At 45.4% G+C, this 240,136-nt stretch overlaps 2 protein-coding genes across 6 annotated transcripts; both read left to right on the top strand.

Annotated features, from left to right (window-relative positions):
- The first annotated feature begins 3,685 nt into the window (after positions 1-3,685).
- Positions 3,686-56,141, top strand: NUGGC (nuclear GTPase, germinal center associated). 3 transcript variants are annotated; one of them, XM_004775131.3, is made up of 19 exons: positions 3,687-3,832; positions 10,848-10,918; positions 14,316-14,420; positions 15,045-15,153; positions 15,973-16,195; positions 16,663-16,893; positions 19,884-20,093; positions 24,712-24,887; positions 26,265-26,283; positions 26,567-26,656; positions 35,093-35,198; positions 36,479-36,612; positions 41,107-41,271; positions 44,467-44,624; positions 46,340-46,478; positions 47,781-47,889; positions 48,606-48,742; positions 51,023-51,113; positions 55,898-56,141. In XM_004775131.3, the coding sequence occupies exons 2-19, from the start codon at positions 10,894-10,896 to the stop codon at positions 56,035-56,037; spliced, it is 2,367 nt and encodes a 788-aa protein (XP_004775188.1). In that variant the 5' UTR covers positions 3,687-3,832; positions 10,848-10,893; the 3' UTR covers positions 56,038-56,141. The 3 variants fall into 3 exon arrangements, with proteins under 3 accessions (XP_044934305.1, XP_004775188.1, XP_044934304.1); XM_045078369.1 differs by having other exon boundaries at positions 10,848-10,936; XM_045078370.1 differs by lacking the exons at positions 51,023-51,113; positions 55,898-56,141 and having other exon boundaries at positions 3,686-3,832; positions 10,848-10,936; positions 48,554-48,736.
- A 26,735-nt stretch (positions 56,142-82,876) lies between these two features.
- Positions 82,877-202,084, top strand: SCARA5 (scavenger receptor class A member 5). Of its 3 annotated transcripts, none has more exons than XM_013047162.2 (9): positions 82,877-83,284; positions 87,325-87,437; positions 112,522-112,650; positions 153,893-154,567; positions 164,214-164,294; positions 166,352-166,450; positions 168,259-168,315; positions 191,106-191,303; positions 199,935-202,084. In XM_013047162.2, exons 2-9 carry the CDS (start codon positions 87,326-87,328, stop codon positions 200,069-200,071), a joined length of 1,488 nt encoding a protein of 495 aa, XP_012902616.1. In that variant the 5' UTR covers positions 82,877-83,284; position 87,325; the 3' UTR covers positions 200,072-202,084. The 3 variants fall into 3 exon arrangements, with proteins under 3 accessions (XP_012902616.1, XP_004775187.1, XP_004775186.1); XM_004775130.3 differs by having other exon boundaries at positions 87,320-87,437; positions 191,109-191,303; XM_004775129.3 differs by having other exon boundaries at positions 87,320-87,437.
- The last annotated feature ends 38,052 nt before the right edge of the window (positions 202,085-240,136 follow it).

Raw genomic sequence — 240,136 nt, 5'->3', positions numbered from 1 at the left:
GCAGATATCAAGGGGAAGAGTATTTCAGGTAAAGCGAATGGTTAGTGCAAAAGTTCTGGGGTGAGGGGGTGCCTTGTATGTTCAGGGAAAGTAATGAAGCCAGCATCAATGGAGCACTGAGTGAGGGATGTGTAATAGAGAGGTGATGAGGTGGGGTGGGGTGGGTCAGGGACAGAGCAGTTTATATAAGACCCTGTAGGCCATAAGCCCTTGCCTTTTACTCTAAATGATGTGGGAAGCTGTTGGAGACTTTTTAGCAGACACGTGATCTGATTTATAACTTAAAATTATCTCTCTCGGGGCGCTTGGGTGGCTCAGTTGTTAAGTGCCTGCCTTCGGCTCAGGTCATGTTCCCAGGATCCTGGGATAGAGCCCCTCATTGGGCTTCCTGCTCTGCAGGAGGCCTGCTTCTCCCTCTCCCACTCCCGTGCTTGTGTTCCCTCTCTTGCTGTGTGTCTCTCTCTCTGTCAAATAAATACATAAAATTTTTTTTTAAGTAAAATAACATTGTCTCTATTTACTGTGTTAGAAATAGCCCTGGAGGTGGGCATGGGCAGAAGCAGAGAGATCAATTAGGTGGCTATTTTCTTACCTATGCTACAGATTCCCAAAGTTGGCTGCACATTGGAATCACCTAGAGAACAGTGAAAAATCCCATTACCTGGATCACATATCATACCAATTAAATAAAAATATCAAGGGGTGGGAGCCAGTCAGGTTTTAAAGATCCCTGGGTGATTCCAATGGGAAGCAAAGTTTAAGAACTACTAAACGAGCCGAGAAATGATTATAATTTGAGTCAGGGTTGTAGGCTGTAGATGTGATGAGAAGTGTTCAGAACCTGAAAACATTTTGAAGATTTCAACAAGCTTTCCTGATCCACCAGATGTGAGATATAAGAGAAAGAAAGACCTCAACATCAAGACTGACACTGAAACTTTTGGACAAAGGGACTGGAACCATGAAGTTGCCGTTGGCTAAAATGGAGAAGCTTGTTGACAGAGTGGGGTTTTGCAGGGGCGTGTGAGGAGGTCAATCCATACTTGTCATGTTTGGGATCCTAGCGAGCAGTAAGCCATGAAAAAGTTCAGGCTGGACCTACCAAGTGAGAGTTACAGGTACATAGATGAAATTTAAAGCTACAAAACAGAGTAAGAGTGGAAAAGAAAGAGAGGACTAAAGACCAAGCTTTGGGGACATTCGATTCTTAGCAGGTTGAGGAGATGAGGAATAATCAGCAAAGGAAGCTGAGGAGGTACCCCCAGGGACGTGGGAAGAAAACTAGGAGAGTGGTGGTTACCTGGGAGCCAAGTGCAAGTGTGTTAAGGAGGATGAAGTGATCTACTGGATCAAATGCCTCTGTTGAAGGGTCAAGTCAGATGAGGGCTGAAAACTAAGATCCTGGGGACTTTGACAACAAGAGTTTTATGAAAGTGTAGATGTGAAGGCTTGTCTCGAAAGGTTTATGACAGATCGAGAGGAGAGGAACTTGAGACAGTGAGTTTAGACAACTCTTGAAGGATTTTGTCTTCAAGAAGTACAGAGAATTGGGGTAGTAGGCAGCAGGGAAAATGGTGTCAAAGGAAGTGTTTATTAAAATAAACACTTGGTGAGTCAGTCAGTTTAACAACTCACTTTGGTTTAGGTCATGACTTCAGAGTCCTGGGGTAGAGCTTCACACTGGGCTCTGTGCTCAGCATGGAGTCTGCTTGACCCTCTCCTGCTGCCTCCCCTCCCCACTCATGCACTCTCTCTCTGTATTTATTTAATAAATAAATAAATACAATCTTTCACAATAAAATAAAACATAATAATAAATAATAGCCAGTTTTTATGCCAATGGGAATAATCCAATGGAGAGTGAAAATCTGATGAATTGTAAGAGAAAACTATTCTTCCTAGTCCTGCATTTGGAGAGAGGAGCACAGAAGAAGGGATTTGCTTTTGATGGGTGCATGGATAGTTCTTCTAGTAACAGGCTGGAAGGCAGAGCACAGGGGTGCAGATTCTGAGAGATGGTTGGTGTGGTGATGGGACTCTGAGCAAGTTTTATTTCAATTGCTTCAGTGTTTCCAGTGAATTCAATGAAAATGCAGCCTGGTAGATTTCCCAAACTTTTAACAGACCTAGCATTCAAGTGTCTGATAGCAGGCATGAAGGACCACCATAAATAACCCAGGCAGCTTTAAAAATGATCAAAATTAATTTTAGTTATTAGGTACTTTAGTAGTACCTCTGATTTAGAATACGGTTAACTGTTGGAGCAAAGAAACAGCCGGTAGGGGGAGACCTAAGTATATGTGACGTGAACACAAGACTAAGGTGTGATTTTGCCCAGAAACAGAAGATCCAACACTGATGATGGTATTCATGTTGATGTTCTTTGCTTTGAACTTTATACTGTTATTTCTATGGTTCTCTTATGGACGAGGCATACCATCTTGCTAAAACTTCAAAGCAACCTTTAAGATCACAGTCTAAATATTTATCTTTAATTCTTTTTAACCTCTTTGCTGTCTGAATCCCCACTTTGGACTAAAAAATATCTACAGGTACTGACAGTAATCCTGGTAATGATTGACTCTGCCTTTGAAGGTCAAATGCTACCTGAAGCTGAAGGTTAAAAGTTCCTTTATTTCCCCTTACATGATGTGCTTATTTAGGTGGCCAAACATAGCAAAGTAGAGTAGATTCTCCTTCTTCTCCATTGGATAGCATTCTAAAACTATTTGTTTTTCTGATTTTAAAAAAAGATTGATTGATTAATTGATTTTTGCAGAGAGAGAGAGAGGGGGCGTGCATGCAAGTATGGGGGGGAGGGGCAGAGGGAGAGGAAGGGAGACAATTTCAAGCAGACTCCTGCTGAGCATGGAGCCTGACCTGGGACTTGATCTCACGACCCTGAGTTCATGACCTGAGCTGAAATCAAGAGTAGGATGTCTAACCAACTGAGCCACTCAGGCACCTCTCTTTCTCTCTCTCTCTCTTTTTTAAAATATGGATGTAAAATTTAAATTCCAAAGAGATCTTTAAAACTGTATGACCCTCATTTCTACAAACAATCCAATGGTGTTTGGTTTTTGTGAGTTTCAAGGCTTCGTTACCAAGAGTCAGTTTATCTTTTTCATCTGCGTCATCTATCTTGGGCAGTGATCTTGTATTTGGGGTGTGGTGCAGGAATAAGTGCATTGTTTCTCTTCGATCTGGGGTATTTTTCCTATCTGCTCAAGTAAGTTAGATCCATCAGAATAGGGCACTTCGGTGGTTCAGTTGGTTAAGTATCTGCCTTCCACTCAGGTCATGATCTCAGGGTCCTGGGATTGAGGTCTGAGTCAGGCTTCCTGCTCAGCGGGGAATCTGCTTTCCCCCCTATCCTTCCCCCTTGCTTGTGATCTATCTTTTTCTCTCAAATAAATAAATAAAACAAGTCTTAAAATGAAGATTCATCAGAGTAAAATTCCCCCTCAAAGAAAGGATGCTGCAGAATGGATGCTATAATTTATTTGGAAAGAAAAGAATGACTAATAATGACTAATACCTGCCTGCTTGTAGGAATAGGGCCGAGAAGGATGTAAGATCCCCAATTAACACACAATTTAAGTTTAAATGAAAAGGGGGAAATAGTACGAATCAATTTCTGAAGGGGGAGATCCTCATAAATAGCCCTCGGATGGCAAGTTAGTTTCACTTCTGCTTGTGTGAATGTGGCTTGTGACTGCAGCCACAAAGGGCTATATACCCCAGCTGGTTCCACATATCTCTACCAAAGTGGAGAAACTGCCACCATCCCCTCTGTGGACTCCTAGAGCCAAAGCAGAAAAAGTGACATCTGGTAAGTCATTTCTCTTATGTAATTTTTGCTGTAATGTGTGCTTGGTTTAAAGAGATAGAATTCAGATTTACAGAAACATTGAGAAGATAAGAGTCCCCATATAACCCACACCCAAGTTTCTCTCCTATCTTACATCAGAATGGTACATTTGTTGCAATAAATAAATCTATATTTATAGCATTATTATTAACTAAGAGCTAAAAGTTATTCAGGTTGTCTTAGTTTTTTTTTTTTTTTCCTACTGTCCTTTTTGTGTTGTAGGATCCCATCCAGGACACCATATTACATTTAATTGTTGTGTCTCCTTAGGCTCCTCTTGGCTGTGACAGTTTCTCAGACTTTGTTTTTAATGACCTTGACAGTTTTGAGGAGTGCTGGTCAGATATTATGTAGGCTTAACCCCTATTGAGATGTAACTGTTTTTCTCATGATTAGATTGAAGTGATGGGTTTAGGGGAGGGAGATCACAGAGTTAAAGGGCTGCTCTCATCATATCAGGTCAAGGGTACATACAGATGATTTGATCTATTAATATTCATGTTGACCTTCATCACCTGGCTGTGTGCAGTGTGTGTCCAGGTCTCTTTACTGTAAAGTTACTCTTCTTGCCTCCTTTTTGTATTGCCCTCTTTGGAAGGGAGTCCCTCTGCAAAGCCCACACTTAAGGAGTAGATGGTTATGCTCCCTCTTCTTGAGGGTAGAGTACCTACAAAAAATATTTGGAATTTTTCTATATGGAAAACTTGTTTCTTTTCCCTCTCTTAATCATCTTAAAGTAGTTTTTTCATGAGGGAAAGTGGGTATCACTTTCTGAATCATAAGGCTATGCAAAGACCAATAAACTAGAATTCAGAGGATCAGGTTTTTGCTTGAATTTTACATAAGAATGTGATTTTAGGCAAGTTACTAATCATTCCTCCCTTCTAAAAAACACAGCAATTTCAGTCATCATTAGGGGTAGTATTAATATCACATTTATTTATTCACTTGAGAGAGAGAGAGAGAGAGGATGAACATGGGGTTGGGGGACAGAGGGAGCAGAAGAAGCAGACTTCCCACTGAGCAGGGAGCCTGACACGGGACTTGATCCCAGGACCCTGAGATCATAACCTGAGCCAAAGGCGGCCACTTAACTGACTGAGCCACCCAGGCGCCCCTATTAATGCCATCTTATGCCTCATTAGCTTTGGTAAGCTTGGGGAAGTGGTGTGAGAGAATTGGAATTCATTTTGTTAGAATCTAATAATGCACGTTATGAAAATATGTGCTTATTTTACTTACCTCTTCATGGTGTGGGTGTGAAGGGGGGAGAAAATCATGTTATTCTAATAGCTCCTTTTCTGTATGTACTTCTGTGGGCTTCCCTTCTCAGGTTACAGTACTAGCTTGTGTGTTAATGCTGAAAATGTAGGTCTTAACCTTTGGGGATTCGAAGGCCTTTGTTTCACTTTTGCTTCAGAGCTCATGTGTTTAAATGGCTTTTTTGGCACATAGCTAGCTTGGAAGAGCAGTGCAACGTCCAATAAAGTGGTTAGGACGTGTTGCCAATACCAAATGTACTTAAAACTTAAGAAGAAAGGAAATAAATCCTAAATGTCACCAACATTCCATCAGTTTATTAAGACTCTCCTTCTTATTTCATACTCCAGCCCACCTCTCTGTGGGAGGAGGTTAAGATTTCACCAAGGACTCTCGAAGGACAATGAGATAGAACTCTCGAGGTGATTGACTGATTGATGTGGACAAGAATGGAGTCAGATTATCAGTGAAAATGGCATATGTACTCTCAAAACTAAATAGACTTGACCCTGGTGAATCCTTGTACTGATTTCTAATTTAACTGTCTTCATCAAATATTCTAAAAATAAATAACATTTTTACAGCCGCTTAAGTGCCTACAGACCAACCGTGCATGCAATATCACATTTACTCATCACAACGAACTCCTGAAATAGGTCTCTTTGTACTTGAGATACTTATTTATATGTAGATAAACTGAGGCTTACAGAGGTCAGGTGATTTGTTCAGTGTTATGTTGGAGTCCTGGAACATGATCCCCGCATCCAGACATTCTGATGCCAAATCCTGAGTAATTTCCACTACGCCATTCACATTTTGGCATGTAAGCTCTGTGTGTATAGACACCTTCCCCCTTCATACCCTGATGTAGCTCCAGCACCTAGGAACAATGCCTGGCACATAATGGACATGCAACAAATATATTTTTTTAAGATTTTATTTATTTATTTGACAGACAGAGATCACAAGTAGGAGAGAAGCAGGCAGAGAAAGAGGAGGAAGCAGGCTCCCTGCTGAGCAGGGAGCCTGATGCTGTGAAGCAAGGAAGGGTGAGCTGAGATTCTGGCTGTAAGAGAAGAACTAGGGGGACAAGGACAGGATGTTTGCAATTCTTACGCACATTCAATTCCGCATCACAAACGGAATGTAGTGTAAGTGTTCTCCTCAGTCTCTCATGCCCACCTCTCTCTCTTCTCTCTCTCTCTCTCTCTCACACACACACACACACACACACACACACTGGCTTGTTTTACTTCTGAGGGCAGTGAAGAATGAATGTTCAATCAAAAGCTTCAGTTTAAGCCCCAAGTACAATTTTATTGAGTAGCTTGTCTTAGTCCAACACAATAGCCTTCATTCCCAAAATGCCTTTTTGTCATGTATTTGAAGGGAGTGCTGTTCCCTTTCTTCTCCTGCATTTAAGCTCCAGAGGCTTTATTTATATAGTACCTGTGAGAGGCTGCTTGGTGGAATGGAGAGAACAGTGAACTCGGAGTTGCTCTGACCTTGGACAAGTTCCTTTCCCTCTCTGGGCCTCATTGTCCATATCTGTAGAAGAAGGAGCTCAGGAGCATTCTTTACTTACTTCCACTATATGAAGATGTTCTAGTAAAGGAATAACTATTGCATTTGTGCATTTGATGTAAAAAAAAAAAAAAAAGACATCAAGTAAACACAAACAAGAGAGGGAGAGTGGGAGAAGCAAAAACAACTGTCAAAAGTCACAGTTGTTTAACAGGAAATGCGTTCTGTGCAACTTTCCCATATCAAGCTAAATATGCAGAGAGTCTCATTTAAAAGATGCTATTCTTAGGCTCAGTGCACATGAATGTAAATAAGTACTAAAATCAAAACTTCAGTGCTAACCGCATAGTTGCAATACAAGTGAAATAAACCACACGTGAAAACCTGGCCTGTATGAGCAATCAATTTGAACTCTTTTCAGTTGCTTCTTTGCAGCAGCCAAACTTTCACAAAATGCAACTATCACCACTGTGTCTTCTTGGGGGTAAAGTCGATGCCTACATCGTTTGAGGAAGGACTGTGCCCCCATGGTTTGTTTGCTCCTGAAAGTGAAATGAACCCGAAATTACAGGAATCTTGGTTGTGCTACTTTTGATGACACGGGAGCCCTAATTACACGGCAGGTGACATTTCATATTAAGAATTTTAATCTTTTTGGCATCCAACTAAATCTGAGAAGGACTAGTTCAATCTCTCATTCATATGGGGAAACTAAGACCCAGGGTGATAAAATGGCTTGGCTGAAGTGCTGCCAGCTCCTTTCACTGGTAGCAAAACCAGAGCTGTACCTTCCACACCTGCTTGGTAGCTTACTACCCTTCCTACCATCACGGAGTTGAGCTCAGTGACTAGGTACTCACGGTCTGCAGCATACTACCCTCCCTAGTGATATATTTGTTTAAATCTTTCCTTTTAAGTGCGCGGTGTTTCTTTCATTCTACTTTCTCAGCCTTTTTCTTGCTGATACCTTCCACTTTCCAGTGTCTTGGTTTGCCGATCAAATGATCTCTTCCTGCCAGTCTTTGAACACTGGCAGAAGGAATTGGAAGCCCGATTCGCCACACCACAACTCAAATCACTTCCAGTTTCTCCACATTTCAGTTAGGGATCACAAATTACTCAGGTACTGGTACCATAGCTGCCCCGGCGTTGGGAGACCAATGGTTTGGTGTCTCTGCGGCATGTAGCAGCTAAGCCCAGCCCAAACACAGATAGTTACATGGTAACAGCCCTTGCTGGTCATTGTGTACTGTTGATTTCATAAATGAAGTTAGATGAACTGACGTTGCTGGGACTCTAAAAGAAGTCAAAACTAGTGCCCAGGATTTGGTGAACATGTCTGCTTCTCCTCTAAATCTCCTTCTTTCTCAGATTGAAGGGCCTTCATCTCAGCATTTGTATGGTGGTAACGCTTACCAAATTGTTTTTTGTTTTTTTGGACTTCATCTGACCTCTCTATTTCTTCCTGGATTGTGGCTACCAGAACACAAATTATTCTAGAGGTTCTACAGTGGATTTGTCTATTGCTAGGACCATATATTTTGTTTTGTTTCCAGCACTCCCTATGATATAGTGCCTAGCATTTTGTGTGACTGTGGCTGTGGCTCATTGAGCTACTGTCTTCAGAAAACAACAGATTGGTTTCTTTCTTAGGGTAATTCTTAGTTCTGTATCTAAAGTTATTGATGAGGGGAGTCCCCTGGCCAGCTCAGTCAGTAAAGCACGATTCTTGATCTTTGGGTCATGAGTTCGAGCCTCACATTGGGTATAGAGCCTACTTTTTAAAAAAATGGGTTATTGATAGGCACTGCCATGTACTTGCATACATTAGAGCTCATCTACCTGTTTGTTTTCCTATCTTAGCTAGGTTTTGATGTAGTTTAGCTCTTCTAACTCAGCATTACAAACCAGGAGCTGCTTGGATCTCTCGTGAATTCTTGTGACCTCTCAGAGAACTTCTACTACTAGCTTTGCTGGTGAACATTTCAAGTAAGAACATAGAATCTTGGGATTTGAAGAGGTCTTACAATACATCTAGTCTGTTGCGATTGTTATCAGGTCATACCTTTAGATACCTTTAGTGGCAGAAAATTCATTACTTTCTAAAGGAGCTCCCTGTATTTTGGACAACTCTAACTACTAGAGAATGTTAAGCCAAATATACCTTCCACAGAAACCAAAAGCCCTAGTGGTCCTCCCTTGGGATCACAGAAAACATGTATCATCCCTCTTGTATAATCAACTCTAAGGTCATGTATTTGGAGACAACTATGAATTCCTGTCCATATCTTCTGCCTTTGCCATGTCATCCCTTTATCAAGTTCAGGATTCCCAACACTCTTTGTGGTTGATGCTGCTCCATTTGTACACTTGTCCTTTTGTTCCTACTCTTCGCTTTACTCTTAAAGCTGGGACTCTAATTATGTAAACTAAATTGGTTTAAATAAAAATTTTAAAAAACTAATTGGCTTAAAACATCCTATGGTGTAGAATCTCATCAGAAGCTTCCTATCCATTATTTTATTCATTCATTCAGTATTTATTGTTAGTGATTGTACTTCATGATGGAAACACAACACTGAAACGAATGTGGATAGGACAAGGGGCAAGAAAGAATTATAACAAAGGTGTGCTTGGAGCAGTGGTGACAAAAGAAGGGAATGACTGGGAATCAGGACAGTTTCACAGAGCATATGCTAAAACAGGATCTTAACAGAAGAGTAGGAATTCACTGGGAGAAAGAAGGGAAGGGTACTCCTCAGAGGGAACAGCGTACACTAAACTGCATGGATTAGGAGACCCTGCATTGGGAAACTGTAAGGAGTTTGGGGAGTCCTGAGAGGGAGCCTCAAGATCAGGAATAGAGAGATGAGGAACTCCACCTAAGCCTCAGGACTTTGCACATAGTAGGAATTCCCACCACATCCAGCCAACACCCACCAAGTACAGAAACCATCCGCCAGTTAATATCCACCAGCCAAGCTAGGCAGAAGAGGCTATTTTGACTCTTAACAGCCCAGGGGGCTAGTGGCAGTTGACAGATCAGATTTTGCATTTTTCAAAAGGGCCAGTGACTGTCTGCTTTTGAAGTACACGGCTGAGTGATCCACACAGCGACATCAGATAAGGAGAGGAAGCCCTTTAGGTGCTCCTCACGTGTGTTGCTCAAATTCCTCTCTATGTGTGGAGACGAAGAAGCTCTAAGATAGCACACCTCTACCCAGTCTGTGCTGTGCAGTCTGTTCTGGTCCTCTCTGGGCTCCGTTCTCCCTCCATGCCCAAGCTTTATCAGCCTGTGGACTGCAGACAGGTGGGGTCTGACACTTCTCCTTTTGGGTGTGCCTCTCTTCCCCCACCCCCTAACCCGGCAGATGCCCCAAACTGAGGGGTTGCGTATAGAGCCAAGTAGGGGTGTGTTCTTCATTGAAGTGGAGTGAGGTGGCAAGGAAAACCCAGAGTAGGGGCGTCTGGGTGGCTCAGCTGGTTGAGTGTCTGCCTCCGACAGATCCTGGGGTCCTGGGAATCCCTGCTCAGCAGGGAGTCTGCTTCTGCCTCTTCCTCTGTCCCTCCACCTGCTTGTGCTTTGTTTCTCTCTTTCTTCCTCAAGTAAATAAATAAAATCTTAAAAAAAAAAAAAAAAGAAGAAGATCCAGAGAACCTGGGTATCGCATCTCTACTGCCCCACTCAGTAGCTTCCAAAGCCACCCCAGGGAACCCTGGGAATATCAAATATTCCATCCATCTTCCAGATTCTTGCTGAGACCTGTGGAACTAAATACAACTGAACCTGAGGCTTACACGATTGGGCCCCTGATGTCACCTAAAGGAGCAAAACCGTATCATCTCACCTTTATGGTTCTGGTCACCAGAGGCTGATTGTCAGAGTGGATTGTCTTAAAGATCTCAGATAGTATCAGTTTAAATTTCTACAGATGTAACTACAATTGAAAACTAATGGCCAAACATGGATCTTTGTCTTATTTAAATAGACGTGTAGTATATGTGGTGTTGTGAGGAATTCAAAGACAAATTAGAATGGCTATTGGCCTTTAGGAGGTTGGAATCTAGTTGGAGAAACAAAGCATAAGCAGATTGACACATTGTTGTTGCTGTTACTCTTTTGCTTTTTGTACTTACAATTTCTGCTGTTATCCACCTGCCCCCCACCCCCATCCTTTGTATATATTTTCAGGCTGGTTCTCCTAAGTGGACAAAAGCAGACGTTTGCCTATCAGGAAATGGAAGACACTGAGGATTTTGTGGGTAAGGGGCCACATCCAGGTAATATCCCTACAACATCCCCTGATGGAGTAAATAGTTCCTATTTATCATTATATAATAGAGGGCTGATGGGTTGAGACTGTATTTAATTATCATCAGTGTTCCTTCATCTTTATTCAAAAGCTGCTTTCTTATGACATAACAGTGAATGAATGTCAATTATTTCAACAATAGCTTAAAATAGAGCTATTCATAATGTAGTGGCCTGTCCAACCAGCAATTATATTTGTATATCCAGGCTCCCCTTCCTTTTATTAAAAAAAAAAAAAAAAACTTTAAAAAGATTTTATTTATTTAACAGAGAGAGAAAGAGAGAGATCACAAGTAGGCAGGTGGCGGGGGTGGAGGGGTGAGGAATAAGCAGACTCCCTGCTGAGCAGGGAGCCCAATGCCAGGCTCCATCCCAGGACCCCAGGATCATGACCTGAGCTGAAGGCAGAGGCTTAACCCACTGAGCCATCCAGGTGCCCCATTCCCCTCCCTTTTAAAAGGAGGTTCCAGAAAGCCATCTTGGATTTTCTGAGGGTAATCTCTCTTAGAGTGAACAATGTAAGGCCCCTGGAATCATATCAGGTGGTTTTCTTAGAAGGGGAGTTATAGAGTGAGTGCTTTTGGAGTCAGTGAGGGCGGCCTCCCTCCCCAGAAGGCTGATGTAGGGCCCCGGAGCTAAGGAGGGAGCCTTCCCTAGGAGGATGCAGAAGAGTAACCCCTAGGTACAGAAAACAGGGGGTATCACCTCCTTTGTGTTTTGAGAGGAAAAATTCCTCACTCACAGGGGATGAAAACCCTTAGGGGTAAGGGGTACGCAGTTTCTGAGTCAGTGGGGTGGTGGCTAGCATCCGAGACATGGCTGGGCACGTAAATGGAAAGAAAGATAACACTGGGGCTCTCTTGGTTGAGCTTAGCCCTGAGAGAACTTGCTTGGAAGACCCGCCGCTGTCCGGGCTTAACGAGCCGGTATCCTTTGTCCAGCTTTTAGGGACATTTCAAACGCGACACCTTGTGGCAGCAAGAAGCAACAGCAGCAGTAGACTAGCTTTGGATGCCCTCCCACTCCCACTGCTCTTTTTCTTGGGTGATTCCCTTTAAAATGCTGAAAAGGGGGAGGGAGTGCTTGAACAGTTATAGGGAATGAGACGAGGTGTGGCCGGTTCAGACCAGTTCATTCCAGTTACAATCTATATAGCAAGACTAACCTGAAATGGTCTAAATCCCAGATAGTAAACTTTCTCCTTTCCAAGTGGCTTTTCTTTTCAGAAACTGAAGACAAAGTTTAAACCCTGCTGTTTCATCTGACTTCTTAGCCTTTGCTTTAGTTGAGAAATAAGCTCCCGATCATTTATCACATTAATTGCCAGTGCTTATAAAATGGAAATAAAGGCCATGGATGCATGGACCCATCCCTTGTTTTATACACGTGGCTGAGATACTATGCACATATTGTTTGCAAAAAAGAGCTTTTGGGTTCCGAAGTCGAGATCAAAGCCCGACATCCTTCACTTTCCTCAGCAGGTTGTAGAAACTTCTTGGAATCCTGAGACACCTTTTATAACGTGGACTAAAATATTCTTCGGCCTATCGCTGGCCTAGGGAGGCCTAAGTGGTAGATTCTTTTTTTTTCCCCTGCTTCTTCTCCAGTTCCAACCACTGAGCCAGCAGCTTGGTATTTAATTCTAGGCAGTCCTTCAACTAAGCCATGATGAATTCTTTGAGTTGAGCTCAATTAAAGAAGCTAAAATGTCTGAGGCAGAAGGGTCTGAAATACCCTTCTGAGCAGCCTCCAGGACCTGGCAGGGTTTGTGCTGGAAGCCATAAGGCTGAACCAAGGGGGAACGACAGAATAACCATCTGGAACATCTGCTGTCTGGAGCCCAATGGTGGAGGCTAGGCCTTCTGCACAGGCTGCCATCTTGGGTATCAGAGTGAAACTTCTCTGCGGTTCTTCAGGAAAGATGACTTCTCAATGTCATGCACAGTCTTGGGGCCTCACACTCCTAAATGAACTTGGAGTGCCTTGACTCTTGGGAATCAACTTTAAGGGTTCATTTTGATGAAGTTCTAGAATCTAGGTGAGGTTCGGTGGGGTGAGGTCCAGAGCCGATGGCTAAGAAAGAATTCTTAAGATGTCTCTGGTGCAAAAAGGTGGTTTATAAAGCACAGGGACAGTACCTGTGGGCAGGAAGAGCTGCTGCCCCAGGTTGTGAGGGATGGCAGGTTATGTACTATGTGGTTGGGGGAAGGTTAGGGAAAGGGAGATTTCAACAGAGATTTCATATGCTAAAGAGGGCCTACAAGGTGCCGGGATACCAGAGGTCTTGCGGCTTGATCAAGGTTGTCTTTCCCTTTTAGCAAGCCATTAACATCAAGATAGTTGGGAGATTCCTAAAGAATGTCACATTTGTCCCACCCAGTAGTGGTGGGGGTGAGGGGGAGATTGCGAGGTGTCAGCCTTTTGCTTTGTCCTCAGCCAGCCTTCTGTTCCCTCATCACTCTCATGGCCGTTTCCCAAGGCCTAAACTGATTCTAAGAACACTGGGTTAGGATCCTTGTCAATCACCTTGACTTAAAGACCCACCTATGGCCCTTTTCTAACCAGGTGGAGACCACCAGTGGGTATTTTCTAAGACACAGCCAAAGCACAATGTTTTGGTTGTACCCTTCTGAGGATTATGGATCCTACCAGCCCTTCACTTCATAACCAAGGGAAACCATTAAAGGAAATAAATCTCTGGAGTACTACAAAGATTTGCTGCTTGGGGATTTCTCTTCTTTTTTATGTAAGGAAGCAGCTGCTAATGACTTTCAGTGAGGAAGGGGGAAAATTCTTCCAAATTTAACCTTGGAAGGGCATCCCCTGGTAGAACACCCTCCCACGCTCTTACATCGAGTATATTCTTGTCAGGCCTCTCATCTTACAGGTAGTCAAGGAGAAGTGATTTGCCCTGATCATGTGGTCCGTTCTTTTTTCTGCATTCTGCTCCTGATCAGTTTCTTTCCCAGTCTGGAGAAACTTCCTAGAGGCCTTCCTTCACCCCACACTTAGTTGTATCTTGGGCTTCTCTGTACACAGTTGGCGTTTAGTGAAGAATATCCAGCCATTCTGGTGGCTCAGGATTTCCAGACTTTTCATTTCATTTCAACATATGTCCTGGGGAGATACATTAGACTGCATTTTGGAGCTAGATGCGAAGTCCTATGACTCTGGGAAGTAAGAACCAGACTAGAATGGTCCAGCAGTGCCTATCTCTGATAGGAGTTAACAGGCCTGCAGAGGTGGCAAAAGAATTCTTAGATTCTTTGGGTTTGTGTTCTGATAGAGGTCAGGCAAGTATGCTGTGCCCAAGACCTCTAATTTTATATAACCTCTGTTTATCTCTAGTTGACGATGATGTATTTAAAGAACCAATGAAAAAAAGAAAACGTTCAGATAGAGACCAGAGGTTCCGCGCATTTCCCTCTGTGGAACAAAGTGCTCTTAAGGAATGTGAGTATTATGACCCTGCTGTGTGGCTTGTATTAATGTGGCTCTGTTCTTTTCCAAATGTGTGAAAATGCTCAAAGGAGGAGAATGTTCAGTTGGAAAGAAGGATGAAATATTTTCAAATGATCCTGAGCCAGAAAAGGAGGCCTTGGGGCAGGGATATATAATTTGACAATGCATCTCTATGAGTCTCTGGATAGGAGAGTTGTTGTCAAAATAAGAGATTGTCAAAATAACCTCTTCCTGATTAGGAAAATGACTGTGAAAATGGTTGGTTTGGTGCCTTGGTGAGTGTTTCTATGATGCCCTGGCAGTTTTTCTTTTTATGACCACAGGAGAGAAGAATTTAGAAGGGCTATAGCCCATAGCAAAGATATGCTGACTTCTGTTACAAGGGGTTTCGGAGCAGACTGGGCCCTTGGGAGGCTCTCACAATCAATAATTGCTATCTCCCATGAGCAATCATTGCTAGTGTCAGATAACTTGCTATCATATTTAATTGGCTTTTCATTTCACTTCATTTCTTTCTTTCCTTTCTGTGTGGTATTCAGCACATTCCTCTTCTGGAGATGTAGTACTTCATCTCTGCCAGGTATGTGTTGGCTAATACATTCCTGTTGATTCCAGATGAAAAATTAGAGTCACGGACCAGAAGGGTTTTGAGCAACACTTATCAGAAACTTATTCAGTCTGTCTTCCTGGATGACAGCATTCCTAATGGAGTCAAATATCTCATGTGAGTCTGGTATCAGCTCCCCATCAAATCTTCCATCCATTCTTTCCTTAGGTGATTGTAAGTGCTTTTCTCCAACAATGAAGAGGAATTCTTAGTTAGAAACTAAGCAAAGAAGGCTGAACATTCATTAGCTATGGGCTATTATTTATTATTGATTGATTGATTATTATTGCCATTCATGGGGTTGTCACACTTGCTAGGTACCCTGTTAAATATTTTACATATATCAAATTTCATTTACTTGTCCCAATACCCCTATAAAGTAGGAACTATTATTATCTTCCCAATTTTACTGAACTTGTGGCTTAGAGAGACCAAGACATGGACCAAGGTCACACTGTTGGTAAACGAAAGGGCCTGAATCCAACCCACGCTGTGTGAAACTCTAGCCTGTGGCCTCAACCACTGGGCTGAGCTGACTTGAAGCACTTGATTGGTGCCCGGGCTGAATCTCTTACTCACAAAAGTCTCCAGGTTGCTGCCAGTAATACTGTACCTCTGCCTAAAATTTATTTCCAGGATCCAGACTATATAATTTCCATAGAACACAAACAAGGATGCTTCGCATCCGGGTAGGCATTACAGAGTTTGTATAGAATCATCACTACCATGTATTTTTGCATAATCTCCTTTGAGGCTCATGACGCCTCTACGTAGGAAACCGGGACTAATATTTCCTCCTGATCAAGAAAGTCTCAGAGATTCAGAAAGATGGATGATTTGCCTGGGATTGCAACTCAGTTCCTTCATGTTCTATTTTGGTACTCTTCCCACTATGCTTTGATGACCCTGACCATGTGCATTTAAAAATCAATTTAGAAACAGGCTTCTTGCCTTGATTGAAAAACCATCATTGGACCCAATCTACATTGGATTATTTGGAAGCACAGGGGCTGGGAAGAGCTCCTTGATCAACGCTATCATCCAGCAAGCAATGTTTCTACCAGTATCTGGAGAAAGTATATGTACGTCATGTATTGTACAAGTGAGCTCAGGCTGCTGTGAGCAGTATGAGGCTAAAATCCACCTTCTCTCGGACCAGGTAATTGTCCCCTTCCTCCCTTCTTTCCTCCTTCCCACCCCTGTTTTCCTTCCTTCCTTTTCCCCACCCCTGCCTCCTTTCTTTCCTCCTTCCCGCTCTCTTTCCTTCCTTTTCTTTCTTTCCTTTTCCTTCTCTCCTAGAGATGAACATAATATTCCTTGTAGATATAGTGTATGCCTTTGTCAAAAGAAAAGAACATAGTACAGAATGAGAGAGTTCTGTAGAGCAAGATGGGGGTTCTAGCCTGCATCCTGTCACTGTTGTTACGGGGCTTTGGGCAAGCCATTTCCCTCCTTGGGCTCCTGATTCCTGAATGACAAAACAAGGGGTTTGGATTAGATTATTCCCTGCTGGATTCCATGATGTTAGAGTTTCTGAATAGGCAGTCCCTCCAGGAATGGATTCCCCTTTTTCCTTGTTTTCCATGTCTGTGTCATGAGGGGCTTGGCCCTACTCTCCCTTGGCAGGAGTGGAAGGAGGAGCTGAAGAACTTGACTAAACTCCTGCACAGGACAGAGGAACCAGACAGAGAAGAGGCAGACGTGTGGGACAGGGATGATGCTGTGGAGGAAGCCATCTGGAAGCTACAGATGTTTTACGGAAATGGAGCGGAAAGAAAGAGCTATGAAGAGCTACTGAGGGCAAGGCCCAAAGGAAAGATTCCCACCTCCAGAATCATCACCCTCAAGGCAGAAGAGGTAGCCCTGAGATTTCTTTCTTCATTTTATCATGAGTCACAAGTTTAAGAATCAAATCCATTGAGGAAATTGGCTCACAGCACGGTATTTTTGTTGGAAACGAGTTGATACCCAAACCAGAAGTATCCCTGCCCGAGTTCTTTTTCATTATTTATGGTTGTAAAATGAGAAATGTTAGTGTCTGACTGGGGGTCTTTAGTGCCCAGGGAAGACTATTTACAGTTACTTGAGGATTAATTAAGGATGCTTGGGGGTACAAATGTCTAAAAACAAAACCATCCGATTTATAGTGGCTTAGATGAATAGGGATTTATTCATTTTCTTATATAAAAAGCCTGGAAGCAGCTGGGTTTGTGGTTTGGTTCAGTGGCTCATCAATGTCAAGATCAACACCTCCTGGGCGCCCTTGGCCTGTCCTCAGACTTGTTGCCTCCTACTCATAAGATGCTACTGAAGTGCTAGACTTCACAGTTGGCTTCATAGAAGAAAGCAATGGATAAAAAGTTGGCACCAACATCTCCTCTTTCCTGGGAAAGTAAAAACTTTCTCAGAAACATCCCCAGTAAACTTCTGGGTAGAATTTCCTGTTCAGAGGATTCAGTCACATGGCCTTTCTAGCTGAAAGGGAGTCTAAAGCGAGAAGCAAATATGTTGTGATTGGCTGAGGCCAATTTGAATCCACTGCCCAAACAAACAAACAAACACTATTCTGCTAGCACGGGTGAAGCACGGGATGGATATTGGATATGCAGCTAGTAGAACAATGCTCTCCTCACATCTATCATCAATATTCGTTTTAAATTTCTTTTTAAAGTAAAGTAAAACACTTGTAGAACTAATGCATAATTTTATTACAATTATACATTTAAAGCCTAATGTTTCTTGTCTCTTAAGATTCGTGTTTAAATTGTTATTCTGTATATAAATCTGACATTTTCTTGGTATGAAGTAAGAACAATTACTTAAACTTGTTCTAAATTTTAATGTTTTCAATTATCTCCCAAGGTTAACATAGCAAGTCTCTCCTTAAGTAGCTAATGCTTACTTGTATAATTAATCGAGTTTCCTTAGACTTTCTGTGTTATGGTTCAGATTTAATATAGTCCATTCTCTCCAAAATTTTTAAATACTTGACCAGGCACATTTAGAGGTCAAATAAATGGAATCTTTCAAGGCACTTAGCTCTTGTAAATCTAGGAAATCAAATGTAATAGCCACTTCTTATATTTAAATGGATATCACTCTTCAAAATAATTACACTCTTATTTTGTCTAAAACATAGACTGAGCATGTCCAAAGAAACAATGATTACAAAACTGGTTACTTTATCAGCACACACACAATTTACACCAAGTAAGCTACACCAAGGTACCAATATAGTAACCATTTCTTCACTACCCTGTATTTAGAAATATTCCTTCTCAGTGTTACAAATTTGCCCCTTGAAACTAGGAGTTGAAATACCACAGTTACATCTCAGTGAATGAGGGCACTGATTCAAAGTCTGAGTCCAGGGTTCTAGATCGGACTGAGGGAAACCGAGCTTGCCTTCCAGAATAGTTTGTCCTGAGCCAGTTTATTGGGTTGAGCCACCGTCTTAGACAAAGGGACTTTTCAAGGACATGCTTTTTCTTTCACACTGCCTTTAGGGTATCTGCTTTATTTATTCTTTTAAAGATTTATTTATTTACTTCAGAGAGAGAGAGAAAGAGAGAGCGTGAGTGGAGGGGCAGAAGGAGAGAGAGAATCCCAAGCAGACTCTGCACTGAGCAGGGAGCCCAACACAGGGCTCAATCTCATGACCATGAAGTCATGACCTGAACTGAAACCAAGAGTCAGCCGCCCAACCAACTGCACCACCTAAACACCCCCAGTATCTCTTTTGTTTTTTAAATTAAATATCTTAAAGAACTTTTCTTTCACATTTTCCTATTATTTGATTAGAATTGATGAATTCTGTGACTCCCTACCCATATTGCAACAAACCCCCTGATTTAATCTCAACTCTCTTAAGAATTTCTGTTCTTATCTTTCTTTCAGGACTATTTTATAGATATTTATTAACAATGACCACCAAAGGGGCGCCTGGGTGGCTCAGTTAGTTAAGCGTCCAACTCTTGATTTTGTCTCAGGTCATGATCTTAGTGTCATGGGATAAATCTCCATGCTCAGCAGGGGTTCTGCTGGAGATTCTCTCTCTCTCTCTCTCTCTCTCTCCCTCTGCCCTTCTCCCCTGCACCCCCAGTGTGCTCTCTCTCTCTCTCTCTAAAATAAATAAATAAATCTTTTTAAAAAACGACTATCATATATCCCAAATCATCTGTCTTTTGAAGTAGTATCCTGGTAGAGATTTGCTGCCACACATGGTTGCTGGCATGAATGTGTCCCATGCTAGGAATAATGGGCAGAGAACAAGTCCCCATCACCCCCCATCATTAAAACATTCTGGAAATGCCTACACATCAAGATTTTTTTTTGTATTTGGAAGAAAAATTTTAAAAACATTTTTAAAGATCAATTTCAGACTAATTTTCAGTTTGGAAAATATGGTCACCATGTCACCATCAATTTTCCAAAGTCAGGGCTTTCTGGTAATCCAAATGTTTGCATTAGCCATGGGGGAAGAATGCCCTCTCCCCAAAATGTAGACAATTGCATATTAATAATGTTAATTTTAGAATTGAAATGGAATTTAGAGGTTGAATTCATTATCCAGTGAAGCTATAACTTTGCTGAAGCCCCATTCTAACTGGTTCTGGTTTTTTTCAACATACATTTAAGGAGCTTGCACTTTCTGATCTCCAGGGTCCTTTCTGGCTCTCAGAGCATAGGGCCTTTGCAGGTGGGATCACAGGCCTCCCGCAACCCGTTGCCCAGTGCTGTTTCCTGCCACTACTCAGTGTACCATCACTGAACACAAATCACAGCTGATCCGGGATCGAGGAACTGGGAGAACATCTGGTGTGTGTGACTTTGTCCTTCTTCCTCAGGCAGGAGAGCTGTCTGTCAAGCTGGACCCCTACATCCGGACTCAGAGGAGAGACTTGGATGGAGAGTCAGCTCAGACACAAATTTGGCCCTTGATCAAACACGTGGAAGTGACTCTTCCCAAATCAGAGCTGATTCCAGAAGGCGTTGTGCTGGTGGACATCCCAGGCACAGGCGACTTCAACAGCAAGAGGGATGAAATGTGGAAAAAGGTGATTCTCTTTCCTGTGACTTCATTCCCTCCTCCCTCAAATTCCTCCACCCTTTCTAAAGCAACAAAGAATGCTCTGCTTCAGCTGCTGGGGTTGTAGGAGCTCAAGGGCTTAGATTCTTCTACTTGCTAGGTCTATCCAGGTCAATGGCAGGAGAGAGGTGGCCAGAGAAACTGGGGAGGGAGGAATCGTGAGGCAGGCCTGGAAGCTAGAACAAGAGTAGGAAGAACAGGAGAAAGGTCAGCAACCAAGTAGTGCGGTCTAGGAGTAAGCAGAGGAAATGCAGACAGGGGGAGAGGGAGGCCAAGGGGTGGGTACAAAGTGGAGAAGCTGAGAGCTAAGCACCAAGGAACCAGGAGGCCTCTAAAGTGTTTAGCTGTAAGGCACAGAGGCCCAATAAAGCAATCCCAAGCCAAGAGGGATTAATTGAAAAAGTATCTGAGCATCTCCTGAAACAGCCAGACCTCAGGGCCTCCTATCAGGACAGAAGCTGCCATTGTCTCTCTCACCCTCTGCCTGGCTCTTGGGACTATTCCTCTTTGAGCATCTCTCTGCAAAGTCCTGCTTTTCACTTAGCTTTCTCTACTTAGCCCTTAGGTTCCACGTCGTGGAGAATGACCTCCCACCTCCGCCTATGACTGTTTGACTTCAGTCTCTATGTGTTTTAGTTCAAATTCCTAAGAAGGAAAATGGGATCAAGTACTTCCCAGCTAATGCTTCACCCTCTCTGGTGTAAGCATCGATCTTTAGTGCAATCAGCTGTGGCTGAAGTGGTGGTTGAAAGTCTGTCCTTTCAGCCAAAATCTTGGGTAGGGTTTCAAATCTCGGCAGATGAAGTCAGAGTTGATGGGGCACCCCCGGATATGTCTACAGCCAGAGAGTTAAGCATTGGGGTGGTTAGATCTGTACCTAATGATTAGAGTTTGAAACATCTTTTAAGAATTTATCTCTGTTCATTTGCTTTTCATTCATCAAACACATATAATATGTAAGACAATGTACTGAGGATGCAAAGATTATAGCCAATAATAATAATGATAGCAGACATTTACCAAGCATATATTTTATACTATGTACTGATCTCAGTGAAGGAAGTTGCCCATTATCACTCTGGGGATTTTAACCCAGGCAGGATGGCTCAAAAGCCTCTCTTCTCTTCAACTCTATAAACTTATGCGGTAAAACAAAACGAAATTAAAAGATGCAGAACATGGTCTTTAATGTTAAGAATTGCGCGAATGCATGTGCACGCATGCGTGTGTGTGTGTGTGTGTGTGTGTGTGTGTGTGTGTGTAATGTTTGTAAATGAACAGCAAAAGGAGATTCTTGCCTTTTGGAAGGATAGACACCCAACTGTTAACGAGTTTCTATGTTTACTACTACTCTTTACTAAACACACCTGTGTATTGTTTGTTATATCTTGCATGAACGTGTAATCCCTATATAACAAAAAAGCTAAAAAGCTGAAAACAAAATAAATCAATGTTGAACGAGAAGCAGAACCTTCCTACAAGGGGCTTAGGGTCTAACAGGAGAGGAGATACCTACAGATGACTAAATCCTTGGCAGATTGTGAGACACGAGAAGTCTAAGGTGCTATCAACGCTCAAAAATAGAAATTACCTTCAACAAGAGACCTCATTCCTTCAGCAAACACCCACTGAGCCTCTCCTCAGTTTTGCATTAGGTTTTGGATGGAGGGAAACAGAGTCCTTGCCCTTGGCAATCTTGTAGTCTGGGAGAGAATCTAATTAGTTATAGTACTTAACAAACCAGGTTACTTAACAATGAGAGTGCATTCTTTTTGCATGTGAGGATAGCTTCAGAGAGGGTGCTTAAGCCCAGTTGTCACCAGAGAAGATTGTTGAGAATGGGACCCCTGAGCACTGTCATAGGTCAGACAGCAGCAAAGACCCAGAGAAACGAAGGAGCCAAGTGTTGGGGGAAGGATGAGTCTTTTGGGGGTGGCTGGAGGAAAGGATTGTGGGGTACAGAGGAGAGGGTTACAGAAGGCAAACCCAAAAGTTGGGCTTAAACACTACCCTTCCTGGGGAAGCTCGAATGACGAGAGGTACTGGGGTATGTGATAGAGAGAGAAAGGGTATCTTCAGGCGAGGAGCTCAGAAGCATGGGGAGGGAACATGGAAATGAGGCCTAGGACAGGAGCTGAAAGAAGACTGGGCATGAGGGCTGGGATCAGTGAGTCATGATCAGTCCTGCACTGTAGAAGGCTCCATAAAGAACCATCAATTCTCTGCTATATGCAAACTTTAAATTCTGCGGATTTGTGCTAAATGCATGACTGTGGGTCAGGGGAGCTCTGAGACTAGTTTGCAGCAAGATCGGGATGAAAGGAGGACAGCTGACAGATAATCAGCCTGATTTTATGGATGAGGAAATGAAGGCTCAGAGAGGGGAAGTAATTTTCCCAAGACCACACAGCTATCGAAAGGCAGAATTTGAACCTGAGAGCAGGTCCCCACCTTCCCAGCTGAGGCTCTCTCTCTCTCCCCCACAGGACCTCCCGCAACAGTTCTTTAAGATACAGGCAGTCTGAATGTCCTTCCCCTTGGCGGTCTGCTCAAGTCCTGACATGAGGGCCTTTGTTTCTTGAGGTTCTTGTCACTCTTGGAGTGAAATAGCCAGCCTTGGCTAGTTGCAGGCTAGGCCTGGGAGCAGCAGCGTAAGGAGGCAGCCAGCCTCTCTCCCTGGAGGGAGCCATGGCTGCTGCCAGTTGCGATATGCTGGGCAGCCTGTCAAAGGCCGCTCAGAACAGAGGAGCCGGCAGATCTGGCCCAGATCAGCCTCTCTGAGGAGGTCGGGCTACAGTGAAGGGATGGTTCCTGGCCTGTTCTGCTTGGCCTCAGCTCCCCTGCATGCCTGTGGTTTTGTGAGACTCTCACGTGGAGTGACTAAAGACTCCCCACTTTTTAGGAGAACAGAGCAGAATGCCCCCTCCCTCCTCCCTCTAGCTTCCTGCCTTGCTGTTCCCAAGCTAAGACTATTATGAATTCCTGTGTCTCTTTCTGCCGCCTTGAAGTCATGACACCTTCGGCCTGTCGCCTGAGCCCTCTGAGGCCCTGTTCTCCTCATGGGAGGGAGGGTTGGGCTGGCACGGATGTCACCCCACTCATTCCTAAATTTAGTTGCTCTAGGTAGTGTTTTTCATTCTTCTGAGCCTCTAACTTGACCAAGTCCTGGCAGTCAGAGCCTTGTGTAGGGCCAGAAATTTGCAGTCCTCTTATGTTAATAAACATTTAGGAAGCACCTGCAGTTTCCCAGGACCATGGGAATACAAAGGTGAAAGAGGCCTTGCCCTGGGGGAGCTGGTAGCCTGCTATCCTGCGATCTTCCACAACCTGACTGATGAGCTAGAAGCTTCCCTAGATAGATTATAGCTTGGGAAATGGAGGGAGCCAGTTGTTTTTATTTTCCTGCCTCAAGGGGAGTCCATCCATAAGGAGGAGGCTCAGGGCCCATAGTTGTATGGCCTTCAAACTGATCTTTAGCCTCCTGATCTTTTACCTCTGTAAAACGGTGAAGTTTGTCTAACTCTGGAGATAGACAGTTTAAAAATAATGATCCACAAAGCCAAGAGGTGCATGGACAGAGGATTGAGGATGCTGAGGAGGTGGGGGGCCCCAAACCCTCCATCTCCAATTCATTTAAAGCAGTTCAATTTTAAAAAAATCTTTTGGAAATTGTCCTAAGATTTCAGTTGAAAAAGACTCCACTGGTAAAAACAAACTCAAAACCCAAGATTTCTCAGCCTCAGCACTGTTGACATTTTGGGGGGCTGCTTACCTGGGCGCTAAAGAATGTTTTAACAGCATTCCTGTCCTCTACCCCCGCCCACTAGCTTACCCCAAGTCATAACAATTAAAAATGTCTCCAGGGGCTCCTTGCCCCCACGTGGTGGCAGTGTGCTGCATACGCAGGGGCAAACATGGAACTGATGCCCTGTGCTGATAACTTTGAGGTCAATGCATGACCAGTAACTAGTTCTGGAAAAACAATAATTTTCCCTAGGAGACAACTGAGGTAAAGCAAGCCAGTGATGGATCTGGGGCTGGAGGTCTGATTTCTTGAATTCTATCAATCAGTAATGCCACAAATAGCTATGAAGCCTCCAGGAGGGATCAATCGCTGTGCCAAAGGGGGATGTGAATTCTAAGCCGCAAAGTGCAACCTCTTCTTTTCAAGTACCTCACAGTCTAGAGGTGATGTGGGGTCAGGCGGGGTGAAGAGGTACAGAGAGCCCAGCCTATGCACTAAGCCTGAGAGATACCATGATACCATAACAGGTAAGTCCAGGTGCTGGAGGGTGCAGAGGAGGGGTGGTCAAATCCAAAGGGCGAATGGGGGTCAAGCAGAGGTCACGGCAAGTGTAAAGGTCCTGAGGGATGAAAGACCAAGTTACATCTGAGAAAATTCAAGAAGCTCAGCCTAGCTGGTACATGGAGAATGTGGTGGGGAGAGCTGAGACGCAGGACTGGAGGAGAGATGGTACAGAGCAACATAAATGGGCGGAGGACATAAATGATACATTAAGGGCTCATGTCCTCTACAACTGAGATGCCACTTACATTCTTAAAATTATTGTGGTTCTGTTTCACAGACCATTGATAAATGCTCAGTGATCTGGGTGATCAGTGACATTGAAAGAGTTTCTGGAGGGAGAGCCCATGAAGACCTGCTGAACGAGAGCATCAAAGCCTGCCAAAGGGGCTTCTGCAGAGACGTGGCACTGGTGGTCACCAAGACTGACAAACTCCACCTGCCGGAATATCTGAGGTACAGGGCTGGGCTCGAGGGTCTGTGGGCTTTCCTCTATGGGTCCCAACTGCTGTAATGACAGAGCTTTGACTCCTGGGCATTTCAGACCCAGGGAAGCAACTGCTGGGGATAAAAGAGAAGTCTGGGGAACCTCCGAGGACATTAGGACCCTTGGGACCTTAGGTAGATTGCCTTGGGAATCTGAACACTGTGGGCCCTCTAACAGAGTAGCTGCTCCATACCCAGTAGGCTGTCCCCATACAGGGTGCCACTCATGTGTAGGAGATGCAAAGAGCACCTCTCAGACTTGTGGTGGCCCCCCACAGATATGGGACGTGGAGACGCCCCCACAGCTGGTAGGCAGTGTCTAGAGTGCTATCTGACATTGCACAACCTTAAAGTGTCAGATTCTGTTTTAGGCTTTAAACCCCTGTGGAACAAGGTTCTCGATGTTTCAGAGCTTTGGCCAAAAGTAACAGCATTCTGACTAAATTTTAGTGGAAGGTAAGCATTTAGAGTTTAATAGATGTTAAGTGTGCCCATTTCCACGTGGATCTCTGTAACCAAGAGAGCCATAACTTACCTTCTCAACTGGCATGCTTTGAAAGTGGAAAGGGGGTGTTCTTAACCCTTACAGCAAGTATCAACCTGTCTGTCCTGGGTACACGGGCCTATGGTCACCAGAGAGAATGTTGTTAATGCTTCCCTGCTCTAATTAGAGCATCCTTACCGGTCACCTGTCATCTCTGCCCTTCCCCCCCCGCCCCCCACTGAAACTTGCACCCGTGTCTCCAGGAATTCATGAAGCAGAGACACTGTCTAGGTTAAAGAAAAAGACCAAGGATGTTTCCCCTGCTTCTTGCTCTCATGGGTTAGGTTGGAACTTCAGCTTCAATTTTTTTTTTTTTTTGGCCTGCAGGCTTTTTTCGCCCCGCCCCCTGCCCCAGAATAGTATCTCCAGTGCTCCCTTCCAGTGCCAACTCTGCAACTGAACATTACCATCAGATTTATGAAGCCCTTATTGAACACTGTGGTAGGGGCTGCACATTCAGAAGGGCACAGCACCTAGTCACCAAGTCTGCTCTCTTACAAGAAGGTTAAAGGTTATAAGAGAGGGACAAGCAAAGTGTTATGGGGACCCAGAGAGAGGGGGCTGCATTTTGATTGGGCCGGGGGATGGGGCCACAGAAAATTCCAGCACCAACAAAACAATGAGAAATAAAGACACTTGTTTCAAGTGGACACTGGAGGTAGATCAGAAGAGAGGACATTTGGACCAAAGAAAGCTTATGTGAAAGAATTAAGGCACAACCGTATATACTGCTTTCAGGGAAAGTCGAAAGACTGCTGTGACACACAAAACGAGTTAAGTAATTGTTACAATTTTCTTTTCAGGGAAAGAAAAGTGAGAAATGTAAGTACGGACTACTTATTTTTATTTTTTAAGCTCCATTGGTATACAGTTGATACACAAATAATTGCATGCATTTCATATAACAACTTAATGAGTTTGGACATATGCAAGAACTCGTTATTTTTAATAATACTTTTCATGATTAATACTATAAAATTCAAAGCCATACACATTTGTCTGGGCCAAATGCAGTTATGCCAGAAATAACTGTGTAGCTTATCACCGTATCACTCTCGATAACCTTGGACTCTTTGTCATGCTTTCATTTCTTTTCCCAACCTAGGGAGCTATTTTGAGTCAGCGGGAGGCTGTTTTAGAAAGAAATGAAATGATAAAACTACAAAGGAATAGAATTCTCAAGGAAAAGCTCAAGGTGAGTTAACAGATTTCCAAATGTGTTTTTTGGCTTTTCAACCACTCAGATTTTCAGAAACAAATGTCTACTGGGTCTTGTGTAGTTGCCACATCAAAAGCTTTGGAACAAACAGTTTGGAGTCAACTTAGTCCTCCTGGTTAATAACTTTGTGACTTTTGGCAAATTACTTCTCCCTGAGCCTCCACTTTCTCATCTGTAAAATGGGGAGTTGATAACATCTACCTCCCGTGGTTGCTGGAAGGATGGGATGAGCATACGGTCCACTGAGAGAGAGATACCCATAGGTGATATCAGAGGTCATCACACTGTTCGAGGATGATTCGAGGGAGGAATGCATAGGGTGCTGTGGGGACACACGATCTTCTCCAGATCTCACTAGCAGGCAGAGAGGCGGTGTTGCAGAGAGGTGCAGGGAAAACTCCTCATGCCCTTGGGAAGAATTATAAAGAACCAGCAGTCTTTAGTAAGGTGAGGATGTGGGCGAAAGGGCCTTCTGCAGAAGCATTGGGAGATACAGCTGGAGCTATTTTTTCATTTTTTAGAGAGAGAGAGAGCTGGAGCAAGGGGTTGAGGAGATGGAGGACAGGAAGGGCAGAAGGAGAGAGAGAGAATATCTTAAGCTGTTTCTGTGCCCAGAGCAAAGCCCGACACGGGACTTGATCTCATGACCCTGAGATCATGACCTGAGCTGAAATCAAGAGTCAGATGCTTGACTGACTGAGCCCCCTGGGGCGATTTCCCTGTTCTATGGGAATCTCTGTATTTTATCAAATTATTTTTTGTTATTCTGCCACTAAAATAAAGTTACAGACATAAATTTCCTTACTATAATTGTCTTATACAATGATAAAACTGAAACCAATTTTAAGATAAACTACAAACAAAACATAGAAGTGGTATATTGAGGTCAGCATAATGGGATAGATGTTTTGGTTTTGCTGAAACTAAATCTTTGGCTCTGGGTAATAGTAAAAACATATGGCCCGAGGTCCAGTTCTATATTTAATTGCATTCTGCAGTTTGAATTCAATTACATTGATGCAGAAAACGTCTGATGTACAAAATGGAATTGAAATTTTCAAAACTTTTGTCTCTAATTCAGAATAATCAGACCTTGTACTTAAGCCAAAACCTTTGACCAACCAATTCTTAAATGCTGCTTTTAATGAGGCAATAAGTGAGCAAACCTGTTCCTATTCTCTTCAGCTTTCTTGCTGGCATTCAAGAAATATGCATTTAACGAGTACCTCATCATTTTGTTTTTGGAAACAAAAACATAAAGTATTTCAGTACACAATTCACAACTACATTTATTGCTAATAAATGTGGTGCGTTGGTGCATATGAAATAGGGTTTGGACAACAGTGAGTCAGCTTGCCGGGTGACTAGGGTTCTATCATACAGGTCTGCACGCCTACACCTCTGAGGGCCAGGTGATACCTTAATTCTCCGACCACTTGACTTCAGCTGAATTATTGTGAACCCTTCCCCTGTACTGCATGCCTTCATTGGAGCAAATTGAATCTTAATCATAGAAAATATGAGGCAGAAGTTGATTATAAAGCAGTCATTCCTATAGATGTCTATGCTGATTTTTTATTATAAAAATAAAAATTAGGAAAACGTATTGTAAGAAAAAGGACAGATCCCTGAGGCTCCTTTTGTAGAGCGTAGTCTGGAAATACTATGTATTTTAGAAAGATTGTTTTCTCAGCGTTAAGGAGAATGGGTGGGGGGAGGGGCAAGTGAAGACCAGATGCCAAGAGAGACCTGTTGGGGAGGCTTTTCCTGTAATCCCGCTGGAAGAGCTAAGAGCTTAAACAAGGCAGTCACTACAGCCCTAGAGGAGAGGAGAGACCTTCGAGAGATGTTAGGGAGCTTATACCCCCAAGTCCGGATGACTAATTTTATGTGACCGGTGAAAGAGAGCTGGGTGTTTCCGTTCTCAGGTGTGTCCTTGGAGCTAGGTATGACACAGCTTTAGGGTACCTGGAATGAAAACCATCCCACTCCTCCGGTGTGTCTCTCCTTTCCTCTCACGCTATTAACACACTCACGACAATTTTTTTTTTTAATTGAAGTACAGTCAACTCACAATATTATATTAGTTTCTGGGGTACAACATAGTAATTTGACAGTTCTATACATCACAAAACCATCACCACCAAGTAAGCCTAGTTACCATCTGTCCCCATGTTGTTACAGTGTTAGTGACTTTAGTCCTTATGCCATACTTCACATCCCCATGACTTACTTAGTTTGTAGCTGGAATTTTGTACCTCTTAATCCCCTTCACCTGTTTTGCCCATCCATCCATCCCCCTCCCCTCCCGCAACCACCTGTCTGTTCTCCACATTTGTGAATCTGTTTCTATTTTGTTTTGTTTGTTCATTTGTTTTGTTTCTTATATTCCTTATAAGTGAAATCATATGGTATTTGTCTTCCTTCATCTGACTTGTTTCTCTTAGTGTTACTTCCTGTAGGTCCATCTGTGTTGCTGCAAGTGGCAAGATTCCATTCATTTTTAGAGCTGAGTAGTATGCCACTGTATGTGTCTATAACATATCTTCCCTATCCATTCATCCATCAATGGACACTTAGGTCACTTCCATATCTTGGCTACTATGAATAATGTTGCAGTGAGCAAGAGGGTGCATAGATTTTTTTAAATCAGTGTTTTCATTTTCTTCAAATGAGTAACCAGAAGGGGAATTGCTGGATCATATGGTATTTCTATTTTTAATTTTTTCAGGAAACTCCATGCTTATTTCCACAGTGACTGCACCTATTTACAATCCCATCAACAGTGCATGAGGGTTCTTTTTCCTCCACAGCCTCACTAACACTTATTATTTCTTATCTTTTTGATAAAAAAAGATCTGATTGGTGTAAGATGATATCTTGCCGTTGTAAGTAGCATTTTCATGGTGACTAGTGATGTTGAGCATTTCTCATTTGTCTGCTGACCATCTATATGTCTTCTTTGGAAAAATGTCTGTGCAGTTTCCTTATTCATCTTTTTGTTTTCCTCTACCCATTTTTAATTGGATTATTTGTTTTTTTTTGGTGTATTCTCCCATGAATTCTTTATATATTTTGGATATTAACCTCTTATCCCATGTAGGATTTGCAAATATGTTCTTCCATTCAGTAGGTTGCCTTTTTTTTGGTTGACTGTTTCTTTCTCTGGGCAAAAGCTCTTTAGTTTGATGTAGTCCCAGTTTATTTTAATTTTAATTTTATTTTTTTATAAACATATAATGTATTTTTATCCCCAGGGGTACATGTCTGTGAATCGCCAGGTTTACACACTTCACAGCACTTACCATAGCACATACCCTCCCCAATGTCTATAACCCCACCCTCCTCTCCCAAACCGCCTCCCCCCAGCAACCCTCAGTTTGTTTTGTGAGATTGAGTCACTTATGGTTTGTCTCCCTCCCAATCCCATCTTGTTTCATTCATTCTTCTCCTACCCCCTAAACCCCCATGTTGCACTCTACTTCCTCATATCAGGGAGATCATATGATAGTTGTCTTTCTCTGATTGACCTATTTTGCTAAGCATGATACCCTCTAGTTCCATCCACGTCGTCGCAAATGGCAAGATTTCATTTCTTTTGATGGCTGCCCAGTTGTTTCTTTTTGCTTCTGTTGTCTTTGCCTGAGGATAGAGATCCAAATAAATACAATGTCCAAATGTTTACTGCCTATCTGTTCTTTTAGGAGTTTTATGATTTCAGGCCTTACATTTAGGTCTTAATCCATTTTGAGCTTATTTTTGTATATGGTTTAAAAAAGTAGTCAAGTTTCATTCTTTTGCATGTAGCTGACCAGCTTTCCCAACACCATTTATTGAAGAGACTGTGTTTTCCCCATTGTATATTCTTGCCTCTTTTATGGTAGTTTAATTGACCATGCAAGCATGGGTTTATTTCTGGGCTGTCTTTTCTCTTCCATTATCTATGTGTTGGTTTTTGTGCCAGTATCATACTGTTTCGATGACTATAGTTTTGTAGTATGGTTTGAAATCCGGACTTGTGACACGTCTAGCTGTTTTTCTTTCTCAACATTGCTTTGGCTATTTGGGCTCTTCTGTGGTTTCATTCAAATTTTTGTATTATTGGTTTTAGTTCTATGAAAAATGCTTTTGGTATTTTGATAGGGATTGCCTTGAATTTGTAGATTGCTTTGGGCAGCATGCACATTTTAATGGTATTAATTCTTCCAGTCTATGCTAACACAATTAACAACACTCTGACATCGGTGTTGGGATTTTTTCCCCCACACTGAGCAGTTCTCTGTGACACTACATTCTTTTTTCTTTTTTTTTTTTTTAGGTTAACATGTAGTGTATTATTAGCTTCAGGGGTAGAATTTAGTGATTCATCAGTTGCACATAACACCCAGTGCTCGTTACTTATTACATCCCATGCCCTGCTTATTGCCCATCACCCAGTCACGCCATCCCCTACCCACCTCCCCTCCAGCAACTCTCAGTTTGTTTCCTAGAGTGAAGAGTCTTTTAGGGTTTGCCTCCCTCTCTGTTTTTATCTTATTTTATTTTTCCTTTCCTTCCCTTCCCCTATGTTCATCTGTTTTGTTTCTTAAATTCCACGTTTAGTGAAATCATATGGTATTTGTCTTTCTCTGACTGGCTTATTTCACTTAGCATAATAGCCTCTAGTTCTACCCACGTTGTTGCAAATGGCAAGACTTCATCCTTTTTGATGGCTGTGTTTTATATATATATATGTGTGTGTGTGTGTGTGTGTGTGTGTAATGCCACATCTTTTTTATCTATTCATCTGTCAGTGGACAACTTTCCATATTTTGGCTATTGTGGACAGTGCCGCTATAAACATTAGGGTGCATGTACCCCTTTGAATCACTATTTTTGTATCCTTTGGATAGATACCTAGTAGTGCAATTACTGGGTCATGAGGTAGGGCATCCTACAATTTAATTGAAATTTAGTTGAAAATATTTTCCTGGACATAGCATCAGATTCTACAGGTGAAGGGCTCAGTTCCACAATACTTCCCCCTACTTCAGATGCCAACTGCAAATAGTAAGTCCCTAGTTTACCCACAACTTCCATCTGACTTAGCTACAAATTGAAGGTCCCCATGATCTCTTTCCCCTTGGATTCAATTATTAACTACAACAGCTCGCAGAATGCAGGGAAATAATTACTTACATTTACCAGTGTTTTTTTTTTAAAGATATTATTTATTTCTTTGACAGACAGAGATCACAAGTAGGCAGAGAGGCAGGCAGAGAGAGGGGGGGAAGCCTGCCTCGATCCCAGGACCCTGAGATCATGACCTGGGCTGAAGGCAGAGGCTTTAACCCACTCCTGAGCCACCCAGGAGCCCCTTACCAGTTTTTTTTTTTATACAATAAAGAATAAAGATACAGATGAACAGCAAGATGAAAGGGAAAGGTCTGGGAGGGGTCCAAATGCAAGAACTTCTGTCCTCATGGCGTTGGGCTACATCACCCTCTTGTTATGGGGATGTGTTTGCCCACTTGGAAGCTCTTTGAACCCCATCCTGTTGGGGTTTTACGGAGGCTTCCTCACAGAGTCATTGTCAATTACTCTATTTCTAGCCCCTCTACCATCTCTGGAGAATGGGGTGTGGGTGGAGTAGAGCTGAAAATTCCAAACTTCTAATGACCTGAACTTCTGTAACCAGCCCCTATTCAGGAGCTCACCCAGAGTTGCCTCATTAGAAAAAGAAGACACTCCTCTCACTGAGGACTAATTCTAAGGGATTTAGGATCTGTGTCAGGTACTAGAGTCAAAGACCAAATATTAGAAAAAGAGATAGTTCTAAGGCTCTTACCACTTAGGAAATGACAATGGTTTTAGGAGCTCTGTACTGAGAACTGGGGTCCAGGACTAATGTTAGAACCAAAGATTGTCCTAGCACCCCAATTTATAAGGAATTCCTGTGTCAGAATCTGGGGACAGAGACCAATACATATATATTTTTCTTATTATTATTATTTTACTTGGTTTGAGAACTCATGGCTTTTCACGGAAATACTGTGTTCTTTTTATTGTTCCCGTTCACCTCTTGGCCAATGGGAGTCTGTAATTTAAGCTGGTTCCTTTTAGCCTTACCCAGACATTTTTTAAAAAATATTTTTGTTCTTTGGCAACAACAAGATACTCAGGCTCCTTTTATTTTTCCCTGCCACAAGATAGGGAGACCTCCTACTCTCAAATAAACCTGGGTTTCTTTTAGTAAAGAGCCATGCTAAAAATAAAAGTTGGGGTGCTAGGGATCCATATCAAATGAAAGCAAAAGCAGTGGGTAGGGTGATATCACTGCAAAATTATTTTAATGACTAAGCTATAAAAGAGATTTTTTTTTTTTTTGAAAATGGGTCATGATTTATATTACTGATCTCAAGCTACCTCCAACTTTACTATCCCTTTTTTGATTCTGCTTTCATCTAATATCCCTCCTGTTTTGGGCTACAAGCTTTCTCCTCATATATCATATCTTCTTACAAACTTTAATATCATTGGTGCTATACGCTGTTCTAACAAACACTGTGTGTAAATTATAACAGTGACTCATCTTTCCATGGGATAATCTGATGAGTATCCACTCACCTCTTGGATCCTACTTTCCAGTTGTAACTGTTTCTATATCTCTTATAATGACACAGAACCTGCATACTATAGTCGCTTCATTGGTACTATAAAAATATTTCTCTGTACTATAATGAAAGCATAAGTGTTAACTAATTGTCAGAAATTTTTAGAAGAGGTACACAGAATTTAGAGCAAGATTTTAAATAATGTAAGCACCTAGGCAAAGTGAGGCATACTCCTTTCTTTCAATTGTTCTAAAACCCTACTTAGATTTAATTCCACATCCGTTTCATCTCCTAGTAGAAAATAGTTTCAGCTTTCCCTAAACTTTTTTGCTAGAGTCAAAACTCTATCAGAAAGGGAAAAAAGTTAATCTTGGCAGATCTTTTGTATTATTTCAGCCCTGACTGTTGTGTGTGGGGCTTCTGGAAGCCTACCCAGGCATCTCTATCCCAGCCTTGACTGCACGGGCTCACAGATTGCCAGACATGTGGTCTCTCGCTTCTCCCGGTGGACTACTCGCTCGGCTCTGTTGTGTCTTTGCATCAGAAAGAGATGGACAATTCTCCACGGTTCTCTAATGACCGACCCCAAACACCCATGCACACAAACACACAACCCTTTATAGTTTTTCTCTTTTCTTTCTTTCTTTCTTTCGTTTTTTTAAAGATTTATTTATTTATTTATTTGAGAGAGAGAGTGAGGCGGGAAGGGGCAGAGGGAGAAGGAGAGAGAAACTTGAGCAGACTTTGTGTTCAGCATGGAGCCTGACTCAGGGCTCAGTCTCATGACTCTAAGACCATGACCTGAGCGGAAACCAGGAGTCGGATGCTTAACCAACTGAGCCACCCAGGTGCCCCTTCTTTTCTGGTAAGTGAAAGTAAGGAGCGATTATGGAACAATATTTGTGTCTAATCCCAGTGGGACTTCTCTGTGATGATGATTTTTCTAATCATAAAAAAGATTTTCTCACATTCATAACTCCTTGACATTTAAGACCATACTTTACTTATACATTGCCCTGCTTTTAAATGCATCTGATTACTAAGTACCCAGCTAAGAAACTTGCATTTTCACAGCACCTTTGTCCCGTGTTGTATGGTGTAGATAAGTATTTAACAACCAGATCTGTTTAAAAAGAAAAGAAACAAAGCAAAAAAGCCCTGATTTCTAGCATTTGTTGGTTCCCAAGGTGTAATACTCCCACCGTTGCCAAGTTCAAGGTACCAGGGTGATGTCACTAAAGGCAGAATTGATTACAGCCAGCTCTAGCTCTTTTTGTTTTTCCCGTAAAGCATTCTGGGTACTTTCCCCTTCTCTGAACATTTCAGTACACCTTGAACTATTTTCTCTATATATTTCCTTTTGAATTGTTATTCTTTTAAAATAATTTTTAAAAAGATTTTATTTATTTATTTGACAGACAGAGATCACAAGTAGGCAGACAAGCAGGCAGAGAGAGGAGGAAGCAGGTTCCCCACTGAGCAGAGAGCCCTACGTGGGGCTCAATCCCACAACCCTAGGATCATGACCAGAGCCGAAGGCAGAGGCTTTAACCCACTGAGCCACCCATGTGCCCCTAGAATTGTTATTCTTAACTCCCAAGAGAATAGTTTTTCTGCAGGGGTTTTCTTACAATGTCCAACCTTGTGGGGTGTGGACAGATGGAAACACCTGATGTACGGGTGTACTGTGTTCCTTATGGGGCTCTTGCAGGGTTGAAAGCGAGTGAGCTGAAGCTTGCTGACAGTTCTTATAAGGCCTGTGTATTGTTTCCTTCACCATGATTGAACTATTCTGTTCCCTGTGTCTCTCACACGTCAGAGAAAACTGCCCGGTGACTCCAAGGTTCTGGAGGCTTCTAACCTGGTGTATACAGTCAGCGCCCAGGAATACTGGCAGCAGGCTCTCCTCACTGAGGAGGAAACTGGTAATTTATATATATATATATGTGTGTGTGTGTGTGTGTGTGTATTTTTTTTAATCTCAATTACTGGAATTCTCAAGATGAAGCTTGGCATGCTGAATTTCCCTCTCTAGAATTTTCTGTGACATTTCCAGATTGTCACAGATTCTATACATATTAGCAGATGTATCCGTTTTTCTCTCTGCATTGCTGTGGTGCCTGAGACCACAGTTCCTCTTTCATCCAATTTTTACCAAGAGTTGGTGGAGGTCAGAGATTGGGTTGTTATTTCCTAAGTATTTGGTTTGCAATTCTGCACTCACCTAGCTGCAAGTATTAGATGTATTTACCCAGCATCTGGTGTATGCTTTGTCCCTAAAAAAGAAAAAGCAGAAGGCATGACCCCTTTCTTCCCAGAACTTAAAACTAAGATGAGGAGCTCGTACTAAGCCATGTGTAAAAATCAAGGTACAAATAAGGCTTAGTTAAATGGTGCTGTGAATATGATAGAAGCCTAGAGAACCTAGAGGTCTGTGTGACTGGAGCACGCAGTAGGAAGTAGGCAAGCAGGCAGGCTCTGAACTTGACATTGTCCTGAGCTTAAAATGGCTTAAGATGTGCAGGCATTTTACCATACACATCTGCGTGGGAGAGGAGGCAAAGGGGCAGAAAGTATAAAATGTTGCTAGAAATGGGGGAACTTCTTGAACAAGGATATAAAAGAAATAATCAGCATGGCATATGCAAGAAATGATACAGAAGCATTTACATTTATAGGAATAATGGGGAGAAAAGTCGGATGACGCCTTTTATCTTCTGACTAACAAAAGGTTAGGGCTGAGATGAATTTCTAATCCAGAAATCCCATTCAGCAGAGATTCTCATCCTTCCTACAGCAAGCATGAGTGATTTTTGTATTATGGGTTTTTTGATATAGATGGAAAAGTCTGGGGGAGGGAAGAGCTGAGACTCTGGGACTGTGAGCACCTTTGGTTCAATTCTTTGTGAGTAGCATTCCAGAGGGAAGTGCCAATGTTTCTAACCAGCCTGCACTTTTCTACTTAGTTGGACTTATACCACTAAATAAAAGTTAGTATTCATGATTGCTGATCTACCATTTATCATTGTTGATCCTAGACATAGAAAAAACATCCCCAGAAAAGTTGGTGGAGTGGGCAGTCATCCCACGTAGGACCTTAGCTGTAGTTAAGGCTGACTGCCATTCCGATCTGTTCATTTTTGTGAATTCTCTTTGCTGTGAACTCTGCCCTTTTCAAATTGTTTGTGCTGCCTGTGAATTCCAGAAATCCCCAGGTTAAGAGGCTATATCCGGAAAAGGCTCCTGGACAAGAAGAGGAGGATGGTGACCAAGTATGTGACTGAAGCCTTTGGTTTATTGCTCCTCACAGACAGTTTCAACTGCATGGAAAACCCGCCGGTATGGAAGAAACTTATTCTCTGCCTCCCAGCCTGGGCAAAACATTCCCTTTTACTGAGTTAGGAAAATAACTTCTGATATTTTTTTTTCTTTTCATATCAAAGGAAGATACTAAGCTCAGAAAATCTAAAGAGAACAAAAAGATAATTCGAGGGTTACAATGGTGACATTTGAGTAAAAAATGAAGGAATGATATTTTGCCTGAGACAGATGGGTTGAGAGAGGAAGATGTAGAAATGATCAGCAGCAACTTTCACCTCTCCTGGGAACTTGAATAAGATGGAATGTGTTTAAGTGATAACAGAAGTGATTTGTTTCACCCTCGTAAAATACAATTCTTGGTTATCCTACAGAAACATGGTTATGCATACGTCCAAAAATTTTTTCATCTTTCTATGGATTTCATTTATTCTTAGCTGCTATCAGAATCTCAAACTCAGAGCAGCCTAGTACAATAATGTGAGAGGAAGGGAGCTAACAGGGACATTCAGCAAAGAGTTTAGGTATATATTTTCACAGTCTGGAATGGTGGCTGCTGAATGACCAGTTCCAAATTACTCTTCTCATGGGAATAGACAAATGTATCTCTTTGATAGATGATTTTTTTAAAAAGATTTTATTTATTTATTTGACAGACAGAGATCACAAGCAGGCAGAGAGGCAGGCAGAGAGGGAGAAAGGAGGAAGCAGGCTCCCCGCCGAGCAGAGAGCCCAATGCGGGGCTCGACCCCAGGACCCCGAGACCACGACCTGAGCTGAAGGCAGAGGCCCCAACCCACTGAGCCACCCAGCTGCCCTGATGATTTGTTGTTGTTGTTTTTTTTTACCCTAAAATAAGATGGATTGGCTGCTAAGTTAGAGGCAAGGGAGAGTTTTGGAGAAAAATCTGTCATTCCAATAAATCACCAACTATACTGCTTCTTTGTGAGGCATTTACATTTGAATTGCATTTGAATATATAAATGGGCAGTCCTATTGTAAAACAGAACTCTGACCCACAGTCTGCAGTAACCTGCCTGGGAAACCAACTCCATATCTACAATAAACAGCTCAGGAGGGTGGCCTGCTGTAAGTTAGATTCATAGGGAATCAAACTGCTATCTCTAGTAACAATCCAAGAACCTAAGCAATAATGTTTGTAATAATCAGACCCAAATGGGCTGATGGTTACTAACTGACAGCTTCCCTAATTTTTTTTAAATTTACTTATTTTTTTCAGCGTAACAGTATTCATTGTTTTTGTACCACACCCAGTGCTCCATGTAATCCGTGCCCTCTCCAATACCCACCACCTGGTTCCCCCAACCTCCCACCCTCCACCCCTTCAAAACCCTCAGATTGTTTTTCAGAGTCCAGAGTCTCTCATGGTTCACCACCCCTGCCAATTTCCCTAATCTTTATTCCTGCTTCCAATCAGAGAAGTCAAACATGCACCCTAATGAATCACATAGGATCCTCACTTCTAGTTTGTTTACCCACAGCTCCCCTATGCCAGCGGCCTCTGATGAGGGCATATGACGCCTTCCCACTCCTCAGCCTGCCTTTGAATCTCTGCCAAACACAAGTGCTGATGGCTGACTCTCTTGCTCTAGCAAGCTCTGAATAAATAGCCTTCACATGTTCTCATTTGGTTGGTGTTTATTTCCACACTTGTTATCAACCATCAGATTTGTTCAACCAAATTGTCCAACTTTTTGTTATGCTGAACAAGGAGGGAGCAAAGAAAGTGGACCAGTAGGGCTCTCTGAGAGTTTAAGGGGCTGGTCCTGAGAATATGGGAAAGGCCCTATGGCGTGGCCACGGGAGGCAGATAATGGAGACCTGACTTCAATGTGAAAAGTAAGACATGCCAACTGTAGATAGTCATCACAGTTTTGGTCAAATGTCTGCATTTTAAAAAATTCTATATAAAAATGACATACAGAACAAGGTTCCCTGTCTTTTTCACCATATTTCTTATTCTATGAGGGAAAAAGAAAAACAAAACAACAGCAACAAGTTGGATTTTCTAATCTAACTTTGTCCTCTGAAATAGCAGGGAAGTATTTGACCTTCTAACTTCCCGAAAATGTTCTTCAGGGTGAAAATTGCCTCTCTGCCCAGCGAAAGATTGCTTTTGGAAGTGTCGATGGAAAACAAATCAGATGTGGTACTGTGTGTGGTTGGTTTGTTTTATAAACACAAGGACAAGGCATTTTGCAATCAAACTGAGAAATGCCTGCCTTGGTCCTCTTCTCTGCTAAGGGGGAGGGGTGGGCAGCCTATGGAGGGACTCTGTGCCATCCTCCCTAGAGGCCAGGCTGTAGGTGGCAGAAAACACAGAGAAGGGGGCTGGTTGGCACTTCTGGGGTAGCCTTTCACATGAGCATCAGCCAGCATTTTTCCTCAAAATCCTTTGGCCTCAGATATTGGTCTCAGTCTTAGTTCATTGATGGAAAGTTGGAAGGCGAGAGTTTTGTCAGTTCCTTTGCATTCTGAAAAAATGCAGTGATTGGTCATTTTTTAAGATTATGACTCATACAAACAAAAAAAGAGTCTGGGTAGTTAGTGATTCTAAATGAGTAAGGATCTAGTCATTCTTTTTATGAATCAGTAGGAAGCTGATTATGACATCTCAATGTCAAACGAACCCTGCATTTATTCATAGTAGCTGTAAGCTTTTCCTTTTCTTACTGTTCTTACATTCCCAGACTTGCTCCTTCTTATCATTCCTTTGTTTAACAATGATCTATTGAGTATGAAACATTGTGAGAATCTTTCCTGTAGAGTTTCTTTTTCTTTTTTTTTTAAAGATTTTATTTATTTATTTGATAAAGAGAGCGATCGCAAGAAGCACAGAGGCAGGCAGAGAGAGAGAGGGGGAAGGAGGCTCCCTGCTGAGCAGAGAGCCCAATGCGGGGTTCGATCCCAGGACCCTGAGATCATGACCTGAGCTGAAGGCAGAAGGCTTTACTCACTGAGCCACCCAGGTACCCCACCCGTAAAGTTTCTGTTGATGACATCTTTCTTATTTTCTTTTGACCACCAGTGAAATCACAAACTCAGAAGAATCCAGAGGGCACTCTGAAAGAAAAGTATGGCTTATGGAATTCTTACTTATGGAAAAACTATGAGAATCTGTGGAATAGTCTCTATAAACTCTAATATTCACGTACTCTAAGTCTTGAGGACTATGGGAGTTTAAGGGTGTTTTTAAGAACATTCAGCCTCATTCACTCCAATGCAGTCAAGATCTAGAAAAGCTGTCATTTATATAAGGTCACATATCAATTTAGAGCGATTTCTGTCATCAGATTTAGAATAGAATTTAAAAGCTCACATTATCTATCAGTTTCTCTCTGGTCTTCATTCTCTCCAAAATGTTTACCCACGGCGCACTCTGTGCCATAACTCGGAATAAACAAACATGAATAACTCAGTCCGCAAGTTCCTAGTCCAGGGAAGGAGCTATGGAATGAGACAGACATAGCACAGCAAGAGGAGGGCTGTAATGCAGGGGTGTACAAGAATCAGTGACAGCACCGGAAAGAGAGCCTCAGATTCACTTGGTGAGGTCAGGGGAAGCATCGCACAGGGAGTGGGTTTTGAGTTTTGTCTGAAAGGATGGGAAAAGCATGTGCAAAAGTATGGAGTACAAAATGGAAGACACATTTGGGGCATAGTAGCAAGTTCAGGAGCAGCTACCCGGGGATGGGATGACGTTTTGGGCAAACAACTGGGGGTGCTGGAGAAGTTGGCTGCGTCCTGGCTGTGAGAGGCCCTTAAGTGCTGGGCTAAGTAGTGTGGCTTCCATCTGCTGTAGGCATTGTGGGGTCCCCAAGATTCTCACCCAGAGAACAGCACTACAGAGTTCCCAGTTTGAAATCAAGAGGTCAAGGCTCTCTCTCCCTTGTATTAATTGAGGAGATCTTTTCCTCCTCCACTAGACTGTATTCTCCTTTGAAGAAAGGATGATGTCTTTATTATTGTGTCCTGTAGTTTTGTTCTTCAAAGTGTGGTCCAGGGCCCAGAAGACTAGCATCACTTAGGAGCTTGCTAGAGTTACAGAATCTCAGGTCCTTGGATTTGAACAAATTCTACCAGTGATTTGTAAACATGTTAAAGTTTGAGAAACGTGATCCTCAAAAACTGTTTTGTACATAAAGGCTGCTAAAGGATGTAGAATCAGTTGTCATTGAAAAAATGCATTTTAACAGCAACTGGATTTTATTTTAGTTACTCCCTGAAATAGCCTAATGGATTAGATACCTAAAGTAAGTTGCAGGAGGAATATATATACATATATATATATATTTATATGTGTCCTCCAACTCACAAAGCTTAAGGAGGTCTCTCCACTGAGGGATGCTTTATTGGGGGGAAAGAAGTCAACTAAGGATGGTTAGCTCAAACTAAATCTTGTGTTGGTGGGCAAGCATAAAGGAAGCAAAGTTTGAAGAGAAAGTGCCCTTAGGAAGGGGATGGCCTCATGCTTCTTATGGCCCTTGTCCCTAGAATGAATACTTGCACATGAGTGGCCTGCGGAGATTTGTGGAAGAAAAGATACAGCTGCTGGAGAAGGCCATTGACCAGTGCTTTGCCCACATAGAGCAGCCTCTGCAAGAAGGAGTCCGAAATGCCAGGACTTCCTACCGACGGATCCTTGGGGCATGCCTGGTGGTGAGTGAGCCTCTCCAGGGAGGACCTGTGTTATTCAATGACATTCACCTTATCTCCAAGCTCTTTTTGCACTATTCCATGGCTTCTGAAGGATAAAGATATAAGTGCCAGGTTGTATTTATTTAAGGCTAACTGTTGAAAAAAGAGGCTTCTCATATCAGTTTTCTAGGGCTGCTATAACATAAAATACCATTGACTGGGTCATTTAAAGGGCAGACATTTCTTCTCACAGTTGTGAAGGTTAGAAGCCCAAGACCAAGGCAGTGTAACGTTGGTTTCTCCTGGGGCTTCTCTTTTTGGCTTGAACATGGCCATCTTCTCGCTGTGTCCCCCCATTGTCTTTTCTCTGTGTGTCCATCCCTGGAGTCTCTCCCTCTCTTATAAGGATACCACTTATGCCCTCACTTAGACCCCTCCCCCAAAGGCCCTGTCTTCAAACATAGTCACATCTGGGCTCAGAGCTTCAACAGGTCAAGTCAGAGGAATACAGGTCACGCCTTGACACCAGTTAAGAGTAAGGAGTGATTAACAACACTGCTCATGTGACAAGGACAGTGCAGAAGTCTCTAGACCTGGGAGTAGTGCATAGATTGTATGTTGTTGCCATTGTTGTGATATGAGTTGGAGAGTTAGAACGTTGGCAGTGAGAAGGTGGTGTGTAATGGAGCTCTACATTTCCGTGGGCTGAAGGAATAAAGCAGTGGGAATGATCGTGGGGTCCCTGGAGAGGACTGTTAGAGTTTTGACACAGGAGAATGAGAGACAAGAATGCCTTCCCTATGGCTGTCCGGGGGCTGAATGTCCATGAATATAGTATGTGCACACGCACTCCTTCATGCATCCAGCCAACGTGGATGAAATGCTTACTCTGGTGCCAGATACTGTACATTACTTGATTCTATCCTCACAGCAATTCTGGATGCTAAACACTCTTATTATTGTTTAATTTTACAGACTTAGAGAGGCCGAACAACTCTCTGTGGCCTCATATGGCATCCACGTCTGCCACAGGCCCATCTGTCTTCAGAGCCCAGATGCCCAACCCCCACACGTGCCTGTTGCACCCCCTAAATGTGCTCGGCAAACTATGGCATCTACTTGTAATGGCTGACCAGTTACGTCGTTTCAAATGTGTTAGTCCCCATAAAAGTACGAAATTTGATCCACAGGTAGCCAGTGTCACCTGGCCAGCTCTGTAGCAGGCCACCCTGGGAGCAGATCCTCCAGCCCCATTCAGGTGACTGTACCCCCAGCCAACGCCGGATGGAGCCTCACAGAGGAGCCCTGAGCCAGCACCGGCCAGCTGGGGGTAGAGTCAGCCTGGGCATGTAGACTTTCCACCCCTCCCTCCCTCAACTTGGCCACATAAGAATGGGCTTTGGGCCGGGAACACTTCCTTATGAAGAGATAAAAGAGCCTTTAGCCTGTACGGGGCTTATCGACTTGCTTGGGAATATTGTTCTCTGCTTTATGCTCAGTGAATACTTCTTTGTTCTGCTTGGTATAGGCATCCAAGGCCCTTGGGCAAGCTCCCAGTTGTCTGTATCTCAGATTCTGTGGGGGAAAGCTTGGGTCTTGGTACTGCACACAATGTGGGATGTGTGCAGGACTGTCACCCACAGTGGCTGTGGCATGGGTCTGCTGGCCATAAGGGACCCATGCATAAGGCTGGATCGTGTGCACACATTTCTCCTCTTGCTGTCAGTAAACGCTGTACCACTTGAGCCTAGTGTACAGAATGTCTGTTCTCCGTGACCTTGAATCATGCCCTCATCTCTTCTCTAGGTGGCCTTTATCTGCCTTTTGACCTTAGCTTCACAGCTTGGCTATCTTGTGAATCATGAAACAGCCAAACCATATATGAATTTCTGACCTACAAAACTAGTGAGCGATACTCAATAAATGTTTTTTTGTTAAGCCATTAGGTTTGGGGTAACTTGTTTCATAGCAATAGATAAGTAAGTCACTCTGGTGGAGAATGGCTTCTGTATGATGCTGAAAGATCCCAGATCACCCAAAGTGAGTAAAAGCATTCTGAGAAGGTGAAGACACAAAGTGGAGACCCTTCCTTTCATCTCCATGAAAGAAAGGAGCGGTTCAGCCATCCCCAGACCTTCACAGGATGTTGTCCCATGAACTGTCTCGTCTCATCAGTTCTGTAAAGGCATTTTTCTTGGTGACTCCAAACATGTCTGAGGTATCTTTGATAGACCACTTTCCTTTATGGTCAGAAATTTGGGCAAACATTTATAATGCTGATGTCATATTGCTGTATAATATAGAAAAATAACCTAAAATGTGTAATAATAAGAGAGTGGTAAAATGAATTAGGTTATAGCTATATGATATTATATTTTGTGGATATTGAAGTAATTTTTGAAAATATTTGCAATGAATTGAGGAAATGTCCTTACTATAATACTAAGTGAAAAGGACAGAATATTAAAACATACATACGGTATGATGCTAGTCATAGCATGGGACATATCCTTGCACTTGAAACAGAGTTCCTTAAAGCATGTATCATTGATCACAAGAACCTCTACTGAAATTTCGGTCTGTGCAAATGTATTTTTATTCTTTTTACTAGGGATCACCATCTGGTAAGGTTTATCAATATCTGTTGTGGCTCTCACTTCATCATATATTTTTTGCCTCTGATTTGTGAATTTATTTCTCTGGGAAAAAATATGAAGATTCAGAAATCAAATTACATTTCATTAGACATTTAACAAAGAGTACCAAAAAAAAAAAAACACCTGGGTTACGCTTGGAAAATGTGAAACCTATATCCCTGGTAGAGTCATAGCATATTTTCATTTAAAAATTGTTCCTTTAACAACTGTTCATCAAGTACTACTTACACTGTGGCCAGATGGTGAGTACATCAGGCTGGATACGATGCCGTGCCTTTTCCCAACAAGCTGGTGTTTGGGCAGAGAAGCCCGATGAGTAAACAGACAATTATAAACTGTATGAGGAGGTGGGGATCAAAGAAGCATAGGGCGCTCTGGAACTCAAGACATGACTGCTATGCCCTCTGCCTAGCTTAAGCCTATGTTAAAAGATCATGTTGTCGTACTCTTCCCTGTGATTCTTGGTCATAGGCTTTGGCCAAAGGCAATCTGATTCTGATCCCATGGCATTCTAGTGAACCTGTACTAACTCAACTAACTCTATTGTTTAATTACCTAGAGGAGTAGAGGAAACCAGGGCTTTCACCAGACTCTGAAAGCTGTTTGCCTGAAAAATGGCGTCTATGCCTCCAGGACCCTCGCAAGAATAGATCTGAATGAAGCCATCACTCAGCCCATCTATGACCAGATTGACCCCGTTTTTGGAGGCATTTTTAGGTAAAGGATTCTTTCTCTTGCTCCTTCACGAACAAACAACTGAAGAGCACTGGGCCAGAGTCTCATCGTTAGAAGAATTTGTGCTTTGGATCTGGAAGTGTAAAGAGTAGCTTGCAACCGGAGGAGGAGAGCTTAGGGTCTGGCAAAACACAAAAGCCTTCTTGGTTGAGTTTCCTTCATTTCTCACGGTGACCTGGAGTGCAGACAGAGTTGTTGCTTTCAGACTAATATTATGATTTCCAGTATTTTTCAAATATCTCATACAAGCAGCAAGAGATATATTTTCTTGTGGATCCCAGCCCCGGGCAGGTTATTTTGGTTGGAGAGTGTGGAGTTAAAGCAAACACACGGCCTTTATAAATTTTCCTGAATGCAAAAAGGCAAAGAGGCTGACCGATGACTCTGTTTGTTTTTGACATAACACGTGCTTGCTCCCTTACTAGCTGTGTGAGCTTCACAGTGCCTGTTCCTTCCTTGACCTTCAGTCCTTTTCTCCATCAACAGAAGCAGACTGTCCTCATCCCCCAGTGCAGGAGCCTGCGCCCGGTCCCCCTCCTTCGCCTCTGGCATTTCGCCACCTGCTCCTACTCAAACCATTCTTCCTTTGCTGGATTCTTACTCGTGTTCCCCTGCCCTGCCCCCATCTTCCTTTAAACTCCTTTGGGCTCATGCCATCTGTCTCCCCTATCCTGTTTACAGGTCTATAGCAAAAACTCCAAATTCCTTAGAACAGCATTCAAAGGGCAGGCTTCTGGGTGGCTCAGGCAAGTGTCTGGACTCTTGATTTCAGTTCAGGTTGTGATCTCAGGATTCTGGGATCGAGCCCCATGTTTGGCTCTATGCACAGTAGGGAATCTGTTTGGGATTCTCTCTCTCTCTCTCTGTGCCCCTCCTGCAGCTCTCTTTTTCTCAAATAAATAAAATCTTTAAAAAAAGATGCAATTCAAGACATTCTACCTGCCTCCGGCTGGCCTTTCCTCCCTCCGCCCACCCTGTTGCTCAGTGCCCGCTCCCGGCTCCAACCAGCCTGGAGGGTTGCAGAGAGCAACTGACAGGTGTGAGGACCTGTGCTAAGCACTGTGCATGCATGATCTCATTAGATCTCTCAATGGCCCTCCCAAGTAGCTTCTGGCCATTTACAAGGGACAAGCTGAGATTCAGAGGACTTGATGTAGTTTTTCCAGGGTCACTCGGCTCAGGGGTAGAGAGCCAGGATTTTAAACCTATGCCCTCTCCTTTATAACCGACTGTTTCTTATTCTTGGGAGATTCTGAAATTTCGTTCATTGTGTTGTCCCCACAGGAAATAACTCCTCCTCCTTTTTACTTTCCCAAATCTTCCACATCTCTGAAGTCTCTCCCTTTCAAGAGGAAACCCCCTGGCAGTGGGGAGACTGACTTTTGAGGTTGAACAGATCAGTGTCCAAAGTCTGGCTCTGTCACTTACTAGCCATTTGTCTGGGCACACATCAGCAATCGTCTGTGAACCTCAGTTTTCTTGTCTGTAAAATGGGCATCACTACACTGGTTTCATAGGCTTTGATGTCCAGGACCTGGCCCAGCACAGTGCCTGGCACATGGTAGGAACTCCATAACTATTGGTTCTCATCCCCCTGGCTTAAAAGCGAATGGAAGGGGACCAGCTAGTTCCTTCTTTGTTTTAGCCCCACAGTAGCCACTGTTGTTCCTTAACATTTTATTTTGTTTCTTCTATAGAGCTGGAATGCCCACTGGTTCCACTTTGCTGCCTCACATAGAAGCTTTTAAGCACTCCCTGCAGGAGAAAATGATGGAAATTGGAGTAAGAAATGGCTGGAAATATGAAAGCTACAAAAAAAGTTTCCTGATCCAGGAGGTGTGATTGTCGTAAGGGGGAGAGGGCAGGGAGGTTGGGCAGTGCTTTCTTTCCAGCAGGAGTTTGAACAAGTTATGGGCCTCTCCCCCCTTGTTCCCCTGGAGTGTCCAGGTCTAGGCATGTCTCACAGCAGGTGGTCTGGGGCACAAAGCACAGTGGGATGGGGTGGGGAAGAGCAGCCCTGAGACTGCCATGGGGGGTGGGGGGTGGGACACCGGGTGGGCTCTGTGCCTTTTCGAGGCAACCAGCAGGGAATGCTGAGGTTGGAAAGGAGACTCAGTGTCTAGGAAGAATCTCCAAAGAATCCTAAGATGTACAAACACTAGAATGCACCTGTAACACTTTCACTAACCTTCTATCATTTTTGCCAAAATTATGAAGTATTATCCAAAGCAGGGAAACTTGAAAGACATGTCATTTTTCTTGCAGATCATTTAAAAATTCTGAGTAGCCAATATTCTTCTATGTGACCCATTTTCCTTTAGGCTGTCTTAGTCTCTTCAGGCTGCTGTAACAAAATAGCATAAGCTAGGTAGGTTATAAATAACAGAAATGTATTCCTCACAGGAAGCTGGAGGTGCAAGGTCAAGGTTCAGGCAGATTTGGTGCCTGGTGAGAGTCCACTTCCCAGTTCATAGATGACTGTCTTTTCACTGTCACTTCACATTGTGGAAGGGACAGAGGAATTTGCTAGAATCTCTTCTGTAAGGAGGATAGTCCCAATCCTGGGGGCTCTGTCCTTATGACCTCATCATGTCCCAAAGGCCCCACCTCTCATGCCATCACCTTGAGGATCAGGATTTTAATACATGAATGTTGGGTGACACAGATATTAGGCCCATAGCACAGGCCCAGCCCAAATGACATGGCAACGCTAGAGAACGGTCCCGTGCCTCCCCCTTAAGACAAAGCTCCTGCCTATGAGAAGCTCACAGCCTAGTGGAGGAAACGCCATGTGGACGGCCAAGCATAATAGAAGGCGGAGGGGAAAGGTGACCACATGTGGGAGCCCCTGACCTGCTTCTGTGGAAGGATTTGGCACCAATGGCCTTTTTTTTTTTTTTTAAGTATTTCTTATTATTTTTTTTTAAATTGATTTGTTTATTTTCAGAAAAACAGTATTCATTATTTTTTCACCACACCCAGTGCTCCATGCAATCCGTGCCCTCTATAATACCCACCACCTGGTACCCCAACCTCCCACCCCCCCCCCGACCCCCGCCACTTCAAACCCCTCAGATTGTTTTTCAGAGTCCATAGTCTCTCATGATTCAATGGCCTTTTGTTAATGCGGATTTGCAGATAAGCGCCATCCTGGGAGGCCTAGAGGATTACATCCTCAGAAAGAAGAGGAGGATCTATGAATCTCTCACCACTTCTGTTCAGAATGACCTGAAGCCCTGTTATGAAGGTAGGGGCTCCAGAGGGCAACCCATCCACTCCCCCTGGGCTCTTTCTCTCAGCTTCTTTGGCGGCGTCTTCTTCTGCTTTCCCCCTCAAAGCATTTGCTCTCCTGTATCCTTAGTCCTTCTCAGACACTTACTCCATGAACTGAAAACCAAATAATGGCAAGGGTGTGGGGAGAGGTGATGCAGGAGTCATTTTTTATCTGTGTGTTTCCAGTGCTTTCTGACCACCCTTTCTTTGTCAATTTGTCTTGCTTCTCCTGTCCTTGCTGCATCTCCGCTAACTAAACTATAAAACCCCTTATCCAATTCTCATTCTTATGCCCCTGAACTGTTTGTAAACCCTTTTTCCAACTCCTTCTCATTTTGGCGGTCCCATTGATTTTTCTGCTGGGGGGGCATTGGAATTTTGTAAACTACTGCTTAATTCACTTATTAGATTTTCTGAATGATAGTTACCTAAATGTGGAGAGTGTTGATCTTTTTCTACCATGCGATTATTAAACAATTTCCACTGTGTGGAAAATGGTGCTGCATATATGAATACATGTGTGTATGCATGTGTCTGTGTATGTGTGTATGCATGTGTGTGTATGTGTGGATGTAGACCTCTGTACACTCTGTGTATATATATTTTTTGTTTGCTTACCTTTCTTTTTGATGCTGAAGATGTCTGAGCAAGTCCTTGCTGTGGCGTGACCATGGCTATCATTTTTGCCAGAGGCAGCTCAGATCGCTGGCAAAAAAGCCTGTGAGAGGATGAAAGATGTCCTCAGAAGAGGGGTGGAGCGGCAGGTGGCCGAGGGCATGTTTGAAAGGGCTCAAGAAAGGATGCGGCACCAATTTCAGCTACTGAAGGTATGATACATTCAGAGTCTGAACTCCAGTCAGGCCCCTTGGGGGAGTCAAAGAAGAGATACAGAAATGGGAGACATAGGGCGCCTGGGTGGCTCAGTGGGTTAAGCCGCTGCCTTCGGCTCAGGTCATGATCTCAGGGTCCTGGGATCGAGTCCCGCATCGGGCTCTCTGCTCGGCGGGGAGCCTGCTTCCCTCTCTCTCTCTCTGCCTGCCTCTCTGCCTACCTGTGATCTTGCTCTGTCAAATAAATAAATAAAATCTTTAAAAAAAAAAAAAAAAGAAATGGGAGACATAGTAAGTCATTCAGGCCCATGTAGAGCCGATGGCTTCTGCAGGGCGGGGGGTGAAGGGAGGCGGATTTCGTGCCCACGACACCAAAAAGGAAGACCAGCTGGCGCTGCACATTGTCCCTTCACTGTGCCCAAATGCACAGGATCTCTGTGGGGTGTGACTTCAGAAACGCAGCCCCTCTGGCTCTCTCTCACACCCTTCCTCTTTACTGGGTCATCAGTAGAACAACTGTGATACCAGATGGGGGTCCTTACCTCTTGACGTACATGAGCTCATTTAACCCCCCAGCAATCCTGTGAGGTAGGGACTATTGTTGTTCCCATTTTACAGGTAAGAAGACTGAGGCAGAGAGAGAGGGAGATGTAACAACAGGCCCCATAGCTATGAAGTTGCAGCACTAGGATCTGGGACTAGATAACCTGGTTCCAGGGTCTCCCACAATAGCTAATCTCCAGGCAGATTTTTCCTTTTTTAAAGAGGGAAATGTCTGGTCTGCATAACATATCAATCAATCAATCAATCAATGCCAATAAACTATTATAGGTCAGTCAGGTATGACACCGAGCAGAGAATCTTGGTTTGATTCTGTTTATCTCAGAAAACAGTTCCTGAAACTTTCCTTGAAACTAAAGCATCTATCAAGTGCCCTTGGGTCATTGTGTCTGAGTTCTGGTTTTCTTTGCAGACTACAACCTTCCCAAGTAATATAAGTTCTTCGTTTTTGTTCAAGCCACTGTTGGCCCCTCCTGGCCATGTGAGTTTCCATGGTCTTCTGCCTCGGTTGGGTCTTAGTTGACCCTCTCCTAAATAGCTAAGGAAGCTGGCTAGTTGTTTTTTCCATTCACCTCTGAACCAACCTACGTCCTCAAATGTTTCCACCCCGCTTCTGCTCAGCCCTGTGCCCCTGTCCCCCACCCCAATGTACTTTTGGAAAAATACCTTTCTCCACAATATGAAGCATATCATTTCTCTTGGAGTAGGCTAAGAGGCATCTCATTTGCCAGTAGCAGTTTACTCTCTGTCATTTAACATATTATCACAGTCTACAAACACATGCAGAAAATTGGCTAAACCCTACAGCATGTGGTCCTTATTGGGTGTATAGAAATTGACCCTGAAGGAACTCCCCCCAAACAACTCCACTAAAAAAAAAAAAAAAAAGTGATTTGTACTTTGGCCATGTACAAACGCATCTTAAATGACAGAATGTAGAAAGTTGAAACTGGGCAAGGCCACAGAGCATCCCCATTCCCTGATCTTATGGACAAGGGGGCTGAAGCCCAGACGGCCTACATTACTAGCTCAAGGCTCACAGCTAGACCTGAGACTAGAGCTGAGGGTTCTTGGCCTGATGTGTTGAGGAAAAAAAGCAAGAGTGAGGAGATCCAGCCTTAAAATGAGGCTGTGTGAGGCTAAAGGGAAGAGTCAGGTATTTTTCAAAGGTAGTCAAGAAATGGTTAGAAGAGGGAAAAGGGTTTTCATTGGTTGCAGGACTGAAATAAGAAAGAAGACATTTCTTAGGCAGCCTGGACAGAGCATCAGGAATGTCAAGCGTGGTATGTTGCACAAAGCAGGTACTCAGTAAACATATATCCAGTGACCGAATGAGCAAAATGTTGGTGGTTAGTGACCAGCACTTTCCCTCTTTTTCCATCTCTGTAAATGCTGTTCTCTCCCCCTCCCTCTACCTCCATGAAGCCTTGTTAGCTCCTGACTCAGGCTGGGCAGCACCAGAGGTCCAATCCCTTGTAAGTCTTGATAAGCAGGAAAGGAGATGCTGAGACGAGTGGAACCCCCAAAAACGTTGTCCTGATGACTCCTGAGCCATTCGCTGTGTGCTAAGGTGGCCCACCCTTGGAATTGACTTTGATTTTAGCAACCCCAGTCTATATACTCTCTGGTTGCAGGATTAGGTGGGTTCCCTTTCATAATCTGAACTTTCCCTTGGGCTGTGCCATCCTAACAGAATGACCATGTTTTGTTGTACAGAATGGAATCACGGAGAAAGTGAAGGGCAGTATCGCCACCATGCTGACTCTCGCTTCATCCCAGGGGGATGGTCTCTACAAGGAGCTTGCAGGTGAATACATAAAACTTTTGCATAAGCGGTGACCTTGAAGACACCCCCTAGCGGTGGTTGCCCTTTGCAGGATTTAAAGAAGTCAAGTTAGGATGAATTTCCAGGGTATGGGATGGAGAAGTTCATGGGTGCCCCACTCTTTGTGGAGCACCCACTTGAGACCACACATTATACTCAGGCTTTGTGTGCAACATCTCATAACGTTCTCATATTAGCCCTCAGAGGGAGATGTTAATGCTCCATTTTGCACATGCAGAAACAGAGACTCAGATTAGATAATGTGCCCAAGGATGCATAGCTGGAAAGTGGCTCTGCCACCTCCATACACCCATTCTTTGAAGTAGATGGCTTCTCATGAAAAGGCTCACTTACTGGTGGTGGTAGAGAAAGGTTTCTCTTCATCTCCCAGGAGACTGGGGATGCATGACCAGCTGCCTATGCCTTGTTGCATGTAATCAAATCTCCTCCTTGCCATGTGCTCCAACAGACCTCCTGGTATAAACTGGAGAGGGTAAACTAGTACAAAAGCAATTGGGAAATTTCTAGCAAAATTAAAAATTCACATATCCTTTGGCCCAGCAATCCTACTTCTGGGATTTTATCCCATGGTATCCTCATACATGTGCAGAATGGCATGTAGACGAAGTTATTCAGGGTAGCGTTGCTTATGATGTCAAACATTGGAAAATTCAAATATCCATCAGTAGAGCACTGGTTGACTTAGGTAACACAACAAGTGGAGGACCGTGCAATTGCTAGAAAGAAGAAAGTGGCTTTTTAAAAAATGCAGAGTAGCAGTATGAAACAATCTCCAAAATATATGGTAAAGTGAAAAAAGGCAAAGTGAAAAACTGTGTGTAATATGTTGCCATCTGTGAGGGAAGAAAAGGAAACACATATGTATAGGCATAAAAATTGCCTGAGATACACAAGAAACAGGCCACACTGACTATCTACAAGGAGAGGAACCAGGAGCCTGGAGGACAGGGAAGGTGGGAAATTTATTTTGCAATCTGTATGTTTTGTGTCTTTTTAAAAATATTTTTATTCTTTTAAAGATTTATTAATTTATTTTAGAAAGAGAGAGAACATGCATGTATTAGCATGATAGTGGCAGGGGGTAGGAGCAGAGGGAAAAGAAGAGAATCTCCTCCTCTTCTCCACAGTCTCCACTGAGTGTCGAGCCTGATGTGGGGCTCAATTCCACCACCCTGAAATCATGACCTTGAGCCCAAGTCAGGAGTTAGTCACTTTAACTAAGTCACCAAGGCACCCTTCTTCTGTGCCTTTTAAATTTTAAACTGTGGGCACAGTTGCCTGCTTGGGGAAAAAAAAAATTGACCTGATGTCATTGCTGTATGTCATTGAGTATGTCACAGTGAAAGCTTTGGCACAGCAAAGGAAACAGTCAACGAAACAAAGAGGCAACCTACAGAATGGGAGAAGGTATTTGCCAATGATGCTAGAGACAAAGAGTGATATCCAAGATCTATAAAGAACTTCCCAAACTCCACGCCCAAAAACAAATAGTTAAGTCAAAAATGGGCAAAAGATGTGAGCAGACACTTCTCCAATGAAGACATACAAATGGCTAACAGACACATGAAAAAATGTTCACCATCATTAGCCATCAGGAAGACTCAATCAAAACCGCATTGAGATACCACCTTACACCAGTTAGAATGGCCAAAATTGACAAGGCAAGAAACAACAAACTTTGGAGAAGCTGTGGAGAAAGGGGAACCCTCTTACACTGTTGCTGGGAATGCAAGTTGGTGCCGTCACTTTAGAAAACAGCGTGGAGCTTCCTCAAAAAATTTTTAAAAAGAGCTACCCTACAACTTGGCAATTTCATTACTGGGTATTTTCCCCAAAGATACAGGTGTAGGGAAAAGAAGGGCCATATGTGCCCCAATATTCATAACAGCAATGTCCATCATAGCCAAACTGTGGAAGGAGTCAAGATGTCCTTCAACAGATGAATGGATAAAGAAGATGTTGTCCATATGCACGGAATATTACTCAGCTATCCGAAGGGATGAATACCCAGCTTTTGCATCAACATGGACAGAACTAGAGAAGATTATGCTAAGTGAAATAAGTCAAGCAGAGAAAGTCAATTATCATATGGTTTCACTTATTTGGGGAACATAACGAATAGCATGGAGGACATTACGAGAAGAAAGGGAAAAATGAAGGGGTCAGTTGGAGGGGGAGACAAACCATGAGAGACTATGGACTCAGAAACAAACTGAGGGTTTTAGAGGGGTGGGGAGATGGGTTGGCTGGGTGATGGGTATTAAGGAGGGCACATATTGCATGGAGCATTGGGTATTATATACAAACAATGAATCATGGAAAACCACATCAAAAACTAATGATGTACTCTATAGTGACTAACATAACATAATAATAATAATAATAATAATAATAATAATAATAATAAAAGAAAGTGGTCAGAGCTATTTCCAGAGTAAAAGCCACAGCTGCTGCTTCTAAGCATCTATCTTACACTTCTCTCTTGCTCTGAAACTTACTACTCTCTGTCTCTGGTTGGTGAGAAACACATCTAACCTGTGCCCAATAGTCTCCCAGGAAGGTGATAAAATTCCCTTATACTATACTTTATTGAACTCTCTCATGACCTTCTGACTAGGCCTTCACAGGAAACTGTTTCAAGATTATAGTCATCCAGTTAAGTCTTCTTTAAAGAACTCCTGGGGCTCCTGGGTGGGTCAGTTGGTTAAGTGTCTGATTTTGGCTCAGGTCATGATCCCAGGGTCCTGGGATCAAACCCCTTGTTAAGTTTCCTGATTCATGGGGAGTCTGCTTCTCCCCCTCCCTCTGCCTCTCTCCCTGCTCTCTCACTCCCTCTCAAATAAATAAACAAATACAATCTTTAAAAAAAGAATAAAGAACTCCTACTCGCCAAGTTCTTCCAACTGCCCAGGTCTCCCACCAAAAAAAAAAAAAAAAAAAAAAAAATGTTCCACTGAATTTGATGTAAATTGCTCCTGCCATAATTTAAGATCATTTCCCTTTCTTTCCATCAACGGCAGATATATACTATGTAGGGTGTACTGTGCCAGGAGCCAAAGAGGTCTATAAGAGTCCCTGCTCTGAGTCTTACCTGCTTGGTAAAACAAGGTGTGTGATCATGTATATTAAAATAGAAGATAGTATGCATTCACTGCACAAGTGATTATAATGACCTCCTCCTAAGTATTGAGTAGTATTCTTGGTGTCGAGAATACTGCAGTGATCAAAAAAGACAAAAATCTCTGCCTTCATGGAGCTTCCAGCCCAGTGGGCAGAAGGTAGGCAATAAGCAGAACAATAAATAAAATATGTGACATGCGAAAGGTAGTAAGTTCTATGGAGAAGAATAAAGCAGAGAAAGGGGAGAGGGAAGGCTGGGAGTGGGTAATCAAGGAAAGTCTCCCTAGGAATGTGACATTTAAAAAAAACCAAAAACCTGACAGAGGGAACACAGTTGGCCACCAGATTATTCAGAAGACAGTGGTTATTCAGCACCAGGATCTTGGGTGAAGCTCCATATAATCTGGATCCTGGAGTAGAGCCTGCAAAGATAGGTTGGATTTATGAAGCAATGAGGAGAAGAGAGACTTTCCAGACTCAGGAGCAAGACAGATAGACTCAAGGTTCTAATACCCTTCTTGGTCATGATTCTCATTACTGGCCAGGCTCAGGGCGGGTGAGTCTGGGTAATGATATGGAACATGTAGAGCCCAGGTGGACTGGAAAAGCATTCAGGAGCAATGCCAGAACCAACCTCAGGGCCAGTCTGAAGTGTCCCTCAAAGAGGACCATATTACTGTGAGTTCTCTAGAGAAACAGAACCAATAGGATATGAATATGTGTGGAGAGATAGATAGATAAGCAGATGGATAGATAGATTTCTTTTAAGAACTTGGCCCATATGAATATGAAGGTTTGCTTAGTCCAAAATCTGATGGGGGATGCCAACAGGCTAGACACACAGGAAAGACTTGATTGAGTTCAAGTACAAAGCAGTTTGCTGTAGAAGAAGGAAGAGCTAATGTTGCTGATGAAGTCCAAAGGTGGTCATCTGGAGAATTCCCTCTTGTTTGCAGGAGACCAACATTTGATATGGCTAGACCACCACCTAATTAGAGGAGACCCACCCATGTCGTGGAGGATGGTCTGCTTTACTCAAAGTCTGCTGATTTAAATGAATATCTTATTCAAAAATATGCTCACAGAAACTTCCAGAATAATGTTTGGCAAAATATCTGGGCACCATAGCCCGGACAAGATGACACCTAAAATTCACCATTGTAAGGATATAATTTCGTTGCCATTCATGAGGTGAAAACCCAAGAGGCCAAAACAGAGAAATTCACCTAGAATGAGAACTGCTGAGAGCAGAGGTCATAGGAAGGAGAGAGAAGCCTGGAGAGGACTTAGGGGAGGTTTATTGTGTGGTGGGGTTTGTATCTCCTTTCACCGAGCTCTTGCAAAGACTTAGTAAAGACCCAGTGATCTCCTGGACCTTTTTATGGGTAGGTTTGTGTTTCTTTGGAGGGTGACCCCTAGGCTGAGATGAGCCTTAAGGTAAGAGCATGAATGCCCAGTTTGATCAGGTTTTGAGTAAAAGAAATTGATCAGACTATCTGATCTCTAAGTTCCATCCCAGATATCACATTCTGGGACAAGTGATGAGATCCTCAGGAGATTTGTTTTCTGTGGACATTTCTGAAAAGGACACTAATTCCTGATGTATGCCTTTTGCTCTTCTGTAGATGTCAAAAGTGAATACAAGGAGATGGAAAAGCTACACAGAAGCCTGAAAGAGGTTGCTGAAAATGCGGTGCTGCGGAGAGGCATGCAAGATTTCCTTCTGAGAATGTCCCCAAGCAAAGCTGTTCCCCACAAAGCCTAAATTTAATTCTCAGGGCTTAGCACCAAGTAGATGAAAAATAAGCCTGGTGCCAAAGAACCAGAATCACTTCTGTTTTTAAAAATCGAATAAAGAACATCTTCCAATTGTTTGGCCTTTATATAGAATATAAAATGCAAAATATTGTTACTTCTGGCATCAGCTGACTGCTGAGAAACACCATTTCATTTTTATTCAATAGTAAAAAAAAATCATCTTGAGTCCCTAACGGAGTTCTAAAATTTTAGGGTCTAGAAACTCGTGCTTCAGCAAAGAAAAATACTAAACATTGAAAAATAAATATTATGGAAAAAGACATTGCATAAGAAAGCTATGGGGCCCCAATTCTATTTCCCATTTTAATACTAATGAGACTTTTGGGTAAGAAGGTAACAGCGTGCCATGGAAGCAACATGTGTTTTAGGGCAGACAGACAAGAAGAGACCTGGCTTTACCATTTCCCAGGGGTGTTATTTAAGATCAGTACTTCTCAAACATTTTAGTAAAAATTTATTGAGAAACCTAAAGAGTTTTTGTTAATGTGGATTGATATTTACTGTATTCATAGACCAATGGAACAGAGTAGAGAGCCCAGAGAGGGACCCTCAACTCTATGGTCAACTAATCTTCGACAAAGCAGAAAAAAATATACAGTGGAAAAAAGACAGTCTAGTCTCTTCAATAAATGGTGCTGGGAAAATTAGACAGCTATGTGTGGAAGAATGGAACTTGACCATTCTTTTACACCATACACAAAGATAAACTTGAAATTGATAAAAGACCTCAACGTGAGGCAGGAATCTATCAGAATCCTAGAGGAGAACATAGGAGAACATAGCCTCTTTGACATCGGCCACAGCAACTTCTTTCAAGATATTTGCTGTATTCAAAATTAAAACTGAGAAAAATAGGAAACAATTATTTACTAACTCATTTAATAAACTTTTTATATGTTAATATAAAAACATATTTTTATGGAAAAACTATATTCAAAAAAATTTAGTGAGAAGAATGACATTATTTACACTTCTGCAAATCTCTTTATTCTCTGGCTTTATAAAAGACAGCTGGATTCTATTATCTGTTTCTGCCTTGTCACATGTTTTCAGTTGATGTATATGAAGAAAATACAGATTCACACAGATTTAGAGTTGGAATGTGGAAGAGCACTTTGTAGCCTTTTCAAATAATTTCTGGATATTTTTCTTTGATCCAATCTTGACAGAAGATAGTTTCTTAACGGCTAGTTGCCATATAAAATCTGAAATCATATTGGTGAGCTGTTTGATATTTTATTACATTAAAATATATTTCTAGCTCACAATCTGAATGTATCTTTTGCGTCCATGATTTTGTGGCATTGGTCATTTTGAAAATATCTGTCCACTGAATTAAGCAGATCTTCCAAATGACATATTTCATTATATAATATACTACAAAATCAGACTTGTTAATATCTCTACCAACTTAATCAGGAAAGTCTTGAAGTATTCTTCAAGAAGCTGTCAAGTTCATGGTAAAGGATACAATTTTATAAAAATCTCGATTTTTCCCTTAAAGTTTATCTTATGATTGGCAACAAATATTGTCATTTGCTTTCTTTGAAGTGGTAAGTTCATTTTTGTTTATTTTTGAGAAAATGTCCGCCACATAATCAAGTATGATTAACCATAGTTTGTCAATTATTATTTCAATTCTAAATCATGTTTTGTGGGGAAAAAGTCAAGTACAGCTGACAACTCAATCACACAAGTATTTGCCTTTAAGGTAGTAAAAGTGCCTTAAGTTGTGCTGCCCTTTTGGTCACATGAAATAACAAAACAGCATCTTCTTAAGAATCAATAATTAATGGAACAAATAACTTCTACTCTTTCATTAGGAACATTCTTTTTTTTTTTTTAAGATTTTTTTTTATTATTTGACACACACAGAGAGAGATCACAAATAGACAGAAAGGCAGGCAGAGGGAGAAGTAGGTGCCCTGCCGAGCAGAGAGCCCCATGTGATGCTCTATCCCAGGACCCTGAGATCATGACCTGAGCCAAAGGCAGAGGCTTAACCCACTGAGCCACCCAGCTGCTCCATTAGGAGCATTCTTAAGTGAAATTTGCTTTAAAATAAAAAACCAAAAAACTGAAAGTATGCAGTGAAAAAACAAAAACTACTAGTATAGTTTGGTGCCATCACCTTGGTTCATGCTAAGGTGTCAGTGGTTTTGTTCAAATTTCACCTTTGTTTTTAAATCTCTAGCACAAGTGTCAACATGGTCAAAACAACAAAGAAACAAACAGCATCTTAATCTTATCATGAAGAAAGCCTCACCTGGGAGACCCAGAGAAGTGTTTTAAGGGCTGCATTTTGAGAACTACTGGATAAATTATTTAAACTATTTGAGCTTCAGGTTATTTATCTGTAAAATGGCGATAATGGTTAATACCTACAACAACACTACTAGAGTTGTCATGAAATTTGAAATTATGCTTACAAAATATTGACATGTGGTACTTAATGGCACTTGATAAGTGGTTATTTTGGGGTAGAATAGAGGTGGCATGGTTTAATGGTAGTTTGTCAGGAGACTTGAGTTTCGATCCCATCTCTGCTTAGTACTAATAAGACCTTTGACAGTTCCTTAACATCTCTAAGATTTCATTTCCTCATATACCAAATGAAGGAAGTGAACTAGAAGATTAAAAAGTCTTGGCTGCTTTGATATTCTAGGATTTGAAATCCTTCCACTTTTATTTTAATGTTTTTTTGCCTGAGTAAGAAAAAAAAGTATTCATCCATGTAGGTGGGTCTCCCTGGGTCTCAGACCCTTTCCATTTTAAACTTCTAAACACACAGGTTGACTGCAGTTTGTATAGTTTCACTTTTTATTTTTCAAGTGAGGGATGTGGAAGACTTGAACTTCCAGCCATGTAGGAGTAGGAGTAACAGGGACTAGATTTATCTCTGATGTTAAGCTATTAAAAAAACAAACAAAATTTATGAAACAGCAATTTTCAGGTATAGGAAAATAGTATAGGACAATGATCCTTGAAAGCAAGGAAACAAACAAGGTAATCCCTAAAATTACCCTCTCCTGCTGCCTAGATAGAGTTTCCAGGCCACTATACAGGGAAGGGGAATCTATTCAGAGCCTGACAGTCTCCTTGAGTTGAAGAGACAGTGTTCAGAGTTTGGGAAGTCCGCGATGGTTAGAATTAATAGGGTGGATTACTGTGGAGAAGAGAGCAATACAGACAGAAAGCTCCAGAGATATGAAGTAGAACTCTCTTGAATCTTTAACTGAATACCGATTAGTACATAAAACTACCAAGAAAGAACCACTGGAAAGAAACAGGCAGAAAAATCCCCAAATCCTATATCAGGTTAGGAGTAGCTAGAGTGGACAAATCTCCTTACACATGGGGCATCAAACAGAGTCCTCAGAAGAATCTTGTCTTAGTAGTGGGTCCACGATAATCCTAGTCCACCCACCTAACAGAGATTAAAAACAAGCCTCAGAAGGATCAAAGTCTGTGATTAACTAAATCCTAGAACAAAATACAAAAACATTTAAAGGAATAAAAAGTTCCAGCACCCAACAACAGAAAATTCACAATATATAATATCCAAACAAAAAATTACCAGGCAGGCAAATAAACAGGGAAATATGACCTATAATGAAGAGAAAAATCAATAAAAGAGACCTAGAAATGACACAGGTGATAGAATTAACAGATAAAGATATTAAAATGGCTATCATAAATTTACTCCAAACACTGAAGAAGATAGAATAAAGCATTAACATAAGGAGAGAAATGGAAAAACTTTAAAAAGACCTAGAGAACTTCTAGAGATTGAAGATTTAATGTTCAGATGGGAATAACAATAGAATAGACACTAAAAAAGAAAATATTACTTTAGAAAAGGTAAATTGATATCTTTGAAGTAATCAATATTAATTAACTTAATGGGAGAAAATTCTTTACAATGTATACATCTGTGAAATTGTATCAAAACATCATGTTGTAAGATGTTGTAAGATGAACATAAGGGAAAGAAAAAAAAAAAGAGAGTGAGATAGAGAGGGGGAAGCAAACCATAAGAGACTTTTAGTGATAGCGAAACAAATTGAGGATTGATGGAGAGATGTGAGTGGGAGATGGACTAGATGGGTGATGGGTATTAAGGAGGGCACTTGTTGTGATGAACACTGGGTGTTGTATGTAAGTGATGAATCACTAAATTCTACACCTGAAACCAATGTTAACATATATGACAACTAACTGGAATTTAAATAAAAATTGAAATGAAAACAAAAAATAAAATAAAACTTTGTACACTTCAATTATCTTACAATTTAATTTGTTGATATACTTTATTAAAACTGAAAAAAAGAAAATATCAATGAACCTGAAGATAGAGCAATAGAAAAGAGCAAAAATGAAACACAGAGAGTAAAAAAGTTTTAAAAATGAAGAGAATATCAATGAACTATAGGACAGCATTGCACAGCCTAAAACATGTATTACTCTTTCTTTTTTTAAAAAAAGATTTTATTTATTTATATGACAGAGAGTGAGAAAGCACAAGGAGGAAGCACAGCAGAAGGAGAGGGAGAAGCAGGCTCCCTGTGGAGCAGGGAGTCCAATGCAGGGCTTGATCCCAGAACCCTGGGATCATGACCTGACCTGAAGGTAGATGCTTAATCATCTGAGCCACCCAGGCACCCCCAAAACATGTATTACTAGAATCACAGAGGATAAAAGAGATAGGGACATGCAGAAAAAATATTTGAAAACATAATGACTGAGAATTTTTCAAACCGGGTAAAAACTATAAACATATATCCAAGATGCTCAATGATTCAAAATTCTCAGTGAATACCAAGCACAACAGGAAAATCACACCTAGACACATTATAATCAAATTGCTGAAAACCGGTGATGAAGAGAAAACCTTAAAATCAGGCAGATTTTAAGAGGAAATATTACATACAGAGGATTAAAGATAAGAATGACAGCAGACATTTCTTCAGAAATGCAATCCAGAAAACAAGGAATCTCTTTAAAGAACTGAACAAAACTGTTAACCTAGAATTCTATACTCAGAAGACAACATTTTTCAAAAGTGAAATGATTCAGACATACAAAAGCTGACAGGATTTATTACGAGAAGACTAGTACTATAAGAAATGTTAAGGAAGTCCTGCAATTGAAAGGATAATGGCACCAAATGAAAATTTTGATCTACATTAAAAAATGCAGAGCACTGGAAATAGTAAATATGTGGGTAAACATAAAAGACTTTTTCTTATTTTTCTTTAATTTCTTTAAAAGAATTAAAATATTGTTTAAAACAAAAATAACAATAAGTTTTATATTATGAGGTTTATATCACGTAGAAGTAAAATATATGACAATAAAACAAAGGCCAGAGGAAATGGTAGTATATTGTTGTTTGAAAAATTCTCAGTTATTATGCTGTACCTAAAGTGATATAATATTACTTGGACGTAGAGTGTGATAAGTTAAAGATGTATACTAGAAACCATAAAGCAACCACTAGAAACAAGTAGAGACATATCTAATAAACCACTTAAGAAGATAAATGGGAAATTAAAAATACTCAAAATCCTAAATATTCAGAAAAGAAGAAAAAAGAACAAATAACAGAAGATAAAATAGAAAAAAAATAGCCAGATAGTAGATTTAAAACCAACCACATAATCACATTAAGTGTGTATGGTCTAAAACACTAATTAAAAGGCAGAGATGATCAGACTGAATTTTAAAAAACAAGATCCAATGATACATTGTCTACAAGAAACGCACTTTAAATGTAAAGATACACGTAGGTTAAAAGTTTTAAAATACATACTTGCAAATCTTAACCTAAAGAGTAGCTGTATTAATATGAGGCAAAGTAAACTTCAGAGCATGGTGTATTTCCAGGGATAATGAGAGACACTATGTATGATAAACTTGTAAAGTAATCAAGAGGACATACCAACCTTGTTATTCACTTAATAAGAAAGTTTCACAATACATGGAGCACGAGCTCATAGAACGTAGAGGAAAAATAGCCAGATCCACAATTATTGTTGGAAATTTCAACACCTTCTATTGATAACTCAGGAAAAATATAGAAGACTTGAACAATCTATCAACCAACTTTATAAGTGGGTATTTACTGAACACTCTACTCAACAGCATCAGAGTACACATTCATTTCTAGGTCCTTGGAACATTTACCAACATAGACCCGATCCTGAGCCACCAGACAAATCTCAATAAATATAAAAGTATTGAAATCACAGAGTTTATTTTCTGATCCCAGTGGAATTTAAAGAAATCTGTAAAATTACTGAATATTTGGAAAGTAAAGAACATACTTCTACATAACCTTGATGCCAAGTATGGGCCGTTCATTAACGTCGTGTTGGATTTAAATCTCTCTTGTCTAAATCTCAGTTTTGCCCAGATGAAATTACCTTGTTATTGTGAGGAGCAATGGCATTAACTCCAGCCAAAGCTTGGAAAGTGAGTCAGAGCTGGCACTGGCAATAGGGCTATATGGTCACTGCCTGAAGGATATAACCAAGAGCTGCCCATCAGACAGGCACCAGCACTGGTGGAGAAGAGAGAATGAGGAGGAAACTGAGGCAGAGCTTTAAGTCCTGGCAGGAGGCATCAGACTGATACAAACACGAATCCAAGAAAGGTCAGAACTGATGCCAAAAGGAAAGGAAAAACTTTTGACACTAAGGGTAGATTCAAGAGGGATACAGGAACCTCAGAATGTAATGGTTTGGGAAGTTAATATTAGGAGAAGTTAATATTAGGTTTGGAAAGTTAATATTAGGAGAAACAGTCTTTCATCGTGTTCCTTAGTCTAGCCCATGAATTCCATCATGGGTTCTAAGTCACAACAGATCCCTGTCCCCAGGAAAGGGTTGAGCAGTATGCTACGGACAGAGACAGCAAGGCTGTGTGGTTCAGGGCTGGCCTTAGTTCTAGAGGAGAGGAGGGAAGCAGGTGTGTTGCTCAGAAGACTGTGAGGTGTATAGATGCACTATCATTACTTCCACTGTTATTCTATTATTAGACATTTAGAAGGTGCTATTTTTTCCCATTGTAAATAACATTGTAGAGAATATTCTTGTATAGAAATCTTTGTCCCTATCTCTGATTTTTTTTCTTGAGAGTAATTTTTGTTAAAATTTATTTATTTATTTGAGAGAGAGAGCATGGGTAAGGGGAGGGGCAGAGGGAGAGAGATAGAATGAGAATCTCAAGCAGATTCTCTGTGGAGTGCAGAGCCTGACATGGGGCTCAGTCTCATGACCCTGAGATCATGACCTGAGCTGAAATCAAGAGTCAGACACTTAACTGACTGAGGACCCAGCTACTAGCACTACAACTTTTTGGTATGTTTGAAATTTTTTCAGAGTTTAAGGATAAATGGCAAAAAGAAAGTGAGCAGTGCCAGATGGTAATGCTAATAACCGGGTCCCATTCTCCCTCTACAGAAAACAATAATATCCATTTTTGGTTAAAGGACAAACATCAGCATCACGGCAGTTCCCATTCTTGCTAGTAATTAGACAGTGTTTCTGGAAAACGGTTTGAGACTAAAATACTCTTATACTCATATCCAAAACTGTGTGACCTTGTACATTACCTGTGAGCAAGCACATTTCTCAAAGCAAATATTATTATTATTGTTACTATTATTATTATTACTATCATTATTTCAACTCAGCACTGCCTTAGCTCATAGAAGAAGAGTGTACTTTTGGATTGTTTCTTGGTGTGATTGCGCTAAGGCCCCTGTATGCCCTCCTGTTCTGGGCTGATGTCACTAAAGCCTGAGATAGACTCTGTTCTAATCTATCATTCATCTATCTATCTATCTATCTATCTATTATTTATATCTATCTATCTATCTATTATTTATATCTATCTATCTATCTATCTATCAATCATCTATCTATCTATCTATCTATCTGGATCATCTATCTATCTGTCATCTATATCTATCTATCTATCTATCTACCCTATCTGTCTCAGCTGGGTCATGCCAGCTTCAAGTAGCTTTTTTCTTATCCCCAGGTATCTTCCTTGGGGGCTGTATCCTGCCTGAATGACATTACGATAGTCAAAAATGGTGATTGATTCATTAAAAATGTTAAATTATAGCCAAGTAAGTTCTGATTCATTAAAAATGTTAAATTATAGCCAAGTAAGTTCTGATTCATTAAAAATGTTAAATTACAGCCAAGTAAGTTCTGCTTAAGCAAAGGGAAATGAACATTTAGAACAGCATCCAAATTGTAAAAATAAAACATTTTCTGTGCCCAATGACATCAGGGGATGTGTTATGTGTCGAGCACCTCATACCTGATTGCTGAAGGAGGTGTTATTATTAAAATATAAAATCAACACTTCCACGTCAAGAAGACCATTGAGAAGAGACCCCTCACTTTCTCTGAAAATGTGGTATCAAGTGAAACCAGTGTTATTAATTGACCTTTTGGTCTTTTGTTTCTTTTACATTTCTCTCCCTTCCAATTGAATTACTCAGAGTAGGATGAATTTGTGCTGGTTTATTTTCTTCTATCTAAGTATCACATCAAAACTTAGGATATCCCCCCTTCTCCTAAATCTCACAGTCTAATCTGATTAGGGACAAAGAGAGAGTTGATAATGATTCACAAAATCTGGGTAAGACTGTATCCGAGATCCCATCAGTGATAAAAACCACTTTAAATCTCTGTTTTAAACTCTTGCCGCATTGCCTATATAAAAGTTCTTTCACTTATTTTTCGCCCTGGTAAAAACATGAGGGCTCTTGCTGCTGGAAAGGAGACAAGTCATACGACCATGATCTTTATCTTTTGGCATCATGTGGGGGGGGGGAAAGGCAGATTTTGCCTCGAGCTAGAAGATAAGAGATGGTGGTATGGCTGTATATAACTGGTAGGAAGAAAGCTGAGGACTGCTGTCTGGGAGACAAGTTCAAGGCAATCGCTTCTCTCTCTCTCTCTCTCTCTCTCTCTCTCTCTCCCTATCTTCCCCTGAAATTTAAACCTATAGTAGGAAAAAGTTTTAAAAGCTGGAATAGTTTAAATTCTGAAACTATCTGTGTCTTAGAGTTCAACCCCATTAGGTTGCAGTGATTGTTAAAAATCTATCCTCGAAGGTTAATTTTGGAGCAATTTTCAGCAGATGATGGAGAGGGCAGGCATTGTGTAGGTTTGCACAGAGATGAGAGCTGAGTTGAGGCAGAGGGGAAGGAGAATGCTTTCACTGTCCCACACAGGTATGAAGAGGAGGAGAAGGACCCCCCAACCCCACTCACACTCACACATACACTGATGGCAACTGTATGCAGGGTTTGTCTTTTCTTCTTTCTGTTATCTATTTATCAACTTTATACCTAGTAAACAAGTCTTTATTTTAAATTCTCTCTGTTCTGATGACTGGTGTGGGTTATGGGTCCAGAAAGACTGATTCAGAAGAAAAGAATAACCCGGCGGTGATGTATAGGGTAGAAGAGATGGGTGCTGACCAAAGGACCTAGACACTGTGGGTGGATTCAAGCACTCTGTTTGGGCACCTGGGAGGCTCAGTCAGTTGAATGTCTGCCTTCAGCTTGGGTCATGATCTCAGGGTCTTGGCACTGAGTTGCATATCGGGTTCCTTGGTCAGCAGAGAGCCTGCTTCTCCTGCCTACTGCTCCCCCTGCTTGTGTGCTCTCTCTCTCTCTCTTTCTCTCTCTCTCTCTCTCTCACACACACACACAAATAAATAAATAAGAACTTTCTTTTTCTTTTTTTAAATAGCACTCTGTTTGGCCCATATCTGTGGGTGAGGGTTCCCACTCCCTCAGTGACGGGCATCTTCTTGGAACTTGGAGTTTGTATTCTTCCCCTGCTAGGAAAATCAGTGCTGTCTCTTGAGTTTCCAAGTCTGTTCCCACTGAGGACATGGGGTTGAGAAAGGAGGAAACTTAGAATCTTAGGTCAGGAAAGAAGTCAGAATTACCTTAGAATCACACCTGGTATCTACAAATAGATGGTTAAGGAGGGGCCATGAATACAGAACTCGCCAACAGCTCTAGGTTTGCCTTCTATAATAGGGATGGGGAGCCTCTTTGACATTGTAACATGACTGTTAGTTAAAAAAAAAAGAGAAGCCTGGGGCGCCTGGGTGGCTCAGTCAGACTCTGAGCCCAGGCATCTGCCTTAGGCTCAGGTCATGATCTCAGGGTCCTGGAAGTACAAATATGACCCACATATTTGAAAACAGCCATGCACTTAAGAGATAAAATAAAACTACTTTTTTTTTTTTTAAGTGTTGCCTTTCTGGGCATAGAGTTTTAGAAATATTGGTAATAAGCTGATAAGCAAAGCATCAAATCAGATCCAGACTGTTGGTTTTCCAACTTTAAAGGAAATCTAATTATGCCTGGAAAAGTGAGCATATACACTCTTTGTTGCAAAATATGCTAATAAAGACCACAGCCATAAGACAGTCCAAAACATTGCGGGTTCTTTTCCGCGTGGGGAGAACGTTTTATGTTTTGTCCACAAATTTCTACTTCCTTCTATCACTTGTTTATATCAAAGTAATTCTTTCCATTTGGAGCTTAGAAATCGCTGTTCTTCATGGAAATGGACTATGATAAGTGCTTAGATATTTAGTTCTTGGTAATTCAGGATCTGGGTCACTATGCATGTTCATGAGTATCTTAGTTTGTGGAAGCTGTTGTAATCAAATACCACAGACAGTGTGGCTGAAACACCAGAGATGTACTTTCTACAATTCTGGAAACTAGAAGTTCAAGAGCAAAGTGTCAGCAGGGTTGGTTTCTTGTAAGACCTCTCTGCTGGGTTTGTAGATGGCCGCCTTCTTCCTGTGTCCTCACATAGTCTACCTTTGTCGGCATGCCCTGGTGTCTTTTGTGGGTCCTAATTTCCTGTTTATATAAGGCTCCCAGTCAGATTGGATTAGGGGCAACCCTAACCTCATTTTAACTTGATTGCCCCTTTAAAAGCACTATCCCCAATTACAGTCACATTCTAAGGCCATGGGGGGGAAGGTATTAAGCTTCAGCACATGAATGTGTGTGAGTAGGGCACCATTCAGTCCATAACAATGGGCCAGTCTTCCCAGAACCAAGGGAGGCCCAGGGTACACCTGGTCAAGTCCTCAGATGCTGGCCTCTTGGAGGGGGCTGATCCCACTCTGCAGACGTGTTTTCTTTACCAGTCCTTCTGCGAATCTGTGGTCAGCACTGCCTATCTGCTAAATCCAATTAAGGCTGCAATGCATTGGAAGCAGTTCCCCCTCAACGCAGCTTGCAGTATAGTGGAGATGTGGGGATGACTTTGAGGAAACAAACAGATCCTAAAGAGAGGTCCAAAGAGTTACGGAGTTTGGTGGGGAGAGGAGCATGTGTCTTGTGTCCTAGTCCAACCAGGCTGCTGTAACAATGCCATAGGCTGGGTGGCTTCTAAACAACAGAAATTTATTCCACAGTTCTGGAGGCTAGAAGTCCAAGATCAATGTGCTGGCATATTTAAAGTTTGATGAGAACCTTCCTCCTGGTTCATAGATGGCTGTCTTCTCACTGTGTCCTCACATGGCAGGAGGGGAAAGGCAGCTCTCTGGGGTTCCTTTTATAAGATCATTGACCCATTCATAAAAGCTCCACCCTCTTGAGCTAATCACCTCCCAAAGACCCCGCCTCCTATCTCCATCATGGGGGATTAGGTTTCAACTTATGAATTTTGGGGAACACAAATGTGCAGTCTCTAGCCCCCCAGAAGCTGCAGTTTCTTCCTGCAGAGCAATGGCACCAAGAGACAGTAGCTGAGCTGAGCTGCTTCAGATACCAGGGCCTCCCCCTCTGCAAAAGAGTCATGCTCCTGATATCAAGAGGGTGAGGAGCCAAAAGGTTGAGCCTTTGTTCAATCAGGCAGAAGCCAAAACAAAAACCTACTCAAGTAAGAGAATGAGAGAGGACGTGAGGTCACAGCTCCCCAGACTTACAGGAGCCTGTCCCACAGATGTCCCCTCTGAGGCCATCTACCTGGAAGGGTTAGTCTCTCCAGATGAACAGATTCATAAAATGCACACATCTTAGCCCCCTTTCCTTCTCCATGTACAATATCCATCCTTTTTTCTCCAATGGGGGGTTTGGGTCACGTTAAAAATAAGAATATGCTTAGAAGTCTCCACTGGTCCTTCCTAGGTCTGGTGAAATTTCATGTGCACATGCGAGTGACCAGGAAGTCTTTAAGGCAGGTTCTGATTCAGCTGGGGCTGGAGCTGGAGACATTGCCTTTGCCAGCAGGCTCCTGGATCTGCTCATGCTGCTGGTCTCTAGACCATTCTTTGGGAGCAAAGGTAAAGAGGAAGTCAAGAGCCTTGGGAGCCACTTCTGCCTCTTCTTCCTGGGATGCCTGCACCTGTTACTTCACCTCTTTGGGCTACAATCTCCCCATCTCAAAATGAGCTAATAGTGTGTTGCTAAGCTCTAAGTCCCATCTTGCTCTCATAGCCTAAAAGGCTAACTTGAAGTTTGTCAAGAGGTAGGGCAAAATGTGTCCTAAATGGCAATGAGACCAGATGAAGAATCAGCAGGTAGCTGGGCTCAACTCCCAGAATGCAAATCCCAGCAAATCTCATGTGAGTGGTATCACCTAGATTTGTACAATGGAGCAGCCCTGGGACTGCCAGGCAAACCTTCCTGGTTCTGTTTATTCTTTTAACTTTTGAGTGCCCACAAAAGTTCCTTTCCATGTAGACTACATTGGCAATTTTTAAGCGGACTGCTGTATGCTTGGAAGATCAATACTCTTCCAATAGCCCACCCATGGCAGGTCCCCGGACACCCTGAGAAGGGCCTTTCCCTTTCCACCAGATAAGATTAGACAGAAGGGGACATGGTGTCTAGAAGGGGAAGCTTGGGAGTGACTGTGAAGTGCTTTGAAAGTATGCCAAGCTATGCTAGTCATAGGAGACTGCATGCTTGAATGGCTGAACTGAGTAATGTAGTGTCACCACCAAACGAATCCGGAAAGCCACCAGGGCTCAGAGAGGCCAAGGGTGTGGGCTTGGCATGTCAGCATCTGGATGCTTGGGCTTCAGCCCCTCAGCAATGTGTCTGTTGTCTCGAGAGCTACTGTTACACACTCTGAAGATCAGTTATGCAGTGGAATGGGCTCTCTATGTGCCCAAAGTCAGGGACATGGCTGGATAGAGGACCCTGCAAAGAAGAAAATCTGAACAGATCTTCCTCCCTGGAGGGTGTCCTCTAAAGGATCCCTCTGAAGGGATCTTACAATCAAAACTCACAGTCAGAGAGCAGAAGAGGTAGAAGGGATTCTGATGAATCTCTGATCCAAGATGTACCTGCAGGGGAGGCAGGCTCCAAGGAAGGGTGTGGAGGGAGATGGGGCTGGATGAGCTGTGTCTCTCCATCTCCTGTGGCAATAGACAGTGGCCTAAGGAAATGTGACCAAATGGAGAGAGGATTATGCTCACACAGATAAGCCACCTGCTGGCACCCTGGCTTCATCTGGTGACATGACTCATAAAGACGTGGAAAGGGTCTTTCCAGGGTGGAAAAGTTGTAATTGCTCCTGAAAAGTTTTCCTGGCTCAGCTCCTGCCTCTGGCTGAGATCTGGCCGTCTTCAGTCTGTGTCCTCAGCAGCTTCCCTCTACCCATTCAAGGGACGGGAAGAGTTTCTAGAGAAAGACAATGAGCTTCACAGTCTGTTCTCGCATGTGCTAAAATTCTGGTGGATGTGGTCTGCCCTGTCAGGGGCACAGGGGCATGTGTGTGGCAGAGAGCCAGGACCTGCTGGGGAAGTGGCAAAAGTTACCCAACAGAGGAAAGGAGAGATGACCTACGGCAAGGATACTCACCTGCCCTTGCCAAAAGCTCATCCTGGTGGATCTTAGGGAGCAGACACTTCATCCCAGACAGTTTTAATTCTAACTCATTGCCTTTAACTTGGATTTGAGGTTTCCATGCATAAGTTTCCATAGGAATTGGGGAAAGGGAAAACTATTGATCTAGGAATGAATCCATCTTGAGAAATACACCCACATGTGCACGTGCTTTATAAGGAGAAGCCTGAGGGATGCAGGGAAGGGATCTTCAGTGGCGGCTACTCCCTGCATGCTGGACCTCTGCTGTGCCCCTCCATGGAGCACCCCCAAAGCTGATGAGTAGAGAGGAGTCAGGAATAGTCTGTGGAAATAGTGGCCAGATTATTCTGACCCTTTCTTCCCCTTCTTTTGGATGAGGAATGTGGAAGGAAATATTTGGTGGCATTTATAGTCATGAGCACTGTGGCAGGACTCTTCAGAGACTGTCCACAGACTCACCTTGCATCAACATTAGCTCACTGTATTTGTGTACTAACACACTATATTTGTGTATGATTCACACCATTTATTTGCTATATTCTGATACTTTGACATCTGGGACCTTGCTGACTCTGGAGGGAATAGGCTCCACCCCAATTCCTAGAGATAGTAAAAAACTTGCCTTCTGGTAAGTGTGATGTGTTTTTCAAATGCAAACCTATCAGTCCACAACGGACACTGAAAACCACCTTCTTTATTGGGTTATCATACTCTGGGCCACTGTCCTCCTCCACTAATCATCCCAGAGCCAGTTACCAGACAACTAGGGACAGTTCCCAAGCCCTAGATCATGCTGGAATTACTAAAATTAGCCCATCCTAAACCTGATTACCCTGTTTAATTTGTTCCTTCCAAGGAAATCACAACAAAGTCTCTTCCCCACATTTTCCCCTCACTTCCTTTGCCTCCTAACCAACCCTGGTGTTTCCCAGGTGCCCCCCCCAAACCCGGCGCCATGGTGTGGCATGCTCCTTCTTGAGAGCTCTGAGGAACAAGCTATCTTTTCAGTGGCAATTATGTCCTGATCTATTGGCCTTAGTGTACTTCAAGTCCACTGATACCTTATATCTTGAAAATTTTCCATTGACATAGAGAAACAAAAAGACTCATGACATTTCTGTGGTCATGATGGAGAAACGTGGGTTGAATTCCAAGAATATAAACATGTTGAGTTATAAGAACAAAGCACAGTTGCTCAGTGACTTGGCGTTATCTTGGGGAGAAGGCTGGTGAAGTCACCCAGAGCCTTAGTCCTGAGATTTTCAGCATATTATCAGTGGCTTTGTTGTAGCGTGTAGCAGGCTTGTCAGATTTGTAAATGACACAAAGCTAGAATTAGCTAATAGTATGGAAGATAGAATCAAAATTCAAAAGAACTGAACAGATTGGAGTAATGAACTGAAGCTAACAAGATTAAATATAACTAGGAATAAATGTAAAGTAGACTCTCACTCAGAATTTGCAAGTCAACTGCACAAGAACAAGAGGGAGAAAACCTGGTTTAATAGCTCATGTGTAAAGGTGGTTTGGGTGACTTGGTCAACAGTGTGAAGTAGCAGCCAAGAAACATCATTTGGTCTCAGGCTGCAAAGCAAAATCTTGCATCCAAAGCAAGGAGGCAATTGTTTCAAGGTGCTATATTTCCACAGATCTGGGTTCAATGTTGGGTGGTTCATCTCAACAAGCTTTTTGAGAAAGAATAGGTTATCCAGAGAAATGTGACCAAAATGGTAAAGGGTCTCAATACAATGCCATATGTAAAATGATAAATACAGTTAAAAATTGGTTGAAAAAATCATGGGTGATAAAATCAATGACTTAGTATAAAATTGTATGTGTAAAGAATTATATCAATTAAGTAAATGGGACTTTTGGATAAATATGGCAGATTGAATATAAACAATTATCTCCTCTGCCTTTAGAACCCCACTAAGAAAACCATAAAAGGGTTTTTGATATTTTGTTGTTACTGCTGTTGAACCTGATGCTGACAGTTCAAGAAAATTGAACCCTAAGTTGGGAGTGGGGAAAGCAGAGAGGCTGAGCAACAATCTAATTTGAAACATAATGTCATTTTAAAACAGCCCCCAAATGCTTTGACATATCTCTGTCCTCTCCCCTTGATCTAGAAGGGCTTGTGACTTCTTCGATCAATAGAGTATAGCAAAAATGATGCTGTCTGACTCCTTCTTCTTCTTTTTTTAAGAGATAGCAAGAGAGAGCACAAGTCGGGAGGAGAGGGAGAAGCAAGGTTCCTGATGAGCAGGAACCCCCATGTGGGGCTCAATCCCAGGACCTGGAGATCATGACCTGAGCAGAAGGCAGCTGCTTAACCAACTGAGCCACCCAGTCAGGTGCCCCTGACTTCTGAAGTGAATTCATAAAAGGTCATTTCATGCAAACTCTACCTGGTCTTCTTGGAATACTTGCTCTCAGATCACAGCTGTCATGTTGTGGGAGACCTAAACCACATGAAGAGACCAGGTATAGTTGCTCCAGTAGGCAGTCCTGGCTGAACCCATTCTGAAGGTCATCACAGCCCAAATACTAGGTAGATGATGATGAAACCATCCTGGAAATGGGTCTTCCAACCATAGCTGTTTTAGCCTGCAGCCATTTGAGTCACTTCTAGCCATCTGAGTTTGCCCAACTGAAGCTCCAAACATTGCATATTAGAAAGAAGCCCTTGCCTGGCCTGTCCACATTCCCAACCCATGGAACCCAGGAACTTACTAGAATGGGTTTTTGGATGATTTGTTACACAGAAATAGTAATTGGTACATACCATAAAACTCCCCAAAGTCTCAGGAACGGACAGCACCAGGTTCCTCTTGAACTGGGTTGAAGGTGGGACTTAAAACCAAATGATTTGTTGAGAATAGGCTTATTAAGCATTTCAACTCCCAGCTAGCCTCTCTGACTGCACACTTCTGGGTAACTGTTCCTTCCCCTCTGGAAGCTGTCTGGACTGAGGGGCATCAGCCTGGTTATGCCACGCTGAAAGCAAGTTGATTAAGTGGACATACAGAATGCTAAGACCGACTTGCCAGCTGTTTTTCCCCCTTCAGCTCTTCGAAGATTAGCTGCCACTCCTAGACTCTCCAAACAGAAGACCGAAGATGATCAAACAACAAAAAAGAAATCTTAGAGACAAACACGGGGGATTTGCTAGTAGAAAAACCCATCTGAAGTCTCTCCATAGTGAAACCCTGAGCTGACCTGCCCATGTCCACAGAGCTTTCAAATAGATTTTCTAGCCCTTCACTCTTAAATATGAGGAGACAACCAATATTTTAGACAATAAGTCTCTCATGTGAAAGCTAAAGACTCATGTGAAAGAGAAAGATAAATAAACAGAATATAAGTAGCTTAGAGGAAATAGAGGCAATTGCTGGGAAAAGAAAATATTCTTTAAAGCTGATCCTTAAAAACAGTATCTTCAGGGAGATATAAAGATATTGCATCAATGAGACAAGAAAGTGGTATGATGAAAAAATTATTGCAGAATAAGAAACTCTTGGAAATTAAAAAAAACTGCTAGCAGGAATTCTTTTAAAAATTAAAAAAGGCTTAAGGAAATCTCCCCAAGAGTAAAACAGGAAAAAAAAAATGAGAAGATGGAAGCTGGGGGAGAAAAGTTAGGAAAATGAGAGAAAATGACCAGGAAGTCCAATATCTAAATAATAGGAGTTTGGGGAAAAGAAAGGGGTGAGGAGGAAGGGAAGGAAAATATGAAGGGAATAATTCAAGAAAATTTCCCAGAAATAAAGAACCCGAGATTCCAGATTGAAAGGTCTCACTGAGTACCCAGGATAAAGGATAAAAACTGACCCATACCAAAACTTGCTTTGCAAAAATTTTAAAACAGTGGGGACAGAGGAAATTTCAAATACTTCTAGAGAGGAAAAGAAGGTCCTATATAAAGGTCAGGAATGGGAATAAGTTTTGGACTTCATACTATTGGAAGGCAGAGAACAATGGTAGAATGCCTTCAAAATTTGCAGGCAATCTCAATTAGAATTCTATACCCAGATAAACTATCAGTCAAGGGTAATGGTAAGAGTGTAGAGATGCTTTCAGACATGGAAGGTCTCCATAAATGTATCCCACGGTAAATGTGCTCCACCAAAACAGGGAGGTAAATTAAGAAAGAGAAAGGCAGTATAGTAAGAAGACAGAGGCCCTGACCCAAAGCAGAATTAAGGAGAAGCTCCAGGATTAAAGTGAAAGAAAATCTCTGGATAACATCTATGAGCTGGATATGGAGAGCAATGGGTCCAGTATGAAGCAAATCAGAACATTTAGGGGAGATATCTACAAAAATATAAATTAGAATATCTGATGTATTTGACTATATCTAGAGGAGATGAATGAAAATGGTATAGGGGTTGGGGTGGGGGAAATGGAAGAAGAATTGATGATGGATAAATAGAAAAAGAAGATCATTATAAACTCTAGGGAAAAATTAAATGTTACATAAGAAAATACAGTGCATGGCTTGGTTGTACAATCCTAATAAAGTAAACTAAAAAAACAACCTAAAAGAAAGCATGATATAACTGCATCATGAAGATAGGAGAAAGAATGTGTGTTAAATGAGAAATAGAGTCAAAAAAGTTAACTCTTTTCTCCATAGCGGGAAGAGACAATCCATTTAATAAAACAGAACAAAAGTTAAGAAATAGTGGTATAACTGTATTATTTACAAATGTGGAAATAAATATAAAAAGTTACTGTTTAAAGGTTGAACCAGGTGCCTGTGGTTAAGCAGGACGTGGGTATGAGAGGTTAGGAGCTGCTGCTCCCATAATAAGCTTGTAATAAGCTATTTGATATAAGATTATTTGAGAAGATTATTAAAATGTATGCATATCTTTGATAAATGTAAAATCTAAATTAGAAACAGAAGAGCTCCATCTTGCACTAATCATGGTATGTATCGTGCTTCAAGAAGGCAGAAAAAGAAAGGAAAATATTTTATCACTGTATATTCTGGGTCTTCATTCTTTTCTTGCCTCTGCCTCTTTCTCTCTTATCCCACTGATCTGCCTTGTTCTCCTCTCCTTTATTTCCATTATTCTTTCTCAAATTTTCCTGCAACCTTTTTTCCTTTTTTCTCCTTTACTCTCCTCCTGGCATAATATGCAGCTGAAATATCTTTATTATTATTACTTATTAAATAAACTGAATATAATGTTTCCTGTTCTTAGTTCTTAATGTGAAGAGCATGCATGGACTGCTCTTTTTCTCCCCCAACTGAAGCAATCTAAGAAGCAATATCGGTGGCAGGTTATTTTCTAGTAAGGTGGAGAAAATTTTTGTGTGAAGGTTCTCCTAGACTTGGGTGAGATATCAAAGGTCACTGGGTCCACCCAGTCCACTAATGTAGGAGACCCTGCTGTGGTTATTCTGTCTGGCAGACACTACCCAGGCTCTGATTAAACAACATGATTGGGGACTTTGCAGTCATCAGCCAAGACACCCGGATCCAGATGGCTCTACTGGGAATAAGAGCTTCTATATGTTGAGTGGAAGTCTGCCTCTCTCTCTACTATGATTAAAAAAAAAATCCCAACATGGCTCCCCATAACAGCCTTCAATATATCTGCAAACAGAAATCTTGTCCCCTTGACTGGGTCTTCTCTGGGCTAAACACTGTTCTTCCCTGTTGGTTTCTGGATCCTTCATGTCCCTGGTCACCCCCATGGGCAACCTCCAAGCTGGGACTTAGTTTTTCAGCCAGAGGCACCTAGAACTGAACATACTTTACTAGGTATAAGCTCTCCAGTGCAGACTGCAGGAACTTTGTCACCTCCGTTTTTCTGCTCGCCATGCTTCTATTAACACAGCCTAAGTTTTGAAATTGTCATTTCTCTCAAGTCTCACATGAACCTCAGTCACCTAAAATCTTAAGTTTCTCTTACATGCCTCTGGGAAACCTGTTGCTTCCTACCTTGTTAGTGAGCAGATGAATTTTTCTAACATTGCTGTCTGTTGTACATTTATTCCGCTAAAATCTTTCCTTCGCGGTTTTGGCCCACATTCTCACCCTAGTTTTGAGAAGTTTCTTATGATTCACTTGAATGAACACGTCTGGCTACAAACTGAAAATTGCTCACACATTCAAATTACTTCATCATCCAATTCCCAAACAAAATTTACATCATCTCAGCTCCAGGACAGATCCTCTTGGAGCCCCTCACTCTATGACCCGTTACGAGTACACTGGGCCATTAAATTTTATAACAGAAAGAGGTGCGGGCAAGCCCTTCCCTTGGGTCTCTGGCCTGTGCACATGGTGGGAGAGGGCTCTCTAGCCTTGCTGCCTCCAACCTGGACCAGCGTCAGAAAACCTGGGCTGTCTGATGTAATTTATCATCCCCACACCTTCTGGGAAATGAATGAAAATGAGCCGAGCCCATGGAGATGAAGCAGATGGTTGGGTGGGTTCCATGATGCAGGAGGAGCAGGGAACTCCACAAGGCGGAGGCCCTTGTTCCCACCATCTTAGACTCAGCACCAGCTGTCAGCAGCTGGACGCTAGAGCGAGAACCGCGTTATGATGAATACTTCATTTGTCAGAGTCTGTCAACCGTGAAAAATATTAACGGTGGCTAACGTTCGTGAAGTGCTTTGAGTTTTCAACATCCCTCTTCCTTGCAATAACCCTGGAGATAGGAAGGCCAGGAAGCAGTAACCCAGTTTTACAGATGAGGAAAGGATGATTCGAAGATGTCTAGTGATTTGCCTGTACCCACGATGCTGGGGGTGGGGGGCGGACCCGGGAGAACAGGCTGGCTGTCCTGCCTGGGAATCCGCTCTCTTCACCACATGGCATCTCTGAAGCCTACTGTCCCCGTCACCAATAAGTAAGTGTTGATCTGTCAGCTGCTTTGGGCCTGTCACTGGGCTCCATGCTAGGGGCGGGGATGTGCAAGAGTATAACACATGAACTCCGACCTCAGTGAGCTCTGAGCAACCTTAAACAGTCTCTTCAGGGACCTGAGCAGATGGAACAGTCTCTGAAAACAATAGTCCTCCAAAGAAGAGGAGGCCCAGTGGAGAAGGTGCCAGGTGAGGGACAGAACTTGATCTGGCCCCGAGGCACGAGTTGTGTTTGAAAGTCCGGGAAGATAGAGCTATCCAGTGGGCAGTGGGTGAAGTCTTGGTAGGGGGGTGTAGAGAAGGGACGGGCCTAAGTGCCAAGAAAGAAGGGGGTAGTGGTCAAAGTGAAAGAAAACAAGACTGAGTGGACAGCCATTGGCCTGGTGCAAAGAGCTGAAACTCATGCTTTGGGTGACCAGCTCACGGACATTCTGCGCTACACTACAAGACGGGATGATGAGGGCAATTGCGACATGGTCGCTCCCTCAGGAAGGTGACAGGCAGGATTGTATTATTGTCCTTTCAGAATAAATGGCTTCTCCCCACACTTCAGTAGCATAAGACATCTTCACTGACTGGCACTCAGAGGAAAGACCTTCCAGTTTTCTTAAAATTGATTTTTGTTTAAATTGTAAACAAGTCACCTGACTACCTTAGCTCAGAACTTCCTTCAGTGCATCCTGTGGAATACTAGCCCTGTTCTCTGTGTTCAGTTAAAAATAGAAAAGCCTTAAGACTACATTCCCCCTGCCCCTACCTTTGTGGAAAGTCACCATGCTCAATAGCATTTTAAAGGCTCTGATAAGTCCTGTAAATAAGGAACACCTTTTGCTTTGACCAGAGAATGCTTTTTCAGGACCCTCCTAGGAACATCTTATGATACTTGTAGGCTCATACTATCATCTAATTTATCCCATCTGATCCTCACAACTACCCTGTGATAAGAGATGATTATCTTTAGGTCTACTGAGAATATTGAGACCAAGAAGTCTGGTGATTGCCCAAGGACATGCAACCAGGAACGGTCAGATTAGATTTTGGACTTGACACTTTAAATCTAGGTCATTGTCCCTAATTCAGCCTTACAAAGTCTGAGCCATCTTTTTTTTTTTAAGATTTTATTTATTTATTTGACAGACAGAGATCACACGTAGGCAGAGAGAAGGGGGGCACAGGCTCCTTGCTGAGCAGAGAGCCCAATGGGGGGCTCAATCCCAGAACCCTGGGATCATGACCTGAGCAGAAGGCAGAAGCTTTAACCCACTGAGCCACCCAGGTGCCCTGAGCCATTTTTTAAAGAGGTTATTATATTTTTTCTAATTAATAGAGTATGCATAATTATTTTGTGGGAGAAGATATAGGAAGTTCTACAGGAAGAACTAAAAATCACCAAGAATGACTTCAGGCCGATCAGGCGTAGACTCTCCCAGAGGTTTGGGCTGTTTTTTCACTTGGAAGCCCTATTTTTTGGATCTGTCTTCACTCCCTCACATTTAGCTCTTATTGGCAGAGGGCAGGGGGTTGCTGTCTGTGGTGATTAAGTGGGTTTCAGTTGAGATCAGATGAGCGATTTCAGAAAAACAACAAGATGGCGAGTCAGAAGGCATACAAAATGTTATAAAGTCACAAAAGCCAAATTCTGATACCATTTTGTGTGTATAATAACCGTTTTTTAACCAAAACTATCTCCTTAAAAAGCCCTAAGTTGATGGGATTCATTGTATCATTAAACAGTAGTTACTTTGAAAAAAATAGGCAACTCCAAATTCTGGGTTTTGAGAGATGACATAGTTGTCACCAGGATATTCTGCAAAGCTGAACAACAGAAAAAGATGCACAGTGGTTTGTGAACAATGGACAAAAACTGTTTTTGAAATATTTATATTTCACATACATTGCATTAAAAACTAGAGAAAAAGAAAATTCTAAAGACAAAAATTAAGAATATATGTTTTGGGGATACTTGGGTGTCTCAGTCAGTTAAGCATCTGCCCTTGGCTCAGGTCATGATCTCAAGGTCTGGGGATCGAGCACCACGTCTGGTTCTCTGCTCAGTGGGGAGCCTGCTTTTCCCTCACCCTCTGCCTCTAACTCCCCTTGCCAGTGCTTGCTCTCTCTCTGTCCAATAAATAAATAAAATCTTTTCTTTAAAAAGAATATATGGGGCGCCTGGGTGGCTCAGTGGGTTAGGCCGCTGCCTTCGGCTCAGGTCATGATCTCAGGGTCCTGGGATCGAGTCCCGCATCGGGCTCTCTGCTCAGCAGGGAGCCTGCTTCCTCCTCTCTCTCTCTGCCTGCCTCTCTGCCTACTTGTGATCTCTCTCTGTCAAATAAATAAATAAATCTTTAAAAAAAAAAAAAAAAAAAAATATATGTTAAAAAAATAATATATATATGTTTTATGGAGCAGGCCACAAATCCACAAATGAAGAAACAGCAATGTCACTAGACAGTCAAGTTTGTAGAGACAGAAAGCAGACTGGGGGCTGCCAGCGGCCAGGAGGTGGGGGAAACGCGGAGTTAGTGTTCAGTGGGTAGTTAGTTAGTGAGTAGTTAGTTCAAAGTGTAGTTCTGTAAGATGAAAAGAGTTCTGCAGTTGGGTGGGAATGGTGGTTGCACACAGCGTCAACGTGTTTCTAAGCTATCTATACTCTTAAAAATGGTTAGGGTGGTCTATTTTATGTCATGTGTACTTTAGTACAACTAAAAATTTTTAGAAATTAAAGAAATAGCAAACGAGAGTGAAGATATAACATAATAACATTTGTGTGCTCTGGGAGAAGAGGTAGTCACATAGAAAGAGCAGCAGCCTGGGTTTCTAACTCTACTCAGAATAAGACTCGGGCTCTGTGGCTCTTTGCCTTCATCTGAATTTTCTGTTCTCCAGCCACACAGGCCTCCTGCCTGCCCCTCTAGAATGTCCACTGTGTTTCCATACTGGGACCTTCGAACTGCCTTGTTCCCAGGACCTAGGATGCACTTTCCACAGATCTTCAGCCAACAAATATTTATTGAGCACTTAGTATGCACCAGCCACTGTTCCAGGCCTTTGGGAGGCGTAAGTGAGCTGCCTTTATGGAGCTGATCTTCTACAGACCATAAATAATACATTAGTGATCACTGACAAGCTAGCGAACTACATAGTAAGTTAAGTCAATGAGGGTGATGGAAAAGAAAAAGAAAGTGGAACAGGGTAAGGAGAATTAGCTGTGCTCAGGGGTAGACAGCAATTTGAAACTGAACCACTAGGTTTAGCTTCCCTGAGAAGGTGACATTGGAGAAACGGCTGGAGGGATGCAAAGGAGTGAGACTTGCAAACATCTGGGGGAGTCATTCCAGGCACATGGAACTGCCCACGGAAATCCACCAGGCAGAGATCGGTTGGTGTCCGTGGAGAGGCACAGAGAGCAGGAATTACAGACTCCGACTTCAGGTAAAAAATATTAGAGTGACTAGGCCACTAGTCTGACTCTGACGGACTCTGACCCCTGGGCCAGATGCTGAAGGATGGGCTCTGGGTCTAATTCATGTTCGTAAGAAGATTTGGAATACACTGCCTAAAGGTACACAACAGATGTTTGTTGAATGAATAACGGAATGTATGGAAGCATTCCTTGCAGATGTAGATGCTCTGGAGGTCAAGGACAGTTGTGGATGTTGTGTCCAGGAGCCCAGCATTGTGCCATTCAGGTTCAACACTACTCAGTTCCTCCCTACGCAGACAGGGGATGATAACTCCCTCCCCACCTCCACCCTAGAAAGTTACTGGGTCAATCAAATGAAATCATTCAAAGACTGCAGGAAAAGTGAGCATATGGACTGTGTTCCGGTGGGCCTGACTAGCTTCCGCAGCCAGAGTCAGAAGTGTGTTCAACTCTCCTTCAATGCAATCGCATTTTCATAATACTTTCTGGGGGGGGGATGCCTATTATAAATGCCTTCTGTGATTGAATGGAAACAAAACAGTTTAGGGGCCATTCTGATTTTAGGTGACAAGGAGGTGTCATTTGAGCTACCACCTGTCTGAAGGACTCTCAGCCATTAGAAAACTTGGCCTGCGGGTCATTCTTGTACTTCACTATCAAATGTGCCCTTGCTTGTTTGGGTGGCTGTACTCAGAGCAGACAAAAGATCAGAAACAGCCCAAATGCTCTTCAATAGGGGAATAAGCAAATTGTGGTCTATGGAATATTACTCAGCACAAAATAAAAATCAAAGAAGGAATCACTGTATATGCAACAGCATGGACAAATCTTACCACTATAAGAAGTGCAGTGAACCAGAAACAAAAGACAGAAATGGCCCTTTGCCTGAAGCTACAGGGTTTAAAAGGATAAGATTTGCTCCTCCTGAAATGTTACAGTTTAACGGTTCTGTGCCTACGTGTGGGTCTCATGGGCAGACACCAGACTCTGCCATTTGTGTATCATTGATTATCAGTGTTAAGGAGAGGCTCAGCCAATAGCTGGGACTGCATTTGGGTCCCCCTCCTGCCCTTCCTCCAAGCGAGGGCACACCAGTGTGGAAGTATTAAAAAGTATTCTTTGTTTTAGGCGAAGGAGGACATCACCGAGGTCTTACTAACCCACAGGCATTTCTTGCCAATAGGCACATCCCCACATCAAAGATCAGTGGACAGAACGTGTTGAGCACAGTTCTAGCTGTTTTTAAGATTGCATTCCTAGGGAGGTTTGTGAATTGATGGGGAACTAAAGGATACTTTTTCATGGTTAGGGTACTAAAACGTTGCCTAGGGCAGAATCCAGCTCTGATGCTCTATGCTGTTTGACCTTGGACAAGTTACTAAGTGTCTCTGTCTCTACAAGTGGAAATAATAACAGGACCTACCTCACAGGGTTAATATATGGAAAGCCCTCTGAATGGCCTAACACATGGTATAGACTCCATGATAAAGTGTTTTCTTCCACTTCCTGCCTCTCCCTTTCCCCTACCCTTAGTACCCCCTCTCCTCCTCCTCCTCCTGTCTGCTCCTCCATCTCATCCCCTAGCTATTTTATTATTATTACTACTCCTGTGTTTTCCCTCTGTGAAACGGAGCCTCAAATCAGAGCTGCTTCCCAGAGATGGTCGGAAGGTTCAGTCACTAAAAATGATGAGGACATTTCTGACTCAGTTGTGGGTTGGCAGCTGCACTGTGGGGAAGGCTGAGCCTTGGCAAACTGCCCTCTTGTACGAGGTCTGACCTTCTAGTATCGAGACTGAATTTTTAACCAATCAATGGAGGGGGGTGTCTTCGTGACCATTACCTTTAGAGCTCTATCCTCAGGGTGGGGAGGGGGGGTGGGGGTGGAAGGGAGTTGGGGTGGGGGTGCCTTGTAAATTGATAGTGCTGGCCAGTGGCTCAAACTATTTTTGCAATTTTCCTGACACCTCTCCCTGTCGCCACCCCAATGTGAATGTAATTACTCTCTTAACATTTTGGAGAGATTGCCTCTTGAAAATGTTTTCGGTCCTGCTTAGATTTACAGTTATTTGTGCCTGAGGGCCCCCTCTTCCTGGATTGCAACCCCCTTGAGGTCAGGGAGCCCTTCTTACTCCAGTATCCCCAAGTCCTTGTGCAGTGTCACGGCTCCCTAAGCGCTGGCTTGAGACTGTCTTTGCGGAGTTCCTGAGGCACTCACAGAACACTCTTCTGCAGAGCTCCAGTGTGGCCAGTCTGTGTCCTTTGTGGGTGGATGTGACCATAGAAAAATACATAAATTCATTCTAAGCCAAGTTTGGTGAATGAATTGAGCAATGCAAATTCGGTCCTATAAATCAGTTTGTAAGACTGGTTTCTTGCGTGGCTCCTGAGCCAGGTCTAGCTGCCATTCCTGTAGAAGCTTTCCAAAAATTCTTCTGTGTGGGGTTTTAGGTGAGGAGTGCGGAGTCCGTAGCGGAGGCGGATTTCCCGGCTCTGGACTGGGCCGGGAGGACGGCGGGGCTGCAATGCCGAGATTGGCCACCAGAGGGGGAATGTGTTCCAGACCCCAGGGGAGCTTCCGCGACTGCTCCCAGAACTTTGTATTTATAAAGACCGGCGGCGGCCCAAGCAGCTGCAGTTCCCATCTCAGTCAGCATCTAGAACGGCCGCTGGTGCCTCCACAGAACACCTCCTGAGCGCTGCCTGCTGACTGAGGCGAGGCACCAACAACACAGGGACTCCCCAACCACAGGCCCGACTCAGGCCCCAGGGTTGAGTCTTGCCTCCTGCCCTGAGCCTCCTGGAGAAGTGACCCCTGAGACAAGTGACTGAGCACCGGGGCAGCCTCTTTCTATGCCTCCGTCTGGCTTTGGCTGGCTGTGGGGACGAGCTGTGCGGGGCTGCCTGGGTCTCAGTGCAGTGACAGCGGCCAGCTCTTCGGTCACCATGGCGAATCCCGGGAACTGAGCAGACCCGCGCTTCTGCGGCCTCTGCGGGCGGCGCTCAGGTGAGTCTTGGCACTAACTCTGTCCTGGCACCTGAGCCTAGTCTCCCAGAGGCAGGGTCCCCCAGCTGTGGGGGACCTGGATGTGGCCGTTGGAGCAGGGCGCTGCGTGCAGGCATCTCAGGATGTGCAGCCCGAGGTCGCAGGGGCAGGTGAGAAGGTTCCAGCTGTGGGCCTGTGGGGATGCAGCCTGTGTGAGACTGGATTTGCAGACGCCATTGCTTTAGTGGCAACTCTGCCTGGTCGGTGTCACATCTTGGAGCCTATGGCGGGAGCCGACTGTGCGGCTAAGTGTGTGAAGCGTGTGTACATTGTGCGTGCCACTGGTGGGACGTGTGAAGGAAGAGCTTAACATCTGCACCTTCCCAGCTTCGGGTTCTGATTTAGGGGAACTGTTAGCGGAGAGGGCCCCCTGATTTTTACTTGGTTTCGGTGCCATTCAAAGAGAAGATGCGAGCCCAGCAGAGTCAGATGCTGGAACCCAGACACCCTGTCTCTGCAGCAACAGGTGAGGCTCATGCCACCTTCAGCAGGAAGAATAGATCGAACCCTTCTGCTCCTCAAGAGTGACTTGCCCCGAAGGGTCCAGATTTCGCTCTGGTCCGTATTCGTGATTGTTGTTTGCAAAGGGAACCCCAAAGAGCACTGTTTTGGGGCCTGACTGGCAGGAGGGAAGCCTCAGGAACTTAGAGACCGTGCCCCTCTCCCCTCACTAACTACTTGGCAGGATCAGAAGATGCCAGGGTTGGGGGTGGGGGGGGTGTTTCTCTCCGGACTCCCAGCTCCAACTTGCTGTGGACCCTTGCTCGTAAAGCCCTTCCCTGTGCACTATTCCACCGGAGGCTAGAAATAGCTGAGTGGCTGGCAGATGCGCTTCTCCCCTTCCCAGAGGTGATGACCTGAGGCTGAACGAGCTCAGCGGATTGGGCCAGGTTCCCGAGGAGTAGGAAGGGACTCCAGGACAGGACCCCGTATCCTCTGAGCACCCCGCCCACCCCACCCAGACCTGATGGGGTGAAGCTATGGATGTCTATGGAGCATCACGACATCCCTAAGAGGACAGTAAGGTGTCCCGTCCCTGGGGGAGGAAGGCCCCATCCTTTGACTTGAAACACAAAATTCCAAGCTCCTCGAGATTTCTCCTTATGTCACTTTGGCATCCACAACCTGCTCCTGTTTCTACTATCCTGGTCCCCTCCCTTCCTGCTCTCAGATCCTTTCCTTGGCCCCAGGGCTCCCACTGACCCTCTTCACTGCCTGGTTTGGAACCCCGAAAGGTGGCTCCTGAGAGGGACAAATACATGCTTTCTAGACGAAACAGCCCTGTGGCTGGGTCCGTGCCCTGGGTGGGACGCCTTTCCCTGGTGCCTCACCCTTGCCTGACATCATTGGCTCTTGCCTCTTGGGGCCTGGATCGGCTTATCTTTAAAGCGGGAGCAACACACTGATGCTCCCTGACCCCCTAACAGGGGCCGGGGAGGGGAGCGGAGAGATCCCAGATGACAACGGGGCATGAGCACACGCAAGGCGTACACATCGTCTCTATTATCACCACACTTGGCAGTGAGTTTGCACCTTGCTTGAGAGCACAAACTTGGCCCCAAAGGCAGTAAGACCAATGATCGAAGGGTTCAAATTCCTGTCCCTCATTTCCCAAGAAAGAAAAATAGCTCAAAATAAAACCTGGGGCAGATAGAACATTCTTAGGTTTCCTTCCCAAGTAACAAACATTAGCAGAGCTGGCCGAACACTTCCAATCTCATCTCACTCACATCTGGCCTCTGCTCGGCCCGGGGCCTCTCTTCTCAACAGGCTCCCCAGGGCTCCTGCTCCACCAGCCCAGGGGTGGGGAGAAGGGTAGAGAAGGGGCCGCCCTATAGACGCATTCCAGATAAGGAGCCATGCATTCCAACTGTGGTCCAGGGGCTGATCAGCAGAGGGGAAGGTGGAAATGAAGATGGGGCTATCCTGGCCCAAGCTCATCTCCATACCCCCACGGCCAGCATGGCAACACCCCACCGAGCAGACCTCTGGGCAGCAGCGCCTGTTGCCTTTGGCAGAGAGAGGATTATCGCTTGCAGAGGAGACACTGGCCTCCTGCTTTGCAGCTCCCCAGGCCAGAGGGAGGGGTGCAGCACTTAGTGCTTATGAAACAAGGGAGGGTCCCCTGCAGCTTAGCAGCAGCAGCGGAGTTGCTCAGGGGGCTCCACCTAGAGGCTCACTGTGGGTGGAGAACTTGGATGGAGCACTGGTGTTGGGAGGTTAGCAAGCCGGACATTACTGCAGCACAGAGAAGCTGGGTGGGAGAGGTTTGGGGGCTCCAGGGAACCCCTGGGGCAGGGAGGGGAGATCCTGGCAGAGCTGTGAGCTTCCGCTGCACCCCCCCCCCCGTCTCCTGCAGGCTGGAAGAAAAGGCCCACAGAAGCTATGAACACCCTGCCCGCCCGTGCGTGCATGTGCGCATGTGCACACCCCGTGCAGCCCATGTGGCATCTCCTTACTTGAAGAAGCCCCTGTCCGTCCTTCCTGGGCCATCGGAAGGACAGTTGTATGGCAGCTGGCCCGCCCTGAAGTCAGAGGTCTCTGGAGACAAACGTCAAGCCATGAATATAAGGGGTTTAGGTTTGACTCTGCCTGCCAGAGCGGTTCAGCCAAGCTCCTCTTTGATTATCTGTGTTTACTGACACGATGCCGATGCCTCCTGTCCCACTGCCTCCAAAGAGGAACCGACTGGCTGCTCCCTTCAGGCATTGTGCTCCACCCCCCCATGCCACCTGCTAGGTCCCTGTCATCTTTTCTCAAGCAATAGACCCCTGGCTCCGCTCTCTGGGTCTCAGAGTTGAATTTGCTCCACACCAGTCCTGGGACCCATTCATCCTCCCAGCAGCTTTTATCTTCCAAAGAATTTGCTCTTAAAAATGGATTTTTGGTTCAATATCCAGAGAGTCCAAGAGCATCAGGACCAAAGGTCAAGCTAAACTTATGGCTGGAACAGAGCTGAAATTAGAAAGTAATTTGTCAAATCACTGAGCATATATGGAAAAAAAAGAGAGTAGCAAGTGTTTTATATTAAATAAACACTTTTTAATTTGGCTCCCAGAGTAGGTTTTTCTTATTACACAAAGAATGCAAACACGTTGTAGAAAACCCAGAATATCCAGCAAACAAAAATAAGCACAAAATCCCCACAATCCCCACCAGAGTCTTCTGATACAGAACAACCCGGAACATCTCCAAATACAATCTTTCTTGTCACCTACTCAGGACACGTGTATATATTACAAAATGGGATGGCATTGTATACACTCCGGAAATGGTGCTGTTTACTTCAAACGATGCCATTCTCCAGAGTCACTTGGTACATTCCTAGAACACCATGGGGTAGCCTCTGAGCCCCAGTGACCTGGCTTCAGGAGCCCATGCAGACTCTGGCCCCTCCCCGGGTCTCAGGCTGCCCAGGTCTTAGTGTCCGGGGGACTCCACCAAGGCTGCCTGCTCCTCGGGCTTGCCTGGGAGACGAATCCCTGCTGCGGTCCCACTGTAGCAGCTCCAGCACCCCAAAGTGGGAGCAGCACTCCAGCTCCTTTGGAACATGCCAGACTGGTCACACATTTGCAGCACAGAGCAGGAGCCAAGTCTCTCTAATGTGCTCAAATTTCCAGAGGCTAGGAGATCACTCCACTGGGGTCAAGAGGCCCCTCCAGGCCCTACCGAGCATGGCCCTCAGGGCCCCTCTGGCTCAGGTTCTGGCCCCAACCAAGGGCTGTTGAGACAAATGGATGGATCCAGTGATCAGAAAGGTCCAAAGGGCCTCGGCCTTCCCAAGCACCGAGGAAGCTGGCGGAGACTTGGGATCCCGAGGACCTGGTAGACGGTACCCGAACATGAGGGACTACTGGTGTTCAGGCTCAGAATCTTGGGGATGGGTGGTGCCTTGTTCAGTGTGTTCATTTCTGTCTGCCTATAGTTTATTCTCTCTCTCCCCGCCCCCTTCCTCCCTCTCCTCTCCCTTCGCTGTCCTTCCTGCTGCTGCTGCAGATCAGAATGGAGAACAAAGCCATGTACCTGCACACGGTGAGCGACCGGGACACCAGCTCCATCTTTGAGGAGCCCTTTGACGGCAGGAGCCTGTCCAAGCTAAACCTGTGTGAGGACGGTGAGTGCATCTGGCTTCGTCTTACACTGCAAGCCCTGCCCTGCCCCCATACCCAAACCTGTCATTGCTCCAGGGCAGCAATGACTCCCCCCACCCCCACCAGTCTAATACTTCCTATGTGGAAATTCATGCTTTGAAATGTCTTTTAATTGACACATCTCTACATATCTTTGTGACCTGCAAGATGTGTATCCATTTCACAGGTGAGCTGGTGGGGCTGGTGTTTAAGGATCGTAGAGGCTGTCAGTAACAGAGGCATTCCAGCACTGAGTCTCCTGACTCCTAGGGCAGGCTTTTTGCCTCTTTGGCTTCCTTTCCTCTGAGTGGGTCAGGCTGGGGTCAGGCAAAGGCTTCTGAGCTAGCGAGCCCAGACCTCAGGTGAGGAGCCCCCAGTCCATTTCCCAAAGCATCTGTGAGGAGAGAGTTACCTCGTCAAGGTGCTCAGCCTCCCTCTAGGTCTGAGGCTCCAGATCAGGCCCGCAGGAGGGAGTTCCCCATGCAGTGACCCACTGCATCTATGGGAAATGGTTATTTGCTAAAACTGAAAATTCAAAGGATGCTTCCTCCAAAGAAGCCCAAAGCACCTTGCCAGCAGATGGAATCCTGTATACCCAGGACCAAGCTTGACACTTAGTAGGTGCTGAATAAATGCTTGCTACATCAATAGACACACTCCTTTTTGCAGTGAGCACAGGGGAGGACAGCATTGTTCCCACTTCAAAGCTAAATAGAATGAAGTTTACAGAAGAGTCTCATAGAGACTTATGGCCAATTAGGTAGAGATAAGCTGTCATAGAGTTCTCCAGAGAAATGGAACCAAGGGGATATATATGTATATACAAAGTTGTATTATGAGGAATTGGATTACATGAAATCCAATTATGGATTATGGAAGCTGAGGAGCCTCATGATCTCCAACTTCAGACTGGAGACCCAGGAAAGTGGGCCATATAATTTGATCTGTGTCAGAAGGCCCGAGAACCAGAGGAGCGAATGGTGTAAACTGCAGTTTGAGGGCTGGAGAAGATGAGAGGTTATGTCCCAACTCTGTGGGCAGGCAGGAGGCAAAAAGCAAATTGCTCTGCCTTTTGCTCTCTAAAGGCCCTCCACTGATTGGATGCGGCCCACTCCCACTGGGGAGGGCAATCTGCTCTACTGAGCCCACCAAGTCAAATGCTAATCTCATCTGGGAACACCCAGAAATGATGTTTCACCTGGCCCCTGTAACCAGTCGAGCTGACAGGAATTAACCACTACGCAGGCCTTTATTCAAGGCTCTTTCAAACACGTTTTCTCTCCACTCTGCTAGCTGCCTTTGTCTCAAAATTACTCAAAGACAGAAACACCTCCCCATCCTGCTGTAACCGTGTCTCCTCCTAAAAGGCACCAAGTGCTGGAAGGGAAGTTGGGTAGCTCAGAGATGCAGGGATCAGGGACAGTCTCAGCAGGGAGAGGAGAAGAGCTTTGGGCTCATGACCGATAAGCCCCCACAGCCTGGCCTAGTAAACTGCCCACCACTGTAGCTCTTCTTCTGAATTCCATTCAACAAACATATTTTGAGGATCTTCAATGTGTCAAGCCACGGGTCGGGTGCCAAGGATGCTCTAAAGCAAAATCGAACCATCCTTGCCCTCCAAGGGCTATGATCTCAGCGGAAGGGACTGGCCTGGGGACAACTACCCATAACATAAAGTAGGCAAAAATATGTGTCAGCATGGTAGTCCCCCCCTTTATCTGTGGTTTTGCTCTCCACAGTCTGTTGTCCACACCAAACTGTGGTCTGGAAGCAGATGACCCTCCTTCTGACCTTTTATCAGAAGGCCAGTCACAACCTAATGCCATCACGGTGCCTTATGTCATTCACCTCACTTCATCTCATCACATAGCCATTTTAGCCTCATCACAAGAAGATAGGTGAGTGCAGTGTAATAAGATATACTGATGGAGAAAGAGAGACCACATTCACATAACTTATTACAGCATACTGTTATGAACATTCCATTTATTATTATTGCTGTGAATCTCCTGCTATGCCTGACCTGGAAATTAAACTTTATCACAGTGTGTGTATATAGGAAAAAAACAGACTACATACAGGGTTTGGTACCCTTGGTGGTTTTGGGCATCCACTGGGAGTCTCGGGAGTATCCCCTATGGATAAGGAGGGCACTTGGGTACTGAAGTTAGGAGAGGTCTTTCCAGAAAAGGCTTTAAAGACTGAACACAATTTTGTAATAGAAGAGGAGGGTGGGGAAGGGAGCCACCAGCTGTGTCACATCAAGCCAGGTCAGTGTTTCTGTCAGGTTCCTGTCTTCTGGGAAGGCCGGGTCACTGGCCAGTGCTCAGCACTCCTCCATCGGCATAGACCAAGCTGGCTTTCGTGTCCTTGATCCTGCCTACTCCCTACCAGCCCCTCAGGAAAGAGGACTGGCTTGGCAAGGAAGGACTAGGGTACAGCACAGTCGGGGAGTCTGGAGGACTATTAGGGCCAGCCTGGAGTGCCAGTTGGGGCAGGGCAGGGACCCCAGGGCAGGGAGAGGCCAAGGGTTCAAAGCATCACCAGGCCTCATACCCCTTACATCATCTTGCTCTCTCTTTTTCTGTACCCCAGATTTAAAAAGACCATTTGGACCAAAAGCATTGAAAATAATAGTAGTCTCAGCTACTGTGCTTTCCAGCACCCCAGCAGGGCAGAGATCCCATCAGAGAACAGTTTTAGAGCCCTGCCAGTAAGAATCCTCAGGGGTCTCCTGAGGCCTGGCACCACTGAAATACAGACACAAGTTGGAAGATGAGAGGTGGAGGCTGACTCACCCTTCCAGGGCTGTGTGACCTGACTGGGTCACATCCCTCTCTGGACCTCAGTGTCCTCATCTGCCAAATGGGGGCAGGGCAGAGGGGAGGTCTCTGTGAGGTTCTGTCCAGTTCTAGAATTCTGTGTGTCGAAACAGATCTGGTCATTGCATTCAGGGTGTGGTCCTTTGAAAACTTAAATCGGAACATGATGCTGCCCCGAGAAAGCTCACAAAACATCCCCCCTCAATGAGAGTAATAACTCAGGTGCTAACAGTAGCCAAGGAGGCTACGGACATTCACCTTGACCCTGCTGGCATACTCACCTAGGGCCTGTGCTCCCTGCAAGGTTGCTCTTCCACCTCCTTCCAGTCTTGGCTCAAATATCACCTTCCCCATCAGGCTTCCTGTCGCCTTGCACTCCTGGCTCTTGCTTCTCTTTTTCCTTTTTCCCACAGTCCTATTCCCCCATAACACATTATGTAATTCTTATTTTGTTTATAGTCCTTGTCTGTTCCTTGAGGGAAGAATATAGGCTCGACAAAAGCAGGCACCTCTGTTTTGTTCATTGATGGCTCTTAAGCCTGGCACATAGTAGGTGCTTACTAATTCTTCAATGAATGGACATTGGGTCCTTGAAATCTAAAGGTAGCAAAACAAATATATCCTAAGCCTGATCTCTAAATTGTCTGGTTTCCCCCACTCTTCAGTGATCTGGCCTCCAGGCATGGGGATGGGGGGTCGGTGTGAGGAACCCAGAGACCCCAGTGTTGAGATGAAATCAGCCACCTAATCTCATGGGTTTCTGGTTTGACTCCCCCCCCCCCCGCCCCACCGCTTCCCTTTCATTTCTAAGAGGAAACCAGTAAGCTCTGACTTGGGGAAATTCAAGACAGATTTGATCTGTTTCCCCAGGATTTTGTTCTTTGATCCTCATTTCTGGACAGTGTAACTGGAGGGGGTGAGGGAGGCTGACTGGAAAGCAGAGGGGGGCCGAGATGGGGAAAGGGAGGGAGGCCCGAGCTGCCTTATGGGCCCTGAGTAGATTTAAACAGTAACGTCTGGTAGGCCTTGCAGGGCTCTGAGTCCCTTCCAGGATTTTCCCCTTAAAGGAAAGTAGATGAGGAGGAGAGGTGAGTGTCTCCTGGTAGCCCTGGGGTTATTAGGATCTGCTGAAGCAAAGTAGCAAAAATGCAGCCCAGATATTAAGGTGTAACTCAGACTTGAATGCAGGTGGGACTTTAAAGACATTAGGGCCTCCACTTGTTATTTCAGGGGTAATACACGGAGACGCCCCCTCCCCTCCTCTCCCTCCCCCCTTTCCTAACTTGTCTTCTCTTTCCCTCCCACCCTGTCTTTATCTCTCCCCTTCTTTCCCTGTAGCAGGTGAGAAGAGAGGGGGAGGAGCTGTTACATGCATTGGTTCCTCTGTCCCCTCCCTAAGAGGCCGTCTGGCCCAGTTCCCCAATTGTGCATTGCCACACCCTTCAGGCCCACAGTCCCTGCTTCCCCACGTCTAGGGACCACTCCCCCCTCTGCACCCCTTGTTGGGCCATGTCTCAGGACCCTGCCTGCTCCCTTGGGTCTGAGCTGTCCGTCTCCCCATCTGAGCCCCCTGTTGACAGGCAGGCCCCAAGGGCACGGCAGGGCCCCCTCTGTGCCACCCCAGGGGAATAGCTTCCCTTCCACCTGTCTCCCTGGAAGGGCTGATGGCAGAATGCGGCCTCCAGGGTCCCCGCGCCCAACCTCCCGTGACCTCCACGACCACTTCTACCTCCCTGTGAACAGAAACCCAAAAGGGGGCCAGCTGGACCTGCTTGCCCCTCTCCCCTCTTCCCTCGGCTCTCACCTTCCCGGGTGGTGCGGCTTTTCCTTTCCTTTCCTGCCTGCGTAGCTGCAGGCCTCCTCTGTCTGGCGCCGGGAGGCGGAGAAGGCGGAGGGTGCGTGTGGGTGGTGGTTGGCCGGGCCTGACTCCTCCACGGCCCTTCCTGAGGGCCAGAGAGAGGTGTTAGTGTCAGAAAAATATTGTAGTCATGCTCACCCCGTGACCTCAGACACTCCACCACGCTCGCGGCGTCCTCCGGCGGCCGCAAATGGGAGGTTCGCGGAGGTAATGAGTTACACATGCTCCTGGCCTCGCCGCGACGCCTGCAGCCAGGCTGCTCGCGGAGTGGAGGGCCCGAGGCCCCCGTGCCGGAATTCAATTATTCTCCTCGGGGGGAACCCCTTCATCTGCCTTCTCACCAATCAGATCGCCCTGGTGCATCTTGGCGCGTCTTAGCGCTGGCGGGAAGCCGCCCAGGGGCAGGGGTGGGTTTCCTGGGCGGGTCTGGCTAGGGCCTCGGCTGCGGAGGGTCACCGCCCTCTACAGGTTGGAGAGTCCCGCCGCGGAGCAGGAGGAGAGCGGAGGTATTAACTGGTGCAGCGACGCAGGGCTTTATCCATCCGTGTTCCCCGGGGGCGGCCAGGCTGGGTCTGGATGCGGGGTCTCTCTTGCCCAAACGGGCTGTCCCTCCGTATGATGGGGAAAGGCCTGGAGAGGTGACAGGCGTGTGGACATTGCAGTTTGGCGGGTCTGGGCTCAGTGCAAGGGTGTTGTATTTTGCGCCCCACTCCTTCATTCCCCTAGGCCACCATTCACCCGGTGCTCTGCCTCGCTGGGTCGGCCATTGGGGAGCAGCCCCGGCCGGAGGTGGAAGGCTGGAAGACAGGGAAGGCAGAATATTTATTCCCCAGGGCCTGCCTTAAGGGGTCACCTTGGGCTGCCAGTGTTCTCCCACCCAAGGTCACTGCCCCATATCAGCCACTCTCTCCGCACGGTTTTCTCCTTCCAGGGTCCAGCAGCTCTTTCGCTCCTTGACCGTGGGGGCTGGGGTGCTTGCATCCAGAGGGCAGCCGTGGTGGGCATTTCACACCCTGGCCACGCTTTGCACACATTCCTTGATTAAATCCTGTAAAGTGTCTTATTTTGACTGGGCCATCTGTTTCACTGGGGCCTTGACTTTCTAATCCTCAGTGTCCCCCTCTACAAAATGGGGATGTTACCTCATGAGAGCCGTGGGAGAATCAGGTGACATAACCCACGTAAAGCGCCTTGTGCACTGTAGACTCAAGATACACATTTCACTTCCCTGCCCTTTGGGGAGTCCCCTGTAAATCCTGGGGAAGTGAGGAGGAAGGAGGGCGAAAGAGCAGGTCAGGAGCAACTGCGGTCCCCCCTGTCCCCAGGGTCTCCCGGAGACACCCACATTACTTCTTAGGGTGTCTTAGGCCTGGTTCTTACCTTCTGCTGAAGAAAACAGAGTTTTGGTTAGTGGGACCCCTCGTGAAGCCTAGATTTTCGGGGAAATTGAGCAAAGTCTTTTTGTCCTGGTCCCCAGCTAGTAGAATCGGTAGGCAATGTTCTGGACCCTGAGGGCTGCTGGTTCTGGGGCATGTGTGAGTCTATCCATTTCCCACCCTGATCAGAGGCAGGAGGCTCCCAAGGGCCTTCCTGAGGTTTGCCACCAGAAGAATCAAGGGATGAGTTTCAGTGTCCTTGGATGGAGGCTGGTGTCTTGTGGAGGGAAGAGTGAGAGGAGCCCAGAGGCCCCAAGGCCCCTTCCAATATAAGGGGACACAAAGGGACCCTCCCCTCTCTTCTCTCACCCAAGCCCCCAGCCCCTAACCGTGGCATGCCATGCACCGTTACTCTAGGGAGTGAGGGCAGGGGGGATGGCTCTGAGGTGAATGGTGCCGACCCGACCCCTGGCCTGACACACTCCGGAGTGGGGGTGCTGAGAGGAGGTCTCTGTGTCAGCAGCACCGCATGTGGGAAGGAAGCTGCACAATGTGCCCTGAGTAAGGGTACTGACCAGGCATGGCGATTCCTCATCACATCACCCACTTCTCCCCACTCAGAGACCCTGCTCAGATGTTCTTGGCCTTCATTCCCTTGTTCATTCATTCATTCATTCATTCACTCATTCTTTTTTTTTTTTTTTTTTGTCCTCATCTTTCAATGAGAAAGGTGCTTTGCAGGCCCCCCTACAGGGGCTTTGTCCTGGCTACATGCAGGGAGAGGGGCCAGGAGGCATGAGACATGGTCCTGTCCTGTGTCATTGCACTGTCACTGTGGTTAGTCCGTCCCCTGCTCCTCCCAGAGGCCCAAGGGCTCCTTCCAATATAAGGGGACACAAAGGGACCCTCCCCTCCCTTCTCTCATGGTAGACCAGCAAGACATGGATCCATAAGCAAAGTTTACTCACCTAGAGATGATCCGGTAGGAAAGACACTCGGGGTTTGGACCACGTGGTTGGTACAGAGCAGATACAGCCTCACTCGTCCCAGGCACCCCAGTCCAAACTTAACATCCTTAATGATCTTGTCTTCTCCATTGCGGGGATGGCACTGCATGGTGGTGAAACCCCACAGCCCAAATCCACAGGTTGAATTCCAACCCCAGCTCTGCTGTGTGCTGGCTAGGAAACTCCAAGCCCGTCCTTAGCCTCAGCTTCCCCTCCTCTAGCCTGTGAGATAATAGCCCCCAACCCAGGGTTATTGTAAGGGCTACCTGAGTAACTCCACATCAGGTCCTTTCAACAATACCTGATATATACGGGGCCCTCCATCCATGTTTGATCATAGGAAAAATATGGTTGCATCCCTCTATTTTTCTGCTTCTGCCCTGGGGTCTGCCCAAGGCACCCTCCTTCCTCCACATTCTGTATTCTCAGTCTCTAGGACAGTCAGCTTCAAGAACAAGTCACCTTGTTCCCAAGTTTATCTGGTATTGCTTCCTGGTGTCAGACAATAAACAGCATGACTGCTGCCCCTTGAATCTAGAAGATCCAGCTTCTCTCTTTCTCTTTCCCAGGCCCTCATGGTCCTTGTCAGTCCTTCCATTCATACTGTGCTGCTGCAGCTGTGTCCTTCTGGACCATAAGCCCCTTGAGTGCAAATGCTTTCTGCTTTGAATGTATCTTAATATGGCCAACATGAACACCTAGACACAAGACACCGTAGACACAGGACGCCCAGCACTGTGTCTTGCGTATGGCAGGTACTGTTGCTTGTTGAATGAATGCGTGCATCCCTGTTCACCAAATCCATAAGTACCAGGTGAAGGAATGCTTAAAGAGGTGAATTTAAGACAAAAGCAACAGTGACTTTATTCATCCTAAGATGGCAGGTTTTATGGTACTGCTGGTGCATGCGGAAATAAAAGGTCATGGTTCCTGCCCTCAAGGGGCTTAAAGTCCCCTGAAGACACAGACAGGAAGACCAGTCCTGCTTTATAATTTGATTCATGCTCTAATGGAATTGGGTGCAAAGTGTAGATAGAGGGGAGAAGAAGGGTGCCTACGTGGGCCCAGGGGAGGAAGGAAAGCGCCCTGTGAGGATAGCCGCTGGAGTGAAATATGGAAGGGCAGAGAGCAGTACGCCTGCTAGAAAGGGCAGAGAAGGCTTACCCAGTCAAGGGAGGTAGCACAGAGCTCAGGCTGAGGAGGGACAGTGGTGGGAGGTCCTGGACATTCACTGTTTTGAGCTCTGCTAGGCCAGGCACTGCTCTGAGCATTTGACAGGTATGAGCTCATCTGATCCTTACGTCAGCCAGTGAGATGAGTCCCATTATTATAGCCAAGTGATACAAGAGGAAAGCAAGGCTCGGAGACCTGGTAACTTGCCTGAGCTCACAGTTAGGAGGGACTGGTGTCTTTGTTTACTGGGGCCGCCATTGGCAGTCCCATGCAGACCAGGTGGCGTATGAACTACACACATTTGTTTCTCACTCTGGAGGTGAGAGGTCCAAGTTGAAGGCCCAGGCAGATTCTGTGTCTGGTGAAGAAGACCCTCTTAGATGGCCTCTACATGGATGACCATCTTCTTAGTGTCCTCACGCAGTGGGCGAGGAGAAGGAGCCCTTTGCGGTCTCTCCCATAAGCGCCCTGATCCCATTCAGGAGGACTTGACCCTCATGACCTGATCACTTCCCACAGGCCTTTCCTCCAAGTATCATCATGTTGGCTGCAACAGATGAATTTGGGGGGATACAAACATTCAATGTATAGCGATTGGAATCAGGATTAACTGAATCTATCGCCCACACTCTTAATTGTATTGAAGCTAAAGTCATGGAAGGTCTTCTGTCAAATCCATAGGAATTTGGGTCTCTAGAGGCAATAGGAAGCCAGCAAAGGGTTTCCAAAAAATGAAAGGAGATTTCCATTTTTAAATGGTCACTCTAGCTGCAGGAGCACATTCGATTTTTCCAGCATTACCTCTGCTGAGCCATTTCGGTGGGTCGGGGGAGAAGCCAAGGTGCAGTGGATTAAGTCTGGCTTGATTGAGAGAGTGAAGACCCAATGCAGACTCTGCTTTCCCAGTGCCTGTCCCGGAGGTGGGGGAAAGACTCAGCTGGGTGGTAGTGGGGAATGTCAGGTAGAGTCAGGTCAGTAATCTAGGTGAGAAATTCTGTGCCTCCATAGTGGTGAAAGCAGTGGAGGAGTGGGGAGGCCACACAGTGTTTAGATTAGTGCTGACGGATGGACAGTATGTGGGAAACGAGAGGAGGTCCAGCGAAGGGGCTCTGCTGAGCACCATGCTGAAAGGCCTGAGAGCTCAGGGCATGAGGGGGCAGCAAAGGAGGCTGAAAAGGAACAGCGAATGAAAGAATCATATGAGTGTTGAGCCCTGGAAATGCAACCAAGTAGAAGTGTGACCAACGGTGCCAGTGTTGCTGAAAGGTCAAATTGAAGGAGCACTAAGCATTGGCCATCAGACTGAGCCATTGGAGATCCATGGTGACCTGACGTATTAGTCAGCTTGGGCCGCGTAACAATAGCCATTGATTTTCTCACGGTTCTGGGCACTGGAAGTCTAAGACCACGGTACAGGCAGGGTCGGTTCCTCTGGAGCCTCTCTCCTTGACTTGCAGCTGTCTCCCTTGTTGGTGTGTCCTCTTGTGGTCTTTTCTCTGTGCATACATGCTCCTGGTGTCTCTTTGTGTGTCTGCCTTTCTTCTTATAAGAACACCCGTCAAATTGGATCCAGGCCCAACCTAACAGCCTCATTTTAACATAATCTCTTTAAAGACCCTATCTCCAAATACAGTCACATTCTGAGGCAGTAGGGGCGAGGGTTTTAACACAGGAGTTTGGGGAGGACACCATTCAGCCCCTTATACCTGGCAAGAGCGATTCTGGCAAAGTTAGATGGGAGGAGGCTGAATGGAGTGGGTTCAGGACAGAACAGGAAGAGAACGGAATGCAGTGTGTACTTGCGATTCTTCCAAGAAGTTCTGCTGTACAAGACGACAGAGAAGTGGAGGGGAATGGAGATCAAGAATGCATTTTGTTTTATTTTAAGATGGAAGAAGTAGTATGGTTTGTGCAACGGATTGATGCTCTGCAGAGAGAAACACTGGCTAAGTAGACGTGCTGGAATTATAACCTTGAGAAAGTATGAGAAGGAATCTTTTTTTTTTTTTAAGAATTTATTTATTTATTTGATAGAGAGAGATCACAAGTAGACGGAGAGGCAGGCAGAGAGAGAGAGAGGGAAGCAGGCTCCCTGCTGAGCAGAGAGCCCGATGCGGGACTCGATCCCAGGACCTTGAGATCATGACCCGAGCCGAAGGCAGCGGCTTAACCCACTGAGCCACCCAGGTGCCCATGAGAAGGAATCTGATGTGAGTCAGGGGTTGTTGGCTCAGGCAAGAGAACACACAGTTCGACTACAGTGACCAAAGGGAAGGCAGAGTGCTAGGACCTGGACCTAGGTCGGCGGTTATGGTGTGGGGAGAGTTTAAAGAAAGCTTTCTTCTCATTGCTTCTGTTTTCTTAACTGGGAAAGCAAAAGTGAAGATGGAGGAGGAGGCATGAGACAGGTGTCCGGGGATGAGCGTGTGGCTGGCCTAGGAACAGGTGGCAACCCCCTGGTTAGTATCAGAGCCCACTTGGGTCTAACGGCCACGACCTTAAAGTCAGCCCAGCAAGCTTGGCAGTGTGGTTTTCTGTTTCTGGCTATGCTCAGTTATGTGAAAGGCAGGGCAGAGCCACAGAGTTAGCTCTAATCAGATTTAGTTTTGCCAAGTATGAGGATGCCAGAAAGAGGCAAAGAGATTGAAGGTGTGTCTAGCAAGCAAATAACACAAATCATGAAATCTAAGTGGGGAAAATGAAGGAAGGAAGGACTGAGGGGGGAGATGGGAGAGGGGGCGGGGGGCAGGCAGTAGGGTCCAGGTAAAGTCAGGGAGTGCCAGAGTCAGAGTTCTTGAGGGAGTCCTCCTCAGGAAGACAAGAGAGGTGGTAATAATGTGGGACATTTGAAATGGAGATTAGGAAAGAGTTCCGAGGGCACCTGGGTGGCTCAGTGGGTTAGAGCCTCTGCCTTTGGCTCAGGTCATGATCCCAGGGTCCTGGGATCGAGTCCCGCATCGGGCTCTCTGCTCAGCAGGGAGCCTGCTTTCCTTCCTCTCTCTCGGCCTGCCTCTCTGCCTACTTGTGATCTCTCTCTGTCAAATAAATAAATAAATAAAATCTTTAAAAAAAAAAAAAAGAAAGAGTTCCGATTATTGACAAAACCAATAGAAATGAAATGTCAGCCACATATGCAATTTTAAACTTTCTAGTAGTGGCATTGAAATGTGGAGACACAGATGAAAGTAATTTAGATACATGAATATATTTTATTTGCTCTAATATATCCAAAATATTATCATTTTGATATGTAATCACTATAAAAAAATGATCGAAGTATTTCTATTTTTTTTCCCATGCTGAGCCTTCACAATCCACTGTGTATTTTGCATTTCAAGCCCGGCTCAGTTTGGCCCACATTTCAAATGCGTCAGGGCGGAGGTTGAAATCAAGAGAGGAAAAGAGGTCAGGAGGAGTTTGAAATGGAGACTGAGAGAGAGTGAGAGCAGAGAGGGGAGGGGTGAGCTGATGTCCCTTAGTAACAAGAAGAAGTGTGCAGTTGTGATGTGAGAGTCCAAGATTGGGGGGGGGGGGACGTTCTGGAAATAGCAGTGAGGAGCAAAGAAAAACACCTATGGCACCCTTGGGCCAGTTGTATGAGACTAGGAGGGAGAAAGCCACACTTGGGAAGGCAAGGGAAATAGGTTTCAATTAGAACAAAAAGAAGAAAGTGAAAGAAATATTCAAAGCAGAAGTTGACAAAATTAGAGATTTTTTTAGAGGAGAGGCTGGGAGGTCCAAGGGCTGTCCCGTGGGAAGGTTTCAGTATCTGGGCAGATAAATGGCCAAAGGAGGATAAACAAGGCTGTTTGGGGATTTGTGTGGGTGATGGGGAGGCCAGGGGGTTCTGGGGCTTCTGTGGGGCCGCTGGAAGTCAGGACCCAGGACTCGGTGAGACTGGTCATGCTGGTTTCAGCAGAAACAGTTGGTGAGGCTGTGTTTGTAGGAGGGCTCTTGCCAGGAGCACACAGAGTCCTAGGGCAACCTCTCTGCCCATCAGGGTGGCATGTAGACAGGGTTGGGGGGCCTCATCCTACTGCCTCAGCAGCTCTGGAGTTCATTTTGGCTCTTGTGAAGGTGAGGAAGCCAGGGGAGGTCCGGGAGGGGTTGGGGCTGGTAGCAGGATGGTGAGAAGTCATCATAATAGAGGGATTATATGGGGGCTCCCCCTGGGTGGGCATATGGCACAGGCAGGCCCTGTGTTCAGGGCCTCAGTATATTGTCTCTGTTCAACCTCAGTACATATTATTATCCCCAGTTTGTGGATGAGAAGGTGAAGTCTTAGATGAGGTCAATGAGGTCAACTGCCCAAGGTCACCCAGCCAGTCAGAGGCGGAGCCTAATTCAAATACACCTGGCTGTGGTCCTTAAACCCCACCCTCTGTGCAGCTCAACCCTTCCCTCCCTGCCGGGACTTGGAGCCCCTGTACCATCACTGCTGGTGGCAGTGAGGCCTAGGAGCGTGGGTTCTTAGAGTTTAAGGTTTCAGAGGTGGAGACATTCTGGAGGATGACGAAGCCAGGGTGGGGCCGTGGGAATAAATGGCAGCGATGCAGGAGACAGATGGAATGAATTATTCCAAGAGGTGACGTTGGCAGGAAATAGATAAAGTGCAAGTAGGCTTGGACAAGAGCACAGGGACAGGGTCTTAAATGGCTTCAGAGGGAAGCCTGGGACACAAACCTCAAGGCAGACACAAACCTCTCAGGTCAGAGAAGTGCCTTGCCCCCGCCAGCGCCCCTGCCCCTACTACCCTGCGGGACTTCTGGCCTGGAGTCTAACTGCCGTATGCAGATTCCGCCGTGGGGTCTGGAAGATATAAACACAGCTGTGAGGACGGGGCCCAGCCCTGCAGACGTGGTTGCTGGTTAACGTGAGGCTCACAGAGCTGCTGGGGGGGGAGGGGGCGTGTGATGGTCCCAGCCTCCGCACAGTGTCCCCAAGCCTCTGTGCTCCTCAGCCTTCCCACTCCTGCTTTCAGCTTGAGATCCATTCAAGTCAAGAAACCCAGGATGTTCCGAGTGCCCACGCAGAAGCCCTGTCTTTAGAAAGTGTGGTTAAGATAGGAGGATACAGGGAGGGGGCTGGCTGCTGGCCTCTCCCGACACCGGGGTGTGGGCTAGTTTCTATCATCTACCTGTCACCTTGGGGAGCACAGGGAATCTAACTGATGGACTAGGAAAGGAACATACCAGAGACCCAAAGGGGATAGATGGCAGCCATCGGCTCAGCAGGGGCAGACTGAAGAGAGTTACTAAGGGCAAAGGAAACTGAGGACAGGCTTTCCTGATGAGGACCATACACCCCAGTTTGCACGAACAGTCTTGGTTTATGCCCGCTCTCCCCCCCACCTTTTTTTTTCTTAACATATAATGTATTATTTGCTTCAGGGTACAGGTCTGTGAATCATCAGTCTTGTACAATTCACAGCACTCACCATAGCACATACCCTCCCCAATGTCCATCACCCAGCCACCCTATCCCTCCTCGCCATCCTCAGTAACCCTCGGTTTGATTCCTGAGATCAAGAGTCTCTTACAGTTTGTCTCCCTCCCCCAGTCCCATCTTGTTTCATTTTTGCCCTCCCTGCCCACTATGATCCCCTGCCCTGCCTCTCAAATTCCTTGTGTCAGAGAGGTCGTATGATAATTGTCTTTCTCTGGTTTTTTCCACTTAGCATAATAGCCTCTAGTTCCACCCACGTCATTGCAAATGACAAGATTTTGGGGGTTTTGATGGCTGCATAGTATTCCATTGTGTGTGTGTGTGAGAGAGAGAGAGAGAGATCTTTATCCATTCATCTGTTGATGGACATGTAGGTTCTTTCCACAGTTTGGCTATTATGGACATTGCTGCTGTAAACATTCGGGTGCACGTGCCCCTTCGGATCCCTACGTTTGTATCTTTAGGGTAAATACCCAGTAGTGCGATTGCTCTATATTCAACTTTTTGAGGAATCTCCATGCTGTTTTCCAGAGTGTATGCCCGCTCTTTCTGCATAGTGATTAATAGAGCACAATTTGCTCTTAAAAAGTTTCTTTGTTTGAAGATTATCTCATGGTTTGTCCATAAGTGAAAGTGAACTTGACCTTGTCCCACTTGCCTGGTGAGTTGTATTTTGGCTTTTGGGTTCTCCAGTACCGTTTGACTTCCATATACTCTGCCAAGTGTGGGAATTCATTTCTTCATTCCAGAGTTATGATGACCCCGCAGCTCTGACCTAAGGATATTGATTAAGATGTAAATGCAACATCTGAAGTATGTTAAGCATTTCCAGGGTATCCAGGGGGAGTTGCTTCTAACATTTAGGCTTATATTAGGGGTCCCTGAAGGGCGTTGATGGATAGAGATAAGAAGGGTGTGGTCTTGCCAGTGGATGGATGTGGACATGAGGAGATGTGGATGTGGATGTGTACGTGAGAACATGTGGACATGAGAAGAGCCCGCCCGCCTGCCTTGCAGATGCCCAGGGCTGCCCCTGAGACTTTGGCTTGTTGAGTGTGCCCTTTCTCTGCCCTCTGCAGATGGTCCTCCTGGTAAAGGAATTCTGTTTTATGGTCAGGAATAAATGGTTGTTCTCACGACTCTATTTCTAGAGAAGTTTTTAAAGTTCCAACGTCCTATTTGTAGCTAGTTTGGATCCTTGACTCTAGGAGGTGACATGCCCTTTTTTTGAGGAGCAAAATTCCATCAGTGAGGGAAACCCAGAGATGGAACAGCACTTGGGTACCAAGGTGACGTGAGTGGTTAGGGGATCAGTCCTACTTCAAGCTCCCTGGCTACAGTTCCTGTGTTGGGGTAAAGCTGAGATAAGGGAGACAGCCACAGGGTTTTCCTGCATGCTCTCCACATTCTCCTGCACGCACTTGTCATTGGTCTGGCACCGGCTAGCTGAGGGAAACAGAGCTTCCCTTTCCACGGCCGGACTAACTGGTCCATGCAGGTGGAGTCTGGGAATCAGCAGTCTTAGCCATTACCTCTTGCTCAAGAAATGGTTGCTGAATGGACAAATAAACTGACCTTAGGCTCCTTCCTCTAACTTCCCCATTATGTGCACCAGGACCCCAGCCCTGGACCTCACATCTTCTTTCAACAGGCCAAAACATCCCAGCCCTGCCACTTTGGGTAAATTACCTAACCTCTCTGAGGCTCAGCTGTATCATCTATAAGACAAAAGTAATAGTACTTGCCTTTGTGAGTGCTGTTGTGCTTAGAATTAATGTTACCTAAGCACTCAGCCCAAAATAGGTGTTTGTGGGGATGGAAGATGTTATTCTGTTGTGTCCCATTGTTGGAGGTCCCAAAGCAATTTTAAAATGTAGGGTTTGGGGAGCCTGGGTGGCTTAGTCAGTTAGGTGTCTGCCTTCAGCTCAGGTCATGATCCCGGAGTCCTGGGATCGAACCCTGCGTTGGGCTCTCTGCTCAGCGGGGAGCCTGCTTCTCCCGCTCCTTCTCTATCCTGCTCTGCCTACTTGTGCTCTTTCTCTCTCTCTGTCAAATAAACAAATAAAATCTTAAATAAAATAAAATGTAGGCGTTATTATTATTCACATATGGTGAGGCCAACAGGTCAGGGGAGGACTGCCATTGAAAAGATGGTTTGTGAGGCACCTAGATGGCTCAGTCAGTTAAGCATTTGACTTTTGATTTCAGCTCAGGTCATGGTCTCAGGGTTGTGAGATGGAGCCCTGCAACAGGCTCTGAGCTGAGCACGGAGTCTGGTGAAGATTCTTTCTCCCTCTCCCTCTGCCCCTCCCCACCCACTTGCTCTCTCTCTGTCTCTTTAAAAGAATTAAAAATAAATAAATTTTAAAAAAAAGATAGTTTGTTGCTCACACCACCTCATGTCACAGAAGGGTTTGGGTGGGTGAGGCAGTGTGAGTGAGCTTGGGATGCAATAGCTTGAATCATTTCGGTGGACTCTGTGACCTACAGCTGTCCCTGGTTGTCTGGTACCCAGCTCTGGGCTGAAAGGGTAGGTGCTCAGTAGTCTGGAGGGAGGAAGTGGTGAAGGAGGTAGTGGTCGGTCATATGGACTGTTGTCTGGGTGGTCTGCACAGGAAGGGCTTGCCGGCAGGCGAGTGTCTTTCTTTGGGCCATCCCTGGGAGGGGCAGTCTCCGCAGTCAGCAAGGCCCCAGGATGTTTAAGTATTAAATACAGAAACTAGAAAACATGGCTATTACAAAAGTCTAAATAATGGTTTGGTTTACCCAGTAAATCTGCATTTCGTTGATGAGTGTCATTTGACCACAAACAGCCAATAGATGTTAACTGAGCTCCTGCTCTATGGGCCCGGACCTGTGAGATGCAGAAATGAGTCACAGACACTGATCTCCGGGAGCTGATGCCCTGTGAATCTGTATTTTTGTGAATTGATTTATGGATATGACTGTTCACATTATTACTTGTACCTTAATTGGCCAGTTTCCCAACAAAGCTCTATGATGATAACTGTTGCTGGCTCCAGGCCTTAGCAGGTGACAAAGGGTGAGTGGATCTGAGGTCCATCGTCTTCGCTCTGATCCACTGAACCCCTTTGGTGGCTCAGCCAGCTCTGTTTTCCAGCTGCCACGAGCTGGAGGCTACTGAGCCTGTAGGTTTCAGGGACACTTCCTGCTCGGTCCCGTACAGGTGGCATGCGTTGGGATCTTAGCCTTCCTCTTCCAAACCAGATACCCAGATGGCCCTCCCAACTCAACTGGGGGCATTGGGGGAATGAGACGGGTTGTTAAATGTATCCATTCCTGCCCTGAGGCTGGACCCATTCACCAGATCAAGGCGACCAGCCGGCACCACCAGCAAACGGGGAAGAGCAGGGACTTACAACTGAACAGAGCTGAGCCCTGGCTTCCACACTGCAAACACATCATCAGATGACTTATTTCCTCTGTCAAGGGGCCAGGAGAAAAATTGGGAATCTTTTCGAGAGGGACCCAGGGCCACTCTGTAGGAGTGTCTTTTGGCCTGAATTTAGGCAGAACCCTAAGCCCGCTGTTTGAGTGACTGCACTGACAGCATTTCTTCTAATCCATGCCCTGCCATGTATGTCAAGAGTAGGGCATCTTCTACTGGCCCAGGACCCACTGCTGCTTCCTGGGGACTCCGTGGCCCCTCCCTTCCTCCTGGGTCCCTGAGACCGGCCAGCTCACCTTGACTGCCCTCATCTCCCCTCCCACCTGGCTTTCTCTCTCCATTCCTCAGCCCAGCTGCAAAATAATAGGCGCCCCAGCCAGAGTCCCTTCCTCCTCCTACTTTCCTCCTACTGAAAATAAGCACCCAAGCCCTTGTTTTCAAGAATTTTTATGCAGAGTAATGTGGGAAATAGATAGGGACTGAGAACAATAACAAATACTGTAGGGACATTACAAAATTGCAAGATATCTCTAGAAGTATGAGAAGAAACTGTCCTAGATCATCACAGCATCTACACTGAATTAGCTCTGGCCATCCTGCCCTCCACGCAGCTCCATTTCCTAGAAATGAATGCGAATGTCTCAGACTCATCTGATCATGCAGAAGACCGTGGTCACCTTTGCCTGTCACCCTTATCTGCCTCGGGGACTCAGATCTGTGGGGCCACCAGGCACAGGTGACTGGTGTCCTCTGGACAGCAGCTGGTGGTTCAGGACCCTCCCAGCAGCTGGTGGTTCAGGACCCTCCCAGACTTAGGTCAGGTTTGAGGGCTGGTGCATGGCTCTCCCCCGTGGTGTCTCTGCCTCACACCCTCCTCTTCCCCTTAGCGAGGAAAAGTAAAGAGTGGTGCACGTTCAAGCCAGAAAGGGACAGCAGCTTCAAAGACAGAGGTTATTTGGGGCTGCCGAGTACAATGAACAATGTGAGTGGTGAGTAACCAGAGTGAGGATGATGAAGTCAGCCTTGGGTGGTTTTAACAAGATCCTTGGATGAGATGAGCCCGGAGGTCCCTCCCAGGAATCAACCCTTATTTCCAACTACTGTTTATGAACTGTGGGACCGAAGAGAACAAAAGGAAAATGACTGGAGTGTTTGTTGTTGGTAAAACTGAAGTAGGTGACCGCTGAATCACTTGCATCCTGTTTTCTATGTTGTTTGGAACCCAGTTCTTTGGAATGAAGTGAATACTCACTTTTATCAATTTGTATTTTTTTAAATGGGAAGAAAATAAATTCAAACAGATAACTCCTCAAATGCACTATACTTATGATTAAGAAATTGAAAACCTGGGCGCCTGGGTGGCTCCGTGGGTTAAGCCGCTGCCTTTGGCTCAGGTCGTGATCTCAGGGTCCTGGGATCGAGTCCCACCTTGGGCTCTCTGCTCAGCAGGGGGCCTGCTTCCCTCCCTCTGTCTCTGCCTGCCTCTCTGACTATTTGTGATCTCTCTCTGTCAAATAAATAAATAAAATCTTAAAAAAAAAAGAAATTGAAAACCTATTTTTTTCAAGGAAAGGCTAAACTGATGACAGAGATAGCTCAGAATGTTTTCCCGTGTCTCACAGTTAACACAAGACAGAGGCAGGCTATGAACCCACGTCTACAGGGCCCCAAACTCACGCTTTCCCCCTGCAAGTGTATGAAGAAACGGGAAATCAGAATTGCGAAGGCTCCCACCACAGTGTGTCCCTGACACCAGGGACTGTCTCCTTCTCAGCTCAGCAGTCTGGGGATGAGTGGCTTAGAGATAAATTTTCTTTTTCTGTTCCTTAACACTTGCTCCCATGCCCCTCCCCACCCTTAGCACACAGTACTTGAGCCCAAACTCTTTGCAGGATCAGGGAGGCGGGGAGACTCTCGTTGCCATGATTAAAAGGAACCTTCACACTTTTAACCTGGGAATAATCAAGCTGTTTGAGAGAACCACATCTGAATGTGTCTTATTAAAAAGGAATCAGAATTAAAAATCTAAACTAAGCTCTTACAATAGTGAGGCTTTCATGGATTTTCCAAGAATGTGTCTTCACATTCTCTTTTGATATGACAAATGCCTTACTCCCAAACTGTGTATCTCAGTGCCATAGATGTGTGATTTCATCTGGAATCAGAATCAGAAGATACAGGGGTGGGGTTGAGGCCCCAGGATGGCTAAGAAGTTCCATGCACGATTGCCCTACTCAGCCAGGATTAGCGTCAGTTCAGCCCTAATGAATTGCTCCCACAGTTTACCTACATGGGCTCTACGTGGCAATCTGATGTCGTGGGTGTGCAAGGAAAGCCAAGATTTTGTTTAATTTAATTTAAGACCAAATTTTTGCCCCAAAATGTGTTTTCACAGCCATCGGAAATGTATCAACTATTCACGTAAGACAAATGTAAGACAGGACCTTTGCAGCAAAAATAAATGGTTTACACATGTCTTCAGTCTTGCAAAGAACCTTATTGTGGTCCTGCTGTGTGCTGGTTGAGAGGTAGAGAGCAGTCAATGAGACCCACCTTGCCCCCAGAGGACCTTTTAGACACATTGGCAAATAGGTGTAAATAGACAATTGTGAATAATGAGGTTAGTGCTAGCAATGTGGGCAAGGTTCTGACATCATTTTTTTTAGTGGCACCTAATCCCTAATGTTCTACCTTCTAGAGTCTTTTTTTTTTTTTTTTTTTTTTTAGATTTATTTATTTGAGAGAGAGAGAAATAGTGCAAGCGGGGAGGAGGGCAGAGGGAGAGGGAGAATCCTCAAGCAGTCTCCATGCTGAGCTAGGAGCCCGATGTGGGTCTCAAACCCAGGACCCTGTGATCTCGACCTGAGCCGAAATCAAGAGCCAGCCGCTTAACCAGCTGAGCCACCAAGGTGGCCCCTAGAATATTCTTAATCTTGAACATCTAAAAAGTTTGGCTTTGCTTCTCTATAAAACAATTCTCCTTCACTATAAATGAAACCAATTTCATCTTGCAGTTTGCTGTTGTACTGTGATTTAATTACTCTTACAGAAATTGGTATTTCTCAGAATGTGGCTATATACAGTACAGTCATGCTCAAGAGAACTTTAAACGATATATAGGTATTAATTTGTTTTTTCAATATCTAGGGGATTTATTTTAATGTGTCATAGGAAGATACTAATTGTCCACTTACAATGATACAAAGTGTCCTTCACAAATAAGTGAAAGCTCAAAAAAAAAAAAAAAGAGTGACTAATTAAATAACAGCCTAGAGATACTGGACTGTGGCAAAATCGTGCAGGCAATATGCAGACAGAATGTCTGGAGGTGGGGAAACCATGGATCTGCTTCCAGCTGATCAGGAAGCCATAGGCCCCATGCTGAGATAAACAACATCTTCCAGCCCGGCACTCAGGGGCCCGCTCTGCAAGTCACTGTGCATTTATTTTTTCGTTTCTACTTGTTTCCTTGGAGTCACTGGTCTTGCCCTTCCCAAGCCCCCTTCTCTCGGTTTTCTGATCTCCTGCAAAGCCACCCTCTCTTCAGGAGGCTCCGACAAGATGGAAAAACCTTTCTCTTGATTCCCCTAGATCTTGGAAGAGTTTTTTGTTTGTTTTGTGTGTGTGTGCCATTTTCTCCCTCGATCTGGTCTTGTGTGCGACCATGTCGGCAAACAACAGCTATGTTTAATAACTAACAGCTTTGCCTGCCGCTTTGCTCATAACTGTTCTCACATGGAGGAAGAAAGTTTCCTTCTTAAAGTCACAGTTTTCAAATTAATAATAGCTGTAAATCAGACGATTATGCTGATGGGGAAGATAGTGGATTCTAACTCATCTAGAAAGGCCTGACCTTCTCAGCCCTGCTGAGTGGCTGCCTTCTTCATGCACAATCTGGGAACCCCACACAGAATGAGTCACTGTCTCTGCCAGGCAACACTGGACTTGGGCTATCCCTCTATTCCATCCCAGTTTTGTTCACACCTGTGTAACCGATGCCTGTTGACATGCCTTCTTCCTCTCAGATGTGAGCCTCTGAAGGGTGGCGGCCATATTTTAATTTCTCATTCAACAAATATTTTGAATGCCTGCTATGTGCTGGACCCTGGGCTAGGAACTGGGAAGATGGAAGCAAACAGGATGACACTGTCTCTCCCCCATGCAGCTTGTCGTCTGCCTTTTATGGTGTCTGTCAGAAGTGTATGAGCTATCTGTTGCTGCATAACAAGTTACTCCAGAACTTAGCAACTTAAAATAACAAAGATTTATTATCCCAGTTTCTGAGGAAGCCATGGGTTTGCAAGGAAAGCCAAGATTTTTGTCTACTTTTTCAGATCCAAATTATATGTTTACGTATATATGTGTTTACATATAATCTGGCAGGAATCTGGGAGCATCTTAGCTTGGTTTGGCCCATGGTCTCTCATGAGACAGCTGGCAAGATCTTGGTCAGAGTGTGGTTATCAAAGGCTTGATTTGGCTGGTGGATCTGCTCCGACATGGGTCTCAGTTCCTTACCAAGTAATCTCTTCATTGGGTGTTCATGACATACTTCCGGTTTTCCCCTGAATGGATGTTCCAAGAAAGAGAAAGTGAGTAAGGAGAAGCCACTGTGTCTTTTGTGCAATCTCAGAAGTGACATACTATCACTTCTGTTGGTCACACCAACCAAATCCTGGTGCAGTGCTGAAGGAGACTACATAAGGGATAGGGTTCAACGAGAGCCATCTTGAAGGCTGGCTACCACAATAGGGCAATTGATAGTGGGTGGTCAGTAAATGTCTGTGAAACTTTTTACCTCAAGAATCCATGTCAACACTTTTGTTTTTTAAATAGACTTTATTTTTTCAGAGTGGTTTTAGGTTTACAGCAAAATTAAGTGGGAAGTACAGAGCATTCCCTTATACTCCCTGCCTCCACACATGCACAGCCTCTCTCAACATCCCCACCAGCATGGTCCATTTGCTAGAACTGATGAACTTACATTGACCCATCCCTATCACTGAAAGTCCACATAGTCTATGTTAGGATTCACCCTTGGTGTTATGTATTCAATGGGTTTAGACAAACATACAAAGATATGTATCCATCATTATTGTATAATATGGAGTAGTTTCACTACCCTCAAAATCCTGTCTTCTCCTCCTATTCATCCTCCCTTTAGACCCTGCCTTTTCCAGAATGTCATGTAGAATCATAAAGCATGTAGCCTTTTCAGGTTGGCTTCTTTCACTTAGTAATATGCATGTAAGTGTCCTCCATGTTTTTACATTTTTCTTTTTTTTCTTTTTTTTTTTTTTTAACAAATAAGTGAACATATTTTTTTGCCTTGGTTTTACTGACTATATCATTTTGGAGTCTTTTTAATCTTCCAATAAGCCTAAATAATTTAAATGGTTTACCCAGCTAACATGCTGCTGCCACATTACTTTAAAAAGTCAGTAAATGTGTTTTAAGCAGACTTAGTAACTTGTCTTTCCCCTGAATCATCTTTTTTTTTTCCCCTTACAATCACATTCTCTAGCTAACTTGCCAGAATCATTCACATTCTGCTTGTCTAATGCATTTGTGGAGAACCTCTGTTTGAAATTCTTATATGTTATACTGAAGGCAGATTTTGTTTAATGTACAAAGTTGAGTCTTGCTAAAAAAAAAAAAAAAATGATGCTCTCTAAGAAGAGGAGGCCTGTGTTGTGCATTAGTTGATGAAGGGACCTGTCACCAGTGAGTGCTGGTTATTAAACAGAAGACTCAGATAAAGGGGAAGGGAACCTTTCTTTCTTGATGGGAAAAAATAGAACTAGATCATTGCAGTTTTCCCCAACAAAGGCAATGAAGGAAGAGCCCAAGATTGGTTTGGGATAAACATCAGGATAATGGCATTTCAGCACGGGAATCTTCTGACCCTTCTCAGCAGTTAGGTGGCCACTGGCATCATCTAAAGAGGAAGCGGGAAGTAGAGCAGGAGGGCTGGGACAGTTGTCAGGATAGCAAGAACTTGTATTTGTTTAGTATCCAATGCTGTGCCTCCCATTCTGATTCTAGGAAAACAGCCTCATCTCTAATAAGTTGCAACCAGGGACCCAGCAGCTCTCATGAGAACAACAACAACAAAAGGCAAAATGCAACAAGAACCCTTCAGATTCAGGAGCAAAACTGCTTATAGAGTCTGTTGTGTAAAAGGGATAGAACATTCTGGAAAAGGAGACTTAAGGGAAGTTAAAAAAATGTACTCTTCTCGAGTCTTAGTGGAAAAGCAGGTTAACTTTTCAAAATTTGCTAACAGTTAAGGGGTGATGAGAATGGTGTTTGACTTTGTATTTCTTTAACAACTTGCTCCAAATTGTACCCGATGTTTTATGGAATTATTATGTAATTGTTCTACTTAGCTGTTTGAGCAGCAGTATTTTTAGTGAAATGGAGTAAGTGAGTGGGAAAATGTTCTTTACTCAACACTACCTCTGGGGAGCCAGGACACAAGTGTGGTCACCTATCCTCTTGCTCTCAGTAACCAAACCTCCCAAAGGCCCCAGAGGTGATCATGGTACCTGAGAGGTAATGAGTAACCCTTGAAGCATCTCACTAGCAAACCCCCAGTTGCCAAGGAATCACAAACATCATTACATCTTTAAAAACATTTCAGAGGGGCACCTGGGTGGCTCAGTTGGTTAAGCATCTGCCTTGGGCTCAGGTCATGATCCCAAGGTCCTGGGATTGAGTCCCACATCCGGCTCCCTGCTCAGCAGGGAGTCTGCTTCTCCCTCCCCCCTCTTCCCTTGTGCTCTTACTTTCTCGCTCTCTCAGATAAATAAATAAAATCTTTGGAAAAAATTTAAAAATAAATAAACATTTCATAGTATCATTTATTTTGACTTTTTTCTCCTCCCACATCTTCCTCCATGTCTAGCACACTCCAGTTAGTTAGCGACGTTGTCCATCCCAGGAGAGGGAGAATAATCATAATAGAGACATGCATGTTTTGGGAAAGATGCCCTCTACCAATTCCTGCCTGCCCTGCTGGAAGTTAGGGCAAGACAACCTCTCTTCTTTCCACAGTGCACGGATGAAGCAGGTGGAAGTTAGTGACTTCCCGGCCTCTGCCCTGGCCATCTGAGAAGCGTGCCTCGAAGGAGGAGTCCATCTGTAAACTGAAGGGGTTGGACTAACAGATCCACGAGGTCCTGTAGAGCACTGATATTTTTTGCCATTCCGTGTTGGCCAGAAGCTGATGAGCCTCATGTAGTTTCACGGAATGAAGTTACTATGTCTTCTCGTTAATCTAAACCTGTGGTTGCTAACGGGTGGTCAGATCTGGCATGTAAGCATGTTTTGTTTACATTCCCTAGTGTTTTGTAAGTTTTTTGTCTTTTGTATTATTATTATTTTAGTTGTCAACACTTTAAAAGTAGGGCAATTTCTCAAAATTGCTTCTGGCTTGTCTTGAAAATTCTGTCCGGCAACACCTGGCCCTTACCCCTCCATCACAACCTCTACCATACTGGGTGTGAGCTGTCAGGTTCCCCAGGGCCACGTGACCCAGTTTGTTCATTTCCCTCCCTTTCTGGCCTCTGTAGACGTTAAAGTTTGCAACCCCCGTTTTAAATTTCCTCCATATTCTCTGGGTTCCATGGTACAGTGATGGTCTTGTAAAGAACACATATTGCAGCTATCTGAGCTTTTTCTCCTGCTTTTCCTGGCTCCAGGAGAGTGGGTTTGTTGGGCATATGAGCTGTGGGCATGCCTGCCTGGGTCGTTTATGAATGCAGAAGGTGGGAGGAGAGTCAAAAGCTCAAAAGCTTGTCGTGTTCTGGAACGTTCCCCCTCGTTACAGCTGCATTACAGATGTGCAGAAGGTGTATGAGAGGTTCTGTGTGAGCATCTCCATGCATTAGGAGAGATGAGACCAAAAGAAAAAAAAACCACTATGAGGTATTCAAGTGTTTCATTTTTCTCTCCTCTTCTTACCTTTATTGTCTAGGTCCATGCCACAAGCGACGAACAGGAGGCTGCTGCACCCAGCTGGGCTCCCTGTCAGCCCTGAAGCATGCAGTCCTCGGGCTCTACCTTCTGGTCTTCCTGATTCTCGTGGGCATCTTCATCTTAGCAGGTAAGGGCACCCTCTCCTGGTCTGACCTTTAAGCATGCAGCAGGAGGTGTGCGGGGAGCAAGAACAGATGGAAGCCCGAGAGGTGGGGCCTCTGCTCTTCATTTCCCCAGTCATAAGCCCGACCACTGCGCCTGTCACCATGGAAACTACGAAGAAGGACACTGGCTGGTATTTCAGACCAGCGAACTCTTAGCAGCATTGCCCATTTCATGTGGGATTAGGAGTTGGCAGGGGCTATGTGATCTTGGGAAATCCTGAGTCCAGGAGCAGAGACCTGTCTGTTCCCAGTGGCTTCTGACTTTTCCCACATCACCATGGGACTTGTCCATCACACTGGTCCTCTGTGGAGCACTGTGCTGTGGTTTGCACAGAGACGGCTAAGTCCCTTTTCCTGAGGATGATGAAGATAGTCATGAGACATTTTGCTGCTGAGGCTAATCAGAGTCATAATACACCTGTTGTCATAATACACCGTTTGCAATTACTGGGAGTGGGATGGGTTTGCCCCAGGCAAGTTGGGTTCTTCTCCCTGGTTTCCATCTACAAGACAGGCTGGTCATATGCTGGAATTGGGAACACATTCTATGGCAAGACAATGCAGAGCTCATGGACTTAGAAAGGGATCAAATGGAGGACCCCGCTGTTTTGAGCAGCCCAGCTCACCACTCACAGGTTACCCCACCATGCTATAGATGGTGTAACAGATATAGACAGAGGTTGTGGTAGTCTCTCCTGACTCCCACCCACCTTTCTCAATAGAGGTATGTAGGTGTTGATAAAGTAAAGCCAAGGGATCATTTATTTCACCCTCACCTGTCCTACATGGGTGCCTGCTTTGTGTCGGGTTCCATGCTAGGAGTGGAGACACGGCCAAATAAGACCTATGGGCTTCTTTTAGGGAGCTCCCAATTGGGAAACAAAGCAAAGGTACACAGATAGAGCCCTGTCCTAAGGTAGAATGGGATAGGGTTGATGACGGGGACCATATTTTGACACAGCAAATGCTGTGGTCATCTACAGGAGGCGCACGTGGTGCAAGTGTGGGTGTTGCATGGAGGGGGTTAGTCAGAGCAAGGCTGCTGGCCAGGCTGAGATGACTTTGACTGTTGAGGGTGGGGTCCTTGAGTGAACTCTAGGACAGGGATCTGGAGGTTAAGCACTTGCAGATGACCCTTCACTGGACATCGTGAGGCAGATGCCCTGGACCTCACTGGTCTTGTCCTACTTCCTGTCAAGTGAGCATAGTCAGCTGGGCCCTGTAATGGGATGTTCAATGCGGCCTTCACCTTCGGGGTTCTACACTCAGGGCAAAGGGCATCATTAGGGGTATTGTGTGTCCCACCACCCATTGACCTGGGGGTGGAGGGGGGGTGGCCAACAGCAACAATGAGAGAAACTCATGATTCATCTCAAGGACCCAGGGCTAATATCCAGCCAGAGGATGACTTGAACATGTTCTTGGGCTGCTCAGTGGGAGATTGGGATCTGGGTTTTGTGGTCTTGGCAGCCACAACCATAACAAATTTCCAGAATTTTTGGAAACTGTTTCAGCCCAGCAGGAAAGCTAGGCTATGGTATTACAATCCCTCTGCTGAATAGGAACTTTTAGGTGACAGAAGAGGGTCTCAAAGAGAAAGCCAGACACATGGGGACCCTGGAGCAGGTCTCTGGAGCCTGGAAGGCCTGGAAGGCATCATCTCTTGGGAAGAGGAGACCTGCCAAGGAAGGAAGGTTCTTGTCTAGTGCCTGGAGGGTTGCCATATGGAAAAGAACAGGCGTGTTCTGTGTGGCCTCAGAGGGTAGAAGTAGACAAATGGGTGATATTGTAAGGACGCAGATTCCCATTCAAAACAGAGGAGAGTTCCTAACAAGTAGTGCTGTCTGGCATGATGCAGAAAGACTTTCCTCCTGGCTTAGTCAACTCGGAGGTTGAATGGGATTTATGATGACATCCTGGAAGTTTCAGAAGGGAGGGTAGAACATGGTTTTCCAATCTAACCAAAATGTTGCCACGCCTCATTAGCTATTCCGTGTGGAACCCTGGGGAGGATACTGATCATTGTGATTACCTTTGAGCCTGAAGTTTCTGGGTACCAGATTGCCTGTGTGGCATGATAGTTTGGGGTAGATTTGAACTAATCTGATGAAACAGAGCATCATACTTTATCTCTTGGCTCTGTCCCTTCCCCAGGTCCTTGTCTAGAAAATCATGTGGGCCCCTGGGTGGGGCTCAGTGAGGGTGGCCAATGAAAAATATAGTCACCAGCTGCCTCTCCCCCATGGAGGAGACTTAGGAATGTGGTGGACAATTCTAGGGTTCTTTAAGGAGATCCTACCTGACCTTAGGTAGGAAGTTTCTTCAGATTACCCTGATTGAAGACCTCCATTGGTGCTCCTTTTATGAAAATATCAAAACCATGAGGAGATCCATGATTCAGTGTAAACCAGAGCCTGCCTGGCCTTGCATTAGTTCTGCTGTGGCTGCTTCCCCACCTTGGACAGAACATGTTCTTCATTGTCCTGCCAAGGTTGCCTTGCACAAGAGGTGCTAAGGACTGAATTGTGCCCCCGCCCCCAAATTTATATGTTGAGGTCGTATCCTTTAATGTGATGGTATTTGCAGGTGGGCCTTTGAGAGGTTATTAGGTCATGAGAGCAGAGGCCTCATGATAAATTAGTACCCTTATAAGAAGAGATGGGTGAGGAAGGCGGAAAGGGAAAGGAGGGAGAGAGAGAAAGATCTTCTAAGTGAGGACACAGAAGAAAGGAGTCATATGTAAGCTAGGAAAACAGCCCTTACCGGGAACCAAATCAGCTCACTCCTTGATCTTAGACTTTCCTGGTCTCCACAACTGTGACTGATAAATGTCTGCTGTTTAAGCCACTTGGTATTTTTTTTAGTAGCCCAGGCTGACTGACACGGGAGGATCTCTGTCTGAACCACTCTCAGACTTCAAGGCCTCCTTGTTGACGCAGAGATCATACATCCTACTACTGGATGACAAAATCATCCACTGCAACCAAGTACCATGTCTGACAAATGCTTGCTCTTACCATGTTTCAGTATTGCGAAATTATAGCCTAACTACAGAACAATATTACTCTTATAAAACCTCCTAGGAGACTTGTCTCAGTTCATCTCTTTATCCAAGTATTTGAAATAGAAGGTAAATACTATACCTCCTATTTATGCATCATCTTTGCTTCCCCTGTCTGATCCAGCCATCTGGATTTAAATTATTTTCACCCAAACTATTTTCTCATTTGGGCTTTCTACCCACCATCTACCTATCCGTTCCTGACCAGCATCCTCTTAGGAACTTTCCTGATGTTCCCATAATATTTCCAGGTTTTATGCACACAGCCTTCCAACATCTCTCAAGGAGGCTGAGTCAGTCCCTTCTTCCCACCCTGAAATTCCTCTAAGATTTTCCATCTCTTCAAGTCATTGCTTATGACCTGGACTGATGGTTCCCTATTATGTGCTTGTTGTGTTTCACGTTCAGTTTGGGACAATATTGACCATTGGGCTTATGTTCATGAACAAGAGAGTTGAGAATGGATGGTCATGGGGTTATGAGGTCCTTGGTCCAGCAATTTAGGGAAGATGTGATGGAGTGAAAGTGTTAGAGGAGGTTCACTGTTATTCATGACTATTCAGGGACATCACCGTGGTGACAAGGGATGGTCATGAAGAACAACATCTTCCACCTTGCTCCTGTCATGACACTACTAGGGAATTGCAGTTCCTGCGGTAAAAATGTAATAGCAGAAGGGGGAAGTGCAAACATCTCGGTCTCTGATTTCTCAGGAAGCTGGAGTTTTATGGCCATGTAGACTACAGAGCTGGAACAGGGAGAATTCCTGTGACATGGGTTAGGTTAGGTATTGTGGGTTAGGATCTCAACATATGAATTTGGGAGGATGCAAACATTCAGTCTGTAGCATGGGAATAAAAAGGATAATGAGATGTGATTTCTACTCTGGGAGAGTTTAAAATCATCAGCAATCAGCACACATACACATTAGGACAGTGTGATGTGGCCACTGCTATTTGCCAGAGGAGCGTCTGCTTGTGTAAAGGAGGGGGTGGGGAGGCTCTGACTCCCAAGAGATGGAATGGCTGGAGACAGCTGAACACTAAGTGATCCAAATATCCTTTGAACTGAACACCTCTTTTTTTTTTTTTTTGATCACCTCATTCCAAACAGGTTTTTGACTCTGAAGTCAGAGAACAGTGTGCTCAGAGACCATATCCATTTATATGGCCAATTATTGATTTCATTATGCATCTCGGAATTGAGAGTGTGATGCTCTTGGACTTTATTGGGACCACCTGTTGGAAATAGTGCCACGAAATCCTCCTCTGTGCTTATTGTAGGGGTGCTGTGGAGGATGTTGTTCATTCCATTACACAACATCAACACATGCAGAAATTATTTTCTGTCTTAGTTGCAGAAGGAGGTATGCTCGCCTTGAGGAATTAGTTTGTTTTCACCCAAGGAGACTGTGAATCTGAAAGTAATTAAAGTTGCTTTCAAGAGGCAGTTAATGCAAACCAAGAGTGAGCTGTCATCCCACTACAAGATGTATGAATTTGAAGGTAATTAAAATGAAAACCTGGAGACATATCTGTGGTCCTCCTACAGCTACTGTATAGACTTTCCAGAAAGCATTTTTCTGTTTGTCTCATTCCTACTTCTATTTAGCATCTCACACACGTCCTTTATCTTGTTCACATCTGTTATCTTACTGTATTTTCTGTATCCTTGTAAACTGCCTTTATCCTTTTTGGAACAATTCTGCCTACTCTCTTCAATTCTGCAAGTGCATGATGTTTTTAAAAATGCAAATGATAAATGAATGAGTGAGTGAATGAATGAATGAATGAATGAATAACAGAGACATGGAATCTTGAAGGAGATCTTATTTGTTGGGGGGAAATAGGATTATTTCAGTTTTAGTCAAACTAGTATTTAAATGGCATGGTAAATACAGGATCACCACTCAAGGACATGGGACTGGTGGAAGAAGTGTGTAATTAATTATATTACTACACATATTCATGGTGTATACTGTGCTGGCATTATAGCATTTAGGGAGAAGAGGAAGACAGGCAGCCTCACACAGTACCGTATATGGGGTAACACCGTGGACTTTGAAGACAACCTGGGTGGGTTTGAATTACCTCTTCTCGGTTACCAACTATGAGACGTTGACCAAGTTACTTGATCTTTCTCTAATTGACTTTCGTCAACTGAAAATGGGGAAAATAATTATGTCTGCATCATTGGGTTGTTATGAGATTGAAATAAGTTAACATATCAAAAGCACTTTGAAAAGTGGCTCCTGGCACCCAGTAGGCACACTAGAAGGAATACTGTTGTTATTATAGTGGGAGTACTACCACTACTATGGGTATTATTACTCTTGGGTTTTTTTTTCCCCTGGTTTTCTTTGCAGTCAGTTAAGCTTGATAGTGGAAACTGAGAGTCAGAAAAAACTTGGGTTTAATCCCAGCTCACCCATTAACACACTGTAATCTTGGGAAAAATCACTGTCTGAACCTTAGTACACTTAACTGTAAAGTGAGCAGGTTGGACTAGGTCAGTGTTTTCCAGACTTTTTGACCATGACCTACGTTAATAAATTTTACATCACAGCTAGTTCACACATCCCACCCATAATCCAACTAACCTTAAATGTGAGATGAATGCCTATGATTTTCTAGTCTATTCTGTACTTTTCATTTTTAAAAAAATACTGACAACCCTTGCATTCATGTCATGATCCAGAAATGATACAAGCCATCATCTGAAAAACAATGGGCTCCATTTATCTTTTAAACATTCTTTTTTTTTTTTTAAGATTTTATTTATTTGTCAGAGACAGAGGGAGAGAGAGCGAGCAAGCACAGACAGGCAAACAGGCAGAGGCAGAGGGAGAAGCAGGCTCCCTGCCGAGCAAGGAGCCCGATGTGGGACTCGATCCCAGGACCCTGGGATCATGACCCGAGCCGGAGGCAGCTGCTTAACCAACTGAGCCACCCAGGCATCCCTCTTTTAAAGTGAATAGCTATAGGATATAGGCCTTGAGGGAAAATTTCTGGGTTCACATCTGGCCTGTGCCTCTGACTGAATCTTAGAGCAAAAAGTTTAACCTCTCAAATCCTCAGTTTTCTCATCTATCAAATGGGATGACAATAGTATACCTACCCCCTAGGGTTGTTGTAAGGATTAAATTAATTTATGCATGAAAACTCTTAGTGCCCGGCACATAAAAAGTACTCAGTAAATATTAGATATCATCATTATTAGTGTTGCTATTTAACAATATTGTTATTACCATCATTATTAGACAATCAGAGGAATTTTGTTGTCTGAACCGCCAAGGGTCAGAAGTGTGCTTGTTTAGACTGAGCACCCACTGGTTTTGTCTATAAAGAGAGCTTGGTATGCTTGGTGTGGTGGGAAGGTGTGCACTCATAGCCCACCCGCTTCTAGTAAACAAACCCACAGGGGAAGCCTAGATCTTCCTAGAGCCTGAGGGATCCTGGACTTGCTGTGACAGTGCAGGGCTCAGCATGCCAAAAAATAGGGTAGGGTTTCCAGCACTGCATCTCTTTGGGTGGGGTGGGAGAGAAGGAGCCAGCCAACTCCATGGTGCTGTTCCCACCTGCAGCTCCCCGAGAACGCAGCCTTGGAAGGGGTCTCAGAGGACATCCTGTACGAACTCCCTTCCTCCCAGGGCGAAAACCTCCCTCCTGACTTCCCAGACAGAAGAAGTAATAAAGCAGCCACAGGTGACAGGAACTCTTGCCCAATCCTCCTCCAATGGTCCATGCATGCTGTTTCTAGCTCCTCCTGCAGGAACAGCTCCTAACGAGGCTTCCTCCTCGTCCTCATGATTGCTCTGCAGCGAGTAAAGAGGCTAAGCGAGCCTCATTCTTTCCACAGCGGCTCTTTAGATCTGGTTAGGAGACCTGCTTGTGTGTGTGTGTGTGTGTGTGTGTGTGCACGTGCACGTGCCTGTCTTCACACTTGGCGTATTATGTAGAAATCATTGGTTTGTGTGCCTGCTCCCCTTTGTGGTCCAAAACAAACCTCCTTTAGGATAAGGCATTGTGTCGTGTTTGGCCTTGTGCTCCCGGTGCCTAACATCAAGCTCTACACATAGTAGCTACTCAGCTAAGGCCTGGCCTCCATGTAATGGCCATCCTCCCTCTCCCACCTCCACCCAACAGATTTTCGTGGAAAACACAATTAGACACAGCACTGTCCCTGTGGTCTGGCGAGGGCACCGTGTGCCGAGCTGTGGCTCACTTTGATCTGGACACTGCACGTATGCTGATGTAGCCTAAATTTGCACGAGCCTTGCTCATGGTGACTCACAGTAAGACACGACACCGCATCAGAATGATGGGATACTATGCAGCCATTAATAACCATGGCCGTTTGCCAACGCCAGATCTCTTTCAAAGGAGATATTGCCTAGTGGGGGCTCCTCCTTCCTGGGTCAGTTTGACTGACTTTTGCTGGTTTTGTTGTTGCCTTAACTTCCATGCAGATCTTGTTAGGCATCCCAATTAAATGTCATCACACTGGGTTCTGCCAAGTATTGCAGCCTGTTGGATCAGTCTGAATCTGGATTTGGACAGCTGTCATTAAGCTTTCCCTTTCAGGCTTGTGTCATCGGTCACATCTGAGCCAGTATCCCAATGCCGTCTCCGTTCCGTAGCCTGCCGCCACGTGTGCAGGATATGACCGAAGGCACACCAGCATGTGCACATTTTATTGTCCTGTGAGGTGGGATCCCTTCAAAGACCCCTCTCCCTCTACCAGCCTTTTTCCTTCAACCTCGACCCCCACTCACCTGAGACTCTACCTTTCCCCCTGCATCCCACCTTGGCAGTGTGAGCCTTCCCAAGCCATCAGTGCTTTTCCAGTGGAAGGGACTTGGGGCTCTCCCTAGCTCCAGGCAAGTGAGAGGGAGAAAGAGGAAGAGAATTTTGACATCCTGACTTCTCCACTTACTTATGCGGATGCTTCTGACCTCCCCTAAGGTGAGAGAAGTGGGCATGAGGGAAAGTCCCCTGCAAATCTGACACTATGCTTGTCTGGGTCTCCAGTCAAACTGTTACAAAATAAGATAGGACAGTGCAGAGGACCTATCTCAGCTACATCTCCCTGGAATCCTTCCTCTAGACAAAGGCCTATAGTTGGCTATTGCCTGTTTTGGCCAATAAAGTTTTATTGGCACATAGCTGTGCTCATTCATTTATGACATATATTGTCTATGGCTGCTTTCAAGATGCAGCGGCAGAGCTGAGTAACTTAAACAGAGACCATATGGCCTAATAACCAAAAATTGTTACTCCCTGGCCCTTTACAGAAGAAGTTTGCCAACCTGCCTTTAGGTTTATACTGACCACTAAGCAGCCCTTCAATCTTTCACCTCTAGATTGTGCTTTATGGTTTTCAAAGACTTTTCGCATATGACATGTCATCTAATTCTCCTAACAATTGAAGGAATCCAGAAGAGAGTCCATAGGTATTACTGAAGAAACCGAGGCTCAGGGGAGATGTGCATGCTGCCTCCTGGTCCCACAGAGGGGGAGCGGAGCCTGGACCTTGGATGATAGGATTGTGTGCAATTAGTACTTCTCTTACCCAGTCTCCTGTGGGAGGTATTATCTGTGGTCCAATAGCAAAGCTTCTGGGCACTGGAGTCAGCCTGCCAGTTTACACATCTTGGCTTTCCCACTTAACTGTGGGCTCTTGGGCAAGTTATTTCAAACTACCTGAAACTTAGCATCCTCATCAATAAAGCAGAAGTGATAACACTCCCTACTTCTAAGTGTCATGATGAGGATGAAATGGGTTCTTCGATGGAAACTGCTTATAATCGTCCATGGCACATAGTAGGAATCATCAGTGTTTGTTAGGTGATTTTAATTGAATAGAACTCCCTCCGACGGTATCATAATCCAGCCCTCATTTCATCATGCAGTATAGAAAACATCAAGAGAGACTTGTCAGATGCTTTGATTTCTGTCCAAGGAGCCAGGATTGGAGGAATTTTTGGAGGCACTGTGAATGCAGCACCCAGATTTTGCTCAGAAGATGAACTTTCTTATTTAAGCAAGAGTGGATGTCGATGGACTTGCTTCCTTCTACAGCTCACATTTCCCTCTGTGTGGCTCAGCCTTCATACTTTCAAAACCTGCCTTTCTGTCTGCCTTATCGTTCTATCTTCTGCTTGCATGTGCCCGAGCTATCAAGTAGATGTTGTCGCTAACTGATGACTTTGAGTTTGGGCTGGGATGGAAGCCGAGCCGCTCACAGGCTCTCGTTCTCCACCCTGTCGGGGAGAAGATAGAAACTCTCAGCATTTCTGTTAGGATTTTGTAGGCATTGTGCGTTTTCTGCCCCTGCCCAAGAGCTTGGAGCCCCCTTGCATTAAATCCAAAACAGCAAGCATTTGTTGAGTGCTAGCAATGTGCCTGGCACCGAGGCACAGGGAGATATGAAGAGAAATAAAGAGCGGTCCCTGACATAAATACCTTACCAACCGGAAGAGCAGATGTGAAAAAATAAAAACAAACAACCCTGTAAAATATGGTGCAGTTCAAAAAAACAGATGGTTTAGAATGAGGCAAACCAGAATTCAAACATCAGCTTGATCACGTGTGAGTTGTGATCTGGGGAAATGATTTAATACTCATTGGAAAAAAAAAAAACATTAAAATGGGGACAATAATGATCGCTTGCCAGTATTGTGACGATTCACTGAGCTAACACATAAAATGCCTTGCACAATGCCTGACTTACGCCGGGGCTCAATAAATGTCTCCCTATAAATCTCAAAAAAGAGGTACTAACATATTCAGAGAAGTTCTCATTTAATTCAGGGAAGCAATCCATTGATCTCCTATGGTGCTCTGCTCCCCCCTGTTTCACCTGTAAATCTTGGAATAACAATTAGCTCAGTCGTTGGCCTTCTTCCCTTCATTCATTGAGCTCTCTTGCTGGTGCCTTTCATCAAATTCCATATTTCATCTTTGTTCTCACCACTGACTTTTGCCGCAAATCCCAGACTAAAATGTTCAATTACCTACTTGGACCATCTCCACTTGGCTATTTCATAAGCATCTCAAACTCAACATGGGACTTGACTTTCCCTCCCAAAATTGTTTCTCCCCAATTCTTCTCCATCTCTGTAAATGACACCAAGATTTACCCAGTTGTATCAACCAAACACCAAGGCATCCTTCTAGATTTCTCTCCCCTGCCTCCCATGTTCACCCTATCAGCAAACTCTGATGGACCCCATCATCTCTCACCTGCACCCTTCCAGTTGCCTCCCAACTGTGGAGAGTTACCAAATAAAAATACAGGATGCCCTAATAAATTTGAATTTCAGTTAAACGTTGAATAATTTTCCAGACCCATGAGGAAGGATAGCAAAGCAGAGAGCTTCTCACATAACCAGCTAGTCTCAAGTCTGTGGGAATGTTGATACGGTGGTGGTTGTGGTGGTAGTGCTGGTGTTCGTGGTGAGTCCTCCCTATCTTTCTCTGGTTCCAGGAGAGGTTGGTGGTGGCCCATTGTTATGGCCTCCAGTAGATGGTATGTTTTGTCTTCTTAGAATAATGTCCACCTTTCACCCATGGCCTCCATTTCTGAGAAGTTCCTCAGAGATGGGAAGCTGGCCTTCTTGGCCCCAAAGGCCCTTCCAACTGGGAACCCCTGTGGTCTGATGGCTGCCAGGCATCCCAGAGCTCCTGCCCCTCCATGTGCAACTTTGCAAGAGCCCCATTCCCTGAGATCCTTTTTAGAGCCATTCAAGGGATCCAGGGAACTCAGTGGGAGGGAGGAAAGGCCCTCCTGCAGTCCTATTCCACAGCCTCCCCTCCTTGGGAAATCCCAGAAGAAAGGCTGGCCCAGGCTCTGCTCCAGCTCAGGGGTCATGGGTAGCCTCTCCCAATGGTCTCTCGCCGTGCTTTTCTCTAATGGAGCACCTGTCTGAGCTCAGCTGTCATCTAGTAGCAACCTGGAGCCAGACCCCCTTTTTCCAGAGATCCCCATTTTGAAGAGGGGTGTTTGGAACCCCCCTCCCTGACTTAGCATCTGCAAGAACATGGGGAGGGCAGTGAAGGTGACCGAAGTGACTCCCAGTAGGCAACAGTGCCAGTTCCCAGGACAGGAAACGGATTCATACAGGGCTGCCCTGAGTCACCCTGGGAGGGGTTTCTTCTGCACAGGGCTTTGTTGCTCCTTCTTGCTGTTGTCAACAATGAGAAGGCCAGTTGTCCTCTGTGAAACATTTCAGCATATTATCTGCCAGAGTTTTGGAAAAACTGCATCTTTCCGGGAGGAGTCTGAGGAAAGGCATCTCTTATTTACCCATTAACACTGTCCCTGACCATTAGCTGGGGTCACTGAGCACAAATAAACATGCAGATTGCCTTAAGGAAGTCAATGTCCTGTCAGGATCTATAAAAGCAGTTTATATCCTTTGGCTCAGAAATCCTACTCCATTGGCCCGAAGGAAATGATTACAATGAAGGAAAATGACATGTATATAAAACTCTTAGCAACGTTATGCATGATCACTCAAAACTGGAAAAAACCTAAATGTCCAATCTCAGCAGGTTGTTTAACTCAATTATGACAAAACAACACAAAGGAATATTACATAGCCATTCCAAATGCTGACTAATAAGCAACATGGGAGAGTGTTTATGAAGTAATGTTAGGGGAAAACACACTGCCCTATTGCTTTCGTGCCCTCAGTGTGCAATGTGCAAGCAGATACGGTACAAAAGGAGGGAGGGGGTACTGGGAGGAATGAAAACTGCTGGTGGCGCGAGAGCCTTATTAGTACACATTCTTCTCTTTCAATGTCCTCTAATGTTGGTGTTTTAATAAAGCCATCCTTTTAAAAAGCCACAGGAATCCTGCAAGCCTGAGAGGCACCTAGCATCGCTCTCACTGTCCTGGAGCCATCAACCTACTCTCAGGTGGGGCCAGCGGGTCTCTCCTTATTTATTCCCCAAATGTGTGCACGGTCTGCCCCAACCTGGGTGTAGAGGGCTGCCAACAGAGGCTCCCTCGAGTCCAGGACCAGAGGACACCCCTGCAACAGATGGAGAAGCTGGGCAAGTGCCCCAGGGCCACGCAGAAAGGGAGAGGCCGAATGACAAAGCAAACCAGAGCTGGGAAGGATTAGTCCTGGCCTCGACTTTGTAAATGAGACCAAGGCTGGGGTTGGGAAGTGTCTTCTTCCTCCTTCCCCTTGCCTCTAGGACTGATGGGGACTTGTATCCCAGGCTCTGGAGGCCCCCAGACTCCTGTTCCTCTGGGAGGGCTCTGTCTTCCCAGGCACCCTCCTCAGGGGTCCCAGCTGTCACCTCCACCCAGATACATGCTTTCTGGAGCTTCCCTTGGTTCTTGAAGCTCTCAGTGCTTGGTGAAATGATTATTTCTTCTAATAACTTCTACCTTCTTTGGGGGTGAAGTCATTCTTCCAGGGTAATGGGAATATAGTCAAATGCTCCAAGTTTCTCGCTGAACTGGTTTTCTTTTTCTTTTTTCCTTTCTTTTTGTCTTTAGGTCCCTGCCCCAGCTTTATTGGGCAATTGACCAATAAAAATGATATGTATTTCAGGTGTACGACGTGTTGTTTTATTTACATAGGCATTGTGAAATGACCACCGCAGTCAAGCTAGTTAACCTCATCAACCTAACCATCACCTTGCATAATTGGGATTTTTTGGTGTGTGGTGAGAAAACATCATGTCCACCCTCTTGGTAAATTTCAGGTATACACTACATCTTGTTAACTACAGTTTCCACGCCATATATTCGCTCTCCAGAGCTTATCCATCCTGTATAGCTGCATCTTTGTATCCTTTGATGAACAACTCCCCATGTCCCCCACTCGAAGTCCCTGGGAGTCACCCATAAAAACTCTCTGTTTTTATGAGTTTGATTTTTTTAGCTTCCACCTATAAGCAAGACCCTACAGTCTGTCTTCCTGTGTCTGACTTACATCACTCAGCGTCACGGCCTCCAGGTTCATCCATGTTGTCGCACCTGGCAGGATCTCCTTATTTTTCACGACTGAACGATATTCCACTGCATGTCTATACCACATCTTCTCTATCCCTTCATCTGTCTGCAGACACGGTTGAGGTTGTTTCCATGTCTTGGCTATTGTGAATAAGGCTGCAATAAATATGTGGCTGCAGATACCTATCTCTTCAAGTTCCTGTTTTTATTTCCTCTGGGTATGTGCCTGGAAGTGGGATTGTTGGTCCAGAAGGTAGTTGTCTATTTAAACTTTTTTGAGAAACCTCCCTAAGTCGTTTTCCATAGAGGCTGCTCCAGTTTGCATTCCTATCAGCTGCGCATAGGGCAGACTGTTGTTTTTTTCTCACTAACCCCTCCCCCACCTCCTTCCATGTCAGGAGCATACCTCAGTGCTGTGACCCGTGTTTTCAGGTATGTACCTCCTTTCACAGATCCTGCCCCCTGGATTTTGGTCTGAGGACTTCAAGTCCCTAATTCTTTTTTTTTTTTTCTTATTAACATATAATGTATTATTTGCCCCAGGGGTATAGGTCTGTGAATTATCAGGCTTACACAGTTCACAGCACTCACCATAGCACATACCCTCCCCAATGTCCATAACCCAACCACCCTATCCCTCCCCACAACTTGCCAGCAACCCTCAGTTTGTTTCCTGAGATTAAAGTCTCTTATGGCTTATCTCCCTCCCCGGTCCCATCTTGTTTCATTTTTCCCTCCCTTTCCCCACGACCCCCCGCCCAGATGAGCAACTGCCTTCTCAAGCGCTCCCTTTGCAGTACTCCTAGGCACCTCCGATTCAACACGCCCAAACCCAAACTCAAGTCCATCTTATGGATATATTATCATTTCTTAACCAAATCCCTGTTGTTGGATGCTCAAGTTTCCAGCTCAGCCTGAGGGCTGGGACGCAACCATTGGTTCACAAAGATGTTATTCTGTGGCTGACCAAGTCCAGGAGGGTGCAAAATTGCCCTTTTTAGCCCAGGATCCAGTGGAAAAGGTGTGGAAAGAGGAAAGGGCTCCTGCGGCATGTCACCCATGGCCCTTCACTCTGGAATTTGGGGTCACTCAAAGGGTCCCTTTCCTGACCCTTGCCAGAGCCTCCCTGTTGCTTTGACTACCTGGTTCCATAGGCCCCTTCCCCTAGGTCTTTTAGATCCCTCCTCTTGGCAACCTACTCCACCATCCCTCCCCCCTCCCATCCTACTGTTTCCTCATAGCCTTTGGTCCTGGTTATCATCTTTGAGGGCCATCTGGTTTCCCTCTGGATTAGGCTGCAGAAAGAGGGAGCAGGATCGTATTAGTTTCCTTGAGCTAGTGTAACAAAGTCTCACAAACTGGGCAGCCTAAACAACAGAAACTTATTTTCTCACCATCAGAAGAAGCCTGGAAGTCTAAGAAGATGGTGGCAGGTTTGCTTTTCCCCTGAGGCCTGTCTCCTTGGCTTACAGACAACAACCTTCTCTCTACGTCCTCACATGATATTTTCTCTGCATATACATCTCTGGTCTCTCTCTTCTTATAAGGACCCAGTCCTGTTGGATTAGGACCCCACCTTTATGACCTCGTGAGGGAGGTACATAATTCAGTCCATAACAAGGATGGAAAAAAAAAACACTAGTTCTACTTTAGGGATCAGATATCTGTGTGCATCAGACCTTGTTCTGCAAAAGTGGGCACCAGCCTGAGGGTTCAGGGGCCGAGGTCAGCAGTGCTTTGCTGGGTCTACAGCCCATGACCTTAGGTGGTGGCAGCAAAGGCAGAGAGTCACTGTTCACCACCTTTCCAAGGCCTTTGGTCCATACAAACTGGGATCCCTAGCTAGACCCTCATATTCAAACTTGGTTGATCAGAAAGTGACTGTCCTCATGTATTAGTTTCCTAGGGCTGTCATACCAAAGTACCCCAAACTGAGTGGCTAAGAATGGTAGAAATTTATTTTCTCCCAGTTCTGGAGACTCAAAACTGGAGTCTCAAAATCGAGGTGAAGTCCCAAATCGAGGTGTAAGTAGCTGTACTTCCTCTGGACACTCTAGGGGAGAATACGTCCTTATCTCTTATAGCTTCTGGTGGTCATCAGCAACCCTTAGTCTCTCTTGTCCTAGAGATACATCTTTATAATTTGTGCGTCTGTCTTCACATGGCTTTCTCCCTGTGTGTCTGTGTCTCTATATCCAAATTCCCTCTTCTTGTAAGGACATCGATGGTATTATTTAGGGCCCACCCTAATCCAGTATGACCTTAACTGGATTATACCGGCAAAGACCCTCTTTTCAAAGGCCACACCCACAGGTTCTGGGTGGACGAGAACTGGTGGAGGTGGGGCATGGGGAGCACTCTTCAATCCAGTACACCAGGGAATGAAAGTACACTTTTCCTGGTGAAAAGCTTTGAAAGGAAGAAATCATTTGGGACTTGCCCTTCTCCTGCAGAATCTCAAGAAATCTCCCGGTTTTACATTCTTTCATGATATGATCAGTCAGGTGCGACAAGTGGAGGTAGAAGAGAGGCTCAGGAAAACAGAGTTAATAGTACTCACAAGTCTTAAGGACACAGGGGGAAGCAGCAGGGTGGGCAGGAGGTAGAGGTCAGGAGCAGGAGGAGGAGTTAGGCCGTGGTCTTCACTGGGGTTTCTGCAGGTAACAAAAAATGAACAACAGTTCAGGACTGGCTGGTGTGAATAGTTTTGGTGGGCTCTGGACTATCTGGGTGGTCTCCAGTTGCCTGGACCTGGACCTGCAGATGCTCAAGACAGAGGAAAATTGCCTCCCAGGGTGCACCAAGCCCCCCAGAAGAAGTGTGCCTCTGGATGGATTAGTTTGCCTATCAAAAGCATGCTCTTGCTGGGGCCCTTCGCTATCTCTAAGAACTAGCTAGCCTAGGGAGAGGCAGTCTCTCCCCTGCCAAGAAGGTGTTTTAAGATGTCAAAACATTAGAATATACAAGAAAACTTAAAATATGTCCAATACACTCTCTCTCATGGGAAAGAGGAAGGACCTGGCTACCTTGTTCCCCAGCTCCTATAAACTCATTCAGTCTTCTGAGCATTCTGGCAGGCCTGTGCTCACATTCTAGAAGAGACTTCATCTTCTGCTTTCCCTTGTGGACACAGGAATGTCAGTGGCTGCACAGGGAGGACAGGTACCCACTGGTCCCCACTGGTGGTCTAGCCTCTGGCTCTGGGCTCCCGCACTGCCACTGGCTATGTGACCTCAGTCAGGAGGCCTTGCTACCTGATCCTGCCCCGGTCCCCTTTTGTGCGCGTTTTTCATGTTGGTCTTATACAAAGGCCGGTGGTTTCTACGTCTGGCTGTCCAGGAAACCACGACCTCCGTGAGCGCGGGGCCATCTTTGAATACCTTTATATCATCCACACTAGCGTCGATTTTGGAATTACACCAACTTGGGGTTCCATCCCTTACTCTTCTGTTTTTACTCTATGACTTTGGGCAAATTACTGAAGTTCTTTGAGTTGCAGTTAGCTTCTCTGTAAAGTGGGGCTCTTCATGCCAACCTCTGAGGCACATGGTGGCCCTTGAATAAGACAGTGGATTCACGCACCACCATTACTCTTGGAAAGAGGAAATCCTCTGGTCATTCTTGGTGGGAGGTACATAATAAGCGGCTTAGTCCATGCAAACCTATTCTTTTCTCATTGAGCTGAGCACTGGAGTAGGCCTTTTGTTAATAGATCTCAATGGGATTGATTGAATGAGTGCATAGATGGTATCTGTTCACATATATTTGAGGGGGGAAAATCAGAATTAAAAAATCAGAATTGTCCATCCCAATGATGGACAAGGTTAGTACTGCCTTGAGACCCAGGCAAATGGCCTGGAGCCCCTACACCTTCCCCATACTTTAGAGGGCCCCCTCAGTCCCAGCTGGCCACATCCGATCCCACGAGGTGAGGAGGAGCCCTCGGGACTACGAGAACATGCCCTTCTAGAGCCTGTCACCCTTTTCTCCTGGGCTATGCTCCGGGGACCTGGCACCATGGAATTTGCTGTCCTGCAGGTCCGGCTGTCTTCCGGGACACCAGGTCATCCTGCCGAGGGTCCATCACATTGCTGGCCAGAGGGCGGCAAAGCGGGATCCATTGGCAGATGTCAGGGGGCAGGGGGATGGAACTTGGATGTGCAGCCAAGCTTGGTGTCTCCAACCTTGGGCGTAAGGCTCTCTGTGGTACAGGACTGCACAGGGAATGGGAGGGGGCCTGGACCGGGTTCTGGGTAGGCATACGTGTTTCTGGCACCTCTGAAGTTGGGCTCTTGTCAGCGAAGCCCAGACACGGGTCATTTAATGGCAATGAATGTGTTTGGTGTCACTGCCTGGGACCAGGGGGCTGGCCCCCAGGTGGCAGTGGCAGTATGTTAAGCCCTTCCCTCCTTGGGGGCTCTGGACCTCCCCCTGCTGCCAGGACTCCACTCTGAGGCAGCCAGTGGGAGGTGATGCTCTTGGCCTGGGGGAGCAGGACGATGGTGTGCTGCTAGGGACCCCTAGTGAACCTCATCACTGGTTAGTTTGCATACCAAAAGCTTGCTCCCCAGCCCTGCCCAGCCCAGCCCTGTGGCAGCCTGATCTCCTTCCTGCGTGGCACCAGCTCACCCAAGCCCCAGGACTTCCAGCAGCTTCTTTCTGGTGGCTGGGACAGCAGCTACTCTGCCATCTCACCCCTGCGCAGCCCCCAGCTCCCGGGACTTCAGGAGCCACACCCATGTCCTCTAGCCTCTCCTTGCCCCAGGCCCTGGCAGGGGAGGATGCAGCCCCTAAACACTGTGTGTCAGGCAGGGGCTTTTCCCATCTGTCTCTGGTTGCTGGGAGCATAGCAATTTCCACAGGGAAAAGCACTTTTAATGGGAAGCGGTTAAGGCTGAAGGAGGTCAGCTGGGGGTGAATCAGCTCATCTGCACTCTTCTTGCCTCCCTCGCTCTCTGAGTTCTCCTGCAGCCCCAGGGCCTGATTCCCCCAGCCACCCCTTGTGCAGTTCCCAAGCAACCCCCCACCACCGCCTTCCCAAAGGTGGCAACTGCTGTCCCCCACCCCCCCCCCACCACCATGATATCACAGTACTGTTATATTTCACATTCGTTATGTCACGCGATTTTCACGTAATACTGTGAGCTAGAGACAGTGAGCCCCATTTAGAGGTGAGAAGATCGAGGCTCAGAGAGCCTGATAGTCTTCATAGGTGAATAGGTGTTCATTAAATGTGAATGGCACCTGTAGCTAGGGTCTGAGCTGGGACTCAGCCTCTGGTTTAAAGAGCTCATGCCCCAAACCCCGACTGCCCCTGCCTGGTTTCCGCCTGCCCCTGCATCAAGGGAATGTGGATCAGCTTGAAACCAGAGCTCTGGGCCAGGCAGGAACGGCCCCGCTCCCATGTGATCAAAACAGGCCTGGCTCTAAGTCTTCTGAAGTCCCCTGTTCTGTCCGCCACACGCTTGGCTTTGGGGCATGAAGTAGAGAGGGAAACTGAGGCAAACCTGAGGGACAAGGAGGGTGACTTTCCACAAAGAAGGTTAGTTTCAAGCCAGTTCTCAGTTCTACCCATGTATACTGATTCCCACGGCCCGGCCATGTGGCTTTTCATGATGTCGGCCTCCATGGTGCATATTATCCAAACAGATCAACAGAAAGGACTATAGTACTGCATTGCCCACTATGAAGTAAGTCAAGGATGGATTTTTAAATTTCCCTGATAAAACTGGAGGTTATGGAGAAGTTCCAATTCCTTTCTGTAGCCCAAAGCTTTTGATTTAACGAGGCATTTGGGGCTGGAATTTTTTTTCCCCCTCCTTTCTGTCTTGGAAAGCGTCCCACAGCTGGAACCGTGAGCTCTCAGCTGTTTGTTTTTCTTCCTTGGAGAGGAACTTGGGAACGTTACCCACCAAACCCCACAGGGGAATGGGCAGTTTGAAGGGCGTTCAAGCCCCAAACACACAAACCCCAAACACATGAGCCGCAGGCTGCACTTTTCCTCCTGGAGGCTGAAAGGCTGGTGGGCAGTCCAGATGTCCCCAAAGAGCAGGGCCAGTTCCAGACCCCTCCACCTGACATTTGATGACCGAGAAGTTGGGGGAAGGGAAAGAAGATTCCAGCCCCCGGGGCCCCAGGCCAGGTCCTGAAACTCCAGTTGTGCAAGCGGAGCAGGGCTGCCCGGAGCGGCTCTCAGTGGGCCCATTTATCATGTGGCCTTGGGTGGGACCGGGCAGAGCCCGAGTAACATTTGCCCAGAGTGCGTGCCTGCCGGGACCCAGCCAGACTCTTCCCCCAGGTCCCACCCTCACCCTAGGGGGCCCCAAGCCCCAGGCCTGGTCCATCTTCTGGCTCCACCCCACCCCAGTTCCTCTCTTTAGTCTCCATTTAGAATTGCTTTTATTGTGGTGAAATAGATCTGAAACTTACCATTTTAACCACTTTTAAATGTATAGTTACGTGGTGATAAGTACATTCACCTGTGCAACCATCATCCCCATCCATCTTCAGAGCGCATTTCATCCTCCCAAATGGAAAGTCTGTAATTTTTAAACCCTGATTTCCCATTCTTCCCTGCCCCCCTTCCCACCCATGGCGACTACTCTTCCATTTCCTGTCTCTGTGAATTTGACTACTCCAGGTACCCCATGTGAGGGGAATCATACAATATTTTTCTGTGACTGGCTAATTGCACTTAGCATAATTAGTATCTTCACGGTCCATCCATATTGCAGCCTGTGACAGGCTTGCCTTCCTTTTAAGGGCTGAGTAATATTCCTTTGTGTGTCTACACCACATTTTATTTATTCATTCATCCATCAACGGGTTGGTTCAGCTATTAGGTTTGCTTCAGCCTTTTGGCTATTTTGAATGATGCTGCCATGAACACGGGTGTGCAAATACCTGTTTGAATCCCTGCTTTCAATTCGTTTGGGTGTATACTCAGAAGTGGCCTTGCTTGCCTTTCCAATTTTTAAATCAGCTTGCACTTGAATTTCCAATGGGACATTCTGACCAACCTGAGACCTCTGTTTCCTTGGGAGAGACAGAAGAGGTTGGGAGAGCATAGAGAAGGAAAGAAGGCAGTCGGGATCATGAACTCCCATTATCCCACAGCTTTCACAGGACTACATCACTAAAACAGGAATAGGGCAGGGTGGCTTTCGGAAATGCAGATTTGCACAGCCCGCCTTCTCCTGAATCAGAACCTCCCGGCTGTAATCTTCAAGTTACTTGGGTACTTTTCTGATTCATTGCAAGTTTTAGAGCTACTACTTGAAAACTGGACATTCCACTCACTGGGATGAAGATGGCAAAAGGGACCTCATTAGAGTCTCTGGTTCTGGGTACGCTGAGGGTGTCAGCCAGGACCCCTCCAGCACATCCAGCCTCCTGGATATCAGATCCTGGGCTGTAGCTGTGTCTTTCCCTCTTCCTGTGAGAACACTAGTCATATTGGATCAGGGCCCACCCTAATGACTTCATCTTAATTTAATCACCTCCTTAAAGAACTTTTCTCCAAATATTGTTAACATGCTAAGGTATTGAGGGCTGGGGCTTCAATATACGAATTTTTTTTTTTTTTTTTTTGCCAGGGGAGGACACACTTTAGCCCACAACACAATCCTTTCCTCCTTCATTCCTTTCTTGACTATCTTAAATTCTTTGTATTGCTCAAAGCAATACCATCAGGAAATAGAGTAAAAAACTATTTGTAATTCCATTGCTCTAAAAAATCAATTATTTTCAACAATCCGTTTTCTCTTTTTCTCTTTTTCCATGTGTGCATGGACCCGTGTCCAGGGGTAGGAAAGAGGAGCAGGGAAGGGCAGAGGAAGAAAGAGAGAGAATCTTAAGCAGGCCTCACGCCCACAGCAGAGCCATATGGGGGGCTTGATCTCAAGACCCTGAGATCTTGATCTAAACTGAAATCAAGAGTCGGATGTTCAACCGACTGAGTCACCCAGGTGCCCCTGCAATCCCAATTCTCATTTAATCCTCTGTGTGTGGGGGGGTGTTCCCAGGTGCTTGCTCAGTCTTATAGCGCATGCATTTCCCACACTGTTGCATAACAGACCTCATAGCTGTCATTTTTAGGGCTTCATCAAAGTCCAGCTAACTGATATACCCATGATTTAATTATTCCTGATTTGTTCATTCATGATTTTTCCATTTTTCACTTTTACAAATAAAAGAGCAATGAGTTTCTTTGTGCTATATAGTTTCCCTTCTTTTGGATTATTTCCTTAGGATAAACTCCCAGGGGTGAGATTACGTTCATAAAGGATGTGAACATTTTTATGGCTCTTGATGCATCTTGCCAAATTGCTTTCCAAGAGCATTTTACACTGTCATCAGCGATGTATAAACATACTAGTTTTCAATGTCCTCTTGCCAGCATGATGTAGCACTGTCCCATTATTTTTAGAGAGATTTCATTTGTTTTATTTTATATCTCTTCAATAACTAATGATCTCATAATGTTTTTCATAAATTTGATTATTCATTATATCACCTCTTAAGGGAACTGTCTCTTTAAGCCCTTTGCCTGCTTACCTATGTGAGGCCAAAACAGATCATTATTAAGTATCTGGGTGTTCACTACCCCTGGGTGTTATGGGTGACCAAGGAAGTGTAAGGCATAGTTCTTAACCTTCCAGAAACGTACAATCAACGATCATATCTTATTTAGTTATTGCTGATTTCTTTGTCCCCGATCCCCTGCTTTGCACGTTTTGCTCAATAAATTTTGTTGAATGTAGTTCTATCCCAGATAACATGTTTATGTTCTTTGCGGTTCACAGAGATCTGCCTTCAATTCAAAGGAATGCAGAACCAGAATCCAAAATGAGTCTGAGACCCAGGGAGTTAGCCTAGACCTTAGAATCTAATATGGATGGTCATGAGATTCTGTGCTACTTGATAGCAATTTTTAAAGCAAGGTTTAGGGTTTGAGGTTGGCAACATGAGTAAATGTATGATGTGACTGCTCACCAAAAGCGATCACAGTAGTACTCATATTAATAGAGGTATAGTATGGAGAATAAGGGAGGTGATAGTCCTCAACTCCACAACTTCTCAGTATTTGTCTTTTTTCTTTTCCATTTTTTTAAAATTTTAAACCTACAGAGAAGTTGGAAGCATATAATAAGCACTCATATACCCTTAGTGTTGGTCCATCAACTGTTAGCACTTTGCTACATTTTCCCTTCTCTCCCTCTCGCTCTCTCCCTCTCTGGAAGTCCCCCCCCGCAACATTGTTATTACTGTTTTTATTGTTGTGGAATCCTTTGAAAGTAAATTGCAAGCTTCACCCCTAAATACTTTAGTATTTACTCTCAAGGGCAAGGGAATTCTCTTATATCACCCCTTATAGTTGTTAAATTCAGAAACTTAACTTTGATATAATTACAAACACATAATCCATAATTAACTTTCTTCAATTGCTCCAGTAATGTTCTTCATTGCTTTTTTGGTTTTGTTTTGTTTTAACTTGATGCAGGATCCAACCCAGTGTCAGGTATTTAGTTATACCATGTCTCTTTGGTCTTCTTTTATCTAGAATGGCTCCTAGCCTTTCATTGTTTCTCACGACATCAATATTTTTGAAGAACATAGGTCAGCTGCTTGCTATAATGTTCCTCAATCTGTGTGTGTCTGATTATTTCCCCATGATTGGATGTAGATTACACATTCATGGTGGAAATACATCATAAAGCTTGCTCAATGCATCACATCAGGGGGCATATTGTATCATTTTTTTTCCTTTATTGGTAACACTAAAAGTATGATCACTTGCTTAAAGTCTTTATCTACTGTAAGTTATCTTTATTCCCTTTGATATTGTGTGGATACCAACCATCTTTTTTCACTCAATGATTTTAGCATCGTGGATAATGCTTTCCTGACTCCACTATTACAAAGCTGGTCCTAAGGTGAGGGTTTTTTTTTTTCTAACCATCTTCAGTGTTGTTTTCCTGTCTGGGCACTACAGTTATAGCTGGATGTAGATGTATGACTGTGGGGTGCTGGAATTGGCTCCCACTGTATGCATCTTTTCCCAACTCCATATTTAGTGACATCACGTCGGGAGCTTGAAATCAGCCATAGTGGGAGTATTTACACCTCAGAAATTGGCAAATGCTATAGAGTGGGATTTTTGTTATTCCCCTGGAGGACAAGTTGTTAAACCTTTACACTGATACAGACAAGCTGAAACACATTAAAAAAAAAAAACAACTCTGTTGGTGGAGGGACTAGAAACCTTAAGGAAAGGAGATCTGTCTTCAAATATTTAAATGACTCTCTTGTGAGGGATCCTCCCTAGTTGGGAGGTAACTCCTTAACACATCCTGCCCTCCCTCCCACTGGGCACTTCAGCTGTGTGTGAGTCCTTGAAGGAATCACAGGCATCTCCCCACATGATTTCTGTGGGAAGCTAGTGGTGTGGCAAAGAATGTGGAGGCTGTAGGTCACCTCGAGAAGGGATCTGGCTGCTTCATCCTCTGATTCCAGAGGAAACAGTGTGGATGCAGAGAGGTGTGAGGTGCAGAAGACATAGAGTTCATGCTAAGTGGCTTTCATGTTGGTAAAGTAGGTACAGCTTTACCTCAAGCAGTGAGGACTAAAGCAGGCTTGGGCACTAGGGGGCTTGGAGAAGGTTTAGAATGACAGTTAAGAAAGTTTTTTCCCAGCCCACCAACCGACTCAAAGTAGTTCAATGCCAGGGATGTTCAACAGCATGAGCCTGGGCGAAGTCCGCACACTTCACCAGTAGTATTGTGTGGTCCAAGAGGTAAAGCAAGGAAAGGCGTTACAAGCAGTTGCGTTGGGTTTATCATTGATGTGTAGAGAGGTAGGTAAACTCCCTCAGAGGCCTGGGACATTGGAAAGCAGCTCCGAATCCAGGTCTAACAGTGATTCAAGTATGGCCAGAGGGGAGCAAATGGAGGAGGGTTAAGTTACCAGGATCAGTTGTGAGAGACCCAACAAGCTTAGGGGTGGTTTGAAAAGAGGGGAGTCAGTGTTCTGGGATCTCTTGTCAAAGTACCAAATGATTACAGGTCCTGGGGTGAACAGTACTGGGGGACGCTGCGGGCAGAGAAGGTGAAGAGCTGTGTGTTCAGGTCACCAGAAAGTAACAAACACAAAAAAGATCAAGTGCATGACAGCGCTTTGTGAAATGTAAACCCCTATTTGATGTTCTGTAATAAGTACGAACACCCACAGATCTGACAGTCCATGAAGAAAGAGATGGAGGCTGGAGCAGAGGGCGTATGTGAATACTGATAGTTTGAACTTGAACAGGGCTTTGCAATATAGGTGGGGTTTTCTTTCCAGACATTTTTCTCAAATGAGATAATATCTGCATAAAACACAGAACTGAGTGCCTGGCCCATAGTAGGTGCTCAGTTAAAGTTTATTCTTTTCTTTAGTCCCCATAGCAATACCCTATGGTAGATGATGTCAATTCTATTTTTAGATGGAAAGGAACAGACTCAGAGTGATGAATCTTAGTTAAGTGTTGGGCAGGCCTTTGGATCGTAAGTTCAATATTCCTTCTTTTCTAACGCATCTCAGGGCTCACCTAATTCTTAGAATCTGTGAAATTCTAAAATCTGCTTCTTTTATATCATCTTTTGTCCTTCACACAAAGCTGTCAGTTTTTGAAACTGACATTGTAAACATGACATGTAGGCAGTGTTTTTTTTTATTACAGTATGTTTAAAGTTGTTATTAACATTTTTCCCTGTTGTAGAAGGCTCTGAATTCACATGATATCACATTGGAACTGACGATTGTCACTGGCAGGATTTCAGATGCCTCTTTTGCAATACTGTAGATACCCAAGCTAATAATTCAAGATGCTCAGGGGACCAATAAATACTTCAATGTAACTCTTAGTCTTAGTGTCAAGGTTTTTCACTGGAAAAGCTCTGTCTGTTTAGGTGGAAATGCTTTTTGCATTATTGTCAGTGACAATATGCAGGGACGGACGGATGGATGGATGGATTAGATGGATGAGCGGGTGGGTGGGTAGGAGAGCAGGTGGTCTGATAGAAAGAGATGGGACCTGGGTTTCGAGAAATATGAGTCCTAGCCCCGGTTCTGCCGCCAACCATCTAGATGACCTGGACCGTTTCATATCCCCTTTCTCAGCCTTCATTTCCTCATCTGAAAATGAGAAATAAATGATTATTCAGGTCATTTTCAGCTCAAAGCATCTTACTACACCGTGAGTCTGATTTTGGAAGAACGGCAACATGAGAGATCTGACACGGGGCTGCCAGCCTCGTGTTTGGAGAAGAGGAAACCCAGTAAGTGCCTAGATTTCTGGCAAGTGTGGCCCAGATTCCTTACATGCCTCTTAGCGAGAATCATTTCCAACCTCCTTAAAGTACTTTACGACAGGCTCAACAAGGGAAGAAAGATGGATTTAAGAAAATTGTCCAACCAAGAGCCGGGTGGAAACCCTGGGGGATTGATATGGAGCTGTTTGAAAACAAGCACTTATGGAACAAATTGTCCAGAAAGATAGAAACAAAGAAACATGCTTGCTGCCCTCACCAGTGTCGGATTAAGGCCTCATGTGACTGGCTGGGGGCAGACGGGGGAGCTGGAGTGAGACTCCCATAACTCCTGGAATAGGCTCCTGCTAGAGCAAGGGGGGTGGACCGCGCACTGGGGTAGGGCAGAGTCGGATAGCTGGGGCTTGAAAGCAGGCTCTGCCATCTACCTGCAGCGTCGTCTCCAGTGAGCCACTCAATCTCCACAGGCTTTCCCTGTAAACCTGGACACGTGAACATGTTTTGTGTTTTTATTCCGAATTGGTCAGTCAGGTGGTGACACAAAAGGGGACAGAGGAGAAGCTCAGGAAAGCAGAGTTGAGTGGACATCCGGGTCTTGGGGATAGGAGGCACTGGCACCCACACAAGGCCACGTGGGGAGGCAGCAGGAGGCCGAAGGTGGGCGTGGTGGGAACCGGGAGAGCAAGACCGTTATTGTGGTTTCTGTGAGAAAGGCAAGGCAGCGCAGGGAACGTAATTTAGGATTGGCTAGTTTCGATCTTTTTGGTGGACTTTAGGCTATAGAGGTGGTCTCTACTTGCCTCCTCCCTGTTGCTGGGATGATGGAGGCAGAGGAATACTGCTTCTGGGGGCCAGAGAGGAGGTGTGGCTCCAGATTGGACAGCAAAGGCGTGCTCCCGGCTGGGCCCTTTGCAATCTCTAGAATTGACTAGATCCAGGAGGAGCAGTTTCTCCCCACCTAGAAAGGTTTCTTAAGATGTCAAGACATAATATATAGGAAACAATTGTATGTATACATATAATACATAAGTTTTATATAACTATAACATACATTTAATTTATATATGTATATAATGTATACAGATACATTATACATATATAATATTTTATCTATTTATCTGTTCATATTTTATATAATTATATATTTAATTATATATTATATATATAATATTATGTGTATATGTAACATATTATACAATACAGAATACCTATCATCTAAATTTGGACGTATGAACAATGGTCTCAGAGTATCACATGAGATAAAATAGTTGACAACACACAGGCCACGGTCTGGTAGTAAGCAGACACTTGTACTCGGAGTAGCTTCCTCTCTTCCTCCATTCACCTCAACAGATGGCCCATCTTTTACCTCTCTCTTGACCTGGGGCAAGAGGGTCCTTCTGTCTAGAACCCTGTCTTTTAACTGTGAAGTAAGGAACGGCATCCAGATGCTTGCCAAGATAACTTTCAGGCCTGATATTTCCCCTTGCTTATTTGATTCCTGCTGAGAGCTGCCATTTGTGGGTCAGAAGGGCAGGGACAAGAGGTCCCCCTGGGGGACTCAGCAAAGGGAGCTTAGGGGTTGGAACAATGTCATCAGACTGAGAAAGAGATTGGCCACACCTCACAAACACAGACCTCAGTTTCAACACAGTGGTTAGCCCTGGAGAGTCTTCGTAGAGCCACACAAGTATCCTTTCCAATGCCCAACCATGGACCCAGACTCGGGTGAGGTAAGGAGAAGGGGCATACTCTTTAAGGTCATGGAACACAAAAAATGTCTGTTCTACCACATACATACCACTTTTTCGAGATTTTATTTATCTATGTATTTATTTAGCCGGAGCACATGAGAAGGGGGAGGGGCAGAGGGAGAGTGAGCATCTCAAGCCAACTCCGTGCTGAGCCTGGAGCCTGACATGGGGCTCGATCTCACGACCCTGAGATCATGACCTGAGCCAAAAATCAAGAGTCAGATGCTCAATTGACTGAGCCACCCAGGCACCCCCCTGCATGTAAGTTTCACATTGATGTGAGTCTCAGGCCTGTAGATCAGAAACTCTAAGTTGCCCCATGACATCTATCTCTGAGGACTGCTATAAAAATGAAATGAAAATGAAAGCGTCCAGCACGATGCCTGATGGTCAGTAAGGGCTGGCTCGGTGAAAGTGTCCCCTCTTATTAAATATTCTGGGCCTGATTATTCCATAAGCAGAGGATATTTCTGCAGTTAAGTGCTGAAATTATCTCATGTCAGTTCTTAATAAAGTTCAAGCCATTTGTTTGCTTCTAGAAATATGTAACTGGTCAGTTGGCTAGCTCAGGGGTGGGACGAGATTCTAGAGAGGAGCTTTGGCTCTGTGATGGGTAGGTACCACGTTTGCATAAAAAGGGTCATGCATGAAGGGACATCCAGCAAGAGTGGGGGTCCCTTTATTTTTCAAATAGGATAAGTCTGGGCTCTAGAAGAGTGGTGTTTACACCCTTCATTTTTGCATTGTGTCATTACGGATTGGCGGCTTGATTATATTGTTTATCAGTGGGGACTTTAGCTTAAACGCTGAAATGCTATACTAGGAAAAATCAGTGTATCACAGGCAAGTTGTCACTTTTCTCTAAACGGGACTCCATTTTCCACGTGTGCTTTGAGAACAGGCTTTGGGTTTGTCAGGAGAAGTTTTTATTGTTTCTAGAACTATATTCAATGACGATGTTTTTGAAGGCCACTTCCTGGCACTAACTGCAAGAATGGACCCACAAGCCCCACTAAAGTCTGGAGAAGATTCCCCACAAGAGGATTTTTAAGTTTCTAAGCAGAATTGTCAGATCCCAAGTGTGTGTTACCCACAGGTGGCAGGGATTTGAAGAAGCGCTTGGTGGTCAGAGCCCCCAGCAGCCTGGGCCCATGAGGCTCACAAGGGCTGCAGTTTAGGTCCTTCTGCGGGCCTGCTTCCATCTTAGGATGTGACTAAGGCTTGGAGATCAGCAGTCACTCTACTGTCCACCCTGACTTCCTCCCAGTTCATCTCCAGTAAAGGGCCTCACTTACCCCTTGTCATAGGTTAAATTGTGTTTCCCTCAGAATTCCTCTGTTGAAGCCCTAACCCCCAGGACTTCAGAATGTAACTCTGTTCAAAGATACGGTCTTTAAATAATGTTGCTAGGATGGGCCCTAATCCAATATGACTAGGGTCCTTATAATAAGAAGAGCTGAGGACACGGACACACAGAGAATGAAGACCCCGTAAGGACCCAGGGTGAACCTGGCCATCTTCAAGCCAGAAAGAGGGACCTCAGGAGAAATCAACCCCACAGACACCTTGATCCCAGACTTTCAGGCTCCAGAACTGGGTATCTGTTGTTTAAGCCACTCAGATTGTGGTATTTTGTGATGGTGGCCCGAACAGACACAGACACCACTTACTTGTGTTTTCAAAAACGTATCTTTCCCACCAAAAATAAATAAATAAAATAAAGACCAGAAAGAGAGAGGGAAACACCAACCAAGTCATCCACAGGGACAATGTATAGTAGACCTGCCTGTCCCTAGGTGACCCACTGAAGCTTACTGGGGGATTCCAAGTGCAATTTAGGATAACCACAAGCAGTAATCTCACTTACGACACTTGGTTATAACATCATCTCACTTCTTCTTTCCATGGTGCCTGTTTGTTTTCTCCCCACCATGATGTGAAGCCAAGAGGAGAGTCTGACTCCCCTGGCTCTGAGATTTGGGGAAGATAGATTTAATTTCTGTAAGCTTTAGCTATCTCATCTTCAACACAGGGCAAACAATGCCTATTTCACAGGTCGTTTTGAGGATTCAGGGGCATGGGGTGGTGTATGGAGTGACCAAGGTATAGGTAGAAATCTGACAAATACAGATGGACTAATGTGGACTCCAGACTCTTTTGGAGTCTGACCGTAAAGGCAGAATACCACATTTGTCTCTGTTCTATGCAGTCCTCTGTCATGTGTAATCATTCACATCTATTACAGTAACTTTGGATTTCAGTTTCATCATCTGCAACGTTATTCTTGCCAGCTTTGGTCATCGGCTGTCAGTCATCAGCTATGTATTGGCTCAACAGGGCTGAGAACTGCATGTCACCAGATGCCAAGTCATTCAGTGGTATTGAAGCCTTCCTCTTTGCCAGCCTCCCATTCCAAAAGGCCACCAACTTCTGACAATGTTATTTCTTCATCGTGCCTTCTGCGTGCCCTTCTTCTCCATCCTGACAGGCATGGTCTTGCTTCTAGACCCTCTTCTGTCACCAGGACCACAACCTTCCTACCCTGCTTTCCTCCTTGAGTTCCTGACCTCCCCAATTCATTCTCTGCTTTGCTGATGGGGGCATCTGACAAAAATATAAACAGAAGCTGCCCCTACCCCCAACTACTGAAGAATTTCCGCTGATTACACTAATTGTATCTACCTTCTTCAGATAATCTTTATGTTGCGTTTAACATGTTCTGTTCCCAAGGGACATTTTGAAACACAGTAGAACAGAAGAGTTTTAAACAGATTTCTTTTGGTGTGCAGTTTTTCCCTAAGTAAATGATAAATGTTTTGATAGCAAAGCTTGTATTCTAGACTTCTCTGTATTATTATCACCCAGACCCGTATAGGGAGTCAGTACCTTGTACACAGGTATTGAATGAGGTAATGCATGTATGAAAAATGAATATCCTAATTTTGAATTTATCTGTGGCCTCTTGGGACAACAGGGAACCAAAACACACAAAAAACCGAAAAAACAAACAAAAAAAGATGGGAAGAGAGCCAGCCCCCTAGTGCTGAGGGAGAAAGGGATGCCTTCTTGTCTTAGTCAGGGATATGGACATCCGAGCCTGAGCCATGTGCTTGGACATTGATTGTGAGAAGTGATCCTGGCAAGTAGCAGTGAGTGGGGGATGGGGAAGATCAGAAAGAAGGTTAAAGCTAATACAAGGATGCATCCTTGAGTTGGTCTCCACCATGGCCACTGGGGGCCAGTCCTACGAGGACATCTAATGAGCAAGGGCTGCAGAGCTGCCTGTCTTGTGAAGAGTTTTTATCCACCGGCCTCTGACCCCATAAGGCAGGTTTCCTCTGAGGATCAAGGCCATTCCTGGATGCCATCCAGGTGGTTTTCACAATTCTGAGAAGTCACAGAAGCCCCGGAGGAGAGCAAGACAGAACAGTGTAGATGCAGTGAGGTGCTGCCAGCTTTCACTCGCCTGCGCATGGCTCCCTGTGGCTCTGGGTGGATCAAATGTGGGCTGAGAGTGTGAGGCAGGGTCCAAGGGCTGCTCCGTCCATCACTGCTCGTCCAACCCTTCTATGTCTGAGAAGAGAGGCAGGTGCATGCTCTCCCATCTCCGAATCATTCGCTCAATCATTGACAGCTTATTCACTGACTGCCTACCTGGTCCAAAGTTCTGTTAGGCACCACGTTGGTCTAAACAGCAAGTCCCTAATTCCACTTGCGAATTCACAAAGAGTTAGTCTTTTTCCTAGATGTACGCATGCCATCGAAACACTGCGTTTCCTGACATCTCTGGTCATGATTTCAGATGCTCTTAGTTTTGAAATGGGAATCCTGGTGACATTCTCCTTAATAGGAGTCTTTTGATTTGTAATTCATCTTGGATCTCGTTTCCACAGTAACAGGTGGTGAATTATCAGAGATTCCATCTGCTTGGACCACCAAAGGGAACCCTTGTGCCAGGAGCGCAGGGTATCCAGCCACACCTCTGCGGAAAGTAATGAATATATTGGTAGAAAAACATATTTTGGTAGAAAAAGAAATATTTTTCTTCCATTGCAGTTGTGCCAGGCCATCCTAATAGGAGACTCTGTGGCCATTAGCTGGCCATTAGCCAGCATGGTCCGTGCACCCTCCAGTTCGCAGTTTGGGCTCACCGAAGGGCCAGAGACAGGATCTATTTGTAAAGGCTGCACGTCTGGGTTGCAGCCAATTCCAGTGGGCAGGTGGTCCTCGCCGTTTGCCCATTTGCTGGACCTTGCATGTGAGGCTCAGAACTGGCTACCTTTGCTTGCTCCTGCCTGTCAGTGACTTGATAAAGGCTAGTACAGGTAGGCAGTCAGGACACCAGACCTCATCAGGCAAAACTTGTCACCCTGAGAGCCACTGGTTGATGAGTCTCCAACCTGACAGGGCATCAGAAAACACAGGCCACCTGCCCAAAGACAGAGAGCATGTCTGGCTTCTTTCTCAAGGGGCCCCATGTTGCTCTGAGCTGCAGCCCGAAGCTCCTGGCTCCCTCTTGTGTATTGTAGGGGCTAGGGGTGGGGGACACCAGCAAAGAAAAATTTCATGTCCAATCTGTAAATGTGTTTATCCCAAGCATCCTGCTAAGCTGGAAACAAGGGTGTACAGTACTTAAAGATAGATAGATTGATTGATCCATCTCACCAAAAATGTACCAATCTGCTGCCCTCCTCTTTGGGTTGAGTGTCCCCCAATACTTCCCTTCCCCATCTGCTTCGCTTTCCCTGCCTCAGTTTTTCCCCATGCCCACATGTGGCCAAGGTCAGGCGCTGTTGAGCAACTCACCCCCCACCATCTGGTGAATGGCGGGGTCTAGAATACAGATGTGACCTTGCAAGAGCCCCAGGACTCTTGGGGCTCGTCCTGACTGTACTGCCAGCTGTCCTGGGCTCCTGAGCCCCTCACACTCTCTCTGCCTCAGCGGGCTCCATTCCTTTATGCCTCTAGTTCCAGAACTGGCTCCTGCTTTTGGTGTTTGCGTCGAGCCTGCCCTTCCCAGCTCTGCCTCTCGAGGCTAGGCCATACCGTCCTGCTCACTGACTCATCTCATGGCTGAGATGGTCCTTTAGGATGACACCCATGTGGTTAGCTAAAGACCCCCTCCTCGCCCCGGTGGTCCTGCTGCTGTGCTGAGACCACCCACTGATGGCCCAGGCTCACTCTGCTCAGGCTGCTACAGCTTAAACAATAGACATTTATTTCTCATGGTTCTGGAGCCTGGAGGTCTGAGATCAAGGTGCCAGCATGGTCGGGTACTGGTGAGAGTTCTCTTCCTGGTTTGCAGAGAGCCATCTCCTTGCTGGGTCATCATGGGGTCTCTTTCTCTCCTTATAAGGACACTAAGCCCCGCATGAGGTCCATGGACCTCATCTAAACCTAATCATTAGGGCGCCTGGGGAGCTTAGTCCATTAAACGACTGCCTTTGGCTCGGGTCATGATCCTAGGGTCCTCAGATCAAGCCCCACATCAGGCTCTCTGCTCAGCAGGAAGTCTGCTTCTCTCTCTCCCTCTGCCCCTCCTCCAGCTTGTGCTCTCTCTCTCTCGCTCACTCTCTGTCTCTCAAATAAATAAACAAATAACTTTAAAAATAAATAAATAAGTAAATAAACCTAAGTACATCCCAAAGCCCCCACCCCCAAATGCCCTCCCACTGAGGATTAGGTCTTAACGGCATTCATCTCCTGCGGCTCCCTGGCAAAGTACCACACTTTCTCAAAGCCCAGGAAGCGAGAAGTGTGAAAGCAAAGCGCCAGCAGGGGTGGGTTCTTCTGCAGGCCCAGAGGAAAAATTTCCTGCATCTCTCCGAGCTCCCGGTGGCTGCCAGCTGTCCTTGGTGTTCTTACTCTTGTGCCTGCATCTCCCCAGTCTCTGCCTCCATCTTCCCATGGCCGCCTTCTCCACGTTGTGTCTCTGTGTGTCCTCTTCTTTTCTAAGGATGCCAGTCTCTGGGTTTAGAGCCCATCCTCATCCAATAAGACTTTACCTTTACTCATGACATTTTCAGATAAGGTTCAAATAAAGTCACATTCCGAGGCTCCAGGTAAACACAAATTTGAGATGATACTATTCAACCCCCTACAGTTCTCTAATTTTGTTATACTGAAAAAAGGGGTTATTTTGTTGTAACTCCTGCCTGTGTCTTCCCCATTCAATTCCTTGAACAAGTGCCTGGGGTCTATGAACAGATACAGTGCCTGCCCCCCTGGGGCTCTCAGGATAACGGGAGAGGCTGATGGGTATGATTAGCTCCTGCATTGCATTTTATGGTGATTATTAGTATAATAGAGATAAAAGCAACAATTCTATCCAGCTGAGAGTAGAGAAGGCTCTGGGAGGGCTTCTCAGAAGTGTGAACTAAATGATGGTTAAGACAAATAGTTATGGAAAGACAAGGCATTCTAAGAAGAGGGAGCAGTTTGGCCATAATTCTTGAGGTGATCCTTTCAGGATCTCTTATAGGACCTCACAGTTTCCCCACAGAAGTAAACAGCTCACCTGGTGTCTGGGATGGGGCTGCCAAGAAGGTCCCCCATCTCTCTGTAAGTGATTGGTCCCTGGCAGATGGCCCATTAAACATAAGCCATGTAGAGCCTCTTGAAAGGCTGAGCATTGTTTCCTGGCCTGTCTCTCTTTGCCAGCCACAAATGTGAGGACATTTATTTGACCAAACCACATGACTGTCTCCAGTGTTGGCACAAACCTTCATGGAGTACTTTAAACTGAGAGCTTAGATATAGAGAAGACTGGGTGCCTCCCTTGCACCAAGGGAGCTCATTGTCTGAGGTGGCATTACAGAATGTCTGTTAATGCTCATCAGTAGCACAGGGCCTCCTCCTCTCCCCTCAGGACACCAGTCCCACCCCAAGACTTGTCCTGTCATCACGGTTGACCTCATTGATTTGTGCAACATCAATATATATGTATGGCTGGGGATTCCAAAATCTGCACTTTCAGCTGCAAACTCTCTCCTGGTTGGGGCCCACTTCCAACAGCCTTCTGGACACCTCTACTTGGAAGTACCTTAGAAACCTTACACAGTATGAACCAAACCTGCTCCCCTCAATAGTCACCTTGCAGATCTGTCCTGTTCTGATCACTTCTCACTGCACAGCTGCTTGGAAGAGTAGATTGGACATGCTAGTCCTAAATATTATTCTCTGTGAGCCCCAAGAATGTGGCAGAAACCCATTCTCCATGCCTGTGTAGTTCCTGGTAACTGGATATTAAAGACACCCTATGGACTGAATTACCCTGTGCCTCAGATTCGTATGTAAAAGCCCTAACCCCCAATGTGATTGCATTTGGAGTAGGGTCTTAAAGGAGGTCCTTAAGGTTAAATAAGGTCATAAGGGTGGGACCCTGAAGAGATAGCAAGGATGCACATACAGAGAAAAGGATGTAACTAGAAGACACATGTCTGTAAGCCAAGGAGAGAGGTCTCAGGAGAGCCCAACCCTTCTGGAACCTTGATCTTAGACTTCCAGCCTCCAGAACTGGAACATAAATGTCTGTGGTTTAAGCCACCCAGGCTCTAGTATTCTGTTAATGGTAGCCCGAGCCAACTAAGATAGACCTGCCTGGGATTTAACTATTCAGGGCTGCTATACAGGCCCCAGAAGATGAATGGTTGTTAGTTTTCTCCAGGACCCACTACATAATTCACAGGGCCCAGGGCACCAATGAAAATGCAGGGTTCCCTGTTCCAGAAACAGGAAAAAAAAAAAAAGCTGTTTCTTTTCTTCTATTGTTTCACCACCTGTCACACTGGTTTTTATTTGCTGTTTACAATGACAATAACAGGCACAAGGATTCTCAGGCATGAGTACAGATCCTCATAGGAACTGACTGCACCCTGACATCCCCATGGAGGCAGAAGAGAGGGTTGCAGGGGCCCCCAGGGTGGGAATGGGAGGCCAAGGCCTCATCCCAGGCTGGCGGGAAGTGGGACTGCACATGAGCTGAGGGGCCAAGGCCCCGTCAGACTTCACTTACAAAAACTCCAAGAAAAAAATTCTCAAAATTTCAAGATGGAGACCACAGGGCATGACGCCACCAGCACAGTGCCTTTCCAGCCTGGAGCCCTGTGGGCCCGCTGGGGGAATGCCCTGAGGCTGGCCTGGCTTCTCTCCTGCGTCACGAGGTCAGGGGAACCCTAATAAAACTGTGCATCACTCTAAGTGCTAAAGCTCTACTGAGATCCTCATCGTTCGGCAATTCTGGAGGAATATTATGCTCCACTTTCAATTTCATTTTCTGTCAAAGTCACATGTGTCCCGAGCTCAGCACATTCAAGTCAGCTCTGCTGACCACCTGAAAGAAAGCCCCTTCTCTTTCCCTTGGTGTTTATATCCACATGCTTACTTTGCTGTTTCATTTCAGCCCCATCCTTTCTCGCATGTGTGCTTTATACGATCTCTGAATTCTGATACCCACCTACCTGCCTGCCTGTCTTCAGTGTCACCGGCCTAAATGAACACAAGGCAGGACCACTGCATGGCACAATGGAAGAAGAGTGGGCTCTTCTGCGGCAGGGTGGCCAGGAGCTAGTTACTTACTGCCTCTGGTGTTGGGGTTTTCTTCTATAAAATGGTGATACCCCCTGCCCACAGGCTTGGGAGGACCACAGGAGAACTGCATGGCTTCCAGCCTTGTTCTAACATCTGTTCCTCCCAACCTCCCCCACATCCCCTACATGGGCCACCTCCCCTCAGACTGCTCAGATGCCACTTCACTTGGTACCCTCCCGAGCCACTAACTAGTCCTCCCACCTTGCAGGCTGGAGTAGGGCCTCCACTCGGGTGGCCTGCCAGAGCCCTCCAGCCACGCTCCCCTGGAAAATAAGGGACAGATGCCCTGTGCTGTTTTGTGCAAGGAAGGAAAAGGGAGAAAGCCCCCAGGACCTTCAGAGACCGAGCAGGCTGAGCCTGCTTTCGTGCTCTGCTACCTTCCTGCGCTTCTTCACCTGAAAATGGGCACAGTAATTCCTACTCCGTGAGGCTGTTGGGAAGAGAGAATCTCCTTAAAGAGATAAGAACTGAATTTGGCAGGAAGCAGGTGCTTAATAAATGGCATCTGCTGCCCTTTCCCATATAGCTTTTGGAGTTCAGCATGTGCTGGACTATCCCAGCAGCAAGTGGAGAGGGACAGTGGGCTGGATTAAGGGACCCATGACCCCGAGTCTTCCGTATTTTACACCCCCGGCAATCTTCTGACTTCTCTGAGCCTCTTTTTTTTTTTTTTTTTTCATTTTTACATGAAATTATGAATACTTGCCCTGCTTACCTCCCAAGGTGAGTTATGTTGAAAATTAAGTGAGGTGATGGATGTGAACTTTCATACAAAGAGAAAATGGCCCAAGGTTTAGGCCACTAAACATCAAACAGAATGCTTGGCTTTCTTCCTCCCGGCCCACACCAGGTCCTCTGCCTTGCCGGCATGACAGGTATGCCAGAGGCATTTGGGGAAGACAGCCCTGAGGTCAGTCACATCTGGAGCACCTTCACTTGACCAGCATGTGATTTTTGTTTTCATGACTATAAAGGACAACTATGGAACAGAGGGCTGACTCGGGGCCGGGGTATAGGTGGGAAGGCAAGGCTCGATGGCTGTGCAGGTAAGAAGGCTGCGGGAGATGTGTGTGAGCAAGCCTCCTAGCCTCAGGTGCAGCCTAAGGCAGGCCCCAAGGCATTCATCATATATTAGTACACGATTACATGCAGGAGTACACGAATTAGGATTCAGCCCTCAGTGCTGCATCAGAATCCAAATCTGAATGTCTGCATGATTCCTGCCGAGCAGCCTGACTCCCGCCTGGGTTTACAATGGGGAACTCACTACCTTCCCAGCTTAGTTCACATTTGCCTGTCTCTGTTAAAAAAGATGGTTCTGTGCCTTCCCTCCTTTACGGTACTGCAGAGGGGTCAGGAGCCAGGAACTCTGGAACCACACTGCCGGGGACCCAAGGTGGGTCTCCTCCCTTTCCTGGTTGTGTGATCTCCTGAGCTGCTTAACCTCAAGTGCCTCGGGTTCCTCGTTCAGAATATGAGGGTCCTAGTCATACTTATCTCATAGGGTTGTTAGGTGATCAAGTGTACTCATGTGAAAAGCACATCGTAAGTCCTCGGGAAATGCCAGTTATGGCTGTCTCTATGATTTCTTGTCCCCCTTGTGAAAGTATTAACGTCGAGGAATAATGAAAGCACGTTAAAAGGAAATATGCCAGGCAGAGAGATAAATGAACTGTTTGCATAAACATGAATTAGGAGAGTCACACTCAAGGAAGAATTGTTCCCTGTTGAGGACAGCAAACATCTGGAAGGAATTAAAGGGGGGAAGAGGGTGGGTGGTGGGGGTGTGGGGCGAGAACACGCTGTGACCGTTGGAAGGAGATAATTCATTCTGGGGTGGGTAAGTGAGCCCCCCCAAAAAGGGAGGCTGCTCTAGGCTTATGCAGCATGATTTGATGCCCAGAGACTATTTACCCCTCCAAGTAATTTCTGTTCTGATTAGCCTGGGTACCTAAAATATCAAAACCATTCCTTTGAGCTGATGCATTACCTTGAAAAGGCCACTTCTCTTCTCAAATGCAAATATATTAACATAAAAAATAACAAGGTACTGTTTGACATCTGTGCAATTAACAATACGAGGATGGGGGTACTCGGCTGCAGTGATTTTCTATCTGCTTGTTTCAACAGGCACCCCAGAACATCTATGACGGACACATGAATAGATGTAACTTTGGGGGGAAGTGATTTGGCTGGAGTTCTTTAGAATCACAAAAATGTTTATACCCTTTGATCTACTAATTTAACTTCTGGGAATTTATCGTCAGGAACATTTTCAAAACAAGGAGAGACATTTCTCCATTTATTGTCCATGACTGGAAAAAATGTTCGATGGTAAGAGAATGGGTATATTTCAACACATCCCCTTGATGGACTCTATGGGGGCAGCCACCCAAATTATAATTACAAAAGAGAGAGAATGACGGGAACATGTTTGTGAAATAATCATACTAGGAAAAAAAGAAAAACAACTCCAAAATCAAATTGTGAAGAATGGGGATGCCTATGGGTGGAGCCAGAAAAAGAACACCAATGTGCTTTGTTGGAGGCTGTGGGATTGTGGAGGAATGATCTTCTTTCTTTTATTTGGGTGTATGTTAACACCGGTTGTGCAATGAACAATAAAAAAAGACTCAAATGGGGGCGCCTGGGTGGCTCAGTGGGTTAAAGCCTCTGCTTTGGGCTCAGGTCATGATCCCAGGGTCCTGGGATCGAGCCCCGCATCGGGCTCTCTGCTCGGTGGGGAGCCTGCTTCCTCCTCTCTCTCTGCCTGCCTCTCTGCCTACTTGTGATCTCTCTCTGTCGAATAAATAAATAAAATCTTTAAAAAAAAAAAAAAGACCCAAATGAACTCTCAGGGCAGGGGTAGCCCACTGTCAATCACTACCACATGGACAACTGTCAGCCCAGTTTCCTGGACAGAGAGAGGGGGGGCCCAGAGCTGGCAGGTTCGGGGGAAGGGGCTGCTGTCAGGCATGGGCACACCTGCGGACGGAAGGAGGAAGCAGGGAGCCAACAGAGAGGGGGACTAAAGGAGATTGTCTACTTCATGGTGTAGGCAGGCCTGGAACTTAAAGCAAGTAGGTTGCCCTGTTCCCCTTAGTCACTCACAAATCCCATGTTTCGAACCAGAATTTGCAAAGCCCAGAGTGTTCTTTATTGCAGCTGATAAGCTGTAGTGTCTCTTTGAACTCCAGGGGCATCACAGGCAGGGACTGTAACTAAATTATCGGCCTTTCTGTTTTCCAGCCACCCTGTCTCTAACACTTGCCAACCAATCTGGGTCAAATACTGGACAAACACACTGGTTTTAAAATCAAATCCTGGCCTGTGAGGATTTCTTCGGCAGACAGTTCCTGTGGTTACTTAGGTGGTGACTGGGTCATGGGTTCATTTCCCCAGACCCTCTGCTTTTATTGACAATGCTTCAGTTCTACGCTTCCAGAACATGGAGCAGTGGTGGGAACTGTTGGACCAGGAGGCAGAAAGCATGCCATTAGGCAGTTCACTTACATTGTCTTGGCCTCTGTGTTTTCACTGGAAATCGGGGGAAATTTTCACCAAAGACTGCATAGACCCCAATCCAATGGCCAAGGTCTGAAAAGCGCAGACAGATGAAGCTCAACAGGGCCCAGTTTTGGCCACATGACATGTGTCATGCCCAGAATGAAGGAGATGATCCTTCTGCCATACTTTGCCCAGTGTGTCCACATCTTGGAAAACCACAGTTAGATCAGGCACTGCCTCTAAGGGGATATGGACACCCTGAAGTGCGGGCAGAGGAGGGCGGCCAGGATGTATGGAGGTTCAGAACCTAGTCAGGAGAGAACAGATGAAAGAAATGCAGATTTTCAACCAAAATTTTTGAAATTCTGAAGACCTGTCTTATGGAAAAATATTTCACTATGTCTATGTGACCCCCCAAAGGGCAGGGTTAGTGGATAGAAACTACAGGAAGGCAGATTTCCAGTCTGAAGAGAATGCAGAACATTCTAACAGTTAGAAGTGATTGAAGACAGAGAGGCGGTATAAGCAGATTGTAAAGATTGGGGATGCATGTGGATGGAGCAAGAAAAGTAGGTGCCAAGTGAGTGACCACTTGGCATGTGGTTTTCTTGGAGATTAAAGTTCCAGGGAAGGGAGAAGCTGAGATGGGGACTTCGAGGCCCCACCTAGCACTTTGGGCTTCTGGATCTAATCTGAAATGACTTAGCTTCTCCAGAAACATGGGGGCAGCCGGTCCTCAGGCAGCTCAAGCACCCGCACAACTATCCTCCCCCTTTCCTGCCTGAGGTTCTGGAAGAGAGCTATCCTATCCCGATTTCTCAGTGTTTGAACAGGCTGTGGATGAAGTTCCCTGCTGTGCCAGTTCCAAGATTTCCAAGGCAGAATTCCCTCTGGGCCTCATCTGCCCCCCACCTCCCACCCTGTCCCACTTCTACTAATAGTTTCCATTTCTCTAGTGGTGGTGGGTATAGGTCCGGCCAGTGCACAGCAAACAAACCACAGGCTTCCCGAGGCTCCTAGCACCAGGGTTTCTGGTATACCTGAGTCAGCGCGATCCCGCAAGCTTCTACGAGGAGACACCAGGTTTCAATTAGTAAGAGGCACATCCCTCCCCTCAGTATTGTAAAATAGCTGCTTATCACCAAGAAGAGGAAACCTCTGGAGAGGAAAGGGCGAAAAGTCACTGAGATGGGTTCTTTGCTTCAGCGGGGAAATAGATGATGTAGAAAAAGGATTGGAGGGGTCAGAGAAGAGAGGGGATGATTATAAAAGCATCTTTACCTGTACAGAGGGGCCCTCGCCCCGGCAAGGGTGGGGGGGTTGTGAGGGGGTGAGGGGGTGGGATCCTGAACCCAGGATACCGGGAAGTACAGTGTTGCCCAGAACGGGGCTGAGTCCGCTGCTGGCATGGCTCCTTCAATCTGGAAGTCTTCTGGAGCAGACTTTGTAGGGAAGCACCCTGGTTCTGAAGCAAGCAAGCCCTGCGGGGTAGAATCCTGGCTCCATGACTTACTTGCTGTGTGCTACCTTGGGTGACTTTAACAGCTCTTGCCCTGAAGCTGGGGATAAGAATAGCATCTGCCTCCTAACATTGAGAGGCTAACACTCAGTATCTTAGGACTAGACACCTGAAACTGCTGATATCCAGTCGTGTTCTGCATATAGAAATGACAATAGCACAGGGACTGACCTCAGGCATAACGACGGGGAGCTGAGTAAAACTAGTGCGCCCCCTAGAATGATCTCGGCTCTTTTAGAAATGCCAAAGCCCAGGTCACACCCCAGACCAATTCAATCACCGAATTTGTGAGCGGGACACCTCACCAGGTGAGTCTAATGGGCAGACAAGTTTGGGGACTACTGGCTTAGCACAGTGCCTGGGATCGGTTAAGAGTCCCCTTCTGCTTTCCCTTCATCTGTCATTTCTTGATTACCTACTGCATGCCAGGCCAGCCTCTTGGGACCCGGGACCCTCCCCAGCAGAGCTGACCTCTCCCCTTCCCCTCTGCAGTGTCCAGGCCCCGGAGCTCCCCGGACGACCTGAAGGCGCTGACTCGGAACGTGAACCGGCTGAATGAGAGCTTCCGGGACTTGCAGCTGCGGCTGCTGCAGGCGCCACTGCAGGCGGACCTGACGGAGCAGGTGTGGAAAGCCCAGGACGCGCTGCAGAACCAGTCGGACTCGCTGCTGGCGCTGGTGGGCGCGGTGCAGCGGCTGGAGGGTGCGCTCTGGGGGCTGCAGGCGCAGGCGGCCCAGACGGAGCAGGCGGTGGCCCTGCTTCGGGACCGCACAGGCCAGCAGAGCGACGCGGCGCAGCTGGAGCTGTACCAGCTGCAGGTGGAGAGCAACCGCAGCCAGCTGCTGCTGCGGCGCCACGCCGGCCTGCTCGACGGGCTGGCGCGCAGGGTGGGCGTCCTGGGCGAGGAGCTGGCCGACGTGGGCGGCGCGCTGCGAGGCCTCAACCACAGCCTGACCTACGACGTGGCCCTGCACGCCACACGGCTGCAGGACCTGCATGTGCTGGTGAGCAACGCCAGCGAGGACACCCGCCGCCTGCGGCTGGTGCACAGGGGCATGGAGCTGCAGCTCAAGCAGGAGCTGGCCCTGCTCAACACCGTCACCGAGGACCTGCGCCTCAAGGACTGGGAGCACTCCATCGCGTTGAGGAACATCTCCCTCGCCAAAGGTACCGCCTGGCAAACTCGAGCCCGCAGTGTCCCTGCCTGGGCCCTGCCTATTGGTACCTTCTTCCTGCCTGCCCCTCCCCGAGGGCCATGGAGTGCCCCCCCCACACCTTCCCCAATCCACTTGCCATCAGGAGTGGATGCTCCATCTATTAAATCCTGCCCTACAGGACCCTGGAATTTTCTATCCAAATGGCCTGTGCCCCTTTCCCAGCCTGTGTGGGTCTCTCCCCTGGCTAACCCTAACCTCCCTTCCACCTCCAGGAGAATACCCTCAGCGTCCACCCACCACCCCCCTCCACCCATAATGGCCAAGGGTGGCTAATGGGGGACCAGGTCTTCAAGAGCTTGGCTGTGCCAAGGGGAGCCTCCAAGTGTTTCTGGCTGCAGAAAAGCAGGGGTCAGGCTGCAGGTGCAGGTCGGGAGCAGGGAGGCGCTCCTTCAGGGTCATGGTGTTCCAATGTATAAAGCACTCAGGAATTGGAGAATTCCCAAATTTGAACTTGGCCTTCCAGGACAAGTTATGAAGTATGTTCATCGAGACAGAAGAAAATATTTTATTTAATAATTTGTTAGCTTCATTTATAACTCTTAAATATGATGGCGGAAATGTGCAGGCCTCCACTGGTATTCTTGCTTCAGGCCTACAGACTCGAGAACCAGCTTCCCTCTTTTCCAGGCCTATCTGGTCCCCTACCCTCCTCTCCCCCGTACATTCCTGCTGCTATCTGCCCTGCGCATCAGAGGCACCTTTCGTGAGATGCACGTTTCCCACTTCGTGCCCCTGGTCAGAACTCCACCATGACCCCCCCAGGTTCTGCCAGATTCAATAAATATTCCTTAGCTTGATAGTAGGCAATAATGATATCACAGCAAACACCAACTGTGACAGGTACGGCGCCTTGTATGAACCATGCCTTGTATGACGCCTTTTCGTTTTACATTCTCATTGAAGTATAGTTGACACACAGTGTTACATTAATTTCAGGTGTACAGCATGGTGTTAGATAATTCTGGATGCCTTATGCTATGTTCACCACGAGTGTAGCTACCGCCATATAATGTCTTTTATTTATTTATTTATTTATTTTTAAATATTTTATTTATTTATTTGATAGAAAGAGATCACAAGTAGGCAGAGAGAGAGGGAAGAAGCAGGGTCCCCGCCGAGCAGAGAGCCTGATGCGGAGCTTGATCCCAGGACCCTGAGATCATGACCTGAGCCGAAGGCAGAGGCTTTAACCCACTAAGCCACCCAGGCGCCCCCATATAATGTCTTTTAAAAACAACGGTGAGTGTACTAATTCGTGAAGCTGCTCATAGCCTCATGCCAGGAGGTGACGGAGCCAGGATGTGGACCCAGGCTTTTCTGATCCCAGAGCTGGTGTGCTCTCTATCGCACACCTGACCCCAGCCTGACTTCCCTGCCTTCTCCTCTGATATACCAACGTTTGCAAAAGGAACAGTGTGTAGGAGCAGGTTGAGCAATGCCCATGAGTAAAGTGACCTTGGTGTCCAGGGAGTAGTAGGAGCTAGGACAGGTCCACCTCATTTGGGCCAGGCTGGAATACGGACCTGGCCTTGCCAGAGTCTTCCCGTTTTTCGTAAGAAACCAGAAATATGGAATGTTCTAGAAATTGTTCACTCGTCTAATTCTGTGGGTCGTATGGTCCATAAACAGCCAATTTCCACCCCCCTCCCCCATGGGAAGCCTCTGGTCCAGTGGGACACATTTTGTCACCGCTCTAGAGACACAGCCTGTCCTTCCCACAGCCTTAACTTCACTCCAGCTCTTCCTCCTACTACAGCACCTCCTTCCTCTTCCTCTTCCTCATCCTCTTCCAGATCCCACTGATCCTTCAGATCTCACTCAAACCCACCCCCCGCAACCCTGCCGGCCCCTCTAGCTCACTGAAGCCTCCCTCCTCTGAGCTTCTCCGTGTATTAGAGCGGAAAGTAGGAATGATGGGGTCTCCCATTCGCGTAGTTCTTTCCAGCCTACAGAGATCTTTAGGGTACATTATTTTGTTTTAAAGTGGGTCCCCACGACCGAATATGAGGTTGGTTGAAGGCGGGCTTTGTTATTGAGGGCAGGGTAGGATTCCTGCAAAAAAACAACTGAGGCTCCTGGAGGAAATGCCTGATTTACACAAGGCCACACAGCTGGTAATGATCTGACCCAGGACTTTTTGTTTTCAAACAGTTTTAATGAGGTATAATTTACATGCTGCGGGGTTCACCCATTGAAGTGTATAATTCAATGATCAGGCCAGGATGTTGAACCCACTGGCCAGTGATTACCACACTACACTCTACCCTGACCCACCCCCCGGGTTCCCCCTGCTTCCCCCAGTGCCCGACAGCACAGTAATTGGGACCCCGTAAATGTTGGTGAAGAAACTGTTAGATCTTGAACCTGGGCAGTGAGAGCACTGGTTTTCTTGTCTTGGGATGCTCAGGAATCAAAGGAGGACAGGAGATAGAATTTGTTCTTCTAGATCCCCACCACTGGGATTTTAGTTTTTCCCACCTTCTCTCTTCCTCTGCCTCCTCGTCCACAGCAGTCTGTCAGGTAGTTACTAATAATAGTGATGGTACCAAATTATGACCCACTCTGAGCCAGACGTTAATTCTTTAAATAGCTGTTAAAAACTACAGATCCTCACATCCTGTGGAACGGTATTCCTGTTCCCATTTTATAGATGAGAAACTTGGATAACTTTCCCACGGTTTCTTACCCAATTGGCAAGTGGCAAAGTCAAGGTCTGAATGTGAGCCTTTCTGGTTTGGAATCCATGTTCTTGTCACTGACCATCCTGCTTCCTGTGGTAGGAAGTTGCCAGCTCTGAGCAGTAAAGGGAGAAGAGAGCATGGTCCCTTGGACTCTATTTGGGGGTCCTTAGGGGTAGTCCCCTCCCCGCCCCTTCCTTCCTCTTGCAGTCAGCAGACATCACCATGCCTCCTGGGGGTGCCTCCTCCTGGGCCTCTCTGAGCATCTCACAGCTTGTCTGCTTCTATAATTTGCAAGAGCCCTCTCCTTGGCTTGGACTGAAGCAGCCCTGGGCATCCATTCACGAAGGTTCTTCCAGTGGGATCGTCCAAGTGGTCTTTCTTTGTTTCTTAAACTAAGATTCACACTCCATTCCCTGGAACTGGAAGTTTCACCTCAGTCCTGCCCACGCCTGCCTTCCAGTCCTCGAGCTTTGCCTTCTCGGCGGACTGCGGGACTTTGGGGATGAATGCCCCCTAGTGCCTCTGGCTCCCAGGATCACCACTACATCGGCACCTCCCTTTCCCACCTCCTCCCTCTCTCATGGTTGTCGGGGGCCCAACTGGTATGATTCCCAGGGATTCTTTTTGACATACCTTATGTAATTACCATTCAGCTTTTATGAGACAGAATTCTACCCTGGCTTTTGGATAAGGGATGTGTTACCCGCTAAACTTCTAGGCATTTCCATACTGCTCTCTGGAATGGCCTTTCTGCCCTGACTTGGTTCAGTTCCTCTCTTAGTCATTAAACACACACACACACACACACACACACACACACACTCACATTCACATACACAAACACACACTCATACTCTTCCACTTTCTGCCCTTGACTGCAGAATCCACAAATACTCAACTATGTGTATTTTTTAAACATGGCCTTATTTATATTATTCTGGGATTTGACCTCAAATGGCTTCATTCTCTCACTTTGTTATACAGTTTTCTATGAATTTTGTCTCTGGCTTGTCTTTTGTGGACCCTCACAGCAGTGCTTTCTGTTTTCTGCTTTGGATTTTCAGTATTAATTATGTCTGTTGAAATCTGTCTGTGGTTGGAAAGAAGCAGAGAACTCAGATGATCAGAGTGTAAAGACATCCAGGGTAGGGGGTAGATAACCAGAGAGGGGAGGCCTCCCAGAGTGGGGAGATAACCAGAGAGTGGGGGGGGGCATAGCAGGAGGGAGGAAATATCCAGAGTGGGGGACATAGCAAGAGGGGGGAGATGACCAGGAAAGGGAGACATCCAGGAGAGGGGAGATAACCATAGTGGGGAGGCTTCCAGGAGGGGGGAAATAACCAGAGAAGGGAGGCATCCAGGAGGAGGAAAGTGTGAGCCAGGCAGGAAGGCTGGACTTCCCACCATATTCAGATGGCCTGTTTGCTAGATGGACGGTTACAGAATCACAGAGCCTTACAGTAGTAACAGGCTCTGCAATCAGCTAGTCCATTCCTCTTGTTTTACAGCTGAGGATTTGAGGCCCAGAGAGGGGGACATGACTTGTCCAAGTCAAATCCCAAGCCGGTGGTCCAGCTGGGACTCGAAAATCCATCTCTCAGTTCATGAAAACAAGCTGTTGGCAGGGCAGATTTATGGGTGAGCTGCTTTTTCAAGAAAGCACACTGTGCAGTGGAGAGCACAGCAGTGTTTGTAAAGGCTGACGTGATAGAGGGAGGCCTTGGGTCCTGGGCTCCAACTCTAGCCTCTAGCGTGCAGGGACGTGTTGGAGGGATCAAAGATCTCTGTGAACCGGGCCGTTTGTAAAGAGCGTTTCTGCCCCACCGAGGCCTGGGAAGCATGGGCTGGGCAGCAGCTCCCTGGGCTGGATGGGAGGACTCTGTCTTGTTGCCTTCTGCATCAGCCTCTCTGCTGGGAAGGGAGTGGAGAGCCTGGCCTGAAAGCAAACAGTGGCCTCAGCTTCAGGCTGTGAGGTCCGAGGAGAGCTGGCCCCGCAGCGTGGGCTGAAGTGGGGGGCAGCCCCTGTGGGTCTGGGCCGAGTGGCCCCCAGGCTGGGCAACGCTGCTGTCGGGCACTGCCCCCACACAGTGAAGGAAAGGGGAGAGCGTGCAAAACCCTAGAGGCAAAGCTGACAGCCCAGGGCCCAGTGACGTCAAGTGGGGAAGGAGAGTAATTAACTGAGGGACTCCACCTTGGTCAGCCGCGCTGGGATTAGCGTGTGTGGTGCAGTGGGCAGTGTCTGTATTATGATCTTGGTCTCGGTTCTGCTGGCTTCAGGCCCACTTCATCAGCTGTCCCTGTCCTGTTTCCAGCCCCGGCATGTCCCCCACCCCATCGCTCATGCCAGGATCCGGGAAGGGAGAATGGATTGCTTCTCCCTCCCTGTTGGCTGGGCCCCAGAAGAAGCCAGTGCTCAGTCACATATGCTTCGTTCTGTTCAGGAGAAGTTTCCAGCTGGTGTAGCCCAGGGGCAGCCCTCTCAGGGGACAGAGCTGTACTGGGGGCAGTGAGGGAGGATGGGGGCGGACAGGACTGGGCTGGTGGGTGGGCTCTGGGAGGGCACTCTGGGCACAGGGCCGGAGGGTTCTCTCCATCCTCCTCCACCTCCTGCACCTCCTCCTCCTCCTTCCCCTCCTCCTCCTCCTCTTCCTCCTTCCCATCCCCCATGTAGGAGGTGGACCAACCAAGAAGTAGGCCCCGCTCCTCCCTGTCCCAGACAACCTCCATGCTCTGGCCTACTCGAGTGATAGAAGAGATGAGCAAGTCAGAGTGTCAAGAGTCAAGAGCTTAAAAAGCTCTGCTGGGTACCATTAGGACCGCGGATACCGTAACAGCTTCTATGACTGCCCAGAACTCCTTAGTGGACTCTCTGTGGTGAGTGAGGCAGAGGGCCTGAACTCCTTGGAGACCACGGAGCAGGATGAGGGGTGGGTCCCCGGGAGTGGGCCCAGGGTGGCCTGCCCAGGTTCAGGGGTGTTCCCTTGAGAAGTTTGTCTACAGTCATGTCTGAGGGGCCTTCCAGCTCTCAGATTTGGGGGCTCTGCCCAGGGGCCCTAAAAGATCAGAATGGGTATGCATTGGAGGTGAGCGTCAGGCCCAAGGGGGATGGGGCTTTTGGAATAGAAAAGATTTGGTGGATGTCTGGGGACACGTGAGAATGTTTTTGTGGAGGTGAAAGGAAGCTTGTGTCCAGAGCATCAGACTGAGTGTGCAGAAGGGGTCGGGTGGGGAATCTGCAGGGGTCTCCGATAGAGGGGCTATGACCCCTTGGACTATGAGGGAGCCCAGAGGCGGTGCGTTCACTAGCTTCTGACTTGATTCATGGGTTTTAGTGAGACCGCAGGCAGGGAGGTCTTTAAAAAGGCTGGGAGCAAGACCTGGAGGAGTGTGGTAGCCGAGAGGAAGGAGGTGGGGGCATGACATGGGAATGACCCCGATGGTGAGCCTTGGTGAGCAAGGGGGTGTGGGGAGCAGAGAAAAGGGAGGAGTCAAAACAGGTTCAAGCTTTTTGGCCTGGAAAGAAAAAAAAAAAGAGAGAGATTTTTGGCCTGGATTCCCAGGAAAATTATAAGAAGTCAGACCCCAGGTGTGTGTTACCCACAGGCCGGAGTGATTCAAGAAGACCTTGGTCGTTGGAGCCTCCGGCAGCCGGGCCTCATGAAGCTCACACGGGCCATGGTTTAGGTCCTTCAGAGTCTGTGGGGCTGGTTCCATCTAAGGGTATGACTTAGAAATCAGCAGCCACCTCTGCTGTTCACCCCATTCCCTCCCAGTTCATCTCCTGTACCGGCCCTCAGGAACCACTCATCCGTGTCTTAAAAACTATACCCACGTCATGTAGGATGTTTCCAGACCCGCATCTCCTTGAAAGAGCCAGCTAAGCTTGGCAAGGTGATTTCAGGGGCAGCCCAAGATGACCATACATGGTAGTCTTGGGATAGTTCTGATGAAGCGTTAGGAAAGGGGGTAGGGGTACAGATGGTTAGCATGGCCTTGCCACTCAAAAGTTACCGAACCCCTTTATATCCAGCATGTCATGTAATCCACTGACTCCTCAAATGTCTGGGAAGGAGTTTTAACTTAGATTTTATAGAACCAGGACCTGAACCCAAGACACTTCATATTCATACTCAACACCTACCTTCCGAAGGATCTCCACCACCCTGAGGCCCCATCCCCAGGGCCATTCCCTGGGCAGAGCATTACTCCTGGGAAGATCATACATTGAATCATGCCTACAGGAGAACGAATAGAATACTAGTGCTCAGTGCATTGCCTCCTTGACCCACTTGATTCTGGAAGCACTGAGTTCCACCGAGGACTGTGACAAGGAGGGGAGTGTACTGGGCACTGGGAGAAGGACGTCCTTCCCAGGGACAGCAGTGGAGTCAGACATCCGGGCAGCCCTCTGATCCGGTAGAGATTGCTGGAAGAGGGGTGGGAAGCTCATCTGCTCCTTCCACTATGCTTTTCCTTTGCTGTGTAATCTGAGATGTGTTCTAAGCCAGTTCTGTGCCTAAACGCTGTCGCCTGAAAACTGGGATTGCTATAGCCAGGCTCACTTTGCTTTTCTTCATAGAGAGAGGAAGATGGCCCCAGAACCTGGTTCCCTTTAAATGATTTGTATGTGTAACACATGCATTTTTAAGTTGTTGATTGCTTTTTTCCCGTGTGTGTGCCATTGAATCATTAAAGAGCTGTCAACTTGGGTTAGGGTCTGAAGACAGTGCCAACTTTTGGAACGTATCAGTACATCTTGATCTTGGCCGCCTGATTGTTTTGTATGTATTAACACCCTCTGATCTCATTCATTCATCAAATATTTATTGTGCAATCTGTCGCTGCTATGCTGTGAGTGTACATGTTTTGGTTTCCTAGGGCTGCCGTAACAAAGGACCACAAACTGGGTGGCTTAAAACAACAGAAATTGATTCTTTCACCATGCTGAAGGCTGGAAGTCTGAACTCAAGGTGTCCACGGGGTCATGTTCCCTCTGTGAGCTGCAGGATACAATTCTTCTGGGCCTCTTCCTAACTTCTGATGGTCGCTGATAATCCTTGGCATTCCTTGGCTTATAGACATGCAGCCTCCCTTGTCACATAGCATTCTCCCTGGGTGTCTGTTTGTGCTTTATCTTCTTCTAAGAAGCCCTGCCATTGGTTTAAGACCCTCTCTGCACTGGGTTAGGACCCACCCTGCTCTAGGATCACCCCCCTCTTAACGAGTTACATCTGCAAATGACCCAATTTCTAAATACGGTCACATTCTGAGGTTTCAAGTGGACATGAATTTTGAAGGGATGCTCTTCAACTCAGTACAATACAGTTTTGGCATTTTCCTTGGTCTTTTTCTGTCACAAGGCAGCAGGAGTGGGGAGCTTGGCGTCTGGATCTTCACAGCTGGGACAGGGATGTCTGGGCTGGAGCTGGCAATGTTGTTAGGAAACAGAGAACACATACAGTTATGAGTGGAGGACAAGGCAGGGCGAGATAAGTGCACAAGATTGACCTGGTGGGCAGCAGGCTTGGGGGGGTGGGAAGGTCTAACTGTGTTTTGGGAACGGGGAGCTATCTCCTATGACAAGTGAGGGAACAGGGCTGGGGCCAGAGAGACCGGAGTTGGAACCTGTGCTCCTTTTCTCATTACCTAGTTGTGTGGCCTCAGACAAGTAACTTCAACACTCAGCCTCGTTGTGGGGACTGGATCCAGTCACATAGGCTGGAATCCCTGCCACAGTGGCGCCTGGCCCTGGAAGAAAGCCCTGCTCAGGAACAGTTAGACCTGCTTCCTCCCCTCAGGTGTTCAAGCCAGAAATCTGAACCTGATCCTGTTCTTCTCCCCCCGCCTTCACCTATGTTTAGCCAACGTCTGTCTGTTCTGCCTCCACACAGCTGCTCATATCCCTCTGGAACACCACTTCCCTAATTCAGAGTTCCACTGCCTCCCACCCGGATGCAGCCTCTTCGTGGCCTCCCTGCGTCTGTGTTCCCTCCCATCCTGAGCCGTTTTCCAACATGGCGGCCTGAACCATCTTCTTCCTGCACAGATCAGATCACACTCTTGTTTCTCCCATGTCCCGCTATGGCTTCTGGTGCCCTCAGGGTCAAGTCTAACACTTGAGCCAGACCTCCAAGACCTCCCACTTGTTCACCCTTCTCATCCTGTCATGTGCTCCCAGCTTCTAATCCCACAGTGGCTCACATGTCTCTTTCTTCAAGCTCTTGTAGGGATTGTTCCCTCTGCCCAGAGCTCTCCCTTTCATTCTGTCTCAGTCAGTCCAGGCTGCTCTAACTAAATACCACGGTCCGGGCAGCTCAAACTGCAGAACTTTATGTCTCCCAGCTCTGGGGGCTGGAAGTCTTGAGATCCGGGTGCCTGAATGGTTGGGTTCTGAGGAGAGCTCTCTTTCTGGCTTATAGGTGGCTGCTTTCTTGCTGTGTCCTCATATGGCACAGGGAGAGGGAGAGGGAGAAAGAGCATTCATTCCAAGCATGATAAGGGAGGGAAGGAAGGAGCAAGAGTACTGTCTTGTGTCTCTTATTGGGTCGCTATCCTCATGACCTCATCTAAACCCGATCACTTCCGAGGGGCCACCTCCAAACACCATCACATTGAGGATTAGGGCCTCAGCATGTGCATTTGTTGGGGTGGGGGTAGATCAGAGATATGCAGTCCTCCCTTTACTTAGCCACCTTCTGTTACTTCTTGAGATTTCATTTTAGATAACACTTCTTCCAGGAAGCTTTCCCTGATTCCCCCTGCACTCATATAAGACCAGGCTAGGTGGAGCCCTGTGTGTTCCCAAAGCATAATGTTGACCCTTCTTCTCTTGAAGAGGGAGTTTTTGTTTCTTCTACAGGTGTCCTGTTCCAGAAAGCTACCTTCTAACTTTGGTGCCATTTGTATCCCTTTCAGGACCACCGGGCCCCAAAGGTGATCCGGGAGAGGAAGGGAAGGAAGGCGAGCCTGGGATCCCTGGATTACCTGGACTTCGAGGTGACTGGGAAGCCCCAGGAGGAAGCTGCACATACGAAGAAGGGGAGGGTGCCCCCATTCCATACCTGGCCCTCTACTTTCTTGTTGACATTGGTGATAGGGTTCCCTGGGAGAGTGCCCATTCAACCTACCTTCAAATGCCCTGGTCTGTCAAGAGATTGATGGGTTGTAGGTATGACAATAGGATGGAGCAAATCCTTCTTCATAGGAAGTACCAGGATCTGAAGAAAAGGGGTGCACGAGAGGCTCACAGTTCCCTGAAGCCACTTCCCACCACAAGAGTCAGGGTTCACATGACCAAGGCCTTCAGAAGCATTGGAGAGTGTTCTGCAAGTGTGTTGTTTCCTGCAGTGTTTCCCAAGTCACCAGACCCTGGATGTTCCCTCCTGCTTGCTGATTCTGCCCAGATCAATGAACACGCGAGTGACAGCTCTGAAGGTCCAGGGGCTGGCAGGGAGGGTGGCTCCTGGCCTTCTGGAAAGAGGGCGTTCTTCTTTGACTCATTGTGTCAGAAGTTCCTGTCCTGTGACTGTCGGACTTGGCATCCCAGTCTGTTCACTTCTGAGCCTCTGCTGTGAGCAGCATTTTTCTAGAAGAGTGCAAAGCCTTCTAAATGATGCAAGAAAAGGGGAAGTTTATTTGGGGAAAGATGTCTGTTTATGTCAGGAATTGTATCTCTTAACTATCCTCTTCCTAAATCTTGAAGAGGTTGCAAACCAGAGAAGGGGCAGAAGATAGTAGAAGGAGAGCCTGTGACCTGGCCTCTACCCCTGGCTCCCCTCCAGGGGAACTCCCCAAATTTAGAACCAAGGATGCCTAGACACTCACAGGGCTGTGGAATCTCCTTTTCTGCCTTATTGAATTATATGATGGGGAGCTCGGGTATATCTCATTCTAGATACAAGGTGGCTGGACTCCAAACAGGTACCTTGCATTAGGCAGGAGAAAAGAAACCAATCAGCCCTTCTGCAAGGTCCCACCATCCTCTGGGGCCATGCATCCTCTTCCAGACATTTGATGTTAGCTCTGGAGAAATAATTACTGGAAGACAGGTTTTTCCAAGTCACGGAAAAAGGCCAGAGAAAGCCAAGTTCACATTCAAAGCAGGAAAGAACAAGTAATCAGTTAATTAAGAGTTCTCTGCTTTACAGAGATAACTGTGAGTTTAGGTCAGGTCTCTGGGGGTGCAGGGCTCTCACTGGGTGAAAGCATTTGTTGTTTCTGGCTCTCCATGGTGAAAGGCAGGCAGTGGCCACAGGGCCTCGTGGCCAGGAGCCCCAGGGCCTGATCTGCCAGCAGGTCATCCATCCCATTTACTGGCCTTGCTGACTTTCTCCCTCCTCCTCAGCCTACGGTCCCCTTTGCTATATCTCTCTGGATGTATAGCATGGAAGGGATCTTCGTGGTTTTTCTCTTAAGGAGGATGGGGTGCTGTCTCATCTTCCTCCTACCCTAAATGCCAGTAAGTCTTTTTCATCCAGCATGAGGCGAAGCTGACTGACCACAGGCTTTCAGTTCAGGAAGGCCAGGGCTCAGATCCTGCCCCTGCTGCTCTCTGCTGTGTGACCCTGGGCAGGATACTTAACCTCTCTGGGCCTCAGTTTCCTCCTTTGTCATATAGGTGAAATAATACCTCAGTTTATGGTGAGGATAAAATGAGATACTTTATGAGAAGACTCCAGAACAGTGTCTGACACATAGAAAGTACTCAAGAAAAAAAAGTTTGCTGATTTTAAATCTCCAGCATAGCTAGAGGTAGAGGGACATCTCCCAAATGGATAGAGCACCACTGCTACCACTCACAATAGAATTGGACCTTTCAGGGCGTGGCATGGAGAGGTCCAGCCTAACTAGATAAAAGGTGCCAGTTGCGAAAGCTTGTGCTGACCGTTAGGACAATTGCTTTGGCAGCATCTTTAAGTTAACTGAAAGGAATCAGGAAGGAAAAGCTGCAGCAGGATGTCTGGTTGAGGCAGACTGCTGGGCCAGATCATGACCTACAAAGACCCTTCCACTTCTGAGTCTGATGCTCTACAACTTGTCCTCTGTCTTCCCAGGTCTGCCAGGGGAGAGAGGCACCCCAGGACTGCCAGGCCCCAAGGGCGATGATGGGAAGATGGGAGCCACAGGACCCATGGGCATACGTGGGTTCAAAGGTAATAACAAATCCCCAAGTTCCCATGTAGCCTTGTTCGCCACTAGCCCTCTGGGCACCTGTGTGGACACTGGAGTGAATGGCCAGGATCTGCCTTTTGGCTCTGCCACTGACCAGCTAGCTCAGTGACCTTGGGCAAGTCACTTAGCCTTGTTAAACCTTCGTTTCTTTGTCCCGAACCCAGAAATCCTCACGATACCATACTTCTCAGGGCTGTCATGAGGATGACATGGGTCATGTTTGTGTGAAGACCTTTTGTCCACTTTCCAGTGCAACAGAAATGCAAGCCAATGTCCCTGGGGGTTGCAGATCAGTGGTGTAGCCAGAGGAAGCCAAGCTGGGAGACTAGGCTCACAGGAGAAATGGGGGTCAGCAGACCCAGGATACCCACCTCCTTCCTCGTATCCCCAGATTCCCAACAGTCCGTCCCATGCTTTTGACTCCCCCAGTATTTGAAACTTTAATTCAGTTCTCAGATGTGCATTGCTGATAGTGTTCCTACTGAATTGGTTTTCTTCCTGGAGGCAGACCCCTCGTTCATTGTTAGGGGGCATCCACGGTATTAGTCAGTGCCTGGTTTTCCACATTCTCTTCAAGAACTTGAAGACTTCTACCATAATTGCATGGCAAGATGAGGAAATTGGGTGCTGGTTCCCCCGTGTTGATCTCCTCCCTTGTGAAGATGAAAACGAAGAAAGAGTACTATTCATCATTCTCACCCTGTGTCTAGGAGGGTCTCTGCATATTGGATCACTGAGAACTTTTAGGCTTCTTTCTAGTGATTAAACAGGCTGAGGTTTTCCTCCCTTTTACAGAGGACATTTTTTTAAAAAAATTATTTTAAAATAGACTACAAAAGTAGTACATGCTTGTTAAAAAAATGTGACAATACAGAAGTATGTAAAGTATAAACTAAAAAGGGAGTCCCCTCCCTGAGTCCCTTACGCTATGACTCTTTAGAGTAACTACTGTAAACACTTTGGGGAACACCCTGCCAGATCTTTTTCTAAGCATATTCATATTTACGTATATGATTACCTTGGGGTGCTTTGTTTTGTTCTGTTTTCAAATCTTGGATCACATAGGCATCCTTCCCCAGAACTTGCTGGCTGGCTTCTTGCACCAGACCATATGCCACAGGATTTTGACTTACAGATATCTTTCTGGAAGTACTTGGAATAGAATTCCCTGGTCATTTTAGTTAGTGTTCCCTCAAGAGGTGTCAGGACCTTCTACTTCTTTGGAACGTAAGATGCTAGCTGGAAAAAGAGCTCTGTCCTTTCAACCACATCCTGAGAAGGAAACTCTACAGTGTGCCCGGAAGCTCTCTCCCATGTTTCCCAGACTCCCCCAGCCCCCACGGTAAATCTGCCTGATGTATAACCTCTGTCTTCCCAAAGTAACTGAAGACCTTTCCCCATCTTTTCCTCCTGTGCTTGTTACAGCAAACTTGGCCATGTAATTCTAAAACCTTGACTACTTACTAGAAATAGCTTTGCCCTGTCTTGTTCCCATTGAATACCACGACTCTAGCCTGTGCTGGTAGACTCTGCTCTTCCACACTTTAATTAAGAGGGAACGAAATTTCTCAGGTGAACCCCCGACCTCCTTCTGGGGTGACCAAAGCATGCAGCATAATAGACTCAAGCTCTTATCTTTCCTTCCCTGCCAGGCCCTCCAGGGCTGGGGGCTCCTGGTGAGAATTTCTCAGGTCTTGGGTCTTGGGTTAATTCATCTCTTGCACATAATATTTTATCCATGGTCAGGATTTATTTCCACTCTAATGTCAATTTTCCTCCTCTGTGTCAGGTGACCGAGGCCCAAAAGGAGAGAAAGGAGACAAAGGGGACAGAGCAGGAGATGCTGGTAAGGACATTCTATTGGGGTTACTGGATTCTGGGGCAGCTGGCATCCAAGCAGCCCCAAACATTTGGGAGATGGGAGGTTGGAACCATGGGCCAGGGCTCCGGTGTCAGGAGCTCCCTACCCCCACCCCCAGTTTCAAGGCTCTGCTGGCCCAGTAAGAGACAGCTATACTCCAGGGGACACAATCCACGCTTCCAGGCATGGTATAAACCCAGTGGTTATATGGAATGATCTGGAGGCAGGCTGCCTGTGCTCCCCCCTGCCTGCCTCACGAGATAGCTAAATAATCTCTGCACCTCAGTTTCCTCATCTATAGAATGGGGATAAGAAGAATCCTTACTTCATAGGATCATTGTGAGAATTAAATGAGTTAATTCACATAAAGTGCTTATTACAATGCCTAGACTGTGGTTAGGACTCAGGATGTGTTGAATATTATTATTCTGTGTGATACCCAGAAATTAGTTCAGACATGCTGACTTCCCTGGTGCTTACATGGGGAAAGGTGCAGAGGAAAAGCAGAATCCCTTTTGTTCTCCTCCTTTGCCATGCACTGAGCAATGATGTTGGCGATCTCATAGTTGGGCAGAGCACCGAGTCTAGAAATGGCGGGCTTTCTGACGAGGGTTCTCCCTCACATGTTGACAAGGGAGGCCAGCCTATCTCGTTATGACACTCTTCTCTAGGGTTTCTTCCTCCTACTCCCCTCCTGCAAAAAGGGCTACATATATAACCTCAGAGATATTATCAGAGAAGAATGAGTCTCCTAGCCAAGTTTTAACAAAATACCAGCATATGGAATTTGCTGGACTCTGGAATGCTGCCATTCCTGGTGAAGCCATGAGCAAATGATCTTCTTCTGGGGCATCTGTGCTCCAGTCCTGGCTCTTTAGGAAGACCGGGCTTGGGGAAAGAGCACCTGCACCCAGGTTCCGCTGTGACACTCAGCGACCGATGCCACTGCACATTCATACACCGGACCCAGACCAAGCGTTTCCCAAAGGCTGGTCTTTAGTTATAGGAGTAAAATGACACTTCCATCCCAGTCATGCAGGACCAGGAAGGAGACCTCTCTCCTAAGTAGCACCTTTTTCCAAGATCTCTTGAAACTTGAACTTGCCTCCTACTTCCTCTGGCCTTCTCTTTCCCAGGGTAGTGATTCAGGATCAGACAGGAGAGGTGCCTGGGTGGCTCAGTCATGTGATCTGGGTGGCTGAGTCACGTGCCTTCAGCTCAGGTTGTGATCTGAGATTGAGACCTGAGTGGGTCTCCCTGCTCAGCGGGGAGTCTGCTTCTCCCTCTCCTCCTCCTCCACCTCTACCCCACTTGTGATCTCTCTCCCAAATAAATAAGTAAAATCTTAAAAAAAAAAAAAAAAGGATCAAACAGGAAAAATGTACAAAATAAATAAAATCTTAAAAAAAAAAGGATCAAACAGGAAAAATGCACGTGACAGCACTTTGTCACTCTGAAGCGGTGGCCATACCTGAGGACAAGCTATGCCTAGGCTTCCTGGGCTCACTACATCCACCTTACCTTAGATGCTAGAATCCACAGAATAATTCAGGCGGTGCAGCCTTTCTAGTCCTTAGCCCCTTTCTAGGGCAGCCACGGGTTTAAGTGGGAGTGTCCTGGCTTGATGAGGAGACCTGATGGACTTTGCTAGGAGCCAAAAGGAGAGTTTTGAAGACAAAAGAAGGGAGTCTGGCTGTGATCTAGGACATCTGCGACAGATCCGATTCACACTTATCTAATGGACTGGGCACTGTACTTTGTCTTTGGGGTGCTGCCTTCTGCTCTGTGTGGTGCCTGCTTTCTGAGGGGAGGCTGCCAGTATAGCTGAGGAGGACTGTGGCATTTAGCTCTGTGAAATAAGAAATTCCTGATGGGAGGGGCAGGCAGGGAGGAACTGTGGAAAGATGACCTTTGAGAGGGAGATCAGCAATGCTCCCTGCATAGCAGGGGGTTCTTGTCAGGAACTCTTTGGCAACGATTACTCAGTCAACTTGAGAGGAGAGAGGAGGTCTCTGCTAGCCTGGGAAGAGGTGCTGGTTGCCAGTCCCCATTAATCCAAAAAAGACTCTTTCATTACTATTTACCTCGCTTCTCTGGGCCAGGCTGGCTGGGCTCTGCGATGGGATTGGGCTGTGGGGCTGAGGGCTTAGTGTGGGGAGCTGAGCCACAGCGGTGTGGGGCTCTCACAGGCGTGGGTGGGGAGCAGGGGGGAAAGGCGTCGTGTCCACTTGGCCCTGGAGTCTCTGGACCGCACCACAAGAGGCTGATGTCAGCTCAGGACAGCCCGTCCCCAGGGAATGACAGTGTTCTTTCCTGCCCTGAAGAGGCTACGCCCTCCCTGGAGCCCAGAGCTCAGATGGTGGCCTTGACGCAAAGCTCTAAGCTTTTCATGGCAGTCTCCTGACAGGACCCAAAAATATCTCCATGGGTGATGGACCTGGAAAGGGAGCTGGCTCAGCAGAGACGCTTCACAGATGGGAAGCTTTACACAGGGTGCAGAGGAACATGGGAGTCACATAGGATGCATAGGACGTAAGTGGTGGGCCAGCCAGCCTCTGCTTCCAGAGGCTTTCAGTGGAAAGCAAACTCTCCCAAAGCAGGAGCTGAGGCAGAACAGAAAAGCCAAGCCTCTGGCTTCTCCAATTCTGGAATGAAATCTTAGGACCCCATCTTGAAGAGTCAGCCCCTAGTGAGTCCCTTACCTGGAGATACGGATTTAAGGAAACCTTTGACTTAATTAGGGACTGCCCCACACGAGGGGTGAGAGTGTTGCTTTCCCATGGCCTCCACCCTATGGCCTGCTTCTGACCACACCAAACCCAGACTCTGGGTTTGGTTTTTAAGGATCTCCAGCCCAATAGGCGTTAACTGGATCCCTGAGACCCAGGAGGAGGAAGCCAAGGATCATCTTTCAGGAAAGTGTGGAAATTCTGATGAGCACTGAGTACCCGCTTCTGGGAGGTTCTGTCATTCCCAGAGCCCAGGGCAGCCCCACCATATGATCTAACAGGAGGGAGAAAGGATGCAGCCCCAGAGCTCTGGCCTCCTCCACAAAGGAACACGGTGGAGGAAGAACCTTCCTCAGGTAACCCGGCCTGGGGAAGCTTTACCAAACACCTCCCACCTTTAGCAGTAAAAACCTAAAGTTCCAGCAGGTGGGGATATTACTACATAAAGGGATTGATGAGGGACCCAAGTTACACACCCCACAGGTCAGAATCCGAAACTGGGGGCTTTCCTTTGACGAGGGCGTTACAGAGGATTTCTTGGGACCGTGTTTTGAGTCAATATTAAAATATTTTTCAGAATAGGATCTTGCAATTGTTTACCTATGCTTTGATCTGGAGTCATATGATTCTAGAGCCAAATGGGGTTTCAGGCCGACTCCTCTCCTGTTCCAGAGCGCCCCCCCCCCAACTTCCCTACCCCCTGTTCATTGAACAGGGACCATGAACGGAGAGCTGGAGAGAATCCCCACATTCCATGGCCAGGTCATGGTTCAGACTGAGTCTAGAATCCAGATCTCCTGATTTCTGCTTTATAAGAGGTCAAGTTTTCTTTTCTTTTCTTTTCTTTTTTTTTAAGGTAAGGCTGATATCAGTCATTCGGTTAGATGTTTGGCTTTTGGGAATTTGGCCAGGAAAAAAAAAGTTACATATACATATCTCAAGACAGAAAGACATTTGTTTTATTCTCATATATGGTCCATTTACAGGAAAAATAAATAATATTTTTGCAGCTCAGGGGCGGGTTAAGGATCCAGTTTTGTTTAAGTCTCACAGCATGAATTTAAAGCAGGATATAAGTTCCAATTGTTTGAAAACTTTTCCTCAATTTGGTTTCCCGTGGAAAAAAAATATGCAGAATGACCTGGGGTAAATTCTAAGTCAGTGCTTGCTGATAGTTCTCAGTGGCATCTCAGAAAACCTGAAAAATATTTAACACGCTGTAACGTGTTTTCAGTATTTAGAGAAGTAAGTTTGCAGGGTGGGGAAGAGCCGTGAGCCCCCTGTTGTGTAGTGTAAGCTCAAAAGAAATTAACTGGGAGGTGATTTCTGGGCAATTTTTTCCACAGCTGCTGAAATATTTCCGTCTCTGTGTTAGAATAAGGAATGCAAAGAGTCCTTCAGAGTGCATGAACTCCCTTCTTCCCATGCCTGCACTTACACTTAGCTGCCCCAGGGTGCCCGGGGAATCCGTTTGGCACCTGAAGTTAGCATTCTTGTTGGCCAGTAGAGACGGAGCTTCTAGACCTTTTCTATGCAAATACATTTCTTTATTAACGTAACTGCGTACATATCTGTAATTTCTTATACAACGTTAACACCACAGCAACAACACACTCTAAAAGTAAACCGCATTTCTAAGAAAAATTAACCACTCACATAATACTACTCTCAGCCATGTAACTCGAACGGAGAGGAGTCAAGTTTCTGTGCACAATATTTCCCTAACTTTTCACAGTACTATTCAGGAGACATGGCTCTGTCGGCTTTCGAGGGAGGGGGAGGCTAATGGTAGGGAAGAAGGAAGCTGCCCAAGGTCACCAGAGTTCATAAAGGACAGAGCCAGCTTCTAAGTCAGGCCTGTCAGACCTTGAGCCCACTCTCCATCCTTTGCTGCCTCCTGGGACTACCTTTTATTCTCTTTGGCCTTTGACAGCTTGGAGTCTTCGTGGGCCACTGTCTATTTTCAGTGGGTTTGATATGCAAGTGCTAATTCTCACTTCGAAGCTCTTCTTTCCTGTCTCATAGTTTGCTTACTTTCACCACACCTTGACCACCTGTGGCTCCACAATAGGCCAGAGCCCAGTTTTCACACCGGGGGTTCTGCATCTACCAGCAAAGCCCTGCCCTGGCCTGCTTCCCCTGTTCCCTCGGACTGGGTCACCCGAGCCCACGGGCCTGCCTGATGTAACTAACATCCACGGCTGCACCGGCACACAGCAGGCTCTGTTCCCTCACACACCCGTTCAGGTCGCATAACCCTTCCTTCCTTCTCTTTATCCTCACACAGCGTGGGTGGGACAGATGCATGTGTGGAGATGGGGACAAGTTTGTGTGTGTGGAGATAGTCAAGTGTCTCCTCCCCTAAGTTTATGTCTAGTGACTGAAAATACATAGGGACACAGGGTCTACTTGGAAAAGGTGTCCCACGGCAAACCCTGCTTTCAGTCCAGGCTGAGGCAGAATGGGAGGCGCCAGAGAGCCAGAAATGAGCAACCAGGACCTGTCTGTATGGATGAGAGAATAGGATAGAAACTGAGCAGGAATGACAGAGACAGCAAAGGCCAGAAGCCCGTGGGTCAGAAATGGGCTGGTGTGGAACAGGCTATGGAAGGGACAAGAAGTGAGACAGATCGACCTCCCTCACTTCCATCATAAAGAAAAGACAGAAACGTGACAAGAAGGAAACATTTAGGGAGGAGAGCATTGCTTTATTCTCTTCTTTGGCAAACTGGTACTGAGGAACTGGCTGGCCGCTGGGGAACCAAAGAGGAGTCAGGTCTGGCCTCATCTTGAAGAGCTTACTGTCTAGCACGTGAGAAAGACTCACAAACACACGATCACAGTGGCTTGTGGTGAGGACTATCGTAGATGTTATATATGGAGGTGAATCCTGCCTGTTCCTATGGGAATCACTTGATAAGGTGTCTTTGACAAAATGGCATCCAACAGGTGGGTGTGGAAGGCCCAGGTATTCCAGGTAAAGAGAACCATGCATGAAACAGGAGAGCATTGCCCAATAACCCAAACAGTTTGGTGAGATGAGATTTATGGCCTGAGAGGTATATGGGGGTGAGTGGTCAGGAGTTTAGGGTTGACCTCTGGGCATTGGGAAGCCAGAATGGGTGTAAGCAGGGAGTGACACGGCTGCAACAGGAGGTGACTGGCCAGGCGGAGAAGCACACTGGAGCTGGGACCAAAGGGTCACAAGTCAAGGTCATGAAAATGAAGCCTCAGCCATCTGCAGTGAACCTCAACTCTGAGACCAAGGCCAGGATCACAGTAGGCAGACTCTCCCTCCCCCTGGAAAAGTCCATATTCCAAGTCCACGTTTCTCCGCTCCTCTTGCTCCTTCTCTTGGCGGAGCTGCTCCCCTTTTAGAAAGTCCTCCGGAGAAGATGAGACGTGAGCTCTAGAGGAGCAGTACAGGTTGCAGAGTAACAAGCCTGAGACCCAAGTCCCCTCTGGCCCCACTGGCAAGGCAGCACAGAGGCCAGGCCCTCAGCCTCCCCTACAGCAATGTCCTCATTTTTTTTTTTCTTTTTTTAACCTCCTATTCTCTGCAGAGGATTGGATCTGGCCTACCAGACATTCTGGTTTGCCAAGAGTTTATCTTAAGCCTTCCAAAAACAAATCTACCGACTTTTCCTGAAAGCTTCCTAGTGACCCCTTCCAGGAGAGCTTTAAATCGCTATGTGCAGAAAACAGTTCAATTTAGATTAATCCGTGCTGCCCTTGGTGTGACTGGCTTAAAATCAATTCAGGAGGGCCTGGAAAAAACAAAAGATCTGGCTCCTTTAAGAAACCAGGTGGTAGAGTGGGGGTGGTGGGGGGTGGTTGGGGGGCAGCTGCCTGCGAGTACTGGAGTGCTTGGCATGGAAGCTATTGGTGTCTTCTGAAAGGGGAGCCAGTAAGAGCTGCAATGTGGGTCTGGTGAGGAAAACCTGCTTGGGTGAGGAGAAACAGAGCCCCTCTGCAGGAATGGGTGCTCGCTGGGAGGCAGAAGGGTGCTAAGAGGTCATTAGCAAGCTCGCGATAAGCTCTATTCTCATAATAAAGTATGTGAGAGAAAAGAAAATTATAAGGAAGAGAATAAACATATATACACGGAATGGTATTGTATTTATTGGAAAATACCTGCGTATAAGTGAACCCACGTGGTTCAAAACCGTGTTGTTCAAGGGGCAACTGTACCCCAATTCTGCAGACAAGCTAAGTGAAAGCAGGACCCAACCGAGGGCCCTTGCCAAGGGCGAGCTGGAACAGAAGCAAGCCCTGGTTTGCAGCTAATGTTAGGAATTTGGGATGAGGTGTGTCAATGAAATTTGGGAAGGTTTGCTCCTTCTAACTGACCATGCGTGGGGCTCTTTCATACTGCCAGCAGAGGTCGATTGTTCCCGAAGCACCTACTTGTTTCATGGTGAGAGAGCAAGGGAGCATCACATGCCCTGTCTTTGTTGCTCTTATTACCCACATTTAGCTGACACTGCTGTCTTCGTCCTTCCAAGAGGAGTCTAGAAGCAGCCCCCACAAGGACTGGCATTCCCAGTTCCCTGGCAAACACATGGTGATTTCTGGGATTTGCCCCAAAGAAAACTTTTTTTTTTAAATATTTTATTTATTTGAGAGAGAGAGAGAGAGAGAGCATGCGGGGGTGGGCAGAGAGAGAGGAAGAAGCAGAGTCCTCACCGAGCAGGAAGCCGGACATGGGGCTCGATCCCAGGACCCTGGGATCATGACCTAAGCTGAAGGCAGACGCTTCACCGGTTGAGCCACCCAGATGCCTGTGAAGAAAACTCTTTTTGTAATACAGACCTCAGGCTGAAGGTGAACAGCGAATTTTCTGTAACAACACCACCTTGGAACCATGGAAGAACTGAAGTTCTGGTCTTTGATGTGGGTTTTGTATGAAGAAGTTTTCAGTTGAGGCATACATTAAAACCAGGCGTGGTTGAACTGTTTATGGAGAAAGCAGCTCAAACAAACTTAGGAATTGTTCTTAATCCCACCCCCCCTGCTCTCCCTGCTCTGATGTTGGAGGTCGAGCCTGCCCAAGGCCCTGCAGATTGAACCTGGGAGGTCTGCATGGGGGCTTTGTGACGTCACTGAGTCAGCCATAGCCGCCTCTGTATTAAATACATGGCTCTGCTTCCCGTCCTGCCCTTGGACAACGGTGAACACCGCTGGGGTGTCCTTGGAACCAGTTATCGAGAGGGACTTCCCTGAGTCCTGGCCTTCTGCCTGTCTCCGAAAGCTCACTGTTGTAGAGTTCTGATGGGAGAAAGAGAAGATGAAAGCAGGAGGCCAGGCCTGTGGACATCCTGGGAGGTCTTGTGGATGGTGTGGTGTAGAGGCGGGGGTCACGGCTGGCTTCCTCACTGACTCAAATGCTGGGCCAGTCCCTTGCCACAGGGCCTCCGTCCTTGCCCCCCCCCCCATTCTCTTCTACCCCCAGCATGATCCTTGGGTCTTAGGTTGAGTTCAACTATTTCTTGAGAATCAAGCACCCCAGTCACGGAGCTCACATGTATTTCTGAATAACTTTCTAAAGCATGGACCAGATGGGGAAACTCTGCTGAGAGGTCAGATTACTCGCCCGAGGTCATAAATCTAGAAAGAGGTGTACATGGTGCTGGAGGCAGGCTCTGCCTTCAAGAAGTTACAGTAGCAGCGCTGGGAAGCATCCCAGCCAAGGACTCTCAGACCCTGAACTTGAAGGAGAATGGAACTGAGAGAGGAGACAGGGCAGGGTGGGGACAGTGTGGGTGAGGGCAGAGGGGAAAGTACCTTTTTAACAAAGGCCACCCATCCTGGACAGGGGACCTGGAGGTAAAGGTGGCAGGTCCACAAAGACTTTAGAGGAATGCCATATAAACTTTGGAGCCTCCTACAGCTACAGGCATGATAAAATGAGAGTTCAGTGGTTTTAACTTTCTCCCAGCTCAACTGCATTTCTTTCTCCTCCTAAAGGCCTGTTGCCACTCACTGACCCTTCACTGCCCTTTGAGATGCCCAAGAGCAAAAACAGGGCAAAGAACTCTACCTCTCCACTGGGCTGCCCAGTAAATTCCCATAAATCCCCCTCTAGGCATTCCCACTATGATGGGGTGAGCTCCTGGTTCAGGGCTGGGTGGGAAAAGCATTTATTATTTGATCATCAAATTTGACACATCAGAGTGAACTTCTACGAGGAGCTGGGCAGCCATGAGCAAGGCATTGGAGAAAGAAAATCAGACCAGACTAGCTCCCAGTTTCCAAAAGAACAGGCAACAGAGTTGGGAAGACCAACGTTAAAAACAGTTTAAAAAAAAAAAAATCCAGTGTACTAAGCTCAGTGCTAATTTGGGAGTATCTGTGCTGCTCTTTCTACAAAGCAAAGGCCCAAGGACCCCATGAGAGCCCCAAGTATGCCCCTGGGGTTGGAGACAGACCCTAGTGTGGCCAGTTTACCGTGTAATACTTCCTTCCCTGACTCTCAGCTTCCCCCCCTGGAAAATGGGTATTATAAGTACCACCCTCTTGAGGGGAGGGCTGCAAAGATCAAAATGAAACCAGGGACACAAAAGTGCTTTGAAGAGGCACATGCACCATATTAAGTTAAGAGCAGATTACCACTGGGAAGTAACATTTTGTAAAACACACCCACAGGCCAGACCGCATTTTAAAAGTGATGCCCTCCAGCAGAGCTTGACCAGAAATTCCTTAGTTTGCTTGTGGGATGGCTTCTGTCCTTCCCATAAGGACCACATTTCCCACAGATGTCAGGGCAGAGAGCAGTGTCCTGTCTAGAGAAGGTCGGAGCCCAGCGTCCCCCACCTCGGGGAGGTGGGGTGCAGATCCCCTGTGCTGAGGGCTGGCGGGGGCCACGGGGAGTTCTTTCTTCACAAGAGAAAGAAAAGTTCAACTTCCTTAATGGGCAGATGGTCCAAATTATCCCCGGGGCTCTACTCTGCAGCTGCAGAAAATCAGAGCCTATTTTCCCAGCCCCGTGTGTTTATTTCTATTCCACACAACCTCCTTTCTTTTAACTTGTTTTGCTTTGGCCTAGAAGGCAGGATAAACAAACGGAAGAGAGCTGTGATGTTTCGGACTCAGGCTGGGTTTTCCTCCTCTTCTAGCCTTTAGAAGCAAAGTGCCCTGGGCTCCAGGGGGCCCTTCTGATGCACAGCCAAGCAGGGTCTCCCGGAGCCCAGCCCAGTTCTGTTCCTGGAGCCCAGCAGAAAGCTGTGAATCCCATTCATACACCCGATCACTCACTCACTCAGTACAACGGGTTAAGCCCTGTGCCCACAAGTGAGGACCGACCACATTTCCCACAGATGAGGACCACAAGGGTGCTGAACAGCTTTCCCTTTCACGGAGCTTACCCTGATGAGTACACACAGACCTGAAAGAGGGAATGACGGTATAATATTGCTAATATGTGGGGAACGTGTATTGGGGCGACAGATCAGGGAAGCCCTCCTGGAAGAGGTGATTCCTATGTGTCTTACAAGGACCGACAACTGATAAGCTGTGTAGCCAGGGCTTGATCCCCGATCAGTCCTTCATGCAGTGTTTCTCTACCCCAGGTGCACAGATATTACCCAAGAATTGCTCAAAGCCCCCGCAGGGCTAGATTTTAAAGCACACCCCCCCCCCCATGATTCCTACCTGCAGCCCAGCTCTTAGAACCACCTTAACACCAAGGCTCCTGCCCTTACTCTTAAAGACACTAATTCCTGCAGACCCCGTAGGGCTGCTGGGTAGTAGGTGAAAGGCACTTTTTGTAAGAAGACAGTCGTCATTAAATTTTGTCTAAAGTATTAGCCTGGTAGTCAGCTTTGAGGTTTGAAAATGAAAGGCCTTTGCTCTTCTCCTTGGCTCTCCCTGGTAGCCGCTGTGCGACCCTGGGATAATTGCTTGGCTTCTCTGGGTGCATTTTCTCCTCTATGACATGAGATCCATGATAAGCTCATGGATCTGTCGTGAAGAATCAATGAGAGAATGCACATATGAATCACTGTGTATGGCGTCTGGCATGTCACAGGACCTGCATATGTGTTAGTTCCCTTCAGAGCCCATCCTTGATTTGAAATCTCCGAGGGGGAGTGGAGGGGTGCTGTCTAGAGCATGGCTTGGCCGTATTTGGGTTTGGGGCAGTTCTGAGCCAGAGGCAGACAAGCTCCACGGGCAGTAGACATTTCTAAGCTTCGCCCAGCCCTGGAAACTGGTTATGAGATGGCAGCCACTGGCCATTCAGCAACCTCTTAATTAAGGTGTCCTTAATTAAACTGTCCTCTCAGACCTGCTGAGGGACCCAGTGATGAAACCACTCCCTCGGTTGTGCTCTCACACAATGCCGGAGAAAGAGGAAGATATTCTGCCTTTTGCTTCCCAATAACTGTGAAACCCGAAGCATATAGAGGAAAACAAGGTAGGGAGTCATCTGGACGAAAACCCCTGGAGCCATCCAGAGATGCCAGCACGCTGTAAATGAAAACAGATCCTGGCTGTAAACTCCTAGAACGGGCTCCCACGGGAGGCAGGACGAGCCCCTGTCAAGACCGGTACGGAGTGGAGAGGATTCCTGTGTTTAAAGTGGGATCAGAGGTTCAAGACTGACATCCAGGGCTCTTTCCAGTTCTGGGGTTCAAGGATTCAGAGCCAGGCGAATCTGGACTAGACCCAGCCTGCTTTGGGAAATTGCTTTTCCTATGTATATATTTATAAGGCAAAGAGAGCAAAGAAACATTTGTTTCGAGAAGCAAAACCCCACCTATTAGATTTGTAAGGTCTGTGCTTGGAGCCCCAGAGCAGCCTCAGCCAGAGTGCTGCATTCCTGGACCATTCTGAAGCTGCTTTGCTTCAAGAGTCACATTCAGCTCGCATTAGTGAGCAGAAAGTTGCTGACAGCAGGAGTCAGACTGCTGCTGACGCCCCTTATCCCCCTCCCTTAATATACTAAGAAGCCAGGAACTGAGCTCTGGGGAGAGCAGAGGAAGTCAGGAGATGAATCCAACTGGAGGGGTGAGCCCCCCTGCCCCCACTCCCCACACAGCAGGCTGACTTCGCAAAGAAGCTTTCAAGGCTATGATCCCAGCTCAGGCGACTGTCTACCAGCCCTCCTCAGCAACCCATGAAGACCCTCAGGGTTGACGACAAGTTGCTGGGCAAAGTATGGGACAGCCAGTTGGTGGGGAGCGGGGGGCCTCCCAGTGACGGGTGCCCCTGATGTACCAAGTTCGTCACATGTGATGTGGCTCCCAACCACCCCCATTATACCCATTTTAAGAAGAAGGAGGTATAGAGAGGTTGGATCTGGCCAATAGTGGAGCCAGAATTCGAACCCTGTTCCTGAGTCCAGAACCGGGCTCTTTCTAATTTCCCCTGTTGCCTCCCCTCGGGGATTATCACCACTGTGTTCTCCTCCATCCTAATTCCCATATCCACCCAGCACCCAAGAAGCAAGTAGCTAACCAGGCCTTACTGATGCATGTCCAGGTTCTCTCTTTGGGCATCTTTGGTAGCAAGGACCAGACTCACTGGGTCACTTCAAGTAATGGCGGCTTATAGTAAGGCCACTGGGGAAGACTTTGGAAGATCACGGATCATAATACAAACAGGCCTTGTGGAGTCTAGGATGCAAAGGTCATCCAGAATTCAAGGCAGTTCTGGGGGCCACAGCAGTTGGGGTTTGTGTCTCATCTCCAATGTGGCTTATTAATTTCAGTGCCTTGAGGTTGCTTCTGATCATTTATCTCCATATCCCCCCAACTCACATTCCTAAGGGAATCTGGGTGGTCCTGCTAATCATCCTCAAGGTGGTCCAAGGTCTTGAGCCAGACTAGTCATTCATGGCATTACCCATGTGTAAGGAAGTGCTCGCAGGCAGGGAGTGTGACGTACACCTTGGCCTTGTCTAATGCCAGTCTTATCGCATCTGATGTGAGAGTTAAACAAAGCCGGATGCTAGTTAAAGTGGTCAGGACAGATCTTAAATTAGTAACATATTCTTGCAATAGAGAAGAGGCCAGTGTGAACTGAATTCAACTTCCACGTGTAGAGAAGAGACGGGGTGATTTAAAGAGAGAACGAGGGGCCCCTGGGTGGCTCAGTGGGTTAAAGCCTCTGCCTTCGGCTCAGGTCATGATCCCAGGGTCCTGGGATCGAGCCCCGCATCAGGCTCTCTGCTCAGCAGGGAGCCTGCTTCTCCCTCTCTCTCTGCCTGCTTCTCTGCCTACTTGTGATCTCTGTCTGAAAAAAATTAATAAATAAAATCTTTAAAAAAATAAATAAATAAAGAGAGAATGAGTGAAGAGGGAGTGAGTGAGTGGAGATTCAGAAGAGTCAGAAAAGTGAAAAATGACAAAAAGCAGGAAGGAGGTGGGTCCCTAGAAAACCCATCTGGGTTTGCTAACTGGTTCTTATCCAAGTTAGGCTCCTTCCCTCCCACAGAGCCTGGGAGATGGGGCCCTATCTTCAGGTGTTGCCTGGAACAAACAGTAAATTCTTTCGGAAGCCTTGAGTTTTCTAAGGCAGGCACGTTAAAGGAGGCTGGGGTCATTCCAGGGATATGGCCTTGAGCTGTTAGTAATTATGTTCTTTTTCGTTCAAGACCTCATGGGTCAAAGTTGAGGCCTCCTAGGAGCCTGCCTAGGGTTTGGTCAAGCAGAGAGTCTTTGTCAGTGATGTGCCCTTAACAACCCTGGACAGCGGGTATGACAGGTAAAGACTGTCAAGTATCTTTAAAAAGTATCTTAGTGCCTCTAGACTTAAGAACATTAGCACTGTGGCTTGATTAGCCCTCATCAGTCCCCTCCTCCTCCTCACCACACCACACCACTTGTCTTGGATCTCTCATGGTGCTGGCAGGGATGGCCTGGAATCGCCTTGTAGCATTTTTGTGCCCTGAGGAGAAGCATGGGTATATGCCTCTGTGTCCTCAGGACTGGGTCAGTACTTAGAGATCGAGCAACAGTAGGGAGTCTACAAGTAGATGCAAGATGTCTACAAGACAGCCCAAGTAGATGCAACCCAGGACCAGGGCCCCCAGTCTGTGTGTGCATGGAGAGCACATGGCCTCTATCCCAGGGTAACACCACTCCTGCCCAAGCTGATGGGATCCGTGGATGGGCACAGACCCATTTCGCATAGTCAGGCACTGAAGGTACTAGAAGCAGAGATACAGGAAAGATCCAGAGAGACGCAAGAAACATGAGGCATTCAGCTGGGGATTCCAATCATACCCACTAGCAAACTCATGCGTCCATCAACCCATCTGCCCTCCATCCCACTCGACACTGAATCAGCATCTTCAGCCAACCCGGCACCATATTAAGTATCAAGGGATCATGGACAAACAAAGCCCCGTTTCTCTGCCCAAGGGAACATGGGCTGTGTTTCCATAATTCTCAGAGACCCCAGGCTTTGCTTGAGCTCTCTCAAACAGTGCCCCAGTCTGGGGAGTGTCAGCCTGCCACCGTCTTGGTTACTGGTGTAACCTCAGACCAGCTAACTGTGTTATGGCTTAGGCGGTACTGAAAATGGTCTGTGTTGGAAGGAGCAGTGATCTAGAAAGAAAGGAATCTGATGTCCCGGTGACTGCTGGTTCCTTCTTCTCTCTGAATGTCAGTTCCCTCATCTCTGGGTGAGGGTTTGGACTCGGGAGGCCTCTGCCAGCTCTGATGTTCTGTGCTCTTATCCGTTGTAGACCATCAGTTCGTTAGTCAGGTTTAAGGGCAAAGATGACACTAATCCATCCTTAGCCCCTAGTATAATTCTGGAAGGTGGTCGGATTCCAGAAATGCATCTGGATGGATAAGTAAATGAATAATTAAAAAGAGAAATACATACATTGATGAAGACATGTATAAAAAGCTAATAAACATAATGCATCTTCAGCACCCCAAATCTGTGCACAGAAGGTGGAATCACCATGGGTTCAGTAAATATTAGCACCGTTCTCAAAAGCTAAGGCTGGTTTCTCTTTCCCCTACCCTGGAAACAGAGACACGGTCATCTTCAAATACAAACTCGGCAGTTGCTGCACTTCACAAGGACATCCCCGCATTCTTGGTCCTCCCATAAGGCATAGGAGAAGCCAAACTGTTCCTACGAATTGAGTGTAGAAGCATTATAATTCAAGGGTTAAAGGAATTATTTTTAATGTGACTCTCCATCAAAAGGCATCTCGCATCAGAGTCATAAGGCAGAATCAGGGGACTCCCCCCGGCCCCCAGAGAGCTCAGAAAGAATGAGTGATCTCGTGAAAAATGAAGAAAGAATGGTATAGACAGAGAATTGGCTCAAGGGTTGAGTTTCAAGGTCAGGTCCCAGCTCTTCTACTTACTCCCAGCTATGAGATGACCATGGGCCAGATCCATCACCTCTCTGAGCCTCTGTATCCTCAAGTATCACACAAACAGTTTGCATGGTGTGATCTCCAAGTCCCCGGCAGCTGGCAAATTCTAGGCTTCCCCATCGTTTGAGACAATGTGATTAAAAGCAGCTCTCTGCAGTAGTCTGTAGCCCCTACTAAGCTTGGAGAAGTCATTGCTAGAGATAGCCCCAGAGTATGTAAAGATCCCCAGTCCGGACACCATGGCTTGTTCTTCTCCACGCTCTGACCCCGTCTGTGCCTCAGCACCCCTGCCCCTTGATGGAGGGGCCAGGCCAGGACTGGAGCGGATCTGGAGTCCTCCTGCAGGAGGATGGACCAGGGCCTCGTGGCAGGTCCCAGCGGTGGCCTGGGTGATAAGGGTCAGTAGAGCAGGTCAGGAAATGAGGAGGTGGGTTCTATGGTCTGGAGCTGCAGCTAGGCAGAAAGCTCCAAGCAGAGATTAGCACTACCGATGCTTTAGAAAGTTTGTTGGAGAAATGCTTGATCCTTTTGATCTGGGAGAGGGTAGGGAGGCTGCCCAGCTGGAGAGAGCTGGTCTTCTGCCCTAGGTTCCTGTTCGTGAGCTTCTTCCCCTGGGCTTACACAGCCAGACAAAGAAGTCACCACTTCCGAAATGAGCTTTTTTGAAAGCACTCTTCTCTGTCTGCTTCTCTATGTAAAAGAGGAGCACCTCTGATTCCAAATCTGGCAGCAGGGCCAAAAGACACAGAGGTCTGATCCTGTAAACATCTGGATGTCTCTGCTCTGGGGTTGTACTAGGAGACGCTCTGCCCAAGATTTCCTGGGCCAGGGACCAGGCCAAGCTCTCAAGTCAGAAAACTCTCCAGGTTGTCCTGCAGGTTTTGGATGAGTAACAGTTCCTTGGTATTTCCCTTGACCTCGGATTTTCCAGAGTGTGCTCCTTTTGCAAAGAACTTGTGGTCATGACTGCCCTTTCTGCTTGCAAGCCATGGGCACATATCCAGGTGGGGTCCAGTCTGCGGGGTAGAGACCCCAGAACAAGAGAACTCAGAGGGTTCCCTCTGTGAATGAAAATCAGATATCCACGTAAGGATCGGTGGGGGGCAGGGTTTTCAGTGGGGTTGTTGGTTTTCATTTTGCTCAGGAAGGATTTTTCAGGGCCCCCTGAGGTGGGCTATAAAGAAAGAGGTAAATGGTATAGGGAATGGCACCTGAGTGGCTCAGTCTGCTGAGCTTCTGCCTTCCGTTCAGGTCTTGATGCTGGGGTCCTGGGATGAGCCCAGTGTCAGGCTCCCTCCTCAGTAGGGAGTCTGCTTCCCCCTCTCCCTCTGACCCTCCCCCTGCTCATGCTTTCTCTCTCTCAAATAAAAAAATAAAACCTTTAAAAAGAACGAGGTCAAGGAGCCTGTCAGACAATGCAAAGGCAGTTATTAAAGGAGTCACACGCAATTACCAAAGCCTGCGGTCGCCAGGAGCACTCTTACCCTTTGCCCTCCGCTGGGGCGAGCCCTCTTTCTGTTGGCCTAGGCGTGCCTGAGTTTTGTACCATCCAAAATGTCTGCCTGCCATTCTCCTTTCCTATCATATGCAGAGAGGTATCTCCTTGACCTCCAGTGGCCCCACATACTCCTCGTGGACCACTCTGGGTGTCTGAGGAAGACACTCGCTCCCCAGACTTACAAGAAGTGTCCTGGGTGGGGGTCACAAACCAGGCTGAAACCGCCTCTCAGGCACCACGTCTGGTTCTGTGGGGGGCGGACACGTCTGTGTCAGAGTGTTTCCGAGGGCTGGCTGGTTGCTTGGTGGGAAAGCTTTGCCCTGGGGCAGAAACTGCTGGGAAAAGGCAGAGTTCAAACCCTCTGCCCACAGAAACCCCAACCTTACACCAAGTCATCACATCCTTCCCAGGCCAGAAAGGGGGGCCCTGTGGCAGTCATTTGGTGATTCCCCAAAGCCTTATAGGAAGTGGCCGCTCAGGCCTGTGGCCATGCCTGCCTGTGGCCTCCCCTGCCGCTTCTTGGGAGGCCAGAGATACTGTCCACGGAACAGCCCCTGGGACAGTCCAAGGCCCTGCATTGGGGCAGTTTGTAGCATAATCAGATCAAATCTCAGCCTGTGGTTTTCCCAAGGAAATTATCCACAGAGCTGAGCTTTTATTACATGAAAGAAAAGGAGGCAAAAACCGGCCTGAGTGTCAAGTTCTACAAGACGGAACTAGGACAGAATTTTCGATTTGTTTCGTTTCTATGAGTCCAGGGGAGGTCATGTGGATTTCAGAATCATTTTAATTCTTTTGGGGCATGCCGCATCCCATGAGCGGGTGACTGTGTTCAGCCTCCATTGTGAGGAGAAACCCTGAATCTGGGAAAAAGTTACAGGGGACAGGTTCCAGGGTTCAAGGAGCCAACCTCGGGTCTGGGGGGTGAGGTAGTCCTCAGGGCCGCAACTTTGCTTGGCTTATGCAGAATGTGGGGGCATAAACCAGAGAGACAGCCTTGAAATTGATGCTGCGAGTCTCATGTGGTAATTATGGTTACCACATGTGTCTAATTTTTTGAAGTTGTCCTGTTTCCAAGTATTCTTTTGCCTCTTCCATATACATCGAAGACTCCTGGGAATTCCAATATTTCAGCATCCAGATGACATTTTCCAGATTTCTTCCAGTACCCACCATATCATATGACAGACCACATCCTTATTTTCTCATTGGGAATGTATAGTCATTGTACCAATAGCCTTGACCTGGGGTCCAGAACCTAGGACCATCCCACCAGAAGAAGCCATCAGTGAATGAGTGAGTAGAAGGGGCTGTGACGTCATAAAGTGGGTGTTGGAGCTGTGGTTCAGGGAAGGCTCTTTTTTTTTTTTTTTTTTAGAGATTTTTATTTGTTTATTTGACAGACAGAGATCATAAGTAGGCAGAGAGGCAGGCAGAGAGGTAGGGAGGGAAGCAAGCTCCCCGCTGAGCAGAGAGTCTGATGCGGGGCTCGATCCCAGGACCCTGGGATCATGACCTGAGCCGAAGGCAGAGGCTTTAACCCACTGAGCCACCCGGTGCCCCTCTTCACTTTCTTATCTCCTTACCTAAGATGGCATAACACCTCGCTCTCCATTTCCTTCCTTGTCTCCTCAACCAACATAGCACCTCCTCTCATTCTCTGTCCCCTTTCTGTCATTATTCCTGTCCATATATTCCTGTCCATGCAGTCATTATTACCTGGACATAGTTACTCCCCCTGCCCTCAGCTTTACCACTAGTCTTTCCACTCAAATACCAGCCCATCCAGTGATGGTTATTAAAGAGGGCAAGCACTGCATGGAGCACTGGGTGTTATACGTAAACAAGGAATCATGGAACACTACGTCAAAAACTAACGACGTCCTGAATGGTGACTAACATAACATAATAAAAAAATAATAAAATAAATAAAATAAAATACCAGTCCTTGAGGGTAGCATATATCCATAGCTCCTAGAACAGGACCAAGTCTTTAACAGATGGTTAGTCATTTGTTTTTCTAAACAAAGACATGAATGAAGTGAATTCAGTGAAGTGAAGTGAATTCTGAGCAGGGAGGATATGGGGGAACTCTGAACGTCAGCCTTGGCTTCCTGGGTCGCAGGTGGCCTCTTCCTATTATTTTGACCTGACACCTGAACTGTGCCTGCTCTGAGACCCACAACATTCTCCTGTCACTTCTCTCTTCTACTTACGACCCCACACTGAGGCTTCTGCTGGAGGCTGGCCTGGCGTGGCCCACTGCCACCATAACAGGCTGCTGACAGAGGCGAGGCAGGTCTGTGAGAAATCAGGGCTGACATCTCAGCTTCGGCCAACCCACCCAGGGCAAGCCCCCAGCCAGGGGCCAGGCCTCATTTGCTGCTGCTGCCTCCAGCTTAGCTGTCATTACCGCTCCCTGGGGAGTTTCTCTGTGTCAGACTCAGTCTCTGCCTTCCAGCTTCTCTCCGTGTTTTCCTTCTCTAGGACTCCTGTGTTCACTTGCCCTTCCTCAGCCTTGAAAGCCTGGTATGAGCTTGTGTTTTCAACAAATCCATATGAGGAGTATGGTCGAGGATGAAGGATGTGTAGAAAACGCCATTTAATATTTCAAGAAGCCTTCCAGAGTCATCCATCTGTGATCTTTCAGCGCCTTGAGAATGCTGTGGTTTTCTGGTGACTTCTTTGGTTCCCCTGTACAGAATATTCTTGGGGTTTCCCCAGTCCAGGCAGCACATAACAGACTTGTGGCCAATTCTAACTCCTGTCCTTTCTCATGTGGTACAGAAGTGGGGTTTATCAATCCTGCCGTCTCCTCCAGGGGCCTATGAAGTCACAGTCATCGGAAGGGGAGATCCCCCAGCCCACCTGGCCAAAAACAGAAGAAAAAAATGGTCTGAGAGTGCAGTACTTACTGGGCAGGGAGCTTGATGGGATTTGCTGTTTTCTCTGGCAGTTCACATAAGGGTCTTTTTGCCATCATGGCACTCACGAGTCACCGTGTCAGGGTACAGTGATTTCACCACCACCCTACGTGCCCTATGTGTCCCAAGTGGTTTCTGGCTGCAAAAGGAAAAACAAAAAAGAGACAACTTTGACCTCTTGCACCTCTTCCCTGGCCTTAGAATCACTGAACACTGGAGCTGGAAAAAACATTACAGATCATCTATTCCCGTCACTCCCAGATGCCTGTGCACGTACATGTAATACCTTGAAATCATGGGGGACATCTCTAAAAATTACAGATCCCTGACTCCCGCCTACTGATCCAGTAGGTCCAAGTGGTCCCACGAATCTGCATTTCACAGCCATTCTTAATGATTTTGATGTGTGACTAGATTTAAGACCTAACGACCACTCCGATATCTTGTCAAGTGAGGAAGTTCTGGTCCCCGAGGGATGACGATCGCTACCCCACCCCTGGATGGTGAAAAGGCCTTAGAAGACACATGAGGGGAACCGAGCTCCCACTAACAGCATTATTATTATTTTGACCTGGCACCCTGAACTCTGCCTGGCCTGCTCTGAGACCCTGACACTAGCAGCATGAATGGCCCGACACTGTGACCTCCCTGCCAGACCCTCCCTGGTTTTGAGATGATCTTAAGGCTTGTTTCAGCTGCTACAGTGTTCTTTGAGTCCCCCAGGTAGCCCCCTAGAGAAATAACATAATGCTTCATCCTGCAAAGGAACGAGTCTTCATTCATCCATGTAGCACATTTACTGTTCATTTCCTAGAGCCAGGCTCTATGCTAAGTAGAGTTTATAGATGAAGGTGATGGAGTTTCAGCCACAAGAGATGGAGGAGCAGCCTAGGGTTTGCTGAGGGTCTACAGTGTGCCAGGCACCATGCTCCGAGCCTTATACACATGACTTCATTTAGTTTTTCCAGGATTTTATTTATGTATTTATTTTAAGAGAGAAAGAAAGGGGAGGTAGGGGGTGGGGTAACTGGGTGATGGGCGTTCAGGAGGACGTGTAATGCAATGAGCACTGGATGTCATCTGCAACTAATGAATCCCTGACCTCTACCTCTGAAGCTCATAATACACTCTATGTTAAATAATTGAATTTAAATAAAATAAAATAAAGAGAGCATGAACAGGAGGAGGAGCAGAGGAAGAGGAATGAGCAAACTTTGTGCTGAGCATGGAAACCTATGTGGGGCTCAGTCCCACGACACCGAGATCATGAGTCCAAAATCAGGAGTCCAACGCTCAACCAACTGAGCCCCCCAGGCACCTCCATATGGTTTCATGTGGGCTACACAATAGCCCTACCTGTTGTCCCCATGTTGTGACATACCCTTAGAGAGGGTGTGTCTTTCTTAAGGTCATTCAGGTAGAAAGAAGAGCCTTCTATGTACCAGGTGCTATTCTGAGCTCTTCATGGATTGTGGCCACCTCTCACAGATTCTGTGACACACAATTTCAATCGCTGAAGTCTGGAAGCATCTCACAATCGATGTAACTTGCCACTGTCACTGGCAGAACTTTTTCCTTCTTAGTAGCACATACAACAGTGATGTGCCTTATGAAAAGGACATCTTTTTTTTTTAGGATTTTATTTATTTATTTGCGAGAGAGTGTGTGAGAGAGAGCATGAGAGGGGAGTGTGTGAGAGAGTGCATGAGAGAGGAGAAGGTCAGAGGGAGAAGCAGACTCCCTGTGGAGCTGGGAGCCCGATGTGGGACTTGATCCCAGGACTCCAGGATCATGACCTAAGCCAAAGGCAGTGGCTTACCTAACTGAGCCACCCAGGTGCCCCAAAAAGTGCAACTTAGATTTGAGGAACTACTGTCCCCCACTCACAGACAGGGAGTGGCAGAGACAGAATTCACACCCATGTATGTCTGGCTTCACACATTCATGCTCACAGCCTAGTGGGAAAGTAGGCACAAATGCCAGGACTCAGGGCTGAGATACTTCGTGGGGACGTCCCCAGCTACTGGGCTATACAGCAAGGCCACCTGCTGGGAGAGTCTGGATCTTCCCTTGGTTTTCTGTGTTCCCGCTGTCCTCTCCTCCCTGGCAGGTATGACTACTGGTCACCAGGTTTCAAAAGGTGGATAGAAATCCAGCAATCACACTCTTTTGGGATTTACTCAAATGAGTTCAAAACTGATGTCCACACAAAAACCTACACAGGAGGGTTTAAAGCACCTTTATTCATAATTGCCAAAACTTGGAGGCACATGTTCTATAGGAGGTGAATGAATACATAAAGCGGGGCCCATCCAGACCATGGGATATTCTTCAGGGTTCTAAAGAAATGAGCTATCGGGCCAGAGAAAGACATAGAGGAACCTAAACGCATACAACTAGGTAAAAGAAACCAATCTGGAAAGGTTCCATATTGTGTGATTCCAACTGTATGACAGACATTCTGGAAAAGGCAACACTATGGAGAGGGTAAGAAAACCAGGGGCCACCAGGGGCTGGGAAGTGGGGAGGGAGGAAGAGGAGCAATAAAACTACTCTGTAGGATACTGTAATGGTTGCATACATGTCCTTAGACATTTGTCCAAACCCATAGAATGTCCATCAAGAAGGAAGGAACCCTAAGGTAAACAGTGGACTCTGGGTGATAATGACGTGTCAGGGTTGGTTCACCGATTATAACAAATACGACCCTCTGGTGTGGGCTCCTAATAGTGGGGGGAGGCTTGCTTGTGTAGGGGCAAAGGGGAGATGGGAAATTTCTCTGGGAGCTTAAAACTGCTCTGAAAAAAAATGAAGTCTATCTTTTTTTAAAAGATGTATGTATGTATTTGTTTATTTATGTATTTATTTAATTGAGAGCAAGCTGGCTCACCCACCTCAGCAGGGAGCGGGGCCGAAGGGGAGGGAGTGGGAGAGGGAAAGAATCTTAAGCAGACTCCACGCTGATCACAGAGCCCCATGCGGGGCTCGATCTCACCACCCTGAGATCATGATTGGAGCGACAACAGAGAGGTAGGTGGAGGCTTACCTGACTGAGCCACTCAGGTGTCCCCCAAAAGGAAGTCTATTAAAAGGAGAAAAGAAAGGTAGAGAGAAGCTGGCCGATCGGGGGCCAGGGGAGACCTAGCCGGGTTTGTTCTGGTCTTGGTCTGAGTCCCCTCTGGCCCGTGTGGGGGGTGTAGCGGGGGGTCAGAGGAAAAGCAGGGCAGGTTCCCAGGCGGCCCCAGAGTGTCCAGAGCACAGCAGTGACAGTGGGCCGCTCCCAGCAGGTAGCGTGGAAGCCGTGATGATCCGGCTGGTGAATGGCTCCGGGCCACACGAGGGCCGCGTGGAGGTGTACCACGAGCGGCGCTGGGGCACCGTGTGTGACGACGGCTGGGACAAGAAGGACGGCGACGTGGTGTGCCGCATGCTGGGCTTCCGTGGTGTGGAGGAGGTGTACAGGACAGCGCGGTTCGGGCAAGGTAAGCCCTCTGGCGGACAAGGACCCTGGGAAAGGGCCAGGAGTCTTCGTCAGTCTCCTCCCAGAGCCCAAGTGCCCCCCACAGCAGTCCCAGCAGGGGGCACCTGGCCTCTGTCCCCCATACTTCCTGCAGTGGGAGGCTTGCTGTCCCCCAGGCAAGCTGGCACATCCTCACACAGTTCTGTTTATTAGAACATTCTTCCTTTCCTTGAATTGACCTCCTTTTATTTCTTGTCTCCTGTCGGATTCCCCTGTGGGCTCTCATGCTCAGCCCGGCGTCTCGGGTCCAAATCCACTCCCACTTCGCTCTGTTACATTTTTCCGATGGTGCACAGCGAGTGTTGGATACTTATATAGTGCCCACTGTGGTCCAGGCTTGGTCCAAAACATGTTACAAATATTCACTCCTTTAACTCTTACAACACTAGGAAGTAGATAAAGATATCATCCCCATTTTCCAAATGAGGAAGCAGAGGCACAGAGAAGTTGAATAACTTGCCCTGGGTCCCACAGCTAGCAAATAGCAGACCCTGGGTTCAGACCCTAGCAGGTGGCTTAGGAGGCCGGGCTCTCATCATTCCACGAGCTGTCCCTGACCGCCTCTGGGTCTTTGCTTCTTCCGATGAGTATCTCCAGTAACTCTGTCTCGTCTTCATGTGACGGGATTTTGAAAGCCTTCACCATCTTGGTTGCTTTCCTTTCAATATGCTCAAGCCCGCCTCCCTTCCTGCCAATGGTACAAGACACTGTGAGGGAGGGGTGCAGACCTCCTCTGGGCAGATGGCTCCTTTGAACCATCCATCCCTTTCCCGCTTTGAGGAGGACAGCTCTGCCCAGCTCCAGTCCCCATCCATGGCACCGTGTGTGTCCCTCAAGCCAGTTCTCTGCTTTAGTGTTCTGGGCCGCTGTAACAAATAGCACAGGCCAGTGGGGCTTAAGCAACAAATTTGATGTCTCACAGTTCTGGAGGCTGGAGGGTCCACAGTCAAGATGTCAGCACGTTTGGTTTCTCCCGTGGCCTCTGTTCTCGGCTCCTCTGTGCCCGTCTTCTCCTTACGTCTTCACCAGGTCTTCCCTCTGTGTGTGTCAGTGTCTCTTCTTCTAAGGACAGAGCCATCTTGGATTAGAACCCCCCACAATAACCTTGTTTTACCTTAATAACCTCTTTTTTTTTTATTAAAGATTTTATTTATTTATTTGACAGACAGAGATCACAAGTAGGCAGAGAGGCAGGGAGAGGGAGAGGAAGGGAAGCAGGCTCCCTGCTGAGCAGAGAGCCCGATGCGGGACTCGATCCCAGGACCCTGAGATCATGACCTGAGCCGAAGGCAGCGGCTTAACCCACTGAGCCACCCAGGCGCCCCTACCTTAATAACCTCTTTAAGGGGCCTGTCTCCACAGTGACATTCGGGGGTGCTGGAGCTTAGGACTTCAACACAGAAATTCGAGGGAACACAGCTGAGCACAGAGCACTCTGTACCGCGGCCTGCTTGCTGTGAGCACCGCCTGAACAACACATAAAATGGGGTCACTCGTTACACACCTACCGACATGTGCTAAACATCCATGGCACCACATACACCTCCACACTCAAATACAAAATTCACGTTCACACACGCTTCTTCCTCCATCAGACCTTAAACTGCAAGAAAGCTGTGTGGACTCCCAGCTAAAACAACAGTCCCACATGCATGGCACACAGGTGGGTCTTGGCCTCCCTGTCTGTAACTTAAAAGGGCTTGCAGACTCTGTGATGTGCCTTCCAGCTCAAGTCCCCTGGGACCTGGAATGTTCCTGCTCACCTGTCAGGAGGACAGTTCTGACAGGTGTGGGGAAGGATTTGGAATGATCCACTAGCACTCAGTTGCCAGGTCCCCCTTGTGACCTGTGGAGGAACAGCTGGCGCGGCCGTGGGGCCTCCTTGGGTCATGGAGGGAAGCAGCATGTTCCCTTTCTTGCCCGACATCATGGCTGCCCGACCCACCATGCCGGTGACTAAATGGACTCACCATGTGGCAATGTGGCATGAGGGGAGGGTCGGACGCATTATCTCCAGAGAGAGAAACAGAGCCATGTGGCACTCTCCACTCCTCAGTCAGCATTCAACTCCTCCCACTAGGGGCTGCTGCCCCTCTGATTCAGAATCTCAGCCCAGAGACCTCAGGCACTGTTACAGACTGAATGTTTGTGTCTCCCCTGAATCCACAGACAGAAATCCTAACCCCCAGCGTGACAGGATGAGGAGGTGGGGTCTTTGGAAGGCGATCAGGTCATGACATGATGGCACTTGCTTTCTCATAAAAGGGACCCCGAAGAGTTCCCTCTTCCTCCTTCCCCAAGGATACGCAGAGAAGTAGCCGTTCTCCACCCCAGAAGAGAGCCTCCCCTCAGACCCCGGTCAGCTGGCACTCTGAGCTCCAGAGCGGCGAGAGACCTGCGTCTATTGTTGAGAAACCGCTCAGTCAATGGTACTTTGTTACCGCCCTCCGAGCAGGCGGAGACGATCCCAGTGACTGAAAGTGACTCTGGGTGAAATCTGTTGTGACAGCTGGCAGAGAGCAGCTGTTTCACCCCGCCCATCCTGGCCTCTCCACCCAAGCCCAAGGCCAGGGCGCATGGGGAGCTCCCAGAGTGCAGCTCCTCGGAGGCCAGCCCACAGGGAGGCAGCGCTTTCCTCCCACTGAAAGCTTTGGGCCGGATTGCCGCCTGCTTTCTTCAAGGAAAAACGCCCTCTCTGTTTACAAGAGGAACAGGAACTTGCTTTCCCTTTTTGGCTTCAGTGAGGACTCCTTCTTAGTGAGTGGAAGTCCAACCTTGCCAGGGAAGAAGTGGCAGAAACTCTTTCAGAGAAGCCAAGACAGGTCGTTATGTCTTGGGCGGTGTTCGTCCCAAACAGACCCATGCATGGCCTCTTTCCCTCCCCCCCTTGACCTTTGTAGCATGTGACATGTGGAGAAGCCCTGAAATTGCCACTTTATACTTTTTTTTCAAAGATTTATTTATTTATTTGAGGGGGAAAGGGGGAGAGGAAGAGAGAGAGAGAGAAAATCTCAAGCCGATTCCCCTCTGAGCGAGGAGCCCAATGCAGGACTCGATCTCACAACCCTGAGATCATGACCTGAGCCAAAACCAAGAGCTCACTTCCCAACGGACTGAGCCACCCAGACGCTCCTGAAATCATCACTTTAAACCAGTCAGTGCAAAGTCAGACTCCCTTGCCGGCGCATATCACACCTGCACTGTTGTTTCCCGGTCACGATCTAGTCTTATGTGATGTTCAGACCTCGACAGGTAGGCTGGCCAGGTGTTATGAATGGGCTCACAGGGGAGAAGAGAAGGAGCTGACCCAGCTGCGGCTCCTCTGAGTCCTCGCCCGAAGCCAGACTGCTCTGCCTGCTTCCTCAGCAGCTTCTAGGCACCTCCCCTCGGTGGGAACTAGGCTCATGCTGGGACACAAGCCTAGTAACCATCCTCTCCAGCCTCAACACACACAGCATAGAGGGAAGAAGGGAAGGTGTATTTACTGATTCCCAATAGCATGGGAAGGGCTCTCGTGCCATGGTGGCTATGGGGGCAGGGAGGAAGGGGTGCCACCTCTCCAGGCAGCCCTGGGTCTGTGCCTCAGATTGGGCTACCCCTCTGACCACAGCCCTCTTTCCCACTAGGGCCCGACTCCTAATCCGGGACTGCCCATCCCCAACCTCAGTCTCCCAAGCTCTGGCCCCTCCCTCCATGGCCTGGCTTCTCTCTGTGCCCTCTGGGTGCTTCCTGCCCTGCCCACCAAGAGTGCTGGCTTGTCCCCCATCCCACTCTCTCCCTCTCCCCACCCCTTCATGTGGCCAGTTCCCAGGTCCCACAGATTTTTACCAGCATCTGGTAAGGACTCTCCAGTGTCCCTTGATTCTGTCCCTTGCTCTTTGTTCTCGGTGTTCCTGCCTTAGGAGCCCAAGCAGGATAGAGCAGGGGTTAGGAGCTCGGGCTGTGGGTCCAACCCAGGTTAGAATCTCCAGGCTCCCCCTTCCAGCTGGTGGCCTGGAGTAGATTTTATCGCCTCCCCCAGCTTGAGCCTTTCCACGTTAGAAGGATTGTGGCACTTGCTCGATGAGATCACGTGTGTCAAGCAGCAAACAGAGCACGGGCTTGTGTGCTCGCTTCTCCGTTCTCTGTTGGGAGGCCGGGTGCAGGGGTGGCCATGACCCCCCACCAGCTACTTCCTCACCTCCACCTCCAGCCCAGCTCCTGTCATCTCCCTCCTCTTGGCTGCCAGAGTCCTTTCTTAAAATGAGACCCCTCCTCCTCTGCCTCCCACCTCCCTCTCACCCCCCAGCCACACAGGGACACTTGTGTCCTCTGAGCTCCCGTGGCTGTTTTTGGTTCCTTATCTTCCCGAGATCGGTCTGGAATGCCTTCCCCCCCTTCTTCATCTAGCTAATTCCTGTTCAGCTTTAAAAAATCAGCCCAGTCATCAGCTCCTGAGGGGGGGGCTCTGCTGGGGACTCCAGCCCCACCCTACTCCGAGCTCCCCTGGCCTCCTGTCTCTATGAGCTCTGATGTGTGTGAGAACATCTTGAGGGCTTTACCTTCACAGTTCCCAAAGCCAGGACTGTGACTCAGACTTCATGGGTGCCGGCTAAATGCGAGAGGGTGGGAAGAATGGGAGGGAGGAAGGGGGGGTGGACAAGAGAGGAAAGAAGGAAGGAACGTCTGTGCCCACCTAACCTGAGTCCTCCCTAGTAGAATACAAGAAGCTTCCAATCTCTGGCCCTTCTCTTAGGGGTCTGGCACCATGGAAGTTTCCCTGGACGGGGCTTAATCATCGAAGTATCTGTTTCTCCGGGGGAAAAAGCAAGGAAAGCACCATGTGGGAGAGTCTTAAAGGCGTTTTTCAATTTGGAATGGTGGAAGAGGGAAGATATGCAGATGGAGTAGAGGGCAGGTGATGGGTGGAAGGAGGTCCAGGAAGACAGGGCAGGAGCCCAACCTAGCCCAGCTGGGAGGTAGTCTTGGATCTGCAGAGAAAATCTTTCTGGGAGACAGACAGACAGAAGACGTGAGGCTGGGCACAGATGCAGACAGGTCTGTAGGTGAGAGCGCAAGGAATGGAACCGGGAGTGTTCACTTTCAGTCGTATTATTACCTCTAAGACAAAATCCAAATACTGAAAGAAGGCTTTGTGCACGAGTCAGCAAACATGAGAGGGCCAGATAAGTAAGTATTTTAGACTTTGTGGGCCAATGGTTTCTCTCACTACTCCACTCCACTCTTGTAGCAGGAAAGCAGCCATAGACAAAACATAATCAACCAGGTGGGGCTATGTTCCAATAAAATTTTATTTACCAAAGCAGACAGTGGGCCGAAGTGGCCCACAGTTTGCCACCCTTGGCCTGGTGTTCGTGCTGGGCACTGCATTCCCATAAGGCACGAGTCCCAGATTGCCTGCAGCTCAGAGGCCTGGGTCATGGTGTCTAGCCCTTAGACATTATGGGACAAGTCACTTAATCTTTCTGAGTTTTCCCATCTCTTAAGAGATATTTTCTCTTAATGGATAAACCGTCCTCGTTACCTCTGTGTGAGGCTCTGAGGGGAGCCTGAACTTAGTCCTTCTATTAATATTACTGCAAATAAACATGCAGAAGCTCAAAAGTTAGTTCTGTGGGGCAGAGATTTTTATTGTTGTTCCATCATTTTTTTGTTTGTTGATGTAGTCCAAACACCCAGAATAGCGCTGAGCTTGGAATAAACCCTCAAATATATGTTGAATGAATGAATGAACAAATGAATGAATGAGGAGGATAAAATAAAATCTCCACTTACTCATTCCCAATAATATCACCTTTAAGCAGCCCCTAGTGTCTGAGTATCAGAAGACCTGGCCTCTGATCCCGACTTTGCCTCCTCAAGATAAAATGTCACCCTACTGTTTCCTTTTTCTGACCCCAACAATGGGGGGCAGAGCACCCTACCCTGCTTAGTTATCCCAGGGCTTTGTTTGGGAGCTTGTGGAAACAGCTATATGGAATTACAGACCTCATCTAGAGAATGGCTCCTCAGACTTGAATGTGTGTGTGAATCATGGAGATCCTCTTTAAAAGATTCTGGTTCAAGTCTGGGCAGACGCAGACCTCTGATTTCTAAGAAGCTCCCAAGGTCATGCTGACCGCTCCTGGTCTTGGGGCCACACGTTAAGTCCTCAGATATCAATTCTAAAGCTAAAGTGACGATTGGTGCATAGAGTGGGATTTCCAGGCTCTGACATGGCAAACAGCGGGGCTGGTTCGCAGGTTAACCGGCCATCCCTATCCAGCGCTGTTGATTTAATGACCCTACTCTTATTTTCTGAGCTCTCCCATGACTGAACAATAGCCCTAACTCCCTGGCAAAAGCACCCACCAGAGTTTGAAGTTTCCTGAGCCTATGTACGCATTTGTGTGGGTTACCTTGGGCCTGTTCTGGATTTGTCAGTTTCCTTTACTGGCTTCTTTATTTATTTAGGGTGTGACTAATCCCACAGAGCTCTTGGGCCTGGAGGCTTTTCCTGGGTAATTTGTAAACTGATGTGTTTTCCAGGAGACATTTAATCTGCAAATTATTGCTGGGCCTCAAAGGGCTTATTGTGTAAGATGCACAGGGTATCCGGGCCAGGGAAGAGGCTCTTGTGATGAAGCAACGGCCAAGAGAGCGGAAGGAGGCCTCTCCTCCTCCCAGCTCTGTCCCCACGTTCACCAACCGCTCAGACGTCCCATGACAACATGACAACAGACACTGGAAATCCCTGTGTAACGAAAATTTGTCTAAACTACATAGCTTCTGCGGTAGACTTTGTGGGCAGCAAAATGGGTTCGATGTTTCCTGGATGTTCTTTGTGAAGAGAATTCTCCCATGCAGTTCAAGAGAGCATAGTGGTTTGAAGGTTTTTGTGTTGTCCGGACAATGCCTCTGAAAGGAGAAGTTGTCTAGGTGCTGAGAGACGGGGCGAGGAGGAGACAGGGCTAGTGCCAATCCCTGAGCTACCTTTTTTATAGGATTTTGGTAGATTTCAAAGCCCTTTAAAAATCAGGAACAATTTATTGCCTCATCCGACTTGCTCGGGTTGACGCTGCTAGTTTGTGACCTTTGACCTCATGCTTTTGGAGGCCAGCTCATAGACCTAATGAGCTAGGGTCCTAGAGTGACCAACAATCATGGTTTATGTAGAATGTACCTGGTTTTAGCACTGAACTTCTCACATCTTGGGAAGCCCTTCCCAGTTTTACAACTAAAATGGGTCCCAGGGGCTGGGAGTTGAATCAAGATCTATCCTATTATAGTAGGATATCTTACTTCTTCTCAAACTTCAGTGCAAAACCTCTTGGTTAAAATGTAGATCCTGGTTCAGTATTCCTAGGTGGGACCCAAAGTTCTGCATTTCTAATAAGGTCTAGATAATGCTGATGCAGCTAGTCCAGGGCCACACTTGGAGCAACCAGGCTCTAGGCCACTGCTTCTATGGGTGTCCTAAGGCCGTCATATTTCCAGAGGGCTCCCGAATGAGCTCCCTTCATCTGGGGCCCAGCATGGCCCTCAGCACAGAGAACATGCCAGAACCATGAGGGATGGTCCTGCCAGTTGATCACTGGGGGCTCCAGGTGACTTGTGGTGCAGCCTACGCCTCTCTCCACTGACCCCTCGGACCCCAGACAGGCCCTCTCTATTCCCTCCTGGGGCCTCACCCAGCTGCCCTATTTCTCTGACATTCAAAGAAGAACTTCAATGACAAGTTTCTAGCTCCCAAGGCTCTGGAACATTCCTGGGAAAGCTAACTAAAGTGTGCTATCAGACCAGCAAGGGTGTCCCCTTAAGATCTGGGTAAATAGACTAGCTGTGGGCAAAACTTCAGTAGATTGTCTTAGGGACCTTACAGTTTGGGAACTGACCTAATTCCTTCTGATTAGGGATGCTTCTGCCTGTCATTAAATAAATGTTTGGCTATAATGTTAAATTCGGGGATCCCCTGCCATTCTAGCACCACTATTTCGGGCTCGTAGGATGGAATCATCTGCTGTAAATTTCGCAAAACATCGGAGGTAATGTTGACACTGACCTATTTGGATATGGGGCACTGAATCTGTCTCATCTAGGATCTGTCGGACATTGTCCCTCAGAGTAGGCCATGCTTGAGTACTCATTAACAAAGCCTGATAGAAATTACATCTCAAAAGACATGAGGTGTTGCAACTAAAGCATGGACCATACCAACTTGACCTTGACTTCAGATCCTGCCACTTAGGAGCTGAGCAACCAAGCACCAATTGCATCCTGAGCCTCAGCTTCCATCTATAAAATGGGTTCAATAATGTTGATCCCACAGGCCCATGATGGGGATGGAGGAGGATCAGACGTGAGATGTCTGACACGTAGGATAAATACTGCCATCACCCCAGTTACTGTTATCCTGGCTTCAAGCAACTGAGCCTAGAAAATGAGTATCTGATCTTGGTGGGGTGGAGAGGGCAGTCAGGCACCACTAGATTTGAGAATTGCTGGCAGGGCCTGGGACAGTCTCATCAAGAACAGACATGGCAACGCCCCTTTTTGTCTTCTGTCCTGCTCTCCCGCATGTCTGCTAAGAAACCATGTTGACTTGTCCCCACAGGCACAGGGAGGATTTGGATGGATGACGTCGCCTGCAAGGGCACGGAAGATTCCCTCTTCCGCTGCAGTTTCTCCAAATGGGGGGTGACAAACTGCGGGCACGCTGAGGATGCTGGGGTGACGTGCAACAGACACTGAGAGTGGGCGCGGTCCACGGTCTGGGCCCTGCTGCCGAGCCTCCTTCCTGCATTCCTGGGGCGGAGTCATCACTTGGGACCTCATCTCTGCCCTTCCCAGCCTGGCAATCCCCGGACCCCCATATCCCTGTCCCAGGACCATGATGGCCTGTCGTCATTCTCCTCTTGGACATCAGCTCCAAAGTGCAACTCTGGGATCTACTGCCTGTCTCTCCCTTCTACCAGGGTCCCTGCCTGTGATGCCCTGGTCAACTGGACAGTCATTTTGCCCAGCCTTCCCAGCACCATGCATCCACCGATACCCATGCTCGCCTTTGGTCTGTCGCTTCAAGGCTGAGAGTCTGCTGGAGAGAAATTCAGCAGGAGGGAGGCCCAATAGGTCATTTACTCTTCAGAGTAATTCCCTTCGTTAGGCCAAGAGTTTCAACATCTTCCTTCCCAGCAAGAGACTATACCAAATGATTCATTCTTTCCTCTTTGCCTCTGCACACCATTGGTTAGTTCAGGAAGTGACAGAGAGGATGTGCCCTCACGTAGAAGGGAGAGGGAAATGACAGCCCCTGCAGGAGACAGCCTGGCTTTGGAGAAGGGCAGTGACACTGACATCCACGGAGTGACTATTGCACATACTACATAGTATCTTGGGTGCTAAATTCATTTATCCACTTTGCAGCATTCCCACAAGGTTTGTTAGCTGGGGTAAGACCTTACCTCTAGGTAGCACTCAGCTGACCCATTCACCTGGCCAGTAAGCTGGAAGATTGAGAATGACTATAACCATTGTTTCTACCTGAATGCTAGTGTGTCTTTACTAGGCTTGAGCAGGGAGCTCGGGGTGTAAAGCATGTGGGCCAACAGGGTTCCATACTCCAAACCTACAGAGTATAAAATCAGACATGGACTGGCTTCCAGGCCAACCGCTGACCTAGGAGGAAGGCTTATTTGGGGGATGACATGGGGGCTGCCTGGGTTAAACTGAGACCAATACTCAGCCTTCTGGCAGTCAGGGTTAAGGCCAAGTTACATGAGTCTCACAGCTGTTTGGAGGTGATGGTATTGAAGCTTCCAGGATGCTTTGGGTGTGCTCCTGTGATCAGGACACATGTCCTAGTGGATCCTGTAGGGAAATGGGGATTCCCCATCACCTCTGGCAGAAGAAGGAGCCATTGGGCTCTACCAGTCCTCAATAGGCTCCATTCTCCTAGTGACAGGGAGATCATATTCTGCTTCTGACATGAGAGGAGGCCAAAGCAAGCCATATACATGTTCTAGGACTAGAGAAGTTACATGGTAGTAAAGTGGGCACAGACTCATCTCCCTTGGGGAATCACAGACTGAGGCAGGCCTTAGATATACAAATACCTGTCACATGGGATGAGCATCAGCTTGGCTGGGGAAAGTGACACCTGAGACCCTCCAGGTGTAGGACCAGCAAAGTTCCTGGCTGACAACTAAACCAATATGTGCTATTGGTGGTTTTTTGCTTACAATATGCTTGTTATCCATTAATGTCCTAATGATCAGAGACTCTCCTGATCAATTGCTATGTTTACATAACATGCATGTACTCATGCATCTTTTTCCAGAAACAATATATGTATGCATATATAAACATGGCACTCTTTACTACATAGCTCAGAGCATTACAAAGTTTGCGCTAAAAAAAAAAAAAAAAAATACTAAAGGTAGAAAGATGTCACATTGAACAAAATAAATTCCAACTCAGTTCTGGCAAAGAATCCAGTTATCCCATCAATGAAGACCCATAGAACTTTCTTACTTGGTCTTTTCATTTGGGGAAACACAAGTCTCGTTTTATATCAAATAAAAATCACAAAGATAAGTGTTTGAACCTTAATCGAAAAGTCTACTAGTTTACATACTTACTTAATAGGACATGGAAATAACCATGGACCTGGATTTCAGGGACTAAAAGAAATTAGGCCTGGCCTAAGATACACAAGACTTTTTGTAAGAAAGAATTTCAATAAAGCTAAGAACATGTCACTAACAACTTTTGTGTCCCATTCTTTCTCCTGAAATTCTGGTGAGTGTGGGAAGGACTGGTAAAAACTGGATGGTCTAATTATTTCTCACTGGGGATTGGTAGAATGGGCAGCTTATGAGAAGCTGCCTTCAGGGGTGCCTGGGTGGCTCAGTTGGTTAAACTTCTGACTCTTGGTTTCAGCACAGGTCGTGATATCGGGGTTGTGAGATCGAGCCTCGCGTCAGGCTCTGTTCTGGGTGTGGAGCCTGCTTGGGATTCTCCCTCTCTCCCTCTCCCTCTGACCCTTTCCCCTACTCACTCTCTGTTGCTCTCTTAAAAGAAGCTGTCTTTGTACTTCTGGAGGACAATAAACACAGTCTAGACCAAGAACATGGTGGACCATGACGTCTCAAGCCTTAGTAGCTAACCTAAGGAAAGTGTCCCAGGCGACAGAAATCAAGGCCCAGCTTATAGGAGAATTGCATTTTTATTCAATCAAGGAAAGAACACCTAACTATTTCCTCACATCTCCAGAGTTCTTACTTAGGAATGAAAGGGTACTTACTATAATTATCTTCCCTCTGTCATGACCAGAACATTGTCCAAACTGCTTGAGACATATAATTTCAAACATTGGACAACATGGAACACAAGACTGTGATCCTTGAGAAATGACAACAAGTGAGGTAAGCCTACCCTGACTTGAGATCTCTGTCCAACTGTGGCATACTTGAGGGGAGCCCTGAGTCCAGGAATCACACTAAGGTGAAGAAACAAAGATTGGAGATAGGGGAGGCCAAGGTGGCTGGAGTTTGCAAGGCATGGTGTTCAAGAGTAGAGAACAATACATAGAAATTTCCAGATAGGTTCATAGGGTTCCCTCAGGGTGTCAGCTGAATGACAATCTGTGTGAAGCCCATGAGACCAGCTAAAACAGCTTCTGAGGAAAGTACCATTATCAGAGCTCAGGCAGAGCTGAGAATCATTTGAGTTCCTTCCAGGCTGAGTGGGAGAATTACCTAGGGGGCTCAAAGTCCTTCTTGAAAACTCTTTAGCCTATTTTAGTTGGGGGAGGGGAGGGTGAGCTGGTAGAGAGGGATAAATAACAAAGCTGCAGTCAAAACCCCACCTCCGCCCCCAAAAGGAGTGGAAGTTGGAGGGAAAGAAGAAAAGAAGGGAAGGGAGTGGGGTATTCTATGGCAAGTTGAAGGGAGAACCATTCCAAGAAGAGAAAGACAAGTGATTCACACATTCGACATTTTATAGAAATGTTAGCATGATGGTCATAAACAATGCAACTGGAAACACTAAGGGGTGCTTAGGTTGGAGAAAGCTGTGGATCCTTTCCACATACCGAGTCCACTAGAGTGGTTGGCTTAACTACCGCACACATAGGCCCCAAAGGCTGGTTCTCACCAGCATTTGAGATGAGGACGTTAGTGGCGCCTTAGGGACATTAGACAGGGCAGAAAGAGAGAGACCACTGCCCTCCTCCATGAGGACTGTTCCGTACGTACTGGCTAAGAGAAGCTGAAGAGGAGCAACGAAGAAATAAAATAAAATTCCAGAAAAATAACAGCCTTAAAACAGATGAGTCACCAAAACAGAAGTCTTGGGCTCTTCAATAACCACTTGAGTTGTAAGTCCCGAAGAGCTGAAAAACATTCCCTGGGCTCCTTGCCTGGCCCACTTCCCTCTCAGTCCCACCTATGTCCACACAGGGGTGTTTTCATGGACCAGACCCATTTGGTTCCTGCCCTCATGGAGTTTACATTCTAGCTTTCATCTTTTTTTTTTTTTCAAGATTTTACTTATTTGAGAGAGAGAGAGAGTGCACAAGAAGGGGAGGGTCAGAGGGAGAAGCAGACTCTCTGCTAGGTAGGGAGCCCGATGTGGGACTTCATCTGGGGACTCCAGGATCATGACGTAAGCCGAAGGCAATTGCTTAATGCACTGAGCCACCCAGGTGACCCTGGCTTTTATCCTTTTAACAGGCTTTAGGCATGACATTAACCATACAAGAGTCATAATGTCCCCCAACAAGAAATGTGCAGCTGAAAGGGACAGTAGTTGTTTGCCAAACTATTAACACAGAACACATATAGTTCAGTTGTTTAAAAACGCATCTTCCTTGCTAGTGAGATAATAGTAGCTCAAGTGACACTGGTTATACAAATTACCATCAATAGGAAACAGAGACGAGTAAACGATAAGTTGTCATGCCATTTGTTCAAAATAGTAGTAGATAAGCCGAGATTGTATGACAGAAACCACGGCAAACCTCCCTGGAGCATTTACCTTCGAGCTTTACAAGCATGAACCCTGGGGGGCGCCAGCATGGCTCAGTTGGTGGTTAAGCTTCTGCCTTCGCCTCAGCCTCCCTGCTCAGCATGGAGCCTGCTTCTCCCTCTCCTTCTGCCCTTGCCCCCCAGCCTGTGCTCTCTCTCTCAGGTGAATAAATAAAAAATCTTCCAAAAAAAAAAAAAGAGAGAAAGAGAAAAGTAAAGAATGAATGAACTCTGAATTTGTAAGCACTGGTTCTGTTCTAATCATCCCAGTTCTCTGCAGGGGGAGGGGAGACTGAGGTCCTGGGAGGATCATCCCATGCAGAAGTTAGGATTTGAATCCAAGAAATCTTAAATACAACACCGAATGTGACAGAAGCAGTCATAGTACAAGAATTTGAAGAGGTTAATCTGAGAATGGTGGAAATGAAGATCATAGCTCAGTTATGAGTACACAATATTTCCACCCTTGGGGTCAGTATCCTGCTTACTGAAATACACAGTTCTCTATTCGGTTACCTACACTAAAATGATCCCAATGAACCCCCACAGAGAGAACTCACAGCAAGCCGTTTAACAAAGACCAACCCACACAGAACAATCACAGACTTCTCTGACCCCCAATGGACTCTCTCAAGAGGCTGGAGACTCCTCCCTCCTGGCTGATTCTGGAAGATCTCAGGTTTTCAGAGCCTCTGAAGGAGTCAAGCGAGGGTGAAGTTAGGAGCTCTGTCCTCCTGCTACATCATAAAAGGAGTCCATCTGTGATCCAAAATGCTTTTCGTGTCTTTCCCTACCCATTTTACTCAGCATCTTTGGTCTTTCTGAAATGATTCCTAAAATCTTCCCTCACAGCAAAGGATTTCAACCCAAATTATTTTCGAGAATCATTTCTTCCTTCTTTAAACTCATTTTACATATTTATTTATGCTTGTATCACAAATCAGACTGAAGAGGAAGTTGTTTGACATTTGGAGCTATATAACCTTATGCAAAGAAGAATGTCAAGCAGGTCCCACCACAGCGCACGCTAATCATAGCAAATGGGATAACATTTCCCAAATCAAGATTAAGAACCATTTACTATTTATGCTGAACAGAATTCCTGGGCCATCCAGTTCCAATCAGACAAATATCTTATTCCTTCCATGTGTTTCTGAGACATAGTGCATGAGCATAGAAAACCAGAAAGTTAAGGACTCTTTCTCAAAGTCCAGTCTTTTGAGGTCCTTCCCGGATAGCTTATTCCTGGACAGTAGAAGGCAAAAGGCAGATGGGATGTCTCCCCATTTACAGAGAACAGGGTGTGTCAGAAGAGAGTGGTGTCAGAGTAGAACACGAGCTTAAATGGTGGGGGAAAGTGGGCCTGAGGGGCTCAGTCAGTTAAGTGACTGCCTTCGGCTCAGGTCATGATCTCAGGGTTCCAGGATTGTGCCCCAAGTCGGGTTCCCGGCTCAGCAGAGTCTGGTTCTCCCTCTGCCCCTCCCTCTGCTCATGCTCTCTCTCTCTCTCTCTCAAATAAATAAATTAATAAAATCTTTTTTTTTTTTTTAATGGTAGGGGATAAAGTTGATTTACAGTAGGAAATTCAGAACAGGAGTTGGGTTTGTTAGAAATGATGAAACCAAGCTTTTGGTGAGGAATTAGAGTTTTAAGTTAGGAACCAGAAACTTCAAATTCAGTGGTATAAACAAACCCATAGAAAGGCAATTAGAGGGGGAGATGAACCATAAGAAACTGTGGGCTCTGAGAAACAAACTGAGGGTTATGGAGGGGAGGGGGTGGGGAATGGGTGATTCTGGTGGTGGATATTAAGGAGGGCACGTATTTCATGGAGCGCTGGGTGTGGTGCATAAACAATGAATCTTGGAATACTGAAAAAATAAAATAAAATTTAAAAAAATAAGTAAAAACAACAAAAAAGAGAGACTCAATTAGAATCAGGGCTCTTATTATAAATAGCAGGAGTCCCTCTCCTACAGTCAACTTCTTGTCTACAATTTCAGGCAGTAATACCTTCTAATGGCAAGATTCCTCATGTAAGAAACAGGATGTTTGAGAATGTCGTTTGGTGATTGTTTCGTATACTTATCTCGTATACTTATTTCGTATACTAATCTCCTAGGACACTGTGCTTTCATTTAGGGTCATCTCCCATCAGATGCCTTAAGATGAGCTTTCATTGGAACGACACTGGCAATATAAAATCCAGAGCCATGAGCTTTCTATTCATTCTAGTAAATGTCAACCAGTAGTCTTTATTAAAACAGTTACATAGCATATTTGTTCATTGCACTAGAATGATGACCATAACAAGCAACATTGGATGAACTGTCCAGTCATGTACCTGCTTCTCTCAGTGTGGCATAATGCCCATTTAAACTCTCACCTTTTACAAAAATTCCATAGTGATTCCTTGCCTCCTTTAGAGTGCAAAACCCTGAACCTATGGACCTGGGATATCAGACCAGCTTGGCTTCCAAAGCCCTTGGTACTTTGCAATGGCTGCACTGTGTGTTGATGATGAAGTTCATATTCTCTCAGCTCCAAACCCATCCTAACGCTCAACTTAGGGATCCTTTGTGATCCCCGGCAAACTGTACTTCCTCTTTGTGGGCTCCCTGGGGTCCTCTTCACGTAGGCAGCACCAGAGGGAGACTGCGAAGCCGGAGGACAGAGAAGGACTTGATCCTGTCTGCTCCTCTCTGCCATTCCAAGGAGAAACCTGTTTCCTCTCTGAGCTTTTCTTGCTGGCATGAGGTTTTTGTAAGCATCACCCCAGCAAGACATCTTCCCGAGCATCTGGGGGGGGCCTTCCTGTAGCGTCAGCTGAATCTAGAATACAGTTCTCCCAGGACTGTAGAACCAGCCTCGTCACAGCCTCTCAGAGACACCAGCACTGGTCACTGGGATCCCGTCCAGGGCTCTGTGCAGCAGCTTGGCAGGACCCTTCTCTAAGGCTCCCCCTTAGTTCCCCAGGTTCTCCTAGCTACAACGGATGGTGGTGGCTTCCTACAGTTGCTATCACCATGGTCTCATAGAATTCCCCTTTAGCACTTTCAGTTTTCTGGTTAACAGCTTTTTATCTTGAACATTCTTTCAAGTAACTGGTATGGCTTTGCCCTCTGGCTGGACCCGATCACTACAGCAATTGAAGCTTAAAAAATCATTGCCAGGGACTCCTTCCTTTCAAGATAGCCACCGAAAGCCACCATTTCCTCTGGCCAAGTTGCATTTTTAAACACTTAAACAATCAAAAAATAAAACACAAAACCCCAATATTTTGATAAAGAGCAGTAAGTAAGATTGGCTCTCCCCTCATTTGGACTCAAAGAAGTAAAATTGAAATGGAGGAAGTACTTACAACTTGCAAGGTTGTATTGCATTGATTGCAAAGCAATCAATGAAAGCAAAGCAATCAATGGCCTTAAACCAGTTCTATAGGTTAGTTTTCCCATTTTATAAAGAGAGCGACCTTGAGAAAAGATAGTAACGACCCCAGGGTGACAACCAGTTAGTGGCAGAGTTGGGACTTAACACTCAAGATCTAAACCCAAAGGCATCCCATGTTGCCTCCACAAGCTAGATGGCATGGGCCCATCCCTTCTCAAAGGCAAGGAAATGAGTTAATTGAAACTGAATCCATATGGTACAGTTCTAGAACACAGGAAAGCCAGTCTTAACAATGAAGAAAACAGCATTCTTTGCCTCCAGAAAGCTCTCAATCTAGTGGGAAAAACAAGATAATGCCCATGTGGTCTTCATTAGTGCAACCCCAAGGAGTAAGACAAACTGCGATGAGGTAATAACGGACCTCTCTTCTGGCTGGTGTGAGGAAGTGATCCTTGGACAAACAGATCATTACCAGCTCTTCTTCAGTAGTCGGTAATTGACTCTGATATGGAATATCAAGAATGTGGAATGTGAGGGGGGAAGAAAAGGAAAGAAGATCGAGGAAGGAAAGGAAACTCTACTTACTGGATACCTAATAGCTGACAGACAGTGTGCTACATGTTTCACTTATGTGAAACATAATTTATTTATTTAAGTTATTAAATAAATCCTCACGGCTACCCTATAAGGAGTGAAATATTATTATTCCCATTTTATAGATGTGAAAACTGCAGCCCTGTAGAGCCAAGTAACTTGCCTGGTGTCATGTAGCTCTGAAGGGGTAGAGTTGGGTTTTAAGCTCCTGTCTAGATGAAGGCTGGGGCCAAAGGCCTCGAGACAAGATGTTGAACCTGAGAGATTTAGGAAAAGATGCTTACCCTTGGTGATTCTGGCTCTCGGTAAAGCAAGATGGAAGATAGGAAGTTGATAAATCAAGCATCCTATGCCTCATCGATGCCTCAGGCACACTGCTGATGCTTGCAGAGAAGGAGATAGGAGTTCCTTAGAGTAAGAAAATTAGATTCAGTCTCTTGCTGACATTTGTGTTACCGAGTTAGGAAGGGGGAGACTGTCTGTTCTTCGGTGCTTTGGAATGTAGATTAAGGAAGAATTTGCTGAAGATTTAAGCAAACGGGCATTTATTTGGGCAATCAGAATTGCAATTTCAGGAGACAGAGACTCAGGTAGAAACCTAAACTGTGTCTGAGGATGACAGAGAGAGGTAGAGTAATAAGGCAAAAGGTTACAAGAGTAGTTCTCCTTGACGTCCACTATGCAAAACAGGGATTGAAATTAGATCAAGTGGGGTTGTTTGGGATAATATGCAAATGAGGGACTGAAGCTTGTTCAACTGAACTGACCCCTTTCAGAGTGAAGAATGGGGAGGATCCAACTGCCAGGGTAAAGAGGAGGTCAAGTCCAGACTGAGGGTTTGTGGCTCTTTAAAGTTCTAAAAGTTCCTAACTCTTCCTATGAGGACGTGCATCAATTGTTCCCATATGGCCTCCTGACCCTACTTTTAAAAAGACTCTCTTAGCTGGGCTTGCTTGCTCCTTTCTGAAATCTTCTTTTACACTAGTGAAGAGTATGTCTATCAACCTATGGTACGTCCGTCCTACTCTTACTCATAGCCTATCATGAATACACCCCGAATCCAAATATTGCTGCAAAACCTGTCTTCACTGCCTCCGATTGCTGATGCGTGGGCCAAGGCTATCTTGGATGGGCCCCCTCATGCCTTCTGTTCACAGGGAATGTAAACACCAACACATCTCTGATGTTCATCTCAACTGGCTCTCATAGCACAATGCAGGCATAATGCTAAAAGATCCCCTCCCTGCTAGAAGGGAAAGCAGGGAGGAATAAAAGGGATGGAGATGCTGAAAACCCCACCCTGCATTAGTAGCACTTCTGAGCTGCATAGGTGAGGCAGGCCTGTTAGTAAATGAGTAGTCTCTCAAACACATACATTCAAGGTCATGTAGGTCTCTATTCAAGGTATATAACAAGAGCTCCTTACACCTTTTAACAGCCAGTTAATTGACCCTTCCCCTTCTTTTCTTTTCCTTCCTCCCCTTAAACAGTCCGTGCTGTGCCTCATGTATATTGAGAAGCCTAATTTATATTAAGAAACTAAATGATGGTCTACTTTTAGGTTTCTTAACTTGTGTAATAGCTGGAAATAACACATCCAGATGCTTATTGAACCTTTTCCTGAAGACAGGCACTCTGCCAGGTTCTGGAAACATAAAGTTATAAAAGACAGTCTGTTCCAGCCAGGTCTCAAATGAGCCACTCACTACTTGATCTAATCAGCTGTGGCCAAGCTAGAGGAACCAACGAGAGAAAACAGACACATGGTATGGACTCCTCTATCTTTGCGTTAAGGTTTCTTGAAAACTCTGATGAAATATAGATGAAAATTGAAATGAAATTAGAGATAATTTTTCAGTGCCAAAAAAGCCATCAGGAACTTGAATAGTGCAATGATCTCTAAAGAAATAGAATCGCAGATGGTTTAATAGGTAAGCTCCAATAAACATTCAAAGAACAGAGCTTGCAAGTCTTATACAAGTACTTTCAGAGAAGGGTAAAAGAGAGAACATTCCCTCAACTCATTTGATGAAACTTGGACAACCTTCATGACAAAAAAAAGGCAAAAATATATGAAAAAGGAACAATTACAGGCCGATCTCGCCCATCAACATAGACGCAGATATCTTAACAACATATTAGCAAATGGAATCCAGCAGGACGTAAAACATTCTACATCATACCAAGTTGGATTTATCCTAGGAATGCAAACTTAGTTTAACCTTAGAAAATCATTACTGTAATCATCACTTCAACAGACTAAAGGAGAAAACGTGCATGGTTATCTCAATAGATGAGAGAAAATCCAGTATTTGTTAATAATGAGAACTCTCTGCAAACAAGGATAGATGGGAACTTCTCCTAAAGGTATTCATCAGAAGCCTGTAACACACATACTTAGGTGCAAATATTGGCAAGGTTCCTTTTAAACATCAAAATCAAGGTAAAAATGTCAGGTATCTCTGCAAACTCTCAGCAACACAACAGACCTCTTAGCCGGCGCAGGGAGAAGAGAAAAAGAAAGAAGTGTGAGGACTGAAAAGAAAGAAACAAAGCTAAGTATTTGTAGATGACATGATCTTCACACAGGAAACCCAGACTACTGCTGAGTTATTAGAATTAATATGGGAGTCAAATGGAGATCAAAAGAGAGGTAAACACGCAGTCCTTCGTTCTGTGGTCTGTTCACTTTCAGATGTACTCCTAATTCTGAAACTTTTTACAGAAATGAAAAGTTATAATCCAGTGTTAATTGTTAAGCTCCTCAGAAGATACAAACAGCAGCTGATTGCTTCCATGAAATGTTTAAACAGATGGACTCATCGCCAATAACTTTAGAGCACAGGCCATCTCTCTAGCTGTGTCATGGTCCGCTGCCCACTCTCCTACCCCCTCCACTCTCTCTACCTGACAGGCTCAATGCCATTGCCTCTGCAGAGAGAGCTATTCTTCCCCTGCCCCACTCCCAACCCTCACTAGTACTGTCCTTCAGGTCTCAGCCTATGCAGGACTTCTCGGGGAGGCTTCCCTCATCCCCACACTAGAGTATGCCCCCTTTGTAATCAGCTACTCTGCTGCCCAACTCTTTCCCTTCCATACTCCTGTTCCCATTTGTCCATTGTTTAATTCCCTCAGTAGACTTTCAACTCCACAAGGGCAAGAACTAGTTCTCCACTAGGTCATGAACACCTGCTAGAGGGCCGGGCAAACACTGGATGCTTACTACCTGAAAAAGAAAGGAAGATAGAGCGGAAGGAAGACAAATCTCCTTTCTGCACTAGAGAGAGAAGAAAGAGAACTTGTATGTTGGGGGCTGGGTGGACAGATGGCAGATGGTTGGGGGGAGAAGCCAGTGTGGGCTTTACCTTCTGGGGAAACAGTCCCATCCCACAGTATTTTAGAATATTATTATTTCTAAAGTCCACATTGCCCAGTAGCAGTTTCCCAACCACAGACATAATGGGATCCTCTCTAGAAATTCCATTATCTAATTTGTTATTACTGGAGACTTGCATTGCTGGAAAAAAATATTGGTAGGCAGAAATGTTAAAATTCCCAAATAAAATATCTCAATGGTGAATAACTACAGTTTGCCATCATTCATTGGGCAGAAATTTGATTATAATTAGAGGGACCACTTGGTAAAGTAGAAAGATTATGGAATATAGGATTAGAAGACCTGGATCCAAGTCTTAGTTCCTCAACTTACTGAATGAACCTCCAGCCTCAGGATCATCATCTAGAAGCCGGGATATTCCTACACACCCTATATTATGAAGATTCAGAAATACACATTAAATCGCAAGTCTTTTACAAATTCTAAAGGGCTATGCAAATAATGACATTTATATAATAACTTGGGACACTTTGGCCTTTGTTTACTGGAAAGATGGTCATTCTAATTTAAAATTATAGGAAATTGATGGATAATGTGATATAATACAAATGCCCTATTAAATAAATAAATTCTGGGACCTAAATAAACCCCATTTCCTCGTATTACATTGTTAGAGAGGTGATATCAATCACCTATTTACCAGACTTGTTAGGCAAACACAGGATTTTGAGGTTTTTTTAGTCACTCCATGGGAGTCTACTTGAGCCAAGGGGGCCCCTAGGGTCTGGTTCTTTTCTGGAAAAGCAGACATTGGGAATTTGTGGTGCAGACAGCTTCAGAATACACTTGGTAGCTTACTGCACTGCAGCTTACTGGGTAACAGGCCAAAGAACTGAAGGGAATCTGATGGGCCGGAGGATAGAGTGGACAGCGAGTTAAGGGGGAGAGAAACGCTCTCGGTAGTTCCCACCGCTCCACTGAGACCACTCTTGGCTCTCTGGTGACATCTTCAGGCTAACAAGAGAATGGGAACTGAAAGCCTGAGGGAAAGAAGGGAATGTCTAGGGCCAAAATCCACTAGACTTCTAAAGCCCATCATCATGTGTACATGAATCCCCTGGGGTGTTTTGTTCAAACCTGGCTGTTCATGCGGTAGGTCTAGGGTAGGACCCAGGTTTCTGCAGGTCCATCTCTGGTGACGCTGTGATGCTGATTGGCCACCACCACGTCAAGTAGCAAGGCTCCAAAGGATTTTGAGATCACTGAGTGTCAGAGGAGGAAAGGATATTAGAGGTCCTCTTTTTCTCCTTATTTTACAGGTGAGGAAGCTGAGAACAGAGAGAGAAGGCAGGCACCACCACAAATGTATATAACTTAAGATGTTTCCATTCTCTACACCTGGCTCTCTTGTCTGTACCAGCAAATAATGGAGCTGAGAAAGACTTTCCAGCTATGATATTTAATGACAATATCACTTGCCCAAAGCTACACTATTTAGACCTGAAAACGGCTATTTTGTATGAAGGATGCCTTTTTCTCCATTTCTCTTTGACATGCTCCTGGCTGGGAGAGTAACCAGTTCTAGATGAAGTAGAAGTTGCTCCTGGTTCCAAAGGAAATTGCTATTTCCCAGATGGTAAGAGCCCAGTCCAGTTTGCTGAAGGTCAGAAATCATCACAGGTTCTTCCTGCTGTCATCTCCGACCGCAACAACAAAGAAAGGCCAACTCCCCAAACAGTTCCTCCAAAGCATCATCCACCAGCCGCGAGGTTGCCTCAAGCCTGACCCTTAACATCGGCCAGAATATCCTCTTCTCTGGGTTTTGTGGACGCCCCAGCTCATGCTGCAAATTGCTTTCTGTAGCCTTGTTATTGGAGAAATAAATAGGACTATTGATTTTTAATTCAAGGACATTTAGAAACACATTCAGCAAACTCTCAACTGTATTAGGGGTAATTGGTCCAAGTTTTGGAATGAATTACCTTGAGAAAGCAGCTGACACAGCACTTTATAATCCAGGACCTTGGAATGGATTACCCCCAGACCACAGTTAATTGGCAGAACATGGAAAAGAAGCACTGACTCGTGAAATTCATTAACATTATCATGTAAAGTAACGGTTAAGCTCTATGAATTCAGGAATGCAGAAGTTGACACTTGTGTGTATGATCTGGCATTGGTCATGGAAAATTCCCTGATCTGGGAAGCAGAAGATAAGGGCTCTTTCCCTGAATCTGCCACTTACTAGATGTGTGTCCTTGGGCAAGTTCTTTAGCCTCTCTGGGGCTCAAATCTTAAGCCTCTCCAGGACTCAAATCTATTACATTTGCGAGGTGAACAGGTTGTATTAGATGGTCTCGCCATTCTTTTCCAGCTCCAATAATTTAAGACCCCCAAATCTGCAAGAAACAATTCAGAATTTCTATGCTAGTAAGACCACTCTTGTACCTTAATGCTGTGCACAGAAATGTCTATTCTGCCTGAGAACTGTCTACACAGCTAGTTGCCTGTCATCTGGGACCTTGATCATTTTTAGCTGTTTCCTTGGCAAATGGCGAGACAGGGAAAGGGAAGGGCACCCTGGGGAAAAAAAAATGGCTCTTTTGCTCCTTTTCCTGCTTCTGTTCTTGCTAGGACATGAACCCCTACCCCACACACGGCTTATAGTACTTGTAATAAAATGTCCTCCTTATAGAAGTCAAGGAGTCAATGATCTCTTTGGAGTCCTCCAGCATAACAGATACCATCTAAGGAGTGATCAGGCCAGGTCATCGTGTACATTTTCCACCTTAACCCAAGATCCCTGGCTCCAGGGCATAAGTGACCAAGGGGGCTAGACCTTTGAGCACTTGTCCTTGTTCTGACTCCTGGATGACTGGAGCACAGTCATCATATATAAAAGCCCCAGAGCCCAAACAAAGATGAGACTCCCTTTCTGCATCTCCCAGATGCTCTCTTTCTATCTGCTCTCTCTCCATCTTCCATAAACACTGCTCTCACTTCTTGCTGGCTTGGGTTTGACTGCTATCCTGCATGTAGCAAAGGACGCTCTTGACTGGTCCTATGGGACCCTCTGGAGGTCCTGGGACCCGGCCTGCCTGCATCAGCAACACTGTGCCTGGCACAGAGTGGGACCTCAGAAATGTTGAGTAAGTGAATGAAGAGTTAAGTCTTAATTTAGAAATCCTAAAATTCTCACAAAGTGTAAGAACACAATTTCCTTGATCCTCTTCAAAATCAAATCTGAGAAGATGACTTGCTTCGATTATATTATAATAGTGACGTATGACTGGGAAGCCTGAGTGGCTCAGCTCATTAAGAGTCTGTCTGGCTCAGGTCATGGTCCCAGGGTCTTGGGATAGAGTCCCTCAGTGGGCTCCCTGCTCAGTGGGGAGCCTGCTTCTCTCTCTGCCTGCTGCTTCTCCTGCTTGTGCTCTCTCTCTCTCTCTCTGACAAATAGATAAATAAAACCTTTAAAAAATAGTGATGCATGGTGACAGATGGTAGCTACACTTGTGCTGAGCATAGTGTAATGTACTAGAAGTTAAGTTGCTATGTCATACACCTTTCTAGCAATTTGTAACATTGTGGGTCAGCTATACTCAAATTAAAAAATCAATTAAAGGAAAAAATGACCTGCTGACTCCATTTCCTCAGTTCCCACTCTCTTTCTCATCATGTTCCAATCTGACATTTAGTTTTTTAGGGACACTGAAATAGTCTGAAGCTTACCAGTGGCTTCCAAGTTGGTACAATATTGTGAAATATGCAAACTTGGTGTTGGTCTCTGGTTCCTGGGACAGAGCTCCCCGACAGCTTGTAATTTCCCAAGTGATAAGGATGAGAGGAGGAGTCTCTTGGTACTCTTCATAAGACCCCATTCAACCATACTGTTTATGCTAATGAGGTGACTCTTAGAAAATGAGGACTGGTTACCAGAGAAACCGACCATTTGATGTGATGGTTGGGAATTTTAGCCCTACTCTGATCTCTGGGAAGGGGCAGAGGAGGTACGGACTTAGTCAATCACTAATGGCCAATGATTTCAATCAATCGTGCCTAATAACAGAACTTGCATAAAAATTCTAAACAATGGGACTGGGAGAGCTTCTGGGTCGGAGGGTGGCATGCCCGGAGAAGCCATGGAAGCTCCAGGACCCTTGACTCTACCTTGCCCCATGCATCTCTTCCATTTGGCTACTCCTGAGTTCCATGCTTTTGAATAAACTGCTCATCGTAAGTAAAGTATTTCCTTGAGTTCTGTGAGCCATTGTAGAAAATTATCAGTCCAAAGGAGAGAGTCACGGGAACCCCTGATTTGTAGCCAGTTGGTCAAAATATGGGAGGTTAAGACTTGCTATGGGCATCTTGTGGGACTGAGATCCTAAGCCCCTAACCTGCGGAGTCTGTGTTAACCCCAGGTAGTTAGCAGAATTGAATTAAATTGCAGGACCCCCCCGTTGGTGTCTACAGAGAATTCGAGAACTGTATAGTGTGGAAAACCCACACGTTTCGTATCAGAAGGGCTATGAACAGAGTTGGTAAACCAAATGGGTCTACTATAGTGTTTATTAAGCATGGTCACTCACCAGCTCTGTTGTTCACTCTTCTTGTTGTGACATGTTCACTTGGTTGTCTTCACACCACACTTTCCAGGTTTCCCTCAACTTCTGTGGCTGCTTATCTTCAGTCTCCTTTGCAGGCTCACCTTTTCTCCTGGCCACTAAGTGCTGGAATTCCTCAAGACTCAGTCCTATAAGCACTCCTTGGGCTTTCAAGCAGCTATACGCCACTGAAATCTTCAGACAAGATGTCTCCTCTGAACCCAATATATCTTATATATCCAATGGCCTACATCATCACCTACCTGTCACAAAGTTGGCCCAGCAGGATGGCCAACTCACCAAAAGCAAACAAACAACCTGATTAAAAATTAGGCAAAAGATTTGAACAAACCCCTCAACAAAGAAGATAAACATATGGAAATAAATTCATGGAAAGACTTTCAATGCCAAGAAAATCACTGCACTATACACCCATTAGAGTGGCCAAATTTTTTTAAAAAACAAAAAATGACAATATCAAACGGTAATGAAGATGTGGTATAACTAGAATTCTCATACTTCACCAGTGGGGATGAAGAATGACACAATATTTTTAGAAAATGGCTTAGCAGTTTTTTATAGTTAAACATCCCCTTATACAAACCAGCAACACCAAGCTGGGAATTTACTTAAGAGATGAAAACCTGGGGCGCCTGGGTGGCTCAGTGGGTTAAGCCGCTGCCTTCAGCTCAGGTCATGATCTTGTGTCCCGGGATCGAGTCCCGCATCGGGCTCTCTGCTTGGCAGGGAGCCTGCTTCCTCCTCTCTCTCTCTCTCTGCCTGCCTCTCTGCCTACTTGTGATCTCTCTCTGTCAAATAAATAAATAAAATCTTTTAAAAAAAGAGAGAGAGATGAAACCCTATGTTCACATAAACAACTGTACATGAATCTTACATGCAGCATTATTCATAAATGCCCCAAATTGGAAGACCAAATGTCCTTCAGTGGGTGAGTGGTTAAACAGATTGTGGTATACCCATAGAGTGCAATACGACTTACGAGGTTATTTTTAGGGACACCAGGGTGGCTTAGTCAGTTGACTATCCACCACTTGATTTCAGCTTAGGTCTTGGTCTCAGGGTCGTGAGTTCAAGCCCTGCATTGGGCTTCATGCTGAATGTAGAGCCTACTTTGAAAAAAAAAAAAAGCAATTAAAAAAATATTTTATTTATTTTTTTGACAGAGAGAGATCACAAGTAGACAGGCAGGCAGAGAGACAGAGAGAGGGAAGCAGGCTCCCCGCTAAGCAGAGAGCCCAATGTGGGACTCGATCCCAGGACCCTGAGATCATGACCTGAGCCGAAGGCAGTGGCTTAACCCACTGGGTCACCCAGGCATCCCAAAAAAAGCAATTCTTTAAGTTGAAATATTGATACACACAACTCCACAGATGGATCACACATGCATTACGCCAACTGAAAGAAGCCAGGCCCAAAAGATTATATGTTGCTTGATTCCTGTTATATGACACCCTTGAAAAGGTAAAATTATAAGGCCCAAGACTGTATCAGTGGTTGTCAGGTTTTAGGAGTAAGAAAGATTTGACTACAAAGGACAATAGGCAGGAATTTGGGGAGATGAAATTAGTATGTATCCTGATACTAGTGGCGCTGATGTGAATCTGGCCATTTGCCAAAATTCATAGAAATGTATATTCTCCCCCCCCAAATCCCTGAATTTTATGTATGTCAATTTTTTTAAATTATAATATAATAATTCTAAAACCGAATCCAGGATCCACAACTATCTGTGACTGCCATCACATGATGGCCCACTGCCTTCTAGGACTCTCTAGTGCAGTGAACATCATACCACTGTCCAGTTGGCATGCTGACAGTCCTCTCTCCTGCCACTACATCCAGTGCATTACCCACCCCCTGGCCCCTGCACTTAGACCTCCTCAGCCCATGCCCCCAGCTCCCTTGGGCAGCTTCAGTACCTTCCCAGCTTGTCACACCATTTCTGCTCTTGCCTGTCTGCAACCATTTTCCCATACAGTGAGCAGAGAGAACGTAAAAAAAATACACACTTGTTCTGTTCATTCCCTTGAGAAAAATCTTTCCCTTCACCAGCAGCATCAAGCTCTATCAGGCCTCAGAGTCTTTGACTCCCTCTTCCTTGAGGCTAGCAGTTCTTCCCACTCTCCACCCTGTCGCATTGATAAACTACTAGTCATTTGTTTAATTTCAACTCAAACGTCCTTTCTTTCTTAAAGACTTCTGAGGCCCCTCTAAATGAAGGAGATTTTTTTTTTTTTAAGTAGGCTCCAACAGGGGGCTTGAACCCATGACCCTGAGATCAAGACCTGAGCCAAGATCAATAGTCAGATGCCCAACTGACAGAGCCACCAGGCATCCAGCTTCTTTTTTTAATGCTTTCATATTACCCTGCCATTCTCCTTCAGGGCACTTCTAGCAATTTGTAACAAGAATAAAAATTTCCTATTCTCCTAAGATGGTTCTCGGATTGTGGTCTTTGGAACACGAGAATCACTATCTCCTGGGAACTTACTGGAAATGCATATTTTCAGACACAATCTAGACTTTCTGAATCAGAAATTCTGCAGAAGAGGTCTTGAACCCTGTGTTTCAACAAGCTTTCCAGGTGATTCCAAAACACACGAAAGCTTGAGAACCACTATCCTAGTAAATAACTGACTATTCTATGGCGGTGCTAGTGAATAACCACAAGAACTGGGGTTAAACCTGTTTAATCAAGCATTACTCACTTGTGCACCTGGGTGGCTCAGTCGGATAAGCATCTGCCTTCAGCTCAGATCTCATCTCAGGGTCCTCTGTTGGGCACCCTGCTCCACAGAGAGTCTGCTTCTCTTCCTCTCCCTCTGCCCCTCCCTGCCTCCCAAACTCATGCTCACGTTCTCTCGATAAATAACATCCTTTAAAAAATGGATAACTCACTGGAATAACCATGCTTTCTAAAGCTATTTCAATCATTTGTAGCCAATCAGTGATTAATCATCATGATTATCATCATCAATAAAAATAAACCCTTATATTTGCATAGTATAACCTAATTTAAGTCAGCGTTGTGTATTATTTGATTTTGTTTTCATAATTGCCCAAAGAGGTGTGGTTTTTTTTTTTAAGATTTTATTTATTTAATTGAGAGAGAGAGAGACAGAGATAGGGAGAGGGAGCGAAGCAGGAGCTGGAAGGAGAGGGTTCAGAAACAGGCTTCCTGCTGAGGAGGGATCCCAAGTTGGGGTTAGATCCCAGGACCTCAGGATCATGACCTGAGCCAAAGGCAGATGCCTAATCAACTGAGCCACCCAGGTACCCTCTGCCCTGTGAGGTTCTTGAGGCAGTTATGATCTCCATTATGTAAAGACCCAGAGGCACAACAATGTTAGATGAATTGCTTAAAGTTACATAGTTTGTGTTATGGTTTGAATTTTTGTGTGTGCTCGAAATTCACATGTTGAAATCATAATGCCCAACGTGATGGTGTTAGAGGGTAGGGCCTTTGGGAAGTGACTAGGTTATGAGGTTAAAGACCTCACGAATGGAATTAGTATTCTTATAAAAGAGACCCCTCAGAGTTCCCCAGCCTCTTCCCCTATGTGAGGACCCAGTAAGAAATCTGCACACCTGAAGAGAGTTGGCACCTGGTCTTGGATATCCAGCCTCCAGAACTGTGAGAAATAAGTTTTTGGTATTTATAAGGTACCCAGTCCATGGTGTGTTGTTATAACAGCCCGAATGAACTGAGACAGCTGGTAAATAACAAAATTAGAATAAAAGATTTCTGGCTTCTAGTCTAATACCTTGTCTCAGTGAGCTGTAGAGAAATGTTTTCATGTACAATGATACCTTGGTAGCTGACATTGAAAATACTTTTTTATAATAGAGGCATGAAAAGTTAAGGATTATCTCTAGGTTATTCTCATCATCAAGAATATTATACTGTTAAGTGACTCTTTGCTCTCCTATTTATGCCACTTGAAAGAAAACTAGGAGAACTAAAAAGAGATATTATGGGGCACCTGGGTGGCTCAGTTGGTTAAGTGTCTACCTTCAGCTCACATCATGATCCCAGGGTCCTGGGACCAAGTCCCACATCAGGCTCCTTGCTCAGTAGGGAGTCTGCTTCTCCCTTGTCTGCTGCTCTCCCTGCTTGTGCTCTTTCTCTCTCTGAAAAATAAATAAATAAGATCTTTAAAAAGAGACATAATGTGTTCCACTCAAGGAAATATTTTTCTAGTAGCTAACATGGGGGATCTTCAAGGGAAAAAATCCAGAACCCCAATCACCATGTTAGAGAAACTAAAGAAATTTTGACAACAAAATCTGCAATGCTGTGTACAAACCACTTCTGACTAAAAATTGACCAGAAGTGCAAAAAATTTGACTCCAAGATAGGATTTGTTACTCATGAGAATGATGCAGACCAGCATATCCTAAAGCTTATTCGGGTTTAGAAAAGTAAAGAAATCTGGTTTTTTTTGGCCATTATTCCCCAAACTTAAAAAAAATAGTCTGTTTTTGCCAATCTCTGCCTTTGGTTGGGCTGTTCAATCCTTTTACATGTAATGTAATTACTAATAAGACAGGATTTAAGTCTGCCATTTTGCTATATTTGTTTTCCATATCTTATGTCTTTTGTTTTTCTATTCTTCTATTACTGCCTTTTTGTTGAATATTTTTTAGTATACCATATTAACTCCCTTTTTAAAAATTTTTACTCTCTTTTAAAAATTACTTTCTTAGTGGCTGCCCTAAAAGTTATGAGTAACATCTTAATTTCAGCAATGCAGTTTGAATTAATACCAACTTAATTTCAATATTACACAAAAACTGCTCCTACACAACTCCATTTCCTCCACTTTTCTTAGTATTGTTATTGTCATCATACAAATTATATCTTTATATATTGTGTATTCACAGTACAGAGTTATAATATAGTTGACCCTCGAACAATATGGGTTTGAACTGTGTGGGTTCCCTTTTATGTGGATTATACAGTATACAGTACTGTACTATAAATACAATACAGTACTATAAATATATTTTCTCTTTCTTATTATTTTTTAATAGAAATGTATTTATTTATTTGAAAGACAGAATGCAAGCAGGGGGAGGAGCTGAGGGAGAAAGAGAGAGACCCCCTGCTGAGCACAGAACCTGACAGGACAATCACTACAACAACATGGGGCTCAATCCCAGGACCCTGAGATCATGACCTGAACAGAAACCAGGAGTTGCACACTTAAGTGACTGAGCCACCCAGGCACGCCTTCTTTATGATTTTCTTAATAATGTTTTCTTTTCTCTAGCTTACTTCATTGTAAGAACACAGTGTAAAATACATATAACATACAAAATATGTGTTAATGAACATTTATGTTATCTTCAAGACTTGCAGTCCATAGCAGGGTATATCAGTGGTGAAGTTTTGGGGGAGTCAAAAGTTACATGTGAATTTTTGACTGCATCCCTAACCCGTACACTATTCAAGGGCCAACTGTATTGCTTTATACAATTGTTATTTTTTTTTAATCAGGTAGAAAAAAAGAAAGACTTATGAATAAAGGCCACATTACATTTAACTATGCAGTTGTCTTTACCAGTGCTCTTTATTCAAGTTACTGTCTAGTGTCTTTTCATTTCAGCCTGAAAGACTCACTTCCTTCAGTATTTCTTAAAGACCACATTTGCTCTCTTCCTGTTTCCATTCCTTTTTATATTTTCTTTGCATTAATGCTCACTATTTCTTGAGCATTTTTCTCATACTCTCCTTTAGTTCTTTAAAAAATATTTATAATAACTGGGAGTGCCTGGGTGGCTCAGTTGGTTAAAAATATTTATAATAGCTGATTTAAACTCTTTGTCCAGTAATTCCAACATCTGGTATTCCTCACAGTTACTGTTGACTGCTATTTTTCCCCCTGTGTATGGACCACATGTTCCCATTTCTTTGCATTCCTCACAATTTTTTCTTTTTGAAAACATTTAAGTAATACACTATGGCAACTCTGGAAATTGGTGCTGACCTAAATAAGGAGGTAAACTGAGGCAAACTCAAAAAGATGAGTTTATATGGGAATTGCAGAGGAATTGCATTTCAGAACAAGTGAACTGTAGCAAGCTACAGGTGAGTCCACTAAGGCAGGGAATGTACAGGAACAGTTCACTTAGAGTCAGTTAACAATAAAAAATAAAAAACATGGAGACCAGCCTTGAAAATTTCCCAAGCAGCCAGAATCAGTTCATACATAACCCAACATACAAAACCCAATGCAGGGGGTGCCTGGGTGGCGCAGTGGGTTAAGCCTCTGCCTTCGGCTCAGGTCCTGATCTCAGGGTCCTGGGATCAAGTCCCCACATCGGGCTGTCTGCTCAGCAGGGAGCCTGCCTCCTCCTCTCTCTCTCTCTGCTTGTCCCTCTGTCTATCGTGATCTCTGTCTGGCAAATAAATAAATAAAAATCTTTAAAAAACTCAATTCAGCCCACTTTGTGAGATCAGTCTGACCTGGGTCATCTCCCATTCATGCCCTGGAAAAACTTCCCAAGGTTGATATAACTTAAGATTTTATTTATTTATGAAAGAGAGAGAGGGAGGGAGAATGGGCAAGAGCATGTTGGAGGGATAGAGGGAGAGGGAGAAGCAGACTCCTTGCTGAGCAGGGAATCTGACACAGGGCTTGGTCCCAGAACCCTGAGATCATGATCTGAGCCAAAGGCAAAGGCTTAACTGATGGAACCACCCAGGCACTCTGACATAAGACAACCTCTGATCACCAGAGGTTGTCTTATGTCAGAGTGCCTGGGTAGTTCCAACACTATCGATTTTCCTGGGTGGTTCCAACACTATCAATTTTCTGTAAATCAGACATTTATAGGAAATCAGTATCTTTTTTTTTTTTTAGGATTTTATTTATTTATTTGTCAGAAAGAGAGAGAGAAAGCACGCAAGCAGGCAGAGAGGCAGGCAGAGGCGGAGAGAGAGGCAGGCTCCCTGCTGAGCAAGGAGCCCGATGCGGGACTCAATCCCAGGATCCTGGGATCATGACTTGAGCCGAAGGCAGAGGCTTAACCCACTGAGCCACCCAGGCGTCCCAGGAAATCAATATCATAATGCTTAATTTTTGTCTTTCTGAGCACACATGAGTGAAATTTTCCATTTTATATCCTTTAGTTTTATTTTAAATTGAAATTCTTTCACATGATCGCCCTCCTTCCATTCCACGGGGTTTTTTGTTGTTGTTGTTTGTTGCTATTGTGATTGTTTGCTTAGTGACTTTCCTTAGTGAATTCTGTAAAGCCTGCAGTTGGTGTGTAACCATGGAAGTCTCTAGTAGGTTACCTTAGTGGTCAGCTAATGGACAGATAGGAATACTTTGAACCAACAAGTCTTCCAGTCTTTGCCCAGAGGCTCTGAGTGGCATTTGGGAAATGCCTTCAGTGTTCTAGCATGCAGTTTACAACACTGCCTCTGGCTTCACTCCCTGTTGCATGGAGCTTCAAGGTCAAGCAGAGGTGAGAAATTACAGTCTTCACAGGACTTTCCTGAGCATGTTCACAGCCCTGCACATGTATGTATGTGGTTTTCTAGATTCCCAGGAATGTGTCAGAGCTTTTCAAAGCCCCTGTGGAAATTTCATTTCCCAGCTTTTCTTTTTACAATTTTTGGTCAGCTATTTGTTTGCCCCAACTGTTAGTGCTGCCAAAGCCAGCTGTGATGTTAAGCAATTGCCACTAATTGTTTTCAACAAATGCCCTAGGGAAAAGGCTGTTCACACTGAGCAAACTCTGAGTCAGATCAAATAAAGACAAACCCTGCAAGTGGGTGTTTCCAGGGAACTTCCAGTCAGGTCAAATAATGACAATGCTCTGGGAAGGGGCTTGAAGGGGAGGCAAACACATTTTCCCCTTCAGTGGTTGCTAGCCTGCTGATTCATGGATACCATCATTGTGAGGTTGTTGGTTTTTAAGGCTACCATGGAGCTGAGAAGAAGGGAATTGGATAGGGCAAGTTAAAGTGCTACACAGTTCACTCTTTTTACTGAGATTCAGCTGTCTTTTTTTTTTTTTCCTAATAAAATCTCCTCAGACTGTTGCAAATCTTTAATATCCAAAGTTATAAAAAGGTTGATTTTGGCAATTTTTCAGTATTCTCACTGCTTTATGGAGGAGTGGGTTTTTGTAGATCTTCAATACATCATTCTAGAGGTTGGACTCTTCAAACTTTTTTTAATAGAACTCTTTATGCAACATCTATGACTATCTTATTAATTATATAATATATAATATACTATTATTAATAGTATTAGCTAAGATTCATTGACTGGATATGAAATTCAACTTTTACAACAACCATAATAAGCAGTTGTTATTATTATTATTACCATATCAAATAAAGAATATGGAATATATTCTTTATATATTTATATATGTATCTAGAGTAATTGTTCAAAATCACAAAAGCTAATAAATGGCCTTGTTACAGAGAGGGCCATGTGCAGGGAATGGCAGGTAGCCTGTAGAAGCTGAGGACTTAAGTCATACAATTATAAGGAACTCGATGCTGCCAATAACCAGTGAACTTAGACAAGGATCCCACCCTCAGATAAGATCACTGCCCTGCCCAACACCTTTGCTGCAGCTTTGTGAGCTCCTAAACAGAGTACCCAGTTAAACCATGCCTAGACTCCTGCCACGGAAAATATGAGATAATGCGTAGGTTTTTGTAGATTTTTTGGTAATGACTTTATTGCTATACAAGCCATATATCCTATAATTCACCCATTTAAAGTGTATAACTCAGTAGTTTTTATTCAAGCATTGTGAAACCATCACACAATCAATTTTATAATATGCTGACCATCCCCATAAGAAACTTCACATCTTTTAGGCGTCAATCATCATTCTCCCATTCCCCCAGCCCTAGACAACCACTAATCTACTTTCTGTGTCTACAAATTTGTCCGTTCTAGACATTTCACATAAATGGAATCATGTAAAAGCTAGTGTCTTGGGAATGGCTTCCTTTACTTAGCATAACATTTTCAAGGTTTGTTCATGTGATGGCATGGATGAGTACCTAGCTTTTTAAAATTGCTGAATAATATTCCATGGTATAGATAACACCTTATTTGGTGTCCATTCGTCAGCTGATGGATGTTTGGGTTGTTTCTGCCTTTTGGTTATTATAAACAATGCTGCAGTGAGCATTCGTGAGCAAGTTTTCATGGGGACAGATATTTTTATTTCTCTTGGGAATATATGCATGAGTAGAACTGCTGGGTCAGACGGTAACTGTGTGACTGAACTGTCAGGGAACTGCCACACTCTTTCCCAAGGCAGCTGTGCCGTCTTCATTTCTACCAGTGTACAAGAGTTCTGATTCTCCAGATCTTGGCCAATATGTAGCTGGGGTGCTTGAAAAAATCTGGTGGTCTGCCCCTCCCAGGAAGATCCATATCCCTTCAGTGAAAACTAGAAGAGAGAGCCCTGTGTTCTTGGCTTCACCTGCCTGGAGTGGAGTTTCTGTCACACTGAGCCAGGAGTAAGGAGGGAGCCAATGAGTCACTGCTCAAATGCTACAGACTCTCACTGTTCTACCCAAGTTTTGCTGGAGTTTCTTGAATGAATATTTCTTTATTTTTTTTTATACCCTAAGGACGATTTCTTAAGGCTTTAAATATTGGATTTTAAGAATAATTCTCACTAGTTATGCTTGTTTTTCTGGAGACTGTGGAGCTCTTCGAGAGGTCATTCCAGAAGTAAAAATCTAAATGTTTGTTGTTTAAAGCTGCTAGGATTGTGGTAATGTGTTTAGTAGGAGGGAAAACTATTATACAAGGAACTAGTGTTATACAAAATTTATTTTGAAAAACACTGACATAGACTAATCAAGCATTGAAATAAACAGAGAATTAAAGTAAGATGAGCATGATGGTATTTAATGATTAATGGAAAACACACAGACTGTACCTATTTCAACAGTAAAATATGATTCATACAGGATTTTAACCACTGAGCCACTCAGGCACCCCACTCATACAGGATTTTAAAAGGAAGAGCTTATTTATGTCATTTGATAAAGTATGCATGGCCAAAGTGTTATCACCACCTCATGACAGTACATATTCATCACAGGAAAATACATTTCAGAAAGTTAAGCCAGCCACTTTGGAATTTTACTGACAAGTTAGTTACTCCCGCCCCTCAAATCAGGAGACTGTTATACATACAGTTGCCTACTTTTAATATTTGTCGTATAAGGACATCATTGAAAAACCTTCTATACAAACCAGCACAATTTCAGATCGAAGAGGGCGTTTAAGCATCAATAAAGAAAAAAGGTCATTATCTCGGGATTATGAAGCATAATCTTTTAAATTAAATGCATTTAGTCTTCTAAAATATTTATTCTCCTTATTTTCTCCAAGTATGGTATTCATGTGGGAAATTTGTTACAGACAGATTAGAAAATTGGCATTTTGGAACCATCAAAATTTGTAACCTAAACAAATAAAAATGGCAAACTTTGTTTTGGCAAGTTACCCCTCCCCCATTTGCACACTTTATATAAAAAACAAAATTCTGGGAGAATTACTCTACCAAAATATTTAACAAACTCTCCTCTGAATACATAGCTATCTATCACAGTATATTTACATTTTTTATACTCAAGTACCTGTCAAAGAAACTTGGAGAATAGAGGGATTAAAAGATAACAGTGTGACATTGACATTCAACCATAAAGGGAGATTAAGGAATTTTGAAATTATAAGGTATTAAATGAGGAAGTAGGGTTGGGTATGAAACATTAGATTTAACACAACGATTTTCAGGAATATAGCTATTTTGTAAAATTTAAGAGTACTTATGTTTATTAGTCACATAATTTATGGTTAAATCCCAGGATACGTTTCTCTTAGCACAATATATCTCTGAGAAATTTTCCTGCACTTAAAGAGCAGTACAGCTGCTTTGGGCTTCATCCAACTTATGCTAATATCTCTATAATTCTTTATACAGCTAATAAAGTCTCTGGAGCCTTCTTACTGAGATTAAATGCTAGGAAAGGCCTTTCCAAAGCCACTTAGCAAAGAGCTGGCATTGCAGGTTTCCAGTAACCGAGTGGCCACAGGCAGTAATAGCAAAGATCAGAATCAAATGCTGTGGAAAATATGTCACATTTGAAAAAAGGAGCCGGCATTCATTTCTGGCATTGTGGATTCTGTGGTCAAGGCGTGCCCTACACAGTGTTTGCTGGAGGTAAATGGAATGTATAACTGGTGCCTCTTTTTCCATTTTTAATTCCATGTTGCTTCTCCAGAGAATTAGGAGTTATTTTTTTCTTCCTTTTTTTCGTTTCACAAGAGAAATCAGGTGATCCATTCATCCCACAAATTATTTGGAAGATGAGAAATAACCTGGGGGCCGAGCAAAATATCTTCCAAAACAAACAATGTAAGTGTCTTTTCCCTCCCTTTCCAGAATATAAAATGTTTTGAAATAAATAATAATTCTGACAGAAAGAAGTCTCTTCCCTGGACTTTAGGATGGGGAAGACAGCTCAGATTCCATCAAGCCAAAGGGAGATCTGGGCTGATAATATTCCATGCTCATAGACGGATCACAGCGGTCCTTTCCTGAAGTGTTTTCCTGTTTGAGAAGGCCTAACTGCCTTAAAAGACAGTGTAATCAGGGCTTGTTCTCCATACGGCTTTCTGTTGCAACTTACAGCTCACCAGAGGCATCCTTTTGGAATCAAAGCTGTGGGTCAAGATTTGGTGACCAGACAGTCACTAGCAAGGTTATTAAGCAAGAAAGGAGTCTCTAACCCTGACTGAATCAGAAAGTCCAGATCAACTAGACATGTGTTGAGATCTGGAGTCCTCAGGGGAACACAAGCCTAGGATCTAAAACCTAAATGATGATATGATGGCCAAGAATAGGCCGGTGAAGTAGGGGCTGAAGTGAAAAATATCTAGGGACATCTTGTCCCCAGCGTGTCCTGGTCCAGCCTATCTTGTCACTAGCAAGGCTTGTGAGAGGGCAGTTCTCATTTATAAATACTTACCAAAGAGTAATGAAGCCTATGCTTGGACCAGGAATACAAAGGACCAGGAATATCAGGAGAGACTTTCAGAACTAAAAAAAAATGGTAGATTGGGCCTATGAACCACCTTTTACTCCCTCCCCAAATCTTAGTGAAATAAGAATAAAGATATTTTGTCTTTTCTAGACATAAACCTACAAGAGTGGGATTATAGGTTGGGAGACAAAAGCAGCACCATTTTTGAAATCAGAAAGCCGATGGATAAGTAGTGAATGACTTAATAGACATGAGAAGGCCAAATGTAAGGCTAAATGAAGTGGAGAATTCCCAAAAATCTCTGGATTCTGTGGGAGTAGATACTTTTGGAGAGGGGATAGAGATGGGCTAAAACTAGAGGACTGTTTAAGTCTATTTAAGAAATAGTTAGACCTGGGTGTGTTTGGCTGGCTCAGTCAGTAGAGCATGAAACTCTTGATCTCAAGGTCGTAAGTGTTAGCCCCATTTGGGCATAAAGATTACTTAAAAATAAAATTTTAAAAAAGAAAAGAAAAAGTAAAGGGTCACCTGGGTGGCTCAGTCAGTTAAGTGTCTGCCTTTGGCTCAGGTCATGATTCCAGGGTTCTGGCATAAAGTCCCAACTAGGGCAGCCTGCTCAGTGGGGAGCCTGCTTCTCCCTCTCCCTCTGCTGCTCCCCCTGCTTGTGCTCTTTAGTTCTCTCTCTCTCAGATAAGTAGATAAAATTTTAAAAAATTATTTTAAAGAAAAAAAAAACAGACTTAAAACAGTGACCAAATCAAAAGATCATCCCGAGCACCAAGATTGTGGTATTGAAACATCATTTTCCACTTTATTTTTTTAAGATTTTATTTACTTATTCGCAAGAGAGAGAGAAAGAGAAAACATGAACTGAGGGGAGGGGCAAAGGGACAGTGGCAGAGGCAGAGGGACAGAGTAAGAGGGAGAAGCAGACTCCCTGCAGAGCAATGAACCTGACCCAAGGTCGATCCTAGGACCCTGAGATCATGAACTAAGCTGAAGGCAGATGCTTACCCAACTGAGCCACCAAGGTGCCCCTTGTTTCATACTTTAAAAAGAAAAACACAGGGGCTTTTTGGAAAAATGGCCAACATCAAGTCTTGGGTGAGATATGTACAAGATGAATCTGAAACATCTTGTCACATCAGTTAGAGACGAAGTTACCAAAAACTATTAAGGTCATGTAAGCAAGATTCAGAAGCCAACTTAAAGTGGCTTCCGCAAGCCAAAGATGTTACAGTATGAGTGTGTAAGGACAACAGTGGCAGTGTATTAAAAATCCATCAAATCTGTTGGAATCCATGTATTTATAATGATATTTTCAGAAAAACTTTAAGTGGTCACTTTAGAAGGATGATTTCAATTAACTCATTACTTTGAAAATTGATAAACAAATGGAAAAAATGAGGCATCTATACAAATGGTATAACTACATAAAAATAATAGCTGAGAAGAAACTACTAAATGAAAAAGAACTGATAGAATTAAAAGTGACCTTTATGTAACTTCCAAGAAGTTAATGGATCTAGGGAGTGGACGTCAATAACTACTAACATAAAGAGGGATACAACCAGACATTCTGTGCTTCTTTTTTTCCCTTAAAGATGTATTTACTTATTTATTTGAGAGAGAGAGAGAGAGCGCAGTGGGGAGGGGCAGAGGAAGAGGGAGAAAGAGAACCTCAAGCAGATTCTCTACTGAGTGCAGAGCCCAATGGGGGTGCATCGTACCACCCTGAGCTCATGACCTGAGCCCAAATCAGCTTAACTAGCTGAGCCACCCAGGCACCCCCATTCTGTGCCTCTTCATGAAAAAACCTGCAACCACTTAGGTTTTAATACACGTGAAACAAAACTAACAGAACTAAAAAAGAAAAATGAGACCAATCTATATAGTTCAAGATTTTATCACCCTTCCCTAATTAATTGTTCTTGATAGAACAAGTAGACAGAAAATCAGTAAGGATATAGAAGCCATTATATAAATAGAATATATGTTGTTCTACCTTTATAACAAATTCATCTGCTGACATTCATAGGGTAATACACTCCAAACTTCAAAATGTACTGTTTCTAAACATGAACCTGAAAGTTTCTCTAATTCAGACTGAGCTTTGGGTCATAAAAATAAATTCTGATAAATTACAAAAAAAATCTTATAAAGTATGTTCTCTGACTAAATAGAATTAAATTAAAAATCAATAATACTAAGATATCAAAAAAGTCTTCGAATGTTCAGATATTAAAAATCATACTTCTTGGGAAATCTGGGTGGCTCAGTTGGTTTGACATGTCTGCCGTTGGCTCAGGTCACAATCCCGGGGTCCTGGGACTGAGTCTTACGTCAGACTCCCTGCTCAGAGGGAACCTGCTTCTCACTCTTCCTCTGCTACTTCTCCTTGCTTGTGTGCACACACTCTCTCTCATTCTCTCAAACAAATTAATAAGATTTTGGAAATCATACTTCTAAATAAGCCTAAATTAAAAAATTAATCAGTAGGGAAATTAGACAATATTTTGAACTAAAGTATAATGAAAATGTAACATGTCAAAATCTGATGCAGCTAAAGGGAATATATAGCTTTAAATACTCACATAATAAAAGAAAAAAGTTTAAAATTAATGATCTAAGTCTCCACCTTAAGAAGTTAGAAGAAGAATTAAAATTTTAAAAAAGAGAGAAAATTAAGTCCCAAACCACTAGAAGATAAGAAATTTTTAAAAAATGAGTGATAAATAATGAATCAGAAGATAGACAACAGAGAAAATGAACAAAGCCAAAAGTATATTCTTTGAAAAAAAGAATAAAATCGATTATTATCTCTTAGCAAGACTGATCTTTAAAAAAGAGGGAAAACATCAATTACATTTTTAAAATCAGGAAAAAAAGAGGGGCATCACTATAGATACTACAGATAATAATAAGGGAATGTTATGTACAACCCTCTCTCAGTAAATCTGAGGACTTAGAGAAACAGACAAATTCCTTGAAAGATGCATTTAGCAAACCTAACTCAGAAACAAATAGAAAATCTGAATAGCCCTGTCTTCTAAGAGTTAAATTTATAATTTTCAGGAAGAAATAATACTCATCTTAAAATCTTTCAGAAAATAAAGAAGGAGGGGAATACTTTCCCAATATTTTTTACAAGGTCAGCATAACCTGGATACCAAAACCCAATAGGGATGTTACAAGACAGAAAATTGCAGGCCAATATTCTTCAGGAATATTGGTAGAAAAATCTTTAATGAAATACTGGCAAATTAAACTCAGAACTACATCTACTTGTTTTGTGTACAAAAAACCCCACTGGCTCAAAAAACCCCACTAGAACTAATAAATAAGTGGCAGGTTATAAGCTCAACATACAAAAATTAACTGTATTGTTTATACTAGCAATAAAAAATGGAAACTGAAGTGGAAAACAAAATCACTTATAGTAACATCAAAAAACATAAAATATTAAGAACATGTTTGACAGAAACATACAAAACCTCTACGCAAAAAAAACTATAACGTATTGCCAAGAAGACCTAAATAAATGTAGAGAGATGTTTTGTGAAGAAAATCTTCACATGAAGATACAATGTTACTAGAGATGTCAAATCGATCTATGGATTCAATGTAGTCTCAATCAAAATTCTAAGAGTTTTTTTGTTTAAATTGATATTTCTGAAATTTATATGGAAAAGAATCTAGAATAACCAAAATGACATTGAAAAGAACAAACACAATAGAAGATGTCCAAAATCAGATGATCTGATTTTTAAAGACTTGCTATAATATTATAATATTAATAATAACATAATATGATTTTGGCATAAGGACAACAGACCCATGAACTATATTCGAAAGTTCAGAAATATACCTACATGTATACTGCCAATTGATTTTCAACAAAGTCATCAAGGTAATTCAATGGGAGAAAGTCTTTCAGTAAACAGTGCTGGAAGAACTGGATATGTATGTGAGAAATATGAGCCTTGAGCCCTACCTCATGTCATACACAAAAATTGAGATGATCAGAAACCTAAATTAAAAGCTAAAAAAGGAAGAAAACTTAGGAGAATATCATTGCAGCTTTGGGTTAGGCAAAGTCTTTTTAGAAAGGACATAAAAGCACTAACCATGAAAAACTGTTGAATTGAATTTCAGAAAAAATTTTAAAATCTGATCCTCAAATGGTGTCCGGAAAATCAAAGGCAAGTCAGAGACTAGGAGAAAGTACTTCTGTTACATGTAAATCATGTATTTGTATTTTGTATTCAGATTTGTATTCTGATTTGTATTCAGAGTACATAAACAACTCCTACAGCTCAGTAATAAAAAGGTAGGGACGCCTAGGTGGCTCAGCTGGTTAAGTGGCTGCTTTCGGCTCAGGTCATGATCTGTGACCGAGTGGCACATGGGGCACCTTGCTCTGCAGGGATCCTGCTTCTCCCTCTGCCTCTGCCTGCCACTCTGCCTGCCTGTATTCTCTCTATCTCTTTGACAAATAAATAAATATAATCTTTAAAAAAAAAAACAAAAAGGCAAGCAATCAAATTGAAAAAATGGACTAAACACTTTAATAGACACTTTAGAAAAGAATGTGAGTGAGCAATAGACAGGTGAAAGGATGCTCAACATCATTAGCCATCAGGGAAATAGAAATTAAAACCACAATATGATACTACTTTGTACTAGAAACGAAATCATGCATTGTTAGTGGAGTGTAAAATGGCACAATTTTGAAAAAATGAGTTGGCAAGCCCTCATACAGTTAAGTATACATATCTACTCCATGACCTAGAAATTCCACTTTCAATATTTATCCAAGACTAATGAAAACATATATCCACAAAAAGACTTGTACAAGAATGCTTACAGCAGTTATATTCATAATAGTCCCAAATTGAAACCAGCTCTAAGAGAAAATTAGGGGAAAAAAATCGTCATATATCCATTCAGACAAAAAAAAGAAAAAAAAAGTTAATACTGTATGATTCTTTTATGTGAAACCCATAGACAGGTAAAACTAATCCAATGATAAAAATTGGAACAATGGTTATCTATGGATAGTGGGGATTATCAGGAAGGGGACTGAGGGAACTTTCTGGGTGGTGGAAATGTATATTATTTTGATTGTAGTATTTATTACCCAGAGGTAGACATTTGCATATTGTATGAGAGATAAGTCAAACTTACTAATTGTGCACATAAAATCTATGCATTTCACTGCATGTGAATTTCAATTCAACATGAATGAAAATAAACGCATTTTTCAAAGCATCTTTAAAAAAGAAAGAAAGAAGAAAGAGAGAAAGAAAGAAATTAACAAAGATGTAAAAAGGCATGCTTTCGGTCTTGATCCTACCTGGAATTTCTACTATATATTAATGGATTTTTTTGACCTAAACCACAAAGGGAATTCAATGTGATGTCAGTTTAGCTTGGTGGATGCCTTTCCTAGCTTCCTTTCCTTCCAGCTTTCTGTCTCTCCCTACCACAGGGGAGCAATATCTGGGAAAGCCCTTTTGGCCTTTTTCCCTTGTTTGACCATTTTCCAATATTCTTCCCGAGGGACTAACCTCCTTTTGTTTTGGCAATAGGCTTTTGAAAGTCTCACAAATTTTGCAAGTGGATTCTGCGCTGCAAACACTGCAGATTAATTTTGTCCATTCCCGGCACACCATCACCGGCCAGTTTAACCCTCTTGATTTTTTTCACGTGGACTTCCAAAAGAATTTCCCATTGTCCGCCCCACCAGTGCACACCAAGGAAATCTCTCCATCTAACATGTGATTCTGATCATACAACTCTCCTGTTTTAAATCCTTCTGTGGCTCCCTACTACCTGCAAAACAAAACCAAATTCCTAGAAAAGGCTGTGATCTGACCTCTACCTATTTTCCCACTTTCCCCGCTATTTATTGCCCTCATACTATACAGCCTTTTTTTTTTTTTTTAAGATTTTATCCACTTGACAGATCACAAGTAGGCAGAGAGGAAGAGAGAAAGGGGGAAGCGGCTCCCTGCTGAGCAGCAGAAAGCCCGACAACGCAGGGCTTGATCCCAGGACTCTGAGATCACCCAGGTGCCCCTACTGTACAGCCTTTATCATCTTCCATATGCTCTGTCCTCTGGGGGCAGATCCCTGCCACTCTCCTTCTGCCCACCAATCAGGAGGGTTACCCAAACCTTGCATTCTACAAGACCACATCAGTGAAATCTTTCCCACACTTCAAGCACAGTCAGGCTCTTAACGGGTTGTCTGTGGGCTCCCTGGAGGTAGGGTGTTTTTGGGTTTTGTTTTCATCTTTCTAATCTCTGGCATCTGGCTCAGGATCATGTGTTCAAAGAAGAAATAAAATGAATAAGGGAAGGAGGTAGGGGATGAATGAGTTCACCCACTTCTGGAATTCTCATGAACATTTTTTTCTTTTATTTTTTAGATTTATTCATTTAAAAGAGAGACAGGGGCACCTGGATGGCTCAGTGGGTTAAAGCCTCTGCCTTCGGCTCAGGTTAGGATCCCAGGGTCCTGGGTTGGAGCCTCACATCGGGCTCTTTGCTCAGCAGGGAGCCTGCTTCCTCCTCTCTCTCTGCCTGCCTCTCTGCCTACTTGTGATCTCTGTCTGTCAAATAAATAAAATCTTTAAAAAAAAGAAAAAAGAGGGACAAATTCTGTGTGCCAGCGAGAGCGGGGGAAGGAGCAGAGAAAGAATCTTCAGCAGACTCCCTGATTGAGCATGAAACCCCACACAGGACTCTACCTCACAGCGCTGAGCCAAAGTCAAGAATCAGACAGGAACCCCCTGGATGGCTCAGTCCCTTTAAGTCTGCCTTTGGCTTAGGTTATGATCCCGAGATCTTGGGGTCGAGCCATGCATAGGGCTCCCCCACTCAGCAGCGGGCCTGCTACTCCCACTGCTTGTGCTCTCTCTGACAAATAAATAAATAAATAAAATCTTTTTTAAAAAATAAAAAAGTAAATTAAAAAAAAAAGAATCAGACAAACAACTGAGCCATCCAGGTGTCCCCTTCATAACCAACTGTTAAAGTGTAATCTCTCCACACATAGGAAGGAGCCTCATCAAAGTCTACCTAGTTCCCTTTACAATTAAATAAATAAATAAACAAACAAACAACTAGCTCCTATTCACTACAATGGCCACTTCTTAATAAGCCATAGACCTAGCTTAGGGCCGTTCTCAGATTCAGGAGTGCTGAATTTTTGCTGAGAACATTAATAGGTCCATGAAACATCATAGCTTTGGGGATTTGGGGGTGGAAGGGGGAGGGTCCTTCCCTTCTGATACTCATTTAGCTCTTCACAGCTCTGGAGGAATAATTATTGCAAAAAGTGGATGTATCATGTTACTGGAAAAGTGATCTCTGGTTAATGGTATTCTGGTGGTAACAAGCTCTGGGCTTGTTTCTGTGGCTCTACTTCACTGGTTTTAATATATAGCACACATGTGTACAGCCCGACCACCCTCTCCATGTAACTATCTTCCTGGGGGAAAGGCCCTGAACCTATTTTCAATAGGGTTTTGAATATATTTGTATTTGAAATATATTTTCAAATGCCTTGAGATCATCTGGTCTATTTCTCACGACACAATCTGGTCAGTAGATGCTGTGGCCCTAGAGGTGGGATAATTTCCAGTAGCACGAAGGAAGAGGACTTCCATTCCCTCTAAGTTCCCAATACATTCCAGGTGGGGAATTGAGTGAGTAAAATATAAACCACCAAAACCTCTTTCCTGCCCCTCCCTGTATCGATTCATTCCCAAGAAGCCGAGAGTCAAGGAAGTGTTTTCTGGCTGCATTAGAAAGCAAAGAACACTGTGAAGCAAAAACAGTGTCAGGGTGTCCAAACTGTGGCCAGATGTCAGGGCCAGCCCAGAAGTCTCCCACTATCCCGAGGCTGGAATATTCATCTTTGTCAAGCTTGAAGTAGGCGTCTTCCCTGAGGGAGGTTAGAATTCTCTGTCACATCTTCTCAGTTCTCTGGACCACAGTGGAGAAGGAACTCATCAATTATAGGCCACTCAGATCCCAGCACTTTTTCCAAAGCCCTTCTTGTTTTTCAAGCCTGTATTCCCAGAACAAGCCAATTTTCCCTTCTTATTGGGCGGTAGGAAAAAAAAATCAGAGAGCTGCAAGTGGAAATCTTTAGCCACTGACGATGAGGAAATGCTGGTGGAGTTCAGCCTTGCTAGGAGGCTGCTGTGTAGAGGACTTCCCAGCTCCTGCTGGCCTCCAAGGCTACAGCTGCACCCTCGCCCAGATCCCCAGGGTTAGGGCGCTGCTCTGGGCAAGCAGTCTCTCTTAGAGTTTACTGATACTCCCATTCCTGTCTTCTCTTTTCTCTCCTCAAACGTTTCCATCTCTTGATCACAAGCCATCTGAACTAACTTGCCCTTTTACTGTCCTCAGGGAGAGGGGTAGACTAGGAAGCCAAAAAGTGATTAAACTGCACTAACGTGTTATACTTGCCCCATGTTCTATCACTTCCCTACTTCCCATAGATGCATCCAAGAAGCAGGTGACATGGGACACCTGGGTGGCTTAGTGGGTTAAGCGTCTGCCTTCAGCTCAGATCCTGATCCCAGGGTCCTGGGATTGAGCCCCGAATTGGGCTCCCTGCTCTGCAGGAAGCCTGCTTCTCCTTCTCCCACTCCCCCTGCTTGTATTCCCTCTCTCACTGTGTCTCTCTCTGTCAAATGAAAACATAAAATCTTAAAAAAAAAAAAAAAAAAAAAAGCAGGTGACAACCATTAGGCCATGGTGGTTTCTTTGGGAGATTAAGTGCAAAGGGCAAACATGGTCCTCAAACATTGTCTCAGGGGCACCTGGCTCAGTGGGTTAAAGCCTCTGCTTTCGGCTTAGGTCATGATCCCAGGGTCCTGGGATCGAGCCCCACATCGGGCTCTCTGCTCAGCAAGGAGCCTGCTTTCCTTTCTCTCTCTCTGCCTGCCTCTCTGCCTACCTGTGATCTCTGTCAAATAAATTTAAAAAAGGAAAAAAAGAAACATTGTCTCAGAGGCAGCGGTAGGCTTTGGCAGGTTTGTGGGTCCTTGTGGAATACAGTGGGAGTGAGGAGAGTTAATCCATGCTTTGCCTCTCCCAGCCTCCTTGGTCTGTGACCCTCATGTAGCATCGTCCAGGTGAGAGCTAGAATGTCAGCACTAGAGAGCCCTTCCGGTTCTCCAATCACTTCTGCTCCCTTCCTCCTGAGTGACAACAAACCTGTTTTTGTCATTGTTTTGGTGGTTTAAAAAATATATATATGTATATGTATATATATGTATATATACATATATATGTATATGTATATATACATATATATATGCCAGTTAAAGTAACATATCCCTAAGTACTATGGTTTCATTTGCCTGCATTTGAGCTTTATAAAGTGATATGCCTTTTGTGTGTGTGTGTGTGTGTGTGTGTCCAGTTTTTTGCTCAGCATTGTGATGTTAATCCAGGTAGTGCAGATAGTGACATGGCTGCATAGTATTCCGCAGTATAAATATGTCCCCATGTCTTTAGCCTTTCTACGATTGATGGTTGGTCCTTTTCCGGTATGACTATTACAGATAATACTGCTATAAATAATTATGTATATGTCTTTTGGGGACACTTATGTGCATTTGAGCTGGGTATATATGTAGGTGTGGATAAAGTGACATTTTTAGGTTTTTTTTTTTTTTTTTATAAGGTGAGGTTTAGGTAAAGAGTTTTCTTTTCCTTTTTTCCTTTCCTTTCCTTCCTTGCCTATGGATGTCCAATTGCTTGTACCAGCACCATTTGTTGAAAAAAAACAGGACAGGTGTTTTTCATGTTCCAGCCAAAGGGATCCTCCTAAACTAAAATCAGACCATGCCATTCTCCTGTTAAAATTCTGCAATGGCTTCTTGCTGCACTAAGAGGACACCTACCTCTTCAGCTTCATCCTGGACCAACTTCCACCCACCTCCCACTATATCCCAGGCAGCTTTCCTTCCTTTCATCCCCCTATACAATCCAATTGCTTTTGAGCTCACCTTTCCTTCTGCTTGGAAGGATCTTTCTCTGGTTCCACACGAGATAGGCTCTTTCTATTCCCTGAAGCCTCAGTTTAAAATCATCTCCTCTGATAAACTTCTCTGATTACCTTGTGAGAGCAGAACCTTCTACACAGCTGCCCATCATTCTCTGTCGCAGCAGCCTGCATATTTCCTCCACAGCCTTGATCAACATTTGCAAGTGCTTTAACTACTTATTTATTGTCTACCTTCCCCTTTAAAGGGGCCAAGTTGTTGATCTTGTCCACACTGCTTCCCCAGTATGTAGCCCTGTGCCTTGCATACAGTAGTTGCATCAAAAATATTGGTTAAGGGGCGCCTTGCTGGTCAGTCAGTAGAGCATGTGACTCTTGATCTTGGGGTTGTGAGTTTGAGCACCATGCTGGGTGTAGAGAGGACTTTAAAAAATATATATTAGTTAAATGTTGTCATTAGGCTAGAGTTTGTGATTATGTACATTCTTGTCACAAAATGAGGAAGAATTTCCCAAAAACTAGAGCTGTGTGAGAAGAAACAGGCTGTTTGGCATATCTGAAGTCCTCCCCCTGGAATGGGGTGACACAGAGGCATTTTCACATCTCAAGAAGCCTGACAGCAACCGAGGGACACATGGAGCTGGCTGGTTGGATATACAGATATAACAAGATGAAATGGTGAAATTTATTTTTATTTCTTGTTCTAAAATATTCCTACCATTCTTCTAGCCAATCAGTAGATCCATATGGCCTCAAAGAGAATGCAAATGTAACAGCAGCAGAAAAGAGGGAAAAATGTTAATATTCTTTTCTTTCTTTCTTTCTTTCTTCTTTCTTTCTTTTTTTCCTTCTTTCTTTCTTTCTTCTTTCTTTCTTTTTTGCTTCAAACTAGGCTCTTGAAAGCCAGAAGGAGAGGCCCTCGTTAGAGCAGAAGTTGAAGTTTACGCTGTAAAAAAAGGTGACAATAGAGATATTTCTTTGGGCACAACCATCCCAGAGCCAAATAGAGTTTGTGGTTCTTTTGCCTAAACCAAGGATTCCAGACCATTTATGGAAGAAATGGCCAATCCAATTTGGCAGCTGTTTCCATGACAACTGACTGGCATGCAAGACTTTGAGATTAATGATTCCATTTCACAGGCAATAACATTAAGCTTGTAAAGTTCAGATGGTTCTAGGGATAATCTCTGGAGATACTTTTTTGGTTACAAGATGGGGAACAGGATGGTTATAAGTTTTTACCCAAGGGCCTTCATTTTTGTGAATATTTTCTGCCTGGTATTACATCTGTGTCAATATTCTCATCTTCCTAGAGTTTCTTTTCACAAAAACTGGTTAATTAAGTATCTCTCAGTCTCAGGCTTTAGGCAGGATTTTATTAGCCAATAAGAATAGAAAATAGAGAACTGTAAAAATGTTGGACTAAATAAAAAATGTAGAAAATTATAAATTTTGGGGCACCTGCGTGGCTCATTCAGTTAAGCATCCAACTCCTGATTTCCCTTCAGGTAATGATTTCAGGGTTGTGAGATCAAGCCCCACGTTGGGCTCTGTGCTCATCGGGAGTCTTCTTGGGATTCTCTCTCCCTCTTCATCTGCCCTTAACCCCCATTCTCTCTCTCTCTCAAATAAATAAATAAATAAATCTTTATGCCCCCAAAAAGAAAATTATAGATTTTTTAAAAAGGTGATGAGGTTTATATTATACCTCCACAGAAAAAGCACTCAAATAGAGGGAAGGTTCAATGAGATCATCTATGTTTAGGAGAG

This window comes from Mustela putorius, unplaced genomic scaffold, assembly GCF_011764305.1.
Source record: "Mustela putorius furo isolate JIRA1106 unplaced genomic scaffold, ASM1176430v1.1 tig00000242_pilon_pilon_pilon, whole genome shotgun sequence".
Taxonomy (NCBI): domain Eukaryota; kingdom Metazoa; phylum Chordata; class Mammalia; order Carnivora; family Mustelidae; genus Mustela; species Mustela putorius.
The sequence above is the reverse complement of the archived record's forward strand: the minus strand, read 5'-3'. Positions and strand labels throughout refer to the sequence as shown.

Excerpts from the sequence above, each read along its gene's own strand:
- NUGGC (XM_045078369.1), top strand. The coding sequence starts at position 10,894 with ATGGAAGACACTGAGGATTTTGTGGGTAAGGGGCCACATCCAG. Across the intron at positions 14,421-15,044 it reads ACAAAGTGCTCTTAAGGAAT|ATGAAAAATTAGAGTCACGG; the intron begins GTGAGTATTATG and ends TGTTGATTCCAG. Across the intron at positions 35,199-36,478 it reads CCTCACTGAGGAGGAAACTG|AAATCCCCAGGTTAAGAGGC; the intron begins GTAATTTATATA and ends TGTGAATTCCAG.
- SCARA5 (XM_013047162.2), top strand. The coding sequence starts at position 87,326 with ATGGAGAACAAAGCCATGTACCTGCACACGGTGAGCGACCGGGACACC. Across the intron at positions 87,438-112,521 it reads GCTAAACCTGTGTGAGGACG|GTCCATGCCACAAGCGACGA; the intron begins GTGAGTGCATCT and ends TTTATTGTCTAG. Across the intron at positions 166,451-168,258 it reads GGGCATACGTGGGTTCAAAG|GTGACCGAGGCCCAAAAGGA; the intron begins GTAATAACAAAT and ends CCTCTGTGTCAG.